Source organism: Pinus tabuliformis, chromosome X (assembly GCF_031772625.1).
Source record: "Pinus tabuliformis cultivar Carrire ecotype Pingquan chromosome X, CPIR1, whole genome shotgun sequence".
Lineage (NCBI taxonomy): Eukaryota > Viridiplantae > Streptophyta > Pinopsida > Pinales > Pinaceae > Pinus > Pinus tabuliformis.
The window spans coordinates 363,445,093-363,666,948 of NC_142308.1; the positions used below are offsets into that span (position 1 = coordinate 363,445,093).

General features: G+C 38.4%; 3 protein-coding genes across 6 annotated transcripts; 2 read left to right on the top strand and 1 right to left on the bottom strand.

The window, feature by feature from the left end:
- Positions 1-57,815: 57,815 nt before the first annotated feature.
- LOC149140005 (RING-H2 finger protein ATL8-like) lies at positions 57,816-58,397 on the top strand. Its single transcript, XM_089450876.1, has one exon. It carries the CDS (start codon positions 57,816-57,818, stop codon positions 58,395-58,397), a length of 582 nt encoding a protein of 193 aa, XP_089307002.1.
- A 12,961-nt stretch (positions 58,398-71,358) lies between these two features.
- LOC149140006 (putative GPI-anchored protein At1g61900) lies at positions 71,359-170,387 on the top strand. 4 transcript variants are annotated; one of them, XM_089448718.1, is made up of 8 exons: positions 71,359-72,164; positions 73,420-73,668; positions 73,986-74,591; positions 127,278-127,523; positions 127,632-127,646; positions 127,843-127,983; positions 128,080-128,127; positions 170,344-170,387. In XM_089448718.1, the coding sequence occupies exons 1-8, from the start codon at positions 72,083-72,085 to the stop codon at positions 170,370-170,372; spliced, it is 1,416 nt and encodes a 471-aa protein (XP_089304844.1). In that variant the 5' UTR covers positions 71,359-72,082; the 3' UTR covers positions 170,373-170,387. The 4 variants fall into 4 exon arrangements, with proteins under 4 accessions (XP_089304844.1, XP_089304845.1, XP_089304843.1 ...); XM_089448719.1 differs by having other exon boundaries at positions 128,083-128,127; XM_089448717.1 differs by lacking the exon at positions 170,344-170,387 and adding an exon at positions 169,771-170,139 and having other exon boundaries at positions 128,083-128,127.
- LOC149140007 (uncharacterized) lies at positions 113,273-114,336 on the bottom strand. The gene is made up of 2 exons (XM_089448394.1): positions 113,576-114,336; positions 113,273-113,451 (listed from the first exon to the last, which is right to left on the bottom strand). The coding sequence occupies exon 1, from the start codon at positions 114,334-114,336 to the stop codon at positions 113,821-113,823; it is 516 nt and encodes a 171-aa protein (XP_089304520.1). The 3' UTR covers positions 113,273-113,451; positions 113,576-113,820.
- Positions 170,388-221,856: the final 51,469 nt, after the last annotated feature.

The following is a 221,856-nucleotide window of genomic DNA, read 5'->3' on the forward strand; positions in this document are numbered from 1 at the left end:
GATCACAGAAGCCTAAATTCTAATTAGAATATCATGTTTTCAATATATCGTCATATTAATTTAAATTTCCCTTTTGAATAATGATTTCTTTAAATAACCCTATCCAAATCAATATGGATACCCGGTTTGTTGTTCGCGTGGATATCATTCGTTTTACCTTCACTTTTAACTACACAATTTTTAACCAACTACAAACAAAGGTCTCTAAACCAAGTTCAATGGATATTTTGATGGCTACTTGCAATTCCATTTCAACAGTTTTTCGACATGGCTTCCTCAAATTAAAACTCAAAATCATTGACCCTTGCTTTCAAAAAAACCCACAAAAGCCCCATTTCACATTCAATATTCTTCACACACTATGCCACTACACGCACTTACGCCATTGTTTTCTTTGCAACATTAGGTGCAAATGCTAGTAATATCCATTTTTAAGGTCACATCCAAGCCAGACACCAAATTGGTGTATGAGACCCCCTTGTTGTGGACAAGGGACCCACCTCCGCGCAACGATTTTGACCGCTAAGTCTACAAAGGCATACATACTCTACCCCCCTCTATTTTTTGAACCTGTGACCTCTTAGGAGGAAACACTTGCGCTTAACCATTAGGCCCACTCAAGCTGTATCTTTGATGCGTGGAGAGATTTGTACTCAATTATTTAATTTTGTTGGGTATTTAATAAGTTGGGCATTTAATAAATTAAAGGAATATATAGATTTGTACTGCATTTTATTTTGATCGTCTTGGAAACTTAATAGATCCAGGGTTGCTATGAATCTATGTTAATAATTTCATTAGTTAAACATAGATGATTTTTAAGTATGCTATGGAGTTATCCAACTAGTTCATCTCTTTAATCTATTTAACTTTATGTGTAATCATCTATCTAAGTTTGTTTTCCATTGATTACTTTCCATTGAAGCAAATTGTTTTCCATGTATTGTTTATATTTTTTTGATATCATAGTTTCAAAACAAAATGAACTACCTATCTACAGAGCATTTCTTGTAATCTGTTTGCTATTTCCAACCAAGCCTTCAAAGAAAACAATCAAAGATTAATTGATATACTCTGTTTGAATGTTCTGTCGCTCATAGCTCATGTATTTATCCTGCAAGGCATGAACTTTTATGACATTAAAGTTGATTGAATGTTTTGGTATTGATAATTTTTGGGTCTTTTTGTAATTGACATTTGTTCAGTATGGGAGACCTTTACTACTTTCATAGTTGTTGACCTTCATTTCTCTAGTTTCTAAAATAAGTTATCCTCCAATTTCCATATTAGCAAAATTTGGGAGAAAAGATGGGTTCTTTGGCTTCGTCTTATGCTAAACCCTTTATTTCTTTGATGATCTTTTCAACTCCAACATTTACAGTTAGCTTGGTGTGTAGAAATTCCCACTGTAGATCAACAGATTATGCAATATACTAAAGCAAAATACAAGATCTACTTCTACAACAAACTTGCGGAAGCTTAACCGAATATGAGCAAGATCAATTAGAACATGTATAACTGAGAATGAGAAATCAATCACACATGAACACAAAAGAATAACCCGGCAAAAGCCTCAGCCTAAAACCCCAATCTCTGTATTATAATACAAGTGGAAAATATGTTTAGATTACAAAAAGAATCAGCTCACAAGCTATCCTGCTCTCTCTGCAATCAAACAATGAACTCACAGACTGAATAGACACTAGATATGCCTTTCCTCAGCCCTCCAAGCCTCCTATTTCCTTGCGCAGTTTTTCTTGGGGTCCAATGATGCCACCTGTGTGATTGGCCTCATCACACACTCACTAAACTAAAGAAGTAACTGCACAATATCCAAGGAATCAATTCCTTCTGCATGCAAGAGATATCCTCCGTGGAATATTCCTGCAACTGATAATACATTGTCCCATCATCTGATCTCAACTGGGTCTCTATCTGAACTGACATGCATGAGTTATTTATGAGAGAATATTCAGTTATCTGAAGTGCAACAGTTACATGCATGCATGCATTAACTAACTGAACTCACAATTAGTTCAACAAACTATTTGAACTAATCTAACTGGACTTAACTCAGTTAACTAAGCTAACTAATTACAACTCAAAGTACAACTCATCATGATCTCTTTAACTAAGGGATAAATTCCTCAATTAATGGGATTATTGTTGCATGTCCCCACATAGACTTCATGTTTGATTTTCTACAACTAATTAACTCAAGATGAATTAATTAATTATTTTACAAACAACTGCTAAGATCAAATTCGAATTTTACTTCTCTATTTTAGTTCAAGGACTAACTAAAATAGGAAGGTATCCCGAAATGCTATTTATGGCACTGCTATTTTTAGCACTTCTATATTTAGCATTTCTTGTTGCTCTTTTCAACATTCCCTCTCAACAAGAAAGGGATTATCAGTAACCCCAATCCTGTCTCTGTGGAACTCGAACTTGCATTTTGACAATGCCTTCGTCAAAATATTTGCATCCTGTTCCTCGGTCGAAACATACAGCAACAACATGATCCTCTTAACCACACAGTCTCAAAGATGGTGATACCAGATATCAATGTGCTTGGATCTGTCATGAAAAACTGGATTCTCAGAGAGTTTGATATAACTTTGATTATCGCAGCAGATCACAGTTTGATCCATCCTTTGACCAAACAATCCCACTAGAATCTTCCGCATCCAAATGGCCTCACATGCAGCCTGACTAGCAGCCATGTATTCAGCCTCTGTTGAGCTAAGTGCAACTGACCTCTGTTTCCTGTTGTACCAGGAAACTGCAGCTGAACCAAGGTTGAAGGTTCCTCCAAAAGTGCTCTTCCAATCTAATGGACTCCCTGCCCAATCCGCATCTGTAAAGCCTTGAAGCTTCACTCCCTCTATCCATCTGCAGCACAATCCAAACTGAGATGTGCCTCTGAGGTACTTAGCACATGCTTCGTTGCCTTCCAAAATAGCTTGGTAGGCTGAACCATAGCTTGACTCAATTGGTTCACCGCAAAGCATAAGTCTGGTTGTGTGTTCACCAGATACATAAGTGAACCCACAAGTTGCTGATAAACAGTAGAAGCTACTACCTCACCTGAAGTAGCATCCTCCTTCCTCCATTTCTCAGCTAGAGGAGTCTGCATGGGCTTGCACTTCTCCATGTGAAAACGCATGAGTATCTCATTGGCATACTTGCCTTGAGACACAAATACTTCACCATCTTTCTGCCACACCTCCATGCCTAGAAAGTAGTGAATAAGACCCATGTCTTTCATTTCGGACTCTCTTGCAAGGTCCTCCTTGCAAGACTAGATTAGCTGATCATCACCTATCAAAATCAGATCATCGACATAAATAACAATGACCAATGGTTTACCTTCTACCATGATGTGGTAAAGGTTCGCATCTGCTTCACTCTTGGTGAAGCCCAACCCGATGAAATAGCTGTCGATCCTGGTGTACCAAGCACAGGGTGCTTTCTTCAGCCCATACAAAGCCCTCTTGAGTCGGCACACATGCGACTCATGATCGAAGGTCTCAAAACCCTCTGGTTGCTCAATGTACACCTCCTCGTCAATCCTCCCATTGAGGAATGTTGTCTTCACATCCATCTGATGGATCTTCCAACCCATCTGAGATGATAGTGCCAACATCAATCTGATAAATGAGTACCTTGCTACAAGAGCAAAGGTCTCATCGTAGTCAATCCCCTCGACCTGTGAGAAACCTCAAGCAATAAACCTTGCCTTATGTTTCTTAACATTGCCATCAGCTGCCTGATTTACCTTGTAAAGCCATCTGTAACTAACCACTAACTTGTCCTGAGGTCTTGGGACAACATCCCACACACTGTTCCGAATGATAGAGTCGTACTCCTCTACCATTGCATCAACCAGACTGGTTGTTGCACTGCCCCCTCGAATGAAGAAGGTTCGGACTCTACACACTCCCCAACCAGGGCCATGTACCCAGTGTACCGATCGGGTGACCTCCTAGGTATGCGCTGAGAAGATGGTTGTCCCACATTCTCCCACACATCCAGCATCAACCTATCAGCTTCCCTTGAGCGTTTCCACCCATCTCTGGAATTCTTAGCATGAGTGGATGTCTCCACTCCCGGATCCTCTGCATGCAGCTACTCCGCATCAGTCTGAGGCTACTCCTTCCTAGGAACTGAAAGTTCCTCCTCTGCATGCAACTTGAGCTCCCTCTCAAGTGATACTTGCATGGCTTTTTGCTCGTCAAACTTCAAATCCCTGCGTACCATTGTCCTCTAACTAGTAGGCAGGTACACCCAATAGTTGTAGGGTGTATGAATGTACCCCACAGGTATTCCCAACTCAGCTATTGGATCTAGCTTCTTCCGGGTATCTTTGGTCACATGACAGTAAACTGAGGATCCAAAGACTCGGAAGTGACTCACATCTGATCGCTTCCCTGGAAAAGGCCTCCATAGGTGTTTTCATTCCCAGTATACGGTGCAGGCTTCCGTTCTGCAAGTATACTGTTGTATTGGATGCCTCGGCCCACAAATGCAGTGGTAGGCTTTGGTCATGCAACATCGCTCAAGTTGCTCCCATAATCGATCTGTTCTTCCTTTCGGCCACCCTATTCTGCTGTGGGTTATGGGATGTCCGTCAACTCCCATTTAATTCCTTCTGCAGCACAGAAATCCTTAAATTGTTGGGAGACATACTCTCCACCATTGTCGCTATGCAAGGCTTTTATTTTCTTTCTAGATTATTTCTCTGCCAAGGCTTTAAACTCACAAAACCTCAAGAAGGTCTAATCCTTATTTTGCATAAAGTAGTTCCAACATCTACGAGAAAAATCATCAATAAAAATAACATAGTACCTTTGTTTAGCAGTGGAGGTTGTAGAAAATGGTCCACAAACATCTGAGTGAACTCGCTCCAGGATTGCTCCAGCTCTATTGTCTCGATTCGGAAAGGAAGATTTCGCATACTTACCCAAGGTACAACCTTTGCATGTATTTTTCTGCTCCAGTTTTCCCTTGGGAAGTTCGGTAGAAATCTGTTGCATGATCTTCAGGGCTCCATGGTGCAAGTGGCCCAATATTATATGCCATAGCTTACCAACATCTTGGCTCTGCACCATCTTAGCTTTGAAACTCAATGCAGCACAATCATCTACCTCTAGCTTGTAGAGATTCTTTACTCGAATCCCAATTCGCTTGGTCTGTCCAATGCTCATATGCCTCAGGGATACCTTTCCTTTTCTAAACACTACATCATAGCCTTTATCTTCTAGCATAGCAATGGACACAGGATTCTTCTTTAGACCTGGAACATACTTTACATCAGTCAGGGTGAGAGGAGCTCCATGCTCCCTCTGAAACACAACTGTACCTTCACCTAAAACATGGTACTTTCCATCATCACCCATCTTGATCCGCATCTGGAGATCCTTCTCCTCCAAGGTACAGAAAAGATTCTTGTCACCTGACATGTGGAATGAAGCTCCACTGTCCAGGTACCACACACATCCCACCATGGATGAAACCTTGCATGCGATAAGAGAGAAATCCAACTCAAACTATGAGGTCAATGCCTCACCATCAGATCCCTTCGAGGATCCCTTCTTGGATTTCTTCTGTGGACATTTCGTAGCATAATGGCCCACTTCATGACAATGAAAGCATCGCACTTTCAATTTGTAAAAATTCTTCCCACCATGGGAAGAACTGGATTTGGGATGGGACACCTTCCCTTTCCCCTTCCTCGCCTTACTCGCTAAGGCTAGATTTTCCTCATCTTCTTGATTTGATGAGGATCTGTCTCTGGTGCTTCTTCTTATCTCCTCCTACATCAAATCCGACCAAAGTCACTCCCAATCTGACAGTTTTTCTCTTCCATTGATCGAGTCTTGGTAGCTATGCCAGCTCTTAAGAAGACCGAGGAGTGCAAGACACACCATGTCATCATCGGTCATCGTGATCCCTACACTTCCAGGCTCATCCCTGCAGGTGGTGAGCTTGTTCAGATATGTAGAGATCGTGTCACCCTTTTCACACTTGATTTTCAGAAGCTTGTCTTTCAGCGCCAGCTTCCTCTAATTGTTGTTGTTCTGATATAGATCTTTCAATGTTCTCCACATCGAAAATGATGTCTCCTTCCCATGGAGGCTCGAGACAATGTGGTCTCGAACTCCCTCCAAGAGGATTCTCCTTGTTCTAGCCGCACATTTCTTCCATTCCGTCAATTCTGTAGCATCGGCCACTGCTGACTTGGGGACTTCTTGATCAATGAAGTCCTTTAGACCGTTATCCTCTAATACTGCTTCCATGCGATCCTTCCAGGCTATATAATTCGAGCTACCATCAAGGGCATACTCAAGTCTTAAACCGTTGAACACCATTGGTGAAATTGGGATGTGATAAGGACTCGATTTCTATATTCAGGAACCTCAAACTTCGAGCTTCTCCCTTCTTGTATACTGTTCTTCGCTTTGATCACCTTTGCTCTGATACCACATAGAAATTCCCACTGTAGATCAACAAATTATGCAATATACTAAAGAAAAATACAAGATCTACTTCTACAACAAACTTGCGAAAGCTTAACCGAATATGAGCAAGATCAATTAGAATACATATAACTGAAAGTGAGAAGTCAATCACACATGAACACAGAAGAATAACCTGGGGAACGCCTCAGCCTAAAACCCCAATCTTTGTATTATCATACAAGTGGAAAATATGTTCAGATTACAAAAAGAATAAACTCACAAGTTATCTTGTTCTCTCTGCAATCAAATAATACAACTCACAGACTGAATAGACACTAGATATGCCTTTCCTCAGCCCTCCAAGCCTCCTATTTCCTTGCGCAGATTTTCTTGGGGTCCAATGATGCCACCTGTGTGATTGGCCTCATCACACACTCACTAAACTGAAGAAGTAAATGCGCAATCTCCAAGGAATGAATTCCTTTTGCATGCAAGAGATATCCTCCATGGAATATTCCTGCAACTGATAGTACATTGTCCCATCATCTGATCTCAACTGGGTCTCTGTCTGAATTGACATGCATGAGTTATTTATGAGAGAATATTCAGTTATCTGAAGTGCAACAATCACATGCATGCATGCATTAACTAACTAAACTCACAATTAGTTCAGCAAACTATTTGAACTAATCTAACTCGATTTAACTGTTGAAAAGTGTGCAACAAGAAATGTAAAAATAGAAATTGTTAAAAATAGCAGTTTGGCCAATGAGCATTTTGGCAACCTTGGGTGAGAGGTGAAACTGCTAAAAATAGAATCTTCTAAAAATAACATTTCTGGGTCCCTTCCTATTTTTAGCAGTCCCTGGTCTAACTATAGGAAGTAAAAACGAATTTGGTCTTAATAGCAGTTTAAAATATTAATTAATTAATCTCCATGAGTTAATTAGTTATGGAAAATTAAACTTGAAGTCTTTGTGAGATCATGCAATTATTTTCTCTCTTGATTTAGGAATTTATCCCTTGATAAAAGGAGATAAGGTTCAGTTCTATAATGAGAGGATCAATTGACTTAGTTTTACTTAGTCAAGTCCAGTTAGATTAATTTAACAAGTTGTTAAATTAATGAGAGTTCAATTAGTTAATGCTTGCATGCATGTAACTATTGTATTTCAGATAACTGAATATTCTCTCATAATTAACTCATGCATGTCAGTTCTGAGAAAGACCCAGTTGAGATCAGAGGAGGGACAGTGTACTATCAATTGGATGGTTTTTTTCTATAAAGGAAACTCATCCAAGCAGAAGGAATAAGGTTCTTTGAGGATTGTGCAGTTCTGACAGTGTGTTAGAGCAGGGTGTGAGATCAGTGTGAATGATCAGTGTTACACTTGGTGACAGGAGGATCACCCAGGAGAAGTTGTGCAAGGAAATAGGAGGCTTGGAGGGCAGAGGAGAAGGCTTAGGAGAAGTCTTGATTTCCTGTGAGCATCCAAGAGGATTGCACTGAGAGCTGGCTAGCTGTGAGAGCTAAGGCTTTGTGTAACCCTGGTGTATTTCCACCTTCATCATCTTCTGATTACAGAGAGGGCAGGATAGCTATTAAGCTGATTCTTTTTGTATGTTGTTGAGGATCTCCACTTGATTGATAATACAAAGTTGGGGTTTTATGCTAATGCTTTCCCCAGTGATATATTATGTGGTATGTGTGATTGATTCCTTCTTATCAGTTATATGTGTTCATGCTTGATGTTGCTCATGTTTGATTAAGCTTCCGCTAAGTTTATGGTAGATCTAGATCTAGTATTATGCTTTAGTACATTGCATATATCAATTGGATCTGTAGGTGAAATTTCTACATGATATTAGTGAGCTAGTTGATAGGTAGAAAAAATTCTACATGGTATCAGAACATAGGTGATCAAGGAGAGAACAGTATACTAAGAGGACATTTCAAAGTTTTTAGTTTTGGGCTGAGAGTTTGCAGAGCAGATCTGAAAATTTATGTACAAATTTTTCAAAAATAAATAGCAGATTTGGATTCCTTGCAGAAAAATACCCAAAAAAAAAAAATGGTTGAATCGGAGTTCAGATGAGGGAGATATCGCTGATTTAAAATCAACTCTTTTTCTAGAAAATTTCATGACGGCGTGAAAGTGGAAATAGATTGGTGTGCTAGCCAAGAACCTGTATGCACTTGAGGTACAAGTTGCATGCAAAGCCTTGAGGAGCAAGGCAAAGGTTAGATACTTGGTGGTTGAGAGGGAGAGTAAATTACCTCTCAACATGCAGAGCCAGAAGAAGTCTCATACAATTGTGGAGGAGCCACGATTGGTGCAGCAACTTCAAAGGTTGTTGAGCAGCCACAACAGGGGAAGCTGAGAGGAGATCAAGTAGAGACATCTACTCATGCAGAGACCTCCAATAGGGGGAAACTTTGAGCCAGGTGGGCAGAGGGATCGCATGCAGCCATACCTCCAAGTAGGAGGTGGGGTGATGTGGATTGATAGTCCCAAGGAGGAGGAGCAGGATCGTTGAGGTACCCAACCTCTTGGATGAGACCTTGCTACGAGAGCCCCGATGTGGAGTAGTAGGAAATGACTGATTGGGTAGAGATAGATGCAGATGGAGCGGCAGAGAGAGCTACAGTGCAGGGAATCCCAAGATAGCACATAGCATGCAGGCTGCAGCAATGCGAGAGGCACAAGTGTGTTGCACAGTGCTAGGTGGCACAGAGAGGTGTGCAATGGTGCAAGATGCATGGAGATGTTGCAGTAGCGCAGATGTCAGAGAGGGAGCACTTGTCAGCAGCAGGTAGAGCTTCAACATCAGAGTATGTTTCTAGCCCAACAGAGTGGTCAGTTGGGAGTGTTTTTGTTCCAAGAGTTGTTGGAGCAAGCGGACCTGGTGGATGTGTTGCATGCAGAACATTCCAGAGTTACAGGATCGGGTTCAAGAGGAAGCCTTTCTTGTTGAGAGGGAGTGTTGAAAAGTGTGCAACAAGAAATGTAAAAATAGAAATTGCTAAAAATAGCAGTTTGGCCAATGAGCATTTTGGCCACCTTGGGTGAGAGGTGAAACTGCTAAAAGTAGCAGTTTGGCCAATGAGCATTTTGGCCACCTTGTGTGAGAGGTGAAACTACTAAAAATAGAATCTTCTAAAAATAGCATTTCTAGGTCCCTTCATATTTTTAGCAGTCCATGGTCTAACTATAGGAAGTAAAAATGAATTTGGTCTTAACAACAGTTTAAAATATTAATTAATTAATCTCCATGAGTTAATTAATTATGGAAAATTAAACTTGAAGTCTTTGTGAGATCATGCAAATATTTTCTCTCTTGATTTAGGAATTTATCCCTTGATTAAAGGAGATAAGGTTTAGTTCTATAATGAGAGGATGAGTTGACTTAGTTTTACTTAGTCAAGTCTAGTGAGATTAATTTAACAAGTTGTTAAATTAATGAGAGTTCAGTTAGTTAATGCTTGCATGCATGTAACTACTGTATTTCAGATAACTGAATATTCTCTCATAAATAACTCATGCATGTCAGTTCTGAGAAAGACCCAGTTGAGATCAGAGGAGGGACAATGTACTATCAGTTGGATGGTTTTTTTTTCTATAAAGGAAACTCATCCAAGCAGAAGGAATAAGGTTCCTTGAGGATTGTGCAATTCTAACAGTGTGTTAGAGCAGGGTGTGAGATCAGTGTGAATGATCAGTGTTACACTTGGTAACAGGAGGATCACCCAAGAAAAGATGTGCAAGGAAATAGGAGGCTTGGAGGGTAGAGGAGAAGGCTTAGGAGAAGTCTTGATTGCCTGTGAGCATCCAGGAGGATTGCACTGAGAGCTGGCTAGCTGTGAGAGCTAAGGCTTTGTGTAATCTTGGTGTATTTCCACCTGCATCATCTTCTGATTACAGAGAGAGAAGGATAGCTATTGAGCTAATTCTTTTTTTATGTTGTTGAGGATCTCCACTTGATTGATAATACAGAGTTGGGGTTTTATGCTGGTGCTTTCCCCAGTGATATATTATGTGTTATGTGTGACTGATTCCTTCTTATCAGTTATATGTGTTCATGCTTGATGTTGCTCATGCTAAGTTTATGGTAGATGTAGATCTAGTATTATGCTTTAGTGCATTGCATATATCAATTGGATCTGCAGGTGAAATTTCTACATGATATCAGTGAGCTGGCTGATAGGTAGAAAAAATTCTACATTAACTCAGTTAATTGAGCTAACTAATTACAACTCAAAGTACAACTCATCTTGATCTCTTTAACTAAGGGATAAATTCCTCAATTAATGGGATAATTGTTGCATGTCCCCACATAGACTTCATGTTTGATTTTCTACAACTAATTAACTCAAGATGAATTAATTAATTATTTTACAAATAGCTGGTAAGATCAAATTCAAATTTTACTTCGCTATTTTAGTTCAGGGACTAACTAAAATAGGAAGGTATCCCAAAATTCTATTTATGGCATTGTTATTTTTAGCACTTCTATATTTAGAATTCCTTGTTGCTATTTTCAACATGGTGGACAAAGATGACTTGCAGAGGTGGCCAAATACCACTCGTGCTTTTCTACTATTTTTCCTTCTCGTTTTTTCCAGATTTCAAGAACGACCATACTTGAGCACTACAACAGCATGAATTTCAAATGTGTCTGCCATGTCTATGTATTGGAGCATTAAGTTATCCATGTCCTTCAGTTGGGTTCAAAATTTTTACAGTTTCTACAACTTTTATGTTCATGTTTGGGTTCTGAGATAATGAGAAACTAATTTTCGTGAACTTTGGAATCCAAAATACCACATATTATAAGTGATCTTGGAAAATACCACTTGTCTGGAGGTAGGATTGATCAAATGAGCACATAAAATATACATGCCCTTCATTCCAAGATGAGACCTATCTCGAATTTGAAATACTTTGGACAGTGATGTCGATGACATGGTTATTGCAGATGATGTACAAGGGTTACTTGGGAAGCTTGGAATTCAAGATATCTTTGATGACAATATGAAATTAGTGATAAACTCTTTGGATCATATGAACTTGATAATTTCCTTTCATTTTATGTCATGAGTCTTTTAATAGCTATTTTAGTTTTTGGTTATGGTAATCATTTTAGTTTTTGTTAGTTTATTTTATCTAAATTATTTTATTTTAGTTATATTACTGGATTTCTTTAGTTATAGTTAAAAAACTAATTTTGTTTAGCTTAGTTATATTACATGTTTTCTTTAGTTATAGTTAAAACCAATTGAGTTTAGCTTAAAATTATTTTAATTTTTGTTTAGGCTTAAGTATATAGCTTTATTTAGTAAGGTTGATTTCTGATTTTATTATTTAATAGTTTTAAATTTTTTTGAATGATAATATTAGCATATAAATTTGAATTTTATTATAGTTTAAGTTATTTTAAATTAATGGTTATAGTTTGAGTTATTTTAAATTACTTTTATTTAATTACTTTAATTTAATTAAATTTTTATATTAGTTTTTATTTTTATTCTTAAATTTTATTCCAAGTTTTATTTAGATTTAGTTTAATATTTTGTTTTAAGAAATTATTAATTGTTAATAGATATCGAAAATTTTGAGACACAAGATCATGAAAAATTAAAGAAATTCGAAAATTATAAAAGAATATAAATACAAAGCTCAAAAAGTTCCATTTTTTTACAAAAATAAACTTTTTGTACTCGTGTAAAAGACTTATTCGACATTCCTTTATACCTTTCAATACCATTACTAATTATATAATACTTGAATTTCATAGATTCTCTTTCACATATTTGTATTTCACCACAAAAATCTCTTTCTTCTAGATTTTATGATTTATCATTGTACTTACTTATAAATTGTCAATGTTTTTCTCATCACTCTAGGTTATTGGAGGGACCGACTCCATCATAGATTTTTTCTTTTTATCTCACTCATTCAAGACTTCATCTTCTAGATATCTATTAATTTTGGTCATCGGAAATTTATGATCTAAACTTTTTTTATAGTCTATTAATTTTGGTCATGAGGTAAACTTTTTTATATTAATATAAATGTTGCCAACTAACCAAAAAAACACTCGTTAACGACCGACCTTGAATCCATACACAAATTCTATATCATGACCTTGAATTAAAGAAATATTTCATTTTCATTTATGCAATGTATTATACTATTTTTAATAGATATTATTGCATTTTCAAAGATATTAACACTTCAGTCTTTAACTTTATTATTATAAAGATAAAAGACATATTGCCCTTTTTATTAAAAAGTTTATTTAATCTTTTGTTCAATGATGGTAAACTGCGAATATATATATTCGTGTTCAAAACAATGTATCTAAATATAATGTGATTTAGAAAAAGATAATGTTTAATATTGAAAATCTACAATTTTGTAAAAAAAAATTATATAAATTTCTATTTTCTTCGAAATCATTTCAAATTACACGTTTTATAATTGTAATGATTTAAAATTATACTCGTTAAAAAGCTTTAAAAAAATACGTATAAAAATAATAATTATAATTTAAAAAATAAACAATTTTATATGAAACTATAATAAAGTTTATTATAAAAATAATTATACGTATATAGTACTCTTCAATTTAATATAGCAATTATGTTGTGATTTAATGTTTAATATTTTGACTAAATTCCCGGATGCGGGTGGCACAACAACTCTTAATGCTCATCATGCAGTAAATTAAAGCCTGGTACTGCCAGCTGCAAAGCAGCGTGGCTTCCCAAGACTTCACCTTGTGCGAGCGGGAGGAAGGTTTTAAGGCTGGATCTGGTAGGAGATTTGCATTAATGGCTCACGCTATTCGACGCAACATTCCCTCTGTTATTATCATGTCAATTCTTTGTCTCCTCCTCACACCTTGCGCTCAGTCTCACAGCAACGTAACCTGGTTAGCGGGGGTAGATGGTGACAGGCTGATTCTTGCTCACAGACGCGAGCTCCAGGCCAACATTTCCAAGGGTAAGCTCTCCTCTGTTCTGGACTTAAGCATTGGTTGTATTGTGCCTTCGTCTGGGGTGTTTTCTGTGCATTCAGTTTGGTATCTCTGTCGTTTCAACCAACCCTGTTCTGTAGTCTCTAGTGTCTATAATCTCTCTGCGCCCTACCACTCGTCAATCATAATGGTTCGTTCGGGTAAAAGACATCGTTTTGGTGGGCGTCGTGACAGTGGCTTGCATTCTTCAACCAGTCATTCTGTGGAACCTGAGCAGGCGCCTATCAATCCTCCTCCCATCCACGAGGCTGTGCCACCTTTGAGCTCTGGGCGCAAGCCAATTCCGAACAGTGCTTTCCAAACCACGCACTTTAAATTTCAAAGTAATTTGAACAGGCCTCTTATTACTGCTCACATCACCATTATCCTTTCGGAAGAGGAAAATCAGGTCTCCCCTCTGGCTTGCATTGCTCCTGATCCTTCCCAAAGCAGTGAGCACTCCATGGATAAAGATAGCCCGGAGAATTGGAAAAGTGAGAAGTCTGGTCAGGAGGAATTTCTTAAAAGTATTCCGCCCCTTGAAGACATAGGCCCTGCTGTTGAGGAAGGGACTCATGGTGAAGCAAGCCACTCCATGGCAATCCCTGTCAGCGATTTGGATGGCAATGAGAGTCTGAGGACCGGCAGTGCATGTCTGGCTGAGGAAAAGAATCATGGCAAGGTTAAGGAAGGGTAGCGCCACCTGGGACCGCTTCTTCCTTTTTTGTTTCGGCTACTGCTCAGATAATCACCTACAGGAACCCTCGCTCATAGTTAGGATTCAGCACTCATGACCTGTTGTTTTTGGCTTCCCGCTGGGGAATTGGTGATACACTTACTGTTGGTTTGCACTGATTTCGTGTTTATGTGGCCTATGTCTCCTTCTCAGCTAAACATGTCACTCTCTGTGTTTTACATTTGGTTTTTTGCTCTATGTAACTGGTCTCCCGAGCTTCTTTTTGTAAGGGGGCAGTTCTGCTGTGTTGAGCGTCCTCAAGCTATGTTTTCTGAGGCCTCAACTCTATGTAAAAATATTTTTCTTTTCAATTAATAGAATTTAGTATTTGCAGAGAAAAAAAAAAATATTTGACTAAATCAAATTACATCAAAATTAAATTAAATTAAACAAAAAAATGTAATTTAATGTAATGTTTTAACTTGGTCAAAATAAAATTAAAAAAAAATGGCTTGTGGTATTGGCCCATAGTATTCACGTGGAATGTAGCTTATTTAAAGGGAGAAATTAAACTAGCCTAGATCCATCTTAACTATGGATCACCAAGTGTCAAGAGGGATCAAATATCTTGATATGCAAACCTTTTTTAGAGTGAAAAAAGATTTTGTCTCAAGAGGCACTCTCCAATCTAGTATGGTAGAGATATTGTAATGTAATGTTTAAGATTTTGATTAAGTCAAATTACATTAAAAGAAGAAGAAGATGATGATTAATATAATGTAATGATAAAATGACCCATGGTATTAAGAAGCCATGGTATTGACCTGTGGAAATCCTGTGGAATATAGTCAATTTAAAGGGGGGAATTAAACCAGCCTAGATCCATCTTAACTCGAGACCTACCCAGCGCCAAGAAAGATCAAATCTCTTGAACTAAAATGTCATAGCCTTTAAGCTTCCAAATTTAATATAAAAATGGGAAACTTGTTAATTTTTTAAAAATCCTTACTCAATTTCTAATAAAATTTATATACTTTTATAAAAATCTTTTGTTATATTTTATTATTCAAATAAATAAATAAATAAGTTACGAACACTTTTAAGTTAGGAAAGTAACTTAATTTTCAACGGAGCGTTTAAAGTGAAATTTATTTTATAATTTAAAAATTAAGTTTTTTTATTTTTATTTTTTTAAATTGAAATATATATATATAATAATTTAATTTAGTTTAAGTTTTTTTCAAAATTCAAATATTATTAATTTATTTATTTTGTACCAATATATTATTATCATATGTTTATGGGGTCTTGGATAGATGGTGATCGTGTTATAAATCATTTTTATATATTTTGATTTAGTTGCATATATCATCAAATCGTCATTGAAATGTTACTCTAGTTTATGATATTTTTTTACTAAAATTAAATGATCTACAAATTATACAAAGGCATAATGCATATTGCACCACTTCTTTGATTTTTTTAATAATCAAGATACTTTGAGAGAAAAAGCATATAAAAAGGAATTTTACTTTTGAATTAAATTCTTGTAATATATGAAAGAAGGAGATGAAATCAAATTTAAATTTTATCTTTAAAATTTCATGCATAATAAGTTTGAGATTCAAGATTGTGGTTTGGCATTAAAAAAGGAGTTACTTATATTAAACATCATTGGTTATGGCATAAAGGGTTCAAGAAGTCAGTGTTCAAGTCATTAGACTAACTTTGAGCAACACAAATCCTGTATGTATGTTGTTATGTTGTTTTCTCACCATGAGCTTCATAAAGTCTTTGTCAGAAAATTCACATAAGGAAAGTCATATACCAATGAATTTGACACATAGAGTCATACATTCATGCCCCTACCCCAAATACCATCACAAAACAAAATTTATGACCGGCACCAAAAAAACCCCCATGAAATAGCTCACTTTAAATATCTAAGAGGACAACACACTTTTATCAACACAAGGTATTGAAAAAGATGCAAGAGCACACCCATGAGCTAACTAAGAAGCACAAAACAATCACAATTTTGCCTCACACAGAAGAAAATTAAACATTATTTGGGAAATTCAGAGAGATGATGGGACCCACATAGACACATTAGAGGATCTGCAGAGAGAAGCAATGGGATGTTTCAAGAACCATTACAAGGTAGTGGAAGGAGTGGATGTTGACTTGTAATTAGATGTGATGAATTCCTTACTAGAAATCTCCAGCAAAGAGGTTATGCTAACATTGACAGGTAGGTTACTTTAGTTGAAGTAAAGAGCATTTTAAAATCTTTTGTGAGGGACAAGAGCCCAGGTACGGACGGGTGGACAGTGGAGCTCTTCTTCTTCTTCTTTGATTTCATGGGATGTGGCCTTCTACAACTAGTGGAGGACTCTAGAGTTTCTCTGAAGGTTTCAGATACACTTAATTCCACTTTTATTGCACTCATATTTAAGTCATCTAATCCTACCTCATTCAAAGATTTTTGTCCTATCTCACTTTGTAATCTCCTCTTTAAATTGATATCAAACATAATAACAAACAGACTTAGAGGTTATTTGTTTGAACATCTCTCACTAGAACAATTTGGCTTTTTAAAGAATAGGTAGATACATGACACTATAGCAGTGGCTCAAGAGTGTCTCCTTTCGATGAAAACTAAACACTTAGAGGTCATCATATTGAAGCTTTATTTGGTAAAAGCATATGATTGTGTCAACTAGACTTTCTTAATATTAGCAATCCATAGAATGGGTCTTCCATATGAGGTGATCGAGTGGATCATGGCTTGTGTAACTTCTGTACATTTCCTTTGTCACTGTAAATGAATTTCCCACATAGTTTTTTAAGGATTTTAAGGGACCAAGACAGGGTTGTTCTCTTTCCCCTATTTGGTTTTGCTTTTTTATAGAAATTCTAATCTATATGATTAAGGAGGAGAAGCAAAATGACAATATATTGGGCATAGAGGTTTCTCGAAATATCTCTCTCGCCCATCTCTTTTTTGTTGATGAAGTTATAATTTTTTATCATACTCTCATTCAGGAATGGACAATTTACTATAATCTCATTCACAGTTTTAGTGAGGCAACAAGTTTGGTGACCAACAGTGAGAAGTCCTACTTCATTCAGTCAAAAGAGGACTTACACTACTCATAGGAGATCTCAAAGATGTTCAACATGAGATTCATGCTTCTCTCCGTGGGATTTTCTTACCTTGGTTTCTTCCTATTGGCACCTAATCTTCTAGGATTGGGAAAATATTTGTAAATATATAAATGGAAAAATAGAATAGGAAGAGACTTGGAAATGTGAATCCCAAGGGTTACAATTCCATTTGTATTTAATTATATTCTTCTTAATGAAATGCATCATTCGAGAGTTACCATTCTGAACTGACATGGTTTCAAAGCAACAGGTCCTAAATTTAGGTATTTTATGCCCTCTTTGCAACTCCTCTTACTGTAAAAACCAATCTCTCTGCTAAAATATTTCCTCCCTTTTGTCTTTCTAATGGTCTGCTCCTCTGCAATATTCTTTGTAATGCACTATCCTGTATGACCTGCACTCCTGGAATTTTAATAGTCCCCAAGGACGTAACTCTCCTATAGTAACAACAATGAGGAATTGTTTCTAGAATTTCTCCTCTACGCAATAGTACCTACATGAGACTTCTTTACCTTGCTTGTCACATGTGCAAATTCCTCGACAATCCCTTTTTAATTCTTTTTGAATTTGTATTCATCCGAGAGAGGACCAAATTAGTCCATATAGAGATTTATCATAATTTCTCAAGCTTAGTGGAAGTTGAGTTGTATGTGATTGTTACCACTTGCTACTTCATCTAATTTTACCCCAAACTTCATGAATTCACTCTTCTCTATTTTCTCCCATATCGTCTAATTTCCTTTGACCTTTGTCATGGAGGAGCTTGTTTTGTGCTTTTTCACATTAGAACTCAAGATTCAGGGCCCATTCCACTGTAAGTTACTCTGATATTTGATGTCAGAAGTTGTATCATTTGAACCGATGTCTCATCAACAAGTATTGAGGGAAATTTATTTTCCGTTATAATGACAACTTCATTTGTAGCATTTATTCTTAGTGATGTTTGGCTAGATTCGACGGGCATTAGAGAATGATCAATCTACAAGAGATTTCCCAATGGGCTAAAAGTGGTCAACGAAAACGAGTATTGATTGTCTCCCATAACTCCTAGATTTCATGTAGTCGAGAAGGAGCTTGTTTTCGAGCTCATACAGTTCAACTTTTCTCCATAATTTCTCGCATTAGGATTTTGCAAGCGGATTGGTACAAGGGAACTCATCTTTCTTCCACCATAACCATCCTAGAAAAATCACACCCATTTTATTTGTTGGGGTTTTGTTTTTTTCTTATCGAGGGCTTTTGAAGTTTTTTTCTTACATTAATTTAAGGTTGTTGGAAATAAACCTTTAATACAATTACTACGTGCAATTTTTTACCGATTTTTTTTCAATTAGAGGTTGGGTCTTTTCTAAATGAGATTTTCAGTTCAAAATTGCAAATCCTTCCCCTCAAAGTTGTCTCCTTTTTTTTTTTCAAGGATGCATTCTCTCATCTCTATTGTTGGAGTGGTGTTCATTGGAAAATAAAACTGTCTTGAATGATTAAGAGAGATCATGCACACACTTATCTTTAATGACCTATGGAAAGGTGTATGTGAAAGAGAATGTGACAATCTGCGTGCAAATCCCACACTAGATAAAGAGCTCGACATCTGGGGGAACAAGAACAACAAGGCTTATGCTCTGATTGTTGCATCTGTAAATGAAGAGGTGTGTTAGCACATAACTCCAATTACTAATGTTTTTTATGCTTTAAAGAAGTTGAAAGATTTATATGACTCACACTCAAAGCTCGAGGTAGTTGAGTTGATGATCAAAATATTCAACCTAGAGTTGAAGAATGATGATCCCCTAGCCCTAACCTTTGAAATTAGAGTTATCGTGCATGATGTAGAAGCCACTGAAGTTAAAATGGATATTCCTCTCACAACTTTTGTCAAGGCACTATATCGCACATATTCTCACTATCTTAAATCTTTACAAATTAGTGTCCAACTTAAGAATATTTCTTTTGACACTCTTGTGGAGAAATTTACAAAAAAGAAGAAAGAATTTGGGAAGAGGATGTAAAGAGCCTCATTTGTACACAATTTTTTTTGTTTGTTTTAACATTCACCATTTCCATTTTTTTTGTAATTAATCAATCTACTTTGTACAATTATTATTATAAGGAAAACCTATATGGAATTTTAATATTTAATTATTTGTTTAGATACTAACCAAACTTACTATTAAAATTTGTCCCTCATTCTTCTTAAATAGTATTTATAGTTTGCATTATGACTCATTTAAAATATTAGTAAGGAATTATATTCCTCACCTCACAACCATATAAACTATTTCCTTTTTCAAACTTTACTTACAATGGATTTTTGTACTAAAGATTTTAACCCCATCTTCATAATATAAAAATATATCTTCTCCTTCGGTTCTCAACCATATTACATTCATACACATGTACTATCGCCACAACTTGGTGTCAGTTCAAATACTTCTTGTGAAGTCTTACACCTTTGAACACTTATATTAATGCAAGGTTTTATTGGCTCGTTGCATGTGAGTTATTCATTTGGCTTGGCATGCTAAACCTTGTAAGCCTATGTATAAAATGTATGGACCTTAGTTCGTTCTACACCTTTGGAGAGGTATGACATTGACATTAATGCTTATTTATAATTTCACATTATACTCAACCATATTATAATGTGCATATTGTTTATATAAGTCACACCCTATATTGTTTAGGACTATTGATATTTGGTTATAAATATGGCATTGTCCCTTTCACTCTTTCGCATGTGGTATTATTTGACTTATTAGTCCCTGCCATCTGGCAATGGCCAGGGACTATAGTAATCGAATTGTTCGGTTTTAGCATTAGTTTAACCTGCTTAACCTGATGAATAGCCACCTCCTATCGCGAATATCCAAACTTTTTTAACTTTTTTAACAGTATTCTTTTTCATGGCCTTATTTGGCCTCTTCCCGAGGCAAGCAGGCGGAAAGCATATGTTATATCATATTTTCGCTTCAAATTTGTAAATTTAGCTTCAAACTAATGCTGGACTAATGCCAGCATTAAATCTCAAGCATTTTATGTTAATCAAAATATATTTAGTATAATAGAAAACCATCTTATAATAGAGAAGCACCACCGCTGCATGTACTGATGCCACCACCGCTTCCTGCCACAACTGTTAGGTGTCGCATACAATCTTCTGTTCTTCTGTTTACATGACACCTCTTCTATTCTTATGTTTAGATGTAAACAGAGGTGTCATACACTCTATAGTAAGTTGACAGCACTGCTTCAGACTGTCCTATACTTTTAGAGGGATAGACTCTAACCAAGTTGGAGCATGATTTGATCAACCAGTGAGGTATGCTGCTGTAACTAGGTATGCTGCTGTAACTAGGTAAGCTTCTGGATCTTGAACTGGACGAAGAGAAGCTGGTTAAGGAGAGAATGAATCAAGGAGCGAAGCCGCTCTTCTCTGCTTTAGAGAAAATAGAAGGGAACAAAGAAAATAGAAGGGAGGAGAGAGCATACTGCTTGCATACATGAAAACTCAAACTGGAACTCAAATTAGGTAATGAACTGCCTCTTTGAACTTACTCCTTCAGATTACGGCCCTGAGCGCACGCAAGGATCCGAGCGAACGCCATTGCTGGAAACAGCCTGGGAAAAGTTAAGTAAGTCTATTACAGCAGATTTTAATTACAGCGAGCCTAGTTTTGGATACCATTCTCAAAATATTACAATGAGTTAAATCAAACCTGTTGTATTTACTTTGTTTTTCAAAATTTTCACTGAAATCTAAATTTCAAGGTTCCTTCACGCAAAAACTTACCCTCCTGTGCTGGGCAGTGGGCAGCCTTCGGTATCCTCCGCCGACTTACTCCTTCAGATTACGGCCCTGAGCGCACGCAAGGATCCGAGCGAACGCCATTGCTGGAAACAACATGGGAAAAGTTAAGTAAGTCTATTACAACAAATTTTAATTACAACGAGCCTAGTTTTGGATACCATTCTCAAAATATTACAATGAGTTAAATCAAACCTGTTGTATTTACTTTGTTTTTCAAAATTTTCACTGAAATCTAAATTTCAAGCAAGATCTCTGTACATTTACATAGCATACCTTCACATCCCGTAAGCAGCAGGTTGACCATAAAACATAAAGAGTAGCCACAGAGGCAGCAGATCTAAGCGCGAATAAAGATCCAGTGCTAGAAGCCGATCCGCTAGCAGAGGTCAAGGTGACCCATCACCGTTGTTAAGTAAGCAGCTTGCAGAGCCCGTTGTTTAAGATCCCAATCCTGCGCCAATGAAATGAATGGAAGCACCACTAACAGTAGAGTTGAATGCTATCTGGAAGGCTTGTCCAAAAGCTCTTTAGTCAAGCTATGTGGGGCAAAGGTAAGTCGTGAAGGTGGTTCGGTTGGTAAAGTTATGTGGACTGAAAAATTTTCACTGAAATCTAAATTTCAAGGTTCCTTCACTCAAAAACTTACCCTCCTGTGCTCGGCAGTGGGCAGCCTTCGGTATCCTCCGCCTACTTACTCCTTCGGATTACGGCCCTTAGCGCACACAAGGATCGGAGTGAACTCCATTACTCGAAACAGCCTGGGAAAAGTTAAGTAAGTCTATTACAACAAATTTTAATTACATCGAGCCTAGTTTTGGATACCATTCTCAAAATATTACAATGAGTTAAATCAAACCTGTTGTATTTACTTTGTTTTTCAAAATTTTCACTGAAATCTAAATTTCAAGCAAGATCTCTCTACATTTACATAGCATACCTTCACGTCCCGTAAGCAGCAGGTTGACCATAAAACATAAAGAGTAGCCACAGATGTAGCAGATCTAAGGGCAAATAAAGATCCAGTGCTAGAAGCCGATCTGCTAGTAGAGGTCAAGGTGACCCATCACCGTTGTTAAGTAAGCAGTTTCAGTAGCAGAGCTCGTTGTTTAAGATCCCAATCCTGCGCCAATGAAACGAATGGAAGCACCACTAACAGCAGAGTAAGCAGCAAGGGTTGTAGTACCTATTGCAAGACCCGCCTGTTAAAGAGGTAGTTTCTCAAGATAGAGACCCTGAAGCACCCGTAGCACAGGAAGCATCCGAGCAAGCAGCTCCAGGTTCTTTCATTGGAGATTTAGGTAAAGCTACAGAGGTGAAGGCAGAGCCGATTGACCACTTTGAAGTAGTAACCTCCCTCCCAGGTCGAATGCTAGTACCAGCAATTCAAGATCGCGATGCAGAGCTTCTAGATGCATATCTCTATGTTACTTCCGCTGATTCTATTTCCGTTTCTGGTTTTTATGGTTCTCGATCTCAATCTGTAGGTTCCGCTACTGGATATGCGCCTGGAATTGGATCTGGAACTATAGCATTTTCAGGACCGGCAACGGGCCTCCCAACCTGGACATTTGGTATGCATGCACCCCAGATCCGGAAGAAGCCATTTGATATGCATGAGAGATACGTGGTTGTGTTGAGGCTTTTTTATAAAACAGGTGTATCAGTTTTACAAAATATTTTATTTAAAAATTAGACGTGCAATTTGCATGCCAGGTCAAGTCTACTGGGTGCTTGCTTCCGCTGATTCTATTTTCAGGTGTATCGGTTCAAGTAGTAGCATTGTTTTATTAAATAAAATGCACAAAAGTAATCCGCTGGGAAATGCATGTGTTCTCCCCCAAAAAGAAATCTAAAATTTCAGTGTTGTGCTAAGTTGAAAAGCATGTGTCCGAAATTGATACAGCAATAGTAGGATAGGTCAAAGATTGTTTGCGCTGTCTACTGTGCTCTTAGCTTCTTTGAATTGACTAAATCTGAATGAGAGCCCGGAGGATGTGAGTGTTTTGATCCTAGATCCGAGTCTCATGCCTTATCTTATAGGCTTTTCATTTCCGAAAAAGAAAATATGGCGTGAAGACGGCGTAGGTTGAAAAAGAGTAACGCTGTATCTTTCTCTTTTCAATTCTCTTCCTATTATAACTTCAACATTCTATTTTATCTTATATACATCATTATTCTTGAAACTCTATTTATGTCATTTTCTATTAAATTATTCTCTTATATCGTTCGGCCTTCTTGAACTTACCTATTGATCGCTAACTCCCATGCTTTTGTCCATTTTCGCCATTATTGCTAGCTATGAAAGAAAAAGGAGCGAGCAAAGACTAAGTCTTTCGATCTATCTCGCTTCATTCCTATCCCAACTGTCGAATCCAAAGCGAAGCCTAAACCGTCACTCCGCCTTTAACTCATTTGCAAACAATTTTCACGTGTTCTGTGCAAAAGTGTTGGGATGTTCAAAAAAGCTAGCTTCATTCACCCAGGTGCTTGAGGGTTCCCTCCATGGATGATGGTAGTACTATCTTTGTGGTCGCTCAAGAACTAGGAAGCATGTCTTCCTTCCATCTCATCTAGATTTTACTAGGCTATGAGATAATTATTACCATCAATCACTACGCATGGAAGTGATTGGTAATTTGGTTATGTTTGGAAAAGTTGATTGCCTGTCCTGTCATGTGGAAGTGGGGTTAGGTCCTCGTAGTAGCGTGGGGTTACTCAGATGGTACGTGTGGATACACAGATACTACCTGACCGAGTTTCACACCCTTAATAGGAATAATGGTGAGACAGTTCTGGAGTTTCCAGTAGATTCTGTAAGCTCTATCATCGTATCCCATAGATTTGAAAGCCATCTGAGCCAGCTGCTATGGTATCCTATGCAGTTGCCTTTAAGTTTTGGAAAAGACCTAAAGTTCAACTTGATGCAGGGACTTGCTGCCTCGCAACTTCCCTTGTTTAAATCCATACTTATATATGTGTGTGTGGGGACTGTTCTACTCCCAAGCAAAAAAACATTTCCCCATCACCATGTACAATATTTTGACCTAACTCCAATCTACGGTTTGCATCATTTGGTATCAAATTGACGTTTGAAATTACTCTAGGTTTTTATTGTGGATTTAATGACCTTATAGGATCTCCATTATTCCATATTAATTTTTCATTTGACCTCCTTTGATTTTGTTGCTTTGCGACTAGGGTTTTGCTTGCATTTTTCAACGGCAAATCCACAGTTTTCAATGGCGTGATGCAAAATATGTTTTCCAAACACCTTCTATCGACATGTTTTTTTTTTCCATTGGAAAAATCGTAATCTTTCATTAACTTTTAAAAATTACATATTGTAGATGCGATTTGCATATGCTGTATCTGTCTAGCCCTAGAGGGCTCAGTCAAAATTATGAAGGTTCTTCAAAAAACTGTATATTGTCCAGAACACCACGCAGGATGTTCATTTGAAATATAATAGGAGCCTATGTTTGTACATGTGCCACACAGGGCCATACATAAATATCTTGTATAGTACATGTAAAAAAAAAAAAAAAAACATTTCTCAAAACTATTCCAAAAAACCAGAGATCATGGGCTCTCTGCCCTGTGATAATGAAGATCTATGCATGGGCGATGATAGTAGCGGTATTCATTTGTCCCTCGCTATTCCTGGATCATCCACTCTCCTCTGGGAAGTACCGTGGCCTCCTTGGATAGACGTCAACACAACTGTTATGTTCCCTGTAAATATGATTGCATGTGATATTATTAAATTGAGCCTTGAAAATGTTAACTTCATCCAAAATATTACTGAGTGTGTGTATGTGACAAGCAGTAATATTATTGAACCAATTAATAATGATCTTTGAGTCTCCAAAAATATTTAAGCCCATGCAATTATGCCCCAAAGAGAAATGGAAGAGATGACGAAGGGTGATGAGTTCAGCGAAATTATTTGTTCCAGCCCCTAATCCCATATTAACTTTGAAGTAATGATGTTCACTAATGTATAAGATGAATCCACCACCACATCCCTATTGTTGTGCTGCACCGTCAAAATACGCCCAAGGGGTATTTTTATCAATATGTGGAGGTGTATGAGGTATCGACATGCTTTCTAGATTTGTCATCCAGAAGTTGTTGACCCTTTCTCTGTCAAGTAAGGATTGTTTCCATTGGTAATGTGTCAACGCTCTCACAAGAGGTATGAGCTTTTAAATTGATTCCTACAATGTTTATGAATTCCAATTTTTTCGTTGATATATCTATAGTTAAAATCAATGTTCTTGGCTATGCATAACACTATTGTTCATAATTTTTACAGGTTGCATAGAGCTTTTCCTGAAGCCATGGTTGTGAACCCTTTGCTTACTGACGACTCTTAGAGGAAATACAACTATTCCTTTTTTTGTACACTTCATGGGTTTAATAGGTAAGTTCTCCGGGTGATTGTACTGGTTGCAATTTTTACAAACACCTTTATATTAATTCTTTTAGCCTCTGCTCTGCCATTTCTTTGGTTTCAAACTATTTCAATAATCATTAGGGTTACAGAAAGGGTTTTGTTCTTTCCAGAACCCTAGGATTTTTATGATATTCAACAAGGATTTTATTTTTTTTGCAATGTAATCATTTCGTGGCTAAGATGGGTTTTCCTCGACCACCTTAGAAATGCGGAGATCACATCATCAACTTTTAAATTTTTTATTCTTATTCTTATTCTCTTTTACAGTAGAGGGTTCAAGATTAATGTCTTATTCTTTGTAACGAGGTGCATTATCGTCCGTCTTCCCTTCTACTTTTGGAAGGATTTCTACAAGATTTCAATTACAATCTCATTATACTTAGTAGAGGTTATTAATTTGATTCTAACAACCATGTTATGCCTTCCAAAATTTTTCAAACAAACATTTCCATAGTTATTTAAATTAAATCTCATGGTTTCGTTCATAACCCAATAGTCACAAATTCTTTGCTCATATAGTTTATTTGTTACAAACATGTATGTATACATTTCGCAGACTTAGCATAGCTATATCCTTTTCTCTTTTTCGCAAAGGGTTCCAAAGGTGTCACGACTACCATAAAAAGGTATCGCTTTCTTCTTGAGCAAGGTTTACAGTTTGTTGCCTCTTCTTTAAAACACACAAATTACATTATGTTTTTTTTTCAGCAAAAAAAAAGAAGCTATATATTTGTATTATATTCATCATAGGAAAAATGTACAACAATATTTCTATAGGAACCATCAGATATGGTTGAAAGAATTGGTTCAAAGTCCCATATGAGAAAAGATACAAAAATAAGCTATTTTCTATTCTGTAACATATAGATCATACTAGGGTCGAAATCAGTCCTATGAGACAAAATTATATGGAAGTTTTTCAAAAAGGATGTCAATATATTGGGAAACAGAGACATACTAGATAGTCATCAAAATATTGAAATTTAAGTACCCGGAATGTGTAAGTCCTAGATCTGATGAGAGATGTTGTCCACCGTTAACTGCATCCTCCAGGTGCCTTGTGGAATAGATAGGCCCATTTTTTATAGAGCATCTGCCTTCCCGTTTTTGTCCCTGGTGATGTGAGCAATTGTGTAGTCCCTCCTGCAACTCCATAAATCCTCTATCTTGTTCAGCCAACCGAAAAGATTGATGCTTTTTATGTTAGTAACCATTACATTTGTTGTATTTTTTTGTCACATATTACTTGTTGGTTTGCTCCAATGTGTATTACCCTCGTAGCGTTACCGACTTTTGGAATTTTCTAAGATTTAATTTTAATAGCAACATTGTGCCTTTCACGAGGTTACAGAACTTTCAAACCCTCTGGCTATTCTTGTGAAAAGGCGAGGTTTCTATGTGAAGACAATGTTCACACTATTCTCCTTTGTTAATTTTTTTTTTCGTGTCATTTACAAAAATCACAACTTTCCTAAAACTGTGAAAGTTTGCTTTTAATTAGAGGCTTTAAGCCTATTTAATATTTAATATTATTCGACATAACATATATTTATGTTTATCTATGTAAACAATTTTCTTCATGGGTTGGACACTATCTCATGTGTTTTTATGTGTGATAATTGTATTACATAATTAAGTAGTTTCTATTATATTTTTGGTGTAGAATATCTATTGTTGTCTCTAATAGATATCACAATGCGGATTTCCTAAAAGTTTTCCATGTTTTGATTTTTTTACAAATACATCTAGTTTGTCAAATGTTCTTTTTTTTATAAATATATTCTATATTGTTGCTACAGTATTTCATATACTTCATAACTATAGCAAATGCCCTCTAATATATTTTTATGGAACGAACGCCCTTCGATATCATTCGTAATTCTATGTGTATTTATGGAAGATTACACCAATATGAAATCCCGACTCTGTTGACTTCTTTTTTTCTTATTAGTATTTCTACTACTGTACATTTCTAAACTTATACAATATTGGTACTATTTACCTATACAATGATACTTTTACATGTATATAAATTTAATTAGAATTATATAATCTAATTACTAGAGCTTGTAAAGATGATGGTTTCCGTATATCTACAATATACTTGTATATCTCCACATGTCCTCTTATTTATGTTTACAAATCTTACAGTACTTTCTTTGTGCGATTATTTGTCTAAGAGTTCATGCATGTTGTTTATATATTTTGTACTAGTTACAAATAGATGAATTGTAACATACACCAATAGTACTAACATAGTTACCGATCAAACGAGAAAATGACCTAGTACCTGTTTTTTTGAGGTAACAAAAAATCACTCATTTTGAAAAATGGTGATTCAGAATACACCTTTTTTTTTAGCATATTTTTGACACTTCAATTTTTTTATGTATCAAGTATGAACATTTTTTTTAAATGTTAGTGATCTTCATGTTGATTCTTAAAAGTGTTGATGCAACATCAACACATTTTTTTAGAGGGCTTATTTTTTATACTTTAAAATTTTTTATGTATCAAGTGTGAACATTTTTTTTTGTTAATGATCTTCATCTTGATTTTGAAAAGTGTTGATGAGCATCAACCCTTTTTATTTAGAGGGCTTAGTTTTTACACTTTAAATTTTCTATTGAATTAAGTGTGGATAATTTTTTTTAAATGTTGGTGATTTTCATGTTAGTAATAAAACATAAAAATAAAAATAAAAAAGCATGACAAAAAAAAAAAAACAAACAAACAAACAAACAAAAAAAATTGAATAAAAAATTAACATGAAAAAATAAATAAATAAAATAAAAAAATGATTTTTTTTCAAATATATATATATCTATATATATATATATATATATATATAATATTTAAAGAAAAACAAATTAAACCCACAAAAAATCTAAAAACATTTTTTAAAGTTAAAAAAAAAACCCTCGTTAGGGAAATATATATATATATATAAAATAAAAAAAATATTTAAATTAAATAATTTAAATAGAAAAAATAAAAAATAAAATCAAAATTTAAGAATTATTTTTTAAAATTAAAATTATAAAAATAAAGAAATAAAATAAAACAAAATTTAAAGAAAATAACATTAAAAAATTTATAAAAATTAAAAAACAAAATTAAGAAAAATAAATAAATAAAATAAAATAATAGATTTGAGGCTTCTGCGATCAGCATTTTGTATAGTGATGTCTTCCGGAGTCATCGCATTCATGTTTTATGGTATCGATGTTTCGAACCAACCTTTGTGGTTCATCATCAGGGTCAGAAGTGTGAAAAGGTAAGATGTGTGAAAAAGTTAGACAATGATAGGGCAATAAATAGAGAAAAGGTTGGGGTCATAATGTAAAGAGCCAACACGTTTGATGACGTTAAGAAATAAATTAAGTTTAATTAATTAAATATCTGATATATATATATATATATATTTTTGATATTGTATGTTTATATTTATTTATTTGTATATATATTTATTTTTATTTTTTTTAGATTTAAGTATAATTATTCAAATATAATATAACATTGCAATATTATAATGTTATTAACTAAAAGTTTTAGTATTAGTTATTTTTTATAACATTAATTAATACCTAATGTTATTATTCTAGTATGATATAATGTGACATTATAATATTATAATGTTCCAAATGTTATAATGTTATTTGTCCAGCAAAAAAGTTTTTGTATTAATAAATTTTGTTGACTTTAGGATTATTAATGTTAAATTTACTATGTGTTACCATTAATGTTTTAAATATTGCAAAATAATTAAAACATGTAATATAATGATGAAACTAATTAGGTCTTCTAAGTATTACTAATTGAATTTTTATTAATTAATAATTTTTGAGATGTATTGCTAAGGATTTTCCTAAATTTTTAATGCTAACTGAGGTTTAAATAAAATTATTTGAATTTAATCTTACTAAAGTTCTTTTAGGGATTGAAAGAGGGTTCTTGATTAATGTTATTTATTCAAATATTAATAAAATGATATTCGGGAACAAGAGTACCTAGGAGATGGTAGAAACCCCAGTTAGTGTAGGAATCCAATTATCACTTATTTTCCAACCGTCATCACGGTTGAGGTTATTGGGGTGTTTTCCTATTTCGATAGCTTCTCTAAATTTTCTATGGTGATATTGGCCACAACACATGAGTTTTTTATGCAAATGTGATGATTGGTTTTACTAGAGTGCTTAACCAAAGCTGAGGTTTTGGAATGGTTATGCTTGATGTCAGTGGCATGTTCTTGAATCCTAGTCAATATAGAATGACCGGTTTCACCAATGTAGGCTTTGCCACATGAACACGGAACCAAATAAACCCCTTTGTGGTGTTTAGGATCAATAGGATCTTTTATCGATTTCAGGCATCCACTGATTGTATTCAAGGGTTTGAAAGTGGTTTTTATATTATTCTTTTTTTAAATGTGTGAAATCTTATCAGTGGTGCCTAGAATGTAGGGTAGGTGAACCTTGCCTGCACAATCATCCATTGGTTGTTTATTTTTAGGATTCTCCACTTTTTTGAAAGCTTTGATTCCTTGGTGTCTTCTATATCCATTCTTTTCAAAAACATCCAAGAGGTGGTTCTTTTCTTGATCAAAATGATCATGATCTGAAATATGTACCACCCTAGTAGCTAGAGTGTTAAGCACCCCGAGTTTCTGAGCAGGATGATGGTGAGAGTTGGCATGCACGTAGTGTTATGTGAGGTTTTCTTGCGATAGACCTGGTGAGATATTGAGCCATCTTGGTTTCTCTTGATTAGGATGTCAAGAAAGGGAAGACTGTCATTCTCTTCCACTTCCATTGTAAACTTGATAGAATTTGATTGACTGTTAAGGTGCTCTAGGAATTTGTCCAATTTTTCTTTTCCATGAGGCCAAATGATGTAAGTGTCATCGACAAATCTTTTCCAAAGCTAGGTTTTAAAGGGGAAGACTCAATGGCTTTGGCTTCAAAATGTTCCATGAACAAATTGGCAATAATGGGGGATAGAGGTGATCCCATGGCCACACCGCAAGTCTGCTCGTATATATCATCCCTAAAGCTGAAAAAGGTGGATTTCAAAAAAATTTCTACTAATTTAGTTGTGTCGGGATCAATGCTTTTGTGGACTACTTCCATGGCTTCATCTATGGGTATATTGGTCTAGAGAAATTTTACATTTTATTTTTTGTTTTATTTATTTAGTTTTTATTTAATTTTTTCATTTTGACAAGTTAATTCTGATTTTTTTTAATGATATTTAATTTATTTTTTGTCATAAATCGTTCTCTTGCCATCCCTGGCCAATTGGGCCTCAGAGTGGCTAAGGAAATTTATTTATTTTTTAAGTTTTTAATTTTTTTTAATGTTGTATTTTATTTTTGTAATCTTTTTCTTATTTTTTAATTTTTAATTTTTTATTTGGTTTTTATTTTATTTTACTTTTCTTTTTTCTTTTTCTTTAATTTCACATGGTATGGTTAATTTTTCTTACATTTTGTAGTTTTTTTTATGTCATTACTTTATATTTTTTATATTTAATTTTTTTTGTCATGTTTTATTACTTTTTTATTATTTTATTTTATTTTCAATATTTGAATTTTTGTTTTCTTTTGTATTTTTGTGTTTTTATTTTATTGTTTTTTTTTCAATATTTGAATTTTTGCATTTCTATATATTTTTTATATTTGATTTTTTTGGTCGTGTTTTTTTTTTATGTTTTATTACTTGTTATATCAAGTTGTCTTAAGCTAAGAATTTAAATTCGCTATACATTTAGTATTTTAAAAAAAATACTCTTGGTATAATAATTCTTTCGTTCACGTGTTCATTTTTTAAGTTTTTTTAGTCATAAAATTTTTCCATAATGTCATGCTTGAAATATTTTGAAGACTTAAGATTGTTTTGTAGCCATAATCTCTAGTTTTAATTCCATGGTTGAAAATTGTCAAGATTTTAATGTTTTTCTCAGTTGATATTTTATTTTTAATGTTATGGTTGAAAACAGTTATAAATATTTTTTCTTAGCACCTTGCTTGAAAATTATTGGAATTTTAAGGTTTTTTAAAGAAGTGATATTTTAAATTTAATGTATGCTTAAAAATCGTTGGAATTTTAAAGCTTTTCAAATACGTGATATTTTATCGTTAATGTCATGCTTGAAAGTCGTTGGAAATTTAAAGTTTTTGAGAGTTATGATATTTTATTTTTAACGACATTATTAAAAAAATATTGAAAATATGCCCTTAAAAAAAAGACATTATTCCAGCATCAACACTTTTTTATTTCAAGGTGTTTTTTGCACCAAACAAAATGACTTTTATTGTTTTTTGCTGTTATTTTTAAAAATATTGAAAATTTACTTTGAAAAAAAATGGTGATGCAGAATCAACACTTTTTATTTTTTAGTTGTTTTCATTTTTTTGGGATTTTTGGGCTCGAGTACTCGTTTTGAGGTAATAGTTCTCATTTGATCGGTAACTATGTTTATTATTAATTGTATTCTTGCTATCAAGTTCAAAGACATTCCTTTTTCTTTAAAGAATTATTTTCTTGAAAATAACGTAGACAAAAGAAAACATAAAGATGTTTTTTCTTTTCTTTTGCTTTAACAACCTAATATTTCATATTCTGCTCCTCATTTTGACTAAAAATAATTTAGTGGGCAAGCAAAGATCAAAATAAACAATTTCTCACTTTAATACTAAAAATAAAAATACTCAAGTTAGGAACACCAAATTCAACAACTTTTTTTTCCAAAATTAAGAGTCAAGTACTTGGCTCCTCCCAACCTTGGACATAGCAAACTACTTGTTCCTCCGATAAACTAGGCTTGCAATTCTTCTTTTGTTTGTTAATTCTTACTTTTCTTTGCTCTCTCTAATTCTGCTCTTAGAATAATGAGACAAAAGAAAATATAAAAAAATAGACAACTTCTCTGTCTTCTAGGAAACATTTAATTGCCTAATATCATAATTTCTAAATTAAATCTAATCACCTAGATTAAATGCCTAGGACTTATTGATGGAAAATAATAATTTTCCAAATTAAATTGCAGCATTTTTCTCTTTCAGCCATCTGTACTCAGCTATTAATTTCCAAAATTTGTCTTTGTTTACAAAATAAAACATAATTATAACTTTACAAACAACCATCGTTGGTAATAAATTATTGATAATTAAAATGTTTATCTATCTATCAATGTTGCATACTTGATAAAAAAATAAACCTATGCACATTATATTACAATCAAATCATTAAGCTAAGGGATATCACATCCTCCCCTGCTTAAATTTGACACTGTCCCGGTGTCCAATCAACACTTTTTTCTTGGAAACCCATTCTAATTTTCATTAAAACAAAGAAGGATAAGCTTCCTTGAAAGCATCCTCTAACTCCCAGGTTGCTTCCTCTGGAGTGAAATGTTTCCATTGAACCTTCAGTTGCACTGCATCACTATTCTGGAGCGTAACTACCCTTTAGTCTAGAATACGTAGTGGTTCTGCTAGGAACTCTTCCTCTAGTTCCACTTGTACAACATGTCAGTCAATTGCATCTGATGGATCATGTACATGCTTTTTCAATAATGAAACATGAAATACATTATGAATTTTAATGTTGGCTAGTAGGGCTAGTTTACAAAAAACAAGTCCAACTCTAGCTAACAGCTCAAAGGGTCTGCAATATCTAAGAGATAACTTAGCACAACTGCCAAGTTTGAGTGTACCCTTCTTAGGCTTGACTATTAAGTACATATGATCTCCTACATTGAATTATTTATGAGTTCTTTTCAAGTATGAATAACTTGTTTAACAATCTTGTGCTATTTTTAAATTGTGTTTAACTTGTTTCACTATTTCTTCCATTTCTTTTAACATGTATAACCCTAGTACCAATTTGTCTTCGGGATGATCCTAGCTTAAGGGTACCTTGCATCTTCTTCCATGAATAAATTTGAAAGGGCTAATTTTTAAGGAGGTTTTATATCCATTGTTATAAACAAATTCTGCTAAGTGAAAATATTCCTCCCATTTAGTTTGTTTATCTTTTACATATATCCTTAGAATATCCTCTAATATTTGATTGGTCCTTTCCATTTGACCATCAATTTGAGGATGATAGGATGTGCTAAAGCTTAACTTTGTTCCCGTGTTTTCAAATAACCTCTCCAAAATTTAGATGTGAACTTTACATCCCTATCTGAAATTACAACCTTAGGTATCCCATGAAGCCTGGAAATTTCTTTCATGAATATTTCTGCAATGTTTATGGCCTTAAAAGTGGATTTGATTGGAATGAAGTGTGTTACCTTTCTTAGTTTGTCGACCACCACCATAATAGAGTCATGTTGTTTTCTAGTCTTTGGTAGTCCAGTGATAAAGTCCATTGAAATTGTCTCCCATTTCCATTCTGGAATGGGTAGTGCTTGCAACAAACCAATAGGATGTTGATGAGAAGCCTTTACTTGCTAGCACTCAAGACATATAGCGACATATTCAATTGTCTCATTTTTCATGTTTGGCCAATAAAAATCCCTTTTTAATACAGTGGTCAACTCTCTATAACTAGGATGACCAGTTGTTGGTCTTCTATGCAGCTCATCTAAGACAAAAAAAAATAATCAGATTTACATCATCATGTATATAAATTTGACCTTTAAACAACAATAAATCTTGACTGTTAATTGAAAAATCATCTATCTCCTCATTTATTTTTTCAATTTTCTGCACTTTTTTATTTTTATTTTTAAATACTATGAATCAGAATTTGTAGTTGTTTTGACTTGTTCTACCAAGTTTGTTGACCAACTGATTATTGATGTGGCACAAATATGATTAAGTTTTCTACTTAAGGCATCATCTATTTTGTTTTCCTTTCCTTTGATATGTATAATCTAAAAATCATATTCACTAATAGACTAACATTATTTGTCCTTAGTTGAAACCTCCTCACTATTAAGTAATGTATCCACATTTTGAATGCATGAATGGTTGTTGCTAATTCTAGATCATGAGTAACATGTTTTTTCTCATGTTCTTTTAGTTTTCTTGACTCATGATCATCCTGCAGCAAAAATCCCCCCTAGACCTTCCTTACTTGCATTTGTACATACCACAAAATCCTTATTAGGATCAAGCAGTTTTAAAATTGGAGTTGTGGTCAAAAGTTGTTTTAGTTTGTTAAAATTGTCTTGACATTTTTTACTCCACTCAAATTTGATCCTTTTCTTTTGTAAATTAGTGATTTGGTATGCAAGATTAGAAAATCCTTCTATAAACCTCCCATAGTAGCCTGTGATACCCATATCAGATCTGACTTCTCCTACATTCTTCTGTGTTGGCTACTATATTATTGCTTTCATCTTTTCAGGATCAACAACAATTCCTTCTTTCGATATTACATCTCCTAGATAATGAATTTGTTTCCACTATAATGAACACTTACTAAATTTAGCATACAGTTCATTATCTCATAAAGTCTGAAGGACCATATGCAAATGTTGTTCATGCTCTTCTTTACTCTTTGAGTATACCAGAATATCATTTATACAAAAAATAATTTTTTTATCTAGAAATGGTCTAAGGACATTGTTCATGAGACACATGAATGTAACAGGTGCATTGGTAAGCCCAAATGGGAGTACGACGAATTCATAGTGCCCATAACGTGTGCCAAATTTTGTTTTATATATGTCCTCATCCTTCATTTTGATTTGATGGTGTCATGATCTTGAATCAATTTTAGAGAAAATATAAGCCCCTCTAACTTGATCAAATAAGTCATCTATTTTGGGTAGGGGATATTTATTCTTGATGGTCATCTTATTCAGTTGTCTATAGTCTATGCACAATCTTTGCATATCATCTTTCTTGTTTACAAAGAACATTGGTAATCCCCAAGGAGACACACATGGCCTTATATACTTTTTGTCTAGGAGTTCTTGCAATTGAATTTTCATGTCCATTAATTCAGGGATACTCATTTTGCATGGGATCTTGAACACCAGAACAACATCAAGTATAAGGGAAATGGTAAAATCAATATCCCTCCTTGGAGGAAGTCTTGGTATTTCCTCTGCAAAGACATCCGTATACTGCTCTAGTACAGGGTATTCTTCTAATGATGATTATTGTTTATTTTCATAATGATCTTGTACTTGGACAGTGAACAATTGACATCCTTTTCTAGCATTCTTTTTCATTTGTATTGCAGAGATTTGTCTCATAATTTTTTTTCTTGGAATTACTTGAATCACGCAAGCTTCCCCTTTATCATCAACATAGGTAAAGGATTTCTCCAAACAATTTAATATCACTCTATGTATCTCTAACCAGTCCATACCTATGAGAATATCATAAGATCCTAAGGGAAAATATTCAGAATTAGTGTAGTATACATTCCATTCAAGTTTGTTATGCATTTTTACTTATTTCAGTCACTTTTCTTTTAGTCCTTGTGGCCAACTGCACTAGCTAAGGTTTATATTGTTTTTCTTTTGCAAGCTTACACTTTTCAACTACAGCAGGGGAAACATAACTTAATGTAGATATTGGATCTATAAGCACAGATACATCTTTATCAAAAAATCTACCTTGAACTTCAACCATGGTTAACTGATGATCTACATGCCTTACATCCAATGCAACACTAATTTTGGGTATGTTACAAGCAACATTATTCACAGTTGATGCTTCTTGAACATTATTTAATGTTGTCTTCTTTTTTAATGGATTTTGTGGACAATCTCTCCACAAGTGGTTTTCACCATAGCCCCAACATTTTATTGGTGGTTTTGTTGATTCATTAAAGTTTCTATTTCCTATACCTAACCCCCATTTATGCCCAAAACTCTTTTGTTGATTAAGGTTCCTGTTATAATTACCTACTTTAAAACCCATTCTTCTTAATATGAAATCGGTGAGATTTCTTTGCCATCCATCCTTTAGAATTCTCTCCTTTTTCTTTGCTATGATTAAGCCATAGTTTGGCCTTTCTACTAGTTTTGTCAATGGTTTTGGGTTGGTCAAAATCAATCCTTTCTCTATATGAAAAAGGTAGGCAGTTGATAAATATTTGGATTTTTGCCTTTTCCTCCTTCAAGTAGGGAACATATGTTAATAGACTCATGAATTTGTTAACATACTCATCCATAGTAGATTATCCCAATTTTAGTTCATGAAACTCCCTAGCCTTTTCATCCAAATACCTCTGAGTCAAATATTTCTTCTTAAATTCTTTCTTGAACGATTTCCAAGTTAACTTTTTGCTTCTAATTCTTTTTACAACTTTGTTTTCTTCCCACCATAAGTCACCCTTATCAGTTAACTGGTAAGTTTCTAATCTTACCTTCAAATTACTTGGATAATTGTAAACTTCAAAATATTTTAGACATATTGAGGTGCCAAGCTTCTACTCCTTCAGATTCACCATCAAAATTAGGAGGTTTGATTTTCTTAAACCTTCCCTGTAACTGAGAGGAAGATCTCCTTTTTCTAGGCAAGGAGGTACTACTATTTGATTTGTTGTTCCACTTGATCACTAGATTCATTTGTTTGGCTTTCATTATAAGTTATTGCGTTGGTTCTACTTGTGGTGCTTATAGTTTTCCTTATGGATCTTTTTCTACGATTATTTGTATTAATTCTTTCATTTTCCAATTTTCCTATCAGGTACCCATTAATCTCCTCTTTTTCCTCTTTGGATTTGACCAACCTTTACTGATTTGCCTTTATATCATCCAGATCTATTTTTAAACACCTTATCACTTGCAATAATTCAAAATCTTATTTTTCAACATTACTAGTTCCACCACTCACCATTCCTAATTCAATGTCATGTTTTGCATCATCCCTTGGTGAGCCTACAAAATGTCCATTAAATTCTTCAGTCATCCTTCAGTGTTCATGATAGGTATAACTATTACAGTTTCAGGACCCAAAAGAGGCCCAATGTTGTAACTACAACTCTGATACCACTTGTAAAGACCCTCATTTGTACCTAATTTTTTTTAACATTCACCATTTCCAAATCTTGTAATTAATCAATCTCATTTATACAATTATTATCATAAGAAAAACCTATATGGAATTTTGATATTTAATTATTTGTTTAGATAATAACCAAACTTACCATTAAAGTTTGTCCCTCATTCTTCTTAAATAGTCTTTGTAGTTTGTATTGTGACTCGTTAAAAATATTACTAAGGAATTTTATTCCTCACCTGACAACCATATAAACTATTTCCTCTTTCAAACTTTACTTACAATGAATTATCGTACTAATGATTTTACCCCATCTTCATCATATAAAAATATATCTTCTCATTCAGTTCTCAAACATATTACATTCATACACATATACTTTCACCACAACTTGGTGTCAATTCAAATTGATTCCTACAACGTCTGTGAATGCCAATTTTTTTGTTGATGTATTTATAGTTAAAATCTTTGTTCTCAGTTATGTGTAACATTATTGTTCATTTAATGTTTTTATAGGTTGCAGAGAGCTTTTGCTAAATACATGGTTGTAAACCCTTTGCTTACTCACGACTCCTAAAGGAAATATAACTATTCCTTTTTTGTACACTTCATGGATTTAATAGGCAAGATCTCTTGGTGATTTTACTGGTCAAAATTTTTACAGGAAGGATTTCATTCTTTCTAGAACCCTAGGGTTTTTATGATATTCGACAAGTATATTTTTTTTTGTTTTGCAGTGTAATTATTTCGTGGAAAAGGTGGGTTTTCCTCGGCCACCTCATAAATGTCGAGACTGTGTTATCGACTTTTAATTTATTTTTGTATTCTTATTATCTTTTATAGTACAGGGTTCAAGGTTATTGTTGTATTCTTTGTAACATGATGCATTATCCTTCGTCTTCCCTTTTACTTTCGAAAGGATTTCTACAAGGTTTCAATTTTAATCTCATCATACTTAGCAGAGGTTATTAATTTGGTTTTAACAACCATGTTGGGTCTTCCAAATTTTTTCCAACAAACATTTCCACGGTTATTTAAATTAAATATCATTGTTTTGACCATAACCCAATAGTTATAAATTCTTTGCTCGTATAATTTATTTATTACAAACATGTATTTATATATTTCACAGACTTAGCATATCTAAATCCTTTTCTCTTTTTCACAGAGGGTTCCAAGGCATCACGACTACCATAAAAAGGTATTGTTTTCTTCTTCAACAAGGTTTGCAGTGCGATGCCTCTTATTTTAAATACATAGATTACATTGTGTTAGTAACCATTATGTTTGTTGTATTTTTATGCCAAGTATTAGCTACTGGCTTGCTCCAATGCATATTACACTTGTAGCATTGCCAACTTTTCGAATTATCCAAGCTTTAATTTTAATAGAAGCATTGTGCCTTTCACCAGCTTGGAGAACCTTCAAACCCTTTAGCTATTCTTGTGAAAAAACGCGGGGTTTTTGTGTGAACACAACGTTCACTCTATTCTCCTTTGTTAATATTTTATTTATTTATTTTGTTAATTACAAAAATTGTAACTTTCCTAAAACCGAGGAAGTTTTTGTTTTTAATTATAGGCTTTAAGACTATTTAATATTTAATATTGTTCTACAGAACATATATTTCTGTTTATCTATGTAAAATATTTTCTTCATGCATTCGACCCCATCTCATGTGTTTTTATGTGTGATAATTTTATTACATAATTAAACAATTTCTATTACTTTTTTGTGTATAATATCTATCGTTGTCTCAAATAGATATCACAGAGTGGATTTCCTAAAATTTTACCATGTTCTACTACTTTTTTATAATACTTCTTGTTTTGTAAAAATATATTCCATACCAATGCTACAATATTTCATATACTTCTCATAACTATAGTCAATGCCCTCTGTTATCATTCGTATCTATGTATGTAATTATGGAAGATTACATGAATATGTAATCTTAGCTCTATTGCCTTTCTTTTTCTTTCATTAATCTTTTTGCTACTGTGCATTTCTAAACTTATACAATATTGGTATTATTTACATATAAAGTTATACATTTACAAGTATATAAATGTGATTATAATTATATAACCTAATTACTAGAGCTTGTAAAGATGATGGTTTCTTTGTATCTACAATGCACTCGTATATCTCCACATGTCCTCTTATTTATGTTTACAAATCTTACAATACTTTCTCTATGTGATTATTTGTCTAAGAGTTCATAACTCTTGTCTATATATTTTGTACTAGTTACAGTTAAATGAACTATAATATACACCAATGGTACTATTAAGTGTATTCTTACTATCGAGTCAAAGGAATTCCTTTTTGTTCAAAGATTTTTTTCTTGAAAATAACTGTAGATAAAAGAAAACACAATTTTTTTTTATTTTGCTTTAACAATCTAATATTTCCTATTTTTCTCCTCATTCCAACTGAAAATAATTTAGTGTGCAAGCAAAGAACAAAATAAAATCTCACTTTAATACTGAAAAGAGAAATACTAGAGTTAGGAACATCAACTTGAACAATTTGTTTCTAGGAAATTAAGAGTCAAGTACTTGGCTCCTCCCAACCTTGACATAACAAACTGCTTGTCCCCCCTGAGCAACCAGGCTTGCAATTCTTCTTATGTCTATTACTTCTTGCTTTTCTTCAGTCTCTCTAATTCTTCTCTCAGAATAATGAGACAAAAACAAATGGAAAAAAACATATATTATCCATCTACCACTCTTTTGGTGGTTAATGACTACTTCCACCTCACCAACAGGTGGTACATAGTTATTTGCTCATTAATGAGCTCCTATTTCCCACTCTTGAGGACAACTCCTTTATCTAGGAAACATTTAATTGGTCGATACCATAATTTCTTACTTAAATATAATCACCCAGATTAGATGCCTAGGACTTATTAATGGATAATAATAATTTCCCAAATTAAATTGTACCCTTTTTCTCTTTCAACCATCTGTACTCGGCTATTTATTTCTCATATTTGTCTTTATTTGCAAAATAAAACATAATTACAACTTTACAAAAATCATCATCAGTAATAAATTACAGATAATTAAAATGTTTATTTGTCTATCAATGTAGGATACTTAATAAAAAAATAAAACTATGCACATTTAATTACAATTAGATCATTAAGCTAAGGGATATCACAAAGGAAGAAAATAGCTCAATCTTATAAAGAAGTTGTGTGCCTCCCATGGAAAGATAAGAATCAAAAATAAGATTCTTCTAAAGGAAGAGGTGGAAGAAAAGGACGTGGAAAGAAGAATAACAGAGGCATGGGGGTAAATGTCATCAAGGAGGAAAATATGATCTCCATTATATCCATTGCAACACAAATGGACATGGTGCATCTACTTGCACACTCTCTTAGGACATAATCCAACAATAACGAAATGAAGAGAAATGTGAAACACCATATCCAGATAAAGTTAAAGCACGTGAATCTACTCACTATACTATGGCACATTGCAATATCGGTGTAACTGAATATTTGTTTCATACTTCATTTTCTTCGTAGAAAGATGCATGGCTTCTTGATATAGATTCAACCTACCACACGACCTTTCATAAATAATATTTTGAAGACTTCAGTAACAATGTAGATGGTACATTGTGACAGTGATTGGCTTGGAGCAATCGGATCTGGAGTTGCGGGAGCACCCTGCGACTGTGCATCTCTGCGTCTGAGGCCGTCGCCTCGGCCCTGAGGCCGTTTCGGAGGGCTTAGCCTTCTCCGCGAGGTGCTGCTCCTGCGAGGTGTCGATCTCCTTAAGGGTGGTTCGACCTCTGCTGCATTTTCCTGGGGCTTCTTCCGAGCAAATCTCGGGGCTATGTCCGCTGATCTTGGGTGAGCTCGATTAGATCGAGCTATGGCTGCTTCAATGGAAACTCCCTCGCCCCCTCTCTCTGAAGTCGAGGCTTTTGTCAATCTGCTGAGCTCTCTTCCAAAAAAGAAAATGACCGAGGCTTCGAAATTTGTAAAGCGCCTGGATGACATCCCTGAGATCTCGCTTCCCCCTGAGAAACCGATCCAGGTCGCCCTTTCTCTAGCGGAGCGGGCTTTGGTTGGGCAGTTCACTGGGCTCTGGCCCTCCCCAAAATCTACGGAGAGCTGGGTCGCAAGGAACTGGGCGCCGCTCATTAAAAACAGAGTCACTTCGTATTTTCTGGGGAAGGGTTTCTCCCTGTTTGAATTTGCTGAAAAAGAAGATGAGGAGCTGATATTTCGCAATGGCCCCTATTTCATGGGCCCTCAGGGGATGTATCTCAACAAGTGGACGCCTGATTTTGATCCAGTAGTTGACGTCCCCTCAGCCGTCCCTGTGTGGGTTCGTTTGCCCAACCTGCCAATGCACTGCTGGAACTGGGAATCCCTCAAGCACATGTGAAACACCTTAGGTAAATTCATCGATCGTGCCAACAACAAATATCAATTTTATTGCGCTAGAATCTGTGTTGAAGTTGACCTTGAGGTCAGTTTGCCTGAGGCAATAAAGCTTAGGGTCAGAGGATGGACGCATGTTCAAAAGCTGGATTACGAGCAGCTTCCGTTCAAGTGCAGGAAGTGCCATGTCTACAGCCATTTTGCTAGAGGCTGTCCAAAAAATAGTGAAGCAGAGAAAGGCAAGGAGGAAGGATGGACGCAGGTTAAAAGAACCAAAAACAAAGCCCCAAGAACTGGTAATAACAATGCCAAAGCTCCCCAGACTGGCTCTGGGCTCCAAATCCCTCACATGGAAGAACAAGGTAATAAATTTATCCAGTTAAGTTCAGCAGCAGAGGACTCTCAAGGAATAGAGATACAGAATGAAGAACCACCCTACAAAGAGCCCCCATCGGAGCCAAAGTAAGTCAAAAGAAATGTAGACGGAACAGAAGAGATACCCTCAGAAGAGGATGAGGAAGTGCAAAGCTCGGAGGACTCAGAAGAGGAAGGAGAAATAGCAGGTTCACAATCCTCGGCCAGAAGATCATTGAGAGGCCGAAAATCTGCCCGCGAAAAAAGGGAGCAGGAGACTTACAAAGACAAATTACAAGGAAGCCAGCCTACCCTCGAGAAACTCTTGGCTAAAACACCGAAGATGACTAGAAATCAGCTCCAGAGCTCTAAAGGAGCTCCCCACTCCAAAAGCAAGTGATGAAGATTGTCTCCTGGAACTGTAGTGGTATGGGGAGCAAAATAAAAGAAGAAGTCGTCAAAAGTCTGACAAGATTCGATTCTCCTGACATACTCCTCATCCAGGAGACTAAAATGGAGGATAAGGCCTTCCTCCATATTGGCAAAAATCTATGGAAGAGAAGCGAAGGACAAGCAGTCTCAGCCCGGGGTGCCTCAGGAGGCTTGGGCACCCTTTGGAACGCAAACAAATTCTCAAAGGTTAAAGAGGTTGCCAACTCACATTGGCTGTTCACAAAGCTGAAACATGTGGACTCAGAGGAGTCCCTCTGTCTCTTTAATGTGTATGCTCCAGTTAGTGCAGGAGAGAAAAAGAGCTGTTGGGATTCCATTAGAGGATTGGCAGATTCTGAAGATCTAGCAAACATCATCATTGCCGGGGATCTAAATCTCACTTTAACCTTGGCTGAAAAAGGTGGAGGAAGCATAGTAATGGATCCGGCGCGTGAATGGGTGGAGGATCTGCTCCAGGATTGGGATATGATCGATATGAAACCTTTATCAGGCAAGTACACCTAGTCCAACAGAAGGCTCGGTTCGGGTCACATAGCTGCAAGGTTAGACAGATTTCTTGTTCAAAGTACTTTCCTTCTTCTTGGTTTAGAATCTAGAATGCACATCCTCCCTTGCAGTGTATCTGACCACAAGCCCATCAAACTTGATCTTGTGGCCCATATGGACCAAGGCCCTATCCCTTTTAAATTCAGTCCACTTTGGGTCAAGGAGCAGTCCTTTATGCAATTAGTAAAAAACACATGGAAGCAACCTGTCAACGGCTCTGCCTTCTACGTTTGGGAAGAAAAGCTTAGGAGAGTGAAAGCTGCATTAAAAATTTGGGTTAAATCCCTTCCCAACCCACCAGTGGAAAGGAAGAAGATTCAAGAATGCCTCGAGAACCACCATCTGAAAGCAGAAAATGAAGTGATCACAAAAGAAGTCCTTGACAAGGAGGCGGAACTTCAGCAAAAGCTTCTTAAAGCAAGCTTGGCCGAGGAAGAGTATTGGAGGGTCAAATCTCGTAGACTTTGGCTCAAGGCAGGAGATAGGAACTCTGTTTTCTTTCACAAGCAAGCCCAAGCTCGGAAAAACTTCAACTCTATCTCTGAAATCAAGGAAGAGAACACCACCCACAGAGATATTCAAAGTATAAAAAATGTTGCCTTCCTTCATTTCAAAAATCTGTACAGTGAAAAAGAGGACCTGGGGCAGACTTCAATCTTAGAAAATGAGGTGCCCACTCTGATTTCGGCCAGAATGAATCAGCCTTTGGAAGCAGAAGTCACTAATGAGGAAATCAAAACCGCCCTCTTCGCCATGGAGCCTGATAAGGCTCCGGGCCCAGATGGCTTCACTGCCAGATTCCTGCAGAACTATTGGCAGATTGTGGAGAAAGATTTAGGGAGAATGGTTCGGAAATCTCAAAATTGTCAGAAAATAGGAGGAAGCACCAACTCGGCTTTCTTGGCCCTCATCCCTAAGGAAAAAGAAGCCAACACCTTCTCTAGATTTCGCCCTATCTCCCTTTACAACATAGGCTACAAACTGATAACAAAAGTGATTGCCAACGGGTTGAAAACTATTCTCCCTTCCATTATTCCAGAGAATTAGGGAGGTTTTATTCAGGGAAGACAGATAGTGGATAATTTTATCCTGGTCCAAGAGGCAATACACTCAAGCTTGACCCGTAAAGAGAAAGGAATGGTTGTCAAATTGGACCTTGAAAGCGCCTTTGATAGAGTGAGGCACAAATTTCTGTTGGATGTCTTGCACAAATTTGGGTTTGGACCCAAATTCATCACCTGGATCAAGGCATGTAATAGTGAGCCATGGATCGCCCCTTTGGTGAACGGGAGGGCCACGGACTTCTTCAAAGCCTCTAAAGGGCTTAGGCAAGGGTGTCCTCTATCCCCCTTGCTCTTTGTCCTTCAAGCTTCTGTCCTCAGTTTCCTCTTGAATAAAAAACAGGCAGACCAAGAAATAATGGGACTTAACATTGCAAGAGGTGTCAAAAGCATAAACCATGCACTATTCGCAGACGACTCTCTCCTGCTGGGTGTTGCCTCCTTACCCTTGGCTAAAAGATTCAAAGAAGTGGTGGATGTTTATTGTGAAGACTCAGGAAGTAGCCTCAATAAAGGCAAATGTCACATTTTCTACCGGAATGCATCGACCAGAATGATCCAAGCCATTTCTAACTGTTTTGGTTTTGCAGCCTCCTCTACTTGGTCATCCTTCAAGTATTTGGGTCTCCCTGTCTTCCAAAAGAGAGCCCTCAGCAGAGATTGGCTGCCTCTGCTGGAAAAATTCAAGTCTAAAATTCGCTCCTGGGGATTCAATTGGCTCAATTTAGCAAGTAAGACAGTGCTAATAAAAGTTGTTCTGAACAGTCTTCCCATTTATCAGGCTGCAGTGATGATGGCTTCTGTTGGCATCACGAGGAAAATGGAGGAATATATAAGATTTTTTTTTGGAAAGGTGGTAAAGCAAATGAGAAGAGAATTCCATTAATAAGCTGGGACAAAATCTCCTTGCCCAGAATGGAAGGCGGGCTGCACTTCAAGAACATCAGCAAACAAAATATTGCTTTGGGGGAAAAACTGGTATGGAGGATCATTGCTCCAAATCCGGGTTGGGCTCAGCTTGTGTTATGGAAAAATTACTTCCATGGGCAGAGAGCACGCTGTCTGGACAATCCTATCACCACCCTCGGTACTATGATACATAAGTTGTGTGAAAATGCCTATGTCTTAATTAAACAGCATGCGCATTGGATTCCGGGAAATGGAAAGCGCATCAACATCTGGGAGGATCGCATTATGGGCAGCGACCCCCTTGCTGAGGATCGCTCTCTAGTCCTGTTAAAAGACTGGATGGATAGAGCAGGTGTTAAAACGCTGTGGGACTTATCCCAATGGGAAAATAATAACTGGAAGAGATGGAGAAACCTTGAGGTGCCAACGCATCTGTCCAAAGATTACACCATCTTCCTCGCCCACTTAAAAGGCAAAGCTCCATTGGATATCAGGAAAGCAGATGCTCGGGGATGGGGATCGATCCCGGGTAGTTACACAGTATCGTAGGGCTACAAACAGCTTACTCAGCATCTGAATGCGCTGCCTGATCCGAGGCCCTGGCAAGGGATCTGGTCCCATACAATGATCCCCAAGATAGACATCTTCTGCTGGCTCCTTTGTCATCACAGGATCCTGACAGAGGACAGACTACATAAAAGAGGCATAATCGGTCCCTCACGCTGCCCGTTGTGCCACTCACTTGATGCTCTCCTATAAATACGCAGTTGTTCTTTGGAAGGAGGCGTTAAGCCCTTTGAACTCTGACTTCGCTCCTCCTAATCATTGCTCAGAATTGTTTTCAAACTGGAAGCGCTTATATCCTGGTGGCATTTCTTAGAATCCGCATGTCAAAAACGACCGGCTCGCCCTCCCTAAATTAACCTGCTGGCACATTTGGTTGGAAAGAAATCAAAGGATCTTCAATGACAAAAAGAGCGACCCCAAGATAATCTGGGTCAAAATCAAAATCCACTTGAAAGAGTGTCTGGGAGAACAGCTAGATAGGGCAGACCTTAGTGACCAAGACGCAGTTTGGGGAGCCTCTCTGGGCCTTCATTTCGTTGATAATGTCAGGCTTCCCCCCCCCACTAAAGCATTGGCAAATCCGTCTCAAGGCTACAGAACTCGTTGAGTTTTGCAAAAAGAAGGCAAGGAAAACTCTCTTCTTTGACGGTGCTGCAAAAGGCAACCCCGACAGCTCCGGAGCAGGTGGTGTTATTAAAAACGCAGAAGGAAAAACTGAATCTAGATATGCTTGGGGAGTGGGCTTCAACTCCAGCATTCAAGCTGAAGCTCTGGCTCTCCTTCAGGGGCTCAAGCTGCTCATCTCTCTGGGTATCAAAGATGCAATTATTTTTGGGGACTCCCAGTCCATTATAATGGCCATGGTGGTTAATTCCTCTCCTTCAGATTTAAGATTATCAAGACTTCTGAGAAGAATTAGATTCCTAACAAACACCTTTCAGAATTTGGAGTTTCTTCATGTAAAGAGAGAAAACAATAAAGAAGTTGATGCTGAAGCCAACAAAGCGGTTCTTCTCCCCCCCGGAGCGCTCCTAAGAGACGGAGACGAAGGCTGGGATCCCATCCCTTAACCGTCAGTTTAATATGTTCTACTGTCTTTTATTGAAGCAGTTTGTTTGTATCTGCAAGTTAGGAAAGATAGATAAAGCTACAAGAATTACAACTAGCAAAAATCGCATAGTCATTAGAAAGGAAGTCAATTGGTTCCTCACAGATGAGAAATCTGATCTCTGTTTACCTCATTGTAATCTGAACTAAGGCTTTCCAGCCAAGAATCAATACATCAATCTAACCGTTTCTGTAAAAAAAATACAATGTAGATGGTGTTGTATGCTTTGCATACAAGTTAAGACTCAAGCCATCTTAACTTGGCACCAACGGTCTTAAACTGCTTGGACTCCTTGACTTTCTTCTACATGATGTTCTCTACCTTACAAAGCTATGGAGAAACTTGTTGTCCCTGGGTCATATTCGCCAACAAGGACACTCCATTCACATGTTTGATGGCAAAGTTGAGATGAGAAAAGCATCAAACAACACATTTGTTGCGATGGAAATAGAGGAATAAATACTCTTGAAGCTGCAAGGAACGTATGCTCGTGTATAGACATGTGCATACAATTCTCAGTGTAGTGAAGGTACATTGCCATCCAGTCTTGTATGGCATGCAATATTTGGACATCTAAATTATGATAGTCTTCGTTTATTGAAGAGAAATGGCGATATTGGTTTGCTAGAAATTCCAAGGAAACTGAAACAATGTGATTCTTGCATCCTAGGAAAACATATCAAACATCCATTTCATGATTCTATTTCCAAACCACGTAGAAAGCTTAAGCTTATTCATTCTGATTTGTATGGTCCTAAGCCTACTCCTTCTGCAAATGGAAATAAACATATGATGACTACACCAGAATGTGTTGGGTATATTTGTTCAAGAATAAATCTTAAGCTTTTGAAACTTTCAGAAACTTTCATGCATGGATTGAAATGATGCACAATCTCATATTAGCTTTATTTGTACAAATAATAGAAAAAATTATACTTTAAATGAATTTGAAAACTATCTTTGCCAACATGGAATTCAACATCAAACAATTGTGCCTTATAATCCTCAACAAAATGGTGTAGCTAAAAGAATGAACAGAACTATACTAAATATAGTTTGTTCATTGATATTTTTCAAAAATGTAAAGTCATGTTCTGGACTGATGCAGTTCTATGTGTAGTATATATTAAAAACAGAAGTCTATCCCATCCTCTTAGAAGCAAGACTCCTTATGAAATGTGGTATGGCCACATTCCTTCAGTAAAGCATCTTGGGATATTTGGTTCCACCTGCTATTCCTTGATTCCTAAGGCACAATGAAACAAACTTGGTGTAAGGATTCAAAAGTGTATCTTCTTGGGGTACTCAAATACCTCCAAAGCATATTGTCTCTACGATGAAGTAAATAAGAAGTTTATACTATCTAGAGATGTCATTTTTCTTGAATCTTCCAAGACTGACAATGTTGTTGAGCGACATATTAATCATTTGGAAAGATTTAGTCATGCAAATTTTTTTTAGGATTTTGATAATGAGATTCCACATCTTGAAGGGGGGGTCCCTATCCTGGATAAATTTGTTGAATATCCTTCTGGAGCACTCTATCCCCCTCATGAAGTTCCAACCACTTATTTAGATCAAGAAGACACCCGAAAGTGTTCATCCTAACTAGAAGTTTTGCCAGTTTAACACCCTCCTCCCACGCTTACCCAAGTTTACTAGTCCACTAGGGTAAATATATGATGAAGAGTTACTATGAAGATTCCCTTAAGGAATGAAATCGACAAAACCAAACCTTACTATCCTTCCTTAGGTGCTACAGGACCCCCAAGGGCTAAACCACCCTTCCAGGTGTCCAAACCCTGAGTTAAACCTCTTTTTTTAGTGTCATGATCTCCTAGACGTTGACACAACAGTGCCTGATTTTGAATGAAACCCTCTAGTCACACGTATGCTGCCTACAAGCGAGGGACTGCAGTATTTTTCACCCAGTTGTGTGCCTGCGACCGCGAGATTTAAGCCACTTTTTCAGGCTAGGATCTATACCTCTGCACAGAACTTAATGAAACTTTCCATAACCATGAATGACACAATGATAAAGAATTTCATACAAATCTTAGAGAATAACTTGACCTAACAAGGCCTAGCCATGACATTCATTTTTTCAGACATATCATGAACATGAAATCTACGAGTCATAAATACACATATGAACATAGGGGTCTCATAGTTATCTGAGAATCATCAAGAAGATCTAATGCCCTCTCATATTAGTTGCAATAACATCTATTAGTCATGCTTTTGATAACCAAACACATATTCATTAAACATGTTAGGATCCATAAACAATATATATCATATAACCAACATATAAACCAACAATAACCAACATATAAACCGTGGAAACTCGACCATAATCTCACCATCATAATCAATACACATGCTCATAGATCACAATAGAAAATACCTCTCATTAATATATGAAAATTTCAATTAAGTCAGGGACTTCCGTGTACCACCCGACCATAGGCTAGGCTGTACCAAATCTTTCTTTCATCCAGTCACCCCCATGCCATATTCTAAGCACGAATGTGGGATCTCATGGAATAAACCAAGAAAAACCAAACCAAGGCTTCCAGAGGCCAAACCACCTCAACCCTCAACCAATGATTCCACCTCACGGTTGAACATCACTAACCATCACTAGATTGGTTTCTACCCAGGTTGTTTAGAGCTCCAGAGCATTTGTTCCAACCAAGGCTTCTAGGACTAGTAGCTCAACCCATAGTTGTTGTCGAGCTCCAAAGTGTTTATCCAACTAGGGCTTCCAGGACTAGTAACTCAACCCACCAAGGGCTCCAAAGTGTTTTTCCAACCAAGGCTTCCATGACTAGTAACTTAACCCAAGTTGTTACAGGGATTCTAGAGTTTTTGTCTAACCAAGGCCCCGGGAACTAGTAACTTAACCCATAGCCAAAGGAACATGAGCACCAACCAGAAAACAAAAGATAAAACCCACAACACCATGGCTATCCATGAAATGGCAAGGCTAGGAAAAACCACTGTCAGTCCAAGAAATCCTCGATGCTAATGACATATCATAACTAAGAAACCACATGCATGCCAAAACTAGTAAGGAAATCATACATGAAACTCAATACCAACAAGCAAAACCCATTGTAGCTACTGATCTCGATGTCCTCTTGCAATTTCCTACTCTTCTTTTGCCTTCTTGCTCCAAATCCCAAGTATGCCACACTCCTCCAAGAATGCTCCAAGAAAACTCTAAGTGTCCAAGAGTATGAAAGAGAGAGAGAGAATAGAATGAGTGTCAAAGACTGAACTAACAAAAAAACCATCAACTGATCCTTAGAAGCCTTTTTATCATTGAGGCCTCTATTTTCTTCAATTTCCACTAACTTTCCTCCTCACATGCAACCTGTGACCTTTTGCCTTCCTTTTCTCCTAATTTCCATTATATTCATAAATAAATTCCAAATAATGCCTCTTGCCTTTTCTAAGCCTTTGCCATTGCCTTTGGCAATTTCCTTAGCCATAATAAACCAAATGAACACCCACTAATATGTTTCCCAACATTTAGCTTGTAATATGTGTCCCATGACCTTGGTATTATTTGTTTTTTTACACGAAAAATCAACCAACGTTGTTACAGAACCCTCCCCCTTGGGGGAACACCGTCATCGGTGTCCAATGCCACCTACAACTAGCAAGGTTGTTGAAAATCAAAACATACTGCCCATGTTACTTTATAAGACAACTCATTGCAGTATTTATAATGACCACTGTTGAAGCATGACAAACATATTATTTACTGGAACTTTATAACACGACTCATTACGATATTTACAATAACAACCACATATACTTATGCACATTTGCTTCAACCAACAAATAACCATATTGTCTGTTAGGCCCCTATACTACTAGTGTAACCCCTTATTGTTTCTTGAGCTGGTTTCATAACATTTTCTATGGAGCTTTAAGAATCCAACTCGATACAATATTCACAATGATATACACATATACACATATGCACATTTGCTCGACCAAAAAATAAAGGATATGATGCTCGTATCAGCAATAAGGGAATCTAGAGGCTCACACCTCCACCCTCAAAGTAATACCAGTATTCACCTCCTTCCCAGGGAGTCCAGAATCCACTGCCAAAGTCAAAGCTGCATCCAATGTCCAACGCTACAATCTCGCGCCACTTTTCCTCTCAATGAACATTTACTAGCTCATTGTTCCAGGGCACAATCCCAATATGCATCTGATTCCATCTGGAAATGTTAATGACCAAAACAAATCCATCTCTGGCCTTCCCTCCTCTGCTCCACAGTCCCTCAGAAATCTGGTCACCTCCTTCCATGCAGTCATACGCCTTCCAAGTTCTGCGAGTATCCCTTTCTCTGTTACACAGTCCCTCGGGCGACCCCTCCCTTGGCAAGGTTTCCTCGTATCGAAAGGTCCAATAACCAAGGCATATCTTTGCCTCAAAACCATCATACCGGTCATATCATGCTCATGGAAATAAATGTACACTATTGGGTACCAGTGCCCCACAATGGCCCTGCTCATGAAGTGCTTTACCAACATACTATTGCATGTTCCAATTCCTTTTTCTATTGCTGCTAATTCTTGTCATCAATTCCAACCATGAACTCCAGTCTTCAACTTGTAAAACTCCTTAGCCTTACCATCATAGTATCTCTCTGGCAGGTACTTCTTCTTGAAAAGTCTTTTGAATTCATGCCAACTCAACTCCTTTGTCCTGATATCTTTGACATGCTCCACATCTTCCCATCAAATGTTCGCTTTTCCTTTGAGACCGAAAATGGCTATCTCGACTTTCATATTCTCCTTATAATCATGCAACTCAGATAACTTCTTCATCTTAAGCAACCATGCTTCCGCATCTTTCAATTTCTTCACTTCTCCATCAAATGTAGGAGGCTTAGATTTTTTAAACTCTTTTGACAAATAATGCTTCTCACTCCTCCTGTAAAGATGATAATGGTGATGACCATACTATCTCTCTGATCCAGAGCTAGAATAGAACCCATAACCACTACCTCTCCTGTCAGGTGTGTCCATCCATCTACCACCTCTGACTATGTCATCCCTATCTGACCTATGTCCTCCATGAGATCTGCTACCATATGCCCCATTTGTCCTTTTCTCATGTCCATAACTGATCCGTGGTTGTCCTTGCCTTTGAAAATCTGATAACCTCTGAAGAATCATTGCATTGAACTCTGGTTGTTTTTCATGTGCCATGGAAAGTCTTTCCCATGACTGAATGATTATGTCATTATCTGCCTTGCAACTCCTAATTTCTACCTTTAATCTTCTCAAAGTATTTGCTATGTCAAGAGAGAACTCATCTTTTTCTTGCTCATACGATCTATAAGGAGAGTCACATGAATTGTAATCCGCCATTCTGTTATTAATCTATGATATTCTACTTCCTGCAAACATACCATGTCAAATAACCAAGTGTTTAAACGTGGAAGCTCTGATACCAATCTGTAACCACCCCCTCCTACATTTACCCAATTTCACTAGCCTGCCAAGGTAAACATGAGATGAAGAGTTACTATGGCATGACTCAAACTCTAAGCTTTAGTTATGAAAATGGGGCCAACAATTGACATCTCACAAACATCAATCAGGGCTACAGGACACACAAGGACGAAAGGACCACCCCAGGTGACAAACCTGAGTTAGGGCTACTTTTCTCACATCTCAAGCCCCAACTTCATGCATAACAAGGCAATGGCGTGGTTATATTGCTCCAATCACATGCATGGCACTGCTTCCATGTGGTTATAGCCCAAAATCTCAAGTTCAAAGGGTGCGGTCTTAAGATTTGAACCCCAGTTTCAGGCCAACCTCCATACCACTAAACAAAACTGCTTGAGACTTTCCAAAATCATTATTAATATGATGACAAAGCGAAACATACAAAACTTGAACAAGAACTAGACCCATCGATGCCTAATCCATATCAAACATTTCGTCAAACACATGGTAAACATGTAAGATACAGGCCATGAATGCATATATGATCATAATAATTTGAGATTCACCTAAGAATTACCAAGAAGGCTTTATGCCCTATCCACATAACTACAATAACATGTATTAGTCCATACATTCATTAATGGATCAATAACTAAACGATTCATGACAAGAGCCATAGATGGTAAACACCATACAACCAACATAAACATCATATAACCATAAAATAACCAGCATATAAACCATGACAACTCAACCATAATATCACCAATTTAATACCACAAATGCTCATATATCACAATAAGGAAATGTCTCATATTAACATAGGAAAATACTAACCAAGTCCAGGACTTCCACGTACCACCCGACCATAGATTGGGCTGAACCAAATCTCTCTTTCAGCCAATCACCCTCACGCCATATACCAAGCATGAATGTGAGATCTCATGGAATAAACCAAGACAAAACCAAACAAGGGCTTCCCGTGGCAAAACCACATAAACCCTCATCCATAGTGATTCCACCTTCATCGTTGAACATCTCTAAAACCAACCAGATTGGTCTCTACCCAAGTTATCAAGGGCTCCAAGAACTAATAAATCAATCCACAGTCTTCTAGGGCTCTAGAGCATTTATCCAACCCAGCTTCAAGGACTAGTAAGTCAACCCACCAAGGGCTCCAGAATGCTTGTCCCAACCTAGGCTCTAGGACTAGTAACTCAACCTAAGTTGTTCCAGGGCTTCCAGAGCATTTGTTCCAACGCACAGAATTATGAGCACCAATAAAAAAAAATTCAAGTGGAAAAAACCACAACACCATGGTTATCCAGGAAATGACAAGGCAAGGCTAGAACCACTGTCTGTCCAGATAAATCCCCATGCCAATGGCAACACATAACCGAAAAATCACATGCACATACCATGCATCCATAAATCAACAAAGAAATCACACATGCAACCTATTACCTACAAAGCAATCAAGTTGTAGTTGTTGATCCAACTGTTCCCTTGCACTTTCCTATTTTCCTTTGTCTCCTTTCTCTAAATCCAATGTATGCCAAAGTGCTCCAAGGATACTCTAATTGTGCAAGAGTATGAGAGAATGAGTGAATGAATGAGAGAGCCAAAGACTGGATTGACAAAAAGTTGCGAACTGATCCTCAAACGCCTTTTTATCATTGAGGCCTGTATTTTCTTCATTTCTCCTTCAATTTCCCTCTCATGCAAATATGTGTCTTTTCACCTTCCTTTTCTCCTATCTTCCTTTATTTTCATAAATAAATGCCAGTTATTGCCACTTTGCCTTTACTGATGCCTTTGCCAATTTCCATAGCCATTAATTAATCACCAGTGGTACCACCACTATGTTTTGCCCAACATTCACTTGGAATACGTGTCCCATGACCCTGGTCTTATATTTTATTTAAATGGAAAATTAACGAGGGGCTGTTACAAAGGAGTTGGAAGGCACATGAACTCTCATATACTTTTTTGAATGCATTTTTTGATGGGGCCTCTCAAAATTCATTTTGTTTTAGTGGTTGTGTTTTAAATTTGTCAAGTACATAGTATTTACGCCGTAAGGCGTTCCCTCTGAGAAAGACATCCCTAAAATGTGACGTGTGCGATTCTGAGCCATTGATTCTATGTGTTAGACGATTGGGATGTTTTCTGCCGTCGATTTAATCTGTTTTTTTCCATAAAATGATTTAATCTGTTTTTTTCCACCAGCTGGAAGACAGAGAGGGAAGATCTGGCAATGGGCCATAAAATGCAGGCCTCGTGGCGATGAGACTCTTCGCAGTGACTGAACCGAAACTCTTCGCATTCACTGAACCGAAACGTGTCTTCGGAGTGATGAAACGTGTCTTTCTTCTTGGTTTCGTGTCTTTCTTCCTGCCTGAGGGCCGCGTATAGCCAGCGTTGCAAAATTCTTAGCGGTCAGTGTTTCTTTGGGATAGAAGCATTGTATCTTGCTTCATTTTCTATGCTGTGTGACTTCTGCTACATTTCTCCTGGCTTTATTTTTGTTCGTGCAAGCAAACTGACTCACTGGGTTGCCGGAGAATTCAAGGTTTGTGAAGTAACTGTATCCATTTCCAATTTTGGTGTGATCAAGCTCAATTTTAGCAATATGCACAGTGGCGCTGCCCCTGCATAGTTTGTTCATCTCTTTGCCAGCAAGGCCCTGGACGACCTGCAGCCGGTGCGGCAAGCGGAGGTCGGGATGCTGCTGAAGTCGATTCTGGACCATGAGCGGCAAGGAAAGACTGTTAACCTCGGGGAGCTGCTCAACATCTGCACTGCCAACGTTCTCGGGCAGATTATGTTGAGCAGGCGCGTGTTCGACTCACAGGGGTCGGCCGCGGGTGAATTCAGGGAAATGGTGGTGGAGCAAATGGAATTGGCCAGGAGGTTTATTATTGGCGACTTAGTGCCGTCTTTGGTTTGGATGGATCTGCAGGGATTGCAGCGAAAGATGAAAAAACTGCACAACAGGTTCGATGAGTTCTTCAACATGATGATAAAGGAGCACGAGACTTCGTCGTGTAATGGAGGAGACAGGGCCGATTTTCTGAGTGTGCTTTGGAATCTTAGAAATGATGCAGATGGTGAAGGAGGGAAGCTTACGGATGCCGATATCAAGGCCCTTTTGCTAGTGAGTCTTATTAAATTGTTTAACAAAAAATTTGCAATTTTCCATTCTGTTTTCTTTGCTCAGATTTTATGCTGAGAGAATTTTCTGGATTAAACTGTCAGGATATTTATATTCTGTATCACTTCTCACGTGGGAAAAAAAAAGCCTCCACGAAGTTTGATCGACAAGATTAAGATTCTTTCAATATAAACTACTGTTTGAAATCTGTACTCCTCAAATTTTATGTTTCTTTCTATCCTTTTTTCCAAAAATTTTGGGTAAGATTTTATTGTTTTCTTCAGCTTTTCTCCCATGATTTTCCTGAAGTACTATCTTCTGATCCCCTTCGAATGTTGATGGTGTTGTCTGGAATTGGAAATGCAATACAATGAGCCAGTTTGTGGAATGTGAAGATTGTTTTTTAAAGAAATCTGATTATGGTTTGAATTATTATTTTTATTTTGGAAATGGATTTATCGCCATTAAAAGTTTTTGGCATCTTAAATTAAGAAGTTTGACATTTGTAATTTGAAAATTCGAAAATTCTCATTTGATTTTATCACAATTTTGTCTGAATTTTTATTGTTTTCCAAGAAAATGTTTTGCTTCCTTAGACTATTCTATTGGGAATGGGTTGCCTGGATGGTAAATTTCTCACTGGAATTGGGTGAATTTCTGGGTGGAATCTGGATTTTTTTTTCAAGAAACCTCATTCCCAAAGTGTTTGAATCAATTTTTTGATGCTTGAACATATAACGATAACTGGGAGCATCCAAAAAAAGGATAGAAAAAATTATAAAATGAGAAATTTTTTATTTTTCAATTTTATTATTGTTTTAGAAGATTGAAAAGCTAAAAAAATAGAGAAAAAGAGAATTTGTGAAGTGGGTTAAGATTTATTTTCTAAATATGTTTAAAATATGTATTTATTTATTAGATAAAAATTTTAGAAAATGAAATTTTGAAACTAAATAATCTGATTAGGTTTAAGTTTTGAAAAGCAAAGACTTTTGAGAAGAAAAAGGAAGTATGGTTTTTTTTTTTTTAATTATATATTTAAAACTATTATATTATTTAAAATTATTAGAAATTATGCAAAATTTAAAATGAATGGAAAAAAATTAATTAAACACATTTATATATCCCACTATTTAAAATGTGTACTATCGATTTTTTTCCAAATTAAAAACCTTTCATTGGAATTTTTATCATTCCAGCTTATCCAATTTGAATTATGATAAATTAAGTTCCAAATTAAGAACCTTTCATTGGAATGAATGTGTACTATCTATTTTTTTTCAAATTAAAAACCTTTCATTCGAATTTTTATCATTCCAGCTTATCCAATTTGAATTCTGATAAATTAAGTTCCAAATTAAAAACCTTTCATTCGAATTTTAAAACCTTTCATTCAAATTTTTATCTTTCCAGCTTATCCAATTTGAATTCTGATCAATTAAGTTCCAAATTAAAAACTTTTCATTGGAATTTTTATCATTCCAGCTTATCAAATTTGAATTCTGATAAGTTAATTAATTTAATTGATAGCTGTAACCAGAATTTCTATTAATTTTTTACGCCGTAAGGCGTTCCCTCTGAGAAAAACATCCCTAAAATGTGACGTGTGCTATTCTGAGCCATTGATTCTATGTGTTAGACGATTGGGATGTTTTCTGCCATCGATTTAATGTGTTTTTTTCCATAAAATGATTTAATCTGTTTTTTTCCACCAGCTGGAAGACAGAGAGGGAAGATCTGGCAATGGGCCATGAAACGCAGGCCTCGTGGCGATGAGACTCTTCGCAGTGACTGAACCGAAACTCTTCGCATTCACTGAACCGAAACGTGTCTTCGCAGTGATGAAACGTGTCTTTCTTCTTGGTTTCGTGTCTTTCTTCCTGCCTGAGGGCCGCGTATAGCCAGCGTTGCAAAATTCTTAGCGGTCAGTGTTTCTTTGGGATAGAAGCATTGTATCTTGCTTCATTTTCTATGCTGTGTGACTTCTGCTACATTTCTCCTGGCTTTATTTTTGTTCGTGCAAGCAAACTGACTCACTGGGTTGCCGGAGAATTCAAGGTTTGTGAAGTAACTGTATCCATTTCCAATTTTGGTGTGATCAAGCTCAATTTTAGCAATATGCACAGTGGCGCTGCCCCTGCATAGTTTGTTCATGCAAGGAGATTGTCCCAAAATCGGAGAACATTGCAATCATTGCCTCCTATCGTCCCCTTAATGGAGAAGCCAGACGAATTGACGCAGTTTTCATCGGCAACCAATGCAGGTTTCAACTCAGGCTTAGCCATGACCCTAGCGGCCTTGCTCTTCTCCATCCTATGCACGTTGGGGGTAGCCGTCGTTCTACGCCGTAGTAGACTTTGGCAAGTGGTGTCCGAGCCATCCCTTGAAGCCAGTGTCGAAAGAGGTGAAGCTGGTATCAAGAAAATGCATCTAACAGCACTGCCAGCATCGGTTTACAGTACAAGCTCCCCACTGGGAACCCTGGATTGCCCTATTTGCTTCGCAGAATTCATGGAAGGAGAAAGTGTGCGAGTATTACCAGAATGCCGCCACACTTTCCACGCGGATTGTATAGGCGCATGGCTCATTTTCAAACCCTCGTGTCCTTCACATAGACAATCTCTGCTTTATGTGGGGCTGAAGAAACCAGCAGAGGTGGCTTCGCCTGCTGCTGAGGCGGGCGAAAGCGCCGGAATGGATTGTAGAGAAAGAAACGAGTTCGTTACAATAAATGTTTTTCTTGAGACGTTCCACAGCTCTGCCAACTGCACAACAATGACAGTTTCTTCATCTTAGGAATTCATTGACCTGGAAACAGATGATGACCTGGAAATTTGGGTCAAGTTAGAGCGCAACATCACTAAGCCATCCCTTGGAATGGCCAGTGTGCAAAGTTGGAAGGGCAGGTAGCACTATTTAAGATCAAGGGATGCGAGAATGGTACAGAATTGAACGCAATGAATGATTTCCTATATTACCATGTAACAATTTTAGAAAGTTCCGCCTGATAGGTTTAGAATACGTCAAATTTTCATTGAAGGGTTCCATTATCTTTCTATTGGATCAACGACTTCCGCCTTATCGGTTCACAACATGTCAAAATTTTCACTGAACGGTTCTTTTTTTTCGCAATCCATCACTGCTCATTTATATTGTAAAAACCAACAAAAGAGAGTATACAATAATTACTCCCAAAGTGATGGTTGGGATTGCATAATTATATGGAGGAAACTTTAACTTCTTGCTCCCATGAAATGGGAAAGAGGGCATAGTATTCAGATGAGCTGGAACTTCTAGATAAAAGAAATCAGATCCTTCCTTCTCTTGATATCGTTTTGCACACCTTTAGATTAGTCATCCATTGGTGATTCACCAACATTCATTTTAACTAATTCCAGGAGCTTACTTCTCATTGAATAAAAAAAGTACAGTTTGGGCATAGTCTTGTACTATAAGCCTTGATCATTGTAAAAGTGGCATCTCTGTTTAGCTGGGAATTTTTTTTGTTTATTTAATTGTCTAATACCAATGATTCTATTTGCAATTTTGAGACAATAGAGGAGAGTTATGTTCGCCTTCCCATTCCAACCCCCTCAAAGTGCTTACTATCACTAAGTTAATTGTGTGCACACATCAAATACCAATGACTTATAATTCTTGCCACGACTGCAATTAATAGACTATTGTTCTTCAACATCACAAGCTGGTTGGAATTCACATCAAGTACAGGCTTTGAATTGCACATTTCAACAATCAATAAATTGTCTTTCTCCCACAAATTGAACTGATTTACTTCCTCTGTAGCAGGTGACTGAACAACACGTCTAGAAATGGTCCTTGTCAAGGTCATTATCACCGATAGAGATATTTTGACAAAGGAAATTTGACACTGCAGAAGTCATCGCAAATTGGCAAACATTTCGTCCATTCTACAATCCTTGGCATCAACACCGCACACTATCTGATATTGAATCTGCCACAAATGATACCTCAACTATACATGAAACCAATCCAACAGACACCATGGAAATAAATGAATGGGAATTACTTTCCCAATTATACCCTACAAATGAGCTTCTCATAAATGACCTTGACATGCTTGGTCTTCGTGGCTTTGATGACACCCATAACTGGAATCATACCACTATCCCATTCGATCTACAAAATAGTGCAATACAATTCATTGAGAATAGCCGCTCCATCCACCGCATTCTTCAAACAAATCAACATATCCTGCCGACCCTTACTACATTGTCTCCAATGCAAAGAAAAACTCTAAATATTATTTCTAATCATTTTGCTAGGAAGGATTATTTACCCGCTCTCAGAATGATAATACAAGGCACTGTTGGTACGGGAAAATCCCTCCTTATTAATTGCATCAAAGATATGCTCATACGCCTTGCAAGCCTGGAACCTTCGCCGATCATGCTCCTTGCCCCTACAGGGGTTGCTGCCTTCAACATACAAGCATCGACAATCCATTCTGCTTTGCACCTTCCTATAAAGGATCTTATGCCCTTAGAAGGTAATGCTCTTGCAAAATTCCAAGAAGAACTCAGGCATATAAGATACATACTAATCGATGAAATGAGCTTCATTGGGCCAAAGCTTCTCCGCCATATTGATGAACGTCTTCGCGAGGCATTTCCCCACCAAAGAAACACTCCTTTCGGTGGCTGTTCCATAATATTGGTTGGTGATCTCGGTCAGCTACCACCCGTCAAAGACATACCTCTATATGCAGGGACGAGCCACAGAAGCACACTATGGAACACCTTCAACACAGTCATCACATTAGACACAATATTTCGTCAACAAGGCGACGACATCGCACAGGTTACTTTCAGGAACATTCTCCAGAACATTAGAGATGCACATCCAACAATCGACGACTACAACATACTCATGTCGCGCATAGATTCCTTTTTATCAGAAGAAGAAATATGTTCATTCCATGATTCCATGCATCTATTTCCAACAAATGCTCAAACAATGGTCCATAATAAGCAAATGAAGAAATCTATAAACACTCCTATCGCACGGTCCATTGTTGAAGATGACAACACATATTCCAATATTTCCTCTGAAGACGAGCAACTTGAGCGAATTGTATTACTATGCAATGGCGAAAAAGTTATGTTGACTTCCAACCTTTGGGTTTCAGCCCGACTTGTTAATGGTTCCCTCGGAAAAATTGTAACCATCTTTTACAAAGATTCAACTGCACCACCCCAAATTCCAACATTTGTTGTCGTAGATTTCCCCAAATACATTGGGCCTCCTTGGGATGAAAGAAACCCCACTCACTTGCCTATTCCAGCAGTAAAAATAAATGGTCGTACACAAATTCCACTGAAGATGGCTTGGGCTTTAACCATACATAAATCTCAAGGTATGACACTTCCAAAAGAAACAATTGACATTGGAAAAACAGAACGTCAAGGTCTCACATTCACAACTATTTCAAGAGTGCCTTCTCTACAAGATCTTCGGATTAACCCTGCATTCAGTTTCGATCATTACAGTAAAATGAAGGACAACAAAAACATTGCTCGCAGAAAACACGTCAAAGAAATTCTCCGTTCAATGCCGCCCCCAGATAATCTGCTCCAACCCATACTTTGACTTCACCAAAAGGTTTCCTCCATTTATTTACCTCATTTTATTTCATAACATACTTTTCATATCTTTCAACAACAACCAACTTTAATCAATATTAGTAAATAAGCAAATATTTGAATGTCTTTATATTATCTGTACATCTCATTCTAACATTTTCTTTCTTTTGCAATAGGCCACATGGACTCAGGAATAACATACTTGCACAACTACAAGTCGCCTGGCAAGCAAAAAAACTGCATCTCCAGCTACGCATTAACCTCCAATTGTGTTCAATATGTCGTTATTCACCATGCATCTTCCACTAACAATATATAAATCCCCATAGCAAAGGTAACTTCATTTCCATTCATTCCAGATTCATTTTAACACAGCTCACCTGCAAAGTATTACTAGTAAATTTCCGCAACTGATTTACATATTGCTAATTTTAACTAAATAACATTTTGCAGGTCCATTACTGCTTCTTCAGGTCTTCGCTACCTCCACCATTTTTTCATACAACTTCAAATATGGAATGACAAGCATAGTGTTCTTTAGACTATTATATTCCTTCTCGAACCTCTTTTGTTACAATTCACTGTTTGTATTTTCCATTTCAAACTTGAAAAAGGATGTTTCGAACCTCTTTTGTTACAATTCACTGTTTGTATTTTCCATTTCAAACTTGAAAAAGGATGTTTCAAGATCAAATACCGTTTTCATGGTTTGTTTCCTCACAACTATTTGTGTTTTCCATTTCAAACTTTAAAAAGGATGTTACAATACACTATTTGTATTTTCTATTTCAAACTTAAAAAAGGATGTTACAATACACTATTTGTATTTTCCATTTCACACTTAAAAAATGATGTTTCAACATCAAATACCATTTTCATAGTTTATGTCTTCACAACTATTTCTGTTTTCCATTTCAAACTTAAGAAGGGATGTTTCAAGATCAATACCATTTTGATAGTTTATGTCCTCACAACCAATTCATTGTCAATGGGTTTTAACATATTTTGTTGACAAAGTCAATTGATTTTAACGAATATAATACATGTTTTCAATATATCTTCATATTAATTTAATTTCCCATTTGAATAATGATTTCTTAACTAACCCTTTCCAAATCAATATGGCTTCCCTGTTGTTGTTTGCATATTAATTTAATTTCCCATTTGAATATTGATTTCTTAAATAGCCCTTTCCAAATCAATATGGTTGCCCGGTTGTTGTTCACATGGATTCATTCATTTATCTTCACCTTTAACTCCACAATTTTTACCAACTACAAACAAAGGTCTCTAAACAAGTTCAATGCATATTTATGGCTACTTTCATTCCATTTCAATGGTTTTTGGCATGGCTTCCTCAAATTAAAACTCGAAATCATCGACCCTTTCTTTCAAAAAAGCCCGCAAAAGCCTATTCACATTTCAATATTCTTCCACACGCTATGCCTTACGGCGTCTTCTTTGCAACATTGGGTGCAAATGCTAGTATAAGATCTCTTGGAATAATGGTCATGGTTCAGATACAAAAATTGAGCTTATAGCTCATTGGGGGACTCTCTTTTTTGCAAAATATTTGTAGGTTGAAACTTTATTGGTCTTTGGTGACTCAAAAGTTATTGTTTATTGGACTATGGAATCGTCTTGTGTAAATTCTCCTTCTATGGAATACTAGAAGAATAGGACAAAGGAGTTGATCATTGCTTTCAGGAGAATTACTATTCAAAACATTTACAAAGAAGGAAACATGGAAGCTAACTATCTCTCCAACAGAGGCATTGGACTACAACATGGTATTCTTTTTCCGAAGAATTCATAGAGGGATCACTAGTGAGGAGTGGGAGTGTTATTGTTTAAAATACATAGGTTTTGTTGGATCCATGGGAGTTGTTGATTGCTAATATGTTTTTTTGTTATGTAATTCTAGTCAATACTTTGAACATGATCACATATGTTTTAATATACTTTGTAGTGTAATACATATTTTGAACAATATTTCACTATGTTGATAACATATGTAAGTTGATGTAAACACGTTTTGATTAAGAGAAAAGTGTTGTCTTTTCTTTCTCAGAATAAAAGTATCCCCATGAACATGAAGCAAATATGATTCAACTAAAATAATAATCCACAAAGTCACCCAACACACACATTTCTTTTGGTTAATTCTCTAAGGGCATATTGACTCCACTCTCCACCCAAGTACAACCATCTCTTAGTCAATTCTCTAAGTTGAAGCTTTATCGGTCTTTGGTGACTGAAAATTTATTGTTGATTGGACTATGGAATCGTCTTGTCTAAACTCTCCTTCTATGGAATACTAGAAGAATAGGACAAAGGAGTTGATCATTGCTTTCATGAGAATTACTATTCAAAACATTTACAGAGAAGGAAACATGGAAGTTGACTATCTCTCCAAGAGAGGCATTGGACTACAACATGGTATTCTTTTTCCTAATAATTCAGAGAGGGATCACTAGTGAGGAGTGGAAGTGTTATTGTTTACAATACATAGGTTTTGTTGGATCCATGGGAGTTGTTGATTGCTAATATGTTTTTTTGTTATGTAATTCTAGTCAACACTTTCAACATGATCGCATATGTTTTAGTATATTTTGAAGTATAATACATATTTTGAACAATATTTCACTATGTTGATAACATATGTAAGCTGATGTAAACACTTTTTGATTAATAGAAAAGTGTTGTCTTTTCTTTCTCAGAATAAAAGTATCCCCATGAACATGAAGCAAATATGATTCAACTAAAATAAGAATCCACAAAGTCACCCAACACACACATTTCTTTTGGTCAATTATCTAAGGGCATATTGACTCCACTCTCCACCCAAGTACAACCACCTCTTCGCTTTACTACTAACAAGTTACTTTGACCTTTTCGTAGAAACCCTGACAAGATTTGAGGCAAGTACATTGGAAGGGAGGCCTGGGAATTTCCTCTCTTCCTTCTCAACTCTTATCTAGTATAAGATGAAACTAAGATATTATAAGGAGGTGATCAACCCCAATTTCAAAGACCATTTTTTTTACTAGTATTAAGAAGAAAATGAATACTGCCAAGATAAGAACTAATTCTCATGAGCTTCACAGTGAAACTAGGAGTTGACCAATTCCCAAAACACCATGGGATGAAAGATTTTGTCACCTATATGATCCTAAGATGGTCGAAGATGAAAATTACTTTCTTTTAGATTATCCATCTTATACTTATATTTGATCTAATTTAAAAAATATTTGTCACACTACCAACTTTTTTAACCTTTTAAGTCGATAAAACTATGGTGATTTGAGAATGCTTCTCTTACTTCTTTTTTAGCATAGAAATAAAATGATAAAGGATTTTGATTAATCTCTTACTTTTTTAAGATCCTATCAACCATATAAGTTTTAGTGGACATTAATCATTATCGTTGCTATTATAAATATAATGAAAATAAAAATATAATATTTATATTACAGTGATTTGGTGAAAAAAACACTTTACTTAAAAGAGATGGCGTCTTGACACCCTTTTTCCAATGTCAAAGTAAATTTGAACAAATAAAAACTTGACCAATTCAATCCACAACTACATGTAAATTAATCTAAAATGAAATCACATATGTTTTTTCTTTTTAAATTATCAACACATACAAAAATTAATCTAAAATGAAATAAAACATATTATTACAAGAGTTAGAACATAACACATAATTTGTACATAAATAATACTACATATTTAAATAATTGCATAACATTTAAATTTTCTAGGGACATTACTTTAATATTTGATTCCATCATAAGAGTTTATTTCTTTTAAATTATATATATAATTTTGAGTATCTAGCAGAATTGACAACTAGACCGGGTTTGTGCTAATGTGACATGTGGTCCTAGTTGTAGGTCTCGCACTCACGTGACATGAGGTTGAATCCAACCACTACCACTATAACCTCTAGGTAAATCCATATGTACCCCATGCACAATCCACACGATAATTTAGAGGATTTGAACCTTAAACCTCAAATTTGCATGACATCTTCATATAACAATAATCGCTAATCAAAATGCACCTTAAAGATAATATCACTTGATATTATCAGAGACATTTTTTCTTTCTTAAGATTGTTATTTCTTAACTTATTTATTTAAAATTTCAACCCACTCGTGAAAGATGAAAAAGATTAATTAAAAAAATTATTGCATTGTTTATCTAATCACAACATTGTTACTATTCATCTCAATATCAATATATTCATATTTTCTCTCTCATCACGATTTTCAACATGCTCAAATTTTTGCTACATAGACTAACATGTCTCATGAAAATAAAACTCTCATAAATAAAGAATTAATCTCGCTAACTAAACTCAAACTATTATCCTTTATATATATACTATAGATAATAAAAACTATTATTTCTAATTTTTTACCATTTTAAATTTACAATTTTATATGAATTTAACTTTATTTGTATTAAATTTCCGATCCGTATTTTCATTAAAATAACTCCATAAACTTGCAATTCTGAACGTTAAAAAGACTATACAAAACATAAAAAATTTAAAAAGGGAGAAACATTTGCTACAAGATTGATCATTTCTGAGCCGTAGATATTCTTAAGTTTTTAAAACCTTATAGGCTTAAATTCTTAAAAGTAATGTTAACATGAACAAAAGAAACATCACCTTTTTAATTTTTTTAAAGCTTATTCAATTTTTAATAAAAATTACATACTTTTACGATAAATCTTTGGTCTTATCTTATTATCCAAATAAATAAATATTTTTTTAAATGTATTTAACTTTTAAAATATTTTAACATTTAATTTAAAAATTAAATTCCATTTTACTGTTATATTTAATATTTTAAAATTAAAATTAAAATAATATATATATATTTATATATATATATAATAATTTAATTTAATATATTTTTTTCTAAAATTTAATTTATTTATGTTTTTTTTTTTTTTTATCGTTAAAGCTACGCTACTTCTATTATTCTATTATTTACATTAAAAACAAAGAACAGTTACATTCAGATTTACACATTGCGAGAGGCCTGGGTTGGCTCTCTTGCTCATCGAGCTTCATTGAGTCAATTACCCGCGTAGGGGCCTTCTTCCGGTGATTAAGCGCCCACGGAGGGGCAAAAAAGAGACCGGTATCATTGTGCACTCTATTAGAACTGGAAGCCCATGCCATAGCAGAGGAGCTGTGAAGACAAAACCATACAAAACTACCATTCCCACGCAGGGGCAGAAAAGAAACTTGTAGAAAAATCATCAAAGTCCCACGCAGGGGACGGGACACACAATGAACATCGTAATTGTCTGACCAAGCAAAAAGATTAACGCCATACATTAAGTATTGGTGGCAGGGTAAACAGCAAACGAAAAAACCTGAGTTCGAGCAGAGAGCTGGAGCTGGGTTGAGCTCGTGACTATTCATCTGAGTCTTCCTCCGAGTCTTCTGGATAGATCCAGTATTCACCTTCTGGTGGAGGTCCCCAGTCATATTTGGCTTTGCCCTTTGCTGGTGCTGGTTGAGAAGCTGGTAGAACAGCTCCTGGCTCAGATTGTACCCCAGCTTTGTCCTCAGCAGCTTTGGAGCTCTCTGCATGCTGAATTGGGGCATGGGGTATCTCCATAGATTGAATTGGAGCCTGGGGTTGTTCCCCTTCATTTTCTTTCGCCTCTTCCACAAATAAAACTGAAACATGAGCTTGAATGCTTGAATTACCTTGTGCATTGCTGACAGAGAAAATCGTTGAGCCAAACGCTGGAAGCGGAGCAGCTCCTGGGTTCTGTGGCCTGGCCTCCATGAATTGCTGAGCTTGGATGGGGTTGGCTTCCTCCACCCTGTGGCAGAGGCAGCGGCAGCAACTCGACGAAGGATTGACAGGGGGGCGTGAGGCTCCTCCTCTTCCGGTGCCGCGTCGACTGAAGGGCCTTTGCCTTGGCGCCATATCTTCCCACTTATCAACACTTCCTGTCTCGGCTTTTTCACTGCTCCAGAGAACCCGTAGGTGGCTCCGTGATCCCTCTCTGAGCCCTGAAACCCAGATCTCCACCTCCTCAAATCGAACTGACCAACATTCCCCATATTCTTCAGATTTATGCAGCGGTAGTTTGCCTTGAAGCTGGTGCGCCATAACTCACCTCTGCCTCTGCGTTTAAGGCTCATCGTAGACCATAAATGGTCGTCCCTTCGCTCTATAGCTCTCACGCTCGCTGGCCAAGGCGGCGTGGAGCATTTAAGGAGCTGCTTAAACTCGAGCCCGCCCATGTACACCATGTAGCGTACTGCCTTCTCCAGACGTGGCACCCGCATCTGGGATTAATTTATTTATGTTAATATTATAATTATTTAAATTTATCTTTCACGTTATTAAACATTATTGAAACATTTATCTTATTTAAAAAATACTTAAACCAAAATGAAAAACCCACCGAGCATAGAAGTTAAAATATAGATTTAAAGGAGGATAACATATCTTTCTGGAATAACTACTTGTTAAATAAAAAAAATAAAAAATAATTAATCAACTACTTATTGCATTAAAAAAATATAATAAAAATAATTTAAAATTAAATTAAATTGTTGGGAAATATGAAAATATTATATATAGTTGTTTATTTTGCATTAAAAATTAAGTTATTTATATCTCACAAAATGTCTTTATTATTTTTTTCTTCTCAACGTTAATTTTTATCTACAACAAATCTAAATGTTAAATAAAAAAATAAAAAATGATTAATCAACTACTTATTGCATTAAAAAAATATAATAAAAATAATTTAATATTAAATTAAATTGTTGGGAAATATGAAAGTATTATATATAGTTGTTTATTTTCATTAAAAATTAAGTTATTTATATCTCACAAAATGTCTTTATTATTTTTTCCTTTTCATTGTTAATTTTTATCTACAATAAATCTAAACTTATATATATAGTAAGTTTGGGAGACTATATCTTTATTATGTCCAATATATCACCTTGATCAGGGTGGGGAATTGAGCCAATGACTTCAAGTCAAGGAGTGTCTTAATAGAGCAACGATAACCATTTATCCAAGCCCCTGTGGACACTATTTATATTATATTAAAAATTTAACTATTTATAAAACTATTGAACAAAATATCCCTTTTTCACATCAAATGTCTGGCTACCACTATTTACGTGAGATACTTATTTCATATTCATAAATGCCACAAAGGTCTTACATCAAATACAATTATTTCATATTCATATATACCACAAAACGTTAGTTAAAACATGTCTCTGCAGACTTTGAACACACAAAATCAAGGAAACAAATTAAACAAAGTCTTTCGGTAGAAATCACATGAGATATTTTTTTGGCCAATGTGTTTCGAACCAACAAGTGTGGTTCATCATCAGGACCAGATGATGAACCACACTTGTTGGTTCGTAACGCGTCGGCCAAAAAATTCTCTCCTATGATTTCTACCGAAAGACTTTGTTTAATTCATTATGGATCACATAAGCTTGAATACAAAAGGAAACAAATTGTTTACCAAACAACTCAAGCTAAGATCTTTTGACACATTTAACAAAATATATCACCATCCTTTTAATTCTTATAAATCTTAATTATATTGTATTCTCTTTATTCAAGTTTTATGTTTATTTTTTAATATTGATTTATTTTTCATTTATTTATTTATCTTAGATGGGGCGGGGGCGTAAGTTGCCACTGCCCCACTTGGCCAAGCGGCTAGGGGACGTGACAACACGTCCCCATAAAGAATGTTTATGATGGTATGGTTCCCGAGATCTTGCCACTTGCGAGTTGCTCTCAACACGCTCAATTGCATGCACATTTCCTATTTTGGCTTTGAATGCTTGCCGCGCCATCCATATTGCTAACAGGGGCTCCACTCGTGCAACATTTAATCTTGTTCTAATGTGGATTACTAGACCTCTCCTCATGACTCAATTTGTATTTTGTGTTGTTGGCTGCCAGAGCCTCCTACTTGAAATGTAGGCAATGACTCTCATCAATCTTAATTAGCGTCTCTTGTCGCCCTACCCCTTCGAGCCTTGGGCAAGCCGTGTTCTGCGTCCCTTGGCCAGCTTCTGCTGCTCCAAAATAGAATGGCCCTCCCACACAAACTTGAGCAATGACAACAATTTCCAATTGACAATCTGGAGAATCGGTTCCGCCCAATTATTTCCTTCCTCTTGTAGGTTTAATGCGCGCAGTGCTATCTTCAATTTTCAATTCCTCCTACATGCAAGAAGAGTGCTCATTTGGGTGTCAAACACCTTTAGTTGATGCACTTTCAATGGGTTCTTATTTGAATAAGCCCCCCATCTAGTCTTTGCTTCCATCTTTGAATTCTTTACTGGTATTTCTCTGCATATCATTCTCAACTAACATACTCCTTGGAATACTTGGCTTGCTTCAGAGCTTGAGCATCCACTTTCTGGTTTGTTCCCTTGGCTATTCTTATTCCATTACTATTCTTTTTGGCTGGCTTGGTGTCTCTCTCCTTGTTCTTTCCTTAGTCGACTCATCCTTTTTTGTGAGCTGCTTGTTGTCCTCTCCATTCCTAGATCCTGGCCACCTTTGAGACTCGCCCACCTGGCTCTGACCCTTCTACATATTGTACTTTTCTTTGTGCCTTTCACTCGTGCCTCTCTCTTTGATTGCATGCTCTACTTTATTTATTGGGGCCTCCACCATGCCTTGCTAGCGTGCACATGTTCGGAAAGGACTACTACTAGGAATGGGCCTCTTGGGGGAACATGTGAACCCACGAACGCCTGAAGGAAACCGTTGCTCGGTTTTGCGAGCTTACCCTGAGCCCCATCTAGGATGAGCTCATCCACATGGAGAGAGAAGGAGACTCCCATAAACACCAACTTTTAGACATCGAGGTTCATGTAGAGATGATAGACTAGGAGTTGGTAATCAAACACATGCGCAAATGTTTCAACCAATACTTCTACACCTTGACTTAAATGAATTTCTAGTGTTGATATAAGTTTTTAGATATAGGTTGTGTGCTAGTTTATTAAATGAGGACATCAATAAACTCACGCACAACATATATCCAAAAACTTATATCAACATGACAATGGGTTGTGGAAATATACTCTCGAAAATCCTAGTGGTCTGGTTTGAGCATCAAGCAAATCTCCTTCACTTTATGGAGTACTTGCATCGTCACATGCAGGACTTGGATAAGAGACTGGACCATACAAAGTAGCACCTCGACATCCCACCCCAAGTTGGTAGCACCCCCGAAAACAATCAGGACCCTATCCGAGTCATGGCTACAAATTTTGATCCCTTCGCTTAGTCTTATTTTATGCTCAGGCTTCTATTGTTTTTTGGTATTATTGTCTATTCTGATGGTCAAACTAACTTGCTTCTCAATTTATGCATAATCTTTTTTGGTTTTTTAAACACCATGCTATCTTATGCCTCTCTACAAGGAGTAAACTTTTAGTTATCATCGAGTCTTCTTCAGAGTAAAAAAAACTGACCTTAGCATTTCCACATACACCCTTAGAAAGATAATACAATATTTATCCCAAAAAATATAGAATTAATTATTTTAATTTAAACTATCCACATTAGACAAAATATATATATTTTTAAATTATTATCCTACATTTTCATTTTATATATATCCATGAAAGATAAAGTGTTTTATGTTTTAAAAATTAAAGCCATTCCTTTTAACATTTTCAAAAATATTATCTATCGATTACCCAAAACCCATTTATAAATTTCTAACAAAATATTATGTTTTTAAATTATAATCATACATTTTAATTATATATAAATATATGATAAAGTATCTTTATGTTTTAAAAGATAAGACCATTCTTTTTACATTTTCAAAAATATTATCTATCAATCACTCGAAACCCATTTTATAAATATTTAACCAAAACACTAAATTTTAATGTTAAACAACAAAAATATCTACGTCATCCCCAAAACACTAAATTCAAGTATCGGACGAACTCCCGACGTCATTGCCCAAGCCTGATCACTTGTGAACTTTCATATTAAGTTAAGAGGGGTTGGCTTTATTATTATAGTTATATAGTGTACAAGAGATTGAGGACGGGACTCATTGCTCATGGGAGCCAGTGTAGTAGTTATCTGACTGTTGGACCACATCTACATCATTTTATCCTCCATACCTTTGTCGTCACGAACATCTCCGTGGTCGTATGTTCGAGTCTCTCCAAGGATATACAAACAGTTCACGCTTTCCCGTACTCAATTATTATAAAACGCCCACTCGGGCACTCGTATGCGAGATGATAATAATGAGGTCGAAAGCTTTTTGGCTATTACATGAAGGAAATGAGCCAACGATGCGACAAAAACCAGAGTAGGTATGGCCTAGAGGCGGCGCCATCGGTAAGATAAAAAGGAGTTGGAGAAGGTCGGCGAGAATGTACGGGACGATCATAAGCTGAGAATTCTATGAATTAAAGCGAAATAGGGGCTTTGGAGTCCGCGTAACCAGGGAAAGGGAAGGGAATGAGATGTGTGGGAGATAGATCGGAGAGCCGAGGAGCGACATATGGCGTTTGAAGTGAAATGTTGAATGATTTGTCATCGTGCTGATCTCCTGCTGCCAAATTTCGGCCTTTCCACCGATTCTCAGATCTGTGGATGTCGTTGCCATTGCCGGAAGGTGTCCTAAACGCACGACGTCTGACGCTCCTTCAACGGTCCGGACTGAGAGCTGCAACGTCACGTGTTCGAAACGCGCTCCGTCGCGTCCCGAGGGGCCTGCCGGCCGGTCAAATGCCGCGGCCGTTTCGTGGATGCTGTTAGGGAGCAGCGTTGCGCAGGCGAAATCATGAGGAGAGGGTGCGAACGTCCCGACCTCGGCGGCTGCGGAAGGCGAAGGCGACGACGGCTACGGCTGTCGAATCCCGACGGTAAGAAGTCGACTGGGGCTTTTACGGTGTTTGATCGTTTAAGATGTTAATGAGGTCGGTCATTGTTGCTGTTGTAAGTGTCATTATTGTGAAATTTGTGGCATGCGCAGCTCTTTCACACAGTAGAATTTAAAGCTCAGTAGTGTTAAGCAAGTTGCAAGTTTATGTGGCAATTGTATGTCAAAACCTCAAAAAAACAAGTCTGGATTCTTATGGTGAACGGAATTTCGTAAAAAGCTTAAACAGGCGACCGATTTCCTCCCTTTTCACTGAAAATTAGTTTAATCAACATAAAACCCCCACCATTACCTCTGATAAGTCGCCTAGATGTTCATGACGCACTAAGATGCAAACTAAGTGTCCAAGAGGCTGTATTTCTGCTTTTTCACTGGATATTTAATTTATCGGAGAGATGTTTATTTTCGTCTTTGAGTTGTAGTGGTGAACAAGTCTGGAATCAGACGCTGAATGAAATTTCTTAAAACGCTTAAGCAAGCGATGGATTTCCTCCATTTTCACTGAAATTTAGTTTAATCTATACAAGATTCCCCTCAATCAGCAGTTTTTTGTGAAATTGCCTCTGACAAGTCTGATAGCTGCTCACGGCAGACTAAGCTTCAAACTTAGTGTCCAAGACGCTGCATTTCTACATTCCCACCGGATTTTTAGTTTATCGTAGAGATTTTTATTTTCGTATTTGAATAGTAATGATTTTCCTTTTAAGAATATTATCTCTGCTTCTTTCTGTTTACCAGCATATGGCCTAAGAAGTTTTTCATTTACAAATATGTGTATTTGAGGTGATGATGTCCTCCACCTGTGGTCCATTTGTGGTTTTGCCTTAAGTAAGTTACAAGTTCATGCGACAAATATGTCAAAACCTTAAAAATACAAGTCTATTCTGACGGTGAACGGAACTTCGTAAAAGTATTAAGCAAGTCACCGATTTCCTCCATTTTGACTGAAATTTAGTTTATCAACAGAAAATTCCCCGTCATTAGTATGTGCTTTTTTGTGAACCTGCCTCTGGCAATTCTTATGGCTGCTCATGGCAGACTAAACTTCAACCTGAGTGTCCAAGACGCTATATTTCTGCATTCTCACCAGATTTTTTTTTAAAATCGTAGAAAACTTTATTTCCACATTTGAGTTATAATGGTGTTCCCTTTAATAGTACTATTTTTTCTATTTCCTGTTTACTGGTATTTAGCTTAAGAAGCTTTTCATTTACAAGCTCTGCGTAATTGGGGTGCAGGTGCCTTCCTTTTGTGGTTTGTATTATTCTCGAGGTGTTTTATGAGCTTAGCGGAAGGAAGCGCAGCACCGACATCTCAGAATTCGGGCTCTTTTAGCATGTATTCGGCCGGGCCGTCTGATTCACCGAGCGACTTTTTCAGTCCCATACAGATTTCCCCTTCTGTGGTCCCGCATGCCTTGCCTCCAATGGTGCCTGCACCGCCTATGTATCCGTATTTTCCCAGTGCGCCTGATCCAGTGCTCACAGGTTAGTGATACGCGTACTGTTGGTCTTGTAGTTACTAGTTATTGGTTTTTTTAGGAAGAAAACTTACTGAACCAGGGCTTTGATTTCTATTTCTTGGGGTTCAGTTCTTATGGACTCTTGTTCTATGCTAAATTTCAATATTAGAATGCCAAGTTATTAACAAGTGGTACTATGATGTTTATTTTCGCTCTTTTCCATGCAGGAAATTAGTATTACCTAATTTTACCACTTTATTCCTTAAATAAATTCTTTATTGTTTAAATTCTAGTTGTAATTTTTTTGATCCTCTAAATGATGTACTTGTTTTCCTTATTCAGGGAGATGTCCGGTGAATATCTCGGCAATTAACAATACTGTGGAGAAGACAGCAGTAGATTGCTCTGCACCTCTTGCTACATTATTGGGGAATGTCATATGCTGCCCACAGTTTGATAGTATGCTTCGAATTTTTCAGGGAGAATACAGCTCAGCAACTGGTTCTTTAGTGCTAAACAAAACGGTGGCAAAAGATTGCTTTAAAGATCTTACCAGTGTCTTGATCAGCAGTGGTGCAAATGGTTCAATCTCATCCCTTTGCTCGATAAAATCATCTAATCTTACAGGGGGTTCTTGTCCCATAAAAACTCTGGTGGACTTTGAGCAAACAGTGAATACAAGCAAATTGCTGGATGCATGCACGACTGTTGATCCTCTGAGAGAATGTTGCAGGCCAGTTTGTCAGCCTGTTATTGCTGAAGCTGCTGTTCGTTTGGCATCAAGAGATTCGAGCTCACTTTCAAAGAATGCCGCCTTAGAATCACCTACAGAACAAGTCATCGTGGATGATTGCAAAGGTGTAGTCTTTGCGTGGCTTGCAAAGCAACTTGACTTTGATGAGGCCAATAGTGCATTTCGAATTTTGTTCAGTTGCAAGATTAACAAAGGTCTGTCATCTAATGAGCTGACTTTGTATTCCTTTTGTTGTTTTCGATGATTTTGACTTCGAGTTTGTTTGTTACGTACTTTATAGTATAAGGTTTAGCAAACGTGAAACTATGGTTGAAATATTTTTTTTTAATACAAATTTATCATCAATGATGGTCCCTTTTTGATCCACTCCAAGATGTCAGTTGTTATTGTAGGAATATAATGGGAAAGCATAATTGGAATAAAATTAGGAAGTTAGTAACCATTATGTTCCAGTTGACAGCAGAACGAGGCTTATCCTGATGTCTAACTGCGTTTTTGACTGAAACCTTTTCTATGCTCATCGATGGAGAGAGTGCAACACTCAGCGGAGTAAATTTGCAGTCCACGTGTTTTATTCATTCTTGAAAATGACATCTTTTCTTACAGGTCATTATAAAATGCCAACATATGCGTTATCCTTTGATAGCTTACAGAGCTTTAGTTTATTCTGAAGCAACATATATATCTGTACTTCAATTCCTTGGTTTATGGAGGTATTATGGCTGTTTTTTCAAATTAAAGGCTTTTGTTTTGAAACAGATTAACAACTGGAATTTAAAAATGGTTGGTGCAGTGCAGGCCAAGCTTCATGTTGGAAGGCTTTGCTTGAATTCCAAGTGATCATTTTTTGTTATAGCCTTCAACTTGTTTTCCTTATGGAAGGCCAAAACTACTTTTCATATGCTACAGAAAATTGATATCACATTAACGATTACAATAACCTTGGAAGAAGGGGTTTTGCTAAGCAAGCTAACCACTTTGATGGAGCTATTCTTTTTGTACTTAGACCAAATGGAATTTTTGTATGTAAGAAGTCCATTTTAATTTATGCTACACCTGAGTCTTTGATTGGGAGTTCAAAAACTAAAGGTAGTCAAGGATGATCAGTGTTGACAAATAGTTTATCTTATCAAGGATGTAGTCTTGCCATTGATTGAGTGGGTGGACTAGTGTATAGAACCTATTGCTTGTGTAGTAATTAAGTGTTGTTATAAACCTTTTAAACCATAGAAAATTGTTAATTTATTTTCTTGTTTACTCATAATTTTAACCCTAATTTTACATTTTATTATCATAGTTTTTGGGGCTAAATTTGCTATTGTTATAACCTATTTTATAGCTGCAAATTCTAATTGAAAGAGCTAGTTTATGACATTCAAGTGTAATCTGTTGATTGTGTGTGTTTGGGGACCTATCTTGAGCTTTTAATCATTAACCCAAGCCTTTAGATTGAGCCATGATAACCTTTGAATTCAAATCTTGAAGTTACACTCTAATCCACCCCAAACCCTAATTTCTTATTCTCATCCTTCGGTGTAAATTATTGTAGAACGAATTGGATAACAATTTATGTGTTGTTATAAATCTTCTAAACCTTATAAAATTATTAATTAATAATCATAATTTTAGCCTTAATTTTTAAATTTTATTGCACTAGTGTGTTAGATTTTGTTGTAACATGCCCTTCTTTCAAAATCCTAACTTGGTGAGGATCTATTTGAAATATCGCTTTGCCAATGACAAACCTAAATATTGGACAAAAGTTTGTTCAAAGAAAGATTTCTTGATTTTGGTTTGCAACACGTGTTTGGTGTAGGATATCGAATACTAGGTGAACATGCTCCAAATTTTTATCCAAACCCTTACTATAAATTATGATGTCATCCAAATACACTAAAATGAGTTTGTTAAGATAGTGTTGGAAAATATTGACAATTTGCATACAAGTGGAAGGGGCATTTGGTGAGGCCAAAAGGCATAACCAATACTCATAGAGATCAAACTTTGTCATGAAAGCTACCTTCCATATAGATCATTAGGCTCCATGTAGAATTGGTGTCAAGTACAAGCTAGGTTAATCTTGGTGAAGTGCCTAGCTCCATTATGACGGGCACTTGGAAAGTTCATTAATTTGAGGGATTAAATAGAGATTCTTGTATATTTTCCATGAAATTCTGATTTGTTGTTATGAACAATCTGAAATATAAATTTCTTTTCACTCAAACTCAAAATTTCTCTACTCTAATTTGCAGTGGAATAAAACAGAAATAATTGCACACATTCACACAATAATTTTCTAGGGAGACTAATAGGGAAAATCTTCGCTTGCTTGAGTTTTTTATTTGAAGAAAAATAGGCTATAAATCTCATACAAAATAATTGTTTCAATCTGAAAACAACCTAGTTTTCTTGCCTTGAACCAGGCTTGAAACCCTTACAACGCTGTTAATCTCTGCTACCCTCTACCAATCTGTGCACAATCTTCTCTTGCACACTCTTCCTCTCGCAAGCTCCACGCACAAACTTGTGCTTCCTATTGCTTGGTCTCACCAATTTGTGCTCACCAAAACAATGATTAAACTTGTGCCTTCGCTCCTCCTTTTAAAGGCAATTTGAATGGTTAAAATTAGTGAGTTTTCTAATTAAGGAATGATTTTGTGATTGATTGAGTTAGCATGAGTTAACTGCTCATGCAACTCGTCCTATTTCAAGTCAACCACTTGAAACTCAATCACTTGTGTTTTTCCTCAATTAACTCACACTAGAAAATCAAGAACTTGACCTTCAATTTCAACACATCAGTTAACTGCCACCTAACTCGTCCTAATTTTTAGGGACTGATTCCTAAATTATAGGAACTCATCTTAATTTATAGGGAATCTCCTAATTTTTAGGAACTTGAGTCATGCACAAGAAGGAACTCGTTCTTTAGCCATTTATTGGGATTAGATATTGGCCGTTGATTTCTCGACGAGAGATTATAAGAAGAAGTTGATGGGCGTCTTGGAGATCATCGTGAATAAGCAAGCGCGTAGTGATAGCGTGCGGTTTGACACTAGCGAGGGATTCAACAATGATTCAGGGGATTTGGTGGAGAGATTGCTTCATAATGTTTTCCAGTTTCGAAGAGGTAGAAGGAGGCCAATTTATTTCTGTAGAGAGGTCGAATTAGCCAGTGCGAGTTGCCAGAGGACCAATTTGTTTTGCCAGATGCCAAAGCAATTGCTAGAGGCTGTGCAAATTGCTTGTGCGAGTTGCTGGAGGCAGTTTATCTTACAAGATCGATTTCTTGGAGGTAGTGCGAGTTGCTGGGCAGGCTAGTGTGGATTTCCAGTGAGCTAGTGTGAATTATTCGAGGGCAATGCGAATTTCCAGTTGGAGGTCGAGTTAATTTGCAAAGGTTCGATTTGGTTAGTAGAAGTGAGGAAAAATATTTGTTGCTTTGTCAGTTTACGTAGTTGTAATAATTTTCAATTACAGATTTGTTGAAGAGTAATAAAACCCTCATCTACACAATCAATTTTCTCCACATTAGGGTTTTTGCGGGGAAAATTTGTCCACAAATATCAGTGTCTATTCTTAAGTGTGTGGTTTTCTCAGTTGTGAATTTTAATTGATGAATATTGTAGTTGTGTTTTTATTCAGTATTTGTAGTAAATTATTTTGTTTGGACAAATAATTGTTTAAAAGATAGGGGAAAATTACTAGTTAATCGCAATAGAATTTTCATGAGAGGCAGTGAGCATGGCATTGGTTGAATTTTAAGCTTTTGTAATCCATTTGGCAAAGGTCTTTGTGCTTGGGGGAAGGTTCCTAACTTTGAGAGGCTTTATGATTACTATCTAGGAGGAGACTTGAATGGAGTCAAAGGCTAGCAAGAACAACAGTGATAGGAACAAAGCTCTATTTGCTAAACAAATAAGGAAAGAGGTAAAGGGCTTAGAAATCGTAAGAGAAAGAGTGAGGAGTCAACCTCACAATTATGAAAGGAGTAGAGTAAAATCAAGTGCTTTGTTTGTCATAAGCACAATCACTATGCATCATAACATCTAGAGAAAACGAAGGGTAAAATGAAGCAACATCAAAAATATATATGAAGAAACTTAGATGAATTTGTTTGTTGTTGATTTGTGGTAGCATCGGATGTGCTTTAGCCACGAAATTTGGGGGAGAGGTTGGGGCACATGAGATCTCCAATACCCAGAAAGGGTTTGGGCAGATTTTAAACAGTTCAGGAGATATTAAAATAATTAATATTTTTAATGGAGTCCCTAAGTCTAAAGTTGGGGAAATTAAAATATTAATGTGGATTAATATAAAACTGTATTAGAATGGTCCAAAGACATGGATCAAGCCAGATCTAATCTTAGCCATTGATTAGGGAATTAATCTCGGCTGTTGATTTGTTAACGAGAAAAGTATAAGAGGAGGCTTGAGGGTCACTTGGAGAATACACCAGAGTGATTAGTCATTCTATTCTCTAGAGTGGGGTTTGCTAAGAGAGATAGAATCAATGATTGGAGTTGCAGCTGAGGGGCATTGAGTACAGAGAGATAGAGAGGCAGAGATAGTGCCGTAAGAGCAGCGTAGTAGCCAGAGAGAGTGACGCAGTAGCAGCTAGGGCCACGCAGAGGCAGCCAGGAGCTGTGCAGAGCCTCAGAGAGGCCAACGCTGTTGACGCAAAGGGCCAAAAGGTTGACACAGGGCCTCCTAAGGCGGACGCAGACACATTTAGGGTGACGCAGGGCTAGCGCTAGGCAGAGAGGGGCTGACGCAGTCCAGAAAGGCAGACGCTGGGGTTTTTGGGGCAGATTGGGGTTTCTGGGGCAGATTGGAGCTGAGGAGCTGCTAGAAGGTTTATTTGGGGTTTCAGCTAGGACATCTGTCTCAAACTGAGAGGTATTACCGCCAAGGAAATTCTCTGTTGGGTAAGCCGAATTTGGCACCCAGATTGTACTCTGATATTGCTTAATAAGAAAAGCCTTAGATAACTGCACTGGTTTTCCCACATTGGGATTTTCCAGGGACATTGGTCCAAAAATAATGGTGTCATTTGGTGTGATTGTTTCTGTTTCCTTCAGTTGTTGATCTATAATATGTTGAGCATGCACTACTGTTTATTTTCAGTATTTACATTGTAAATAACTTGTTAAGTAACAGAACAAGTAGGTAGGAATAAATCAGACAAAGTGCATGGAGGGTTTCTAACTGGTAGATTTAGAAACTTAAACATTTGCTACCAAGTTTAAGAATGATTTTTTGATGATAGCTTTCCTTTTTGCTAGCGCACTTTCAAGGGGTTTGGTATGTGAACAGTGTGGCATTTCAACATATGATATCAACGTGATAGTTGTTTTCTAGTCTCAAGAAGCTAGATTGAGGAGTATGGGTTGAGCTTGGAGATGATGCAAGTACCTTGATGCGAATCTAACTAATATTTGCTTAAAATCGGTCCCTCTCCGAGTTGGTTCCCCTTAGTAGGTGCTTCTTGCAATTCCCCGACCAAAATCCTAGTTAAAAAAACGGAAAACTTGAGTGCAGTGGAAAAATTTAATAAAATAGGGCAAAAACATTGTTGGCGCTTCTCGGATCTCGGGTCTTGGATCAAATGGATTGTCGATGCTTTTTGATCTCGGATCTCAGATCTCTGATCCTTGTTCCTCTCGGGTCTCGGTTCCTCGGCTCTTAGCGATCTTAGAACCTTCGCTTCCTTGTAGTCTCGAGACTTCAAACGTTCGGGATCTCAGGTCTCGGCAATTTTGTTAAATTCAATTTAAACGAACCTTCGAGGTTCTGACCTTCGTTATGGTCCACTCAATGTTATAAAGAATCACGCTCCCAACGCTTAACAGGTTTGCAGAACGAAAATATTTTCCGTCACCATCACTTGACGGTCTCGGGTCTTGGAAACTTTAAATAAATTATACTATTAAAATGTTAAGAGATTTTGATGCCCCCTATGCTGGTTCTTTGTTACGAGATCCATCAATAGACAATCTCGACCTCGACACTTGGCAGAGTTCTTTGAAAAGAAAAAAAATGGCTAAGCGTTGGCTTCTCTTGGCTTCCTTTTGGATTCGATGCTCTGACTCCTTTCGTTCCTTTATACTCTTCCGGCCTCTCTGCTCGGCTCCCTCCTTCGGCTGTACTTAAACAACGCTCGCCCATCTTGCTCCTTTTGCAACACTTCGACGACGATGCATATATGTACGTAGACTCTTGGGTTTGTTTAATTAAATGCAGGGTTTAAAGAACTTGAAGAATAACACAGATTACAGAAGGACTAGTTAAGTGAGCTCAGAGCTCTCGAAACCAAAGTTTCATGCATACAATCACTCTCTGCTGTCCCCCACTTTTTTTCATCAATGAAAGGAAATATATGAATTACATAGATTCGATTCAAATCTATGAAGATAGGATCTAAAGGCCCATTTGCACAAATTGAACTAAAACTACAACTACTTGTTGTCACGACGAATCTTCGCTATGCCATAAAGGGGAACTAACCCGATCGCAAGCCCCAATTAGATCTTCTTTCGTTTGGAGTGGCTAGTTCCAGCGGGTTTTAAAGGGTCCCGTAAACTGTTATAGGTGTTGAAAGATTGCTTCTTGAAGGAAGACTTCAATTAACTCAACAAAAAAAATAGCTAACCTATATGTATCAAATCCTATCTATGCTAATTCTAACTACTCTAGTCTATCCTGCAAGAGCATAACAAAAGAGATTAAACATCATGCATAGATTCCAAGTCCAAATGAATCAGTAACTGAGTTCACAGTTGAACAAGGCTGTATTAAAGCTTAATTGCAATCTAATTGCTCACACAAGAATGCACATTCCTGTTCCTACAAATAAACTTGCAACTGATGTTTAACATAGTTTCAAATCAGGGACTACTCATGAGTTAACTATGATAAAGAATTACATTCAAATAACCAAGGCTAATCATAAGCTGTATTGTTATCAATATGCACAAAACAAAACACATTTATATTTATGCCAGCAACAACACCTTGATTCCAAACACATGAAAGAAGAGGAACATAATATGAAAAAGGCTCTTTCTCGACCAAACAGTCTTCTTTATTAACACAATAAAACAAAAGTTGTTTTGCTCAAAAAAAATTCCTCCCATCATCTCTGGAGGTAATATTTATGCAGAAGGAACTGACCCTCGGTCTCCTCTTAACCTTTCATCTCCATTCTCTTTTCAATATACAAATCAGAATATACAATCGTAGAACAGTCGGTGTAACTGCTAACACGTAGAGGGCATATCTGCTGGAGCGCTTCATTTCCTGTGGAAATGAATAGACGTTGATTAAAAGAGGATGACTGCGTGTCATCCCTTCGCACCTGTATTGAGCGGATGTTATTCCCTATCATTTCCTAAAGAAAACTGAAGACACTGTGCTCATCATCCCACATCTGGCATGATTGAAGGTGTGTTTGGAGGTAATAACATCTTGATGTATCAACGCTGTGCTTCCTCTTGACATGGCGTGTGCCTCCATTATGCGTTATGGTGGTTCATATCCCTTTTTGCAGAATATGTCTTTGCAATATCGACACCGATGGTTTAGAGGTGTCATCTTGATATAAATCGCCTTTATCCGCTACCAGGTCCACTCAAACTCGCCTGCAGAAATAATTTATATTAGCTATGATTACAAGAAATATGACAAACATGCTCACAAACAAACTTTGCATTCAGCCACAGTTTTTATTTAATCTTGCAACGCAGAGCAACTATAATTATCAAACCACCGAACCTGTTGTGACATGTATTCTCGTTGCCCGCAATATTCATTTTTCTCAAGGATTGCTTTGACAATGCTTCAAAAGCAGACCATCCACTCTACAGGATTTTCCTTTGAAAACTTGGACCACAACATTTTATCGAAATACATGGGAATACATGGAAAAACCCGCGGCCGCACCATAAGGCCGGACTTCAAATAATATTACCACCGGATCTATAATCATCGTCGGGTCTGCTAATTGCATCGCGCCCTATGTTTAAGCCTTGGGCTCTGCCGATTGCGCTTTGCGATAGGCCGAACCTGAAATATATATGTGTTGTGGTTAATAATCCCATTGGGTCTGCTTATTGCATCGTGCTTTATGTTTAAGCCTTGGGCTCTGTCGATTGCGATTTGCGATAGGCCGGACCCGAAATATATATGTGCCATGGTTAATAATGCCGGTGGGTCTGCCATATTGTATCGCGTTTTATATATAAACGCTGAACTTTGCCGATTGCGATTCGCGATTCGCGATTGGGGAGGCGGACCCGAAATATATATGTGCTACAGTTAATAGTTTCGGCAGGTCCGCCATATGGGATTTTCCCTTGAAAACCCAGACCACAACATTTTATTGAAAACACAGGAAAACATAGGAAAACCCGCGGACGAACTGCAAAAATTATGCACCCGGGCTTATAATTATCGTCAGGTCCGCTCATCGCCCCTTCACATATCGCATGGGCTTTACTTTTGTTGATTGCCGATTGCGATTAGCGATATGGGGGAAGTGGACCCGAAAATATATATATTGTGGTTAATGATCCCGGCGGGTCCAGTAGATCGTGGTGCGCCCTATATACAAGCCTTGGACTTCGTCGATTGCGATATGCGATGGGCTCCGGACCCGAAATAAATGTGTGTTATGGTTGATTATGCTGGCGGGTCCGGTGTATCGTGGTGCACGTTAAGTATATCAGTGTTGAGTGTGATAAGAGGAAAGGGTAAGTTATGCATGTTGTATAGTATTTTTATTATCAAAGCATTGATATAGAAATAAGGACGTGATGGGAGGTTTTGAGGGTTGAGTCCATATGCATCCATAATAAAGAGTGGGGGGTGGTTATATCTGTGGGCATAGGGCACCATGAAGATTTATGAGGATTGAAAGAGTCCCGATGAAGGATATGAATGAAGGGCTAGACTGGGTTATGAATGAATCATGCAGCAGAGATTTATTCAAGGGGGGTCTTGACCATTAAGAATTGAAGATTTGACTTGGCACAGAGTTAAAATCCCTAAGATAAAAACAAATCATTCGGAGAAGTGAAAGATCAAACTTCTAGGGGACCCATTCAAATTTGCTACCAAAGCATGTTTTAATAGGGTGGTGGTTGTAGCTAGAACACTACTGCAATAAATTGCCTAATTTAATTAATTAAATGGTCAATTAAATAAAATCCTAGCCTAACAAACCACACATTGAGGAACCAACTCCTCTGGTAAAAAGTTTTTGACCTCTCGGTCAAAGAGAATTATGGATGCCCCTACATCATACTCCCAAGGAACAAAGATTTCATGGGCTCTTGTCCATGAGTTCTTCAATAGATTTGCCACTTTTTTGTATGAGTGTGGTAGTCATCCAGGTTGCATCTGTCACTAGCAGGTTCTTCCACTTAACCAAGTACTCAAAGTATTCTTTGTCCTTGGTCTTCTTGATCAATCTTTTGTCCAAGATCTTCTCTGGTTGCAAAGGTTCAGTTACTGGCAACTATTTCTCCCATTGTACTGGTTGTTGCTTCTGATCATTGGTTGGATGTTCTATGTTAGGTTCATACTTATATAGATCCACTACATTAGAATGTTAGGGTCCTAAATTTTTAAACTTTAATTTGTTGTACTCGCCCTTGGGGAATCTCTCTTTCCTTAAATGTGCAAGTACCAGATCTCTAACTTCAAAATTCTGCTCCCTTCTACTAAGATTTGCTCTGCTTTTATACTTCAAACTATTGTCATATAGTTTTTGCTTGACCTGGTTATGGATTTCTTGTATTGTTGTAGCAAAATCTTCTCCTGCTACACCTTTGCTTTGATCTTCCCAAATTTCTGAGTTCATGTACTCCCCTCGAGTTCATTCCATACGCAATCTGGAAAGGGTTTGTCTAGTGCTTCTGTTTGGATTATTATTGTAAACATACTTGACCTGTGCTAGAATCTGGTCCCATTGCTTAGGGTGATCTCTAGTCAAACTGCATAGAATGTTTTGAAGGGTTTTGTTTACATCTTCAGTCTGACCATTGGTTTGTGGGTGATACGCTGAGCTGTATTGCAATTTTGTGCCGAATTTTTTCCATAGTGTCCTCCATAAATGTCCCAAGAATTTAGTATCTCGGTCTGAAACAATGCTCTTGGGAATTCCATGTAGTCTTACTACCTCTTTAAAGAACAGATTAGCAATATGGCTAGCATCACTAGTCTTAGCACAAGGAATAAAATGAGCCATTTTTGAAAATCTATCTACCACCACAAAAACAAAATCATTACCATTTTGAGTTTTAGGCAATCCTAGAACAAATTCTTACTGAATCCCAAGGCTTCTCTGGAATTGGCAATGGGGTATACAATTCAGTGTTTGGACTTCTTCCTTTGGCATACTGACAGGTTCTGCATCTCTTTACAAACCTCTGCACATTTGACCTCAGCTTTGGCTACTAATGTCTCTTCAACAAGTCATAAGTTTTGTCTTGTCCAAAATGTCCTCCAAGGCCCCCACTATGTTTTTCCTTAATTAGGTTCTCCCTCATGGAACAATTCAGAATGCACAACTGGTCGTTTTTAAAAAGTAGTCCATCTTGAATCATGTAATCAAGCCATGGACTCATGTATTGAGTAACTAGACTCTTACAAGCTTCAAAGGCTTCTTTGAAGTTCGTATCCTCCTCATATAATTCCTTGATAAAATCAAATCGCAACACTTGAATTTGACTTTCCTGCAACAAAAGTCGTCTCCTGCTCAAGGCATCTACAATTTTGTTAGATTGGCCACTAATATGCTTCAAGACAAATGTAAAACTTCGTAGGTACTCAACCAATTTAATATGTTTCTGGTTCAATTTAGGGTGCTGCATTATATACTCGAGCATGATTATTTGTATACAAAATAAATTCCCTAGACAACAAATAATATCTCCACTTCTTAAGAGCTTGAACCATTGCATAAAACTTCTTGTCATAGGTTGTGTACTTCCTTCTGGCCTCGTTCAACTGCTCACTGTAATAAGCTATTGGTCTGTCCTCCTGGCTAAGTACTGCTCCAATTGCATCATCACTAGCTTCAGTCCTCACTTTATTAAAATTCGGAAGAACAAGTACTAGTTGTTTTGTAATTTTATTCTTCAACATCTGAAATCCTTTTTCAGCTTCATCAGTCCACCGAAATGGCTGTTGATTCTTCTTCATTGTCTCTACAATTGGTGTGCTCATCTTGCTGAAATTCCTGATAAATTTCCTATAAAAACTCGCCAAACCATGAAAAATTCTAACTTCAAAAACACTTTTGGGAGAGGGCCATTCAAGCATACTTTCACCTTACCTGGATCCATCTTCAATCCTTCTTTGGAAATCACAAATCCCAAATATACAAGCTCTGACTTCAAAAAGGAACATTTCTTCAAATTCACAAGCAACTTCTCTTGTTGTAACTTCTTCAGTACATATCTCAAATGTCTCAGATGCTCCTCCTTATACTGATTGTACACTAGAATGTCATCCAGGTAAACAATCAAAAATTTCCCTATAAACTCCTTTAGCACTTCATTCATCAACCTCATGAAAGTACTAGGTGCATTGGACAAACCAAATGGCATTACCTTCCATTCATACAAACCCTCACTAGTTTTAAAAGCAATCTTCCACTCATCTCTCTCTCTGATTCCGATTTGATGGTATCCACTGTTTAAATCAATTTTAGAAAAACCAATTGGCACCACTTAAACAATCCAATAAATCATCAATACATGGAAAATGATATCCGGCGGTAATTTGTTTTAAAGCTCTGGAGTTTGTACAAATGTGCCATCCACCATCCTTTTTTTGGAGTCAACACTGTGGGTACAACACATGGACTAAGACTTTCTCTGATCAATCCCTTATCTAACAACTCTTGCACTTGCTTTCTGATTTCTTCATTCTCTTTAGGTGTCATGTGGTAGGCAACTTTATTAGGCAAACTTGCTCCTGGTATCAAGTCAATATGATGATTGATACTTCTCATTGGTGGTAGCTCACTTGGTAGATCATCCACCACAATATCACGATATTCTTCCAGCATTTCTTGAATTTCTACAGGCAAACCAGAAATAGTACTAGAACTAAGAACTATTCTAGGCTTGCAAACAATAGCAAAATTAACCTCTTCTAGTTCCAATTGCTGCAAAAATTCATTGCCACTCATCAACAATGCCTTTGAATACCTCCAGAAGTCCCTTTTTCCTGTAATGGCAACAAAGTATGGTTGATGCCATCCTTCCAGAACCTATAAGTATTTTCTTACCATCATGTACCACAGCGCTGTCAATCTGCCATGGTCTTCCTGGCAAAATGTGACATACATCCATTGGTATCACATCACACAAAATCTTGTCCTTGTAACTACCAATGTATAGCTCTATCTCACATTGCTCATTTAGCAAAAATCTGATGCCCCTTCTACAACCAAGACACTTTATAGGGTGTCTGATGCTTTTGCTTCTTCAACTTCAACTTTTCTACAACCTATGTGGACACTAGGTTGTCTGTACTATTACTGTCAATCACTACTTTACAACAATCACCCTGGATTTTGCAAACAATCCAAAATAATGCTTTCCTCTGGTTTGATTCTACAACTTATTCTCCTGCTTGATCAACACCACCTTCATCATCAGGGCTTCTCCCGTCTCTGGTACTTATTCTCCTGCTTGATCAACACCTTCTTCATCATTAGGGCTTCTCCAGTCGTTGGTGGATTTTCTGCTTCATGCAATTCTGCGTCCACCTCTTCTACTGGAGCTCTATCTCACATTGCTCATTTACCAAAACCTGATGCCCCTTCTGCAACCAAGACACCTTATAGAGTGTCGGATGCTTCTGCTTCTTCAACTTCAACTCTTCTCCAACCTCTGTGGACACTAGGTTGTTTGTACTATCACTGTCAATCACTACTCTACAACACTCACCTTGGATTTTGCAAACAGTCCAAAATAATGCTTTCCTGTGGTTTGATTCTACAACTTATTTCTCCTGCTTGATCAACACCTTCATCATCAGGGTTTCTCTTGTCTATGGTAGATTTTTTGCTTCATGCACCTCTACCTCCACCTCTTCTACTGGAGCTCCAACAACGTTCCTTTGACCTGGTTCTCTATTCTTTGGACATTTATAAGCCATATGTCTGTGCTTGCCACATTTGTAGCAACGAACCTCTCTCCTATCTCTTCCTCGTCCTCTGGAAAAGGATCTTCGACCTCTGGACTCTCCTTCCTGTTGTCGTTGTGGACTAGAACTACTAGACCCATCTTTTGTTGTAGTAGATCTTCCTCCGTTGTGTTGTTGTCCTCTGCCTCTAACAACAACTTTACCTTTGCCAGCTTGTTTCCTTACAAGCTCCTCCTCTGCTTTCAAAGCAATTTGATATGCGTCCTCTACTGTCCTTGGTGACAATACACTAATTTCATCTTGGATATCTAATCCAAGTCCATTTATGTACTTTGTGTTATCACTCCTCCGGATCTCACGGCTGAGAAAGAGTCCAGCTGAGGTAACCACAGACCAACCTTTTGACTTGGTATCTAGCCCTACCAAGCTGGAGAGGGCTCTCTCCACAAAATCACAACCAAGAGGTCTAGATATATTAGGGTTTTAGGCTAGTTATGATGTGCAGAAGGGTTTGATTGTTTGAAATTGGGTTGCTGGATGAGGATTAGGTCAAAGAGACCAGGTTAGGGCAAATAAGAGTATGATTAAAAACATTTGATGGAGCAAGGTAGGTAGACACTCAAACACTTCAAGGTTCTTGAGTGAGATGGATCACACTGGCATGTAAGATGTATTCTGCTCATCAACTTGAAAATCAACATATCATAGAAGTGAAATGAAACATGAGAGTACAAAACATTCAAACATATGCAACATAAGAAGAAACTATGTCAAAATGCCATACCACAGGTATTCCATCAAAATAACCGCAACTCATTCATTAAATTTCTGCCAAATACTGATTACACTAGTGTCTCTGATCAATACAACAACATCCTACTAATTCCAACCTCTTCCACGAGTGAAGAAGGGAATGATATAGACATCAAAACGACCTTCTCTCATCTTCAGGGGTCGAATCCCTGAGTTGAGGAAGAGATCCACAAAAACCTGAATTGATACCTAGAGTGTAGGGAGGTCCAAGTGACTCCTCCCTAATTACAATGAAACTGATTCATTTGACTTCATGATGACATTTATCCAATGTATTTATCCTAGGTAACTTATCCACATGATATTTACATTTACTTTCAACAATTACATCAGTAAAACTTCATAAAATTCCTTGGGTAACTGAGAAAGTGTGAAAAACGTAGCAAAATGTCAGTTTCTGGTCCTATGCGCAGCGCCTTTGGTCTGTGTGCAGCGCCATCTTCTAGCTGAGTTTTGAAGGGGTTCCTGATGTCCAAATTGAGCTTAGGATAGCTCATTGGAAAGCCTGTCCTGTCTAGTTTCCAGAAATGTACTTGGTTCCAAAAATGATAAGATTTGACCCTCAAAAAAGTCAATCTCCCAACACTGCTCCTGTGCGCAGCGCCTAGCTGAAAAAGAGGGCAGAAATGTGATTTTTGAGGTGTTTTTGGCCATTTCTCCCTGTCAAATTGCCCAATTTTGGTGTGCCAATAGTCAAAATTGCATGTTTACTGCCTTCTAAATCCAATGGTGGTCTTGGTTTTGCATTTGGAGGCCTCTAGAAGGTGCACAATGCCTAGGGTGCTGCGCATAGGACAATCCAACTGTGAAAAAACTGTCAAAGTTTGCACAAAAACCCAAAAATTTCAAAAAATGCCCAGAAACTTGTCAAAATTGATACATGAACTATTGATGAAGTATGTCAAGCATGGAAAGAGGCCTCAGCAAGGATATCAAGTTTTCTCTTCTCCTCTTGCATATTTAGGGTTTCAAGCTTTGACTTCACTTTCTTGAGTTTTGACCTTGCAATTTTGTTCCTCATCGCATAATGCTTTGCCATATTTCTCTGAATGTCATTGTCTTTGTTGGCCTTGTCCAGGAGCTTCTCAAGATGGTTGTTAACTCTCTCAAACCAATGCTCCCTGTTTTCACTGATCATTATGGAAAATTGCTCATCTAACTGTTTAAAAATCATCCTTAGATAGTGAAGAGATGTTATTTGATCACTATGAGACTTGCTGACATTATGCAATGGAAATGGTGTTTTATTGGACCTTGAAAACCCTAGGACCTAATGGTAACCTTGACTGACCAGACTTCATGGTGACTTGACTGACATAAATACATGATGAAATAAGCTTCCATGATTGATGTATGCTCAGTAAGACATGAAGGTAGGCCAGCAAGTATATATTTTTGAGGGAGAGTGAGGTTTTTGACTGGGCTACCATTAGTGAGTAAATTTTTGAATGAGGATCTTGAAAATCATGTGCAAAGGACAGATCTTGATGATCAACAGAAAGATCAGAACAACTGTCAAGTTGAATTGTTTCCTCTTCATGAGCCAGAGGCAACACATTGGCATGTTCCTCCACTTTTTTCCCTTCTTCCACCATTGCTGATTGGGTGAAATGATCCTTCCAGTGTAACCAATCCAGTAGATGGTTACTTACTGAAATTCTGCTCTCACTTACCTCGAGCAGGCAGAATGATGTATATGTAGGCAACTCACAATGAAAATTGAAACCAAGATTTATGTTGATAAACAAAACAACATTCATCTTCTCCAATGCTTGCAAAAGACTGTCCAAGGGATCTTGAAAATTATGAAGCATTACCTTTTGTGAATCAATAAAAGGAGAAGAATAAGCATTATTTCCATATGGCTGTAACAAATTAGCAAAAGGATCCTCCATAATATTTTCAATAGCATAAGTGTCCATATCTATGGGATTTGGGGCAAACTCCTTTTCATCAACAGACCTTTCATTTTCTGAACCTTGAGGAAGATTTGTATCTGCAAGGGGCTCTAAAACAACTTCTTCTTTATCACTGTTCTCCTCTTCATAATCACTTGGAAACTGGAAAGACTGTACAATAACATCATCATTCTTAATGGATGGAATATGGATTTGCAAATTAAGAATATGATTTATTTCTTCTTCAGTCAAAGGAGGAAGTACTCTTTGTTTTCTTTGGACAAAACAACAATTTTCTTCTTTCCCTCCTAAAGTTTGACAAGGATGTTGAATATCTTCATTAATTTCAAGCAAAGGAGTATATAAATTTTCATTAGACTGCTGATTCATTTCATGTGATTCCTTTTGACTATCAAGATGCAAAATTCCTTCATCTTCAAGCAAAGAGGAAGCTATTATATGCTGACTATGATCTTGTGTATCAAAGTGACTGGCTTCTTCAGATTGTTGTTGAAGGGAAAAATCAGAGAAGGCTTCAATGATTTCTTCATCATCCATACATTTGATATCATCAATACTTTCAAGATATGCAATGAAACCTTCACTATAATCACAACAACTTTGTAAAGAAAGATAAGACTTCACATAATGGTTGGAGAACACATTATGGAAATCTTTTAGAGAACATAAGCTTCCTTCTGGTAACCCTTCATACCATACCCTAGCTTTATCTTCAAGGGTAGCCATAAACAACTTCATGAGACAGTCCTCAGGAAACTCAACTCTTAGTCTACATACATGTACATGAGCATCATCTTCTTGTTTATTTCTAAATATAGGAATATTTGTAAACCAATCGACATGAGGCATAGGATTTGGAAATCCAGGGATCTGAGATCGATCCATAGGAGCATACTTGGGATTTCTTCTTGCAGGAGAACTCATCTTGACAAAAATGAAGTCACCAAGAAGGTTTTCAAACCACTGGTTCTTGAAAAAGTGGAGTCGCCATGAAAATTCTGAACCTTTGGATTCGTCGACACTGGCTTCGCCAGGTGAATGATTTTAGCCTTCGTGTGCCTGATCATTGTCCACCATCAACAATAAGATCTAAACTTTGTCGTACACGCAGGGAAAATGAATCTTTCGTTCCCTGGCAAGGACGCCAGTATGTTATCACTCCTCCGGATCTCTAAGGTTAAGGAAGAGTCCAGCTGAGGTAACAACAGACCAACCTTTTGACTTGGTATCTAGCCCTACCAAGCCGAAGAGGGCTCTCTTCACAAAATCATAGCCAAGAGTGCTGGATGAATTAGGGTTTTAAGTTAGTTATGATTTGCAGAAGGGTTTGATTGTTTGAAAAATTGGGTTGCTGGATGAGGATTAGGTCAAAGAGACCAGGTTAGGGCAAATAAGGGTATGATTGCAGACATCTAATGGAGCAAGGTAGGTAGACACAAACACTTTAAGGTTCTTGAGTGAGATGGATTACACTGGTGAGGTGCTAGAAAGAGCAAGACAAGCATGCATTCTTTCTAAACTGAAGAAAATGGACAAATTATGAAGATTTCCCCAAAACAGAGCATGTAAGATGTATTTTGCTCATCAACTTGAAAATCAACATATCATAGAAGTGAAATGAAACATGAGAGTACAAAACATTCAAACATATGCAACATAAGAAGAAACTATGTCAAAATGCCATACCACAGGTATTCCATCAAAATAGCTGCAACTCATTCATTAAATTTCTGCCAAATACTGATTACACTAGTGTCTCTGATCAATACAACAACATCCAACTAATTCCAACCTCTTCCAAGAGTGAAGAAGGGAATGATATAGACATCAAAAAACCTTCTCTCATCTTCAGGGGTCGAATCCCTGAGTTGAGGAAGAGATCCACAAAAATCTGAACTGATACCTAGAGTGTAGGGAGGTCCAAGTGACTCCTCCCTAATTACAATGAAACTGATTCATTTGACTTTATGATGATATTTATCCAATGTATTTACCCTAGGTAACTTATCCACATGATATTTACATTTACTTTCAACAATTACATCAGTAAAACTTCATAAAATTCCTTGAGTAACCGAGAAAGTGTGAAAAAAGTAGAAAAATATCAGTTTCTGCTCCTATGCATAGCGCTAGTGGTTCATGCGCAACACCTTTGGTCTGTGCGCAATGCCATCTTCCCGCTGAGTTTTGAAGTGGCTCCCGATGTCCAAATTGAGCTCATTGGAAAGCCTGTCTTGTCTAGTTTCCAGAAATGTACTTGGTTCCAAAAAAGATAAGATTTGACCCTCAAATAATTCAATCTTCCAAGACTGCTCCTATGCGTAGCGCCTAGCTGAAAAAGAGGGCAACAATCTGATTCTGAGGTGTTTTTGGCTATTTCTCCCTGTCAGATTGTGTTAATTTTTGGTATGTTTTATGCTAGAGCAATTTATTTAAATTTTCACAGTTAGCAATCACATCAACATTACGATAAACTGCAGATAGAACATAAATATAATATGCAGAAGACAAGCCAAGACAAGAGGACACAAGATATGGCGCAAGCCAGGGACAAACCCCACAATGTGTGGGGAAACCCTTTGATCAAATCTTCTTTTATCTTCAAAGTTCAGCAGAGAAAGAGAGAGAGAGAGAGAGTACAATTACAACATAAGTTAACACTTTGACTTGTCTAGATCTAAGCATAGATCATCTTCTATAACAATGAGATCAGTTGAAGACATTCTGCTTCAACTGATTCTCCAAGGTGACGGCTTCTCATTCATCATCTTCATGTTGCTCATCATGCTGCATCTTCCATGGTCTTATTCATCATCAAGTTGCCCATGCTCATGATCTCATTCATCATCAAGCTGTTGGGATTATCATCCTTGTTGCACCTCTGAGATACTTGATCATATCAAGAATACTAGATCTGAATACTGTGATGACTATTGCCACTATATGTCTCCTTTTATAGGTATGCTAAGAGGCTGTTGATCAATACTAAAACCTGCTTCATCATTATAGTTATGAGATACCCAATGTAATTTTCATTGTGCAATCTGAGTTATGTTGTTCATTGCATCTAAACTGTCACAGGGATACCACCGAGATTTATATTGATTGATTGTGGCTACAGCAGTTCGTTCCAGTGGCCTCATTACCTTACTGCGGCCACTTATAGCTCCCTGCAGCTCTTCCTTATTACTGCAGCTACCCTTTCCTTGATTGTGGTTGTATATGTCTTGACTACGACTTCATATACATGACTGCGGCGTCTTCATTTCCAACGGCTTCGTCATTTTCACTTGACTACAACTACTTCATTTCCTGCGGCTTCGTTATTTCTCAACTGCGGCTACCCCTTTCCTTGACTGCAGCTATCGCGGTTATAATTTCCATATATAGCGTATATATGTATCACGTAGAAAGGCCACACCTGTTCCAGACTTCACGTAGAATGGCCATACCTGTATAGCGTATATATGTATAGAATGGCAAAGAGGAATGCGTGAACAGGTCTTGTTGACTCACTGCGTCTTATTGACCCATTGACTGTGTTTATATTTCTTCATAAGCCTGTTGCTTACTGCGGCTAGGGCATTACTGCATCTAGGGTATCTGGACAGCGTATGAACTGTGTGGATGTCTTCATTGCTTGCTCAGCGTATAGGGTTTCCATCACTGTGCGTTCCATAACTGTGCGTATATATTGCCTTCATGACAGTGTATAAACTGCGTAAGTATTTCCATCCATGCTGTGTTCCTTCCCCTATATTGTATGAATGTTTATGCGTATATTGCTAGGGCATCATCCACGTATAAGCTAGGGCATCATCCAAGGTATCTTCTTGTGTGTCTCTCCTTCACCAAAAACCCAAGACGTGGTGAGGAGGAGATCACATGAAGAGTGTGTCTAAAAGACTTCACATCCTCTCTTATTTATACTAAAAGCGTAAGGTTGAATAGACATGACGTTTTGGCTTCTAGAGCCTACATAAGAGCTGGTCGGCTTGATAATAATTACATAAACAAAATAAATTCATATCTCCATAAATACTTATCGAAATCGGATGATCTTTGGATCAATCCTACACCTCTCGACGAGAGGGATCCAATAAAATTATCAGCTGCCATAAATAAGCTAACCCACATGGAGTTTGGCCCTAGTTGCCAATTTAACACTCCCTCTCAACTAGGGAGAACTCCATCCGTTGATCCATATGTACGACTGTACTATCTCTGCCATTAGTGCCTTGCACTACTCTGCCTAGCTCTGCTGGCTCTACTCAGCTCTGCTGGCTTTTCTCTGCTCTGCTCAGCTCTGCTGGCTCGGCTCTGCTCTGCTCAGCGTTGCTGGCACTGCTAGCTCTGCTCTGCTCAGCGCTGCTGGCTCTGCTCTGCTGGCTCTGCTTTGCTCAACTCTACTGGCTCTGCTCTGCTCAGCTCAGCTTTGCTCTGCTGGCTCTGCTCATCTCCGTTGAACTATGAAGAAGAAGAATTGATCGAGAATGAGTCATATCATTCTCCACTGACCTGAAGTCAGTCTCAGAGTGCATACCACTAGTCCCAGACCAGTCTCAACTGACCCGAAGTCAGCTTCATAGTAAGTACCACTCCCACCACTGGTCCCAGACCAGTATCGCAGTCTCAGAGAGTGTACCACTGGTCCCAGACCAGTCTCAACCGACCCGAAGTCAGCGTCATAGTATGTACCACTCTCACTGGTCCCAGACCAGTACTGCACTGACACGAAGTCAGTCTCGGAGTATGTACCACTGGTCCCAGACCAGTCTTAGCCGACCCGAAGTAAGCATCATAGCATGTACAACTCCTACCACTGGTCCCAGACCAGTATCATTGATCCCAGATCAATGGAGGACATCCTAGCCTAGGGAGTACGGTAGATACAACGATGCGTCCATCGGTACTACTATGGTCCCTAACTTCATTTCCCTGCTCATTGATCAGATGAGAGGTACTTCCCATGAGTCCCAGACTGCATGGGTAGGATGCCTCGACAGGAGAACTTAATCAATCCTGTCCTCACAGGAGAACACATCAATCCTGCTATAATCGCCATGGAGAACACATCAATCCAGGCTGCCATGGAGAACACATCAATCCAGGCCTCACAGGAGAACACATCAATCCTGCTACAATCGCCATGGAGAACACATCAATCCAGGCCTCACAGGAGAACTAATCATCCTGCTACATAAGAGAGCGAATCATCTTGTCCCACAAGAGAGCGAATCATCATGTCCCACAAGAGAGCGAATCATCTTGTTTCTGTGCGCACCACCAGGGGAGGGTGAGTCACCCTGTGGTCGTATGTTGCTCCAATAGAACTGCAAGCCCCCCAAAGCTCCTAGAGCTCAATGTATGCAGCATGCAGGACCCTTTTACAAAGGTCTCTCGACGACTCCAAGTCGTTCGGGAAAATCACAAATTTGATCTTTCCTCAGGGCTCTGTCCTGTACATCATCTCAGTGTGATGGAGCCTCCTTGATCATCGACTTACCATATCCCAGATAAGGCAGTAATTGATGTCTATTTGCTGGAGCAATTGTCAAATACGGGATTCCTCAATAATCGAATCCCATCTCTGGTTGTCACAGAGATTCACAGTGGTATTCATCATGTGTACAAACAGCTCACTGAAGAGCTTCAGCAACCAGACTGCCTCACAGAAGGCCATACTATCAGCAATGTATTCTGCCTTGGTGGTGCTCAGAGTCACCGACTTCTGCTTCCTGCTCATCCAGGATATCAAGGCAGATTCCAAACAGCACTGAGAAGTGCTCTAGTGATCCTCCATACTTCCTGCCCACTCATCATTCGAATAATCATGTGGTTTCATATTTCCGGCAGTGTATCTCAATTCATGAGAGATTGTGCCTTGAAGATATCTTAGAAGATTCTTGGCACCAATCCAGTGAGGCTCAACCAAATATGAGCTCACCATGCTAACTGCAACACAGATGTTTGGACGGAGGTTCTCCAAGAACATCAACGCGAATGAGTTTATGAAACTCAGAGGCATTTCCCAAATCTGGTCCGACATCATTACCATATAACTTCTGAAAGTTAAGATCCTCGAGGCAGTCACAAGCTTGCATCTTATCTTCTCACATTCAGAATCCAACTCCCTCTTTCTCCTATAAATGAGAGGGTTTGCACCTGTCAGACATAGGTGCCGGTACGAGAGGTTTATCATCCACAACCTTCGAGTAATGGTTTGGATCGGTTTCACTCCTAGTGAATCTCAGCTGCATTAGACAGCTATCAATCGTCTCATATTATGCCTGAGGTGTTTTTCTTCAAGCCATAGAGGGCTTTCTTCCACCTGTATACATGAGATTCCTTGATCATGATTCTCAAACTCCTCGGGTTGTTCCAAACCTGTGAACCTGCTGCATGAGGGGAATGGTACCCTTATAATATTTTCCTTTGGTACATTTCAGACATGTACCTTCATGCTTCCTTTTGAATTCAGGCATCCTAGTCACCATTTGACTCACAGACCTCTAGAGCTGAGTCAATGGACATGGTCCCCAGTGGACTTCCTACAACTTGATACAACCCTGAACTCAAAAACATCTTTAAAAGATCTATTTTCAAACACGTACCTTTCCATCGATAAGTGCCACCCTGCAACCTTTGACTTCCATTTCCGAGATGGACATCAGGTTCGATTAGGTACATAAAAGAGATTTTGGGGTTCCTTGCTTTCGTGGAAGAGTCGACCATTTCCTTGATGACCTGCATTACCAGTCATTCTTTTGATCATTGAAGATGTCCCAGGAATGATTGTTATCTTCATCAAGAGATGTGTCTTTGCCATTCGGACACTCCTTCGCATAACGGCCGAACTTATTTCAACAAGGCATCCGCCTTTCCTTCCACCCTTAGATCCGAACTTCCCAATGAAGTGATCTTAAGATGGACCATAAAAATCTTCTGCTGCGCCATTCTGATAACATTCTTTGCTTTGAATTCACCCTCGGTGAATTATGAGGAACCCATTGATCCTTCTGTCTTGTCCCAACTGTCTTCGGTGATTGCTATTTCACTCTTGCTTGGGCATTGTCTTCACCTCAGCTCTGACACCATGTTAATTTTTGGTATGTTCTATGCTAGAGCAATTTATTTAAATTTTCACAAATAGCAATCACATCAGCATTACGATAAACTGCAGATAGAACATAAATATAATATGCAGAAGACAAGCCAAGACAAGAGGACACAAGATATGGTGCAAGCCAGGGACAAACCCCACAATGTGTGGGGAAACCCTTTGATCAAATCTTCTTTTATCTTCAAAGTTCAGCAGAGAGAGAGAGAGAGAGAGAGTACAATTACAACAGAAGTCAACACTTTGACTTGTCTAGATCTAAGCATAGATCATCTTCTATAACAACGAGATCAGTTGAAGACATTCTGCTTCAACTGATTCTCCAAGGTGACGGCTTCACCTATCATAATGCTGCCTCTCATTCATCATCTTCATGTTGCTCATCATGCTGCATCTTCCATGGTCTTATTCATCATCAAGTTGCCCATGCTCATGATCTCATTCATCATCAAGCTGTTGGGATTATCATCCTTGCTGCACCTCTGAGATACTTGATCATATCAAGAATACTAGATTTGAATACTGTGATGACTATTGCCACTATATGTCTCCTTTTATAGGTATGCTGAGAGGCTGTTGATCAATACTAAAACCTGCTTCATCATTATAGTTATGAGATACCCAATGTAATTTTCATTGTGCAATCTGAGTTATGTTGTTCATTGCATCTAAACTGTCACAGGGATACCACCGAGATTTAAATTGATTGATTGTGGCTACAACAGTTCGTTCCAGTGGCCTCATTACCTTACTGCGGCCACTTACAGCTCCCTGCAACTCTTCCTTATTACTGTAGCTACCCTTTCCTTGATTGTGGTTGTATATGTCTTGACTACGACTTCATATACATGATTGCGGTGTGTTCATTTCCAACGGCTTCGTCATTTTCACTTGACTACAGCTACTTCATTTCCTGCGGCTTCGTTATTCCTCAACTGTGGCTACCCCTTTCCTTAACTGTAGCTATCGCGGTTATAATTTCCATATATAGCGTATATATGTATCACGTAGAAAGGCCACACAAGTTCCAGACTTCACGTAGAATAGCCATACCTGTATACCGTATATATATAGCGTATATATGTATAGAATGGCAGAGAGGAATGCGTGAACAGGTCTTGTTGACTCACTGCGTCTTATTGACCCATTGATTGTGTTTATATTTCTTCATAAGCCTGTTGCTTACTGCGGCTAGGGCATTACTGCGTCTAGGGTATCTGGACAGCGTATGCACTGTGTGGATGTCTTCATTGCTTGCTCAGCGTATAGGGTTTCCATCACTGTGCGTTCCATAACTGTGCGTATATATTGCCTTCATGACAGTGTATAAACTGCGTAAGTATTTCCATCCATGCTGTGTTCCTTCCCCTATATTGTATGAATGTTTATGCGTATATTGCTAGGGCATCATCCACGTATAAGCTAGGGCATCATCCAAGGTATCTTCTTGTGTGTCTCTCCTTCACCAAAAACCCAAGACGTGGTGAGGAGATCACATGAAGAGTGTGTCTAAAAGACTTCACATCCTCTCTTATTTATACTAAAAGCGTAAGGTTGAATAGACATGACGTTTTGGCTTCTAGAGCCTACATAAGAGCTGGTCGGCTTGATAATAATTACATAAACAAAATAAATTCATATCTCCATAAATACTTATCGGAATCGGATGATCTTTGGATCAATCCTACACCTCTCGACGAGAGGGATCCAATAAAATTATCAGCTGCCATAAATAAGCTAACCCACATGGAGTTTGGCCCTAGTTGCCAATTTAACAGATTGCCCAATTGCGGTGTTCCAATAGTCAAAATTGCATGTTTACTGCCTTCTAAATCCAATGGTGGTGTTGGTTTTGCATTTGGAGGCCTCTAGAAGGTGCGCAATGCCTAGGTTGCTGCGCATAGGACATTCCAACTGTGCAAAAACTGTCAAAGTTTGCACAAATACCCAAAAATTTCAAAAAATGCCCAGAAACTTGTCAGTCAAAATTGATACATGAACTATTGATGAAGTATGTCAAGTATGGAAAGAGGCCTCAGCAAGGATATCAAGTTTTCTCTTCTCCTCTTGCATATTTAGGGTTTCAAGCTTTGACTTCACTTTCTTGAGTTTTTACCTTGCAATTTTGTTCCTCATGGCATAATGCTTTGCCATCTTTCTCTAAATGTCATTGTCTTTGTTGGCATTGTCCAGGAGCTTCTCAAGATGGTTGTTAACTCTCTCAAACAAATGCTCCTTGTTTTCATTGATCATTATGGCAAATTGCTCATCTAACTGTTTACAAATCATCCTCAGATAGTGAAGAGATGTTATTTGATCACTATGAGACTTGCTGACATTTTGCAATGGAAATGGTGTTTTACTGGACCTTGAAAACCCTAGGACCAAATGGTAACCTTCACTGACCAGACTTCATGATGACTTCATTGACATAAAGACATGATGAAATAAGCTTCCATGATTGATGTATGCTTAGTAAGACATGAAGGGAAGCCAACAAGTATATATTTTTGAGGGAGATTGAGGTTTTGACTAGGGCTACCATCAATGAGTAAATTTTTGAATGAGGATCTAGGTTGAATGACAAAAATTTCTGAGCGAGACCCTAATATGATATGAAAAGAGGATTTTTGATCACTGATGGCAGTGTGGAAATATTGACTCTATGTTAAATTATCGTATGTTCTATGCTTAGAGCAGTTTACTTCTTTTCTTCTTATTAGCCATAGATTAGCAATCACATATACATTAAGTAAAGTGCAGATAGAACATTAAACGGTCAACAGAAAACAAGCCAAGACAAGAGACACAAGATGTGACGACTAGCCAGGGACAAACCCCAATGCGGGGAAATCCTTTGATCAAATCTTCTTTTATCTTCAATAGTTCAGCGGAGAGAAATAGTATAAAATCATAATTCTGTAATTTTATATTAGCAGCGGCAAACCCTAGATCAACAAAGTCAAACTTGGTCAAACGAGTTGAAATTGACCTCCAATGTGCTTGGTCAATTTCCGGTCAATTAGCCTTTGAATATCCTGAAGAAACAACCCTTGAACAACCCCAAAAACACAGTCAAATTGTTGTTGACTAAAGTCAACTTGTTGCCCAAAACTAGGGTAGTCAACATTGGTCAAACCTGTGGACATATTGCCTCGATTTTTGTGCCAAAATATGCGGCTTGCCTAGGAGAGGCAGCGACACCAAAACTGCACCCTTGATGAGTCAACGCTTGGTCAACGCAAGGCAAAGAGACCTTCAATAGCTTCTCTGTCCTCCTTTGACCGTCCTCCTTGCCATAATGTGTCCTCCTCCTTCCCATGTGTGAGCTGCGCCTTTTATAACCCAAAGCTAAGGAGAGAGAGAGAAGAATGAGTGAGATGAGATGATGAGAAAATGAATCAACCTCTCTTGTATTTATATGATTCACTGGGCATGTGTGCCACACATTTAATTGCTGGCCGACCTTGTCAATTTGTCAAGTAAATACAAATACATTCATGTCTCCATAAATACTTGTCAGAATCGGATGATCTTTAGATCAATTCTACACCTCTCGACAAGGGGAATCTAGGAAAAATATCACCTGCCATAAATGAGATGACCCACATGGAGTTTGGCCCTAGTTTCCAATTTTAACACTCCCTCTCAACTAGGGAGAACTCCATCTACAATTTGTCTGACCGTCGCTACTATCCCAGCCATCAAATGCATTGCCCTGCACTGCTTGGACCTGCTCTGCTCTGATCGAACTATGAAGAAGAAGAAATGATCGAGGATGTATCATACCATCCTCCACTGGCCCGAAGTCAGTCTTAGAGTGTGTCATACCACTCTCATTGATCCCATATCAGTATCATTGATCCCAGATCAATGGAGGTCATCCTAGCATAGGGAGTACGGTAGATACAACGATGCGTCCATTGATAGTACTACTAATGGTCCCTAACCCCATTTCCCTACCCATGAGTCCGAGACTGCATGGGTAGGATGCCTCAACAAGAGAACTAATCATCTTGTCCACAGGAGAACGAATCATCTTGTCCAACAGTCGTCACAGGAGAACTAATCATCCTGGCCCACAAGAGAACTAATCACCCTGTTTCATAGTTTCCACGGAGAACTAATCATCCTGTTCCATAGTCGCCACGAAGAACTAATCATCCTAGCCCATAGGAGAACTAATCATGTTCCACAGTCGCCACAGATAACTAATCATGCTGGCCCACAGGAGAACTAATCATCTTGTCCTACAGTAACCACGAGGTGTCACATGGGAAGGTTTAACCTTTCACCGGGGTACATAGTGCACCACCAGGGGATGGTGAGTTGCCCTGTGGTTGAATGTCGCTCCAAAAAGTACCTCGCCCCCCTGGAGCTCCCAGAGCTCAACACATCATACTCGACCCTCATAAGAGGGTCTTTGAACGACACCAAGTTGTTCTCGGAAAGTCAAGAGTTTGACCTTTCATAGGGCCTTTGTCACAATGTTGGCGACCTGTTCATTTGTGTCGATATGTTGGAGCCTTATTGCTCCCTGCTGCACCATATCTCGAATATAGTGGTACCTAATATCGATATGCTTGGAGTGATCATGAAATACAAGATTCTCTGATAAATGAATCCCGCTCTGGTTGTCACACAGGATCATGGTGGTATCCAATGTAAATCCAAACAGCGCACTGAAGAGCTTTTGCAACCATATCGGCTCACAAGAGGCCATACTAGCAGTAATATACTCTGCCTCGGCGGTGCTCAACGCCACCGACTTCTGCTTCCTGCTCATCCAGGATATCGAGGCAGATCCCAAAGAGAAACAACACCCATAAGTGCTCTTTCGGTCAACCACACTGCATGCCCAATCAACATCGGTATATCGATGTAGTCTCACATCTCCAGCAGTGTATCTCAACCCATGAGTGATTGTGCGACGAAGATATCTCAACAGATTCTTGGCACCAATCCAATGTGAGTGGTGAGGCTCAACCATATGTCGACTCAATGTGTTGACTGCAAAACATATATCCGGGCGAGAGTTCACCAAGAACATCAATGCTCCGATGAGTCGACGATACTCGGTAGCATTTTGTAAAATGGGTCCGGCAGCACTACTGCTTAACTTCTTGAAGTCAAGCTCTATCGGGGTAGTCACGGGCTTGCAGTCCACCATACCGAATCTCTCCAATATCTTCACCACATATTTTCCTTGAGATAGGAAAATCTCCCATGGCTTCTGCCAGTCTTCTAGTCCTAGGAAATAGTGTATCAGTCCTAGGTCCTTCATCTCAAACTCAGAAGCCAACTCCCTCTTACATTTGTGAATGAGAGGGTCTACACCTGTTAGAAAGAGGTCGTCAATGTACAACACCAGTATGAGAGGATTGTCATCTTCAACCTTAAAGTAAAGGTTAGGGTCGACTTCACTCCTAGTGAATCCCAACTTCATCAAGTAGCTATCGATTCTTTCATACCATGCTCGGGGTGCTTGCTTCAGCCCATAGAGGGCCTTCTTCAACCTGCACACATGAGATTCTTGATCATGAACCTCAAATCCTTCGGGTTGCTCGACATAGACCTCCTCTTTGATCGAACCATGTAAGAATGCAGTCTTGACATCCATCTGATGTAGGTTCCATCCTTGCGAAACAGCAAGGGCTATGATCAAGCGGATGGTGGTATATCAGACAACAGGTGCAAATATATCGTCATAGTCTATACCTTCCTTCTGAGAGAAGCCACGAGCGACAAAACGAGCCTTATACTTTTATGCACTTCTATCAACTGAATGCTTTATCTTGTAAAGCCATTTCGAAGTGACAACTGCTTTGTCTTGGGGTTTGGGGACCACATCCCATACATCATTTTTCATGATGGACTCATATTCTTCAGTCATAGCATCCTTCCATACTTGATGCTTGACAGCTTCTGCGAATGGCGAAGGCTCATTTTGGATGATCGTGCTCATGATGGTCAAGTATGCCTGGTACCTGGTTGGCTTCTTACTTTCCCGGAAGGTTCTCCTGGGTGCAATGTGCCCTTTAGCATCATCAAGTGTCCCCCTAAGCCATGAAGGCCTCTTCCTAGAAGAGGAAGTCTCTTGCGGAGGGGGATCAATAGGATCCATAGGTTCTTCCACATCGGGCATCGTCTCATCTTCCTTTTCCTTTGGTTCCCTGGTGTCAGCTTCTTTAGATCCCCTTTGAGTAGGAAGATTGTCAACTTTGCTAAGAGCCATATCTTCGTCAAAGGTGACATCATGTCTAATCTCGATTTCCCTTTGACCAGCCACATAGATTCTATAGCCCTTAGTGTTTTCGCTATAGCCCACGAAGATTCCTTTCTTTCCAGATGCACCCAATTTGTTCCTCTTCTCCTTCGGCACATGAAAATATATTGGATTTCCAAAAATTCTAAAATGAGATACGTCAGGTTTCTTACCAGTGAACATCTCTTCAGGAGTGTTGGTACCCAATGCTTGATGAGGGCATCGTTTTTGCACATATATAGCGGTATTCGCAGCTTCGGCACATAGAAACTTCGCAAGTCTTTGATCGTGAAGCATAGCACGGACAGCTTCCACAATCGTACAATTCTTCCTTTCCGCCACACCATTATGCCTAGCCTCTTTGCAAAAGTCATGGAACTCATTTGATTCATACTCAGTCCCATTATCAGTCCTTAAGATCTTGATCTTCTTTTCAGTTTGATTCTCGATCAAGGCTTTGAAGTGACGAAACCAAGTGAACACTTCATCTTTATTTTTCAAGAAGTATATCCAAGTCTTGCGAGAATAATCATCTGTAAAAGTGAGGTAATATAAATACCCTCCCAAAGAGTTCACAAGCATCATACCACATATGTGTGAGTGAACCAACTGCAATATATCAGAGGTCTTGCTTTGGCTTGAGGGGAATGGTCCCCTTTTGAGCTTCCCTTCGGCACATCCAGGACACACACCTTCTTGCTCTACTTGGAACTCGGGCATCCCTGTCACCATTTGTCTTGCATTGGGTAGAGCTTTATAATGAAGGTCAGCAAACCTCCGATGCCATAGTTCGGACTAAAGTGATGTGTCACAAGACATGATACCCAGTGGACTTCCTTTGACCTGATATCGACTCGAAACCCAAGAGTGAAAGCTTCGTTAAAATTCTTTTTCCATACACGTACCTTGCCATCAATGAAGGTTACCTTGTAGCCTTTGTCCTCCATTGCCGAAACATACACTAGGTTCTTTTTGAGATCAGGTACATATAGGACTTCTTGCAAATGAATTGTATTACATTGATTCAATTGAAGAGTGACATTCCCTACACCTTTCACGGGATATTTTGCGTTGTCCCCAAGAACAATTTCTAGGTTGGTCTCCTTTTCTATCAGATTGGAGAGAGCTTCTTTGTAGCTATTGAAGTGCCTTGAGGCACCACTATCAATAAGCCAATTTCCCAGCGAGTCCGGGGGAGCAATGTTAGAGAGGGCCGCTGGTAGACAATATTCATCTTGCTTATTGTTAACAACATTAGATTCATACCTGGAGTTTCTTGTCTTCTTGAAGGGTTGTCCTCTTCCTTGATTTCCGACATTTCTTTTACCTCTGCCATTGGACCTGCCATTCCTTTGATTGCCTTGAGAGTTATTTTGGTCATCGTCATGGTGTGAGTCCATTTTATCAGGGCACTCTCTCGCATTGTTGCAATTGTAACATCGACCTTTTCTTCCACCCTTTGGTCCAGCCTTTCCTTTGGATTTAGCCCCATAATTGTTTCTTCTTTTAGCATGAGAAGAAAAGGCAGAGGGATGGCCTTTAAGTGCCGACATTTCTTGTTCTTCCATCCTTGTCTCTTCTTGAATACATCTAGCCATCAATTCCTCAAATCCTGGGATGACATTATTGTTGAGAAGAGTAGTCCTGAATATATACCATTCAGGTGGTAGTCCTACAAGGGTTGTGATAGTCATTTCCCTCTCAAGAACTACTTCCCCAATAGATAGGAGATCATTCTTGATCTCGATGATCCTCAAGAAATATGCTTGCATACTTTCATCTTTGCCCTTCTTAATTTCCTTCAGCTTATTTCTAAGGAACAGAACTTGATTTGCATCATTAACTTTAAATAAACTCACTAGTCTATCGTAGATTTTCTTGGAGGTTGTTAGCTCGGAAACATAGGCCACCAGGTGCTTGTCGATAGAGTCCAAGATGATCTTCCTTGCTTTGACTTCTCCCTTGAACCACTTGCTTTTGGTAACAACGGATGCATTTGATGGAGGTGCAACAATATTGCCTCTCACATGGTCCAACACTTCCTGATCTTCTAAAGTCGGATCGAGAGACATCTTCCATCCATGATAGTCAGACTTCTCATGGAGCTTGTCTTTGGCGGGGAAGATTGTTGAGGATCCCATGAAGTTTAGGATAGCTTTGTCAACCTTCTCTTCAGTGATTGCTCTTTCTCTTGCTTGGGCTTTGTCTTCACCTCACCTCTGATACCATGTTAAATTAAGGTATATTCTATGCTTAGATCAGTTTACTTCTTCTCTTCTTATTAGCCACAGATTAGCAATCACATATACATTAAGTGCAGATAGAACATTAAACAATCAACAGAAAACAAGCCAAGACAAGAGACACAAGATGTGGTGGCTAGCTAGGGACAAACCCCAATGCGAGAAAACCCTTTAATCAAATCTTCTTTTATCTTCAATAGTTCAATAGAGAGAACTAGTATAAAATCAGAATTCTATAATTTTATATCAGCAACAACAAACCCTAGATCAACAAAGTCAAACTTGGTCAAATGAGTTGAAATTGACCTCCAATGTGCTTGGTCAATTTACGGTCGACTAGCCTTCGAATAGCCTGAAGAAACAAGCTTGAACAACCTTTGAACAACCCCAAAAACACAGTCAAACTGCTGTTGACTGAAGTCATCCTGTTGCCCAAAACTAGGGTAGTCAACGTTGGTCAAACCTGTGGACATATTGCCTCAATTTTTGTGCCAAAATCTGCGGCCTGCCAAGGAGAGACAGCCACACCAAAACCGCACCCTTGATGAGTCAACGCTTGGTCAACACAGGTCAAAAAGACCTTCAACAACGTCTGCGTCCTCCTTGCCCTAATATGTCCTCCTTCCCACGTGTGAGCTTCTCCTTGTATAATCCAAAGCTAAGGAGAGAGAGAAGAATGAGTGAGATGAGATGATGAGAAAATGAATCAACCTCTCTTGTATTTATATGATTCACTGGGCATGTGTGACACACATTTAACTGTTGTCCGACCTTGACAATTTGTCAAGTAAATACAAATAAATTCATATCTCCATAAATATTTGTTGGAATCGGATGATCTTTAGATCAATCCTACACCTTTCGACAAGAGGAATCTAGGAAAAATATCAGCTGCCATGAATGAGATGACCCACATGGAGTTTTGCCCTAGTTGCCAATTTTGACACTCTAACACTTTGCAGTCTTCTCTATAGACTCTTCCACATATCCAACTCTAATATTCACCTTATAGAACTCCTCTGTATATTCTCTGACTGTCATACCTCTCTGTCTGAGGTTCTGCATATTCCTAAACAAAGTCAGCTGGTAATCCTTTGGTAGAAACTTCCCTCTCAGCTTTGCTATCATCCTATCCCAACTCTTAATCTTTTGCTTGTTCTTTCTTCTTCTCTCTGTTTGCACACCATCCCACCAGAGAGTTGCATGTCCCTTTAACCTTGTTACTGCAAACTTGACCTTCTTCTCCTCATCCATTTCTTTGTATTCGAAGAATTTATCCATCTCTGTGATCCAGTCGATAAGCTCTTCTGGATTCATGCTTCCTATATAAGAAGACAAATATGGTTTGGGTTTCATAACAGATCCCAAAACTGCTTTGAATATCTTAGCCTCTGTTGGTTCTTCTGCTGCTTCTTCTTCTTCTAGAGCTTCTTCCTCCTCAGAGCTCACATCTCTAGCTTTTGGTTCTCGGTGTCGACGAGGGTCCATTGCTGCCATTCCTTCTTCTAATTGTAATTTGTCGCATTGCTTGGAGCACTTCTCTATTAGCAACCAGTCTTTGTCCCTGTCCTCTAGCTTCGCCTCGGCCAACACCTCTTACAATTCTAGGCGACATGATTTCGTTATGTTGCCGAAGCAAACATAGGGTCTGCTCTGATACCACTGGATGCAAATCTAACTAAGATTTGCTTAGAATCGGTCCCCCTCTGAGTTGGATCCCCTTAGTAAGTGCTTCCTCTAATTCCCCGATCAAAATTCCTGTTAAAAACATAGCGGCAAACTTAAGCGCAGTGGAAAAATTTAATAAAATAGGGAAAAAACATTGTTGGCTCTTCTCAGATCTCGGATCAAATGACTTCTTAGCGCTTTTTGATATTGGATCTCAGAGCTTTGATCCTTGTTCCTCTCGGGTCTTGGTTCCTTGGCTCTTAGCGATCTCAGAACCTTCACTTCCTCGCAGTCTCGGGACTTCGTGCCTTAGGAATCTCGGGTCTCGACTGTTTTGTTAAATTCAATTTAAATGAACTTCAGAGGTGTTGAAGAATGTAACTAGTGTTGGTCTTCATAATTGTGGTTTAGTCATAATGAAATGTATTTATCAAAAGAAAGAAAAAGAAATTTTATTATTAAAGAAATTGACTTATTAAAGTATGGGTTTTATGCTTGGGTCAATTGTTTTTAGGTCAAAGTCTCCATTGAAGACTTCTAGGGTTTATCTCAAGTGTTCTTGTCCATGTCATATTGTAAAGAACCATTCTTGGGATTTATTTGTCAAAGAAGAAATTTATTTTATTGTAAAATAGGTCATTTAGGCCTCCTCCACCAAGTCAGCGTCAAAATGGACAAGTCGGCCTAAACTGGGTAGTGGAATCACTATATAAAGGCAGCTACTCGACCTCATTTGTCACTCACACAAAACAAGTTCGATCTACAACTTTTGTGGCCAGAAAAAATGCGAATTTCAAGGAGAAGAAGAAGAAGGATAGTGAAGGAGAAGGAGGTCTCTTACAAGCATAAGAAGTCAAAATATTCTCTCTTTTTCCCACACTTGTGAAGCTATTGGAGGGGTCGAAATTCTGTAGTTGCTGGGGAAGGGAAGTTAAAATTTTGAAGCTGCTGGTGAAGTTGGGCTGAAATTTCTGGATTAATGTTGCGTTGAAGCTAGGCCAAAATTTCTGGGTTGATGTTGCTAGACAAGAAGTGACTATTGAAGGTTGTTGTATATTATTGAAAGGCTGGCTTGGTGGAGGAGGAAGGTCTGTTGGTTAAGGTCTTGGTTGTCTCACTGTTATATGAATCGATTGAAGGAAGAGTTCTTGACTGGTTTTTCCCCTATGTAGGGGTTTTTCCCTGGCTGTGCGCCTACATCTGGTCTCCTTGATCTTTGTGTTTTGGTTTTGGTAATTGCTTGATGAACTAAGATAAAAGAAGAACATAAGAAAGATAATAATAACTCAAAGAAATCTTGAGTAATTATCAACAAGAGAAAATCTTTCTGCCTTTCCGATTTTCCAACACGAGGTTACCTCTGATATGGTCCACTCAACATTATAAAGAATCACTCTCCCAACACTTAATAGGTCTGCGAAACAGAACTATTTTTTGTCACTATCACTTGACGATCTCGGGTCTCGGAACCTTTAAATATATTATAATTTTAAAACATTATGAGATTCCAATGTCCCGAGTGTTGTTCTTTATTACGAGATCCGTCAATAGATGATCTCGGCCCCAACACTTGACAAACTTCTCTGAAAAAAATGGCTAAGTGTTGGCTTCTCTTGGCTTCCTCTTATTCGATCCTCCGACTTCCTTTCGTTCCTCTATACTCTTTTGGTCTCTCTGCTCGGCTCCCCCCTTCGGCTCTACTTAAACAACTCTCGCCCTTCCTGCTCCTTTTGTAACACTTCAACGACGATGCATATATGTACGCAGACTCTTGGGTTTGTTTAATTAAATGCAGGGTTTAAAGAACTTGAAGAATAACACAGATTACAGAAGCATTGGTTAAGTGAGCTCAAAGCTCTCGAAGACAAAATTTCATGCATACAATCTCTCTCTCTTGTCCCCCACATTTTTTCATTAATCAAAGGAAATATATGAATTACATAGATTCGATTCAAATCTATGAAGAAAGGATCTAAAGGTCTATTTGGGCAAATTGAACTAAAACTACAACTACTGCAACAAATTGCCTAATTTAATTAATTACATGCCCAATTAAATAAAATGCTAGCCTAACAAACCACACATTGAGGAACCAACTCCTTTAGTAAAAAGTTTTTGACCTCTTGGTCAAAGAGAATTATGGATGCCCCTGCATCATACCTAATAGTAGGAGTTGGTACTATTCCCTTCTATCATGAGTTAAGTAATTCTTTAGATATTAATTATTTGTTCTAGGTCTTAGAAAGAATTTGATTTCAATTTTGGTCATGAAGGATAAGGGATTTGTAGTCGAGTTAAAGAACTAGTATGTCCTTATCAGGTCAAAGCATTCTAGCCTAGATACAACTAGGTAATAGGTATTAGAGTAGGCAATTTACACAAGTTGCAGTGTGAACTTATTCGAGGCCTAGTCCATAGTGATGACAACTTGTACGAGTTGAGGCTCAAGAGGATGGGGCCCTTGCATCACAGGGTGTTGCCTATTCTGAGGGAGATAGTTACAAGTTTTTTAGAGTTCAATATTAAGTAACATGGTGTATTGCATAGAGGGTGCATGCTTGGTAAGCATGCATAGGTTGCTTTTCCAAGCAACGAGCATAGGTCTAAGAGGATTTTAGTCATAGTACATTTGGATGTTTGTGGATTGATGTTAGTAGTGTCAATAATTTGAATTAGGTATTATGTTTTCTTTATTGATGCTTCTTTGCTTTGGTCTTGGATGTTAGGAGTATCCCTCGTTCCTACATCCCCCCTAGCAACATGGAGCCAGACCATCATCGTTGGATCTAGAGGACTCCAATAGCGAGCCAACGTCACTGTTGTCCCCTTCGTTGTCGGCTTTTGAACTCTAGCACTCTTGATGTCATTGACCTCTAACCTTGGGCTTATTCACTTAGCCTTCTATATGATCTGATTATATACATGTTTATCAAGTTGTTTTATTATTGTATCCTCCTTTACTTCATTTTCTCCTAGATTTAGCTTTGGCATTTTATAATCATGTTTATCAAGCTGTTTTATTATTGTATCCTTCTTTACTTCATTTTCTCCTAGATTTAGCTTTGGCATTTTTTAGGAGTTGCATTTGCACTCCCACATTGTACTCGTATTGATTGTACCCTTCTGCCCCATTAGCCTATTTATGGTCATTTGTTGGACATTAATAAAATTATCTTATCTCCCAAGACTTGGATTTACTTCTTAAGGACCAAGGATGAGGTCTTTGGTAGCTTTCAGGAGTTCAGAGTTTAGTTGAAAACCAAATAGGAAAGAAGATCAAATGATGTTGAATTTCTAAGATCAAATGATGTTTAATTTCCTAAAAATCAATTGTGGAAGAGATTTCTACTGTATTGAGATCAAACAATGGGTTAGAGTCTAACCCCAAGGGGATTGAGGGTAACAATGGTGGAGAGTATAACCCCAAGGAGTTTCAGTGTTTCTACAACAAGGTGGGGATCAATATGGAGTTGATAGTTCCATATAAACTTGGGTCAGAATGGGGCTGCAAAGTAGAAGAGTCGAACCATCATAGCGACTGCTTAGGCCATGATAAATGATTGAGACCTGTTTATGTTTCTTTAGGTAGAGGCATGCAACACAATAGTCTACATTTAGAATTGATGTCCTTGTAGGATCTTGGAAGACAAGACACTAGAGGAGGCATTCACTAGTGTGAAGCTAGAGGTGAATCATTTTCACATCTTTGGTGGAGAAGAGGACAAAGTTGGAGTCCATAGTTAGGAAGGGTTTATTTGTGGGTTATAGTGAGACTTCAAAGGCTTACATGGTTTGTGTTCCAAAGTAAAGGAAGACAATAGTAATTGAAGATGTAAAGTTTGAAGACGATTTTGCATCTAGGAAGTCCCATGAGCTTATTCTAAACTTCTAGTGACAAAGGATGGGGAGCAAGAAGCTTCGAATGTTGAGTGAGGGTCACTAGTGATTTAGATAGTAATATAGCAACCTTCAGGAGAGGAGGGGGAGACATTAGCCCCATCTACTCCTGTTAGGAGAGCTTGATTGTTCACTAACATTGAGGGATGCTTAGGAGCATGTTTAGAGAGAGAAAATTTTGAAGAAGTTTCCACACTATATGGCACTAGCGAGCAACATTCTAGATTCCAAGTCTTTAGGTTTCAAAATGTAGTTGACCAACAAGTGTGGTGGGATAACATGGTGGAGGAGTACATCTCTATCATGAAGAATGACGTAGTGCCAAGACTATAGGGGAAGTTAGCTATGAGTTCTAGGTGGCTCTACAGGATTAACCATGCTATCGATGGTAGCATGAAGAAGTTCAAAGCGAGATTGTGGTGAGAGGGTTCTCCTAGAGAGGGGGAGTGGAATACAAGGAGACATTTTCTTCAATCGCTAGGTGCACTTCCATTAGAGTAGTTATTTTCTAGGTTTGATCGAGGGGACAGAGGATACATTAGATGGATGTGAAGATAACTTTTTCTTAATGTGTTTCTTGAGGAGGAAGTCTACATAGCCTCAGGGCATTGAGGTAAATGGGAAGGAGTCCTATGTGTGCATGCTTAGAAAAGCCTTCTACGGATTCATGTAGTCCACTAGATCATGGTATTCCAAGATCAGTAGATATTTTGACCAAGCCTTTGGCAAGAGGAAGGTCTGAGGCATTTAGAGACAAACTTGGATTGATGTAGAATTCCCTCGTCACTAATAGGTAGTGTGGAAAAATATAACTCGAATGGGAACTTTTGAACAAGATTAGTGTGAATGTGTGAGAAGTAGTTTGAGATATTTCTATTTTTTAAAATTAATTTTATTTTAGAAAAGTCATTCTATTTTGTAGTTCACTTTAGTAGAAATGTGAGTGCCTTATATTTAGTTATTGAGTCTAAAAGTGTGTATCTCATGCATGCATCACTTAGTTCAAGAGGAAACTCAGACATAGATTATGGTTTTGGTCTAAGCTAAAAGTATAAAGATTAGTCAAGACTTAAGATCAGTGTTGCACACATCGCGATCGGGATTTAATCGGCGCCGGGAAAAAATCGTTAAAATCGGGAAAAAATCGGAAAAAAGCGGGAAAAAATCGTTTGGCACAAAAATATTCATTTTTTTTCAATTTTTTTCAATTTTTTTAATATCTAAACCATCTACAACATAAAATAAATACATTGACACATAAATATGATAAAAAAACTAATATATAAGATGTTTAATATCATTTCTAGCGCTAAAATCACACATAACATTGAATCATGTCCTGAATAGTAAGTCCTGAGTCCCAAGTCCAACTCAGTCTCAAAATATCAACAAAAAATATGATAATGTATCTCATCATGTCATAATGTCATATACAATAAAATGAAAGTCTAATCCTATTGATTTCCTCTGCCCCTCTTGCGAGAAAATGGCACAACTTTCTCTTTCCCTCTAGATGTAGAAGCTGGTGCCTGTGGTGGTGGAAATGGCAGTGGAGTCTGACGTGCTCTAGAAGCTGAAGAACTACTAGTAGCAACTACAGGAGGCTGAGGTGGACGGAGACCACGTCCTCTACTGGTGGTAGTGGTAGCCCGGGTAGCCCGGGTAGGCGGTGTCACCTCCTCCTCCTGCTCCTCCAACTCCTCCTCCTCCTGCTCCTGCTCCTGCTCCTGCTCCTCCTCCTCCTCCTCCTCCCCCTCCTCCTCCCCCTCCTCCTCCCCCTCATCCTGCACTAACCAATCCTCAGTGGGATCCATGAGAGGCCTCTCGGTCTCAACCCTCCATTCAGCAGTGGTGTCAATCCCATCCAATGAGATGGCTTCCGTATCAGGTGTCTTCTCTAGTTGTTTCACCCACAATCGAAGATTGTAGTAGACATAGACCATGTCATTAAGTCTATGGGACTCCAACCTGTACAAAGTTCATGAAATAATAAATTAATAATTAATATTATAAAAAAAATATTGTTTAAAACTTTAATGAATTCAAAAATTTATTTGGAAATTTGCAATATTTTAAATGTTTAAGTGTTAACCTATTGCGCTTCTTGTTGTGTATTTTTTCAAATACACTCCAATTGCGCTCACATCCCGAGGAGCTGCATGTTTGGCTGAGGATCCGCACGGCAAGATTTTGCAAAAGGGGTACTCTGCCACCATACATCTTCCACCATGCGTCTACAACAAAATTACAAAGAAAATTTTAAATAAACATAAGAAAAAAATGGAATTTGAAGAAACAATGAAATTTGAAACAAAGTTACAAAGTACATACTACAAACTAAAAAATACCTGGCATTTTAACCGTCCTATCAATGACAGCCATCTCAAAGCCAAATGTGCCAGCTGACAACTTATATTGCTCAATTTGTCTAGAGACCTCCATACGTTCTTCTGAAGTTCTCACCATCTTCTGGACACAGGTTAATAATCCTTCCACGACCTCAACATCAAAATTAAACCCACATGCATAAGAAAATGCAGGGTTCAGGAAAAGGCCAGCAGCATGAATGGGACGATGGAGTGTGTTGTTCCATCGCTCATCAATGACGTTCCATAGAAGGAGTTGTCTCTGGAACCCATCATCTCCCTTGTCATCATAGTAGGACCGAATGGCTTCTTTGGCCCTATCCATGGCTTCATACAAATAGCCCATTGCGGGCTTCTCACCATCAACCAACCGAAGAACCTTTACCAAAGGTTCTGTAACAGCGCACACCTCCTGCACTCCCGCCCAGAAGTCCTCCTGGTATGAAACTAGTCTGCAGACGACCTCTCCTTCTGGTTTGCGGCTCATTGACGAAGCACGCCACTCCTCTGAAAGAAACATTCTCTTCAAATCCCACATAGAATTCAAGAGGGATTGAAGAGATATGAAACTCGTCGCAAACCGTGTAATGGCGGGGTGCACCAACTCTTTGTTGTTGGTGCATTTTCTCATCAAGCTAAGCACAAATGTGTGATTGTAAATAAATTTTGTGATGCTTTTTGATGAGTCAACAACCTCTTTGACAAAGGGAATTTTCCCAATGTCCTCTAACATCAAATCAATACAATGGGCAGCACAAGGTGTCCAAAATAAAGTAGGATGCCTGTCCATAAGCATTCTACCAGCAGCAACATAATTTGCAGCATTGTCCGTTATGACTTGGACAACATTTTCTGCACCCACCTCCAAAATAAACACATCCAGCAAATCACATAAAGTTTTTGCATCTTTGATTTGATGAGTTGCATCAACAGATTTGATAAACATAGTCCCCAAGGGACAACTAACCAAGAAGTTTATAAGGGTTCTCCCCTTTTGGTCAGTCCAACCATCTGACATAACAGTGCATCCTGTTTGTGCCCATGATGCCCTAAAATCCTCCAATCTTTGGGTGCAGTCACGCTTTTCATCTTGAAGAAGCCGGCCTCTGAAATCATGAAGAGAAGGGAGTTTGTACCCCGGGCCAACACTGGCAATAGCATCAACAGTAGGTTGGAAAAATGGATTATTCCTTATAATGCTGAAAGGAATATCACTCCAGAGGAGAAATTTTGTCATCAACTTGTCAGCTTTTTCTTTTTCAGTTCTTTTTAGCATTGAACCAATAGTTGGTTGTGAACCAGGTGTGGTTCGAGGAACAAAATATGATGATGCAGCTACCGGATTGACTGACGTTGCAGTAGAACCTGTGCCACTTGGCCCACTTCCTTCAACTGACCTTTTTAGTTGCCTTTTGAGTTCTTCTTTGGCGTCTCTAGTGTGCTCTAATTCTCCCAATGCTCTCATGGCTTTTTGGATAATTTCAGCATTTGTCTTTAGACAGGGCCCCACATCACGTCCAGGGATTTGTGCAAGGTGGAACTTCAACCTGTACACCCCCCCGAATATTTCCTTTCCACACAACTTGCAATACAAGTTTTGTCTATCATTCGGAGTTTTAGGGTCACCATATTCCCAGAAAGGATCCAATTTCCTTGGCATGTTTGTTTTTGAATTTTGAATTTGCAAACCTATGGAAAAATAAGGATTAGGAAATAGGAATTTAGGATTACATAAATGATAATAGTAAATACAAATTACAATTTAGCATTTGCAAAATTACAAGCTAATTATTTCCAAAATCCCAATTTCTAAACCCAAGTTACCCAACCAAATGCCAAAAAACAATGAAAAATAAAAAAAAATAAACAATGTTTAAAGAAAATGAGAAAATAAAAATAAAAAATTGGTTCTCATAGTCATAACAAATAACCCATCCCAAATCAATGAAAAATTTCCAAAAATTCTTTAAAAACAATGAAAAACAAAGTTTTTATAGAACCAAAACAAAAAAAAATTAATCTACATACCTGGTTTATGGACAAATTGGCGATCTTGGCTTGGATTCCTCCTAAAATCGCTTCGATTCGCTCCCACAACCGACGGCAACCCTCTCCCTCACTTCTTCTCCTTCTCCTCCGCGGCGGACTGCTGAATGAATTAAAAAAAAATCGTTTTTCCCATATAAAACCCCGCTGCCGCGCGCCCTCACGATTTTAAGTGAAAAAATCGCGATTTTATCGAAAAAATCGCTATAAAAAAAAAGGGGCGATTTTTTCGATAAAAATCGCGCTTTGAATCGGCGAAATTAAAAAATCGCGCTTTTACAACACTGCTTAAGATAGAGGCTTTTCACAAACAGTTGGGTAGTTGAGTAGGTTTGGTGAGTGTGTGTGTGTGTGTGAGAGAGAGAGAGAGAGAGAATAGCATGAACAAGTTTGTATAATTGTATAGGCCATACAATCAATCACATAGCCTTACGACAAATTGTACTTCTCAGGAAGAGTGTCCTACTTAATTTAGGGTGATTTTGGTAACTATGGAATGATGTTTTTTGGGTGGGTAGAGTTACCCCAAAATCTAGATCCTTTGTGCAAGGCCTTTTAGAAGCTTCTAAGATTAGTGGACATGGAAATAATCTTACTGTTGTAACCTAGGCAACAATTGCTCTCGTTTTAGTGAAGGATAGATCCTATGCAAGGAAGGCTTCCCTAGTAGCATTTAGGGTTCACTTTAGTAAAATTATTGTTCGAAACCAGGAGAAACCAGGACACTACTTGGGGGGGGTGAATCAGTAGTGTGACCAAATTATACAATTTTTCCCAAATTATACTTTTCAATCACTTTAGCAATAGTTCATGGATCAACAACACAACTCAATCATGAGAAACATAATATCATAAGCACATGAGCAACATAAACACAAGACACCAATCTTTTATTTATTACAAGTTTCAACTTGATTACAACAATGCCCCACAAGGTTTATTTGTTGCTATTGAAGGGAACTTCTATCCTTGCTCGTTTATCAGCTACCATTGAAAGGGACTACTGCCCCTGCTAGTTTACCAGTACTCACTGGAAGGCACTGTTGCCCATGCTCATTTATCAGGCTCTGCTGAAAGGGACTCTTGCCCCCAAACATTTACCAATACCCATTGGGAGGAGCTCCAAACCCTGATTTGCAAACTACCACTTGCTGGCCTTGTCGATTCATCTTTCATCCATTTCCAAACTAGAACCAGTAGACCTTTTATTTCATAAACAAGTAATTTTTGCTCACTGCAACTGCTAAAAAAAACCACCATACAAACACCTTCAACAATCTCTAATTACTGATGCAAACCACTTTCAACAATCTCTGATTACTGATACAAACCACCACTACCTTCAATAATATGTTATTACTGAACAAATCACACCAACAACAATATTTGTTTCACCCTTGATGCATACCACCATCATGCATCATGTTGCACCAACAACTCTCACACACACTCTGCAACACTTTGTTGCTTTTTCCCAATTTGATGCACCCATCCTTACTCGTTTATGACTCTGCTGCTTGAATTATGATTTTAAAGAATTGTGAGCTGTTATTTTTGGTATTGGACTTGAGTTATCTTGCTGCATGGTTTTCTTATTTTTGCCTTTATCCTGTTCAGTTCAGTCTTCTAAATCTGCTCTTCATGTTATCAATCTTTGATCTGCAGTTTGGGCTCCATCTCTGAGTCAAACTGCTGTTTTCTTGCTTAATTTATCATTCGCGCTGTTCAACAAAGTTTAGCTAAGGTTTACTAATATTAGCAATCTTCCAAACTTGGCCAAAACTGTCTCTTAATTGGTAGTTTCGTCAAAATCAAGACTGTAGATCTGCTTCTTAACTGGTAGTTTTGTCAAAATCAAGATTGTAGTTCTACGTCTTAATTGTAAGTCTGCAAAAACCAGTCACTAAATTGGTTGCCAACCCATCCATGCAGCTATAGGTCTTAATCCTGTTAAAATAACTGCCAACTCATCCTTCCATGCATGTACCTCATGCACTTCAACATGCCGTTGCCACTAAAAAATAGTCGCATTGCTTAGAGCAATTTATTTCAATTTTCACATTTAGCTCAATATCTTTTCCAGATTAGCAATCACATCAGCATGATAGTAAATTGCAGATAGAACATAAACATAAATCGCAGAAGACAAGCCAAGACAAGAGGACACAAGATGTGGTGCTAGCCAGGGACAAACCCCAATGTGGGGAAACCCTTGATCAATTCTTCTTATATGTTCTTCAATAGTTCAGTAGAGAGAGAGAGAGATAGTACATATACAACAAAAGTCAATACTTTGACTTATCTAAATAAGAGCAGAGATCATCTCTAAGAAGATGATACACGAGGTAGCTAAACTTAGTTGAATACATGTTGCTTCAACTGATTCTCCAAGGTGACTCCATTACCATGCTGCACCTATCATTATGCTGCTCCTCATCATCATTATGCTGCATCTCATCATGCTTCACTAATCATGACTGTACCCATCACTGTGCTCAATGTATACTGCAATGTATCATCACACTGCACCACTGTCATTAAGCTGCTTTTCATCACAAGCTCCCATCACCGGGCTGCACTCATCATTATGCTGTAGTACACTGCTGTCTCTAACACCATGCTGCATCTAGATATGCAACTGCATCCATGGGCTGTATCTAAACATGTTGCATCAACCATGTAGTATCCAACCATTACGCTGCATCTCCTAGAATGGTGTCCACGTCTTGCATAAGGAGGGACACTACTTCTGTCATGCTGCCACATTGCCTTAGCTGATGGCTATGGCCTAGCCCAACAACAAGATAAGCTATGATCCTACATTCTTAGGATACACATAAGGCTGTTTTCAACACGTGGCCCACTGAAATACAATATTGATTTGTGTGCTATTGGAGCTTCTTCTCATCAAGGTATGGGGGTTTCTCATTGTTGTAGCAGTTCGTTTAGCCAACATAGTATAGCCCTTCTAAATTGTTGATAAGAACCTCTTGTGACAACGTATAGGATCTCTTCATAAAACATCTGAAGAGACCTCTCTCTTCAACGTGGTTGGTCTTTAGGTCTGCGACCAATATGTGCACCTAAAACACATTCTTAGGATTGTTAACAATGTCTCTTTCTTATAGCGGTAGGTGGTGTAGAAGATTGCAGCTAGGGTTTCATTTGAGGCTTCTCTTGATAGCGTATGCAGGCCTCCCTGCTATGTAGAGGAGCCTTCTTTAAGGGCAAAGACAGAGCCTCTATCTATGGTGACAAGAGCTGCGGCTAGGGCATGAAGGACCTGCGGCTAGGGCATGAAGGACCTGCGGCTAGGGCAGGATAGGACTGCGCATTAGGGCAACGTGTATAGGCCTCCTTCACTGTGCTAGATCTCCAGCTTGAACTGCGGCTAGGCATCATGAACTGCGACTAAGTCTCCTTGATTGAATGGCGGTTAGATCACCTTCTTTAGGACTGTGGCTAGGGCAGTATTAGATCTCTTCTTGACTGCGGCCAGACTGTGGCTAGGGCTCCTTGTTTAGTCTCCTTTCCTCCTGCGTCTAGGGCTTCCTCCTCTTAGACTTCTCTTCCACTAAAACCCAAAACAAGTGGAGAGAAATCAAGAGTGAAGTGTGTCCAAATGACTTGCAAGGAACTTGTATTTATACTAAAACGTGGAGCACAAGTGGGGGCAGTTTGGTTGTTGGCCGACCTTGACGAATTGTCCCATAACACAAATAAATTCATATCTCCATGAATACTTATCGGAATCGGATGATCTTTAGATCAATCCTACACCTTTCGATGAGAGGAGTCCAAGAAATTAGTTGCCATAAATAAGATGACCCACATGGAGTTTGGCCCTAGTTTCCAATTTTAACACTTCCTCTCAACTAGGGAGAACTCCATCCGCTGATCCATCTGCCAGATTGTACTATCTCTGCCATCAGTGCCCTGCACTGCTTTGTTGAACCATGAAGAAGAAGAATTGATCGAGAATGTCTCATACCATTCTCTACTGACACAAAGTCAGTCCCATATGAAGAGAGTGTGATATACCACTCTTACTGATCACAGATCAATTCCAAAAGAGAGTGAGTTATATCACTCTTACTGACCCGAAGTCAGTTCCATTGATCCCATATCAATATAAAAAAAGAGTGTCTCAAATCACTCATACTGACCCGAAGTCAGTTTCATTGATACCAGATCAATATCAAGGAAGTGTCTCAAACCACTTATATTGACCCGAAGTCAGTTTCATTGATCCCAGATCAATATCAAGAGTGTCTCAAACCACTCATACTAACCTGAAGTCAGTTTCATTGATCCCAGATCAATATCAAGAGAGTGTCTCAAACCACTCATACTGACCCGAAGTCAATTTCATTGATCCCAGATCAATATCATCCTAACATAGGGAGTACGGTAGTAACACGATGTGTCCATCCGTACTACTATGGTCCCTATCCTCATTTCCCTATTCATTGGCCAGATGAGAGGTACTTCCCATGAGTCCCAGATTGCATGGGTAGGATGTCTCAGCAGGACAAGGATGAACCACTCATCCCGCCTACATGTTGCAAGGGGTATCCTAGGGGAAGGTTGAACTACTCACCCTGTACACAACAGATCACTAGGGTAAGGTTGAACCACTCACCCTGTACACAACAGATCACTAGGGGAAGGCTGAACCACTCATCCTATGATTGTGTCTCGACAAGAGAAGGATGAACCACTCATCCTACCTACATAGCAAACCACTAGGGAAAGGCTGGACCACTCACCTTATGGTTGCTCATCACTCCACGATGTATGCCCAAGCCCCCCAGAGCTCCCAGAGCTCAATGTCCATATCATATAGGACCCTTAGGAGAGAGTTTCTCCACGACTCCTAGTCGTTCTCGCAAAGTCACAAATTTGACCTTTCCCAGGGCTTCAACAGAACGTCGGCAACTTACACATCAATCCCAATGCGATGGAACCTTCTTGCTTATTGATGTACCACATCCCAGATAAAGTGGTACGTGATGTCTAAATGTTGGAGCGATCATAGAATACGAGATTCCTCAATAATCGAATCCCCCTCTGGTTGACACAGATGTGCGAGAGCGACATTTTCAGAAGCTCTTGGTTTGGGAGCGATTCGGGGAGCGAATTTTGATATAATATATATATATATATATTTATTTATTTATTTATTTATATTTTGATGCATATATGTCAACAAAAGCATGTAGAATGATGAAATAGATATAAAAAGCATAAAAACATAGATTGAACCATATAACACCAATCATCTAGAAGTTATAATCTTCATCAACCACGTCCACAAGTTAGTAACATACAACATATTGAGTCTCATGATTCATCAATCTTAAAGTTTCAAGCTTTCAAAATTCAATATATAACATTTATCATCATTGATCACCAAAGTTGTACTTGTAAGCTAAGTGTAACCATTACAACAAGGAATATCTAACATGAAATGAAATGAAACAACTTTCAACTTTCATGAAGCATCATATTCATAATTCATTATCAATGAGTTATAATTGCCAACTTCAAACTTCAAACTTAAATTGTCATATATTGTTTACACAGAATATCATAATAAATATGAAAGAGTCTATTGTTATTAAAACTACTAGAAGCTAGAAAAGACAAGTAAATCTATTAATTACAATTTCCTCTTGCCGCCACGAGAAATGTCTAATTTATGAGCAGGTCGTGGTATTGGTGGTCTTCTAGGAGTCTCCTCCCGCATAGTGGCACGACCAGAACCAAAAGGCACATGCCCTCCACGTGAGGATGTAGATGGAGGCGACAACAACATTGGAACAATAGTTGGAACTCGAGCACTGGCACTGCTATTGGATGGGGGTGGTGTGGTTGTTGTTGCATCATCATCATCATCTCTCAAAAGTTTTGTTTCCAATTCTTCAAGATGTATAGTGCCATCCTCCAAATTATCGTCCTGTGGGTGGTTGTCCCAAATTTTATATGTTGGATCCACATAAGCCCAATCACAATAATGACTCAACAACCTCAAGTTGTGGTGCACATAAACTAAGATTTTTGCCCGATTTTCATCGACTTGGTTTCTTCTCACATTATGTATGAAGTTGTAGGCAGTGTGGAAAAAGTCGGGAAAAAATCGGGATTAAATCCCGATTTTTTGATTTTTTTTCGCTGGTCGATTAATCTACCGGCTATGCATATTAGATTTACATCTGGACCAACGTTTGCTTTAATCTACCCCACTATTTTATAGAATACACATATTTCATGGAATGCGTTCTGGAACAAACAATAGAATAAAGAAGTCTGTTGGGTTGGGACGAAAGAAAGAAACTATTACCCCTTGTCCAGAAATTATGTGGACAGCGACCCAAAAGACGCTGCTTTCTGCCCCGTTACAAATAGATCTCTACTCGGCAATAGATCTGTCCGAAATGATTTTATATCATTGTGAGATGAGTGTAAAGAAGGGACAAATTCTGGCGGATGGTGCGACTACGGTAGGCGGAGAACTATCTTTGGGAAAAAACGTTTTAGTAGCTTATATGCCATGGGAAGGATACAATTTCGAAGACGCAATACTCATTAGTGAACGTCTGGTATATGAAGATATTTATACCTCTTTCCATATCGTAAGATACAGGATTGAAATCTGTATGACGAGCTAGGGTCCTGAAAGAATCACTAGAGAAATACCTCATTTAGATGCTCATTCACTTCGTCATTTGGACGAAAATGGTCTTGTAATGCTAGGATCTTGGATAGAAACAGGTGATGTTTTGGTAGGTAAATTAACGCCTCAAACAATAGAAGAATCATTATGTACCCCAGAAGGAAGATTATTACAAACCATATTTGGTATTGAGGTATCCACTGCGAGAGAAAATTGTCTCAGAGCACCTATAGGTGGAAGGGGTCGAGTTATCGACGTGAGATGGATCAATAGAGTAGATGATTCTGGGGCTCGACCATAAGGGAGAGGAGAGGAGAGGGAGAGGAGAGGAGAGGTACGTTAGTGACTCAACCAACGCCATCGATTTCACATCGATACCTAAACTACCACCATTTCACCGGCTATCAATTAAGAATGACCAGCAGTCACTTACTCATTGTCTTGGTCGGCATTCATTATATACGTAATTACGTCATTCGAGATAGGAACCATCAGATGCTTATTCAACTTGGGGCGAGATAGCGTAATGGCATATATAAGAACGGTGATAGTGACTTGCGTGAAAGCGATTAGCCAAAACTGAAACAGCCGTAAGGCCGCATCTAGGGCCCTATATTATTTAGGGGCGGAGCCACTCACTATTCCGATGGTGAGGACCGGAGGGACGGAGTCACTCACTATTCATATGGTGAGGGGCTCGACTGTCAAGGATGCGTAAGCAGGCTCGACTGTTAAGGAGAGGACCCTTTAGGGGGCTCGACTGATAAGGAGAGGAGAGGGGTCACTCACTATTCATATGGTGAGGGTCCTCTCCCTATGGTCGAGCCTGCTTACGCATCCTTATCAGTCGAGCCCCCTAAAGGGTGCGTTAGCACACTCGACTGTCAAGGCCGCCATCGACGGAGTCACTCACTATTCATATGGTGAGGGTCCTCTCCCTATGGTCGAGCCTGCTTACGCATCCTTAATCGGTCGAATTTTTGCTGATTTTTTCCCAGTCGAAAAAGTCGGGATTAAATCGGGACTTTTTCCAAAAAATCGTGGTATTTTTTTAATGATTTTTTTTTTGTTTGTTTGAAAAAATCGGGATTTTATTGAAAAAGTCCGAATTTTTTAAAAAATGAATATTTTTGTATTTTTTTTTTAATGTTGCCGACTTTTCGAAAAACTCCCGACGTTAACGACTTTTTCAACTTTTGGACCCTTGCCGATTTAATCCCGACTTCGACTTTTTCCACATTGGTTGTATGTGCTCCAACACCTCCTTGCAGAAGAAGTATTTACAACATGTGAGATTTTGGCAAAAGTCCCATGCCTCCATATGCTTTCCACCATGTGAGAGCATCAAATTTGGCTCTATCTTCCATTGCATGCAAAGAACCAAACAAGCCAATGCAACTGAAGTATCTGCCTAATTCAAGACATAGACTAGCATACTCCTCCCTATTAGGGACTAGCTTGTCTAATGCCTTCATATATCCTCTTGTACCTTTAGATTTGGTTGTGGTTTGGCCCTATCCCCAACCCTAGGTGCAGGTTGGCCCAACCAAGATGGAGAGTAGTATTTTGGCATAAGGATATACGCCAAGGCATGTAGTGGAACATAAAGTTTATTCCATCGAGTACACACACAATTTTGAATCATTGTATACAAGTTGGGATCATCTTCTTGAACAATATCTTTTATTTGCCCAACATGGAATCCATCTGCTCATACACCTCCCTAATCACTGGTTTATTTGTATCTGCAAAACGAATCATGCTATAAATGGGCTTGGTGAATTGCAATACTTGCGTCACACGTGCCCAAAACAGACCATCAAGAGCGGTCTCCTCCACTTGTTCAAAACCTTGCTTGTCAGCTGCATTTGTAGCCTTGTCCTTTAATACTTGCTAGTGTGGACTTGATACCATGTTAGCCAATGATTCTCTTACCTTCAAAAGCCGCCTGAAGGTGAGGTAATAGCCTAATAAATCTAGTCTCTGCAATCTTCAACAACTCCAATCTTGAGTGACCGCGGAAAAGCCCATGGATATTGCTATGATTTGTAATAAATTTTATCATTTGTTTGCCTCTCTTGTACAAATCACCAATCCGTTTGTATTGTTGGTTTTTGTTCTTAATAATATCATGCATCAAAAGGTTCATTGTGTGAACCAAACACCTAGACCAAAATATGTTGGGGTATCTATCCTCAACAATTGCTCTCGGTGCCTTACAATTAGCAGCATTATCAGTGATGACTTGGATGACATTGTATGGCCCAATACATTCAATTGTTTCAAGTAATGGTTTTGCAATGTTGATGTCGGCCTTGAACTTCTCTGAGTAATCATATGCTGAAAGGAAGATGGCACCACTGTCCATCTATCAGATACAATGGACAACAACCCATGCTCAGTCCAAGAATTTGTCATTCTACTCAAAGAATGTGATATTTTTGCTTTTTCATGATCAAGTCCAATGGTTCTAGCCTTGTCATACCCAGGGCTCTTGTATCCTTTGGGGCCATCATTTATGGCAGAAACCATTTCATGCCAATAAGGTGAGTGAAGAACATTGAATGGTATTCCACATGCATAGAGAAACCGGTAAATTTTTGAATCCACATCTTTCCCACACCCTTCGTCAAGGAAATTTGATATGATTCTACCCCTTAAAGAGATGTTTGTTCCTGTGCCTCCATATCCACTGCCATGGATGCTGAAAGAGTTCTTTGTGCATGTGATTGTGAGCTATGTTCAAAGAAACTCCTTTGATTTTTTAGATTTGTATTGGGCTTCCTCCTCTTCCCTTGTGTATTTGGCTCTCTTTGTTGTTGACACACTTACACAATTTGTTTCCTATTGGTTTATGTCCATCCCATGGCCTTTTCCCAGAGAGGTGCCTTCTGGCACGAGTGTATGAACCTGTGTAAGTTTTGTTGCAATGGTTGCATGTAAATTTAGTGGTTCCACCCCCTTTCCCTGCTTCAGGCCTAGAAACATATTTCCACAATGGGGTTTGGTCTTGTTTAGTTTTTGGGGCCTCATCATGTCCACTCTCTTCCTCCTCACCAAGGTACTCCTTCAGGGTTTTCATCAAATCCACTATAACCTATTTCTTCATCCTCTTCTTCATCATGATCAACCCTCCTTCTTCTACTCTCCAACACCATAATAACCAAAAAAGGAACCAACAAGAAGAAAATGCCAAGCCATATAGCCATGATGTTTGAAGTTTTGAGTCTGCAAAAAAATGGAGGAATGGGAATGGGAAATAGAGATTATTTATTTATTTATTTAGCAATGAACATAAAAAAACAAAAATGCTAGATTAGAGTGTAGATCCTACCTCTTTGGCCTTCAATCCCAAGCTCCAATCTCCCTTGCAAGCTCCTCAAGCTCCTCCAAGCTCCTCTCTCTTGCTCTCTCCAAGCTCCAAACTCTCTCTTGCTCTCTCCAACTTAGACAAATGGGTGAATAATGGGAGGGGAGAGGGTCTTTTTAACCTTTTCCCCCTCCCCTTCCCTCCCTTTCCTCTCCCTCTCCATCTGCTGGCCGTTGCCTCCCTCTCTCGGCCGCGCGACCTTTTTCGGGGCCGAGAGAGGGAGGGAACGGCCAGCAGATGGAGAGGGAGAGGAAAGGGAGGGAAGGGGGGGGGGAGGGGAAACGGTTAAAAAGACCCTCTCCCCTCCCATTATTCACCCATTAAAAAATCGCTCCCGGAGCGAAGGGGAGTGGTCAAGGAGCGATCACTCCCGACTGCTCCCCTAATCGCTCCCTCAAAACCAGGGAGCGGGCTCCCGAAGAGTCCGCTCCTGAGAAGATCCCTACTAGCTCCCAAGTGGAGCGCGAATTGGGAGCATATTTGTTTGGGGGGGGGGGGCGCCTCTCTGCAACCCTGATTAGAGCCTTGAGAGCTTTCTAAGTCTCTAACACCACAGGAAGCCATGATGCAGAACTGAAATAAAGATTTTTCCAGAACTGAACTTGGAAATTGTGGTATCACTGATAGAAATCATTGTATAGATCCACTAAGAGGACAATCACAAATGTTCATAGTATTGCAAGTTTAATCTGTTAGGAAGAAGTATTAACAATCAATTGGTTAGGAATAAGCAGCGACAATAACCAAAAGTAAATTCAACACACCATTGTATCCATTTTTCAGGTTGTTTCTTTTGAACAGATTACTCTAGCAAATGGACTCATGAATGTGGTAAAACATTGCTTAGCTTCTGGAAAAATCAAGCTAAAGCTAATTATACTATTTCATGGCACTTAAAAATTGCTAAATTTGGTTGTAGCCTTTGAAAAATTGCCTCCTTTCTTACCATAACAATTAGGTGATACATACAAATAGGTGATAGAAATAGTCATTTTAACTGCAACATGCATAACTGTTTGACAACTACAGCTCTTCTCCAAGGGATGTAATGTCTCTGGGTTAATGGAATTTTAACAATGAAATGGTCTACACATGTTAGGGAATTATGCATCTGATGGTATAGGACTGTTGTTTATATAATACCAGTTTGGATGTTTGGTCAAGTTTCTAGGGGAAATTGTCACATCTCACTGTCCATATTCCCCTGGCTTTGAAAAAATCGATAGCAATTTCTGACTCAGCTTAGATGGAGACTAGATGGAACTTTATATTTTGAATATGGTCATCTTTTCCAAATTTGTGTTTTAATGAGTGATTGCATTATGTGGTTTTGCAGTCTGTCCTCTGTCATTTGAAGATATGTCATCAGTGGTTGAAGCTTGTAGTGGCTCGGCTCCTAAAAATACGTCATGCTGTAGCTCTCTGAATGACTACATTCTAACATTGCAAAAGCAGATGCTAATAACAAATAAACAGGCCTTGAACTGTGCAACATTGTTTGGATCTATGTTAGAAAAGAAGGGCGTTGTTACAGATCTTTATAAATTATGTGAAGTTGATTTAAAAGACTTCAGCCTACAAGGTGATTTCAGTATCTTAATAGATGTTTTCTGAGCAACATATTTTCTTTTAACATCTGACTAATATTTCACCCTTTTATTGGTTGTTTCTGCATTGGAACTGAATGCAGATAGTGGACAGCAAGGTACGCTATTTATTCTTCATACAACTATCCTTAATAGATGTCAATTTTTGCTTCGTTTTGTAACAAGATATGAATTTGCTATGCAGAGTGTTTGGTTATAACCTTCTGGAATGAGCTTGACCTGGTTTATCTATAGTTTAAATTTCTCTTAAATTTTCCCTGACAATGTGGCTTTACTGTTTTTTAACTTATTCAGGTTGTTTACTGCGAAGTCTACCGACAGATGTTGTATTTGATTATCATACTGGTGTTAGCTTTACCTGTGACTTGAGTGATAATATTGATGCTCCGTGGCCTTCGTCATCTTCTCTGTCATCCTTGTCTACTTGTGCTTCAGGTATTCCCAAGTGATGTGATGGAGTTGCATTTAATTATTGCAAGATTTAAAGAGAAATTATCCAGCTGACAATTGCCTATTGTAATATTCCTGCAGCAGCTTCACTGCCAGCATTGCCCACTTCTGAAACCTCAGGTTATTTAGGTAAGCAATTTGAAATATTTATTTATTCTGTTCTGGATAAGAAAAGAAATTGCGAAAATTATTCTGTTCTGAAACCTCAGGTTATTTAGGTAAGCAATTTTAAATATTTATTTATTCTGTTCTGGATAAGAAAAGAAACTGCCAGAATTGTAAAATTTGAATGTTCATTTGTCCTCTTCATATTTTTTTGCAAATATATTGTCATATTGAAAGTCCACAGAATTCAGTTTTCATTGTTCATGGATATGGTAAAGCTGCATCGAGGCAGCTCAGAAATTGAACTGAGTCATAGATTTGGAGTGGTAAAATAGCAAGCCTGAGATTAAAGTGCACAGCAGTGAGATGTTCTTGGAGGTGTTTTTATGACACAGGTACGATTGAGAAGCAAGTGAATGATGCTGCATCAAGTTGGAACTGATCTGAAGAACACAACTGAAGATGTGAAAAGGTGTTATTAGACTGCACAATGTTGAACATCACTCAAATCACTGACTGGGCTGCAAATTCATCAATGCACTTCCACACCTTTCCACACAAAGTTGTGGAAGCCAAGTAAGGGGAAGTATACACTGTAGAGGAAATGACAGCATGGAGGCAACAGAGAGGGGGTGTTGTAGGGCCATGACTGAGAATTGATGGGGCCTTGTAGGGCCATGACTAAGAATTGATGGGCTGCATGAGGAAGAAATGAAATGGGCTGCCCAAAGAACTTTTTAATATTTTTGGTTTGAACTTTGTTGATGTTCACTTTCTTTACCATAAAGCATCACTGGAGAAATGCGTGGAAGCTTGCTGAGTGGAGGGCAGTTGAGAAGTTAGAGGCAGGGTGAGGAAGCAGTACTGAGTAAGTAGAGAAGATAATTCACAGGCGGGTCAAACAGGGCCACAGGAGAGGCTGTCTCTTTTTTTTTGTTTATTTTGGTGTTCCTTTATTTTTGGGTTTTATTCCTCCCATGTAGGTGGTGCTGTCCCCTAGGTTTGTCCCTCGTCTCTCACAAAGGGGCCAAATGCCAGGGCATAGTGTGCAGTCTAGGCGTTCGAGCTAGTTCTCAGGCCAAGGGGGTGCTATGAATATTTCCTAAAGCAAGAATCCTTGGGTGAAACAACCTATTCAATAGATGAAGCTCAAGACTGGATTTATAACAGAAAAAATTGTGGATGTTGTCAATCTCTGCTATTGATTTCAAAAAGGAATAGGATGTTGAATTTTAATTTGGAGGGAAATAAAAGAAGCGGCCAACCAGCAGGGGTGGGTGGCGAGAGGGGGAGGGGGAGGTTAACAGCATTCAGCCATAGGAATGATCTTCTAAACCGTGGAGACAATAATCTAGTTTGGTTGGGCAAATAACTTAAATGGTAACAAATATGGGTAGAGGAGGAGGCAAGTCAAGCATATATCTATCAGCCTATTCAACATTATGTAAGACAAAAGTGAAGAGGATAAGACCAGCATAACTTGCTTGATTTCATCTTGGACCAATGGCAACAACCTCAGTTCTCATATCACAATAAATCTAACAATTCATTAATCAAACAATAGTTCTAGTGTTGGGGATTATAGAAGTCTTAGATTTGAAACAACCATTCTTCTACCTAAAAAAAGCACCAAATTTTGGAATAACAAAATCAGTCTTTGGCTTTATTGCTTCCCTCTATAAAGTTTGCTACTTAGAAAATGGCTATAGTAAGAATGAGAAATGAAGGAGATGGGAAGTGGAAGGAGGAAAAAACCATTTGTTGCTGCAGAACTGTGATGCTGCAGGAGATCTTCTATTTCTGATAACACCTCTATTTTGCCCTCCTCAACTGAACTTTTACTATATAGTGCGGGGGAAAAGGCATGCCCAGTATTCAATTTGGAAAGATTTATGGGGTCACCACCCTTTCTTAATCCTTCAATCTTGCAGGCAGTTAACTAGCTTTTCATTAATACTTTGGGCTACCACTCTCTCAATCTCGCAAGATTAGGGTTCTTGTGTGTTGATTTGGGGTAGCATCGGATGTGCCCTGGCCATGAAACTTGGTGGAGAGACTAAAAAGCATGAGATCTCCAAGACCCTGACCCTGAGCCTAGGAGAGGTGCCGGTGAATTTATCTCAGTCGCGTGAGCCAGTTTGGCACCCAGTGTACTCAGGAAAACTGTTTAATAATAAAATCCTCCTCTGCTGCACCGGTTTTCCCGCATTGGGTTTTTTCGGGGACAATTGTCCAAAAATACTTGATGTGTTTGATTCTTGTGAATGTATTTGTTTCTGTATTATGGTGTGATATCTGCATCATAATTTATTTTAATATTTACTGAAGGGTTTTCGTAAATAACTTATTGGAAAATAAGTAGGTAAAATAAATTAGTTGTTGCAGTGATAGAATTTTCACATTGTGCAAGTTCCATCTCGAAAAAAATTACATCGCCCATGTGGAGATTCCTTGTTAATTGTCTTCTCTTCATAGTGGCACCTTTTTCTTTGGAGTATAAACTTTCATTTGTCTTTGGTTGGATGTAGAGACATTAAAACACATTCTAACTTCAGGGATGGAGGGCTCATTCGAGGAATTTGGATCGATCTTTGAAATCAGGCCTAGAAAACAATTCAAAAGGTGAGGAGGAGGCCTGATTGAGGAATATGGCTTACTATAGCAAAATCTAGCACCCTAGTGCAAACCTCACTAGGCAACTTAAATCAAGTGCAACAATGGGTGTGTCAACACTATCGCTTCGGCAACAACTCCCCTCATTTTAGTCATTGACATAATCTAACACATTGGAGGCTTCCTTAGTAGATCTTAGGGATCACATGTGACATAACCTAATTACCTTAAGCTAAGTGCTCCCCACGTGTTCTAGGATGGTTTTCACCCAAGGATATGAATAGGAAATTAAGGTTTAGGTTGTGGATTAGAGAGTAACTTCAAGATTTGATTTGAAAGGTTCTTATGGCTCAATTTAAAGGCTTAGGTCAAGCAATAGAGGTTTAAGATGGGTTCCCAAACACACACAGCGAAACAATTACACTTGGTTGTTATAATAAACTAGGCCCTTAAATCCAAATTTGTAGGAATATAATTATTTATAACTACAATAGCCTCGAGGGTTAGCTCAGTTGGCCGAGTCCCGATTATTAAAGCACCTTTTCTATTGAGAGATCATGGGTTCAAAATTCAAATTCTCTCGACACTCTCGGGGTTAGGATTTGTGGTTGAGTCGGCAGGAAGCGGTCCTTTCGAGTAGATCTGCTTGATACAAATATTCCATGGATGTAGCGATCACCGATCTTCGGAGACCATGAACCACATAGGAAAATAATTATAACTACAACAAGTTTAGCCTCATAAACTATGATAATAAAATGTAAAATGAGGGCTGAATTTTTTTGTAACAAGAGAGTAAATTACAACAATTTTCTATGTTTTCAAAGGTGTGTAACATCACTTACACCCTGTTAGTTTTTGTAGCATCAAATGGTGTTCTAGTTTAGTCTCAAACTTTATGGAGAGGCTAAAGTACAGGAGATCTGCAAAACCCAAAAATCATTTATGGAAATTCAACGTAGAGATAGCTCAATTAAATTAATTGACCATCATTTAAATATCTTTCCGAAGTCTAACTTAGGAAAAGTGGTTAATTAATAATAATTAATTGAGAAATGTGAGAATTCTCTAGAAATTCACATAGATCGACTTAGAGATGATCTCAAGCATTGAGTAAGTTTTAATATTGGCCGTTGAAGTGTCAATTGGAGATTATAAGAAGAGGCTGATAGGTAGATGGAGAAGATACACGCCAAAGCAGATACTTAGTGATCTAGACAGTTCGATTTTCCAGTGCAGGGGATTCAACAAGAGAGATCGAGTAGCAGTGGTAGAGTAGCAGAGTTTTGGAGGAGTTTCCAGCTCCGGAAGGGTCAGGAGAGGAGGCTGAGTTTATTCTCTAGGAGGTTGCGTAGGGCTTGTGCAGAGCCTCAAGATGGGCAGTTTGATTCAGCTAGCAGAGAGGTCGATTCAGCGTCCGGTGGCCGAGAATATGTACAGGAGGCTGGGAGAATCACTTTCGGAGGAAACATTAGGCTAGACGTTACCATTAGAGGCAGTTTTTGGGTAGCACGAGTTGGGCCTACGCAGAGGCAACACAAATTCTGCACAAAGGTGTTCCAAAGCTAGTTCTGAGGCTCAGCTTGCTGCGGATTGCTTGGAGACGAGGGTAGTTTCCCCCAATTAATTTTGCCAGTATTTATCTCAGATAGAAACACCACTTTGGCGTCCATTTTATTGTAATCGGAATTTCTACTGTTGCATAATAATAAAACTCTCATCTGTTGCACTGGTTTTCCCACATTGGGTTTTTTCGGGGACAATTGTCAAAAAATGTCAAATTTATTGTGTGTGCTAGCATTTCTCAGTTCCTAGCATTTTATTTTATGTAGCGTTTTTATGGTGAAAATTGCAGTTTTGATTTTATTTGTTGTTTGCCGTAGCAAATAAAATGCATAATTAAAATTACAGTTAGAAGAATAATTTCTAGTTGTTGCAATAGACTTGTAAATTTTCACATGGTACCAAAGCACAGCTTGACGGACATAAAGCTCAGAGACAAAGAGGGAGAATTTCGTGGCTCAGAGGAAGCAACAACACGAATTCCAAGCGCTGCGCAGTGCCTAGCCAGGCAGTTCGAATTGTTGGCAGCTGGACAAGGTTTGATTTTCCAGTTGCAGTTGGCAGGAAAATTCAATTTATTCGGGGAAGTGATTATAGCAGGCAAAGGTGAGCATCACAGTATTTTCGCAGTGCAAATTTCTTTTCTGGGCGTAGTAATGTTTTGCAATAGTTTGCAATGGCAGAATCAATGCCGGATGGAAGAGAAATTGCACTCATAGGGGGAGTTTCACTCAGAGGGTTTCTAGTTTAGAAATAACTTTTTTTTTTCCAATTGTAGAGGCAGTTACAACAAGTAGATTTTCTCACTCCAGGAAGGAATGCGAATAGCAGTTATAGTAGGTGAAAGGAGATTTTCAACCCAGGTCGAGTTTCTGCAGTGATGGCTTCAGCAGGCTGCAGGACTTCGAGGTTAGGAGAGATTAGAGGGTGCATTGAACTATTGTATTTGGAAGGCTGGGATGGCATTTTTGCTAGATGAATATGGTCTAAAGATAGCAGTGCCTACAGATGCAAACCGGCTAGCTAGTTACAATAAGGAGATGGCCAGGGTAAAGCAGTGGATTATCGAAGGAGTTGGAGATTACATAGTCTCACACATTGTGGCCAAGAATATGGCCAAAGAAATGTGGGATGCTATAGCCTCACTATATCAGAATCTTTCTGAGTAGTGGAAGGTGTTCTTGAAGGAAAAACTGAGGAACATTCGTATGAAAAAGGGTGAAAGCATTAGCCCCTTTCTCACTAAAATTTAGGATATCTGCGATAAGAGGGTCTCCTCCAGCTACAAAACTTGTGCGGTTAGCCCTCAATAGTGTCATCGAGGAATGAGAGAATTTCGGCCAAGGCATTCTGGGACGAGATCAGCTGCTTGGGTGGGACTGAATGTTGGAAGATCTTAGACAAGAGGAGATGAAGTGAAATATAGTAAAGAGCTCCGTAAGCAAAAACAACAACAAAGGGTTGAAGGGTGTGAAGGAGGAAGAAAATGTGGCCCTTGCATCGAAGGGGAAAGAAAAAGGTTCGAGTCAGGGACAAGGCTTGTAGGGAGAGAAGGAGAAGAAGAAGGATTTGTCTAATATCAAGTGCTTTAGGTGTGGCGTGTTTGGCCACTACAACACTCAGTGTCCTTAAAGGAAGGACACGAAGGAGAAGCAGGATTAGGTGGCATCATCCGCAGAGATCGATAATCTTTCTTCTAGGCTAAAGGAAGATTTCGTCATGTATGTAGCTATACCTCCAGGAGAGAGGTGGGGCGATGTAGAGCTTTAGTCGAAGAGTTGCAGAGATCCGGGCAGGGTCCAATGCAGATGCGACAAGGAGATCACTTCCAAATTGTTCTAGGTGTATCCTTCCTCTTAATTGTTTTGAAGCTAGTCTCTAGAGTAGGTTGTGAGATAGAAGCCAAGGGGAAGCAAGCTAAGGCTTGATTAATGATACCTCCCCTTAGGTTCTAACCACCCGATGCCTTCGACATTGTAGAGACTGTGGCTCTAATGACTGCAAGGTCACTGTGTTAACCACTAAGGAGGTGCTAGGCTCCTCAAGCTAGATGAGAAAGGTGGGCCTATATCTCTATTGACCAAGCTTATGCTTGGAAGTAAATTAATTAATACAAGAGGCTAATCTGAAGATGCAAATGCAAGATATGAGTGTTCTTAAGGTGATATTACTTAATGTTCTTAAGTAATTGATTACAACAATCTTCAATGAACAATGAAGTACTTACACAATAGATGAATGACAATCTCAACCACAAGAAGAAGTGCTCAAAATGTAATGGTGCCAGAAAATGTTACAAATGATATCAATAGGCAAACAATACAAGATCAATGTTTCTTTAACGATGTTCACGATTATAACAATGAATCACCAATATGTCAATTAGATACACGAGAGAAATTTAGATTTCTTGTGGATGCAATTTGATCACTTATCTTTTTTTTTTTTTCTTGTGGAAAATTCATAATTTCATTATTTAAAGAAATTACATTCTGTAGATGCATATGCATATTCCGATATTTCTATCAAAGAACACTGCGTCGGTAGAGGCAGTAAACAACAACTACCCTCTCCTTGCAGGGAAGTAGCCCAGACAGAGTCTGAAAGAGAGTCAAAATGATACAAAATAACAACCGAGTGTATATTATCTTGATCCACGCAGGGAGATAATATCAAAAACATGAACAGTACCAAAACTATGGCCGCATATCAAAACAAAAACAGCATAGGAAATATGTACAAAATATGTTTCAGTTCCAATCTTTAATTCTCAATTAGATCACTTATCACAACTATGGTTAACCTGATTATGTGCTTCTAGAGTGAGCCTAGATTACAAGTCCACAAGAATTATCAATAATGAGCTATGTATCAAATAATCATAGTAATGAGAAACAAGATCTCCAAAGTCATTTGGAGCAATTTACCAACCAATTTAGTTAGTGCACTTGAATAAAAATGCAAGATGTCAACAACTCTTTTGACCAAATTTTAAGTCCAAATCACTTCAACCATCAATGATTATAAATTACAAGAGTTCCGTAGCCAATTTTAGAGACTTGTGAGTGATTTATCAATGCTGCAACCTTGTTTTTAGAGGTCTGCAATTTTATATCCGCAGTCAAGAAATGATGCAAGATGTCAAAGATAAGCTAGAAAACCAACACATCAAGCCTTCCAATGTTTTCCAGTTGATTATAACACTGCTTAGAAGTTATAGATCAGGCTTTTAATGTTCAGATAATACCTAAAAATAGCATATATCAGACATGAAATAATTCAGAAAATGAGTGATTCAGTGCTTCATAAGCCAACAAGGTGCCAAGTTATCAATGCCAAATATGCTCAAACAATTAGCTAATCAAGTTGAGTGATTATTAGATGATCTTTGGTCAATATTAATGGATTATTAGAGTTATATCTCTGCATAAAATGAGTGTAGCAAAACAGAGAAGAAAATGAGGGGAAGAGGGGCAAACCAAGAGGCCTAAAGGCCTAGTTGAGGGCTAGAAGGGCTTGAAAATGGCTTCAACTTCTTGCAACCACAATGTTAGCATGAAAATTGCTGCAAACACAAAGTGTTAGAGATAAAAAACAATGTAGAACCTTACCATAAGCTTGCAACCACAAGATGTCAAATTTCAATGTCAAAACCCCACAATGAGGCCAAACAAGCCCAACGATGGAAGGGAAATGCTTAACAAGGCCTATAACTAGGGAAAAAAAGGCCACCAAGGCTTGCGATGAGGGAGGGAGAGCCCTAGAAGGGTAGCTGCTAGCCTACTTAGGCTTGTGGCTAGGAGGGAAAGGCCCTTAGGGCCTGCGGCCAAGCCCTAAAGGGCTACCACTAAGGGAAAGGGCCCTAAAAGGGTTGTGACAAGGGAAGGGAAGAGAAGAGGGTGGAGGGCCTTGGAAGGCAGCCCAAGATTGCGACCAAGTAGAAAAGGGGAGGTCGAGGCCATTTTAGGCCTGTGACTAGCCAAGACAAGGGGGTCGAGGCTATGGAAGGGCCTCTAAGCACTGTGGCTAGTCGTAGAAGGCCTAGGGGCTCAAGGGAAGAGGAGGCTAAGGGCTTAAAAAGCCCTCTTGGGCCACGATTAGTGAGAAAAAGGTCGGACAACTAGGCCTTAGGGCCTAAAACAAATTTGAAACTTTGTAAATAAAAATTCCTCCACAAATTTACTCAAGAAGACTAGAAGACTTCTTCAGGTTGGACATTGAGCTTGGAGGCTAGATCTTGCCTTCCTAGGCCTAGATCTGCCTTAAAATCCCAACAAAAATTTTCTTGAGCTAGTTGAAGTTCACCTGCACAAATGAATTAAAGAACGCCAAACCCCAAATATATATATACAAAAGTATAAAATCCCAAAAAATAATAAAACCCCAAGTGTTGCAAAACAAATGGGCTAGAAATAATTTACAATTTATTTATAAATATACAATATTTACAATTGTTTAATGAGAAATAATTTTGGATAAATAACAATGGATGAGCAAATTTTGAAAAATGAATATTGGTCGAAACTCTCCTGCAAAATCAATTACCATAAAGAAATCTCAGAGCCCAAACATAATCAGCGCTTCCCCACAGTTTGTGAACTTGGAGCCTAAGGGCTAGCGTACTTGTAAATCTCTATAATATTATCAAGAAAATTGTTAGATCATATGGTGAATCGGATCACCTAAGATAGCATATACCAATATAATGTTCTTATCACTGACAAATGAAAAAACAATTATTTAGCAATATTCAGCTCAATATAGGATCACAAATAGCTAACACATACCACAGATCAACATAAGAAAAACACCATGAACTAAACCACAGTCTTTCTATTATGATACAAAATGTTCCTAGCATAGCAACAACTCAATAACAATGTTCAAGAATTACATCATCCAAAGATATCCAATAGAAACAAAATCACTTTTTTATATAGAGAAACCACTCAAAGTGGAAAATAACGGCTAGTTGGCTTGATCCTGTCAAAATATTCTTAACTGTTGAAAATAACTTGACCATCTTTTAATCTCCATTGCGAATTTTTAATAGAGGAAAAATTCGAATTTCTCTTAAAACCCACTTTTATTTAATCCAAAAATTAATATTTTGGATTAATTTCCTCAAAAATTTGACTTTGACTTAACCAGCAAGGTCCAAGGGCTCAAATTTTCTTAAAATATCCATTTTCCCTTGGTGGGGGCCTCCAAAATTTGACTTTTCTTTGACTCACGAATTTTTGATTATTTTGCACTTGGAGAGAAATTAGTTTCTCTATAATTATTTTAGACTCAAAGTTAATTAATTTTTTGGCTTAAGATATAGTATAAACCAAGTGTGTTTGTAATAAAATAACTTAGCCAAATATGCTTAAATTATTCCCAAACACACTTTTACAAAGGCTTGATATAACACTAGGACTCACCTAAGACCTTGTCAAGATATTGTACCCTAGCTTTGGGGTTTAGTTTTGAAAGAAAAACTCTGCGGATTATCTGTGTTTAGAAACACACATAATTTAGTGAGGTTAAAAAAATTTCTAGGATGGAATTTGTTGCCAAAATCAGAGGTTTACCTAGGTGTTGTTACATATTTAGATCGTTATACTAGCATCATTTACAATATAACTTGCAGAGTTTGGGTTTACAATGATACAAAGGTGTTGGTTGATGACTTTGAGCATTGAAAAAAGTTCTTCATATCTTTGCACTCTACTTCCTCAGATTGTTGACAAAGTGTGGTCAACAGGACGTGCATGGGTTCCTTAATGATGTGGGGGCACTCATGGGGCCCTAGGAATCAAGGTGATGGCCATGATGAAGGGGTAGATCTCATGTTTGGTTTTTTCCCATGTGCTATCTTAAATGTCTCTACTATCTTTTGCATTTTATAATATTCCTTTCTTTTGTTTCTTGCTTGTGGCTATGATATGCTTTTAACGTTCTTTTAGTTGCATAAAGCTCTAGGGCAACATTTCCAGGCCGGACCTAGATATGTGGACAAGGGGAGGGGGTAGTGCCAGTGCCTTGTGGACTCAATGGTCATGTTGACCCAGAGAAGGAAAATGATGAAATAGGGCTTGTAATGTGCAGAGGGGAGTGAAAAATGCGTAATTAGAAAACGAAACCACGCTAACAAAATCGGGTTTCCCAAGTAGTGCCCTTCTTGAAACCATAACTCAAATTGAGGATTAACCCCCCCCATTTAAGGTGAGGTAACAAAACCACAGTCAAAGTCCCTTCTTCTTGTTGAAGTTGTAACTAGGTTTCGTCTTCATAAATGTATTTTATGAAGACCTAGGTTTTGTTACATATTTAGATGGTTATACTAGCATCATTTACAATATAACTTGTAGAAATTGGGTTTACAATGATACAAAGGTGTTGGTTGATGACTTTGAACTTTGAAAAAATTTCTCCATATCTTTGCACTCTACTTCCTCAGATTGTTGACAAAGTGTGGTCAACAGGACATGCATGGGTTCCTTAATGATGTGGCGGCACTCATGGGGCCTTAGCAACTAGGGTGATGGCCATGATAAAGGGGTAGAGCTCATGTTTGGTTTTTTCCCACATGTTATCTTAAATGTCCCGACTATCTTTTGCATTTTATAATATTCTTTTCTTTTGTTTTTTGCTTCTGGCCATGATATGCTTTTAACGTTCTTTTAGTTGCATCAACCTCTAGGGAAACATTTCCAGGCCTGACCTAGATATGTGGACAAGGGGAGGGGGAAGTGCCAATGCCTTATGGACCCAATGGTCATGTGGACCCAGAGAAGGAAAATGATGAAATAGGGCTTGTAATGTGCAGAGGGGAGTGAAAAATGCATAACGAGAAAACGAGTCCATGCTAACAAAATCGGGTTTCCCAAGTAGTGCCCTTGTTGAAACCATAGGCCAATAGGGGAGATCCCCAGGATTCAAATTGAGGATTAGCCCCCCATTTAAGGTGAGGGAACAAAACCATGGTTAAAGCCCCTTCTTCTTGTTGAGGTTGTAACTAGGTTCGGTCTTCATAAATGTATTTTATCTTTGATATGTATATTATTTTTTTGTCAAAAAGAAAATTTATTTATATCATGTCCCATTTCGACATTTATAAGAAAATAAAATTGAATTTTTAAAAAAGCATATTTTAGTGTCTCCAAGTTGACCAAGTTAGCCCTCTAGAAGACAAGTTGACCTTCCCAAGTGACGTGTCCCTTTGCTTGAATGAACAACTATAAATATAGTCTATTCGTCTTCATCAAACATACAATTTTGGATTTGATTTGAGGCAAGGACAATTCACATCTCCTGAAGAATGGTTTGAGGCCACAAGTATATAATCTCTGAGGCAACAAGGATACAAATCTTTGTGGGAATTCTGAAGTATGATTTATGTGGCACATAAGTCTGAAATATGATCTCCACAAATTTTTGTAACATACGAATCTATGTGGCATGCGAAGGCTAGAGTAGAGAATAGAGTTTGCATCTAGTTGAGAATCGATAGTTGGTACCTTGTTCACATCTCTATAGATTGATATATGGCAGCTTGTGGGTAATCTTATGGACAAATTTATGATCAATCTTGTGAAGTTGGATCACTGGTTATGATCAATCAAGGCACTTGGATCACTGGTTAGTTTCACTTGGATTTCTCTTGTTGAAAAAGATGCTATAAGGAAAGGATTGTTGGGTTTTTGCCTTGTGGGTTTTGCCTTGGCCTTTGGCCTAACTACTGGTGTCTATTCAATATTGTCTTTCTGTGCAGTGTCATCTCTATAATTAAATGTATAATTGCTTGATGACATAATTGAAGTAAGAGAATGCTAAATAAAAACATTTATAAACAATCAAGTAATTATCATGTTCAAAAATTCTACCTTGCAAACAAATTTCAACACTTCTAAGTCACCCGTTAATCCATACCCAAGATGCTCAAGAAAAACAAGCATAATCACCCGATTGCACAATGAAAAACATACCTTTTGGGTTGGATTGCCCACCTTCTAACACATGCTCCTGATAGATAGGCAAGGGGACATAACACTGGTGCGGAGAGCAGAGATCGAATGTCACAATGTATCAACTTACATCGGTCTCTGTCAGGGGTTGTAGGTTGAAGGGATATCTAGGAGACAATTCTCCTATAGGGTCATGCACTTTTGGTGGGTAACAATGATCATACAGGGAAATCAAAAAACGAGGAATTTCTCACTTAAAGGACAATTCTCCAAAATTACTTGCACAAGTCAAGAAGACAAAGCTCTCAAAGTAGTACAATAAAATATTGGAACAGGAAAAAGATCTTGAAAAGAAACTCAATGAAGGCCAATTAAAACAAGATGATGAAGAAAAATCTCGCTTGAAGAGCTTTAATCAAAAGTTACTAGAAGAAATTAGAACATTAAGAATAAATTCGATGAATTAGAAGCCAAAGAAATTTCAGATCTCTGGAACCATAATAAAAATATGCTTTTGCAAATTAAGAAGCTTAAGAATAATAAATGGTGGTTGGAAAATATAATAAAAAAACTTATCTAGAAGGAAGCATTGAAGTCTTCAGGTAAAAAACTTAAAAAGTTCAAGTTGAAGAAAAGGGAACAAGCACATACCCAATTAATATCATGGCTCAAAAAGTTGCTGATACAATTGAAGTAAAGACATATTCGGATGTTGTATAAATGATGGAAATTGCAAGTGAAGATCCAAAGATTGTTAAAATTGGCAACTAGGGCCAAATTCCACTTTGGAAAACTCATTTGATGGAGACAACGATTGCATTGAATTCCTCTTTTTGCGAGGACCAAAATCGACCTAAAGATTATAAATTTGGACAAGTAGAAATGTGTTTTTAAATTTATGCCCACACGTGTAAATTGTCAACGTTGGCCACATCATAATGTAGGCTCACTTTCATGTATATAGAGAATAGAACCTCGAAGCTGACTTCCTCTCCAAGCATGACTTGGTGCTTCTGCCAGGGCAAATACACTTTGAGTACTTTGGGGAGGGGGCTTTGCACAGTCAAGGAGTTTTTTTGTTTAGTTAGCTTCCTTTATCGTTTCCTGTGCTATAAAGGTTTTCTGTCTATCTCAGGGAGACATCTTTTTGTCATTTTGCAATTTATTCTCTCTGCCTTGGCCAACAGATGATGGAACTTGGACTTGATCCTTTTGGAATCATTTTGATCGCTCCCCTGCACAAATAGAGGGGTTAATTAGTTTTTGGTTTTCTTTTGAATTATAGTGGAATACTATGGACAAGAACTATGACTATGTAAAACATTTTTTCTTAATGGAAAGTGTTCTGTTTTTTTCTCCTGAAAAAAAGGCTCATGAAGCCCAATGGACGTGTCTCTTGACCCTCAACGATTTGTATAAATATAAGAGACCTCCATCCTCGTTTGGCACCTCACTCACTCACACATTCTACTCCCTCATCGTCTGATTGGTTCGTATAATTTATTGTGCATCTTTTTTCCGCATACGTGTGGTAGCAAAAGGACAAATTGCATGACGAATTACAGGGCTGAAATTTCAAACACTGTTGCAAGTTCCTTTGACTTCAGTTTTGTGCCTGAATTTCGTTTTTGGCAGGCCACATCTATTTGCATAGGAACCAAGGCATTTTGTTGACTTTGACTACAGACATATCACAGGGTTAACTGCAGCCCTGACCGCAGAGTTTGATCACTGTTTTCAGGACTGTTTTGGGCTGACATTGACCACCTTATCAGTTCGAGTTTGATTGGGTGTGACCGAGCTGCTTTGAGGACATTTTGCTGTTGCTTTGACCAGCATTGACTTTCTGGTTAGGGCTGTTGACTATTGCAGAAAAATTCAGATTTGACAGCGCTGCTTTGATCGTCATTTGGCAAGTCAATTTTGACTTTATTCAACTCTCTCTGCCTCTGCTGAACATTTGATAATAATAAGAAGAATTGATCAAAGGGTTTTCCCCATCTTGTAGAAAATCTTGTAGATTCACAAGCTCATGCAATTTACTAAAGCACATGATAAAAATCTACTACTTTCAACAATTGATCGATGAAAACAATATGAACAAGAAGAAGATAAATCAAAGGCACATAACACAATAAGTATTCAGGGAAAGCCTCAGTTGAAAATCCCATACTATCTGTATTGCATTAAATCAGAAATCCAAGATGATAATACAATGCTTGTTCTCACAAGAACAATCCCAACACTCAGTATGATTAATTTCACTGCTCACAAGCAAGCTCAAGCCAATTTCTAGCCTCTTCTACTGCTCTCCAAGCCCCTGATTCCTCGCACCATTCCTAGGATGAATAGCCCATATTTAAAGGGAATTCATGCTTCCAAAATTGCGCGATCCAAACTTAGGTCCTTCTCTGATTGCATGCATGATTTGTACAACTCGGAAAATCATACCACTGATAGTACACTGTCCCTACACTCTAGTCTCAACTAGGTCTTCCTCTGAACTGACATGCATAAGTTTCTCATGAGGGAATCTTCAGTTAATTGGAGTAGCACTGAGGATGCACTAGTGCACCAACTCACTACTAGACCTCTACTAGTTCTACAAACAATGAGAACTAGTTTAACTGACTATAACTCAGAGTTATCTAATTACAACTCAAATAAACTTAATCTGGACCCCTAAAACTTAGGGATCACACTTACATGACTCCAGATAGACTTCCAACTCGAAATTCCTAAATCAACTAAGTCAACTTATCTTAGTTAACTATTACAAGTTGCTATGAGAAAAAATTACAATTTTAATTCACAATTTAGTTCAAGGACAAATTAAATTGGAATTTCTGGATTCTATTTTTAACATTTCTTGTTGCTATTTTCAACACATCTTGGGGATTTTCCCTAGCATCTGCCAATTCTGGTGTCCTCTTGTCTTGACTTGTCTTCTGCATTTTATGGTTCATGTTCCATCTATAGTTATTGTCAATGTGATTTATGGTTAATGTGATTGCTATTGGAAAACTAAATTGAAATTGTCATTGGGCTGCTAAAAGGACATTGAAGTAATTGTGCTAAGCATAGAACATACCAATATTAACTAAAATTAACATGGTATCAGTGCCCAGGTGAAGACAAAGCCCAAGCAAGAGAGAGAAAAACAATCGCTAAGAGAGATCTATTGGACAAATATCAATGGCTTCTACATCTTACTTCAAGACTAAGGACAAGCTCAATGATAAATCTGACTATCATGCATGGAAGATGACTTTGGACCTGACTTTGGAGGAACATGAAGTTTTGGACTATGTGCAACGAAAAATGGTGGAGCCTCCTTCAAATGCATCGATTGCTGCTTAAGACGAAGTATAGAAAAGGTGAGGTCAAAGCAAAGAAAATTTTGGCTGACTTTATTCAAAAGCATTTGGTTGCCTATATTTTTGATTTGGGATCTTCTAAGGAGATATATGATACACTAGTTGGGATGTTCAAAGTGAACAATGCAAATCAAATCCTCTTTCTCAATAACAAGTTGAAGGATATCCAAATGGATAAAGGGGAGTCTATTCAATCCTACTTCATGAGAATAACTCAAATCAAGAATAACTTGTTATCTATTGGAGAAGTTCTTTTTGACAGGGAGCTCTCTCTCATTGCTCTTGGAGGTCTTCCAAGACCATGGGATGTATTTGTCACCACCATTCTCAACAATGATAGGATACCTGGTTAGATGAGTTATTGGCTAGAAGCACTCAAGAGGAGACTAGGATGATGGAGAGAGACAAGCCTTTAAATGGAAATGAACCTACTGGGTCAAGGATCTAAGAAAGGCTTCAAAGAAGAAAACAAAGGTGCTAAGATTGCAATAGGTTCGACCACTATGTTAGAGACTGTCCTCACAAGAAGAATTATCTAAGGGATGACAACAATACCAATGACAACAATTTCAAAGGCAATGGTAATAAAAGGAACAATAGGTTCAACAACAAAGGAAAGAGGAGTGACCTCACTACTTGAAATGGAAATGGTAGACCTCGCAAAAGGATGAGAAATACCAGGTATGATGAATGTAACGCTGTAGAAAAAAAAGATGAATGTATCTATTGCTCTCTACTTTCCGGATACTTTGGATCATTGGTTGATTGATAGTGGAGCCTTAAGGCACTTCACTGGGTACAAGGAGGCCCTCTCAAATTTGGTTGAAAAGAAGATAATGCCACCTACCTTGTGAAAGGGATAATTACTGTCACTCTTCACTTAAATCAAGGTCAAACCATTCATCTAAAAGAGCTATTTTATGTGCCCAATTTGAAGGAAAGCCTGGTGTCTATTTTTGCGATGGAAGATAAAGGATTCAAGGTAGCATTCATTGATGGAAAGGTACATATTTGGCAAAGAAACCCTAAAGATGCATTTACTCTTGGATTTAGGGTTGATGGTCTCGATTAAGTTGGAGGAAGTCCATTGGGAGCTTTGGCAAGCAATACTTCTCTTCAATTTGAGCTATGGCACTGAAGTTTCGCCCACTTACATTACAAAGCCTTACCTGGGGTAAGGAAGCTGGTCACAGGTATGCCTGAGTTCAATATGAATCATGAAGGTGTTTGTTAGGGTTGTGTCATTGGGAAACTTACAAAGGGACCATTCCCTTCTAGTGAAAGCAAGACAACCGATATTCTCTAGTTGGTCCATTTTGACCTATTTGGTATGTTGCCTGTGACATCGTTGGGAGGATACATGTAATCTTTGTAAAACATGGATATATTTTTTGAAGGAGGATGAAGTGTTCAAATGGTTCTATTCTTTGAAAGCATTGGTGGAAAATCAAACAGGGAAGAAGATCAAGATATTGAGGACTGACAATGGAACCGAATATGAATCAAATGATTTCAATGACTTTTGCAGACAGGCTGGTATTAAGAGGGAGACAATTGTCCCATACACTTCTCAGCAGAATGGCATTGCTGAAAGGAAGAATCGAACAATCATGGAAGCTACCCATGGCATGCTCCATGATCAAGGCTTACCAAAGTTCTTATGGGGAGAAGGTACCAACACTGCCTTATATGTTCAAAATAGGAGGCCGCATCAAGAGTTAGATTTCAAGATACTCGACGAAGTCTTCACTGGTAAGAAACTTGATGTTTCTCATTTTAGAATATTTGGTTGTCTTGTGTATTTTCATGTGCCTAAAGAGAAAAGAAACAAGTTGGAAGCATCTGGGAAGAAAGGTATATTCGTTAGTGTTAAATTGGCAACTAGGGCCAAACTCCATGTGTGTCAGCTTATTTATGGCAGCTGATATTTTTATTGGATCCCTCTCATTGAGAGGTGTAGGATTGATTTAAAGATCATCCGATTCCGATAAGTATTTATGGAGATATGAATTTATTTTGATTATGTAATTATTATCAAGCCGACCAGCGCTTACGTAGGCTCAAGAAGCCCAAACGTCATGTCTATTCAACCTATACGTTTTAGTATAAATATAAGAGGATTTGATGTCATTTTGACACACTCTTAAGGTGATCTCCTCTCCACATCTTGGGTTTTTGGGGAAGGAGAATCACTAAGAATATGCTGGCCTAGAAGGATAGCCTAGCTGAAAATGATGCCCTAATCCTACGTCAGGTCAAGAAGAAGACATCTATCCGTTGGAAAAAGAAACCCTAGCACGACAAGGAGGCCTTACGCAGTGAATACATGGAGATTCTATTAATGGATATACGTTGTTATGGATAATGCAATCATGGCAATGCATATATACACTGTTATGAATTAACGCAACGATGACAATGCATATATATGCTGTTATGAATAACACAGCGATGGAAATGGATACGTGCTGTATGGAATGCAGTCATATAGACAGTCATGGGGCGCAATGATGTATGGAACGCAATCGTCATACGCTGTATGGAACATAGTCATATAGACACAGTCATATATATACACTTCATGATGTATGGAATGCAGTCATACGCAGTCATATAAACTATCATACACAACAACTTCATGAATATATTTACGCACAATATTCTTTGATACATATACACGCAGGTGGAAACATATATGCTATCATACGCAGCAAATGTATGTGGTTGACAGAATTACACAGTATTCATGGATATATATACATGCAGGTTGAAACATATAAACTGTGATACATGGTAAAGGGTCTATACGCACCTTGAAGAATCACATACGTTGTTCATATGTTGTCATGGTAACAACATGATACACTAGTTCATGGAGAAACCCTATACACTGTAATAGATCTGTAAACGCTGTAATGGAAAACTGTTAACACATGGAGACCTGTTAACGTAGAGAGAAGGATAGGTTAAGAAGTCTGTCGAATAGGATCTATAGCCTAGCTGCTTTGCTAGGCTGCAAGCCATAGCAAGCAGCTAACATTGATATCAACAGAAGCAAATTGTTGCAGCTTGATGAAGCAATGAGAAGGTAGAGGCAACAAGATGATAGACAACACTATGAGATCATGTGCATGGGTAGTACAATGATACATGGAGCAGAGGCAGTAGCATAATGATGATGCACATTAGCAAGGGCAACAACATAATGATGATGCATATTAGCAAGGGCAGCAACATGATGATGATGCACATTAGTTTGAGCAGCATTATGATGGATAAGATCATGGACATGGGCAACATGATGATAATCATGATTAGTGCAGCATGGTGCAGTATGCAGTGGTGCAGCTAGAGGACCAGATGCAACACGATGATAGGTGAAGGAGTCACCTTGGAGAATCAGTTGAAGCAGAATGTCTTCAACTGATCTCATCGTTATAGGAGATGATCTATGCTCAGATCTAGATAAGTCAAAGTGTTGACTTCTGTTGTAAATGTACTATCTCTCTCTCTCTCTTTCTCTGCTGAACTTTGAAGAACATAAAGGAAGAATTGATCAAGGGTTTCCCCACATTGTGGGGTTTGTCCCTAGCTAGCGCCACATCTTGTGTCCTCTTGTCTTGGTTTGTCTTCTGCGATTTATATTTATGTTCTATCTGCAGTTTATCTTAATGCTGATGTGATTGCTAACTGTGAAAATTTAAATAAAGTGCTCTAGCATAGAACATACCTAAAATTAACATGGTATTGGAGCTGAGGTGAAGACAATGCCCAAGCAAGAGTGAAAGAGCAATCATCGAAGACAGTTGGAACAAGGACAAAAGGATCAATGGGATCATTATCCCTCTTCTCATTCACTAAGGGTGAAGTGGAAGTAGGGAATTTTATCAAAATGGTGCAGTGGAATTTCTGATGGCCTACCTAAAGATCACTTCATTGGGAAGTTCGGATCTAAGGGTGGAAGGAAAGGCAGATGTCTTGGTTATAAGTTCAGCCATTATGCGTAGGAGTGTCCGAATGGCAGAGACACATCTCTTGATGAATATAACAATCATTCCAGGGATCAAAGGAATGACTGGTAATGCAGCTCATCAAGGAAATGGTCGACTCTTCAATGAAAAGCAAGGAACCCCATAATCACTTTTATGTACCGGATCACAAGAATAACCTAGTGTCCATCTCAGAAATGGAAGTCAAAGGTTTCAGGGTGGCACTTGTCAATGGAAAGGTACGTATTTGGAAGTAGAATTTTCAAAGATGCTTTTGAGTTCAGGGTTGTATCAAATTGCAGGAAGTCCATTGGGGACCATGTCCATTGTCACGTAGCACCAAAGGTCTATGAGTCAGATGGTGACAGGGATGCTTGAATTCAAAAGGAGCATGAAAGTACATCTTACAAGGGGACCATTCCCCTCATGTAGCAGGTCCATAGGCGTGGAACAACTTGAGGACGACCTATGCAGACCCTCTCACTTGCAGAAGTAAGAGGGAGTTGGATTCCAGATGTGAAATGATAAACTGCAAGCCCGTGACTACCTCGAGGAAGTTATACGGTAGTAATGTCGGACCAGTCTTGGGAAAGTTCTTGGTGAACTTCTGTCCGGACATGTGTTTTGTAGCTAGCACAGGGAGCTCATATTTGGTTGAGCCTCACTGGATTGGTGCCAAGAATCTTCTTTGATGTCTTCAGGGCACAATACCTCATGGATTGAGATACACTGCCGGAAATATGAAACGGCATGATTATTCGAACATTGATTGGGCAGGCAGTGTGGAGGATCACTGGAGCACTTCTTAGTGCTTTTTCTCTTTGTATTTTGATTCGATATCATGGATGAGCAAGAAGCAGTAGTCTGTTGTTATAAGCTCTGCCGAGATCGAATACATATCTACGAGTATGATCTTGTATGAAGCTGCCTGGTTGGGGAAGCTCTTAAGTGAGCTGTTTGTACACATGATGAATACCACTGTGATTCTCTGTAACAACCAGAGGTGGGATTCGATTATTGAGGAATCCCGTTTCGAGGATTGCTCTAGCAGACAGACATCAGATACTACCTTATCTGGGATATGGTAAGTCTATGCGCAAGGAAGCTCCATCACTATGAGATGATGTACAAGTTGCTGCACTTTGTCTAAAGCCCCGGGGAAAGATCAAATCTGTGATTTTCTTGAACGACTTGGAGTCGTCAAGAGACCCTTGTACAAGGGTCTTGCATGTTGCATGCATGGAGCTCTAGGGGCTTGCGGTTCTTACTAGAGCATCATACGACCACAGGGTGACTCACCCTCCCCTGGTGGTGCACATTGGGACATGATGATTCGCTCTCCTACAGACAGGATGATTCACTCTCCTGTGGGCAAGATGATTCGCTCTCTTGTGGGACAGGATGATTCGCTCTCCTGTGGATAGGATGATTCGCTCTCCTGTGGACAGGATGATTCGCTCTCGTGTAGCAGGATGATTAGTTCTCCTGTGAGGTCTGGATGATGTGTTCTCCATGACAATTGTAGCAGGATGATTAGTTCTCTTGTGAGGACGGGATTGATTAAGTTCCCCTGTCGAGGCATCCTACCCATGCAGTCTGGGACTCATGGGCAGTACCTCTTATCTGATCAATGAGCAGGGAAATGAAGATAGGGACCATAGTAGTACTATTGGACGCATCGCTGTATCTACCATACTCCCTATGCTAGGATGACCTTCATTGATCGGAGATTAATGATACTGGTCTGGGACCAGTGGTAGGAGTTGTACCTACTATGACGCTGACTTCGGGTCGATTGAGACTGGTCTAGGACCAGTGGTACATACTCTGAGACTGACTTTGTGTCAGTGCCGAGCCGAGCCGAGCCGAGCAGAGCCGAGCCAACAGAGTTGAGCAGAGCTAGCAGAGCTGAGTTGAGCAGAGCAGAGCCAACAGAGCTGAGCAGGGCTGGGCAGAGCAGTGCAGGCCACTGATGGCAGAGATAATACAGTCGGACATATGGATCAGCGGATGGAGTTCTCCCTAGTTGAGAGGGAGTGTTAAATTGGCAACTAGGGCCAAACTCCATGTGGGCCGGCTTATTTATGGTAGCTGATATTTTTATTGGATCCCTCTCATTGAGAGGTGTACGATTGATCTAAATATCATCCGATTTCGATAAGTATTTATGGAGCTATGAATTTATTTTGATTATGTAATTATTATCGAGCCGACCAAATTTGAAGTAGGCTCAAGAAGCCCAAACGTCATGTCTATTCAACCTATACGTTTTAGTATAAATATAAGAGGACTTGATGTCATTTTTACACACTCTTAAGGTGATCTCCTCTTCACGTCTTGGGTTTTTGGAGAAGGAGAATCACTTAGAATACGCTTGCCTAGAAGGATAGCCTAGCTGAAAATGATGCCCTAATCCCGTGTTAGGTCAAGAAGACATTTATCTGCTGGAAAAAGAAACATTAGCACAACAAGGAGGCCTTACGCAGTTAATACATGGCGATTCTATTAATGGATACACGATGTTATGAATTAACGCAGCTATGACAATGCATATATATGCTATTATGAATAACGCAACTATGGTAATGGATACACGCTGTATGGAATGCAGTCATATAGACAGTCATGGGGCGCAATGATGTATGGAATGCAGTCATATAGACAGTCATGGGGCGCAATGATGTATGGAACATAGTCATCATACGTTGTATGGAATGTAGTCATATAGACACAGTCATATATATACGCTTCATGATGTATGGAACACAGTCATACGTAGTCATATAAACTATCATACGTAGCAACTTCATGAATATATTTACGCACAGTTTTCTTGGATACATATACACGCAGGTGGAAACATATGCGTTGTCATACGCAGCAAATGTATGTGGTTGACAGAATTACACAGTATTCATGGATATATATACACGCAAGTTGAAACATATAAACTGTCATACATGATAAAGGGTCTATACGCGCCTTGAAGAATCACACACGGTGTTCATATGCTTTCATGGTAACAACATGATACACTGGTTCATGGAGAAACCCTATACACTGTAATAGAGACCTGTAAATGCTGTAATGGAAAACTGTTAACACATGGAGCCCTGTTAACGCAGAGAGAAGGATAGATTAAGAAGTTTGCCGAATAGGATCTATAGCCTAGCTGCTTTGCTAGGCTACAAGTCATAGCAAGCAGCTAACGCTGATATCAACAGAAGCAAATTGTTGCAGCATGATGAAGCAATGAGAAGGTAGAGGTAGCAGCAGCATGATGGGCAGCGCTATGAGATCATGTGCATGGGCAGTACAATGATACATGGAGCAGAGGCAACAACATAATGATGATGCACATTAGCAAGGGCAACAACATAATGATGATGCACATTAGCAAGGGTAGCAACATGATGATGATGTACATTAGTTTGAGCAGCATTATGATGGATAAGATCATGGACATGGGCAGCATGATGATAATCATGATTAGTGCAGCATGGTGTAGTATGTAGTGGTGCAACCAGAGGACCAGATGCAGCGTGATGATAGGTGAAGGAGTCACCTTGGAGAATCAGTTGAAGCAGAATGTCTTCAACTGATCTCATCGTTATAGGAGATGATCTATGCTCAGATCTAGATAAGTCAAAGTGTTGACTTCTGTTGTAAATGTACTATCTCTCCCTCTCTCTTTCTCTGTTGAACTTTGAAGAACATAAAGGAAGAAGTGATCAAGGGTTTGCCCACATTGTGGGGTTTGTCCCTGGCTCGCGCCACATCTTTTGTCCTCTTGTCTTGGCTTGTCTTTTGCGATATATATTTATGTTCTATCTACAATTTATCTTAATGCTGATGTGATTGTTAACTGTGAAAATTTAAATAAATTGCTCTAGCATAGAACATACCTAAAATTAACAGCTAGGTATAGTGAAAATTCAAAGGCATATAAAATCTATGTACCAGGTCAAAGAGATGTGGAAGTAAGCCGTAATGTCACCTTTGATGAAGATACTGCCCTTGGGAAAGCTAGTGATCTTTCTATTCCAAGGAAGGACAATGATGATGCTGTGGAAAATCAACATGAACCTCCGACAGATGAACCTATGCCCAATGGATCCTATTGATCCACCTCCAAGTGATCCTTCTACCTCGAGGAAACAACCTCTATGGCTCAAAGATACTCTCGAAGATGCTGAAAGACATATTGCTCCAAGAGGGACATTTCGTGAAAGTAAGAAGCCGAACAGGTACCAAGGATATTTGGTTGCCATGAGTACTATTGTTCAAGTTGAACCATGCACGTGCGAGGAAGCCGTAAAACACCAAGTTTGGAAAGATGCGATGAATGAGGAGTATGAGTCACTCATGAAGAATGATGTCTGGGATGTGGTGCCTAGACCCAAGGATAAGTCTATGGTCACTTCTAAATGGATTTACAAAATTAAACAAGGAGTTGATGGGAGTGCTGAAAAATATAAGGCTAGGTTCATTGCTCGAGGCTTCTCTCAAAGGGAAGGAGTGGACTATGACGAGATGTTTGCACCGATTGCCCGATATACCACTATCTGTTCTATCATTGCTCTTGTTGCCAACCAAGGATGGAGCCTACATCCAATAGACGTCAAAACTATTTTTTTGCATGGCTCGCTTAAGGAGGAAGTCTACTTGGAGTAACCTCAAGGGTTTGAGGTTCAAGGTCGAAGGACACATGTATGTAGGTTGAAGGAAGCTCTCAATGGGTTGAAGCAAGCCCCTAGGGCTTGGTATGAGAGTATTGACAATTATCTCGTGAAGCTGGGATTTACAAGGAGCTATGCTGATCCTAACACATACTGCAAGGTTGAAAAGGACATGCCTTTCATTTTGGTCCTTTATGTTGATGATCTGAGCTATGCTGATCCTAACGTATACTTCAAGGTTGAAAAGTACATGCCTTTCATTTTGGTCCTTTATGTTGATGATCTCTTTTTGAATGTGCGGACCCTCTCATTTATCAATGCAAGAGGGAGTTGACTTCCGAGTTCGAGATGAAGGACCTAGGACTGATGCACTACTTCCTAGGCCTAGAGGTTTGGTAAAAGCCAGGTGAGATATTCCTTTCTCAAGTAAAATACATTGTGACAATGCGAGAGAGATGTGGGATGGTGGATTGCAAGTCTGTGTCTACTACGATGGAACTCAACTTCAAGAAGCTATGTGGAAGTATTGTTGGGCCCAATGGGTAAACCATTCCGAGTATTGACAACTTGTGGGGTCCCTGATGTTCTTGGTAAACTCCTGATCGGACATATGCTTTGCCTTTCATTTTGGTCCTTTATGTTGATGATCTCTTTCTGACATGTGCGGATCCTCTCATTTATCAATGTAAGAGGGAGTTGATTCCCGAGTTCGAGATGAAGGACCTAGGACTGATGCACTACTTCCTAGGCCTGGAGGTCTGGCAAAAGCCAGGTGAGATTTTCCTTTCTCATGTAAAATACATCGTGACGTTGCTAGAGAGATGTGGGATGGTGGATTGCAAGTCTGTGTCTACTATGATGGGACTCAACTTCAAGAAGCTATGTGGAAGCATTGTTGGGCCCGAATGGGTAAACCATTCTGAGTATTGATAATTTGTGGGGGCCCTGATGTTCTTGGTAAACTCCTGACTGGACATGTGCTTCACTGTAAATATTTTGAGTCAATTTATGGTTGAGCCTCATCACATACATTGGATTGCTGCTAAGAATCTCTTGAGATATCTTCGTGGCACAACCAACTATGGGCTAAGATAAACTGTCGGGAATTTGAGGCTACATGGATGTTCTGATGCTGATTGAGTTGGAAATGTGGTAGATAGAAAGAGCTCGTCAGGATGTTGCTTCTCATTGGGGTCTGCTTCAAGTTCATGGATGAGAAGGAAGCGAAAATTGGTTGCTTTAAGCACCGCCGAGGTCGAATATATTGCTGCTAGTATGGTTGCTTGTGAAGTTATCTGGTTGAGGAGGCTCTTTAGTGAGCTATTTGAGCATGTGTTGGATACCACCGTGATCTATTGTGACAACCAAAGTGGGATTCACCTTTCAAAGAATCCCGTGTTCCACGACCTCTGCAAGCACATTGATATTAGGCACCACTTTATCCGGGATATGGTACAACGAGGAGCAATAAAGCTCCAACACATTAGGACTAATGAGCAGGTTGCAGACATCCTCAAGAAGCCCTTAGGAAAGGTCAAATTATTTTCTGAGAGAGACTTGTAGTCGTGGAAGGACCCTCTTATGGAGTTCTTGCATGAGTTGGACACTAAGCTTTGGGAGCTCCTGGTGGCTTGGGGTACTTCTCAATGTTATGAGAGACCATAGGGTGAGTGGTTCACCTCCCCCTGTGATATCCCATGATGGTTGACATCTGTGTAGGGTGAGTGGTTCACCTTCCCCTATGTTTGATGACACGTGTATATGTATAGGATGAGTGGTTCACCTTCTCCTATGACATATGAGCAGGATGAGTGGTTCACCTTCTCTCGCGAATGCCCCAACATACATCCTACCCGTGTAGTCCAGGACTCCTGAGTTGGGAAAAGAGGATAGGGACCATAACACTACAGATGGATGCATCGTGTACTGTCGTACTCTCTATGTCTAGGATGGATGGTGTTCAACAACTTGATCTGGTATCAAGTCTGATTGTGGTTCTACCCCTGGACTGACTTTTGTTAGTGGAGAGTGGTGAGGTCTTGTGACTCACTCTCGATCAATTCTTCTTCATTATCTATATCAGTGTTCAACAGAGCAGAGATGAGATGCAAATATGGTACATGATGGCATGGTGATGGATGGATTGGTAGGTGGAATTCTCCCTAGTTGAGAGGGAGTGTTAAAATTGGAAACTAGGTCCAAATTCCATTTTGGATAGCTCATTTGATGGAGATGATGATTGCATTGAATTCCTCTTTTCGTGAGGACTAAAATCGACCTAAAGATCATCAAATTTGGACAAGAAAAAATGTGTTTTTGAATTTGTGCCCACACGTGTAAATTATCAAGGTCAGCCACATCATCATGTAGGCTTATGAAGTCTAATGAATGCGTCTCTTGACCCGCAACGATTTGTATAAATATAACCGACCTCCATTTTCATTTTTCACCTCACTTTATCACACATTCTTCTCTCTCATCATTTGATTGGTTTGTACAACTTATCGGACATCTCTTTTCGTCCCACGTGTGGCAACAAAAGGAAAAATTGGAGGACGAATTACAAGGCCAAAATTTGAGACACTGTTGCAGGTTTGACCAATGTTGACCAAAGGTGGTTTGACCTCCTTTGACTGCGGTTTTTGTGCTTGAATTTCATTTTTGGCAGGTCGCATTTATTGGCATAAGAATCGAGGCATTTTGTTGACTTTGATTGCAGACATATCACATGGTTGACCGCAAACATGATTGTAGAGTTGACCATAAAGTTTGACTGTTGTTTTTGGGATTGTTTTGGGCTGAATTTGTGTTATATATATATATATATATATATAATAAAATAATACAAATAATGTAGAACTATAATAATAATAAATAATGATTAATTAGTAACTAGTTAATGAAAAGATATGTCCATAAGGACATAACCGTTGGTGAAGAGGTACTTGTCTAGGGTATATAAAGAGGTCTTCACCCTAATTGTAATCATCTCATATCTCATATCTATTACACATCTCTTATATAAATATATTACTATCTTATCATGGATATTTACATATACTAGATCTTTTGAGTATTTTGTTGCGTATAAGCTTTGTTCACTATACTTTGACCACCTTATCAGGTTGAGTTTGATTGGGTATGACTGAGCTGCTTTGAGGACATTTTGCTGTTGCTTTGACCAACATTGACTTTTTGGTTAGGGTTGTTGACTGCTGTTGATTGTTGCAAAAAAATTCAGATTTGACAAGTTGCTTTGATCATCATTTGGCAAGTCAATTTTGACTTTATTGTACTCTCTCTGTTGAACATTTGATATAATAATAAGAAGAATTAATCAAAGGGTTTTCCCCATCTTGGGGTTTTTCCTTGGCATCTGCTAAATTTGGTGTCCTATTGTCTTGGCTTTTCTTCAACATTTTATTGTTCATGTTCTATGTATAGTTACTGTTAATGTGATTTATGGTTAATGTGATTGCTATTGGGAAACTAAATTGAAATTGTCATTGGGCTGCTAAAAGGACATTGAAGTAATTGTGCTAAGCATAGAATGCACCACTAAAATTAACAATGATCAACAAAGCAACATCAAATGCACGAAGAAAATCATATACCAAAATTAACTAAGAAAATGCTACAAGCATGATATGGAAAAAATAAGTTGCAAGAGCTGCTTATTGTTAAATTTCCTAATACCAACCCAAATTTATTTTCTCACGATAATTTTTTTTTTCTCGGTAAAAGACTAAACTATTCTATTATGTACAGGATTCAAAAATACATCATGGTGAAATAGAAGAGAGTCAGGTTCTGGACATGTCACCCGAGAGCGATTGAGTCATCCCAAAACTAGCCCACACAAGGGCGCCAGACACAGAAACTAGACTTCCATAGGAGCTCGCCCACGCAGGGGACACCGACCTTACCCAGATCATTGACACAAAATTCAGGAACATGGAAATAGACCCAGACACGAAAGAGACCAGACGCATTGTTACTTTAACAAGTTCAAAATAAAACAAACAACAAAAGACCATACAGAAGGCCATAGAAACCTTATGTGCGGGCGTCCTCAGTCGTCCATTTGCACCTCCTCGACCCGGCACCAGCCATAGGCTTCTCTTTCAGCCGCAGTGGGATAGGTGTCTTCCTCCTCGCAAGTTCCCGGCTTCTTGTCTTGCTTGCGTTGCATTACGTCTTCCGGGGCTGAGGCCGCATCCTTAACCTTCTGCTCCTTGTCCGCTTCAGAGGCCGCTGCTTCATGGTGCTGATTGTCATTCGTCCTCTGCCCCTGTTCATCCAGGGCGTCCTCATCTTCCCTGGCATTTTCTATGAACAAGACAGAGACATGCGCGCTAATCCGCGGATTGTTCATGGCGCTGCTGAAATTGAATATAGCCGAACCAAAGGCAGGCAGGGCATTCGAGCTCGAAGCCCCTGCATCCATGAATTGGCTGGAGTGGAGGGGGTTGGCGTGAGTAGAGCGAGCGAGGTAACAGTGGCAACAATGGACAACATTGTCCGCTTCTTGACTGCGCGTGGTTCCCCCCCTGGAGGTACCTCGGCGGCTAAGCATGCGCTGTCGAGGTCTCACCATTCTTGCGGGATGCGGAAGAGCGAAGTTCCAAACGACCACAGGGTAGTTCAAGTCCCCTGCAACCAGACCCCCTGCAACCAGACCTCCTGCACCCAACTCCGAATGAGGGATAAACCAGACAGACGGATAAGAAATCCCGACAGAGACGGAGAGGCCGGGCACCTGCAAAACCCCAAACATTCTCTGATCCCAAGCTGCGATTTCCCTTATAACTTCAGCGGCTCTGCTTTGGAGCTCCCCCGCCATAACTGTTGCCGTCGCCTGAGCCAATTTACCTCGCGGGTCATTAACTCTCTTCTGCCATCCCACCTTATACCAGCTGCAGCCGATGGCTAGGTTCTTTACTGCTGCCACGTGATGGCCACGGGCTGGCATGTGGCCATCTCCCATCGCTTGTCCCATCTCATATATCACCTGCATCCGGGGATTTTCTCACGATAATTATTTATTCCCAACAATTTTTTAATTAACCAGATAAATTATGAATTACCGAAAAATAAAATCACTAGTACTTTAACCTCTAGAAATATATGTAGTGGATTTTTTTTTTCGAAGAGATCTATCACACATTGTAACTAATAAATACTTCACCCACAACAATTCTCCATCATTTATTCATCTCGAAAATCAGCGTTTTCGACCCACAAAGAATTACAAGGAAAATAACAATAACTGGAACCTGTAACTCGGCCGTTGCTGGATGAATTTGGCCTAGGGAAATCGGCTACCTGGAAAATGGCCTCTAAAGGAATCCAGCCTCGTGAAATTCCACTTGACAATTTGCCAACAAATCGACGTTGCGCTTTCCCTACGAGTTGCCATTGTGCCTTAGGAAATTCAACCTCCAGCAAATTGGCTTCTCCAAATTAATTTGACCTCCTGGATTCGACCTCAAATCCTCATGTACATCTCCTCCTTTGCGCTTCAGTCTACCAAGACACTTGCACTAGAGAAACTCACTTTCTCTTGCGTCTCCTCTCTTGTGCCCTCACCTCTCCCTTAGGCTTCTTTTTATAATTTTCATTAAGCCCAAATCCCTAACCCTGATTTCCCTTCTAGAAGATCTTGGAGATCAATGGTTGAGATAATTTGAATTTCTGAGTCACTTAAATATTTAAATTATTAGCCTTAGAAAATGACCTAATAGTCCACAATAATTAATTGGCTTTAATTATTGTACTTTTCTAAGTTAGGCTATAAGGAAAGAAGGCATAAATCACTTACTCCACCAAGCAAGCACCTAAGCAGGCAATAAATCATCTTCTACATGCTAAGACATCGAGCCTATGTAGAAGACCTTCAAAAGCTACTATAAGGTTCAACATTTATCGACGTCCAACTTATAGGAGAAAATATTTAAACTAGTTAGTGGATATATGTCACTTAGGGGAGAAATAATTGACTTATCTTTTAAAAATATTGATGCCAATGAAATTAAGTCTTGTAATAACAATTCATCTGGGGTATCAAATAAGTGCAAAGTTCCACAAAAGATCGAGTTGGGATGGTTAGATCATTTTACGTTTCAACAGTTTTGCATTGCACTTAGAGGTTCATATCTTCATATTGACTTGTATCATGAACCATGACAACTTCATGAATCAGGAAGATGCAAAGAAATTACAAGACAAAGAAAAAGAATATCAAGCCTTTCGATAAATATGTGAAGGAAAAATCATTTCTCAAGGGGAAGGAAATGTAATGAATATAAACAATATAAATGTTATTAAATGATTATTAATAAGTGATAATTAATAATGATGAAAGATCGTGTATATTCTAAGAGTCTAAATGACATTACTCTTCATGAAAGGGCACTCGCGCCTAGGTATATATACGAGGCCCTCATTAGTAATCATACATATAATTTAACTCATACATTCATAAATGATTTGTTTATGTTATAATGGATATCTTTATATAACAAATATTTTAGATATTATATTTGTGAGCCAGGTTTGGGTATCATAGGCCCACCATTTTTCCCTTCCTAGTGACTTTTTTGTTTTTCTTGGCTCAAATGGTTTGTGCCTGTGCTTAGCCGAATAAAGGCTAATTCAAATCAAAACCGGTTGGATTTTGTCGACTCCGTCTTATACCTTGAATTGATTGGTTCATGATGGAATTGTTACCCACCAAAATGGGCAACCCCTATGAAATTTTATCTATTGCATCTATTGGAAATTATTCTTCTAATTGAAAATTTGATTATGTAGTTTATTTGCTACGGACAAACAACGGATAAAATCACAACTGCAATTTTCACCATAAAAATATTGCGGAAAATAAAATATACGGGAAACTGAGAAATTCTAGCACACAATAATTTTGACAAAGTTATTTTTGGACAATTGTCCCCGGAAAAACCTAACTTGGGAAACTGGTGCAACAGATGAGGGTTTTATTATTAATCTTTAGCAACAATTCTGAGTACAATAATTTAGATGCCTAGCTAGCAATCTAATCTTAGGAAAATATTGGCAAAAAAATATCGTGAGAATTTTCTCTCACCCCACAAAGATTCTATGCCTTCGAAATTGCCTCTCGAGCCTCTGTGCTGAGCTCCCTGTGTCACCCTCTGTGTAGAGCTTACGCCGGCCCTTTGGAAATTTCGACCTTCCTACCTTCCTTTGCCTCTCCTAGGAACTAGAAATCTTCATCTCGGAATGTTGCTGCCCGTGTAGTCCACCTGCTACTCACCCTCTGGCTCTATCTTCTTTGTTGAGTTGCTGCATCTGAGAAAATCGAATTGCTTGGGCAATCGAGTATCTACACTGGGTGATCTCTCCATCACCACATCAACTTCCTATTATAATCCACTGTTGGAGCACCAACGACCAAGATTAAAACTTAATCAATGGCTAGGATCATCTTTGGATCGATTCGTGCGAGTTTCTAAATGATTCACACCTTGACTTAATTAACACTGATTGATTAACCAATTTTCCTAAGTTTAGACTTAGGAAACATTAAAAAAATTGGTTAATAATCTAATTAAGTCATTTCTAGGCGAAATTTCCAGAAACGATTTTTGGGTTTTGGAGATCTCATGCATTCTAGCCTCTCCACCAAATTTCAGGGCTAGAACACATTCGATGCTACAAAAACTAACATTCCCTCTTAGTGAGGAATGTGTTTTGGTGCTATTGCACACCTTGTCTCGCATCATCTCCTGTCACGCTGTTGATATATGGCCACACTGCACAACTCTAATATACGCTGCATCTGTGCTGCTACTAACACTGCCATACTGCTGCCATTACTGCATCTGCACTGAAACTCCCTCTTCATCTGCTACTGCTGCAACTGTAACATCATTGAAAAGCATCCAAAATAGCTTGTCCCTGATACTGAAACGGGTTCTCAACCATACCTATTTGTTCTCTAAAATAGACGAACTTAACTCCCTATAGCTTTCGTGAGTATATCTGCATCCTGCTCTTCTGTGGGAACGTATTGTAGTTGGACTACCCCACATTTTACACAATCTCTGATGAAGTGACACCGAATATCGATGTGCTTCAACCTGTCATGAAACATGGGATTCTCAGAGAGCTTTATGCAACTCTGATTATCACGATAGACACTAGTCGACTCCATTCTTTGCCTGTGTTGAAGTTTCTAAGTTTACTTAGTTTAGAAACCCTTCATGCACTTTTTTCTGATTTATTCCTACCTACTTGTTATTTTTCTGTAACAAGTTATTTACAAAGTAAATACTAAAGATAAACACCAGTGCATGCTCAACAAATTACAGATCAAAACCAAAAGAAACAAGAACAAACACACCACATGACACCATTATTTTTGGACCAATGTCCCCGGAAAAACCCAGTGCGGGAAAACCGGTGCAGCTATCTGAGGGTTTTCTTATTAAGCAATATCAGAGTAAAATTTGGGTGCTGACACTGGCCTACCCAACAAAGAATTTCCTTAGCAGCTATACCTCATAGTTGAGAGAAATCTCTTGGCTGAAACCCCAGAAAATCCTTTCGACAGCTCTTTAGAACAAAACTACTCCTGCAACCCTAGCGTCTGCCCAATCTGCACTGCGTCAGCCCCTCTTTGTCTCACGTTGGCCCTGGGTCAGCCTTTCTTGGCTTGCGTCAGTTCCAGGAGGCCATGCGTCAGCCTTTCTTGGCTTGCGTCAGCCCTAGGAGGCCCTGCGTCAGGTCTGGGAGCCTCTGCGTCAGCTACGCTGGCCCCTCTGGTGCTCTGCACAACACTTGGCTGCCTTTGTGTGGCCCTGCGTGAGCTCTTGCTGGCTCTGCATCACTCTCTTTGGCTACTGCGCTGCTCTCCCGGCACAATCTCTGCCTTTTCTGTTTCTCTATACTCAATGCCCCTCAGCTGCTCTCCCAATCATTGATTCTCTCCCTTAGCAAACCTTGCTCTAGAGAATAGAATGACTGATCACTTTGGTGTGCTCTCCAAGTGACCCTCAAGCTCCCTCTTATACTTTTCCTGTTGACATCTCAATGGCCGAGATTAAGTCCCTTATCAACGGCTAAGATTAGATTTGGCTTGATCCATGTCTTTTGGACCATTCTAACACAGATTCATATTAATACACATCAATATTTTATTTTCCCTAAGTTTAGATTTAGGGACTCTATTAAAAATATTAATTATTTTAATATCTCCTGGTCTGTTTAGAATATGCCCAAACCCTTTCTGGGTATTGGAGATCTCATTTGCCCCAACCTCTCCACCAAATTTCGTGGCTAGAGCACATCCGATGCTACCCCAAATCAACACTCCCTCTTAGCGAGGACTGTGCTCTAGCAATACTCATCACTTAGTATCACCCTGATCATTCGACATCGGTCCCTTTGCTGATGCTATGCCTTCTTGCCCACCATCCTCTGCACTGCTGCCTCCTTTACTGCTGCCCATGGTTTTGCTACTACCACTGTTGCATCTGTACGACAACTCCCTCTGCATCCGTGTTGCTGCTGGTCCTTTCTCCCAGCATTGCATCTGCACTGCACCTCCTCTCATCACGCTGCATTGTGTTGCTCACTGTTGCACTGCAACTTAGTACTGAGAAGTGAGTAACTGATCTCCAGTTGACCTCCTTGTTGGGCTAGAGACACCCACTGATGCTAAAGCTCCCTCTACTGAGGGCAAGTGCTCCCTCTTTGACCTCTGAGCTGTTGCAACAACTCCCTGCACCTCGCACCATTGCACACCTCTTTGTGCCGTCCTGCACTGGTGCAACACTCCTGTGCCTCTCGCACTATTGCAGCCTGCTAGCTATGCGCTGTTGGGACTCCTGCACTGTAGCTCTCTCTGCCGCTCCATCTGCATTTGTCTCTACCCACTCAACCAATGCTGCTACTCCTCGTCGAGGCTCCCGTAGCAAGGTCTAATCCAAGAGGCTGGGTACGTCAAGGATCCTACCCCTTATCTCCTGTAGTTCATCTGACTATAGCTCGATGTCTCCCCACTTTCGCTCAAGTGGTGCGTGTGCATTCATGGCACAATCATCGTCTGTCAAAACTTCCTTCTTTGCCTTTGTTGGCGCTGCCTTAGTCTCAGAAGACTCTCCCTTACTCTTCTTCCTTGGGCACTCGGTCGCATAATGACCCATCTCTCCACAGTTGAAGCACTTGATCTTGGAGAGATCTTTCTTCTTCTGCTTCTCCTGCTTTCCCTCAGATGCTAGGGCCACATCCTCCTCCTTCTCCTTGACCTTGATCCCTTTGCTGCTGCTACCTGTCTTCGACTGTTGTCTGATCTCTTCCTGGCGAAGAGCTGCCCACATCTCGTCCCAAGGTAGGAGAGTCCCTCTGCCCAGGATACTCTGGACAAACACTTCCCAATCTTCTAAGACATCATTCTGGGTTGTCCTCACCATAAGCTCCTGATCTGGTGTCGCTCCTATAGTAGTCAACTGGTCTCGGATCTCATTCAGTCCTCCAAGGAAGGTGTCAATCGATTGACCCTTCATCTGATATGACCTCATCTGGTTCTTGAGCAACATTCTTCTCTGCACAGAAGTATGTTGGTACAGGTTCTTGAGAGCCTCCCACATCTCAACTGTCGTTTCCTTCTCGGCTATATGTCGTACCACATGATCTTTGACCCTGTCAAGTATAATGCACTTGGCCCTCGCCATTGCCTCTTCGTACTTGTCGTTATCATTGGGGTCAACTGGGATAGCTATAACCTTCAAGGCGAAGTTCTTGACACGATTCCTGTCAAGCACTGATAAGATTCTGGCCTTCCAGACTGCGAAGTTCGATGCTCTGTCTAGTCTATCCTGGTCTCTTACCCCATGAAGTGCCATGACTCTCCTCTACTTCCCTCCTCGAAGTTCTCTGTTCGACTCCTCTGAGTCTCTACTTCCGTCTAGAAGTTCTCTTTTGGACTCCCTCTGAGTCTTGATTTCCCTCCTGGAAATCCTTTTGCCACTTGTTGAGATGCCCCCTACTCTAATCGTCTTGTGCCACTGCACTGTTGATCCAGGTTTCTCGCATAGAAACCCTCTGTAACAACTCTTCTAGCCCTGCTCTGTCAGGCACTGTTCTGACTACAGTGCCTCACCAACTCCACTTTGCAATATTTCTGTAGCCTTCTAGACTCTAGCAACTGCCTCCCTGTGAACTGTGTTAGCCCCTCTCTGCCTCACACTGGCTCTGCATCACCCCAGATGGGTCTGTGTCAGCGCTCTGGCCCTCTGCGTCAGCAACACTGGCCTCAGAGGCTCTGTGCAGCTCCCTGCTTCTTCTGCGTGACTCTGGCTGGCTTTGCATCACACTTCTTGGCTTTTGTGCCGCTAGAAACAACTTTTGTCACCTCAGGACTTTTCTTGTCAACTGAACTGCCTGCCTGTCAAGATGTATTTGGTTATACTTCACGACTCCCAATGTCTTCTTCAACGAGCCCTATCAAATCTTCGCTTAGTCTTCACTTTGTTCTCCACATTACATCATCAATGACAACCTTGTCTTCATAGAAGGTGTCACCATTGCTCTTCATGTCACCCAAACAAAGATCTCCAAGGTTACCTCATGATGACATCAACGATGCATCATGGTCTTCAATATTATCTCCAAGACCTTCAAGATGTCTTCAATGAACAACCCAAGTCTTCACTGTTCAATACTTCTCTTGCCCAAAAACTTCACTTCCTCACACAGGTCCAAGGCTGCAACAGGTAGAGGCCTAAATGTGTACACACTCCACAGGTCAAAGCTCCTATGGTGACTGCAATACTCAAGCTCCACGAAGGTCAATCAAACCACTGTTTTCAAGATGTCTACAAACTGCTGCTGTAAGGCTTCTTCACGAAAAAGTTAACAACTTTAATATATTTGCTCAACAAACTCCAAGGGGTCTTCAGCTATGCTTAGAGATGCTTCAATGAGGCCTTTAATCAATATTTCAAAGGTTTATACAAAAGCTTTACAATGTCTTCAGTAAGGACATCACAAGGTCGCGTTTAATCAATATTTCAAAGGTTTATACAAAAGCTTTACAATGTCTTCAGTAAGGACATCACAAGGTCGCGTTTAATCAATATTTCAAAGGTTTATACAAAAGCTTTACAATGTCTTCAGTAAGGACATCACAAGGTCTGTTCTTTGACGAGTCTTCTTCAATGTTTCTTCAGACTTTCACCCACCATAGGCCTACTATAAATGTCGTCACAAGTCTCTAATAACAGGTTCAAAATATCTTGTTGCTGCTTCAGATATCACTGGACCGAGGTTCTGTGCTAGATCTGTAGCCTATTCCGAGCTCCTGTGGAGAAATATTACAACAGGTCCGATCCACAAAAATGATCCAATTCTGTGCCACAGCAAGGTTACATAGTAATGATGGCAGGTCCAAGTTCTGTGCAAGAAATCCGACCTTTAACACAAGACTGTCCTCAAAAAGAATCTGCCCAAAAACGACATTTTCCTGCTCCTCGGCTTCCTGTAGTCTTGGTCTGAGGCTGCAACATGAAAAACAAGGTCTGTAGTCTTTAAAAGGTTCCTGTAGCTGCTTCAGTTGTCAATTTATAACCCAAACTGTATTCTTTTTGATTTCCTCAGCCTTGTTTCTCTTTCTGTACCTTATCTCTGAATTAATCACCGAAATCATGGTTAAAATGAGGTGCTAGACATCATATTTATATAGGATTTCACCTTGAACTGAAGGGACACGTCTATCTGGAGGTAGGCCGACATGAACATGAATGGCTGATCATAGGTCGGCTAGCTTTAAAAATTATATTTTTCCAACTTAAAAATTCATTTTCTCTTTAACTACCGGGAGTTTGAGGGCAAGTGAGGACTTGTTAGGAGGAAAAAATCTTCTTTAAGATGGTCTAGGTCCCATTGAGAAAAGATGCCTCTAAGGTGGCAAAAATATTTTTTCTTTGTGACTGTCCTTAAATTTTATCCATAAAAAGTTTGTGACAGCATGATGAATGTTGGGGACAGTATGTCTTCTCCATTGTTTGGCTTCTTCCTCATCATAGGATCATGTAGGACATCCACGTCATCATGATAGTGTCCAGCAATGAGTGTATCATCCATGTCATCACATAATGGTGTAGTGATATGTTATAGTGCAACATCATTAGGAGAACTCCAAAATAGTCTTCCAACCCTCAAATGATCTCCAACCATGTTACCACCATCAAGTGTATGACATCATCAAGTATCATCACGTGTGGTCATTCTTCAAGAGTCTGACATCATTAAGTGTATTACTCCATATGTCATCAAGAGGTAAGGTCTAGATCATCAAGTGCATGCAACATTAGATCAAGGACTTCTTAGGACTTCTTTCATTAGTGGTTTGACTTCTTTGTGATTTGACATCTTCATTGATGGCATCCTGTCAACCAAGAGTCATGACATCATCATCTGGTACCAGGCATGTCAAGAATATTGACATCTTGGTCAATGCCATATTGACATCAATGACAACCTTGATTAACAAAGATTGAGGTACAAGTTCACCCATCCAAAGCCTCCTGTTTAGAGTGTTGCCAAAAAAAGGGGCACATTATGGCTTTAGATTCTTACCTACATAATGTCAAAGATTCTGATGATTTGTGGTCCTCCTTATCCTCTATTGACTCCATTATTAGCAGCTTCCTGTCTTATAAACTGAAAGCCACCCATGCCATTTTATCTCCTTCCATATTGAGATCCATTTATATGCATTGATTTGAAAAGCGCCACACTTCAGAGTGTCTCGGGTCACTTTGTTGTCACTTTGTTGACATTAGCGTTATTGTTTGAACTTTGAACACCTCCCCAGTCCAAACTGAAAAAAGACTTTACTAATTGATAAGATGATTAGGACTCCTGAAGCAACACCCTCCCCCCGAAAACCCTTTTTGTGTACTAGCATTCCAGAACTGATTTGCATTTGTAAAATCCAAATTTAGTAGAGGGATCTGCCTGATATTTTTTAAATCTTTAGAGTTCTCTGAATAAATCATCAAACTGGTTTTAGTTTGAAAAAAACTCCCAAGAGAGGAGATGCAAGAAATTTTAAAAATGCAAATGTTCTTATGAAGGCAGGCTCTCCAAATGTAGAATATGGGCAGTGTTGTTATATCTTCCATATCCTTGTACTTCGAGGCCCAAATTTCCCTCATCCTTTCAATTGTTGACCCTTCCCATTCCTCGAGACTGTCAATATGGTTTATGCTGTGTGACCAAATCTCCAGAGAAAAATGGCACTGATAAAAAAGAGAGGTTCACTGACTCTGAGCATTCCATAAGATGAAAAAACATAGTTGGGCCCTCAATATTCCTCTTTTGAAACCAATCCTAGGTGAGTAGGAAATTTTCTAGTACCATACATCCACAAATATTTGTTTTTAGTGATGCTTTTGTTTTCTATAACTATTGCCATCAATCCTTTTTGTTATCTCGAGGAAGAAGCTGGAGTGCTTGATGATATCCAAAATTCACTGTGTATTCTGATATCAAGTGGTTTGCTCCCCACTTTTGCCTATCTTCATCCTCTGAAATTTCCACTCCTCATATTAAGTGGAGTGAAGAAGGAAGAGACCAAACCATTTATAAGAACAACAAATGCCACCATAGAATAGCATTCTTCTGTCCAGGAAATTAGGTGGGTGTGAAGTCTCAAATGGATGAGAATAAGTCACATGTATAACCAACTAACTTTATTAAAAGCTTCTGAAAGATATTTTTTTTAGGAACAAGGATGAAAGCTTTTTGGTTTTGATTGCGTGGAGGGCTTCTTGGGCAGTGCCAATGGGATTGTGTATTTGGCAACCGTCCAGAATTCCTAGTTCTTCCGTTGATAAATGGTTTGAGAGAATAAGCTTCATTCAACGGGTTATGACCTTTGCTATAAGTTTCTAATGGCATTGCATAACATAATCAAATGAAATTCATCAAATGATTTAAGGGTCATTGCTCTCTGGGATGTAGGCTATGAAAGTGGAGTTGAAAGATTCAAGGATTCTTCCTGAAGCACAGAATTCTTCCATGGCTCTCACCTTCACATGATATATACATGAGAAAACTTTGCATATTTGGTGTCTGGAGGTTTGGATTTACATTGATGTTTTTATGGAGAAATAAATTCTCCTCACTGTCTTGTGTATTAAGCGTCCAAAGTGTGAGGATGCTGGTACCTTGCCATTGCCCCTAGATGTCCCCCTTCTCCGCCAACTTTTCAAATGAAGGACAGTTTAACTGACAGCCTTAATAGTGGTTGGTAACCCCAGAAGACTTGATGGGAATGGCTTGATTTTCCCTCTTCATGTCTCTTTTTCCTGCTTGATAAAGAGCTCTTGACATATTCCAATTTACTAATTTAGCGATAAACAATGGAGCTATAAATTCTTTTCTGTTCAGTGCGGGCATGGTAAACAGTATGTGCATTGCTTTTCTCAGCTATTAACTATGTAGGTCATTCCTGAATTATTCTTTTGCTAAGTCATTGCAGTAACATTACAATATTTGTTTTTACAAGTGTTTAACAAATGTCACACGAGTCCATTAGCCATATGCTCATTAGAGATATGAAGAGGTGATGTCTACTGATTATATCCTGTGAAATTACATTGTTAATTACATCTGGGATTTGCCTATGCTTATCTGTTGAACATTTGTATACTATCCATGAACTTTAGTGCATGAATGCGTGAACTTTTATGCATGTTCTCTTCTTGTATCTGTTTGCTTACATATAAATCTGTGTAGTTTGCTCTATATAAAGAGTAATTTAAATTCTCCTTCTATGGAGCCACTTTTTCTTTTGGTGATGGCAATAGTGCTAATGTTTTCTGGGTGGGTAATGTTCACTATATTGGGGTGAGAGTTCTCTGGCTTACTGCTAGTATGTGCTAAAAACTGATTAACTTTATTGTGTATAGTTTTAAACTCAATAGTTGTTGGGTATATCAACCAGTCTGGTCTCTGCTGTTATAAGCGGCAACTGTATATATATTATTCTCTTTGATTATGGAAAGAAATGATTATAATTAATTACTTGTCTCTTATTGATGTTTTTCTGTTGACTCACACCTTTTTCAAAATGGGATGCACATGCCTTGGTTGTCTTTGTTCAAGTTGTTTCGTTTGACATCTAATGATGCCTTTATTTATTGATGATAATATAATTAGCATGTAAGGTGCCGTTAAAATTACACTCTTACTGTTAGCTCATATCCAGGTAAACTAGTGCATTGACAGTGTGCTTGGGGGGCAGTAGTCGGACTAATTATTGTTGAAATTTTTGTGCCTGGGCTGCTACCAACAAGTACGTGTCCAGTTGTTGCTTACCAAATGGCACACTATATAATAATGTCGTAAAGAACCTAAAACAAAAGGAACAAAAAAAGGTCACCAGTGAAACATAGAGTTTTTTGCATGGCTATTTCCAAATCACATTTAGGGGTCTCGCTGTTGGTAGAAACATCAAAATTAAACTTAGGCCTTTTCCTCTGTCACTCTTCCCTCAAAATGTTTTAACATAAAATATGTTTGAGAGATTATTAAAATAAACTTGAAATACATCTCTCGTGTACTTTAAAATTATGAATCTTTTCCAAAGATAGTTTTCTGAGGGCTCCATATCTGAGATAACCCTTACCAAAAATGCAGGGAAATTTCCCTAAAAACCTTTTTCTTGCAAAAGGGGAAGTGGCTCCAACAAACTGATGGCCTTGATCAAGCATGAAACAAACGTTGTGCATGAAACAGTCTTTGTGATCTTATCTATCCGGTGACATGCTTTTAACCTCAGGATAACTTTCACACAGTTTCAACTATTTTAGTGTTTTTGTGTGTTTTTAATTTATTTATATTTACTTTCGTTTGCATATGCAGTATGTCAGGTGAGTTACTGTATATTGAAAAATTGGTTGATCTACGTTTTTATTATTTTCCCAAGTGGAGGATCATAGATCCTTCATGTAGTAGTTCACTCTTTTCCATTGAACGAAAGTGTTGTATTGTGTATTTCTTGATATAATTAGGGTTTGAGATTTTGTCATGCTTGTCGTTTTGCTTGATCAATTTAAATCTCATTATCATTCAACCTAGTTTACAGAATGGGATTTTCTCATGTATGTCTTTTTGCTTGATAAACTCGAATCTCATTTCATTCTACTTAGTTATTCAATGGTTTTCCGTTGTTTCATTCTTTTTAGTTTACAAAATAGGATTTTCTTGGGCACGTCTTTTGCTTGATCAAGTCAGTACTCATTTTATTCTAGGTTGTTGTTTTAATTGGTCCATAGTTTTTACCAATTAATTTGCATACAAATAGCCCACGGTTATCAACAATCAGTTAGTGATGTTCTTTGTTGTTCGGGGAAGGTAATACATTTTTTTTTATTGCACTGATTTGTATCAATGGTGTTTCCATTTCCTGATGTCGCTGATGATAATGGGGAAGATGCAGGTGATTGCGGAATCAGAGTAGATTACTACCTTGTCACTGTGCTCTGCATCCTTTTCATCAAATTCTTTTAGAAAATGTGAGACCACATTGGCTGTGAATGTAATATTATTCATTTTAACAAGTATATGGATACACAACCTACTTAGAAATTGTTCTGTCCCATCACGGGATTACTTGTAAATCAAATTGAGTTTAGGTCAGGTTTTAGTTTATTAGTTTTACTTATGGGCATTTCCTTTGCCTATGTTCGAGGTTTATACCTCGGAGTGTATTTTAGCATGTACACAATGTCTCGCACCATTTTTGGTGTAAGGGGCCATTCCCTCTACCCATTTTTTTTAATCTTGTATAGTGTTCATCTTTCAAAAATGCCGTCTCCTGGAGCAGTTTAAATTTGAAATATTCGCTGTCCATATTATTAGGTCAGGGATGCATGATATAATGCAGGTTCCTGATTAATTTCAGCTGTACATGAACATGCTTTTCTTTTGGGATGAGAGAGTTCTGATGGAACTTATGCATTGTTAAATATTTGTAAATCGTTTATCTAAATCCCAATCGTGATATTTGCAGAGCAAAAATATAATCAAAACCCCAGATGAGTGATATTGCACAGCAAATTTTTTACTTAAATCCCAGATATATGACATTTTCACAGCCTTGTATAGCTGGAAGCTTTGTTTTTTGGAACATTCGTGTATTGATTTTGGTTTCATGTTAAGCTATGCTGGAACACCAGAAGCCTAGCTATGGTAAGCAAAAATACTTTAATTCTACGATGATCATATTTCGTGTTCTACATTGGTGTGCAAGGATTGGTTCATCAAACTTTGATTCTATAAATTTGTATTTTATCTCTTTTTTTTTGGTTCTTTCTTGTTGTTTTTTCTGTTTCCTTAGGCTCACTAAGTTCCAAGTCTCAAAATATTTTTGAAAATAGTCTTTTAAAGACACAATTGAAAATTATTTGTGCACATTATGTTGCAATTGAAAAAATACCAGTTGTCAGTGGAATCAGGACAGTAAAAAAGAAAAATGAGAATCGTGAGTCAAGGGAAGTGACTTGAAACAGGAGATTTACAGCCGTCCTGAAATTGATCTATCATTTGAATGACATGCTAAGCCAAAGGATAAGTATGGCAATTTTTATATATGCAGTCTAATTTTTTTATTAGAAAGATATTTGATGAAATGTATCGAGCTTTCTATGCTGGCACATATCCCACTGGCTTGTGCAGCTCTACCAAACAATGGTGAAAATGCGGATTCCTAATAGGTACAAAATTACGTTTCTGCCAATAACTTTGTCAGCCTGTTGTCGCCTGATTTCTGCACATAAGGTTAGCGTGGAGAAAGTTTCTAACTCACTAGGTGTGGCTTTGGGGGCAAACTAAGAGTTGGGGCTGTCACCAAATTCCCAACTCCTCTGTCTAGGCTCTCTCCTACTAAAGGAAATGTAAGGCTTGGTTAGTGATCCTAAACAGGTTCTAGGAGATAGGCTCTCTCCTACTAAAGGAAATGTAAGGCTTGGTTAGTGATCCTAAACAGGTTCTAGGAGATGAAAGATTACTTAATCAAAAGATTCAACCATCAAATTACAACATGCAAGTACTTCAACAAGTAGATGATGTGACCTTGAGCATGTAAAGTAAATAGATACACAATGATATTTAAAAAGATAGAATCCTTGCAAGGTTTGAAATAATAAAACCAGTACCAAATAAGTAACTTGCAAATGATGAACGATTACTTGATCAAAAGATTCAACCCAAAGTCCGATTGGGAGCTGTGGAAATGATACATCTAAATGGATACACAATGATATTTAAAAAGATAGAATCCTTGCAAGGTTTGAAATAATAAAACCAGTACCAAATAAGTAACTTGCAAATGATGAAAGATTACTTAATCAAAAGATTCAACCATCAAGTCTGATTGGGAGCTGTGGAAATGAAGTCTCACTGAATTGGAAGTCTTGAGTTCAAATCTTGTACTATCTCCCTATCAGGGTGAGAAGTTGTACATGAAGAAGATGTAGTCTTACCAAGCTTACAAAAACAAAGATTCAACCATCAAATTACAACATTCAAGTACTTCAACAAGTAGATGATGTGACCATGAGCATGTAAAGTAAATAGATACACAACGATATTTAACAAGATATAATCCTTGCAAGATTTGAAATAATAAGACTATACCAAATAAGTAACTTGCAAAAGATAAATGCTCAAGGAAATAAGTTAAACTTGCAATGTAAGAACATGTAATGGAAGATACAATTGCACTTGGAAATGTAAAGTGGTTCACATGAGATAACTTGAAGTAAAAGTTGCATCCAAAGTAAATAAACTCTTGATGCTTCAAGATGCATAAGTGAACTTTAAATGAGATGCTGCAAGTACACTAATATGAATGAATGCATGTAAAGATAAACCCACAATACTTGCTAAAAATGTGAAATGCTTCAAATAAAACTTAATATACTCATGATCATATAAGCATGAGAATCTTATTGCAAGTAAAGTTAAATGATGTGATGTAGAATGCCCTTGGTTAATTTTATTAGACCTACTCTAGCCTAATATAAGGTGAATACTTCCTCTCTAAACTCTGCCCTTGTAAGGATAGGGATAGTAGCAAGGAGCCTCAAGTTGAGAAGCTTAGCTTTATTACCAAAGATCCACCTAGTCCATCAAGTCTACCCATGTGCCATCGTTTTGATGCAGGACTTAGTGATACCCTAATTGCATGGTCACGTGTTTACCTTTTCAGAGAGACTTGAGAAAAGAGAATTGAGGAGGGGGCCCTAGTGTTTGTACAACCAACTTAAGTTGGAGGTGAATTTTAGAGAGAGAAAATGACACATTGCAAATTGCGAGTGATCTTCAAAGTAAGGTGACAAATTGCAATAAGCAAATGAACAAGTTAAAGGACAAGTACGCAAATATAAATAGAGTGGAAATTAGATTGTTGCTACAAGTAAACAAAATTAACCAAATTAGATGTCACTTGTTGTAAATGAATTCCAAATGTGAAAGCATGCATAAGTGAAAGAACAAGTGAGAACTAAATGCTAAATGGAATGAAGTAAAGATGGACAATTAGCTCAAAATTAGTAAATCAAATTGCATGAAACTAACTTAGCATGAAATTTAACATTGCATCAAACTAAACTAGATGTAAAAGATCATTAGCATGAAATTAAAAGTGAACTAGCTTGAAATCTAGCATGTAAGAGAAGAAACTTGCAACGGAAATGGATTTAAATCCTTGAGAGCATGAGCATGTGAAATAAGCAAATTAACACGGTAATGAAAAATGTGAGAAGTTAACAAATTAGATCCGACTTCAAAGAAAAGAAATAGAGCTCAAATCAAACACCATGCAAAGAAGGACCTTTTCTCAAAAGAGGAGTGGGATGCCAAGGGAATGATCCCCAAACTCCCAAAGAAAATAAGATTTTATTATATAACTTAGTGTGAAAGCCCTTTTATAAAGATGAGGGATTTGGAAAGAACTTACAACATGCACTTGGAAATCACAGCTAATCTATTCCAAAGTTACAATGAGAGTTCTAAGATCTATTTGAAAGATGTTATAAAAGAAGGGACTTAAAAGCCTGAGTGAATAATGGGATACCAGAATGTTAGAATTCCTAAGCATGTGAAGTCTTAGAAGAAGAAATAATGAACATAGAAGAGATGGTATTGATCTTGAAATTCCAAATGAAAGGGCTCCTTATGATTTAGCTCCCTTTCTTCAAGCTTGAATTGCCTCCAAGAACACCTATAAGACAAGCAAAAGAGTTAGCATGCGTGAGAAGTAGAGTTGAAAGATTAGAGGAAATCACATGCATGAGAAGGAAGAAGTTAGAAGTCCAATGTAAATATAAAATTGACGTAGAGAGGAGAGGAACAATATAACAAACAAACAATTCATTAATTTTTTTTTCAAAACTTGGGTTTGCAAATGAATTACATGACTATTTATTCTGAAGGAGTGAAACTCTCCAATTCCTCAAAGAGAACTTCTTCTTAGATATTTGGAAGAAGTTGAGAGAAATCCTCTCAATTCTAGGAATATATCGTAACTACTTAATCTCTAGCAATTTTTACAAGTTTCCACAAAATCTAGAATTTTCTAAGATTTTCCAAATTAAATAAATAAATACACAATAAGGGATGCTCTTGCATCATACTACCGGGGAGGAGAAAGATACATTTATATGTTTTGCTTATGAAGTTCTTCAATACTAGTACCATATTTTGAAATCTTTGTTGTTGTCATCCAAGTAGCATCTTCCATTTAACCAAGTATTGAAAATACTCTTTATTCCTCGTCCTTTTAGCTACCCTTTTGTCGATGATTGATTCAATTTGTTTTGATGGCGCTGAAGGTAGCTCCTTCTCCCATTGAACCTTATCACTAGCAAGTGGATATGTAAGATCATTCACTGGTTCCTTAAAGGGGTATAAATTTGAAACATTAAATATTGGTGAAATGCCAAAGCCTTTGGGTAGTTCTATTTCATAAGCATTAGAGGAAAATTTCCTCAAAATTTTGCATGGTCCAATATTTTTCAGTTTTAACTTATATTCCCCTTTAGGAAATCTTTCTTTTCAAAGATGTGCCATAACCAAGTCGCTAACTTCAAAATCCAATTGTTTTCTTTAGGAATTTAATCTTTGTTTATACTTGCTGCTGCTTTCTTGTAATCGCTGCTTGACTCGGTCTTGTATTTCTTGCATACTTGCTGCAAAATATTCGCCATATGCATTTATAAATTCTTGTTTTCCAAGGTTCCTAACTCATAAATCCCTCTTGGATGCATTCCATAAACAATTTGGAATGGACTTAATCTTGTGCTTTTGTTAGGTGAGTCGTTATATGCAAATTCTACTTGAGCAATTTCTTGATCTCATTGTTTGGGATGTTCACTTACCAAACTTCTTAAGATATTTCCAAGACTTATATTTACCACCTTTGTTTGACCATCAGCTCGGGGATGATATGCTGAACTAAAATTGAGATTGGTTCCTAACTTTTTCCATAAAGTTATCCAAAAATGGGCCACAAACCTGATGTCTTTGTCAGAAACGATACTTGTAGGTAATCCATGCAATCTAAAATTTTCTTTAAAGAACACGTTTGCTATGTTAGTTGCATCATTTGTTTTTTTGCAGGCTATAAAGTATGCCAATTTTGAGAATATGTGAACAACAACAAATATTGAGTCACTTCCTCTTTGTGTTTTGGGCAATCCTAGTACAAAATCCATGCTTATAGAGTCCCATGGCCGATTTGGTATTGGTAAGGGTTGATATAGTCTAGTGTTCTGACTTCTTCCTTTTGCATATTGACATATCATGCATCTTTCAACAATTCTTCTTACATTTGCTTGCATGCAAGGCCAATAGTAGAATGCTTGTAATTGTGCTAGAGTTTTATCTTGCCTAAAATGTCTTGCTAAGCCTCCACTATGTTTGCCTTTTAACAAATTTTCTCTCATCGAACATTTTGGAATGCATAACTGTCTTTCTTTGAACAAAAGTCCTTCATGTATCATGTAATTTAACCATGAAGTTCTATCTCTACTTACAAGATTTTCATACGCTGCATAAGCTTCTTTGAAATCTGGATCATCCTTATACATATCTTTTAGCTCATCAAATCCTAGGACATTCACTTGGAATTCTTTCAGAATTAAATTGATCTTGCTTAGTGCATCTGCTACTTGATTTGACTTACCACTTTTATGTTGGACAACAAATGTAATATTTTGTAAGAATTCAATCCATTTAACATGTTTTTGACTCAATTTTCTCTAATTGTTGATACATTGTAAAGCATGATTATCTGTGTAAAGGATGAACTCTTTTGGCATAAGGTAATGTTTCCATTTTTTTAAAGTTTGTATGATGGCATAAAATTCTATCATAAGAAGAGTATTTTTGCTTGGCTTCATTGAGTTTTTCACTGTAGTAGGTGACTGGCCTTCCTTCTTGACTTATAACAATGTTATATCAGTTCCACTGACGTCGGTCTCACCCTGGAACAACTTGTTGAAATCCGACAATGTTAAAATAGGTTGTTCTGTAATATTTTTCTTTAATAATTTGAAACTTTTATTAGCTGCTTTTGTCCAATGGAATGGTTGATTTCTTCTTTAATGGTTTCTAAATATTAGAGCATAGATACCACTGCAATTTTTGATAAATTTTATGTAAAAACTTGCCAATCCATGATAACTTCTTACCTTTGAAATGCTTCTTGGGGTTGGCCAATTGATTATGGCCTTCACTTTCTCCTGATCCATCTTTAAGCCTTCTTTTGAAATCACAAAACCCAAGTACAATAATTTTGTTTTCATGGAACTACACTTCTTTAAATTGATTGACAATTTTTCTTCTTGTACATCTTAAGATGTCTTAGGTGCTCTTCTTTTGACTGATTGTAAATTAAGATATTATCAAGATAAACTATGACATATTTTCCAATGAATTCTTTTAAGAACTCATTCATTAACCTCATAAAGGTGCTAGGAGCATTGGTAAGTACAAAGGGCATTACCAACCATTCATATAGGCCATTATTAGTTTTAAATGTTGTTTCCCATTCGTCATCTTCTTGATTTTGATACGATGATATACACTTTTAAAATCCATTTTAGAGAAAACTGCATCATCACTTAAACAATTTATAAGATCATTGATACGAGGCAATGGAAACCTGTACTTGATTGTGATTTTGTTGATTGCTTGAGAATCTTTGCACATTCTCCATCCACCATTCTTCTTTGGGGTTAACAATGTTGGAACAACACACAAACTTAAGCTTTCTCAGATGAGACCCTTATCCAACATTTCTTACACTTGATTTTTAATCTCTTCATTCTCCCTTGGAGTCATTCTGCAGGGTGCTTTGTTTTGAAGGTTGGCACGAATGAGATCAATATGATGGTTGATACTTCTAATGGGAGACAACTTATCAGAGAAGTCTTCCACTACAATATCAATGAATTAATTCAACACATTTTTAATATCTTCTCAAAGGTCATTTAGATTTGTGCTTGTGATGACTATCTTTGGCTTACCAATCAAAGCAAAATTTATCTCCTCATGCTTGATTTCTTGAAGGAACTCTTTTCCACTAAGTAACATTACCTTGGATTGGTATTTTTCTGGTGCTTTTTCATTCTTCAAAGGTAAGAGTACATTCTTTTCTCCATCCTTTTCAAAAGTATAGGTGTTGTTCCTTCCATCGTCTTTATGCCCAAAAAACATGTTTTACCAGCCATCTCTGACACTGAGCAACCATTGACCAGCGGTCGCAAATCTGTTTCAAGAAATGTATATAGCCATCCATCTACAGAGTCCATTGTATCTACTCCATCAGACCAGTTGTATATTCCAGAAGAAAAGCCATTTCTTGCTATCAATAAGATGTTTAGAACCTATGTATCTAATTTCTCTCCTATAGAAGAATTTCAATATGCAAATCACAGATATGTCAAAGGTGGAAAATGGCCACCAAAGACAAAGTTTTGTACTTCTTCATCCCAATCCAGACAACCACCTACCAGAGCTGAGTGTGCACCACTTCTTGAACATAATTCCCAAAGTCCTACTGATCTTGATGAAGTCCATCAGATAGGAAACTATCTTACCACTTGGTGTGCACATGCAGAAGATGTCCTTGATGATTTGGGTAGGTAGTCAGAATTGATTAATGCAAACCTTAGACTACTTTATGAAGAACAACAGTCTGAGAAATCTGCAAAAGAAGAGAGAAGAAGAAAAACTCAAGAAATTCCAAAGTTTACTTTTGATATGAGCACTCCCAACTATTGGGATAGAGAAGAAGAGGATGAAGATACAGAAGGAGCCTTTACAGCCACTAGTGCAGAAGGGTCAACTTCAAAACCTTCTAGTAAGTTGACTAGTGTAAAGAGGGAAGCCTATAAAGCTGATAAACAATTTTCTTCAAAGAAAGAAATCATGACTCTAGATCAGGCAACCTCTAAATTTCCTTCTTTTATCCTCCCTTCGATAAACAATCAAAATAAAGCTCATGTCTTGAAAGAAGTCCCAAAATACCCGCGCATTGAAGAAGATTTATATGCTGCAAACACTAGTGGGTATATTCTTGATTTAGATAATTCTTCCAATCCTGAAGAATCAATCAGGATATGGATTGGTGCTCTGTATCAAATGTAGGTCACCACCAAATTAGACAATTTTTCTATCATGGTCCTTGCCGAAAAAAGAATGGCCGACATTGTATATGATTGGTGGATAGGACCATCTGATGAAGAAAGAAGAGTTGTCATGGAAGCAGGACTGGCCACTCTAGAACTTTTATTGAAAACTCAATTTGTACCTGAGCCAGTAGATGAGAAAAAACAGTTGCTCACAGACTTAAGCCGTATGGAATTGAAAGATTTGAAGTATCTTGATCAATTTGGTAAAGATTTTATGGCAAAAGTCTTCAAAGCAAATCTTTCCAATGACATTGCTCAAAAAGTTTCATTTTTATCTAAGCTTCCAGGTAATTTGGGAGATCTCATCATGAAAGATCTCGATGTCCAGAACAAATGAATAGATCAAATCTATTGGGTTGATCTTCTCTTTAGATGTACAGAAAAGGTTAAATATCTGTGCTGGCAGAAGAAAGCACATGATATTACACCTAGTTTAGAGGTCTGCAAAACAATGCTACCTTGGACGCCCTTCAAAAAGAAGAAGAAATCAAAGAGATATGGCAAATTCAGACCCAAAAGAGTCTCCAACCCTCGGAAGCCTTTCCGAAAATTTAAATTTTTGAAAAAGAGAAAGAATCCTAGAAATAACAACTGTTGTTTCATCTGCAAGTAGGAAGGCCACTTTGCTAAAAAATGTCCCAATAATTCCTCCTGAAAGCTAAAAGCCTTTGTCGATATAGAGGAATTTCAAGATGATTGGTCTTTAGTTGCTTCAGACGATGAAGTTTCTGATGTATATATATTAACAAAAGCTTCAGATGAAGAAGACATTAGTTCGCCTATTGTACAGAAAATGAATATTTGCCCTTCTTGTACAGATAGTGATTTTTCAGAAGAACTGCACTATAGTGATCAGACTAATAGTAGTGAAACAGAAGAAACCGAGGAAACAGAAGAAACTACAGATGTTTCTGAAGATGACTCTGATGCTAAATCTGTTGCTGAACGATTAACACAAACAGGTAAGCAGCCAATTCAAAAATTGCCTGAACTTAATTCTTTTTGTCCATATAAAAAGAATACTGCTGCCTCTACCAGTTTTCCAGTCCCAACACTTAATAGAGTAGAAGAGAATGCTCTATTAAAAAAGATTATCAAAACCAATAGTCTGATCTATATTCCAGTCCAAGTCCAAGTTCGTAATGAATGGATAAATGTAGATGCTTTCATTGACACTGGAGGATCTAATAATCTGGCTCGACCCTCTTTATTTAAATCTCTTTGGAAGCCACTCCAAAACATTCTAGTCTTTGAAACCATTGGAGGATCTGTTCAGTTAACACACTGTGGATAATATTCCTTTGAAAGTTGGGGGGAGTATTGTAAAAATTTCTGCTATTCAGCATTTCGATCCATCTGCAAGTTTAATGCTTGGCATGCCTTTTATCAATTCTGTACTACCAGTTACTATCAGCGAAGATAAGCTGATAATCAATTTAAAAAAGAAAGCTATTGCTGTGCCTAGACTATCTATAGCAAATTCTGAGGCAAGAAATGAGAATAGCCAAAAGAAAGTTGGTGCACGCAAACCCCTTAAAGACTCCAACAATTGGCAAGAAGTTCTGCAATTATATGAGAAGCGAGTGGAGTCAAAACAAAAGGCCTGCATTGACCCAAAATGGTCAGAAGAGCAGATTGATATACATAAAAGATTGTTGGAAAGCTGTTCAAATAATCCCCAACAATTTTGGACTGTTGAGAGTCCAAAACAAGAAATAGTGACTCTACATGACAATGGAGTCAAAGGAAAATTAATTCCATGTACCCCTGCCGATGAACAAGAAATCAAGAAACAAATAAGTGAGCTGCTCAGTATGAACCTCATTGAACCAAGTATGTCTCACTATTCTTGTTCAGTGTTTCTGGTTAGAAATCACTCAGAAATAGTCAGAGGTAAGCCAAGAATGGTAATTAACTATAAACCTCTGAATGCTATAACTCAGGGTTTTCATTACCCTCTACCAAGACCAGAAACAATCATGCAGAAAATTCAGCATAGCAAAGTATTCAGTAAGTTCGATATGAAATCTGGATACTACCAAATACAGATCCAAGAAGAGGATAGACACAAAACTACCTTTACATGTCCTGCAGGTTTTTATCAGTGGAAGGTGGTTCCATTTGGCCTAAAAAATGCTCCTGCATTCTTTCAGAGACGAATGGATTTTATTTTTGGGAAGTATGATTTTATTGTAACATATATTGATGATATTCTTGTACATAGTCCAGATCTAGAGACACATTTCAAGCATTTAGAAATTTTTATGACTGAAGTTCAAAAGCATGGTATAGTCCTGTCTGAGAAGAAGATGGTTTTATTCCAAGACAATATAGATTTCTTGGGGATTAATGTTGTTAATGGGCAAATTCAAATGCAGCCCCATATTCTTACAAAACTGTCTCAGTTTCCAGATGAATTAAAAGACACTAAAACCATTCAAAGATTTTTAGGTGTCTTGAATTATGTGCACAGATATATTCCCAGATTGTCAGAAAAGACAACTCCAATTCGAAAACATCTTCGAGAAGGATGGTCAGCAGAAGCTACTGCAGCAGTTAAGGAACTCAAATCAGAATGTCAGCAGCTTCCCAAGCTTCAACCACCAGGTGATGGCCTTCTGATTTTACAAACAGATGCTTCTGATGAATTTTGGGCAGCTGTTCTTTTTGAAAGAAGGAGGAATGAAGATGGAAAGGAAGAAGAAATACTTTGTGCATATGCATCAGGTGAATTCTCTCCTAGCCAAAAGAATTATTATATTGTTGAAAAAGAAACTTTAGCAATATTTAATGGGATATAGAAATTTGAATTATATCTGGCACCGGTGAAGTTTCTCATAAGGACTGACTCTATGAATTTCAAATATTTCTTATCTGCCAAAATTTCGCGACAACTTGCTAGAGGAAGATTACTCTCCTGGCAGATTTGGTTTCAACAATTTGATTTTGATGTTGAGTGGATACCAGGCAACTCTAATTTTTTAGCAGATTCTCTAACCAGAGACATGAATAAAGCCTTTGTTTCAACTCTACAAAGTTATTTTATTCTACCAGGGAAAGGTCCTCAGGATGATAATTTTAGCACATTTGTTGATAGGTTCAGAATTCTTGAAAATCATGCAAATCATTTGACAGAAGAAATCAAGAAAGTGGTAGGTCTGCGACTGAGAAGAAATCAGTGGATTAGAAGATGTCAAGCATGGACTTCAAAAAATGTTGGCATATCTTTGGGATTAGATACTGATTTGGTAAACGTATATCCTTTGCCCAACATGCAGGTGAAGATCTATTTTAAACATCTGTCTGATATGTGGTCATCTCAATTCACTGCAAATATGATTTGGATCTTAAAAGTATTAAATTATTATCAGTTGATTGGAGGAGTGGATTTTGCTTTAAGCATATATACAGGAGCCCAAATGCTAGATTTAGAAGCCATTCCAATCAAAGCAGACTTAGAGAGATATCTTTGGTTGTTAAGGATTCCTGATATTTTTGAAGAACTAGAAGCATCCTTTTTACAGAGAAATGATGAAAATTATGCCCCAAATGATACTTTCCCTCAATATGAAATTTTTGAAAATTTTGCTGATTGGGAGATCAAGGGAGGATTTTGTAGAAAAAAGCCATCTATAAGAACATCCCAATGTGTTCAACGAACTCTACAATACTTAAGGACTTTCTCATCTCCTTGGGATTATCAGAGTTTAAGGTTTCGAGAGCATATTTCTCCAAATCCATTCCCACAGGTTTTCTATCATGAAATTATAAGAGAAATTAATACCAGTAATAATATTGAAAGGATTAAACAACTTGCCCTTTGGTTTAAAGATTTTGGGATGTTAAAACTAATAGAGAAAAGACAGGTGTTGCAGCAATTGGATGAACTTCAAGGTGAACCAAAAGTTTTACGCTTTATGATTAACCAAACTGCGTTAATCACGATCAGTATTATTTCAGGGAACTGGAATAATAATGTAGTTCATCTTATCAGTTTATTGTTGTCAAACAAAATTTGTACTTCAGTAATTTTTGAACTGGGATGGCAATCTAAAGCATTCATTAATGAAAATTGTAGATTATGGGTGCAACATGCAATAGAAACTGTTACTAATATGTTCCAGATATTCAAATGGGAGCTTCTAGATGGTGTTGAGTTGGCAGTTCAGCCTTCTCCCTCGTTCCGAAAAGTTTTTAAAGATTCCTTTCTGGATATTGATGTCAGCCCATTATCCTTTCTTAACAAGTGGGAGAAACAAGAAGTGATGTTTACTCCACAACAGTAGGACCTCCACAAAATTAAAGTAAATCTGGACCAAGGACAGACATCAAAAGCATCTCAAAAAGAAAATGAAATAGTTTCAGCAGATGCCAAAGGAAAAAGTAAAATTGAGGAATCTACTTTTCAGGCCTTTCAAGACAGCTATCCAGATGCACAGGATCCGCATGATTTCAGTTGGGACAAAGAATACGAAAAGTTGATGGAATATAACTATCTCATGAATCTTGAAAAGAAAGCATTCGAAAGACAATTGTCCTCTGATGATGATGAGTTTGATGACTACGATTCTGACCGAAGTCTGAAAGGATACTGGTAGAATCTTTGTACAATTAGCTAGCAATGTGATAATGTGGTCACATGTTGTAGCTAATGAAATTATTGTACTAGAAAGGTTGAGTAGACACCGTCGGTGAAAGGAATACCGATAAGACCCTCAATTATTTCCCCTTTATGTCATGTCTTAGATAGATTTAGATTCCTTAGGGTGGTTATAAAAGAAAGATCAATTGAAAGAAGCCCACAAGGTTGGACAGAGTGCTTCTTGATCTTGATCTCGTATTGTAATCTCTCAAGCTCTGTAATTTTTCTTTTTGAAATTAATATTGAAGCCTACTGGGCCGCCTGTCTGAGGACAGTTTCTGTCATCCGAAAGAACCTGGAACTGTAAGGCGAGGGCGTTTGAAGACCCGAGGAGAGAGGTCATAGTGCGCACGCATGTTCGGTTGAGGAGAAGAAAATTCGTGTTCAGACCTACTGTTCAGTAATCTTCGAATCGATTTTGAAGTAAGTCTTATTCTGCTTGAGTCCCCCTATTTTGCTTGAGTTCCCCTATTTTAAAAGAAAATTCGTGTTCAGACCTACTATTCAGTAATCTTCGAATCGATTTTGAAGTAAGTCTTATTTTGCTTGAGTTGCCCTATTTTGCTTGAGTTCCCCTATTTTGGTATCAGAGCCCCGTTCATGTCCTAAGTCTATAAACTACAGACAAAGCCTAAAGCCAGCCAGGAAGCCTTCGAAAAGCTTTTGTTATACAATTGTTGAGTAGATAAAAGCTGCTTTAGTCAATCTCTGGTCTAGTTTATAAAGATGTCAAACTTTTTAAGATCATTCTCCAATATAGATAGAAAAATTGTTACTGAAGTAGATTCTCGTTCTATTGAAAATGATCTTAATGACCATGAAATAGTTGAAGATCCCGAGAACTGGAACCCACCTGTGTTAAGTTCTAAAGAAATCTATCAGGTTCCATCTCTGTTTAGTTTGTCAAAAAAGAGTTATCTGAAAGAGGTTGAATTGAAACTTAAGATTTCTGGTCCTTTTGTATAGATTGTTGGTTTGAGTTTGTTTTCTGAAGATGAGTTAAAAAAGTTCAAAAAATATGTTTCAGAGAAAAAATTTGCTTATTTACATTTTGGAGGGATAAGGATAGGACTAGCTCCACTGTTTCGGCATGGCCTTAATACTCCATGTATATCTGAGGTGTTTGACACCCGACATCAGAACTATGACCATGCTCGTATTGGAACAATATTAGGAAATCTATCCTCTAGTTGTCAACATAGTACCATTTTCCCTAATTATTCTATCAGTGTGTCTGATCCTTATCTAAAACACTGCTGGAAATTATTAGTTGGCGTCCAAGGTCTTGAAATGGTAGCAGATAGTGAATTCTTATCTGTATTAGTTCAGACATCTTTTCAGCTTACAAATACTGTTCATCCCAAGTTAAAGCAACGTGTATTGAAAGATTGTGTCACAGTTGGAGTCGGTAACGCTCAGGTAGAAGGAGTTACTTATGATTAAGAATCTCTTCCCAATCACTGGTATATTCAGTACAAATCTTTGGCATCAACAGACACCCCAAGAAACATAATAAAAAAAATGTCTGTAAGTGATGGTCGTGTCTGTATATTACCCGATCGATCTTTAATACTCCTCCAACTTTCGGAAGAAATCACTCTCAATGCTTTCTTGTCATATTGCCATGGTCTTCCAAGCAAAATATGACACACATTCATAGGGATAACATCACAAATAACTTTATCTTTACAACATCCTATTTGAAACTCCACTTCACATTGCTCATTAACTAATATTTGATGTCCCTTTTGCAGCGATGAGACTTTGTAGGGAGTAGGATGTTTAGTTTTCTTCAAATTTAACTTTTCTACCATTTCTATGGATACGAAATTAACAGTTCTCCCACTATCAATAATGACTTTACAACATTTTCCTCCTCATTTACAAACAATTTTGAACAATGTTTTCCTTTGTGTAGGTTCCTTTACTTCTCTAGGAGACTTTAATAATTTCTTTTCATCATGAAAGATTCACCAGTGTCAGGTGCATTTTCATGTGTAGAGGACACTTTCTATATAAGTTTGTGTCATATGTATGCTATCTTGACTAGAGGATATTTTTGGACGCTCATAAGATTTATTACCATCTTTATTACATGTATAACATCTTACCACAAAAGATCTACATTCCTCTTTGATATGGTCTTCGTCCTCTGAAATATCCTCTTGATGATGATTTCCCTGTGATGTGAATTGATGCCGCCTTCTTTTTGAATGGGAAATCTTCCACTTGAATATCCTCTGCTTGATTGTCCTTTTGATGGTCATTTTCTTGATTTTCCTCGGCTTCTTATTGTACTTCGTCTTCTTCCTCTTTGACTCTGCTTCTTTGCTAGTTTCTCTTTTATCTTAAGGATTATTTGGTAAGCTTCTTCAACAATTTTGAAGGATAAAATATCCAATTCATCTTGTATTTCAAATCTTAAACCATTAATATATCTAGCTAGCTTTACATCATCTGCTTCCACATGATTAGACTTTATACTTAATCTATACAATTTTTTTGTATATTCTTTTACATACATGGATTTCTGCTTAAGATTCTGCATCTGCCGAAAAGATCTAATTGATAGTCTCGAGGAAGAAATTTATCTTTGATTTGGCTACCATTCGATACCAACTAGTGATCTTCCCTTTGCCTTTATTTCTTCGTTCAACTTGCACACTGTCCCACCATAGTGCAACATGTCCTTTCAATATGGTTACCGCAAACTTGACTATATTATCTTCAACTACATTTTCACAGTCAAAATATTTATTCATGGCATTGATCCAGTCAATTAGTTCTTCAGGATTTAAGTTTCTCTCGTACATAGGTACCTCCAATCTGGGCTTGCTACTTAATCCTGCGATCATCTTGACCATTTTCTCTTCTGGAGATTTTTCTTCAACTTTAGCTTCTTCTGCTTTGCTAATATCACCGATGTCGATGTCTTTTCTGCATGTTGTCTCTAATGCATCTAATCTCGTTCAAATATGTCTCATTTCATTAAGTAAGATTTGATTGGTAGCTAGTTTTCATCGGCCAATTCCAACTCCCTTGACTCCTCTAGTTCTACGTACTATCTTTACTAACCATGGTTCTTAATTATTATTATTATTATTATTTTTTTTTTAACTTTTAAATGTTAATGAGAATATTATACATCCACTTTACATTTACATATAAATTATTTAACATATGCACTCAAAAAAATATATAAATTCCAAAAGCACTTTTCTTCACCTTCCACTTTTATATTAATTAATTTATAACAAATCTCCACTCATTCTCTCTCATGGAACACTCATACGTATTCACATGAAATGTGGAACTTGATTAAGTAAAGTGCATTAATATAAAGTGTATTAACTACCATTTTTCAATGTAAAGTACAGTAAGTATTCAATGCACGACTTGGTGTCATCGAATTCTCTAATCAATGCACAGAATTTTCCAAACGCCAACACTAGCTTAGTTTTTTTTAATCACACGAGCTTCAACAACGCTCCTTCAGGTTCTACGTTCATGATCCTTTGACTTTTCTTGAGGTGCCTCAATAACGTCCCATGCACAAGTTAACAACAACAAACATTTACAAAGGTTTTAATGCACCTCCACAACACTGGTTTCAACAATCATACACAAGTTTCCAACGCTTCTGTTCAATAGTCTGTCGGATCCATCCTTAAAATCTTGTATGTGCGTAATTCTCATTAAGGTTCGATACTCACTCTACAAAGTGTTCTCACAACTTTTACCAATTTTCTGAGCTCTGATACCACTATGACGGAGGGCCCAGAGGAACAATCTCACACTCAAACAATTCATTAATTTTTTTTTCAAAAACTTGGGTTTACAAATGAATTACATGGCTATTTATTTTGAAGGAGGAAATGACACAGACGGAAGCAGAACTCACGAAAACCCAAATAATCACCCTGCGGTTCCCTTTTAAATATAACTCAACCTTTTCCCTTTTATATCGGAATTCCTTTGAAAACAACCAAAAATAATGAAATTTACCTTTTTAAATTGCGTGATCGTCGTACATCGAAAGTCAACGCGCTGATCCTTTGTGACCGTTGATCTGGATCTGTGAGATCTGACGGTTGTCGGAGATTTTGGGTGAGACAATAAGTCAGGGGTTAACTACCCGATAAACGGTTTTTATCTCTCCTCCGCAGCTACGTGTCAAAGGTTCAATGGGATCGAGTGCTGACCCTTTAAAACAACGTACAACCTTTAAGGCGCTCGAAATACCATTCACTATAGCGCGACCGCTTTTGCGATCCAACGGTTGCGATTAGCTTACGATCTAATGGCCATGATTGAATTGGCCGATCGCAAATCGCGATGCCCACGGTCTAGACTCTTTGCACTTCAAAGCGCCGATCCGATCAGTCTTTCAGACTCGATAAGGTATAGGCTCTCGTCAATAATATTTCACGTTCGGACTTGGATTCGATCTCTGTTTGTGCCGATTTTTAGTGTGAGTCAGGGTTTTCGCTTGCGGGACCAAAACGATGTAATAAACTCCGCCAACTCAATATTAGTGATCCAACGGTCAGGATTAAAGCAGATCAAACAATAAGATTTATATATAAAGCCTTCGACTTCTGTTCATTATGTTGATTTAAGCATAAACATAGAAAACAAAGGAAATACCACTTTGCCGGAATACAAAGAAAACAAGCACTCGAGGATTTCCACAGGTTGTATATGTAATCACGCGCACAACAACCATTTATTCATAATAAAAGAGTTACAGAGTGTCGGCCTTGGGCCTGATTACAACAAAATAAAAGAATTCTGTTTCATATGAAATCCACACACTATTCTTGCTCTCGCCCCACTCAATCCTCTCCTCAATTTTCTCTTTTCATTACATTTTCCCTTCATTTTATCAATTGGATATCACTCACACTATGTCTAACAACTCAATCTCTATTTTTAATAAATCTAACAACAAATCTTCTAATTCCTAGCTCTACCTCACATTTATGCTAACAACTTATCTTTGAGCTTAAAATAAGACAATTTCTAACTATTACAATAATGAAATACAACTCATTTTTTGAGAGATCAAACCCTCTCAGTAAAACTGGCTTTTGACCAATCAGTCAATGAATTTCAACTTGTTTAGCCACAACATGTGAACAAACTTTCACATTGCTGGCTAAGTCCGGATGCTCCTGCATCAGACTCTCGGGGAAGAAATAATCGTCCTTCAAACTTTCAGGGCTTACTCCATACTTTTGTAATTCTGCTGTTGTCAACCAGCTAGCATCCTTCACTAACTGTCCTTTCCATTTGACTAGATATTGGAAATAAGTCTGTCCTCCGGTTTTTTTGGATATTCTTTTCTCTAAAACAACTTCCACTTCTTTCTTAGCTGTCTTTGGCATTTGTTCTTCCTAGTTCATAGTTTGAACTTCATCTCCTGTAGTTTCCTCCTGTAGCTCTGTCTCTGCTTTTTTGTATGGATACAAATCTGCAACATTGAAGATAGGTGATATTCCAATCCCTTCTGGCAACGCAATTTCATATGCATTACTTGAAAACTTTCTTTTAATTCTACACGGTCCTATCTTTTTAATTTTCAGTTTATTGCAAGTCGTAGCAGTAAATCTTTCTTTTCTTAAATACACCATCACTAAATCTCCCACTTGGAATTCTTTCTCTTTTCGATTCATATCTATCCTCTGTTTGTATTTGCTATTTCTTTCCTGCAATCTGCCTTTGACGTCTTCCTGTAGTCTCTGCATCTGTTCTGTAAACTCTTTAGCTTTTGCACTTTTGGTCTCCTGTTTCCCCAAATTCCTGAGCTCATACACACCTCTTGGATTCATTCCAAAAACAATATGAAATGGAATTATTCTAGTACTTCGGTTTGGAGTATCATTATAAGCAAATTCAGCCTGAGCTAGTGCTAAATCCCGCTGCTTAGGATTTTGATACACTAAACTTCTCAATATTTTTCCCAAGCTCTTGTTTACTACTTTGGTCTGTCCATCTGTTTGAGGATGGTATGCTGAACTAAAACTGAGGTTAGCTCCAAATTTCTTCCAAAGAGTTCTCCAAAAATTCCCTACAAACTTTGTATCTCTATCAGACACAATACTTACATGCAATCCATGTAATCTTACAATTTTTGAAAAAAATAGATTAGCTATGTGTCGCATCACTAGTCTTCTTACAAGAAATGAAATATGCCATCTTAGAAAATCTATCTACCACAACATTAATAGAATCATTCCTCCTTTGAGTTTTAGGTAAGTCCAAAACAAAATCCATGCTAACTGCATCCCATGGTCGGTTTGGTATTGGCAATGGTTGGTACAATCCTGTATTCTAGCTTCTCCCTTTAGCATGTTGACATATCCTACACTTCTCAACAAATTTCTTAACATCAGTCTGCATTTTTGGCCAATAATAAAAAAACATTCACCTGAGCAAAGGTTTTATCTTGTCCAAAGTGACCAGATAATCCTCCACTATGTTTTTCCTTTATTATGTTTTCCCTCACGGAACATTTGGGAATACACAAGTTGTTGCGTTTAAACAATATGCCTCCTTGAATGAGATAATCCAACCACTGACTCCTGTTGTGAACCATTGGATTCTGAACTATTATATAGATATCTTTGAAATCTGCATCATCCTTGTACATTTCAATCATTTTCTCAAATCCTACAACACCTAATTTGAATTCTTGCACAATAAAACTTACCCTTCTCAATGCATCAACGACTTTATTTGACTTACCACTCTTGTGTTTTATCACAAAAGTAAAGCTTTGCAAAAATTCTACCCATTTGGCATGTTTCTGGTTCAACTTCGGCTTGTTATTAATGCACTGTAAGGCATGATTGTCAGAATACAATATGAATTCCTTTGGCAGCAAATAATGTCTCCATTTCTTTAAGGCTTGTACAATAGCATAAAATTCCTCATCATAAGAAGAATACTTATTCTTAGCTTCATTTAGTTTCTCATTAAAGTATGCTATCGGTCTCTGTTCCTGACTCAAAACTGCGCCAACTGCAACTCCACTAGCATATGTTTCAACTTGAAAGACTTTTTCAAAATCAGGGAAAGCCAAAACTGGTTTCTCTATGATTTTCTTCTTCAACAATTTAAAATTCCTGTCTGCTGCTTCTATTCACTTGAACCACTGATTGATCTCCTTAATTGTTTCAAGAATTGGTGCACAAATCTGACTAAATCCTTTAATAAACTTTCTGTAAAAACTTGCAAGACCATGGAAGCTTCTTACCTCAAATATATTTCTGGGAATAGGCCAGTTCCAAATTGCTTGGACTTTCTCTAGATCCTTCTTCAAGCCTTCTTTAGAAATTACAAATCCCAAGTAAACCAGTTCTTCCTTCATGAAACTACATTTCTTCAGATTTATCAGTAGTTTATCTTTCTGCAGAGTTCTTAGAACCAATTTAAGATGCTCTAAATGTTCTTCTTTACTTTTACTAAAAATTAGAATATCATCAAGATAAACAATAACAAATTTGCCTGCATATTCCTTCAAGACTTCATTCATTAATCTCATGGATGTGCTAGGTGCATTAGTGAGTCCAAAAGGCATCACTAACCACTCATACAACTCACTGTTTGTTTTAAATGTAGTCTTCCATTCATCGCCTTCTCGAATTCTTATTTGATGATATCCACTCTTCAAATCTATTTTAGTAAAATATTTGGATCCACTCAAGCAATCCATTAAATGATCCATGCGTGGCGAAGGAAATCTATCCCTGTTTTAAATGTAGTCTTCCATTCATCGCCTTCTCGAATTCTTATTTGATGATATCCACTCTTCAAATCTATTTTAGTAAAATATTTGGATCCACTCAAGCAATCCATTAAATGATCCATGCGTGGCGAAGGAAATTTATCCCTGATAGTGATCTTGTTTATGGCTTTGGAATCTGTACACATTCGCCATTCACCTCCTTTCTTTGGACTGAGTACTGTTGGTACATCACATGGACTAAGACTTTATCTGATTAGCCCCTTATCCATCAGCGCTTGCACTTGTCTACCAACTTCTGCATTCTCTTGAGGAGTTAATCTGTATGCTTCTTTTTTTGGCAAACTTCCTGTTGGTATTAGATCAATATGATGACTAATACTCCTGATCGGTGGCAATGCATTTGGCAACTCATCCACAACAATATCAACAAAATCATTCAACAAAGTTATGATTCTTTCAGGTAAATCATCTAAGTTTGTGGAAGTCAAAATTACCTTAGGTCTCCCTATGACAACAAAATGCATTTCTTCACCTTTTTCAACCTCTTGTAACGACTTCTTCCCACTCATCAGCGTAAAACTGTTTTCAAGTGCTCCTTTGTCAGCTTCATCCTTCAATGGCAACAATGTATGTTTAGTTCCATCCTTCTCTAGAGTATAAGTGTCTGTCCTCCCATCATGAATAACTTTTTGATCAAATTGCCACAGTCTTCCCAGTAATACATGGCATACATCCATGGGCATTACATCACATAATATCACATCTTTATACGTACCAATTTGCATCTCAACCTTGCATTTTTCTGTCACAATAATCTGATGTCCCTTCTGTAACCATGACACTCTGTAAGGAGTAGGGTGTATTGTCTTTACCAACCCTAGCTTGTCCACCATCTCTATAGAAACAAGGTTATCAATGCTTCCACTGTCAATTATCACTTTACAACATTTACCTTTTGATTTACATGTAGTTCTAAATAAATTCTTCCTCTGTGCTAGTTCTTCAATCTCCTCCTCTGCCTTAAGCGAGGTCCTTCTCAATTACAGAGATTCTCCTACTTCAGGGGGTTCTTCCTTTTCCATAAGTTGAGGTGGTTCTGGCTTTGCCTCAGCCACATTCACATTCCTCTGACTTACTGGTTTATTATGAGGACAGTCCCATGACACATGTCCCCATTCTCCACATGTGTAATGCCGAAAATCTCTTCCTCGGCCTCTTCCTTTAGGTGCAAATCTTCCTCTATTAAAGTCTCCCCTCTATGGTGGTCTGCTACTTGAGTTGCTTGCTTCATGCTGATGCTGTTGTCCCCTTGGTCTAGTAGTTCCTCTACCTCTTACTGAGCTTCTTCCTCTATTCCTTTGATTCTGTTTTCTCAACATCTTCTCTTTTGCCTTCAAACCTATTTGATAGGCATCTTCAATAGTCTTCAAACTCAACAAAGATGATCTCATCCTGGATGTCATACCTTAAGACATTGATATATCTAGCTACCTTTTCCATGTCATCTTCTGCATGTCCTGCTCTAATACTCAATCTATAAAACTCTTATGTGTGTTCATTAACAAACATTCCTTTTTGCCTTAAATTTTGAAATTATTTGAAAAGATTTAACTGATAATATTTAGGCATAAATTTGGATTTCATTTTACTTACCATTTTGTCCCATTATTTTCTCTTGGACTTTCCTTTCCTCATTCTAAATTTCTGTAATTCATCGCACCAAATAGCTGCATGACTCTTCAATATGGTAACTGCAAATCTCACTTTCTTTTTGTCATCAGTTTCCTTTTCATAGTCAAAATATTTGTCCAATGAATTGATCTAATCCATTAGCTCTTCTGTATTGAGACTCCCTTCATACATAGGAATTTCCATCTTTGTTTTTTCTCCTACTTTCGCCAACATCTTGATGACTTTAGTAGTGTCATTTTCTTCATCTCCTCCCTCCACAGAAGATTCTTTTGAAGAACTATCATCTCCTTCATGAGGTGCTGTTTTCTGGGTAGTCTCAATTGTTTCCATTCTCGTACGCAGACTCCGGATCTCTTCTAGTAGAACTGTATTTTTTTTAAGTCTTCCTCGACCAATGCCAACGCCTCTCCTTGGGAACATTTTTGCTGCAAACAACCTTAGCTTCGGCTCTGATACCACAAATGATGCAGGCAGAAACAGAACTCACGAAAACCCAAATAATCACTCCGTGGTTCCCTTTAAATATAACCTGACCTTTTCCCTTTTATATCAGAATTCCTTTGAAAACAACCAAAAATAATGAAATTTACCTTTTTAAATCGCGCGCTCGTCGTACACCAAAAGTCAACGCGCTGATCCTTTGTGACTGTCGATCTGGAACTGTGAGATTTGACAGTTGTCGCAGATTTCAGGTGAGACAATAAGTCGAGGGTTAGCCGCTCGATAAACGGTTTTTATCTCTCCTCCGCAGCTATGTGTCAAAGGTTCAATGGGATCGGGTGTCGACCCTTCAAAACAACTTATAACTTTTAAGGCACCCGAAATACCATTCACTGTAGCGCGACCGCTTTTGCGATCCAACGGTTGCGATTAGTTCACAATCTAATGGCCATGATTGAATCGGCCGATCGCAAATCGCAATGCCCACTGTCTAGACTCCTTGCACTTCAAAGTGCCGATCCGATCAGTGTTTCGGACTCGATAAGGTATAGGCTCCCGTCAATAATATTTCACGTCCGGACTTGGATCCGATCTCTGTTTTGCGCCGATTTTTAGTGTAAGTCGGGGTTTTCGCTTGCGGGACCAAAACGATGTAATAAACTCCGCCGACCCGATATCGGTGATCCAACGGTCAGGATTAAAGCGGATCAAACAATAAGATTTATATAAAAAGCCTCCGACTTCTGTTCATTCTGTGATTTAGGCATAAACATAGAAAAACAAAGGAAATAACACTCTGCCCGAATACAAAGAAAACAAAGCACTCGAGGATTTCCATAGGTTGTATATGTAATCACGCGCACAACAACCATTTATTCATAATAAAAGAGTTACAGAGTCTCGGCCTTGGGCTTGATTGCAACAAAATAAAAGGCCTTTGTTTCATATGAAATCCACACACTATTCTTGCTCTCGCTCCACTCATTCCTTTTTCTTTTCATTACGTTTTTCCTTCCTTTTATCAACCGGATATCACTCTAACTATGTCTAACAACTCAATCTCTATTTTTAATAAATCTAACAACAAATCTTCTAATTCCCAGCTCTACTTCACACCTATGCTAACAAATTATCTCTGAGCCTAAAATAAGACAATTTCTAATTATTACAATAATGAAATACAACTCATTTCTTGAGATATCAAACCCTCTCAGTAAAATTGGCTTTTGACCAATCAGTCAATGAATTTCAACTTGTTTAGCCACAACATGTGAACAAAATTTCACATTGTTGGCTAAGTCCGGATGCTCCTGCATTAGGAAAACTTTCAAATTTCTCAAAAAGAGAACTCATTCCTAGATATTTGGAAGAAGTTCATAGAAATCCTCTCAATTATAGGAATCTATCCTAACTATTTAATCTCCAACGATTTCTAGAAGTCTCCACAAAATTTAGAATTTTCTAAGATTCTCCAAATTAAACAAATAAATAAATACAAAATAGGGGATGCTCATGCATAAAAATAATCTTAATATTACAAATTTCCTCGCTAAGATCAACTCGTAAGAGTTGGCTTGGTGAAAAGGCAATGAGCCCAAACCAAATGAACTAGCCTTGTACGCTTGATAAATCAATACTTACACAATTATCAAATTAAAGTATTTGATTTTTTAGAGATAGAAAAGAAGCAAAAGACTCATGAAGTCCCTTTATCAATGTCAAATGATGTACTTTGGAAAATCTTTGCTTGGATAGCTTGTGAGTTCCTTGGGATTTTTGGAGTTGAATGGTCCAACCGAAGACTTCCCCTAACGCCAAAAGAATTCAGTAACATGGCTTTGAACACACAAAATACTTGCAAACCAATTGTTAGTGGAAATGAGTTTTGTCATATAGAGGCAAGGTTGAATTTGTTGTTCAACTGAGAACAACAAATTGCAACAATGCATAAGACATGACAAGGTCAAAGGAGATTGTAAATAATTGACAAATTTCCCCTCCCTAGACAACAATGCCCTTAGACAATGCACAAAATCAACTAGATTTCAATATCAAACTCAATGGAAAAAAATCATAACATTTATAACAACATCAAATGGAACATTATACCTCATCCAAAAGAAATAACCTAACAACACCAAGAAGTATCCCCAAAAACTTATTATTTTAGTAGCAATTCCAGCATAGTAACAATAAACCTAAGCTTCTAACCATGGGCAAATGAGATCTCTCATGGTGGATTTATACAACAATGGGAGAAAATCCTAATGAAAAACCTAATGAAAAGTGGAGAAATGGAGGAAATCCCAAAGCCAAGTCGAATTTGATGAGAGAGAGCCAATGCCAAGTGTGGAGGTTGAAATCTGGAAGGTGGACAATGTACACGTGCACAAATTCGAGATCCTTGCTAGCTGCCATGTCTGGAGATGAGTGGGTGTCATGGGGAACATATTCCCATGAAATTCTCAACAAAAAGATGCCACAAATTTATGTGATGACACCTCCCCAAATCAAACTCAAAATCATTGTGTGTAGGTGCCTCTATCTCCATGTGTCACTGTGAGGGAGAGTTGAACTGAATTGTTGCAACATACAAGTTGTAGGTGGAGCAAATAGCATGTGCCAAATATGGAGTGATATGGAGATGTACTCCCATAAATATCTCCATCAAAATCTTTATCAAATATTTCACTTATGCATTGATCTTTCATGAGAGATTCGACTTCCCAAACTGACCCACAAAATCGATTTCCCCATGTGCATTCATTCTTGTGCCAAATCATGCTCACACTTGTCCTTTGACTCATTTTTGACTTGAGTTGATTTTCCAACTCATTCCACCTCACTTTTCAAGTGAAATTATTAATTATTTTCTTCGCTTGTTTATTTTGTTGGCAATCAATAAGTTATTTTTTACCCCTCAAAGTATGTCCTAGAAGAAAGTTGAGGTGCAGAGGTCTAACTTTAATTACTCATACCCCCTTAATATTTTTCGAGATCACTTTATTATAATTTTCATAAAAATTAATTAAAAATTCTTGTCATGCAGGAAAATTTTAATTATTAAAAATGTTGGATGTGTGTTATATTCTTTCCACGACTAGCCTCACACATGAAGCCAGGGGGTCAGAGGTGGGGCGGTTCACAGGGGGTGACAACCCCCCTTGTTAGGGGATTGGCAGGGGGGCGGTCCCCCTCCATGGGGTCCGGGGTAGCGCCCCAGAATTTTTGTTTTGGACCCTATATTAAGTGGGCAGACCTACCTATGGTTTTGTGCATGGATTTTGCACATGGTTTTGGGCATGATGGTTTTTTGCCCATGTTATTTTGTAGATTTGGTCAAAGGAACTACGATTATGTTTTAATCCAGGGTTGATGCTTCAATATATATATATATATATATATATATTGTAACATTGAAAATAATATAACGAAAAATCAATATGGTAGTTCTGGTTTTGGGATCTAGAGGAAAATTTCTGTGTATATCTGTTTTATGTTTTATGTTCTCGCCATTGTTTATTTTCTGTTTTTAGGAATTCGTTTGCAGGTAATTTCTGTACAAGGTTAAAACCTACATTTGGTATCAACGTTGTTTCGACTTCAAGGGGATGCCTTTGCTACTGAGGGGTTTTTCTCGGGCCTGTGGTAGACCATGTTTAGTGGGAGATCTGCGGGATCGATTCGTGCAGTGAAAGAAGATTGGTGAACAATGGAAAGTTAGAGATCGAGAAATTTAATGGTCAGAGTTTTGAGCTGTGAAAATTCAAGGTGGAGGATTTGCTGGTGGATAAAGATCAATGGATCATGGTAGATCCGGGTACTAAACCAATGACAACATCCGATGCAGACTGGAATAAGTTGGATCAGAAAACAAAGAGCACAATACGGTTGTGTATCTACGATTCAGTGTTGTTGATTGTATCAAGGGAATCTGCGGCGAAGGCTTTGTGGGACAGGTTAGGGACTTTGTACCAATCTAAGTCTTTGGTGAATGAATTGTTTCTATGAAAAAAACTATATAACGTGAGGATGAAGGATAAAGTCTCAGTGACAGAGCATGTGAACGCCTTTAATAATGTGGTAAGCCAGTGTTTATCTGTTGATGTTAAAATTTCGGATGAAGATAAGTGCATCAATTTGTTGTGTTCTCTACTAGATTTGTGGGATACTCTGGTTGCTGCAATATGTAGCAATACAATTACCTTCCAGTTTGATGAAATAGTCTCATCTTTGCTGTCAAAGGAGATGAAACGGAAAAATATGGAGTGCCAGAATGGTGATGCCTTGTCTGTATGAGGACGGTCCTAGAACAAAAACAAAAATAAGTTCTCGAGTGGGAGATCTAAATCTAAAGGGAGATTTAAATCTCTAGGAAAACTTGTAAAGGTGTGCTGGAAATGCGGAAATGAATGACACTTCAAAAATCACTGTAGATCTAAATCTCCTAAGAAAGGAAAGAGATTTGATGATGCTCATTCTGCAGAGGCGAAAACTACCTTAGATGAAGGTGGGGATGTGTACTTGACTTCTTTTTCAAGTACAAATGTAGATTACGAGGCATTGTTGATTGACTCAGGTGCATCTTTTCACTTCACTCCCCATAGGGATGTATGAGAAATATGATGGTGGTGATGTATTGTTAGGAGATGATAGGAAGGCTAGAATTGTTGGACGCTGAAAAGTCAAGATGAAGCTGCAAGATGGAAGGATTAGAACATTTCCAGGTGTTCTGCATATTCTTGCATTGGTAGAAATTTGATTTCTATAAGCAAGATGGATCAGGGTTGCGGGGGAGCGCCCCTCCACGCCTCCGCTTCCAATTTGCTCTCCGGGTGGGAGCGACTCGGTAGCTAGTTGGGAGTGCACTCTTGAAATCACTCCCAAAGAGGGAGCAATTTCGGAAGCGTGCGCCAAAAAAAAAAAAAAAAAACAAAAACGCTCCCTAGTTTTCCGAGAGAGTTTAGTCGTTTTTGCAAAAAAAATTGCAGTAATATTCCAAATGAATTTTTTTTCAAAGAGACAAATAAATTTTGAGTGGAGCAACCTAATGATCAAGCCTATGGCCCTATTATTGATATGTGATTCATGGTAATGTTAAATTATTAAAGTAAATGTGGCATTCTCTTTAATCTTCATTTTCATTTTTTTGCTTAAATTTTAAACATTACCATGAAATGACTTAGGATGTTTGAGAGTGGTTCCGACCTCATTGGATTTCATATGGAGAAAGTAGAATTTTAGATTTAATTCAAAATCCAGCAGACTTACCAGTTTCTCAGGATTTCAAGATTGGAGGATTGCAATGTTTCCATTGGATTTTGTCATGTATTAGGGTATGGAACTCGTATTTAATCAAGAGCACCAATCCCTCTATGTACTTGATTTTAGTGACATTGGTTGTTGAACTCCTCTATCATGACCCTCCTAAAAATGTACGCATCACTCAAACAAAATCTTGACTTGACATGCCATGCTTTTTTAATCTTATGCTGATGCTTAGAGGGTGATATTAATGACAGATCCCTATATAGATCCATAGGTAATGACAAAGATAACTCTGGATATTAATGCTTAGAGGGTGATATTAATGACAAAGATGTTGATTTTCAAACAAGACTAAAAAATTAGACACTTTTCGTGGTGGCAAGAGGCCCAAACATTAGCAATATATAATAGATTTGCTTGTCTTTTATAGTTTCTAGTAGTTTTTATAACTATTGACTCTTTCATATTTATTATGATATTTTTATAAACAATACATGACAATTTATGTTTGAAGTTTGAAGTTGGCAATTATAACACATTAATAACGAATTATGAATATGATGCTTCATGAAAGTTGATTCATTTCATTTCATTTCATTTTATAACATTTCATTTCATGTTAGATATTATTTGTTGTAATGGTTACACTTAACTTACAAGTACAACGTTGGTGATCAATGATGATACATGTTATATATTGAATTTTGAAAGCTTGAAACTTTAAGATTGATGAATCATGAGACTCAATATGTTGTATGTTACTAACTTGTGGATGTGGTTGATGAAAATTATAAATTCTAGATGATTGTTGTTATATGGTTTAATCTATGTTTTTTGTTTTTAATCTAATTCATCATTCTACATGATTTTGTTGACATATATATATATATATAAAACGCTTCTGGAATCACTCCAAAACCGGGAGCATCTGAAAATGTCGCTCTCCTCCCTGTTTTCGCTCTTGCTCCCAAGTAACCTTGAGATGGATGATGCAGGTGTAAAAACAACGTTAGAGAAAGATACCTATAAGATGGTTCGAGGAGCACTAATATTGATGCAGGGATTTCAGATTGGAGCTTTGTACAAGATTCTGGGTAGCACTGTTATTGATGGGTGCAACAATTTTGTGGTTCCTGAAAGTGGAGTAGAAAACCTTGTGGTCTCTGGAGAAAAGACCATGCTATGGCATTAAAGGCTTGGGCATATTGGAGAGAAGGGCCTTTGAATGGTTCATGGTAATGGTATGGTAGAAGGTATGTCTAATTTTTCTCTGGATTTCTATTTCTGTGAATGTTGTGTATATGGGAAGCATAATCAGTTGAGTTTCCCCTCTCGTGCTAAGAGGGCGAAATGGATATTAGAGCTTGTGCACAATGATGTGTTTGGACCTGTGTCGGTTCCATCACTGGGTAAGTCTGTGTAATATATACAATTTATAGATGACTTCTCAAGGAATACATGGCTATATTTCCTTAGGAAGAAATTTGAAGTCTTTGACAGGTTTAAAGAATTTAAGGCTCTAGTGGAAAACTAGACATATAAGAAGATAAAGGCGCAGATGACAGATAATGGTGGAGAATTCTGCAAGAAGGAATTTGAAGAGTTCTGTAAGAAGTGTGGTATAGCATGACATAAGACTACTCCATACACACTTCAGCAAAACAAAGTTGCAGAAAGAATGAACATGACATTGATGGAAAAAGAAAGAAGCATGTTTAGTGGTGCCGGGTTAGGACAAGAATTCTGGGCAGAGGCAGTGGAGACCGCATGTTACTTGGTTAATAGATCACCTTCATCAACGTTGGAGAATAAGTCTCCACATGAGGTATAGACTGGTAAGAAACCCACTCTTTCACATCTGAGGGTATTTGGATGTGATGCATATGTGCATGTTCCAAAGGAGAAAATAACCAAGTTAGATAGTAAATCTGAAAGGTGCATCTTTATTGGGTATAAGGATAGTTTTAAAAAATTATAAGATTTGATACCCAGAAACAAGGAAGGTGTTTTACAGTCGAGATGTGGTGTTTAGAGAGGGGAAAGATGTTATTAAACATTAAGTCCTACCAACGAGACCTCATAAGATAGAGTTTGAGCTAAAGGAGGAAGAATCATACTCTACAACAGAAGAAGAATCAGAAGATGAAGAGCCACAAACTCCAGCTGTGAGAAGATCAGTTTAAGAAAGAAAACAACCATAAATGTATAGTCCATCTGCTTTCTGTTCAAATTTTGCTTTATCTTCTGATGATGATCTCAGAATTGCCAGGGAGGTAGTAGATTCAGAGGATGGTAAACTCTGGAAGGAGGTCAGAGTTGATGAAATGACATCTTTGGACAAATTTGAGGCTTGGGATCTGGTGGAGTTTCCTGTTGGGAAAAAACACATTGGAAACAAATGGGTGTTTAAGAAGAAGAATGAAAAAGGAAAGGTGGATAAATACAAATCTTGGTTGGTAGGAAATGGTTATTCCCAGGTGCCAGGAATTGATTTTGGTGATATTTTTTCTCCTGTTGCTAAGGTAGCTTCTATTAGATTACTTTTATCTATTGTTGTTTCTTTTGATTTTGAGGTAGAACAGATGGATGTGAAGGAAACATTTCTTCACGGGGATCTGGAAGAAGAGATCTACATGAAGCAACCTGAAGGCGTGGTGGTGAAGGGTAAGAAGGAACTGGTATGCAAGTTGAAAAAGTCTCTGTATGGGGTTAAAATAGTCACCAAGAATGTGGTATAAAAAATTTGATACATTTATACGGGGACTTAGATTCACTAGAAACAAAGTAGATCGCTGTGTGTATTTTAAATTAATTGGTGACCATGTTATTTGTTTGGTCTTGTATGTGGATGATATGTTGCTGATTGGAAATGACAAAGAAATTATCCAAGATTTGAAGACCCAAGTTTCCTCCAAAACAACATGAAATATCTTGGTGTTGCAAACTATATTTTGGGCATGAAAGTTAAATGAGATTGGATAAAGAGGAAGCTCTAGTTAAACCAGAGGATGTATGTCGAGACAATATTGTAGAGGTTTAATATGCAGGATAGTAAGCGGATGAAGGTTTCTATTCCTGTAGGTGTAAAGTTATTTGCTGAACAGTGTCCCACGACAAAAGAAGAGGAAGATGACATGCCCTGTGTTCCATACACAAGTGTAGTTGGTAGCCTGATGTATGCAATGGTCTGTACTTGACCAAACATTGCACATGCAGTGAGAGTATTGAACATGTTTATGTCAAAACCAGTGAAGGAGCATTGGACAATAGTGAAACGGGTTTTCAGGTATTTGCATGGAACTGGTGATTATGGTCTGTGTTACCAAGGAAGACCAGGGTTGGAAAAAGTTTTGGACATCCATGGCTTTGTTGATGTAGACCGGGCTGGAGATCTAGATAAGAGAAGATCTACAAGTGGGTATGTGTTTAACCTATTTGAAGGTGCAATCAGTTAGATGAATAAGATACACTCTGTAGTGGCACTTTCAACTATAGAGACAGAGTACATGGCAACCACTCATGTAAGCAAGGAAGCAATTTGGTTTACAAAGATTGTGTTCAAGTATGGGGTTAGTATAACAAGCTATAAGGATAGACTGTGACAGTCAAATTGCAATTTTCTTGGCAAAGAGCCATGCTTATCATTCAAAGACAAAACACATTGATGTTCAATATCACTTTGTAAGGGATATGGTTGAGGACAAAAAGGTGTTTCTAGTAAAGGTGGACACTTTGAAGAATACTATAGATGCATTGACAAAGTCTGTGAGCATTGAGAAGTTATCTTGGTGTAGAGAAACAATGGGCATTGCAGGGCTAGACCAATGATTAGGCTCTCTTGTGATTCCCTGTGTGGAAAAGAAAACAACAAGTGGGAGAACGTTGGGTGGGCGGACTTACCTGTGGTTTTGTGCATGGATTTCGCACATGGTTCTGGGCATGATGGTTTTTTGCCCATGCTATTTTGTAGATCTGGTCAAGGGAACTACGATTATGTTCTAATCCAGAGTTAATGGATTGGGGTTTATGGATGCTTAGACATGTATATATATGTATTTTAACATTGAAAGAAATATAATGAAAAATTAATCTGGTAGTCCTAGTTTTGGGATCCAGGGGAAAATCTTTGTGTATTTTTGTTTTATGTTTTATGATATCGCCATTGTTTATTTTCCATTTTTAAGAATTTGTTCGCATGTAATTTCTATACAGGGTTAAAACCTACAAAAAATTTCTATATAGACTTAATCAAATTCTGCAAAATTTCAGAGTGACCTGGAATGGTAATATATGTTGATCATAGACACTAAGACAGATTTAAGGCATGATATTCAAACCATCACCCCGAATTTGGGGGTATGTGGTGAGTGAAAAAACCTTAGAAATTATTCACCGCTGAAAAATTATTCACCAAGGATAATTAACTAAGTAAAAAAAACACTCCAAGGTGTGCTCGCTTGCTAACCGAGTCTCAAGCATCTTAGGTCCGTTACATAACTTTATTCATCATGCCGGTGACACTTATACAATATCCCCGCAGGGTCGCTGTAACAACCTTGGTGAAAATTCCATGTAAAAATATCTATAAGCCCACGATGATGGAATACATATTCCAAGATGAATGGTGGGAGAAACATCCTAGTGGGCATTGATTTTGTTTATTATGGCTAAGGGAATTGACAAAGGAAATGACTAAGGTTTTTGAAAGGCCCGAGACATTAATTGACATTTATTTATGAAAATAACAGAAATTAGAAAAAAGAAGGTGAAAAGTCACAAGTTGCATGTGAGGAGGAAAATGAAAAAAATAGAGGCCTCATTGATAAAAAGGCTTCTGAGGATCAATGGGAAAGACTTGGTCAGTTCAGTGTTGCAGCTCTCATTATTCTCTCTCTCATATTCTTGGAGACTTAGATTTTTCTTGGAGCACTCTTGGAGGGTGTGGCATACTTGGACTTTTGGAGCAAGAAGACAAATGAAGAGTAGGAAAAACGAAAAAGGGCATCGGGATCAACAACTACAATCGTTTTTCTTGCAGGTACTAAGTTGCATGTATGTTTTCCTCACTAGTTTTGGTATGCATGACACATGCATGTGGTTTCTTGGTTATGATTTCTCACTAACATGGAGGATTTCCTGGATTGACAATGGATTTGCTTAGCCTTACCCTTTCCTGGATATCCATGGAGATTGCAGGTTTATTTCCTTGCTCTCTTTTGGTTGGTTCTCATGTTTTCCTTAGCTTGGGTTGAGTTATTAGTTCCTAGAAATCTTGGTTGGACAAACACTCTGGAAGCCATGTAACGGATTGGGTTGAGTTACTAGTCCTGGAAGCCTTGGTTGGACAAATGCTCTGGGTTGTGTGTCGATCATGCTTTCAGGTTGGTTGCATATGTATTCCTTATGCATGTAGCCCATGTGCTTGTTGCATTTGCGTGGTGTTGATCATGGTTGTAGTGATGTCATCATGTGAAGGTTGAAGGTGTTGTAGGGGAGTATGTCTTCATGCGTGTATGGTTGATTATGCATTCTTATGCACGTCAGTGTTCACGTGTTATCAAATGCACATGAGGTGGTTGTTGTTGTCATGCATGAGGTCATGTTTTGTTTGGTTGATATGGTTATGCATTGGTTTGGTACTCATGTGTTATATGTCCATATGCAGTTGTTATGCATGTATGGTATTGGTTATAGTATGCATGAATAGTAGGTCAAAGATGCCTTGTGAAGTCATGGTATGCAAATTAGGTCATCATGGTGCTATTGACTATTATGATGCTAATATGTTGGCTGAGATAGAGTAGGAGATGCAGAGCATCATAATGAGGTTTCAACATTGGAATTAATTCAAAGTTAAGGTGAACACTAATGTATACAAAGAACCAGATCCTGGCTCAGAACAAAAGATAGCGAGGTAGAGTAAATACTGGGGTAAGAGAAAACCATCATACATGTATTGTATGTTTGGCATGCAGGTATGTAAGTTAAGGATTGTTGTATGCATTATGTTTATATACATTTGGTTTATGCACATGTCTTTTGATGTTATGGTTACGTACACGATAGATGATAGTTGATTAGCATAGTCACATGCACATGAGTAAGATAGTCAAGAATGATGGTAACCTATGGTTGTGTGCATTGTTATTGTTGTTTTATGTTAGATAACTTGATGATTAGGTTGGATGTTTTTGATGAAGTCTCTTATAGGTTAACTTGTTATTGTTAGATGATAGTTAGCTTGATGATTAGGGTTATATCATCTATATCTTGATGTTATATGTATCACACTGAGTTGGATTGGCCTATGTGGATGGTTATGGTTACGATATTCATGTATGAGCCGACATATTTGTGATATGGTGTCGTACTAATCTATACTGATTGTATATATGTGATTTTTATGCATGAATGACAAATGCTTATGAGCTTATGATGTGAACATGTTAGTTAGTTACTATTATGGATATCATGATCCTATTTATGCTGAGTTGATATGTTGTGAAGTTATATCGTGCTAATTAGATTATTTGTGCATACAAGATTGCCTCCCCTGAGATACATTAAGGTATGAAATTGTTTATGTCATCTACCTTGTGCTTGACTATTTTATTATGACATCTATTTGGTGTTTGAGTGTTTGGTGTCTAGTTGATTTATTTGACATGGTATATTTGCAAGTTGATTGAATGTTTGATGAATTGCATAATATGAGTATGTCTTCAATTGATCTTGTTTTAAGATGATTATGCTAACACATATGCATTGAAACAACTGATATGTACTTGAGTATATTAGGTGATAGTTGTAGCATTATGTCTGATAACTCTGATTTGATTACGGATTATGACGTGATTGTTAGTATTGGTAGATGTTGATTTTAAATTGATAGATATGATTGTCTTGATATTTGGAACATGTGGTTGACATGTGTGAGAAGTTGCAGGAAACATGCTTGGTATTAGTATGAAAAATTAATAGTTGATATGTTTATATAACTAATATTTAGGTGATGTGACAATACATAGTAAGCCTCGATTGCAACAAGGTAAAAATGGTAAAAGAGAGGAATTGGACAATATTTCCTTTGGCTATGTTTGGAAACCCTAATTACAAACAAATGAGTGCCTCACATACATGAAGTATTCTTAACCTTAATATTATTTGACATTATGTGGATATGTGCTAGATTCATGAACATGTACTTGACAGATATGTTAGCCAGTCTCTAATTACAAGTGAATTTTTCAAGGGAATTGGAGTCCCTTGAGGGATGGTGTGGATGTGTTCATTTGCAAGCAACTTGCTTGGCACAATAAGATGAGGTAACTGGTGTATTTTTATGTTTATTTATGCATTGACAATTATGTGTTTATGGAAGTATGATGCAGGGGATTGCATGGCAAATTAAATTGCCATGAAATTTTGAAGAAGACCTAGGTTGAGCTTTCCTTGGGAACCATGGGGATTGAATCACGGTCTCTGTTGCCAGTCTTATGCTTTTGTGAAGCAACAAAACTTATAGCTTGTTGAATTTAAATGTAAAGTAAACAAAAGTATTTGTAATAATAATTTATTAATATATAAAATGTACAAGTGATGTAGAATGTTACAATGAGGACCCGCATATATACCTAAGCAGATGCCCTTTCGTGATTATAAAAGACATGCCTTTTCACTTAGCTAATCACTACTTAACATAATCATTACTTAATTATTTAGTATTTACATTTATTTATATTTATTTATACAATTTATGTTTGTAACATTTCCCATTCCTTTAAAAGCTTTGTCCTCAAAGCTTAATGTTAGCAGTTTCTTTCACTTTAACCTTGAATATTTGTCTTTGCTTGGCTCACGTCATTTTTGATAACCTCGAATAATTGTCTTCACTTGACTCACGTCATTTTTTTCATAATTGATCACTAGTACCTCAACAAGTAAAATTCCCTGGTGATATTATTTTGGAACTAGGGTTTTTTTAATATATATATATATATATATATATTGAACTCCCATATATATTTTTTAAATAATTTTTTTTAATAATTAATTTTTTGAATATTTAATAATTTATTATATATAATGTAATTTATAATAACTTTATGTAATTATATAGCAAACTATATATAATAAATTATATATAATAAACTTATATATGTTTATATATATGGTTAAGAAACATGACGGTCGGGGAGAATATTGGGTGTGACGGTCAAGGGGTCAACAAAAATGGTGGAATGAATGAGAGTGGGAGAAGACAAATTTTCACTGGGAGTATGGTGGTGAACCGACATGAGGTAGGATGCAGAACATGATAGTGTTCACTAAGGGTGTCAGGGAGTGACTGGAGGATTTATGGGAATAATGATCGACGAAGGAAATGGAATGCATATCTACACCTTTATATATAATAACGTTGTTATAACTCAGGTCTGTAATGTCGTTATGAATCGACGCTGGAACCCATATCACGTCCTTTGACCCTTGCACCAGCTACAATGCTTAGCAGTGGAGGAGACGTCAGATTTTTTTTTTTTTTGGTGTATGGTTCTGTCGGGACAACGATCTGCGGAGGGGTGTGGTTTGGGGGCACAACAGTGAGGGGACGAGTGTAGCGTCGATGGTTTCCAAATTTTGATGTCATAACGATCAGTGATAAAAGCCACAATGTAATAGTGAAAATGTATATATCGACTAACTATGTATCGAACCCAATGAGCAGAAATGTATATATCGACTAACCTGTGTGAACCATTGGCAGACTTTACCCATTGACCTTTTGACTGGGCCATGCCACTTGACGGTGGAAAATGGCACTCTTTATTAATCGAGTGGATTTCCTCATCAGCTGTCGGGGCAGTGCTCATGATTTGCGAAATGTGGATATTGTCATGAAAACGAGGGATTTCCTTTGCATAGTTCTCAGAAAGCCCTTGTTTTGGTATAAAGCCCAACAAACATACAAATGTCGATGGCTCATGAACAACACAACCACACCAACCCACACTATATTTAATGTCAAAGCCATCTCTAACATTGATGCTGCCAATAAGTTCTAATTCCAAACCTTCCCGAAAAATTTTCTTTTTTAAATTTCCTTGATGGGCATCCTTGGACGCATCCAGACGTTGGCAAGCTTTCTCTATATCACCGAAATTGGTAATTGGCTTGTCTTTCTTAGTTGTCGACATATGAAAATACTTCTCATAAGGAACTCCACGCTCTCCACCGAAATCTGGTGCCTTATATTTTGATCCAGAGAATGGAAAATCTCTTCCGTGGTTTCCAATGACGGTCATGTATGGTAATCACGAAGCAATTGGATTGATTAAATGGAGGAAGTAGTGCCACTAAACTGGGAAACCTGTAGCATAGCTAATGTCTCCAATGTGTAACACTAGATCCTTGAACCCAACGTATGTATTAATTTTGGGTTCCGTGTTGCTCATGCCAACATGTGATTCATATATTCGCAATTATTTGGGCTGCTTTGGTCGAAGATACTTAAATTCATATTTATCCTTAGGAGGGGGATCAAAATATATTCCATTGTATGGAATATTACCCGGAAGTTAAACAACAAACTTAATCCAAGTAGGGATTGTGTCCTTTGGTCTAGAAATTGTATCCATATGTATCTTAACACGAGATCCATGGGGAATTGGTTGAGAACCATTTGCATTATTTGGTAAAAATATCTCCCATACTCCAAACTCGTTCTTAGTCATAACATCAACATTGGGATTTCAGTTGTTGAAATCTCCTATAAGTGATGCCCCCTTAGCACCAGATGTTCACTCTCTGTGTGTTATTCCAACCACACTTCTGTTAAATCCCATCTTTTCATAACCCCTAGAAAATGTTTCCAAGCCACCTTCATATTTATCAATCAACCCTCTTGTTTTCTTATACTCCGCAAATCAATAATCAAGATGTTCCCAATAGTTATTCTACACTAGATCTACTTCATAAATCCTTTGGCTACTTTCGGGTGGAGGGACACTTTTGGCCGATCTTCAAGCTCAACTCTACTTTTAAGATCATCTACATTCTCATCATAATATGAAATTGACATAAACTCTTTCTGATCTTCTGTAGAATGTGGTGATTCTTCATCAAAAGTATTTTCTTTTTCTTCTTCCACATTTTCCTCTTCATCATCATCAACGTCTTTTTCAACATCTTCCTCATTGTTATGATACTATTAATCTTCTTGTTCTTCCATATAGTCCTCATACACCTCATCTTCATCCTCATTATCATCATTCTGATCAAAATATTCTTTTTCTACTTCAACTTGTTCCATTTCTTCATTGTTTCTATCATCTTCTTTGTTATCGATTTATTTCAGACATGCTTTAACTTCTGCATATGTTTGTTTTTAAACGCTGAAATCCTTTTTGAATTTTACTAAACTGTTCCATAAATTCAGGACGTGAACGTAATGGTATATTGTGGGGCGAACAACGTTCAAAGACTCGCGTGGTTGTATTGTGCGGCATGACTCTGATACCACTGAAGCAACAAAAATTATAGCTTGTTGAATTTAAATGTAAAATACACCAAAGTATTTGTAATAATAATTTATTAATGTATAAAATGTACAAGTGATGTAGAATGTTACAATGAGGACCCACATATATACGTAAGCAGGTGTCCTTTCATGACTGAGCATGTCTTTTAGACATGCCTTTTCACTTAACTAATGACTAATTAACATAATCATTACTTGATAATTTAGTATTTACATTTATTTATATTTATTTATGTTTTATTTTATTTACACAATTTATGTTCGTAACATTTTGGTCTTTTGGTGCTGCTTGTGCTGGATTGCAATTTTGTTTGCGTCTTGTGCATGGCCACGCCACTCGGGTTGTGGTGTCATTATTGGTTTAAGGGTTTCCTTCTTGGTTGTTTCTTGTCTTGCCTTTTATGTTTTGAGTGTCTTGGGAATTGGTTGGGGAAGAGGAAATTTGATGGAGCTCGGGGAGAGCTGTGTGGTACTCAACAGGTAATGTAAGACACAGATGAAGCTCTGTGCATGAGTACCAATTGGATTGGTTGGGTCCATTAGTGTAAATGGACGATGACAGGATAGACAGGAAAAATGTAACCCAAAAATGTAAATAAAATGGACTTGAGATGTCAGATGGCTTGATTAAGTTGGGAACGATGCTTCTCAACGTTGTGCATGAATAAAAGAAGTTCTCTTAACCTTGACCTTGATATCTAGTATTTATGTTGTGATCATGATTTCTTTATGCTAATAATTATATGCATATATGTATGTATGTATGTTGTTATTTGATAGGGTCATCATGGATCATGATTATTTTACGCTAACGTTTATGTATGTGTCTATGTATCTATGTCACTATTTGACAAGGTCATCATGAATCGTTCTTGTGGAGGAATGATTTCTTATGTGGGAAAATGATATGAAGAGGTTCTTGGTCTTACGATGAATCAATTGGGAAGAGTAGTCATGACAAATATATGAGGTCAATATCACGTGGTTATGAGTTGATATTATGTGATTATATTATGTTTATGCTATGGATAGGTTATATCAAGGGATACATCAATGAAATGAAATTAGTGTGGTCTGCGACATGCTAGGATAAGCATGAATAAGACACTAGAAGCAAGGTTTCTTGGTAAGGACAGTATGGTTTCAGATGTGTGGTATTACTGTTGTGCATATGTTGTACATGTTTCATCTGGGATGATTGTGTGCATGAAATATTGTGCATATGTAGTGTGTACATGTTGTTTATGCAATATTATGTACAGGGTGTTATTACAGATAGTGTTGTATGAATGTTGCATATTCAGTGTTGAGTACATATTGTACTGTGTGCATGATGGATATGCGATGTTATATGCATATGGTGCTCTGCGCGTGTTGGATATGCGATGCTTGTAGGATGGCCGCTCATTAGGTAGATCGAGGAGGAAGAGAGAATATATAAGTAGGTGGAGAGAGGGAAGGCAGCAGGCTACCGGATCAATCACCAATATGAAGGCAGGTGGGGAGATAGATCAATCACAGGCAGGCAGGTAGGCGGTAGGATCAATCACCAATAAGGAGGAAGGTGATAGCTATGGAGGCAAGCGGTCTCTTTCTTTTTTGTTATTATTAGAAAATATTCTGGCAGGTGGTAAGGTTGATAGCAGCAGTTAGGTTGACTGGTTGTGAAGATGACTAACTGGATTATAGACCAGGTTGAATAGTGACCCATGACCAGTAGGTAAATGAATTTGGGAACAGGTGAAATAGAGTCCCGTGGGCAATTTGTGCCCTCTACATTAAGCCGTTATAGTCGTACGCGACAGTCTCCAAAGATAAGTAACTACAAGTCCTCCGGGTTCACCGGAGCTCTGCCTTATTACATCTATGTAAGTGCTGCTCCTTTTGCGAGAAGCCTTTTGATAGTTAACGCTCAGTTGGCAGTGTGGGCTAGGAGGTTTAGTTCATATTAGGCAAACCGTACGCCTCAGGGGAGCGGTGCCCAAGGGGAAGCACACCGGGCCAGGAAGGATGGCGAACCTTACTTAGGAAGCTTAGGAGGGAAACACCAACCATCGGGGCCTGCAGATCCACCGTGAGGCTAGGTCGAGTAGACGTTTGTAAGGCCATACACAAATGACCTAGTCTCAGTTTACATCTCACCCAATAACCACCTATTGGAGGTGCCATCCCAACAATACCTTCCTTCCTTAGGCTATTCACCCTCCTAGCCTAGGCCTTCAATCAGTGTCTCCCCTCCTAGTAGTCATTATAGTGGGCCCTCCCTATTAGAACCTAGTAGGTGCAATAAACCTTATGAAGTTTGGGCTATGAGCTCGAAAATTGATAAAGTAGATTAGCCCTTCCCCTCCTATGTCGGGAAAGCGAGTCCCTTCCTTTGGAAAAGTTATCTTTGACTTTTCTCTTCTGGGTTAGCGCTCTATTCTAAGGGGAGGTAGGCCTTTATCTTTATATAGGGCTCTTATATAGAGGTTATTTTCATGGAGGTAGGTGGTAAGCTTACCGAGAACCTTATTGCTCTTGATATTGACTGTATGCATTAAGGAAAGATAGCTATAGAGCCATTTCATGCTTAGTTCTACTTGGTGTTGAATGCTTCTTGGTCTCTGTGGCTTAACGCTCCCTGATCTCTATGCTCCTTGTCTTCACGCTTAATGCTGGCTGGTCTCTATGCTTACCACTTCATGCTTACCATTTTCTATTACTTCATTGATAAGGCCTTTTCATTAAGGCTTTTCATTCATGTTTATTACATATATAAGAGCCTAATGGAATGAGCATAGAATATTGTTTAAGCAAGCATCAAAGATGGAACCATTATAACATAAATAAGGATCTGAATTATAAGCTCCTCATTAGAGATGGTTTTCTATCTGGGCGAAGGGCTAATTCCCCCTCCCTATGGGGATTTGGGGAAATTGATTTGCCCTTTCCCGCCGGAGCTCTAACTGGGCTATAAACTTGTCTCGCCAGAACTAACCGAGCCAATATAGGCCTAAGGGTCTTAATCCAAACCAGTAGATCCATCCCCTACCCATAAGGCCCCTATTCATAAGGCAAGTAATGGGGAGGTGAGTAATGGGGCAGTTACCCTAATCAATGATGATATGCACGAAATTAACAAGTCTCCGTAACACAAACTCTTTTCGGAGCAATTTCCTCTCCTTATCAGTCGAGCCCCCTGTCGGGTCCTTCATAAAGAACTCCGTAAGCTTGGAGCTATTTCTCTTTATCAAACCTCCGTAACTTCTCCGTAATTCTCCAAGTAGAATGGTAGAATGTTTCAAATATAGTGATGAGGGGGTTCATGGATGAATGGTAAACCGCCTGAAAGGCCATTTTAGCGCGTATTAAAGCCACTTTCTTATTTCTGTACCACTCTGTTATAATTGTTATTCTACGCGGTATATAAAGGTTTTATTCTGATTTAATGCATTCTACATCTTCCGATTCTATGTGTCCTATAAGGTTAGCTGGTCTATGTTCGCTTCTGAGTGAAGCCTATACCAATTCGTTGTTTCGGGTTTGAAACCTATACTACCATGGGGATCTCTTGCAGCCTATGCTATTATGTTGGAGATTTCATAGTATATTGCCTATACTGTGTAGATTGCATATACTACGGGACTTCTTGAAGCCTATACTATGTGATCTCTTTAAGCCTACTCATTGTGCAGGTATAAAGTGTGCACTATGGGGACTTCTTTTAAGGGGACTTCTTTTCCGATTGTGTATATAAAGCCTATACTATGGGGGGATTTATCCTATACCATGGGGACTTTATATATCCATTCATTATTTGAGGTTTTAAAGCGTGTACTGTGAGATCTCCTAAACCATGGGACAATGCTCTGCCTTTTAGTTGTTAGTAGAAGACTGTAAGCTGTTAGTAGGATAGGCATGATAACCCTATTAAAGGTATGGTAAGTAGGTGTACAGTAATTCTACTGGCTGGTAAAGAGGTATAGTCACTTTATAAAGATGACACAGTTGCTTTATTTATTAATTCTTTCTCTATCTATCTATCTATCTTCCTAGCTATAGGGGGCTGAGTATATAATAGAAAAGGATGCCCTTTCAAGGTCCTTTCTGTGATGTCATTTCAAGGCTTCGTTAAAGGATTCAAAGGTCCTTGCCTTTGGTTGAGCTAGGTTGTCGACGGGGGGCCTCGGGTGAGCCATCCTTCCTTCTAGCTAATGAGAGGGTTTATCAGGACTGGGTTGACTAGTTACCGCCTGCCTTTCAGGACCTTACCTGAGCGATCTCCTTGAGGGGAACATATATAGGAATAACCTTACTAAATTGAACCAGTAGTATTTACTATATATTCGTCCGTGGAAAATGCAAGAAACAACTCCGAAAGGTACGTCATGTCATGTCTGGTTGTCACTTCATACGGATGATTAGAATCTCTATCACGAAACTCAAAAACTTTCACTCTCTATATGTAATGTATAAAAGTGGATATTTTATATAACCGATCTGCTGGAGTAAATGCGACTGGATATGGAACAGAGCGAAGGAAAGCTGAGGAGCCGTAGCTATATTCCACTCGTTGGGATTGCCCTAGGAGTTGAGTAACCGTGTCTGCTGGTCCTGCTACGAGCGGAGATTCATGGGAGTTTATCCTTTTCCATGTGCTTTATGAGGGCATAAGAGTGGCCCCGGTCCATACATGAAGGACCTATAGGTGGTTCCCTCGGTAAGGTACAGATTCAGGGTGAAGTACGGGACGTGGTGGGCAGCGTATAGTCTAGTCCCGGGTATTGCAGCGTGAAGTCCAGGTTGGTCCCCCGACCTAAGGTGCATGCACTATGAAGGCAATTCGGCCCTGGTGTGACTCCAGGTGTTTTTGTCGTCGGACTGGACTAAGATTATTGTAGCATATCAGCCAGCAGTGGAGGTGGGAGCCACACCCGTAGCAGATTGGGATTTAGAATTCAACGTCAGGTCCAGATTATCCAGCTTATTATTAGGAGGCTCTGGATTATCATTCTGATTTCTTGGATCTAGATGGAGCGGCTCGTGTGTACGCGACTGACCGTACGTGGCATGGACTGAACCAGAACGGATCAGAAAATGCAAGATCGATCACGAAAGTGAATCATATATATAGAACAACGAAGTGAAGAGCGGAGTGAAGCGCAGCGTGCCTCACTTTTCTTTTCTTTTATTGCTGGAATACAGTCTTGGTCAGCCTCCTACAGGACTACCTTTCTTTTGGACAACAACCGTCTTTAATAATTTCATCGAACTTGCCTCTTGAATTGAGGAACTACCTACCTACAGCTAGCGGATATTGGATGGAATAGGAGCGGCTTGCTTGCTTGCTTGGGTGCGTGGGCTATTGATTGTTTTCCTTTCTGAAGACTCTTGGACTTTACTTATGTGCATGCTATACACCTGTTCTGTTTACAGGACTTTACCACTTCACCTTACTTAGAATATGGATGGAGGAGGGATTGAGGGAGTGCTTCCAACCAATTGATTCAGCCAGGAATACTTTGTAGGTACGGCACTATTCGATTTCACTTTACCCAACCTTCACTTTTTGACACTCTTCTTACCCACCCCCAACTTACAGCCTAGGAAGGGAAGGGTTTCCATAGATATAGAGAGAGGGAGGAGGACCTTTTCAACGGACTTCCAGACGCCATTGCACAGGCTCACACTTGCTATTATTTTGTCTGAAGTTGGGTCTATTTTCCACCGTACCATACCCTTTACCTTGACAATATACCATTTAAAGGGATCCTTTTCTACCAGACCCTTGACTTACTGTCTTCACCCAACGAACAGAGTGCTGCCTTACCCAACAACAAACACTTGCCTTCAGCCAGGAAGAGGAGGGATACCCCCTACCTTGTTTACACACAACCACCCAACATAATAACTAGACCTGCCCTATACCACTTGCTTCATGAATCACTTAGTCGGGACTGACTGCTAGAGACTTCTCTTTCCAGCCGGGATAAACCAAGCTTACCCTTACTTTATTACTGCCCACCACACAGAACCACCATCACTAGATACACTGCGGAACCCTTCCTTAGATTAGCTTCGATGCAGCAGCATTGCACAGGTGTTAAATCAAATAGAAAGAAGAGCATTTGTGCATGGGCTTCAGATACAGCATGGACAGGACTTCGAGAAACTTCCTGCTTCAAGATTCCTACTTGGGGGTACCACTAGTACTACTGCTACGCCCGTGCCTACCAATACCTTTACTTAAGTGCATGCTATCCGCCTACCTTACTTTCTTACTACCTTCACCCTAGTCAATGGAGTGATGCCCTACCCATGACCTTCTCTTCTCAGGAACGGATGGATCAACCAACCTTAACTTCTCTTTCTTACTGCCCGCAATACCTCCTGACTCACCATAATACCTAGACCTTTCTCCATATACCACTTGCTCAATGAAAATTGCTTAGTCAGGAGGAGGGACTTCCCTTCTAACGATAACGAAGGAAGGTCCTTCATAGAAAATATCGTATACCAAGCAAAGATCTCATTAGAGAAGTAATTATGCTTGCTTGCCTTATGACTTGCCTTCAAGAAAAAGTCACGTCTGGTCTGGTCAGTTGTTAGACACAAAAGCTGTAAGAGCATTACTTGAGCAAGAGTCCGAAGCTTCTACTAGCAACAGACTACCACAAAAAGGAGTTCAGAAAGGAGAAGTGAAAATGGTGTCAGCTTCTAAGGTGAATCATACGCAAAAGCAAGCAACCTATGCTCAACCAGCTGTGACTCAGCCATTTTCCTCATACCATCACAGGTACAACCGGTTTGGTTCCCCAAGCAAGCATAGTGGTACCAATAGCCGGAGAACAGCTTGTCGCAGCAAGGAGTGCGAAAGTTAGACCCTGTCACAACTTCTGCCGCAATTGAGAGCATTAAGGTCCATCCCTCCAAGGACAAGGCCTAATCCTTTACCAAGATGGTACAACTCGAGGTGTGAGTTTCATTCCGGCGGAGTTGGTCATGACACGGACAACTCCTACAATTTGAAACATCGGGTCCAGGACCTCATTGATCAAAAGCTCCTGATATTCCCGAGGACAAGCCTTATCCAAAATCCTCTTCCCATTCATGAAGTTGGAAGAAGTAGTACCACTCCTGCCGTCAACATGATGTTCTCTCTTCTATGCAATTAGAAGAGCAAAGCGAGTCAGTCTATTAATGAGTATGAATAGTAGGGGGTGCAGAGTGAACCTTCCTATTCCAACGACGATGTAAAGAAATCTTCTTCACCAGAGACTCTCGCACCGGGATATGAGTTGAAAATAGCTCGTAGGGAGAGTAGTTAAGCTTGACCAGTAGTTGGTATGGCAGAGTGAAGGCTTGGCTTTGAAAGAAAATAAGATCTTGGACAGGAAAGGCTCAATCTAATCCGAGTATTCCCTATAGTAAGCAGTCTACTTTGCAGTAAAGAAGGGAGTCGGCTTATCGCGTATATCTTATCACTGAGTCTTGGGGTGAACCAAAGGCAAGGGAATGAAGACTCGGCTAAGTCGGGGATGAGTGAAAACATTCTCATGAGTTGGATAGGAACGAAAGTCACTCTTCTAAGCCAAGGAAGGAAGAAAGAAGCTTGGAAAAGACTAAGCCAGATAGGAAAGATTCTTCAACCTCAACCGAATAAAGATCGGGATCAGAATCAGGAGAAAGAGAATAGGATATCACGGATCGAAGGGAGATCCTCGACGTAAGCATTTAGTTCAGTATCAGCAAAAGCACCACCTAGTTCAGGAGCAGGAACTGAATCGGGATTAATATCAGGTTTAGTGGATCTTGCGGCAAAGACAAAAACAGAGAGGAACTCTTCTGAAAGAAGGTTTGTAGTTGACCCAATAGGTTTTTCAAAGATAGATTCAATCGAAACCGGGGAATCACTTGAGATAGAGGGGTTCACAACCTCAACAGATTCAACCGAAACCAGGGAATCGGCTGAGAGAGAATGCGTTGCAAGATCGGCTGCTCGACCGATAGGATAGGGACGAGGGGTAAAGCCCGGCAGGGTCACACTAGTCTTCTTCATGTGAGAGTTGAGAAAATATTTCGTAGATGCTGACACAACGTCCGAAGAAAGATTCTCCGAAGATGCTTTTAGATCTACATACATTGGTTGACTCACTATTCATATGGTGAGGACCCGGTAGGGGGCTCGACTAAAGGGAGAGGAAATAAGGAAGGTCCGGAGGGTCTTGTGCTTCCGAGTGCAAGGACCGCTACGAGTTGATAAGGTCAATCCTTCTGAAATGCATTTATTATATATGTCATTATGCATGAATGACTTGCGTTGCTCAATATTGAAAACCTCCGCCAAGGGAAAATGGCCAATCTCGTAGGGAGAATGTCCAAAACCTCCGCCAAGGGAGCTAATAAAAAAGTAAGTAAAAGTGAACTAAGTGCCGGTGGGGAAACAAGTCAAACTAGAAGGGAAAGATGTTCCTCTCCCCCTTGTCGAGAGTTCGATTCCTCACCAAAGTGCCGCGGGTGGGGGAACAAACAGATAAGTACGGTGATTGGATTCAAGAAAGCGTAATTACATATATAATATATGCATTCACGCTCTATCGATCGAATAATGAATTCGATAGCATAATTTCATATATAAACTGAAAGCTATAAGTGTATATGATGAAGCCTGTTGAGGATCATATGCAACAGACAGTAGATATACGATCTGTTTACCAAAGGCCTAGAACTAAACCTCAATAGGGAGAGGGGATTAGGTTGAGCCGTTAGGGTCAGGGAGAGGGGCTAGGGCCTAGAGCCAGTATTCCGGGAGGGACTAGAACCAGGGAGAGGGGCGGGCTATGTGCAGTGAACAATTAGGTGATACGAACAGATGCTGCTAATGAGGTGCTACAAACGAATATGTGTCACCAATAGGTTAGCGATGATACCATAACACCCAGATGCAGATACAACATGGCGTTATATACGTTGATATACTATTCGAGGATCCTAGTCAATTTATGGTTCAACATGAGAAAGGAGCATAGTGCTAAATATGGTCTCAATAACTGAAACCTAGCAATGCAATGGTATTTCTCATGAAAACCCAGCTGCCAAGATCCATGGGCCTACATGAGGCATCCTATAAAAAGATGCAGAGACCACATCGCATTATAGACGTTGATTCCACTTCGTGTTAACTTCAGATTGAATCAATTTTCAAATGCCCGATCGATTATATATCTACCTCCTATACCTTGAGACCTGGAGACACAGCCCAACAAGTTCTTGGTACGTTCACCTAAAGTTCCACAGTTCACCTGCCTGGACATACCACACACCTATATTAGGGATGGCACCCATCGTTACACAGTTCACCTAAAGCCATAGTGGGACCTACCTGCTGATCTAGACCTTTCTTCTTCTCCCTTTCCTGCTTCGATCTTTACTGCTTCCTTCCGACTTCCTTCTGACAAGGTGCCTTCATCACTAACACAATTTGTTGGAGCTTCCACTAACACATCTGCCTTCTTCACTTGGAATTGTCTAGCCAAAGGGTCTAGCCTCAAAGCAATTCATCCGTGTAAAGTTCAATGTCTCCAGTCAGCAAGAGATAGACGGGCAGCAAGAGTTCAATCTAAGGTCTCCGGTTCGGTCGCAAGGTCGATGAAGGCAGGCAGGAAGCAGCACGTAAGTAAGTGCGCCCGTCATTTGTTATTCTTCTCTTTATTAGCCCGTGCGCCCATATCTTCTGCCAGCAGCCGCAGCAGTTCCAGGTCCTGTAGTTGTTCCAGTTCTTGCCTCCGTAGCTTATCCAGATATTGCTCTTGTGGTTGCCTTTACAGATTGAAACCCACTTCACTAAATGTTCAGAATGGAATGGATGCGACCCCACCCCAACGAATAAGCTTATTCCTCCGCTACTCGTGATATCATAATGGAGCCAACCATAAAGGCAAATAAATATGCATGCCTATTATTTATGGATGGGATAAAGTCTTGTTGGTCATCGATCGAATTTGGACTGCCCCTCTATCATACTCCATGTAATAATTCCTATAAATACTGATAACCCTGTAGCTGTTAATATATATACCCAGTCAGTTCGCATTAGATTACCTAGTCCGCTTTACCCAGTCCACCGTCACCCAGTCGATCGTCCAGTACATGTAAGCAAGGGGGATACCGCCCAGGACACGTATTGTCGAAGAAGGAAGGACGGACCAGTAAATGGATTTCAGTTTATACTTTCACCCGGCGGGACTAAGATGGATGCCAGGGGTAGGGAGGTCTTCGAGCGAGATGAGTGGGCCAACAAACGGATGGATCCAGAATGAACTGAGAATTGTGTTTGTGTGGGGTGGTCACCAATTAGGAGTAGTAATTTATTAGTAGATTGACAAACAACATCTTTAAGGGGTGAGGCGGGGACGATAACAGCCAACATAGTTTGAGGTAAGGTAGTCCAACGGCTACAGAACTAGCATTCAGTTCAAGCCAGAAAACATACCGAGAGTGTTAGTGAGGTAACCAATACTTATTTTATTCTGATGCTGAGGATGGCCGGGAAGAGTGGTTAGAGGCGACGGAAGTTAAGGTCCCGGAGGGGCTTGCGCTTCCTAGTGCAAGGAAGAACTAGTGTGAGGTGGGCGGTGATTATGCACGGGTGTATATTCACGTATATAACGCTATCATTGCTTGTGCTCTAGGTGAACGACAGGAAAATGTTACTAGATAGGAGGTGGTTCAAGCAGACACGCCACCTTATGTTCCAGCCATTCCAGCCACGAAAGAAAGACGTTCAGTTCAGTCTACGTGAAATCTATATACATTCAATCCATACCTCAGTTCATACCCGAGATTGTTTGTGAGGTCACCAATTACCCTTACAACTGCTTATACACCCATGCAGCATGACGTGTTCCCATCGGACCTGTACGGATACACAACCCTTGAACTCGACCCTCCACGGAGGAACCATAGCCCTTGAACTAGACCTCTAACCTATACCTCGAACTCACTTAACGCTACGGAACAACGCTATGTTTCTACCTCAACGGTATGGAATGAATTAATGAATGATGCGCGTTACATACGATGATTCGCTGGTTGAGGTTCATACGGAATTCTGACATAGCCCCACATAGCTGAGGAACCTTCAACACAGACCCGAGACAATAGTATGCCTAGCAAGGGGGAAATAAAAAGTAAATTGATCGCTTGCTTTATGTTTATGTGTTGGAAAGAAGGGCTTACACTGAATGCACTAGAGAGATTATGGGAACATCCCACTTATGGGGCATTTTCACTGGTCGTGCTACCACTGATGGGGAGAGGTAGGTGGTTTTTTCACTGGACGGGAAAGGACTGGAAAGCAATGGATAATAACCACTGGAGAGGAGAGGAACCACTGGACTGAAGAGAGCCACTGGACTTAAGCACTAGAGAAGACGCACTGGACTGAAGCACCAGACTAAAGCAGAGGTGGTGGTGGTCACTGGTGGCAGAGTAAAAGAGGTGGTTGTTCACGGGACTGGACTACAACCACTGGACAACACTACAGAGGTTGTTGTTTACTTTGAGGGGCTTACCCACCTAGGCGGATGTGGAATCGCTGGCAAGGAAGGGAATCTCTACCAACACTGCTGGGCTCACCCCACCAATAATAGGCTGGGATCGCTTGCAAGGGATGGAAGGATCTAGAAAGACAACATTGTATCCCGCATTCCCGCTCTGTTAGCTTATTTAAGTTAAGGGCTGGCAAGAAAGGGCTTGAGATAAGGGCTTTCATGAAGAATGGAAGGAAGGCGAAGCCGGTACCTCCATTCCCTTCTGTTCCCTGGTTCAGTCTCAATGGCAGGAAGGCGAATTTCACTAACGACTCTGGCGAAGTTTGTACGTCATTCTAAGTTGCGTTACAACCTCTACGCGTACCTGCCTATAGATACTCTACTGTATACTGCTAGATAATAAGTAAGTTATTGGGGCACGAAAATGATGCCATACACTTACACTTTCAACACTTCGAAGGTTGGACCGGGTGTCTTAACTAAATCCTTCCATCCACCACCCACCACCCATTCTCTTTAGGCTAGGTAGGCTAGGCAGTCAGCTGATCCAAGTGACCCTCAAGTTAGGTCAGCCCTCCCCCAACCGCCCCGTAAATGCCATTTCCCGGTCATCTGGCGCATTCCCGGGTCCAGGGTTAAGCCTTGTAGTATCCAGTGGTGTTGTGGTGTGTGTGGAAAGGCTGTAATAAAGGTAAGGGAAGTATAAAGGGTTCATAGATGCCATACCCTCCTATTTTTGGCCTGGCTGAAGCAAGAGGTTATAACTCTTGGTAGTTCGGCACTGTCCCTTCCTAACGTCCCGAATCTCCTTCCTAAATACGCTCGGCATTGAAGATTATATTCTATCATTATTTCTACCAGATGTGTTTCATTCGCGTCTCATACGCGTGTATCGTATGGAGGAACAACATACTAACGGGAACGGGATGGGATTTCTCTAGGCAGGCAGTGAGTGAATGAAAATGAAGCGACCTTTGTGAAAACTGCACCCACCTGCTGATACATCCTTTGTGACAACTGTATATCACCTGCAGGCGGATATGATACATTCATTCCATTCGAGCAGCACGTTCCTTTCTTAACGCCTTTATCTTCTAGATTGAAGCCAAATGGAGCACCTAACCACGATCTTCACAGAGAACTACGAGATCACCCTTTTCATTCAGGTAGGGGAAACAGATCGTACCATTCGAGCCTTTTCATGTCCTAGAGGTCCGGAGAAAGCAGGCATAAACTAGTGAAATGATAAGAGTCATGAGAAAAAAACAATGCTTCGTTACAAGGATAACTTCGTTACATAACCACAATGCTTCTTTACAAAGCCCGAGCCAGTCAAATAAAATTATCTTATCCAGGAGACGACGTGTCGATATCCTTGATCAACAATCTATCCAGGCAAGAAGAGAATCAGTCTATCCAGGTAAGAAGAACGTCCTTATAGGAAGGATTCATAGCACGAGTGATTGGCTTTTCAGTTCATTTACTCTTTTTATGAAAGGTAACATCTCATTTCCTACCAGTCAAATAAATATATCTTATCCAGTTGGTAGGCCCTTCAAATTCACGTTGAGATACCGGATGCCTAATCATACCAGTTGATCCATAAACATTTCTTTATTTAACCTAATTCACCATCCGCTCCCTCGTTATCCTGCCCCCCGGGTTTCTTTATTGGAAGGAACAACCATGCATTAAATAAGCTATTTCCCTATAGACAATTGAGAGTTCGGGAACCCAGATTTCATATGCCTACCCCCCACATAGATTTTCTTTATAAAATACACGTTTGGTGAAGGCTTTTCGGATCGACCGGACCCACCTGGAAAGATAAGGATCTTCTCTTCGATCCTCACCGCTTTAGATCTGGGGCCCTTATATTATATATGTATTTTATCCATTATTTGGATACAGAAAAATGCAATTTAAAGACCTAATTTGATGGTTATTATGCCTAAAACCCTC

What these genes read in the sequence shown, in the direction of transcription:
- LOC149140006 (XM_089448716.1), top strand. Translation starts at nt 72,083, where the DNA reads ATGAGGAGAGGGTGCGAACGTCCCGACCTCGGCGGCTGCGGAAGGCGA. An exon ending in CTTGTCTACTTGTGCTTCAG is followed by an intron (nt 127,984 to 128,079) that starts GTATTCCCAAGT and finishes ATATTCCTGCAG; the next exon opens with CAGCTTCACTGCCAGCATTG. An exon ending in TGAAACCTCAGGTTATTTAG is followed by an intron (nt 128,128 to 169,770) that starts GTAAGCAATTTG and finishes GGGAAGATGCAG; the next exon opens with GTGATTGCGGAATCAGAGTA.
- LOC149140007 (XM_089448394.1), bottom strand. Translation starts at nt 114,336, where the DNA reads ATGAGCCGCAAACCAGAAGGAGAGGTCGTCTGCAGACTAGTTTCATAC.
- LOC149140005 (XM_089450876.1), top strand. Translation starts at nt 57,816, where the DNA reads ATGGAGAAGCCAGACGAATTGACGCAGTTTTCATCGGCAACCAATGCA.